This window comes from Bufo bufo, chromosome 5 (assembly GCF_905171765.1).
Source record: "Bufo bufo chromosome 5, aBufBuf1.1, whole genome shotgun sequence".
NCBI lineage: Eukaryota > Metazoa > Chordata > Amphibia > Anura > Bufonidae > Bufo > Bufo bufo.
Window position 1 is genome coordinate 275,371,903 of NC_053393.1, and position 288,358 is coordinate 275,660,260.

The window sequence follows — 288,358 nt, forward strand, 5'->3', positions numbered from 1 at the left end:
AGCTCACTGAAACCAAACCCCCGTCATGGGGGCCTCCCCTAAAGGGGGCTCCGTCCCCCCTCAGTCCGGCCACTGCTTGACGAGGGTATTGGTTATCCATGTTCGCCTCGACCATTACTTTCATACCCACCATACTCACCTCTAACCACCATTACACTTTTCCACCCCAGAGCCCTAATCCCAATAAAACTCGGACCACCAATTGGAAATGTAATGGCCACAGCAGCCATTTATTAAATAACATTTACAACCATAACATAACATAATACAGTATAAAACCCCAATGGGGGGAGGTCCTTGAAGCCCCAAAACATCGAGCTGTCAAACCAGGGTGAGCCATTCTTGCCTCCAGCCGTACCGCCCAGCTCAAAGGCACCATCGAATGACCCCACCTCAATTCACCACAACCGCTCGGTCCACCTGGGAGTCCAGCCCCCACCGTGGGGCCCCCCCAATTGTCCTCAGATTCCACCGTGCCCAACTCCAAGGACCCCCCCCACCGCCACCAACGACCGGACTTGACCACCTCAACTCCGGGCGTTCCTCCACAACCTCAGGGCCACCTCAATGCCTTCCTGCAATGCCAAACTCCACATATCCAACCCCACCGCATTCAAATGCACTCCGTCCGATCTCCAAAAAGCCCCCGTTCCCGCCTCCAAATCCCTATGCCTGACTACCACCGCCCCATTCCTAGCCATAAAACGCCCAACTGCCCTGTTCACCTTTATCCTCGCCTTATTCACCGCATCCACAGACCTAGCCTCCCTCCACACCTGCCGGGGGACAATATCCGACCATATGGTCACCATATCCGGAAATAACGACCACAACCGTAAGAAATCCCACTTGATCTCCTTAATCAACTCCCGGATAGGCTTCGCCGCCAAATCATTGCCCCCCGCATGTACCACCAACACCTCCAGTGCCCTATCCATCCTCACGAACCTATGAATTTCAGGCAGCACCCCTTTCCAAACCATACCCCGCCTCCCAATCCACCTTACCACCGCAGACTCCCTGTCAAATCCTAGCTGTTGACCGTCCGGCCGAACCGCTGCCCGGACGGCCCCCCAGAAGACATAGGAATGCCCCACAATCCATCCCAGAGCGGGCGCTGTATCTGTAACGAGAGAACAAAAAGAACAATACCGCAGCTTTGCACAAACACAATAAACCTAACACCAACCAACCCTCCACACTTTACAAGCGATCCAAACGCACATAAGATTTAAACCTCGCCGATTCCCAATGGCCAATCCTTTTAATAACGTCTTCACCCACACCCCATCTAGCCGCTTCTGTCGCTGCCCCGATTCTAAAGGAGTGGCTAGAATACCCCACCTTATCCACCCCCACCCGGCTCAAACACCTCGAAAAAATAGCAGAAAACTGAAAGCGAGACAAAAAGGTGCCATCCATATGAACCAACAATGGGGACCCCCCCCCCCCCCCCCCTTAACCCATAATCCCGCAAACATTGAACCGGGCACATGTCACAATCCTCCACCCGGAAAAGCACCACCTTCTTCCCTTTACCCAACGTATCCGTCTTTGACCGCCGAATAATAAACTCTACCCTATCATCAAACAGCTCAACATCCCTCCTCCAAAGTCCCCCAACCCGACTCACCGACGGACAAACCAACTCCCCCACCCGCATAGCCCCAAAAAAGGCCAGCGAGAAAGCCAACCGAAACAACCTCGTTTCCCCCTCTGACCGACAAACCGTCCGCAACTGCCCCCCCAACTTAAGCAACAACCCAAACGAGACTGGCCTCCTCCCGTCCACCCCAGCACCCATCCTCCTCCAACCTTTTAATGCCTGCACCACCAAAAATGACTTTGTCACATCCACCATCCGCCGAGCCTTAAAACCAAAAGCCAACTCGGCCATGTAACTGTTTAACTTGCTAACCGACCAACCCTGCTCCCTACCGTGACCCAAAAACATTAGCAAAACCAACTCCGGCTCCTCAATCCCTCCTCCCAAAGCGGCACACCAGTCCTCCCACACCCTCCAAGCCCTCATATACGCATCCCATGTACCCGGAGCTAATGACGCCCGAATAAGCCCCATCAATGCTCCTCCAGCAGCTCCCACAGGCAACCCGGACACTCCAATCCAATCACCTCCGCCTCCGGAGCCAACTGCCGAAAACGTTTCCACTGCGAACGAGAAAGGGCGTCAGCAATACAAATGTCAACCCCCGGCACATGCACCGCTACAACCCAAGCATTAAGTGACAAGCACTCTAACACTAACCGCTGCAGCAGCCGCACCACCAATGGCGACGATGCCGACAGCCCATTTATCGCTTGAACCCCCCCCATGTTGTCGCAGTGAAAACGAACCTTTTTATCCCGGAACCGCTCTCCCCACAACACAATTGCCAGCACAATAGGGAACAACTCTAACAAAGCCAGATTCTTCACCCAGCCCCGTTCCACCCAAACAGCTGGCCACACTCCAGCTCACCATTGACCTCCACAAAAAGCCCCAAAACCTGAACCCCCCGCCGCATCCGTGAATAATTCAAAATCAAACGCCTCAACAACTTCCCCCATGAACAGCGAGCGACCGTTGTACTGGTCCAGAAAAGAACTCCAAACCTGTAAGTCCGCCCGCAGCTCCCTACCCAACCGAATATAATGATGCGGAGCCACCACCCCCCCCAGTTGCCTGCGCCAACCGCCTACAGAACACTCGCCCCATGGGCATTATCCGGCAAACGAAATTAAGCTTCCCCAACAGCGACTGAAGCTCCCTCAACTGCAACTTTTTTGCCCGAATCGCCCTAGCCACCAAGCCTTTCAGATCTACCAGCTTATCGCCCGGCAACCGACACTCCATCCTCACCGAGTCAATCACTATGCCAAGGAAACTCAATTCTGACACCGGCCCCACTGTCTTACCCTCCGCCAGCGGGACCCCAAACCTCTCAAAAACTGAACTCAACGTTGCCAACAATAATGCGCAAACCGGCGACCCCGGGGGGCCTATGCACAAAAAATCATCCAGGTAATGAATCAGCGATTCACAACCCGACGAGTCCACCACTGCCCACTCCAAAAATGAGCTGAAAGTTTCAAAGTAAGCGCACGACAATGAACACCCCATGGGTAAACACCGATCCACAAAGAACCCCCCATCCCAAAAACATCCCAACAAATGCTGACAATCCAGATGAACCGGCAACAACCGAAACGCCGCCTCAATATCCGTCTTTGCCATCAACGCTCCCGCCCCAAAACGCCTCACCCAACCGACCGCCGCGTCAAACGATGTATATACTACAGAACAAACCGTCGGGTCAATACCATCATTGACCGAGGAGCCCCTCGGGAACGACAGGTGATGAATCAAGCGAAACTTATTCGCCTCTTTCTTAGGTACAACCCCCAGCGGTGACACCCGCAAATTGTAAACCGGTGGCTCTAAAAACGGACCCGCCATCCGCCCCAGCATCACCTCCTTCCCCAACTTCTCCCCCACCACCAAATTCTTCCTGAGCAACACCGCCTCCCCCGGAACAAACGGAATTCGAAAACCTTCCGCAAAACCCAAAACCAACAAACCCGCCGCCTCCCTATTGGGGTACCTATCTAAGTACGGTTGCATCCTTTCCAGCCGAACCGGCGTCACCCCCTTTTCCAAAACCATCCCCCCCTCTCTGCTTGCCTCCCTTAAAACACCGCGCTGCCCCGTGATTCCCTCCACAGCCTGAGCATTCGTGCTTAAATTTACATTTAGGCCCGAACCTACAGGTGCCTTCATTGAAGGCAAAACACAGTCCCCTCGCTGAGGCAACCGCTGTATTGCCCGACCCCCCACTACTACCTTCCCCACGAAAGGGCTGCCCCGAACGCACTGGGGCCGTAACCTTCAGCCATAAAGAAATATCCTTATGGTCCCACCGCATCTCAGGGCGAACCGCCTTCCTCTGCCGGAACTTGTCGTCATACCGCAACCACGCCACTCCCCCATACACCCGATACGCTTTCCCGATTGCGTCCAAATAACAAAACAACCCCGAACAAGCCTCCGGAGTCTTCTCCCCAATCACACTCGCCAATATCGCGAACGCCTGCAACCAGTTTGCAAACGTCCTCGGTATTAACCTATACCGGCGCTTCTCCTCCTCCTCCCGCTTACCATTTTCCCTTCGCACCCTATCCAGATTGAAGCGTTCCAAAGGAAGCAAGGAAAATATCTCCACATATTCCCCCTTCCAAATCCTCTCCCTCACCTCCGACTTCAAATGCGCCCCCAACGGACCCTCAAAGCAAACATAAACCTCCCCTTTTGCTTTATCATCAACCCGCACAGAATCCTCGTCCACCTCCGTTCCCGCCTGCGTCTGTACCGACACCCCCACACCCGGCAACCCCCTCTGCGGCTCCACCGACGACCCTGCGCTCGCAGCCAAACCTTGCAGGCCCTTACTCAACTCTAACTGGGAAACACCCCCCACCCCAGCCCCCACACCCTGCACTACCTGCGCAAGTGGACCCCATGCAATCTCACCTGGCTGCCTGGGCGCTGTGTTCCCATCAGCCGCAAGTCCTGACTCCTGAAGATCCCTCCTCTGCGTCACGCTGTCGCCGTCTCTCTGTCCCCTGGACCCGCTGGGACCAGGGACATCCTCTCCCGGATATACCATGCCGCTGGAACCTTCATCCTCACCCTGCCTCCTGGCAGGGCAGGAACGCGCGTTGCAACAGGATCCCTCCACGGTCCGGACCTCCTCACATCTCCTGGGCTCAGTCGGCTCCTGTCCCCTGGCTCTATGCAAACCAGGGACGCCGGGGTTAACGATGTCATCATAACTGCTCCTGGGGGCGAAGCCTCTCGAGCGGTCTGCAACCTGGGGCCTGCTGCTACCACCGGATCCACATGCAGCAGCCCCGCGCTGAATGCCTGATCTCCCACGCCGAGGGGCCGCCCCTTTGCCAGGAGTTACAGGGGCGCCCGCAGTACCCGGTCCCGCTCCCACGCAGTCGCCGCTTGCAGGAGTGGACGGCCGGGCCCGGCCGCCCACAAGGCTCCGCCTACAGTGAGGATTCCTCCCACGCCGGGGCCTAGTAGAAGCTGGTGTCGGCGGCACCCAACGTGGAGGGTCCCAAGAGGGGCTCCTAATACGGCGCTGAGCCCTAGGGGGGGATGTTGATGGGGAAAGGCGCGCCGGCGGCCTGGCCCGCCGCGGCCGTAATACCGGTGAGTGAGGCAAGACAGGCACCTCACTCGGCCCCCCCAGCAGCAGCTGGATCTGCTCCTGGACCCACGCTGGGCCTCTCACCTCAGCCGCTGCCCGCAACTTGCCGATCATGGCCTCCAGACGCTCCATCTCTCAGGTGATGTACCAGCTTTTCTCTCTACCTAAAATGGCCCCTAGCCTTCTTCTTCCCTGCCTATTTAACCCCTCGACTCCACCCCCTCACACCCCTAACCTATCCTAACCTATTCTCCCTGCCAAAGCCCCCTCCCTCTCCCCTAGCCCGACCACTCCCCCCCCCCAGCTCACTGAAACCAAACCCCCGTCATGGGGGCCTCCCCTAAAGGGGGCTCCGCCCCCCCTCAGTCCGGCCACTGCTTTATTTCAAATGGCTGTATTTTAAATGCCTGAATCAAACCCCTATATGTAGAGGGTGTATCTCACACGGTCTAAACCAGTGTATGCCTGAATTATATATTTCTTTGCCCAAAATTGCTGTATTTCAAATGGCTGTATTTCAAACGCCTGAATCATACCCCTGTATGTAGAGGGTGTATCTCAAACGGTCTGAACCAGTGTAGGCCTAAATTAAATATTTCTTTGCCCAAAATGGCTGTATTTCAAATGGCTGTATTTCAAATGCCTGAATCAAACCCCTGTATGTAGAGGGTGTATCTCACACGGCCTGAACCATTGTAGGCCTGAATTCAATAATGGTGCACCAAATGGCTGTATTTCAAATGCTTGAATCAAACCCCTGTATGTAGAGGGTGTATCTCACAGGGCCTGAACCAGTGTAGGGCTGTATTAAATATTTCTTTGCCCAAAATGGCTGTATTTCAAATGACTGAATCAAACCCCTGTATGTAGAGGGTGTATCTCACATGGTCTGAATCTGTGTAGGCCTGAATACAATATTGGTACGCCAAATGGCTGTATTTTAAATGCCTGAATGAAACCACTGTATGTAGAGGGTTTATCTTACACGGCCTGAACCAGTGTAGGCCTGATTTCAATATTGGTGCACCAAATGGCTGTATTTCAAATGCCTGAATCAAACCCCTGTATGTGGATGGTGTATCTCACACAGTCTGAACCAGTGTAGGCCTGAATTAAATATTTATTTGCCCAAAACGGCTGTATTTCAAATGCCTGAATCAAACCCCTGTATTTAGAGGGTGTATCTCACACGGTCTTAACCTTTGTAGGCCTAAATTCAATATTGGTGCACCAAATGGCTGTATTTCAAATGCCTGAATCAAACCCCTGTATGTAGAGGGTGTATCTCACACGGCCTCAACCAGTGTAGGCCTGAATTCATTATTGGTACACCAAATGGCTGTATTTCAAATGCCTGAATCAAACCCCTGTATGTAGAGGGTGTATCTCACACTGTCTGAACCAGTGTAGGACTGAATTAATTGTTTCTTTGCCCAAAATGGCTGTATTTCAAATGGCTGTATTTCAAATGCCTGCATCAAACCCCTGTATGTAGAGGGTGTATCTCACACTGTCTAAACCAGTGAAGGCCTGAATTAAATATTTATTTGCCCAAAATGGCTGTATTTCAAATGGCTGTATTTCAAATGCCTGAATCAAACCCCTGTATGTAGAGGGTGTATCTCACACGGTCTGAACCTGTGTAGACCTGAATTCAATATTGGTGCACCAAATGGGTGTATTTCAAATGCCTGAATCAAACCCCTGTATGTAGAGGGTGTATCTCACACGGCCTGAACCAGTGTAGGCCTGAATGTATTATTGGTGCACCAAATGGCTGTATTTCAAATGCCGGAATCAAACCGCTGTATGTAGAGGGTGTTTCTTACACTGTCTGAACCAGTTTAGGCCTAAATTAAAAATGTATTTGCCCAAAATGGCTTTATTTCAAATGGCTGTATTTTAAATGCCTGAATCAAACCACTGTATGTAGAGGGTTTATCTCACAGGGCCTGAACCAGTGTAGGCCTAAATTAAATATTTCTTTGCCCAAAATGGCTGTATTTCAAATGCCTGCATCAAACCCCTGTATGTAAAGGGTGTATCTCACACTGTCTAAACCAGTGAAGGCCTGAATTAAATATTTATTTGCCCAAAATGGCTGTATTTCAAATGGCTGTATTTCAAATGCCTGAATCAAACCCCGTTATGTAGAGGGTGTATCTCACACGGTCTGTGTAACGGGGTTCAGAAGGTGCACTCGGTCCCCCATTGCCCGCAGAACTGTTGCTTAGCTTTGGGAATGAGTATCTGTGTTTGACCTCATTCCCAGGGCGGCTTTACTGCTGGGTGGCTCCCTGCTCCTAAGTCTGCCTTGAGCGCCGAGCTAATCACTCAGTGCTCAACTGGTTGGTCTGTCGGTCATGTGACGCTGGCCACGTCACATGACCCTCACTCCCCACTATAAATACAGGCAGCCTGCTAGCCACAGGTTGCCTGTTAATTTCTAGGTTCCAGGCTATTTGTTATACTACTTACTGAATACTCACCTGATTCCGTTCCCTGACGATCCTTTTGCCTGCTCCTCCTATACTGCGCATCCGTCCTGGTATTGTGACCTCGGCTCCCACCTGACTACTCTCTTAGGACTCCTCTTGTACTTCTCTGCTCTCCTGGTATTTGACCCCGGCTTCTCCTGACCATTCTTTGCTTAACCCTTTGTACTGCGTAGTTCTCTTGGTTCTGACCCGGTCCATTCATGTTCCGTATTTTGTCTGTCTTCCCTGCACGTATCCTAAGTTAGGGACTGTCGTCCAGTTGTCCCCTGTCATCAGGACTCGTGAGGCAAGTAGGCAGGGGTGGGGGTGGAGCGCAGTGGTCACTATCCTTCCCCCTGTATGTGTGTGGACGTGACCATTACATTCTGAACCTGTGTAGGCCTGAATTCAATATTGGTGCACCAAATGGGTTTATTTCAAATGCCTGAATCAAACCCATGTATGTAGAGGGTGTATCTCACACGGTCTAAACCAGTGTAGACCTGAATTAAATATTTCTTTGCATAACATGGCTGTATTTTAAATGACTGTATTTAAAATTACTGAATCACACCCCTGTATGTAGAGGGTGTATCTCACACGGCCTGAACCTGTGTAGGCCTGAATTAAATATTTCTTTGCCCAAAATGGCTGTATTTCAAATGGCTGTATTTCAAACGCCTAAATCAAACCCCTGTATGTAGAGGGTGTATCTCAAACGGTCTGAACCAGTGTAGGCCTAAATGAAATATTTATTTGCCCAAAATGGCTGTATTTCAAATGGCTGTATTTCAAATGCCTGCATCAAACCCCTGTATGTAGAGGGTGTATCTCACACTGTCTAAACCAGTGAAGGCCTGAATTAAATATTTATTTACCCAAAACGGCTGTATTTCAAATGGCTGTATTTCAAATGCCTGAATCAAACCCCTTTATTTAGAGGGTGTATCTCACACGGTCTTAACCTGTGTAAGCCTAAATTCAATATTGGTGCACCAAATGGCTGTATTTCAAATACAAGAATAGGAAGATTTAGACTCCAGCACTCACAAGTGAGTGCTGGAGTCTTAATCTTCTTATTCTTGCCGTTGTACCTGTCTAAGGAGGTTGAAAAACCAAAGCACCGAGCACGCGGATACATTCCAACCGTAGAAACAGTGAGCCGGTATCCTTACTACTTCTGTATTTCAAATGCCTGAATTAAACCCCTGTATGTTGAGGGTGTATCTAACACTGTCTGAACCAGTGTAGCACTAAATTAATTGTTTCTTTGCCCAAAATGGCAGAATTTCAAATGGCTGTATTTCAAAAGCCTGAATCAAACCGCTGTATTTAGAGGGTGTATCTCACACAATCTTAACCTGTGTAGACCTGAATACAATATTGGTACACCAAATGGCTGTATTTCATATGCCTGAATCAAACCCCTGTATGTAGAGGGTGTATCTTACACGGCCTGAACCAGTGTAGGCCTGAATTCAATATTGGTGCACCAAATGGCTGTATTTCAAATGCCTGAATCAAACCCATGTATGTAGAGGGTGTATCTCACACGGTCTAAACCAGTGTAGGCCTGAATTAAATATTTCTTTGCATAACATGGCTGTATTTTAAATGACTGTATTTAAAATTACTGAATCACACTCCTGTATGTAGAGGGTGTATCTCAGACGGCCTGAACCTGTGTAGGCCTGAATTAAATATTTCTTTGCCCAAAATGGCTGTATTTCAAATGGCTGTATTTCAAACGCCTAAATCAAACCCCTGTATGTAGAGGGTGTATCTCAAACGGTCTGAACCAGTGTAGGCCTGAATGAAATATTTATTTGCCCAAAATGGCTGTATTTCAAATGGCTGTATTTCAAATGCCTGCATCAAACCCCTGTATGTAGAGGGTGTATCTCACACTGTCTAAACCAGTGAAGGCCTGAATTAAATATTTATTTACCCAAAACGGCTGTATTTCAAATGGCTGTATTTCAAATGCCTGTCATGGCCACGGTTTTGGCCGTGACTCCTTGGGAGCCACATACAGTTGCCCGCGGTTTGGGTTGTTGTTTCAACCGCAGCTTGAGGCTTGATGTTGTTTGCCTCAGGTGCGGTTGCCGCGGACAACAGGTATGTGTGCGGTTCCTTTGGAGTTTGTGTGCGTGTATGTATGCACTGTCGTTTGTCTGTGTGCACTCTGTGTAGTGTGTGGTGTGCACGGACACCTTTCCTGCACTGTGGTTGCCCGTGGCAACGTTTGTCGTTGTGTACATGAGGTGGCAGTGTCCCGGCCTTGGGGCTGACTCCCAGGTCACGGTTGCCACCCATGTCGTTTCCTGCGGCAACAACCACAGTGTGTTTGTCGTGTTGGACACTTTCCCTTTAAGTTGGTGTTTTCCCTTTCCTGTGGTGCTGGAAGGGTTAACTCCCTTCCCAGTGTGTGTGATGTCACTGGGTGTGTCTGACCGTTGGGTGTGGCCTCTTAGGCCTATAAAGCCTCTCACTTGGCATGGCTCACTTGGCATGGCTCAGTAGGTTGCTTTAGTCATGCTTTGCTGTAGCAGCCTCCTGTGATTTCTATCTTCTTGTAAGGGCCACCCTTCCAGTCATAAGTTCTAATACCGTGATGTGTTGTTGATGTCTTGTGTCTTTGGTTTTTGTGCAGTTATGGATGTCCTGGTCCCTGTGTGTCTTCATGTGTGTGCTGTTTACCTTTGTCTGTGTGGACAGCCTTTTCCTTAGCACGGGTTCCAGTCAGCAAGGCTGAGACAGGTTTGTGTGGAACTGTTTGGTTCACCTGTCTTATCCATAGTCCTGTTTATGTACCCCCTTCTTCATGCTGTTTGCCCAGTGAGACTCCTGCTCCTCCGTGCCTAGGAGGAGTGGGTTGTCTTACCCTGCTCCTTAGCCCAGGGACCGGTCGGAGGGTCAGTCAGGGATCCGAGGTTCCTGCGCATGGGTCCTCCTACCATCAAGGTCGGCCCATGCAGGTAGGAGACAGGGTCAGCGTTAGGGACGCAACAGGAGGTGACCTGTGCCCTGATTCTGTGTTCCTGGCGAGTAGCGACTGGACATCTTCCTTCACCGCACGGCTGAGGATTTCCCCCATCCTCAGCCGTGACAATGCCTGAATCAAACCCCTTTATTTAGAGGGTGTATCTCACACAATCTTAACCTGTGTAGGCCTAAAATTCAATATTGGTGCACCAAATGGCTGTATTTCAAATACAAGAATAGGAAGATTCTGAATCTGAATCTTCCTATTCTTGCCGTTGTACCTGTATAAGGAGGTTGAAAAACCAAAGCACCGAGCACACGGATACATTCCAACCGCAGAAACAGTGAGCCGGTATCCTTACTACTTCTGTATTTCAAATGCCTGAATCAAACCCCTGTATGTAGAGGGTGTATCTCACACGGCCTGAACCAGTGTATGCCTGAATTCATTATTGGTGCACCAAATGGCTGTATTTCAAATGCCTGAATCAAACCCCTGTATTTAGAGGGTGTATCTCACACGGTCTTAACCTGTGTAGGCCTAAATTTAATATTTGTGTTTCAAATAGCTGTATTTTAAATGCCTGAATCAAACCCCTGTATGTAGAGGGTGTATCTCACACGGCCTCATCCAGTGTAGGCCTGAATTCATTATTGGTGCACGAAATGGCTGTATTTCAAATGCCTGAATCAAATCCCTTAATGTAGATGGTGTATCTCACAGGGCCTGAATCAGTGTAGGCCCAAAATTAAATATTTCTTTGCCCAAAATAGCTGTATTTCAAATGGCTGTATTTCAAATGCCTGAATCAAACCCCTATATTTAGAGGGTTTATCTCACACGGTCTTAACCTGTGTAGGCCTAAATTCAATATTTGTGTTTCAAATGGCTGTATTTCAAATGCCTGAATAAAACCCCTGTATGTAGAGGGTGTATATCACACTGCCTGAACCAGTGTAGGCCTAAATTTAATATTGGTGCACCAAATGGCTGTATTTCAAATGCCTGAATCAAACCCCTGTATGTGGAGGGTGAATCTCACATGGTCTGAACCAGTGTAGGCCTGAATTAAATATTTATTTGCCCAAAATGGCTGTATTTCAAATGGCTGTATTTTAAATGCCTGAATTAAACCCCTTTATTTAGATGGTATATATTGTTAGTTCATGCGCTTCTCCTTCTTCTTTGTGTGGTGCCAAATCAATTAGAAGAATAAGTATATGCATGCCATACAGCTTTATAATGAGACCAGACAAACTAGGTGGTTTCATGAAAGCATCTTCTCATCTTCCTTGAGGCCTGGTGGAAGAGGCAGGCGAGAGAGCCTTTTATTCACAGTACATTCACTTAAATAGCAGACATGACATCACAAAAGGGGTGTTCCTTAAGAAGAGGCTATTGGCTCCTTAACCTGATAGGAGTGGTTTCAGAATCCCCTCTTCCCCCTCCCTCATTGACCTTCTCATACATATGGTTTGCAGCCATCTAGTGGACAGAAATGTGTACTACAGAATATTCTCATTATATATTCATAAAATCATAAATCCTTCTCTCACAAATCCCTCCTTTTGCGTGAAATAGACCAGAGGTTAACAGGCAAAGTGAGGTACTCTCCCAACGCCCTAAACAGCGAAGAGCTGGACTTTCCTTATTGCTTCACCAGGTCCCCTCAACTCCCTTTCGGGTTTGCCTTCACCTTGTCCTATTTACACCGCAACCATCAACAAGGTTTTATTTACTTAAGGATGGAATAATCTTTGTCTTTGACAGGGGCACAGCACATATACATAGTGTGGGCATGGATGTATTATACATTTTCAAAACAATTTTCCTAAAATGTAGAACTATATGACAGCCCATTAAAACCAAATTCTAATAACATTGTAGTCACTGAACCAGTTCCCAAAACATTATTCTGGCCATGATATTAATTTCAGAATTTTTCCCATCAGTTCATTTGATAAAGTTCATCAGTTTCTTCAGATCCTTGGTGATCCTTCCATCAGTTTCTTCAGATCCTTGGTGATCCTTCCATCAGGTTCTTCAGATCCTTGGTGATCCTTCCATCAGGGGCAGTGTTGTCCGGAATGTAGATGCAGCAGTTCCTGTAGACCCCTCCTTTTTCTGCTGTCAAGGACCAATCGGTTCTGTAGAGTCATCACTGGAAAAGAGCTCAGTTGTTCCACCATTCTCTGCACAGCATCACAGATATAATTCACAAATCTCTGTTGATGACAATAGATATGTTAATCCAATCAAAAAAATTATTATTATTCATTTTTTTTTATACTCGAATCCTGCAACTATCTGACTTTTTGCTTTAAATTAATCAGAAACTCTACTACAGACTCCTATGGCATCCATGTATCCATGTATAAACGTGAGTCAAAGGATGTAGGCAGTGACCTCCTTAGTCGTGACCAGACAATGTTTTCTGATTTGATCCTACTCAGGAGGTGAGAATAGAACAAATGGCATCAGTACCCGATCAGGACTTGATCAGGGTACATTGGCCACTTCATTCTACCTGCATCCTGGGTCGGAGTTTCAAATCTCCACACAATCACCAGATATCTGCGTTTTGATAATTTTGGTTGATAAACCAACTGTCAGGGTAAACGTTAGAGTCACTACTTGTCTTCTTCAGCTGAATTATGTAAGAACAATATCCTGGAGGGAAAACACCAAAGGGCTTTCCTGTATAAATCCTGTCTCTAAGGTCAGTTTGTCATTATATTTTAAATTTGGCCAAATATTTAATGTCAATTATAGGTAAGGATGGAGGAGCCACAGAAGCAACTAAACTTTGAGGTTTCTCCCTTACCAACATTCTAAATTTGCCTAGGGGATCTTGGTCACTTACACATGCTCCTAACACATATATCCCCGAATCCTGTTGTATAGGATTTCAAATGGACAGGAACAGAGGATTACACTCATCATGTTTACAACTGTTTGGTGGGGTTCCCTTCAGAATAGTCATTCTTTGGGACAAACCTTCGCCTTTACTGACTCTAGAGGTAGTTTCCACGGGTATATATTCACAACACTTCAGATTAGTACTCCATTCTTGTTAATTTCCAATATCCACAGTTGGTATGGTCATATTTAAATACAATTACCATAGACTGGGTCAGTCCCCGTCACACAGATGTACTTATCAGACCAAAACCAAGTGTCCTATCTGTCATCTGTCTTACAGTCCACTATACTGCAAAAGTCAACTTAGTTGTTCCTGACTCATCTTGATAATATAACACCGTTGGAATTTGATTTGACTGTGATTTCCCCTTTGTACAATATGGAACAAACAATAAGGCATGAAACAACATTATGGCTCTTATAGTCCTGGCACTTGATTGCAATGCGATCAGTTTCCTTGCAATTCGACAGCAGTGGCGGTGGTCATCAGGACTTGATGTAGATCTTCAAACCGTAGCTCTAGGACTTTCCACCCGTCTCTCGTTTCACCACTATCCAATCTCCTGATTGTAAAGAATGAATCGCTTCTATACAGTCTGGATTCTAGGAAACAACTAAAACTTGGAAATACACATTAGACAATAAATTGTGCAACAGACAACATCATTTTGGAAAACTACTATGCTGCATCTGGAACTATTGGGGAAATAGACACCTAATCCAGGAGCATTCCCAAAGAGTACTTCATAAGGACTTAGGCCTATCTTCCGGTTAGATGTATATCGGAGGAAGAAAAAACCCAGGAATAGGTACTCTCACCTCAGTCAGTATCTTTTAGCTGTAGCCTTCGCTACAGGCCAAATCTCCGAATATCCTGGAAAGAGATCAATATAGACACAGACATATTCACACTGTTCCACCTTTGTTCTGAATGTAGTCAATCCGCAGTCTATGAAACGGGTAAGATGACCTTGGCATATGCCTTCCTGGAACTCCCATAGTTCTCCCATCATTATTACAGCATTCACCTAGTGGCAGCATTGCTGAACCCAGGAGCCGTCCACCACAGAACCCAATCACACCTTCTCTCTCTTTAGGTAGAGTGCCCTCTGAAGGAAGAGTTTATTACCAACTCTCCAGAGTCCTATTATCACTTCTACCTTTATCCTTTGATGTTTCCTTTCAGCCTCTGTAACCTGTATCTGAAAAAGGCAAACTTTTTGGAAGTCCACTGGCCTTAAGCCATCCTTTATCACACAGATTTCCACTTAGGGTAGACTTCAGGTAATAATGTAACCTATACCTTCTCAGGCAGCATCAGGGCATCAAACATCTTTCATACACTCAGCATTCATTATTGATGGGCTTACCCATGGATCCAACAAAATCTCTGCTTCACTAGATTAGACCATAATAATGAGTGATACCAAAGGCATACCTGGATGTTAGCAGTCTTACCCTCAGCCATCTTACCAACCTCAGCGAGTGTCTTCAGCTCTGTCTCCTGCACTACCATTGCTGGACGGAGTGGTTCTTTCTTGACAACATCAGATTAAGTAGGAACAGCATATCCTGTCCGAGATGATCCATCTTCCAGGAACCTGAAATGATCTACCAGAAACTCAAAAATGTGGTTATTAATTGGAGACATTAAATTTGAATTTGAATTTTTATTTACAGAGGTGGGAAAAAGTATTTGTATTTACTACTCCCAGACTCCCCCCTTCCAGATGCAGCAGAGTGATCGGATCTAATTTTGCACACCCTTAAGACGGTGATTAATTGGTGAGAGGAGTAGGAATTGCATTACTAGATGCTCCTACACATGTGATACTACCCTCAGTCATGAGAGATCATGGAGCATGTTTGCTATGAGGCAATGTAATTAGATCCCAAGGATTATATAAATAATAGGGATCCAGTATTAGATTCTGGGTTGTTAATTTCCTATGGGTGTTTTTCATTTGAAGGGCTGAACATTTGTCTTCCTCCCACAGGCGAGGAAGTGGGCAAGTATATACAAAGTCTTCCTCCCCCCCTTGTGGGGAGGACTGATTGGCAGCCACGCCCACCTTAGGTCTTTGTTTGATTTAACTTTAACAATATGACAAAATAGGGACAAAATTAACTTCTCTCAAGCCTAGCCAACACTAGACCTTTCTAGATGATTCTCAAGATCATACACAAAGGCAGCACTTAGGATTTTCTCATGCATAGCTAAAGTAATCTCAAAAATCCAAATCCACCCAACTTTTCTGGAGTCTAGTGAAAACTTTCTCCACACTCTCTGTCCTGAGGACAATGTGACTGACCGATGATCTAAACACTTCATCACAGACTCACTGATCTTCACTATGCATTAAATCCCCAGCTCTACATTGGACTCAATTTTCCAAATCTCATAAATAATATGAGAAAACTCTCCATATTTTAACTAATTTTCTATAAAGCAGCATAAGTAAGTCCTCTGAATTGGGAATTCTATTCATCATGGCAAAATTGATGTTACTACTGGGTGTAATATATGTCATATATCATATAATGATGCAGATATCCCTACACTTTCACTCATACCTGAATAAGGATTTAGAATGGGTGCAATCTAGATTGATAGGACACTTCCAACTAGCATCATGGGAATATTTCTAGTAGTCATCATAGGGGCAATTACTGCAGGTACATTTTTAACTGATGGGACATACAATTGGGAAGGGTTATTTTCAGCCTAAGGAAAGAGTTTTTGGGGGGGTGGGGAAAAGCTAGAGAGAGCAGAAGGCACAGTGGGTGGTGCTGATTAGCACATTCCAGCACCTGGTGTAGAGGAGGAGCTGACAAAAAAAGCAATAGGTAGTCTTTGATGGACCACAAGACCCAGGATTACTTAGTTACAACACATGTGGTGGGGGGAAGGGAATGCCGCATGGCCAACTCTCTTTGTTCCCTTACCACACCCAAATCCTCCATTTTACTATAGCCATATTGTCCATTCTTCTCAATTACTTTCAACTTTCCATCTACACTTTTCCACAACTTTAATTTAATCTATCTCCTACTGCATTTGCAATCTCTAGTGGGAACTTTTACATAAAACTGCATATTTACGGATAATACCGGAAATCGCTGCTACTTAGTATGACAGAATGCTTTCAACTTTTATTTCTAACTGAAACTTTTCCTTTCTTTTCTCGCATCAACTGAGTCGCCGTTAATATCTCTTTACTCTGTCCTGTAACATTCGAATTTCCCATTATTGTAGTTGCACAAAGCTCTAACAATTGCTACTTATCAAACCCGCAAACTTAAGCGTAGTTGCACAAAGCTCAAACGGAATCCGATTACTATAAGTAATCGCCACCGAACCCACAAACTTAAGCGCAGTTGCACACAGCTCAAATGAAATAATAGTATTGACCCCACAATCTCTCAAAGTGAAGACCCCTCGTCAATTCACCGGGATACAAAATCTTAATAACTTCCAATTGCCTATGGCACTTGGTATTAACCCTTTTCCCAAGGTTCTCGTCAGAACCTTGACTGGGAACTAATTCTACGTCACAGGATATCCGGCTCAGCTGTCTAACAATTTCCGTTTAGTTTCAGCATGTTCTACCACACAAAGAAGGAATATTTCAATAGGTTCTTTCTAACAGACAGATCAGCTATAATTTGAACCCTTATATCGCGATAACACCAATTCAACTCTTGAGAACCCACAAAAGCGGAAGTTACAGAGGAGATTTGTAAGAAATAAAGCTTTCTTACCTTGCCGGCATTTGATCTCGTCTGATGGTTCCGTTTAAGTCGCTCTAGTGGCGTTTGAATCGGAAGTTACGCAAGCTATCTGCCCCAAGCTCGGCGCCATTTTGTTAGCGCAATTCATGCGCTTCTCCTTCTTCTTTGTGTGGTGTCAAATCAATTAGAAGAATAAGTATATGCATGCCATACAGCTTTATAATGAGACCAGACAAACTAGGTGGTTTCATGAAAGCATCTTCTCATCTTCCTTGAGCCCTGGTGGAAGAGGCAGGCGAGAGAGCCTTTTATTCACAGTACATTCACTTAAATAGCAGACATGACATCACAAAAGGGGTGTTCCTTAAGAAGAGGCTATTGGCTCCTTAACCTGATAGGAGTGGTTTCAGAATCCCCTCTTCCCCCTCCCTCAATGACCTTCTCATACATATGGTTTGCAGCCATCTAGTGGACAGAAATGTGTACTACAGAATATTCTCATTATATATTCATAAAATCATAAATCCTTCTCTCACAATATCACACGGTCTTAACCTGTGTAGGCCTAAATTCAATATTGGTGCACCAAATGGCTGCATTTCAAATGCCTGAATCAAACCCCTGTATAAGGAGGGTGTATCTCACACTGTCTGAACCAGTGTAGGCCTAAATTCAATATTGGTGCACCAAATGGCTGTATATCAAATGCCTGATTCAAACCCCTGTATGTAGAGTGAGTATCTCACACGGTCTGAACCTATGTAGGCCTGAATTCAATATTGGTGCACCAAATGGGTGTATTTCAAATGCCTGAATCAAACCCCTGTATTTAGAGGGTGTATCTCACACAGCCTGAACCAGTGTAGGCCTGAATGCATTATTGGTGCACCAAATGGCTGTATTTCAAATGCCTGAATCAAACCCCTGTATGTAGAGGGTGTTTCTCACACTGTCTAAACCAATTTAGGCCTGAATTTAATATTTATTTGACCAAAATGGCTTTATTTCAAATGGCTGTATTTTAAATGCCTGAATCAAACCCCTGTATGTAGAGGGTGTTTCTTACACGGTCTGAACCAGTGTAGGCCTGAATTCAATATTGGTGCACCAGAAGGCTGTATTTCAAATGCTTTAAGCAAACCCCTTTTGTAGAGGGTGTATCTCACACGGTTTAAACCTGTGTAGGACTGAATTAAATATTTCTTTGCCCAAAATGGCTGTATTTCAAATGGCTGTATTTCAAATTACTGAATCACACCCCGGTATGTAGAGGGTATATCTCACACGATCTGAACCTGTGTAGGCCTGAATTAAATATTTCTTTGCCCAAAATGGCTGGATTTCAAATGGCTGTATTTCAAATGCCTGAATCAATCACCTGTTTGTAGAGAGTGTATTTCACACGTTCTAAACCAGTGTAGGACTGAATTAAATATTTATTTGCCCAAAACGGCTGTATTTCAAATGGCTGTATTTCAAATGCCTGAATCACACCCCTGTATGTAGAGGGTGTATCTCACACGGCCTGAACCTGTGTAGGCCTGAATTAAATATTTCTTTGCCCAAAATGGCTATATTTCAAATGCCTGAATAAAACCCCTGTATGTAGAGGGTGTATCTCACACGGCCTGAACCATTGTAGGCCTGAATTCAATATTGGTGCACCAAATGGCTGTATTTCAAATGCCTAAATCAAACCCCTGTATGTAGAGAGTGTGTCTTACACGGCCTGAACCAGTGTAGGTGAAAAATTCAATATTGGTACACCAAATGGCTGTGTTTCAAATGCCGGAATCAAACCGCTGTATGTGGAGGATGTATCTCACATGGTCTCAATTAGTGTAGGCCTGAATTAAATATTTCTTTGCCCAAAATGGCTGTATTTCAAATGCCTGAATCAAACCCCTGTATGTAGAGGATGTATCTCACAAGGCCTGAATTAAATATTTCTTTGCCCAAAATGGCTGTATTTCAAAAAGCTGTATTTCAAATGCCTGAATCAAACCCCTGTATGTAAAGTGAGTATCTCACACGGTCTGAACCTATGTAGGCCTGAATTCAATATTGGTGCACCAAATGGGTGTATTTCAAATGCCTGAATCAAACCCCTGTATTTAGAGGGTGTATCTCACACAGCCTGAACCAGTGTAGGCCTGAATGCATTATTGGTGCACCAAATGGCTGTATTTCAAATGCCTGAATCAAACCCCTGTATGTAGAGGGTGTTTCTCACACTGTCTAAACCAATTTAGGCCTGAATTTAATATTTATTTGACCAAAATGGCTTTATTTCAAATGGCTGTATTTTAAATGCCTGAATCAAACCCCTGTATGTAGAGGGTGTTTCTTACACGGTCTGAACCAGTGTAGGCCTGAATTCAATATTGGTGCACCAGAAGGCTGTATTTCAAATGCTTTAAGCAAACCCCTTTTGTAGAGGGTGTATCTCACACGGTTTAAACCTGTGTAGGACTGAATTAAATATTTCTTTGCCCAAAATGGCTGTATTTCAAATGGCTGTATTTCAAATTACTGAATCACACCCCGGTATGTAGAGGGTATATCTCACACGATCTGAACCTGTGTAGGCCTGAATTAAATATTTCTTTGCCCAAAATGGCTGGATTTCAAATGGCTGTATTTCAAATGCCTGAATCAATCACCTGTTTGTAGAGAGTGTATTTCACACGTTCTAAACCAGTGTAGGACTGAATTAAATATTTATTTGCCCAAAACGGCTGTATTTCAAATGGCTGTATTTCAAATGCCTGAATCACACCCCTGTATGTAGAGGGTGTATCTCACACGGCCTGAACCTGTGTAGGCCTGAATTAAATATTTCTTTGCCCAAAATGGCTATATTTCAAATGCCTGAATAAAACCCCTGTATGTAGAGGGTGTATCTCACACGGCCTGAACCATTGTAGGCCTGAATTCAATATTGGTGCACCAAATGGCTGTATTTCAAATGCCTAAATCAAACCCCTGTATGTAGAGAGTGTGTCTTACACGGCCTGAACCAGTGTAGGTGAAAAATTCAATATTGGTACACCAAATGGCTGTGTTTCAAATGCCGGAATCAAACCGCTGTATGTGGAGGATGTATCTCACATGGTCTCAATTAGTGTAGGCCTGAATTAAATATTTCTTTGCCCAAAATGGCTGTATTTCAAATGCCTGAATCAAACCCCTGTATGTAGAGGATGTATCTCACAAGGTCTGAACCAGTGTAGGCATGAATTAAATATTTCTTTGCCCAAAATGTTTGTATTTCACATGGCTGTATTTGAAATGCCTGAATCAAACCCCTGTATGTAGAGAGTGTATCTCACACTGTCTGAACCAATGTAGGCCTGAATTAAATATTTCTTTGCCCAAAATGGCTGTATTTCAAAAAGCTGTATTTCAAATGCCTGAATCAAACCCCTGTATGTAAAGGGTGTATCTCACACGGTCTTAACCTGTGTAGGCCTGAATTAAATATTTCCTTGCCCAAATTGGCTGTATTTCAAATGCCTGAATTAAACCCCTGTATGTAGAGGGTATATCTCACACTGTCTGAAACAGTGTAGGCCTGTATTAAATATTTCTTTGCCCAAAATGGCTGTATTTCAAATGCCTAAATCAAACCCCTGTATGTAAAGGGTGTATCTCACATGGTCTGAACCTGTGTAGGCCTGAATACAATATTGGTGCACCAAATGGCTGTATTTAAAATGCCTGAATCAAACCCCTGTATGTGGAGGATGTACCTCACATGATCTGAACCAGTGTATGCCTGAATTAAATATTTCTTTGCCCAAAATGGCTGTATTTCAAATGCCTGAATCAAACCCCTGTATGTAGAGGGTGTATCTCACAAGGTCTGAACCAGTGTAGGCATGAATTAAATATTTCTTTGCCCAAAATGTTTGTATTTCACATGGCTGTATTTGAAATGCCTAAATCAAACCCCTGTATGTAGAGGGTGTATCTCACACGGTCTTAACCTGTGTAGGCCTGAATTAAATATTTCTTTGCCCAAAATGGCTGTATTTCAAAAAGCTGTATTTCAAATGCCTGAATCAAACCCCTGTATGTAGAGGGTGTATCTCACACTGTCTGAACCAATGTAGGCCTGAATTAAATATTTCTTTGCCCAAAATGGCTATATTTCACATGGCTGTATTTCAAATGCCTGAATCAAACCCCTGTATGTAAAGGGTCTATCTCACACGGTCTTAACCTGTGTAGGCCTGAATTAAATATTTCCTTGCCCAAATTGGCTGTATTTCAAATGCATGAATTAAACCCCTGTATGTAGAGGGTATATCTCACACTGTCTGAAACAGTGTAGGCTGTATTAAATATTTCTTTGCCCAAAATGGCTGTATTTCAAATGCCTAAATCAAACCCCTGTATGTAAAGGGTGTATCTCACATGGTCTGAACCTGTGTAGGCCTGAATACAATATTGGTGCACCAAATGGCTGTATTTAAAATGCCTGAATCAAACCCCTGTATGTGGAGGATGTACCTCACATGATCTGAACCAGTGTATGCCTGAATTAAATATTTATTTTTTCAAAATGGCTGTATTTCAAATTGTTGTAATTCAAATGCCTGAATCAAACCCCTGTATGTAGATGGTGTATCTCAAAGAGCCTGAACCAGTGTAGGCCTAAATAAAATATTTCTTTGCCCAAAATGGCTGTATTTCAAATGGCTGTATTTCAAATGCCTGAATCAAACCCCTGTATTTAGAGGGTGTATCTCACACGGTCTTAACCTGCTTGGGCCTAAATTCAATATTGGTGCACTAAATGGTTGCATTTCAAATGCCTGAATCAAACCCTTTATGTAGATGGTGTATCTCACATGGCCTGAACCATTGTAGGCCTGAATTCATTATTGGTGCACCAAATGGCTGTATTTCAAATTCCTGAATCAAACCTCTGTATGTAGAGGGTGTATCTCACACTGTCTGAACCAGTGAAGGCCTGAATTAAATATTTCTTTGCCCAAAATGGCTGTATTTCAAATGGCTGTATTTCAAATGCCTGAATCAAACCCCTTAATGTAGATGGTGTATATCACACTGTCTAAACCAGTGAAGGCCTGAATTTTATATTTCTTTGCCCAAAATGGCTGTATTTCAAAGGACTGTATTTCAAATGCCTGAATCAAACCCCTGTATGTAGAGAGTGTATCTCACATGGTCTGAACCAGTGTAGGCCTGATTACAATATTGGTGCACCAAATGGCTGTAATTCAAATGCCTGAATCAAACCCTTGTATGTAGAGGGTGTATCCCAAAGGACCTGAACCAGTGTATGCCTGAATTAAATATTTCTTTGCCCAAAATGGCTGTATTTCAAATTGCTGTATTTCAAATGCCTAAATCAAACCCCTGTATTTAGAGGGTGTATCTCACATGGTCTTAACCTGTGTAGGCCTGAATACAATATTGGTGCACCAAATTGCTGTATTTCAAAAGCCTGAATCAAACCCCTGTATGTAGAGAGTGTATCTTACACGGCCTGAACCAGTGTAGGCCTAAATAAAATATTTCTTTGCCCAAAATGGCTGTATTTCAAATGGCTGTATTTCAAATGCCTGAATCAAACCCCTGTATTTAGAGGGTGTATCTCACACGGTCTTAACCTGCTTGGGCCTAAATTCAATATTAGTGCACCAAATGGCTGTATTTCAAATGCCTGAATCAAACCCTTTATGTAGAGGGAGTATCTCACATGGCCTGAAATATTGTAGGCCTGAATTCATTATTGGTGCACCAAATGGCTGTATTTCAAATTCCTGAATCAAACCCCTGTATGTAGAGGATATATCTCACACTGTCTGAACCAGTGAAGGCCTGAATTAAATATTTCTTTGCCCAAAATGGCTGTATTTCAAATGCCTGAATCAAATCCCTTAATGTAGATGGTGTATCTCACAGGGCCTGAACCAGTGTAGGCCTAAATTAAATATTTCTTTGCCCAAAATGGCTGTATTTCAAATGCCTGAATCAAACCCCTATATGTAGAGGGTTTATCTGACACTGTCTAATCCAGTGAAGGCCTGAATTTAATATTTCTTTGCCCACAATGGCTGTATTTCAAATGGCTGTATTTCAAATGCCTGAATCAAACCCCTGTATGTTGAGTGTGTATCTCACATGGTCCGAACCAGTGTAGGCCTGAATTCAATATTGGTGCACAAAATGGCTGTATTTCAAATGCCTGAATCAAACCGCTGTATGTGGAGGATGTATCTCACATGGTCTGAACCAGTGTAGGACTGAATTAAATATTTCTTTGCCCGAAATGGCTGTATTTCAAATTGTTTATTTCAAATGCCTTAATCAAACCCCTGTATGTAGCGGGTGTATCTCACACTGTCTAAACCAGTGAAGGCCTGAATTAAATATTTCTTTGCCCAAAATGGCTGTATTTCAAATGGCTGTATTTCAAATGCCTGAATCAAACCCCTTAATGTAGATGGTGTATCTCACCGGGCCTGAACCAGTGTAGGCCTAAATCAAATATTTCTTTGCCCAAAATGGCTGTATTTCAAAAGGCTGTATTTCAAATGCCTGCATCAAACCCCTGTATGTAGAGGGTGTATCTCACACTGTCTAAAACAGTGAATGCCTAAATTTAATATTTCTTTGCCCAAAATCGCTGTATTTCAAATGGCTGTATTTCAAATGCCTGAATCAATCCCCTGTATGTAGAGGGTGTATCTCGCTTGGTCTGAACCAGTGTAGGCCTGAATTCAATATTGGTGCACCAAATGGCTGTATTTCAAATGCCTGAATCAAACCCCTGTATGTAGAGGGTGTATCTCAAAGGGCCTGAACCAGTGTATGCCTGAATTAAATATTTCTTTGCCCAAAATGGCTGTATTTCAAATGGCTGTATTTCAAATGCCTAAATTAAAACCCCTGTATTTAGAGGGTGTATCTCACATGGTCCTAACCTGTGTAGGCCTGAATACAATATTGGTTTACCAAATGGCTGTATTTCAAATGCCTGAATCAAACCCCTGTATGTAGAGAGTGTATCTTTTACGGCCTGAACCAGTGTAGGCCCAAATTCAATATTGGTGCACCAAATGGCTGTATTTCAAATGCCGGAATCAAACCCCTGTATGTGGAGGATGTATCTCACATGGTCTGAATTAGTGTAGGCCTGAATTAAATATTTCTTTGCCCAAAATGGCTGTATTTCACATGGCTGTATTTCAAATGCCGGAATCACACCCCTGTATGTAGAGGGTGTATCTCACACGGTCTGAACCAGTGTAGGCATGAATTAAATATTTCTTCGCCCAAAATGTTTGTATTTCACATGGCTCTATTTCAAATGCCTGAATCAAACCCCTGTATGTAGAGGGTGTATCTCATACTGTCTGAACCAGTGTAGGCCTGAATTAAATATTTCTTTGCCCAAAATGGCTATATTTCACATGGCTGTATTTCAAATCCCTGAATCAAACCCCTGTATGTAAAGGGTGTATCTCACACGGTCTTAACCCGTGTAGGCCTGAATTAAATATTTCCTTGCCCAAATTGGCTGTATTTCAAATGCCTGAATTAAACCCCTGTATGTAGGGGGTATATTTCACACTGTCTGAAACAGTGTAGGCCTGTATTAAATATTTATTTGCCCAAAATGGCTGTATTTCAAATTGTTTATTTCAAATGCCTGAATCAAACCCCTGTATGTAGCGGGTGTATCTCACACTGTCTAAACCAGTGAAGGCCTGAATTAAATATTTCTTTGCCCAAAATGGCTGTATTTCAAATGCCTGAATCAAACCCCTTAATGTAGATGGTGTATCTCACAGGGCCTGAACCAGTGTAGGCCTAAATAAAATATTTCTTTGCCCAAAATGGCTGTATTTCAAATGCCTGAATCAAACCCCTTAATGTAGATGGTGTATCTCACACTGTCTAAACCAGTGAAGGCCTGAATTAAATAATTCTTTGCCCAAAATGGCTGTATTTCAAATGGCTGTATTTCAAATGCCTGCATCAAACCCCTGTATGTAGAGGGTGTATCTCACACTGTCTAAAACAGTGAATGCCTAAATTTAATATTTCTTTGCCCAAAATCGCAGTATTTCAAATGGCTGTATTTCAAATGCCTGAATCAATCCCATGTATGTAGAGGGTGTATCTCGCTTGGTCTGAACCAGTGTAGGCCTGAATTCAATATTGGTGCACCAAATGGCTGTATTTCAAATGCCTGAATCAAACCCCTGTATGTAGAGGGTGTATCTCAAAGGGCCTGAACCAGTGTATGCCTGAATTAAATATTTCTTTGCCCAAAATGGCTGTATTTCAAATGGCTGTATTTCAAATGCCTAAATTAAAACCCCTGTATTTAGAGGGTGTATCTCACATGGTCTTAACCTGTGTAGGCCTGAATACAATATTGGTTTACCAAATGGCTGTATTTCAAATGCCTGAATCAAACCCCTGTATGTAGAGAGTGTATCTTTTACGGCCTGAACCAGTGTAGGCCCAAATTCAATATTGGTGCACCAAATGGCTGTATTTCAAATGCCGGAATCAAACCCCTGTATGTAGAGGGTGTATCTCAAAGGGCCTGAACCAGTGTATGCCTGAATTAAATATTTCTTTGCCCAAAATGGCTGTATTTCAAATGGCTGTATTTCAAATGCCTAAATTAAAACCCCTGTATTTAGAGGGTGTATCTCACATGGTCTTAACCTGTGTAGGCATGAATTAAATATTTCTTTGCCCAAAATGTTTGTATTTCACATGGCTGTATTTCAAATGCCGGAATCACACCCCTGTATGTAGAGGGTGTATCTCACACGGTCTGAACCAGTGTAGGCATGAATTAAATATTTCTTTGCCCAAAATGTTTGTATTTCACATGGCTGTATTTCAAATGCCTGAATCAAACCCCTGTATGTAGAGGGTGTATCTCATACTGTCTGAACCAGTGTAGGCCTGAATTAAATATTTCTTTGCCCAAAATGGCTATATTTCACATGGCTGTATTTCAAATGCCTGAATCAAACCCCTGTATGTAAAGGGTGTATCTCACACGGTCTTAACCCGTGTAGGCCTGAATTAAATATTTCCTTGCCCAAATTGGCTGTATTTCAAATGCCTGAATTAAACCCCTGTATGTAGAGGGTATATCTCACACTGTCTGAAACAGTGTAGGCCTGTATTAAATATTTCTTTGCCCAAAATGGCTGTATTTCAAATGCCTAAATCAAACCCCTGTATGTAAAGGGTGTATCTCACATGGTCTGAACCTGTGTAGGCCTGAATACAATATTGGTGCACCAAATGGCTGTATTTAAAATGCCTGAATCAAACCCCTGTATGTGGAGGATGTACCTCACATGATCTGAACCAGTGTATGCCTGAATTAAATATTTCTTTGCCCAAAATGGCTGTATTTCAAATGCCTGAATCAAACCCCTGTATGTAGAGGGTGTATCTCACAAGGTCTGAACCAGTGTAGGCATGAATTAAATATTTATTTGCCCAAAATGTTTGTATTTCACATGGCTGTATTTGAAATGCCTGAATCAAACCCCTGTATGTAGAGGGTGTATCTCACACGGTCTTAACCTGTGTAGGCCTGAATTAAATATTTCTTTGCCCAAAATGGCTGTATTTCAAAAAGCTCTATTTCAAATGCCTGAATCAAACCCCTGTATGTAGAGGGTGTATCTCACACTGTCTGAACCAATGTAGGCCTGAATTAAATATTTCTTTGCCCAAAATGGCTATATTTCACATGGCTGTATTTCAAATGCCTGAATCAAACCCCTGTATGTAACGGGTCTATCTCACACGGTCTTAACCTGTGTAGGCCTGAATTAAATATTTCCTTGCCCAAATTGGCTGTATTTCAAATGCCTGAATTAAACCCCTGTATGTAGAGGGTATATCTCACACTGTCTGAAACAGTGTAGGCCTGTATTAAATATTTCTTTGCCCAAAATGGCTGTATTTCAAATGCCTAAATCAAACCCCTGTATGTAAAGGGTGTATCTCACATGGTCTGAACCTGTGTAGGCCTGAATACAATATTGGTGCACCAAATGGCTGTATTTAAAATGCCTGAATCAAACCCCTGTATGTGGAGGATGTACCTCACATGATCTGAACCAGTGTATGCCTGAATTAAATATTTCTTTGTCCAAAATGGCTGTATTTAAAAATTGTTGTAATTCAAATGCCTGAATCAAACCCCTGTATGTAGATGGTGTATCTCAAAGAGCCTGAACCAGTGTAGGCCTAAATAAAATATTTCTTTGCCCAAAATGGCTGTATTTCAAATGGCTGTATTTCAAATGCCTGAATCAAACCCCTGTATTTAGAGCGTGTATCTCACACGGTCTTAACCTGCTTGGGCCTAAATTCAATATTGGTGCGCTAAATGGTTGCATTTCAAATGCCTGAATCAAACCCTTTATGTAGAGGGTGTATCTCACATGGCCTGAACCATTGTAGGCCTGAATTCATTATTGGTGCACCAAATGGCTGTATTTCAAATTCCTGAATCAAACCCCTGTATGTAGAGGGTGTATCTCACACTGTCTGAACCAGTGAAGGCCTGAATTAAATATTTCTTTGCCCAAAATGGCTGTATTTCAAATGGCTGTATTTCAAATGCCTGAATCAAACCCCTTAATGTAGATGGTGTATATCACACTGTCTAAACCAGTGAAGGCCTGAATTTTATATTTCTTTGCCCAAAATGGCTGTATTTCAAATGACTGTATTTCAAATGCCAGAATCAAACCCCTGTATGTAGAGGGTGTATCTCACATGGTCTGAACCAGTGTAGGCCTGATTACAATATTGGTGCACCAAATGGCTGTAATTCAAATGCCTGAATCAAACCCTTGTATGTAGAGGGTGTATCCCAAAGGACCTGAACCAGTGTATGCCTGAATTAAATATTTCTTTGCCCAAAATGGCTGTATTTCAAATTGCTGTATTTCCAATGCCTAAATCAAACCCCTGTATTTAGAGGGTGTATCTCACATGGTCTTAACCTGTGTAGGCCTGAATACAATATTGGTGCACCAAATTGCTGTATTTCAAATGCCTGAATCAAACCCCTGTATGTAGAGAGTGTATCTTACACGGCCTGAACCAGTGTAGGCCCAAATTCAATATTGCTGCACCAAATGGCTGTATTTCAAATGCTGGAATCAAACCCCTGTATGTGGAGGATGTATCTCACATAGTCTGAATTAGTGTAGGCCTGAATTAAATCAACCCCTGTATGTAGCGGGTGTATCTCAAAGGGACTGTACCAGTGTAGGCCTAAATAAAATATTTCTTTGCCCAAAATGGCTGTATTTCAAATGCCTGAATTTCAAATGCCTGAATCAAACCCCTGTATTTAGAGGGTGTATCTCACACGGTCTTAACCTGTGTGGGCCTAAATTCAATATTAGTGCACCAAATGGCTGTATTTCAATTGCCTGAATCAAACCCTTTATGTAGAGGGAGTATCTCACATGGCCTGAAATATTGTAGGCCTGAATTCATTATTGGTGCACCAAATGGCTGTATTTCAAATTCCTGAATCAAACCCCTGTATGTAGAGGATATATCTCACACTGTCTGAACCAGTGAAGGCCTGAATTAAATATTTCTTTGCCCAAAATGGCTGTATTTCAAATGCCTGAATAAAATCCCTTAATGTAGATGGTGTATCTCACAGGGCCTGAACCAGTGTAGGCCTAAATTAAATATTTCTTTGCCCAAAATGGCTGTATTTCAAATGCCTGAATCAAACCCCTATATGTAGAGGGTTTATCTGACACTGTCTAATCCAGTGAAGGCCTGAATTTAATATTTCTTTGCCCACAATGGCTGTATTTCAAATGGCTGTATTTCAAATGCCTGAATCAAACCCCTGTATGTTGAGTGTGTATCTCACATGGTCTGAACCAGTGTCGGACCGAATTAAATATTTCTTTGCCCGAAATGGCTGTATTTCAAATTGTTTATTTCAAATGCCTGAATCAAACCCCTGTATGTAGCGGGTGTATCTCACACTGTCTAAACCAGTGAAGGCCTGAATTAAATATTTCTTTGCCCAAAATGGCTGTATTTCAAATGGCTGTATTTCAAATGCCTGAATCAAACCCCTTAATGTAGATGGTGTATCTCACAGGGCCTGAACCAGTGTAGGCCTAAATAAAATATTTCTTTGCCCAAAATGGCTGTATTTCAAATGGCTGTATTTCAAATGCCTGAATCAAACCCCTTAATGTAGATGGTGTATCTCACACTGTCTAAACCAGTGAAGGCCTGAATTAAATAATTCTTTGCCCAAAATGGCTGTATTTCAAATGGCTGTATTTCAAATGCCTGAATCAAACCCCTTAATGTAGATGGTGTATCTCACCGGGCCTGAACCAGTGTAGGCCTAAATCAAATATTTCTTTGCCCAAAATGGCTGTATTTCAAAAGGCTGTATTTCAAATGCCTGCATCAAACCCCTGTATGTAGAGGGTGTATCTCACACTGTCTAAAACAGTGAATGCCTAAATTTAATATTTCTTTGCCCAAAATCGCTGTATTTCAAATGGCTGTATTTCAAATGCCTGAATCAATCCCCTGTATGTAGAGGGTGTATCTCGCTTGGTCTGAACCAGTGTAGGCCTGAATTCAATATTGGTGCACCAAATGGCTGTATTTCAAATGCCTGAATCAAACCCCTGTATGTAGAGGGTGTATCTCAAAGGGCCTGAACCAGTGTATGCCTGAATTAAATATTTCTTTGCCCAAAATGGCTGTATTTCAAATGGCTGTATTTCAAATGCCTAAATTAAAACCCCTGTATTTAGAGGGTGTATCTCACATGGTCTTAACCTGTGTAGGCCTAAATACAATATTGGTTTACCAAATGGCTGTATTTCAAATGCCTGAATCAAACCCCTGTATGTAGAGAGTGTATCTTTTACGGCCTGAACCAGTGTAGGCCCAAATTCAATATTGGTGCACCAAATGGCTGTATTTCAAATGCCGGAATCAAACCCCTGTATGTGGAGGATGTATCTCACATGGTCTGAATTAGTGTAGGCCTGAATTAAATATTTCTTTGCCCAAAATGGCTGTATTTCACATGGCTGTATTTCAAATGCCGGAATCACACCCCTGTATGTAGAGGGTGTATCTCACACGGTCTGAACCAGTGTAGGCATGAATTAAATATTTCTTTGCCCAAAATGTTTGTATTTCACATGGCTGTATTTCAAATGCCTGAATCAAACCCCTGTATGTAGAGGGTGTATCTCACACTGTCTGAACCAGTGTAGGCCTGAATTAAATATTTCTTTGCCCAAAATGGCTATATTTCACATGGCTGTATTTCAAATGCCTGAATCAAACCCCTGTATGTCAAGGGTGTATCTCACACGGTCTTAACCTGTGTAGGCCTGACTTAAATATTTCTTTGCCCAAATTGGCTGTATTTCAAATGCCTGAATCAAACCCCTGTATGTAGAGGATGTATCTCAAACGGTCTAAACCAGTGTAGTCCTGAATTAAATATTTCTTTGCCCAAAATGGCTGTATTTCAAATGCCTGAATCAAACCCCTGTATGTAAAGGGTGTATCTCACATGGTCTGTACCTGTGTATGCCTGAATACAATATTGGTGCACCAAATGGCTGTATTTCAAATGCCTGATTCAAACCCCTGTATGTAGAGGGTGTATCTTACACGGCCTGAACCAATGTAGGCCTGAATTCAATATTGGTACACAAAATGGCTGTATTTCAAATGCCTGAATCAAACCCCTGTATGTGGAGGATGTATCTCACATGGTCTGAACTAGTGTAGGCCTGAATTATATATTTCTTTTCTCAAAATGGCTGTATTTCAAATGGCTGTATTTCAAATGGCTGTATTTCAAATGCCTGAATCAAACCCCTGTATGTAGAGAGTGTATCTTACACGGCCTGAACCAAGGTAGTCCCAAATTCAATTTTGGTGCACTAAATGGCTGTATTTCGGGGGGGCGTGGCCGGAAGCTGGCATGAGCAGACGCGGTTAGCAGAAGCTCCGGACCTCATACTCTGGCTTTTACATTAATCCTGAAATTACCAAACGCCAACATTTCTACACCGAGGGGTAAGAGATCGGGTAGATCTCGTGCACTGAAAATGTCCCGAAATAGAGCTCCTACCGCCGCAGAAAAGCTCAAAGAGTTTGCCCGCCTGGATAATCAAGATGGCGGCGGAGCGGGAACGCAGGCACGCTCATCATCAGCCTCTGGGGAATCGCTTGTGGAAACAGAGGAAGCGACCCAGGGTGAGCCATCACTCAAACAAGTGACGGAACAGCTATTGATAGCCATCACATCTTCTCGGTCCTCCTTATCAGGAAAGTTGGAAGAGGTGAAGGTGGACATAGGCCTGCTACGGGCTGACATGCAGAATATGCGTGAGCGCATTAAGGAATCGGAGCAAAGAATCTTTGTTGTGGAAGATAGAGTGAACCCGATACCTGAGCAAATATCCGACTTGGAAAAGAAGGTTGAATTTTGGCAGCAGAAATGCGATGACTTTGAAAATCGCACGAGACATAATAATCTGCGCATAATTGGCCTTCCAGAAAGAGCAGAAGGTACTGACCCTGGTACTTTTGTCACTACATGGCTAAAATCTACCTTTCCTGATGCCACCTTCTCCAGTGCATTCATTCTGGAAAGAGCCCACAGAGTTCCCGCCAAGGCACCACCACCAGGAGCCCCTCCACGTTAGCTGCTGGCGCGATTGTTGAATTCCAACGATAGGGATCGCATCCTTCAACTGGCGAGGCGTAAACAGAATATCTGCTTTGAAAACGCCACGATTATGCTTTTTCCGGATTTTTCCGTGGAATTACAAAAGCGCAGGGCTACATTTGTGGCTGTGAAGAAACGCCTCTGAGATCTGGACATACCATATTCTATGGCGTACCCAGCTCGTCTGCGGATTGCTGATGGAGAGAGGAGTAGATTCTTCAACTCGCCGACGGAGGTTGTCGCCTGGTTGGAAAGCAGACCTCGTCCTGCCAGAGAACAAAGATGACTTTATTCCTGGGTCATATGTGGTATGCTACAGTGATAGGAGGAGGGCGTGATGCCAGGCTGTAAGGCCTTAATATCGGGAATGCAATTTATTTCCACACTTACCTTGTTTTGATTGGGAAAAAATCTGTCAAGATGAATCGTTCATGTTCTACCTTGTTTCAGTAATTTATATGCTGTTTGTGCAGTTTTGAAACCCTGAGAGTGATGTGCTTTGTGGGGCGGTTGGGGAGGCGTCTTTCCTCTGGATATAGGAGTATAACGATCCATTGATATATGATCCATAACATATCTGATGCTGGATAAGTGTGAAGGGAATGGAGGGGAGACGCCTCGCCTGGGCCTAAGCACCTATAATGTTGATAACCTCCCATCATTTATAAGAGTAATCTTAAGTTGTGCGTATGTGCATTTTTTCATATACCTACGTGAAAGTTAGGGTATGCATTCTTTTACATGTTACAGCTGTCAACATCAGTGCGACTGGTAAAGATATACCATTAGTACTCTCCGTTTAAGTGTTGCCACGGAGCTTTGTCACTATTTAAGTATTGCAGGATTGAAAAGTACCTATCCGGAATGAAACATATTCCGAATCCTGCTTTTTTGTATTGTTTGAGTTTTTCTTTTACATGTTCACTGATCCGTACTATGTCAATGACACGTTATTAAGGTCACTAAATCACGAAACTACTAGGATTTCAGATGTGAATGCTGGGAAATGGCAGACATGAGAGTAATGTCGTGGAACATCCGGGGTCTAGGGAGCGTAAGGAAAAGAGCTATGGTGTTCTCTGAGATAAGGAAATTTAACCCACACATATTATGTCTGCAGGAGACTCATTTAATCAAAGATACGGTTAAGCGACTGAGAAAACCTTGGCAGCAATGGGCGCAGCATTCATGCTATACGAATTTGTCCCGTGGAGTATCCTTAATGATACATAAATCATTAAGATGGGAACTTGAGCAAATGCAGATAGATCCCGCTGGGCGATACATATTTGTGGCAGCGTATATTCAGGGTATTCTGTATGTCTTGATAGGTGTGTGTATATACCCCCCCATCCTCTCTGCAAATACTCCATCAGGCTATTAGCTTTGCTGTTTCCTATCCTTCAGCTAGGGTGTTATGTATGGGTGACTATAATATGATTATGTCTAACACTTTGGATAGGTTCCATCCAGATGGTTCTATAAGCAATGTTGATGGGTGTGGATCCATTCTAGCTAAATTAATGGCAGAAGTTGGATGGGTGGATATGTGGCGGCTCAAACATCCTAATGATAATGTTTATTCCTGTCATTCTGCCAGTCATAATAGTCTGTCTAGAATAGATTATATTATGGGGAATTCTGATATGTGCTCAACTAGCTATCAGATTGCATTTGGTGTGAGAGGGGTATCTGACCATTCACCAATACTCTTAACTCTTTTAACTGGACATAAGAGAGTGGGTCAATCGATGAAGATACATCCCTTTTGGCTTACCCTTTTCTCACCTAATGATCGTGTACCGGATCAGCTCGCGGTATTTGCAGAGGTTCATGATGATAATGTAGATCCCTTGCTGAAATGGGACACACTGAAAGCTTATTTGAGAGGCTGTCTAAAATCCTCCATATCTTTTGTGAAGAAAGCCTCAGCTAGGTTGGAAGAGGAGATGGCTTCGGAATGCTCTGCTTTGGAGAGGATATATGTTGATGATCCCACTGAGCAGAACAAACAAAATTGGCTTATGATGGGAAGTCAATATTTGGCCCTCCTGAAAGAGAAGGCCCAGCGTAGGTTATTTTTTACCAGACAATTTTACTTTGAAATGGGGAATCAATCCAGTAAACTATTAGCTCATATAATCAGACAGAACCAGGCCTCCCCAGCGATTCTTAGGATTAAAGACGTAAATGGTGTCATGCTAACTGAACCTGATGCCATTGTCAGCAGATTCAGAGAGTATTACCAGGAGCAGTATACTGAAAGAGCAGATTATACAACTGATGAGGTGAGGGACTATCTCTCGGACATAGAGATTCCGAAGTTATCACAGGAATCAAGGAATATATTGGATGCCCAGATAACAATTCAAGAGATCTCGGATGCTATATCCGCACTAGGTTTAGAAAAGATACAGCGGCTCACCTCCTCTCTATACGGAGATGGTGCTCTCCCCCAGGTCCCACCCTCAGGACCAAGTGAGAAATATAATGTAAACAACAGGTATGGGGGGGGCACACTACAAAAGGGAACACCAGGCAGTATACTGATAATACACTTTATTGTGTTAAAATATTTAAGAACATACCCCTAAAACATACGTAAAATGTAAACCTAATACAAATCTATATATTGCACACAAGGTAATGATATACCGCAAATAGGTGGTTAGTAATATCAATCCTATATAAATGTCCACAATACACTGTGATATCCAGCAAATGTCCAGATGTGGTGGATTAATAATGAACAGTTCTTGTTAAATCACCCCCAGACATGTACGTAACAGTCTTAAACTGTGGGGCCCAAATTGGATCCAAAGAACTTGCTGGGTATCGCCTATAGTGATAGGCTCAATACTGCTGCCTCCCACAATACGATACTGGTAATGTATATGCTCTAGCTGAGCTCGGTCTTACCGGTCTTCACTGCTTGTACTGCAGCGTTGGTATGAAAGGCCGCACACCCGCAGCGTCCCACGTGGTGTGCCTCTGCCTGTACGTTGCGTCCCACGTGACCTGGTGTCCAAGGAGACCGAATGCTTACTTTGATGACGTCAGTATTGTGCGACAGCTTTCACAGCAGCGATGCTTGGTCCGCTTTTCTTCCTTTCTTTGCCGGCTTTGTTCTTTTTCTTTGGCTTTAGGTGGATCAACGCTCACTCTAACAACCGCCTGGCGCAACGCAACGTACAGGCAGAGGCACACCACGTGGGACGCTGCGGGTGTGCGGCCTTTCAGACCAATGCTGCAGTACAAGCAGTGAAGACCGGTAAGACCGAGCTCAGCTAGAGCATATACATTACCAGTATCGTATTGTGGGAGGCAGCGGTATTGAGCCTATCACTATAGGCGATACCCAGCAAGTTCTTTGGATCCAATTTGGGCCCCACAGTTTAAGACTGTTACGTACATGTCTGGGGGTGATTTAACAAGAACTGTTCATTATTAATCCACCACATCTGGACATTTGCTGGATATCACAGTGTATTGTGGACATTTATATAGGATTGATATTACTAACCACCTATTTGCGGTATATCATTACCTTGTGTGCAATATATAGATTTGTATTAGGTTTACATTTTACGTATGTTTTAGGGGTATGTTCTTAAATATTTTAACACAATAAAGTGTATTATCAGTATACTGCCTGGTGTTCCCTTTTGTAGTGTGCCCCCCCATACCTGTTGTTTACATTATATATCCGCACTAGCAAAAGGGAAATCCCCTGGTCCAGATGGACTGCCAGTGGAGGTCTATTCCAAATATGCCGCCTCTATATCTCAATCTATGCTGCACATGTACAATGAGTCATTTAGACAAGGAAATTTACCACCATCCCTATATGACGCGTCTATTGTGATTTTGTTGAAACCTGGGAAGGACCCAGTGGAGTGCGGTTCTTACAGGCCGATATCCCTGCTGAATCTGGATTATAAAATTTTAGCGAAGATTCTGGCATCAAGACTGAGTGGGGTAGTTAGCCCATTGATTCATCCAGATCAGTCGGGATTTCTGCCTGGGAGATCCACTTCAGATAATATCAGAAGGGTGCAGGTGGTCACGCAAGTGGGCTTGGCTAGACATCAGAGATGGGCATTGGCTTCATTAGATGCGGCTAAGGCCTTCGATTCCATAGAATGGCCATACTTACTTGCCACACTGGAACAATTTGGGATTGGTCCGAATTTTATTAAATGGATCTCCATATTATATAAGGAGCCTAAGTCCAATATCCTAGTGAATGGAATATCCTCAAGTAGCTTTCAGTTGGGTAGAGGCACGCGGCAGGGATGTCCACTTTCTCCCTTGCTATTTGCACTGGCTATAGAGCCTTTGGCTATACGCATTAGAGAAGATGGAATCTTTAAGGGAGTGAGTCTGAGACAAGGGGAAGACAGAACAGGTTTATATGCAGACGACATGGTGCTCTTCATGTCTGATGTAGAAATCACTCTCCCTAGAGCTGTAACACTAATTGAAGGATTTAGTCGCTTCTCTGGCCTCCTAATCAATTGGACCAAGTCCATACTTTTTCCTTTATATGACATGGACCCTGTGCAACTTCCTAATGGGGACTTACCCATAGTATCCAGTTTTAAATACCTGGGAGTTACCATCACAAAGGATGCAGTTTCCTTTCATGCTTCCAATATTGTACCTCTACTGGACTTTTGTAAGGAGAAATTTAGGGTTTGGGGGGGCCTTCCATTATCGGTAGCAGGTCGTATCAACTTGATTAAACTGGTTGTTCTACCCAAATTCTTATATGTTATGGAGCATGCACCTTACATTATTCCAAAGAAGGTTTTTCAACAGTATAAATCTATGCTGGCGCCCTTTCTGTGGGGACCTAACAGACACAAGCTGTCAGTAGATACCTTATGCCGTCAGAGGGGATGTGGGGGCATGTCTTTACCGGACATATATACATATTATTTAGCAGGGCAATTACGCTATTTGAAAGCATGGTTAAATATGGATATCCAAACACCTAGATCAGAATATCTCCTTGCTGAATTTTTGGACCTAAAGTCACTTTGGCCTGTTCTAGAAAAACCGAACTTATTCCCTAGACGATTATTACCAATACATAGATTGGGTGTCCAGGTGTGGAAAGCATGTAAAGCCTTATATGAATATTCTGATCACACACCAGAAATCCCTCTTTGGGATAACCCCATGTTCCCATCTCTATTGTCACTTCCCGGAATTCAATTTTGGAAACTACATAATGTACAACTGTTAGGAGATGTATATGACGGTAATAGTTTTTGTACTTATGACACTTTGTGCAGTAAATTTGATTTACCTAGGAGCTCATTTCATAAGTTTCTACAGATACGTCATGCTTTGCAGACACATTTTGGTGCGCCCCAAACTCAGATAACCAAATTTCCTATGATTGGGGTAATCCGATCTCAAGGCCCCAAAGGGTTTATCTCAGGATTGTACACCCATCTTCTGAATGCTAAATGTAAGCTAGTTCCATTGAAGGTTTTGTCAAAATGGCAAACATTGATACCAGATCTAACTGATGAAGATATTGAGGATTTACTAGAGTCCCCAGTATTGGTATCCCCGGCCATAAACAATAAGTTTATACAATTATGTATAATACACCAGGGGTATTTATCTCCTTGGCGCTTATATAAAATGGGTGTACTCACACATTCTTGTTGTCACAGATGCTCCATGGAAGGTGCTGACTTTTGGCATCTGGTGTGGATATGCTCACACATTCAGAGGTTTTGGACAAAAGTTACTGATTTTTTAACTACTCTTATGGGGCGTCCAGTATCCATGGACCCCAAAGTATGCATCTTTGGTATTTTAGATGACGAGTTATGGGATCATTATGAGGTAATATTTTTGAGGGAAACCTTATTTTTGGCAAGGAAAGCAATAGCAATTAGGTGGATGGGAGAGAGAGGGCCCACTTTGACTCAATGGAAAAATCTAGTGAATATCATCATCCCGTATGAGAATATCGTATACAAGAATAGGGGTTGTGCCTCGAAGTCCAATAAAATATGGGAAAGATGGTGCTCTTCACCGCAGTCGATGTATACTAGGCAAGATCTTTCTAACTCTTTAGCTGAAGTATTGAGATAATTGTGTCCTTACATGCTACATTAAATGTACTATAAGCTTTCATAACAATATATAGAAATGTTTCTTAAGTAACGTGATTGACCAACGTGACATGTACGGATTGTATTTGTATTTGTGATTTTGTACGGTACATACCGTTGTATGTACTCTGTATAACTTATGTATTTTTATGCTCAATAAAAAGAATAAAAATAAAAAAATGGCTGTATTTCAAATGCCGGAATCAAACCGCTATATTTAGAGGGTGTATCTCACATGGTCTTAACATGACTGGGCCTAAATTCAATATTGGTGCACCAAATGGCTGTATTTCAAATGCCTGAATCAGACCCCTGTATGTAGAGGGTGTATCTCACATGGTCTGAACCAGTGTAGGCCTGAATTCAATATTGGTGCACCAAATGGCTGTATTTCAAATGACTGAATCAAACCCCTGTACGTAGAGGGTGTATCTCACACTGTCTGAACCAGTGTAGGCCTGAATTAAATATTTCTTTGCCCAAATGGCTGTATTTCAAATGGCTATATATCAAACCCCTTAATGTAGATGGTGTATCTCACAGGGCCTGAACCAGTGTAGGCCTAAAGTAAATATTTATTTGCCCAAAATGGCTGTATTTCAAATGCCTGAATGTAGAGGGTGTATCTCACATGGTCTGAACCTCTGTAGGCCTGAATACAATATTGGTGCACCAAATGGCTGTATTTCAAATGCCTGAATCAAACCCCTGTATGTGGAGGATGTATCTCACATGGTCTGAACTAGTGAAGGCCTGAATTAAATATTTATTTGCCAAAAATGGCTGTATTTCAAATTGCTGTATTTCAAATGCCTGAATCAAACCCCTGTATGTAGCGGGTGTATCTCAAAAAGCCTGAACCAGTGTAGGCCTAAATAAAATATTTCTTTGACCAAAATGACAGTATTTAAAATGGCTGTATTTCAAATGCCTAAATCAAACCCATGTATTTAGAGGTTACATCTCACACGCTCTTAACCTGTGTAGGCCTGAATTCAATATTGGTGCACAAAATGGCTGTATTTCAAATGCCTGAATCAAACCCCTGTTTGTAGAGGGTGTTTCTCAAAGGGCCTGAACCGGTGTATGCCTAAATTAAATATTTCTTTGCCCAAAATGGCTGTATTTCACATGGCTGTATTTCAAATGCCTGAATCAAACCCCTGTATGTAGAGGGTGTATCTCACACTGTCTGAACCAGTGTAGGCCTGAATTAAATATTTCTTTGCCCAAAATGGCTGTATTTCAAATGGCTATATTTCAAATGCCTGAATCAAACCCCTTAATGTAGATGGTGTATCTCACAGGGCCTGAACCAGTGTAGGCCTAAATTAAATATTTTTTTGCCCAAAATTGCTGTATTTCAAATGCCTGAATCAAACCCCTGTATGTAGAGGGTGTATCTCACACTGCCTGAACCAATGTAAGCCTGAATTCAATATTGGTGCACCAAATGGCTGTATTTAAAATGCCAGAATCAAACCCCTGTATGTAGACAGTGTATCTCGCACGGCCTGAACCAGTGTAGGCTTGATTTCAATATTGGTGCACCAAATGGCTGTATTTCAAATGTCTGAATCAAACCCCTGTATGTGGAGGGTGTATCTCACACGGTCTGAACCATTATAGGCCTAAATTAAATATTTCTTTGCGCAAAATGGCTGTATTTCAAATGGCTGTATTTCAAATGTCTAAATCAAACCCCTGTATTTAGAGGGTGTATCTCACATGGTCTTAACCTGTCTGGGCCTAAATTCAATATTGATGCACCAAATGGCTGTATTTCAAATGCCTGAATCAGACCCCTGTATGTAGAGGGTGTATCTCAAAGGGCCTGTACCAGTGTATGCCTAAATTAAATATTTCTTTGCCCAAAATGACTGTATTTCAAATGGCTGTATTTCAAATGCCTAAATCAAACCCCTGTATGTAGAGGGTGTATCTCACATGGTCTTAACCTGTGGGGGCCTAAATTCAATATTGGTGCACCAAATGGCTGTATTTCAAATGCCTGTATTTCAAATGCCTGAATCAAACCCTTTATGTAGAGGGTGTATCTCACATGGCCTAAACCATTGTAGGCCTGAATTCATTATTGGTGCACCAAATGGCTGTATTTCAAATTCCTGAATCAAACCCCTGTATGTAGAAGGTGTATCTCACACTGTCTGAACCAGTGAAGGCCTGAATTAAATATATCTTTGCCCAAAATGGCTGTATTTCAAATGGCTGTATTTCAAATGCCTGAATCAAACCTCTTAATGTAGCTGGTGTATCTCACAGGGCCTGAACCACTGTAGGCCTAAATGAAATATTTCTTTGCCCAAAATGGCTGTATTTCAATGCCTGAATCAAACCCCTGTATGTAGAGGGTGTATCTTACAAGGCCAGAACCAGTGTAGGCCTGAATTCAATATTGATGCACAAAATGGCTGTATTTCAAATGCCTGAATCAAACCCCTGTATGTGGAGGATGTATCTCACATGGTCTGAACCAGTGAAGGCCTGAATTAAATATTTATTTGCCCAAAATGGCTGTATTTCAAATTGCTGTATTTCAAATACCTGAATCAAACCCCTGTATGTAGAGGGTGTATCTCACATGGTCTGTACCAGTGTAGGCCTAAATTAAATATTTCTTTGCCCAAAATGACTGTATTTCAAATGGCTGTATTTCAAATGCCTAAATCAAACCCCTGTATGTAGAGGGTGTATCTCACATGGTCTGAACCAGTGTAGGCCTGAATTCAATATTGGTGCACCAAATGGCTGTATTTCAAATGCCTGAATCAAACCCCTGTATGTAGAGGGTGTATCTCAAAGGGCCTGAACCAGTGTATGCCTGAATTAAATATTTCTTTACCCAAAATGGCTGTATTTCAAATGCCTGAATCAAACCCTTGTATGTAGAGGGTGTATCTCACACGGTCTGAACCAGTGTAGGCCTGAATTAAATATTTCTTTGCACAAAATGGCTGTATTTCAAATCCCTAAATCAAACCCCTGTATGTAGAGGGAGTTTCTCACAAGGCGTGAACCACTGTAGGCCTGAGGTAAATATTTCTTTGCCCAAAATGGCTGTATTTCAAAAGGCTGTATTTCAAATCCCTAAATCAAACCCCTGTATATAGAGGGTGTATCTCACAGGGCCTGAACCAGTGTAGGCCTGAAGTAAATATGTCTTTGCCCAAAATGGCTGTATTTCAAATGGCTGTATTTCAACTGCCTGATTCAAACCCCTGTATGTAGAGGGGGTATCTCACACGGTCTGAACCAGTGTAGGCCTGAAGTATATATTTCTTTGCACAAAATGGCTGTATTTCAAATTCCTGAATCAAACCCCTGTATGTAGAGGGAGTATCTCACAGGGCCTGAACCAGTATAGGCCTGAATTAAATATTTCTTTGCACGAAATGGCTGAATTTCAAAAACCTGATTCAAACCCTTGTATGTAGAGGGAGTATCTCACAGGGCCTAAACCAGTATAGGCCTGAATTAAATATTTCTTTTCACAAAATGGCTGTATTTCAAATGGCTGTATTTAAAATCCTTGAATAAAACCCCTGTATGTAGAGGGAGTATCTCACAGGGCCTGAACCAGTATAGGCCTGAATTAAATATTTTTTTGCACGAAATGGCTGAATTTCAAAAACCTGATTCAAACCCTTGTATGTAGAGGGGATATCTGACACGGTCTGAACCAGTGTAGGCCTGAATTAAATATTTCTTTGCCCAAAATGGCTGTATTTCAAATGCCTGAATCAAACCCCTGTATGTAGAGGGTGTATCTAACAGGGCCTAAACCAGTGAAGGCCTGAATTAAATATTTCTTTTCCCAAAATGGCTGTATTTCAAATGCCTGAATCAAACCCCTTAATGTAGATGGTGTATCTCACAGGGCCTGAACCAGTTTAGGCCTAAATTCAATATTGGTGCACCAAATGGCTGTATTTAAAATGCCTGAATCAAACCCTTGTATGTAGAGGGTGTATCTCACACGGCCTGACCCATTGTAGGCTTGAATTTAATATTGGTGCACCAAATGGCTGTATTTTAAATGTCTGAATCAAACCCCTGTATGTGGAGGGTGTATCTCACACGGTCTGAACCATTTTAGGCCTGAATTAAATCTTTCTTTGCCCAAAATGGCTGTATTTCAAATGCCTGAATTAAACCCCTATATGTAGAGGGTGTATCTCACAGTGCCTGAACCAGTGTAGGCCTAAATTAAATATTTCTTTGCCCAAAATGGCTGTATTTCACATCGCTGTATTTCAAATGCCTGAATCAAACCCCTGTATTTAGAGGGTATATCTCACACGGTCTTAACCTGTGTAGGTCTGAATTCAATATTGGTGCACCAAATGGCTGTATTTCAAATGCCTGAATCAAACCCCTGTATGTATAGGGTGTATCTCACACGGCCTGAACCAGTGTAGGCCTGAATTCATTATTAGTGCACCAAATGGCTGTATTTTAAATGCCTGACTCAAACCCCTGTATGTAGAGGGTGCATCTCACACAGACTGAACCAGTGTAGGCCTGAATTCAATATTGGTGCATCAAATGGCTGTATTTCAAATCTCTGAATCTAACCCAAATGTATTAAGGGTGTATCTCACAATGACATCTGCATCAAAGGCTTCCAACTATTTTTTTTTTGGCCCAAACGAGTGTTTGTTTAACAACTGAATTTGACAGCAGTATATAATCCTGTAATTTCACACGTGCTGATGCTGCAAGGCCTGAAAATAGTGTTTTTTGTCAAAAAAGTGTGTTTTTAAAACCCTAGAAAATGATGGGTGTATTTCTAGCTTAAATTGCACAATCCAGATGTAGATTGCCAAAAAAGTGTTTTTTTTGGTAACAGAATATGAAAGCTGTATATATTAATATAAATGCAACAATGGTCTAGCAAGACCTTGAATCCCTGCAGGGGTCCCTAACTAATGTTAAAATTTTTTACTTTATTGTTATTTGAAAATACACACTACAAAAAAGAAATAATTTGTTAAAATTGTCAGTGTCACAGTGTGATATGGGATTTTATCGGAGTGATGTGATGGCATTCACAGGGTGTGATTACATGCACAGTAATTTGGTAGGATCCCTTGGTAGGGTATACCTCATCCCACCATTTGATGTGGGATGGTGTTGACGCTGGCAGTTTGTTAGGCAGATTCCTGGCAGTGGATGACTGCGGTACACTGGTGAAAATTTCTCTCCTGCCACAATTTCTTTGCTAAATGGTCCCTATCTACAAGGTTACCAACCAGCTAACAATGTAGCTGCTCCCGTATTTGTAGCTACTTGTATGCACCGCAGGGCTGTCAGTGATTCACCAGTCTTCCTAACCACTATCTGCCCTCCTCTCTAAACTCTGCTAACACTGCACTGCGTCCTCTATTGCTATCTCATAGGACGTATGAGTGGCCGCTGCAATCTAAATTCCTGTAGCCTCACACTCTCTCCTTGTATATTCAGCTGCTATCTGCAGCGTATTGTTGGCAGTTTCCCTTTCACTGTTCACTGTGTTAAAAGTCGCTCTATACCACCCCTCCCGACATGTTTCGCCACAGACTGTGGCTTAGTCAGGGGATGCGGGGTATATATTAAGCTCTAACTTAACACTTGCAGATCAGGAAAATACAGTTTTTTGGCAAAAATGTGTGTTTTTAAAACCCCAGAAAATGATGTGTGTATTTCTAGCTTAAATTGCACACTGACTAATACAGATGTTGTAGATTGCCAAAAAAGTGTTTTTTTTGTAACATAATATGAAAGCTGTATATATTAAACGTGAATTTAACACTTGTAGATCAGGAAAATACAGTTTTTTTTTGACAAAAAGTGTGTTTTTAAAACCCCAGAAAATCATGGGTGTATTTCTAGCTTAAATTGCACACTGACTAATCCAGATGTTGATAAGGAGAGAGTTTCACAGCATCATGTCTAGTGTGACTTTTTTTGGGGGGACCAAGAGTACACACACAAATACACGACGTTTCGGCTACACAGTAGCCTTTCTCAAGTATACTGGTACAAAATTCATTGAACATATAAATACTATAATGAGCTCCCCATGTGACAAAATATAACCAATAAGGAAGACATACTACTTAATATCACCTGTGTGCTAATTAAAACCATTGTTGCTGCCAATAGAAATGTTGCTTCAAAGGTCAAAAGTACCTGTTATTCATTAGGCAGCCTCCAGCTGCACCACCACACTGGCCATACCTGTCGGCCTCTCTATGGTCCTACCGCGCAAGTCTGTGATGTCATCCCGTCTGTGAGTGGGCGGGACGCCGTCGCCACTGTCAGCCAAGAGGCCGCTGTCCTCCCCAAGCAAGCGCCGCATGTGAATCTGTTGAGGAAGGGTTGAGACGTATGCATATATATCCATGCATGCCTGCAAACACGTGCGGGCATGTATGGTATATATATGCATACATTAACCACCGCATCATGGGGTGATGTGCGCAGATGTGCCCAGCATCTGCGCACGTCTGCCCATGGTGATCCCCAGAGGCTCATGGTGGCCCCTGTGGGAAATATGTGGTCCCTGGAAGCTGTGCCCCCTTATAATCCCCCTTATATTAGTATATATGTGCCCCCTTATATGTGTCCCCTTATAGTTAGTATATATTTCCTGTATGACCGTATATATATTGGCCCTGTATGGCAAGTGGGGACATATGCATGTCCCCTGTATGTGATGCCCCAGATATATGCGAGGGTGTGTGTATATATAGATATGTGTGTATGTATTTGCACACGTGTCTATGTATATACACTTATGTCAGCATGACAATATGTATGTGGGCTTATTGCTGCCCATTCATACCCCCGGTTTTGTATGTGTATGTGTTTATAGATGTGCCAAGCATCTGTGGATATATATATGTATATATGCAATTCCAACTGTTATCAACAGAGTTGTTTAGAGAAAAACTTGTGCTGATAGCCTGTAGGATAACAGCTGATTAGCATCTAGTCCCCTTTTGTTCAGGCCCAAAGCAATCAGACTCTTTGGCACCGTTTGTGAGGGGACCTTCTAACCAGAGACATCAAAAACCTGTTTTCTGCCCCATGGCTAAACGAAGGCACACTATGACGTCACATGCCTGAGGAAGGAGGAGGGGGCTGTTTTGGGGCTATAATAACCCAAACCGGACAGAGGTGCCCTCTCTTGCAACCAGACTAGAATCAGACACACATGGGAGAGAGCAGCTCCATGATGACCACCGGGAACGCTGAAAGGCCTAAGTATACCTGTGTAGCCCCTACCTACCCCTCACATATCACCCCTGGTCCTGTAACCCCTATATTTCCCTGATGTGCACCTTGGGCCCTGATTCAACCCCTATCCCACCAACGATTAACCCTTTCCCTGCCAGGCATTACCCCTGGTAGTTACCCTGGTCCTGATGGACCCTGGTCCCTGCCTACTGTGCACCCGGGCTACCCTTGCCCCTGAAACCCCTGATATACCCTTTCCCTACCCTGATTAACCCCAGGTGGTAACCCCTGCTTAAACCCTGCCACACACCCCCCCTCACTGTACACTTGCAGGGTATTTAGCCCCTGCATTGCTGTACAGTTCTGATATTATCCCCATTGTTAACCTTTTGTGTTTGTGGTCAGCTTACACCCCTGTAAGGCCACCGTTAACCCTCGGCGTACCCCATAGGGATAGTATAGAACTAGATGGATGAGCTGTTAATATTGTATGTGTGAACTGTATAGTTAGTTAATGGGTGGAATTGGGAATGTGTAGTGTAGTTTAGGATTGTATATTTAGTGCTGTATTGTTAGTATTACGTGCGTAGTGTATTGTTAGTATTGCGTGCGTAGTGTATTGTAAGTAATAAATACCGTGTTACTTGTAACTAACTGTGTAACGTGTAGTTATTGGCGATAGTTAGTTAGTAAGGCGCATGCAGCTAGCGTAGCGATCAGTGTAAAGCATAGCGAAGATATTGTGTTATTAATATATAAAGGTATAAATGGGCCGAGTTATCAATAGACGGCTCCTCCTATTTATGAATATTAATTATCAATATTTGCATAAATATTGGTGATTAATATTCCCCCTTTACAGAACCAATAGACAACGCTATTCATGGTCACATGTCAGGCGCGTCATAGATCATGTGACTATCACGTGACATGCAAAAGGTCCTAGAGAGGCGAACTGGGTACAACAATAGATCCAATACATAATCAATGCTAATATATTATAATAGATGCACCTAAAAAAGGCGCCATCATATATCCCACATAAAACTATGTCTGGTATATACACTGCTCAAAAAAATAAAGGGAACACAAAAATAACACATCCTAGATCTGAATTAATTAAATATTCTTCTGAAATACTTTGTTCTTTACATAGTTGAATGTAAAATCACACAAAAATTAAAAAATGGAAATCAAATTTTTCAACCTATGGAGGTCTGGATTTGGAGTCACACTCAAAATTAAAGTGGAAAAACACACTACAGGCTGATCCAACTTTGATGTAATGTCCTTAAAACAAGTCAAAATGAGGCTCAGTAGTGTGTGTGGCCTCCACGTGCCTGTATGACCTCCCTACAACGCCTGTACATGCTCCTGATGAGGTGGCGGACGGTCTCCTGAGGGATCTCCTCACAGCCCTGGACTAAAGCATCTGCCAACTCCTGGACAGTCTGTGGTGCAATGTGACGTTGGTGGATAGAGCGAGACATGATGTCCCAGATGTGCTCAATTGGATTCAGGTCTGGGGAACAGGCGGGCCAGTCCATAGCATCAATGCCTTCGTCTTGCAGGAACTGCTGACACACTCCAGCCACATGAGGTCTAGCATTGTCTTGCATTAGGAGGAACCCAGGGCCAACAGCACCAGCATATGGTCTCACAAGGGGTCTGAGGATCTCATCTCGGTACCTAATGGCAGTCAGGCTACCTCTGGCGAGCACATGGAGGGGTGTGCGGCCCTCCAAAGAAATGCCACCCCACACCATTACTGACCCAATGCCAAACCGGTCATGCTGGAGGATGTTGCAGGCAGCAGAACGTTCTCCACGGCATCTCAAGACTCTGTCACGTCTGTCACATGTGCTCAGTGTGAACCTGCTTTCATCTGTGAAGAGCACAGGGCGCCAGTGGCGAATTTGCCAATCTTGGTGTTCTCTGGCAAATGCCAAACGTCCTGCACGGTGTTGGGCTGTAAGCACAATCCCCACCTGTGGACGTCGGGCCCTCATATCACCCTCATGGAGTCTGTTTCTGACTGTTTGAGGAGACACATGCACATTTGTGGCCTGATGGAGGTCCTTTTTCAGGGCTCTGGCAGTGTTCCTCCTATTCCTCCTTGCACAAAGGCGGAGGTAGCGGTCCTGCTGCTGGGTTGTTGCGCTCCTACGGCCTCCTCCACGTCTCCCGATGTACTGGCCTGTCTCCTGGTAGCGCCTCCATGCTCTGGACACTACGCTGACAGACACAGCAAACCTTCTTGCCACAGCTCGCCTTGATGTGCCATCCTGGATAAGCTGCACTACCTGAGCCACTTGTGTGGGTTGTAGACTCCGTCTCATGCTACCACTAGAGTGAAAGCACCGGCAGCATTCAAAAGTGACCAAAACATCAGCCAGGAAGCATAGGAACTGAGAAGTGGTCTGTGACCACCACCTTTATTGGGGGTGTCTTGCTAATTGCCTATAATTTCCACCTGTTGTCTATCCCATTTGCACAACAGCATGTGAAATTGATTGTCATTCAGTAATATTTAAAAAGGTACTCTATCTGTCTACATTATTTGCATTAAATTCAATATTCAATCCATGAGGTTGTAGAGCTTGTAAAGTAAAAATCAATTTTAGCTCTTTTTTCTTTAGCATACGTTCCCTGTGACCTCCTCTTCTTGGAATTTGCACCGAATCGATGACCCGGAATCTCAATTGGCTGACAGAGTGTCCACAGTCAGCGAAATGTTTGGCCACTGGCTTGTCTAGCATTTTTTTCCTTATCGTACTTTTGTGTTTATTGATACGCTCTCTGATCTCCATGGTCATCTCCACCACATAGATTAAATTACAGGGACAGACGATCATGTAGATGACAAACTTGGAACGGCATGTGTAGTACTCCCTGATGTTACGGTATATTTTTTCCCACTATATGGGTGAACAAAGGTGTTCCCTTTCAACATATTTCCACAATTACAGCAACCCAAGCAAGGGAAATTACCTGTCTTCCTAGGTTTCAAGTATGTCTGACCTCCTTTGTTCACTTCCCCTGTGTCGGTCTTAATGAGCTTGTCATGTAAATTAACTCCACGTTTGTATGCCATCAATGGTGGTTTCTCAAATTCACAAACTAAAGGGAGACCACTGTGCAAGATATGCCAGTCCTTTCTCAGGATCTGTGCAATATCTACACTGTGGTGGCCATAGGTAGATACAAACGGGATTCTTCCCGTATTCCTACTCCTAGAGGGAACCTGTACGGTGGACACCCTGTCAGCCGAAGAGATCCGGGCCCTCGACCTGTGCAACAGCCTGCTTGGATATTTTCTCTTGGCAAATTTATTGCACATCTCATCAATCCGACTAATAAATACATCATCATCCGACACCACTCGTCTCACACGCAGCATCTGGCTCCAAGGTAAGGAGTCCAGCATGTGGCGTGGATGATTACTGTCGTATCTTAAAAGATTGTTCCTGTCTGTAGGCTTCTTATATAAATCGGTTTTCAGTTGACCTCCCTCTTGGTATACCCTGACATCAAGAAAGTGCAACTCCTCAGCAGAGGAAGTCACAGTGAATTAAAGCCCGGGTACCCCATTATTGAGGTGTTGGTGAAAATCATTCAAATCGTCCATGGAACCACTCCAAATCATAAAAATGTCGTCGATGTAGCGCCACCAGCACAGGACCCACCGGCGATAGTCAGACACATATACCAGTTTGTCCTCGACCTCTGCCATGAACATATTGGCATAAGTGGGTGCCACATTGGACCCCATGGCCACACCGCGTGACTGTTGGTAAAAGGTGTTGCCAAAGAGAAAATAATTCCTCTTGAGGACCAATTCTAGGAGATCGAGGACAAAACGACGTGCATCACAGGTGAGTCCCGTGCCGGCCAGAGCCACATCAACGACACTTAATCCATAATCATGCATAATGGATGTATACAAAGACACCACGTCAAAACTTACCAGATAGAAATGGGTGAGTAAACTAATGCTTGGGTTGCTGTAATTGTGGAAATATGTTGAAAGCGAACACCTTTGTTCACCCATATAGTGTAAAAATATATAACATCAGGGAGTACTACACATGCCGTTCCAAGTTTGTCATCTACATGATCGTCTGTTCCTGTAGTTTATTCTATGTGGGGGAGACGACCATGGAGATCAGAGAGCGTATCAATAAACACAAAAGTACGATAAGGAAAAAAATGCTAGCCAGTGGCCAAACATTTTGCTGACTGTGGACACTCTGTCAGCCAATTGAGATTCCGGGTCATCGATTCGGTGCAAATTCCAAAAAGAGGAAGTGACAGGGAACGTATGCTAAAGAAAAAAGAGCTAAAATGGATTTTTACTTTACAAGCTCTACAACCTCATGGATTGAATATTGAATTTAATGCAAATAATGTAGACAGATAGAGTACCTTTTTAACCGCCTCCGGACCGTCTAACGCAGGATTGCGGTCCGGAGGCGGTCGATCTGTTCCTCCTTCACGCGCCGGCGCGTCATCTCGCAAGAGGCGAGATTTCCTGTGAATGCGCGCACACACGCGCGCACGTTCACAGGAACTGCAGGTAAACGAGTGGATCTGCAGCTTTTTTTTAAACCCCTTAAAGGTATATTAGACGCTGTTTTGATAACAGCGTCTAATATACTTGCTACCTGGTCCTCTGGTGGTCCCTTTTGCTTGGATCGACCACCAGAGGACACAGGCAGCTCTGTAAAGTAGCACCAAACACCACTACACTACACACCCGTCACTTATTAACCCCTTATTAAGCCCTGATCACCCCATATAGACTCCCTGATCACCCCCCTGTCATTGATCACCCCCCTGTAAGGCTCCATTCAGACTACCGTATGTGTTTTGCGGATCCGCGGATCCACGGATCTGCGGATCCGCAAAACACATACGGACGTCTGAATGGAGCTTTACAGGGGGGTGATCACCCCATATAGACTCCCTGATCACCCCCCTGTCATTGATCACCTCCCTGTAAGGCTCCATTCAGAAGTCCGTATGTGTTTTGCGGATCCGATCCGGATAGCGGAAATTATTTATATTTTTTTTTTGTTTTCTTGTTTTTTCTTACAAAGTCTCATATTCCACTAACTTGTGACAAAAAATAAAATCTCACATGAACTCACCATTCCCCTCACGGAATCCAAATGCGTAAACATTTTTAGACATTTATATTCCAGACTTCTTCTCACGTTTTAGGGCCCCTAAAATGCCAGGGCAGTATAAATACCCCACATGTGACCCCATTTTGGAAAGTAGACACCCCAAGGTATTCGCTGAGGGGCATATTGAGTCCGTGGGAGATTTTATTTTTTGTCACAAGTTAGCGGAAAGGGAGACTTTGTGAGAAAAAAAAAATAATAATAATTTTCCGCTAACTTGTGGCAAAAAAAAAAAACTTCTATGAACTCGCCATGCCCCTCACGGAATACCTTGGGGTGTCTTCTTTCCAAAATGGGGTCACATGTGGGATATTTATACTGCCCTGGCATTTTAGGGGCCCTAAAGAGTGAGAAGTCTGGAATCCAAATGTCTAAAAATGCCCTCCTAAAAGGAATTTGGGCCCCTTTGCGCACCTAGGCTGCAAAAAAGTGTCACACATGTGGTATCGCCGTACTCAGGAGAAGTTGGGCAATGTATTTTGGGGTGTCTTTTTACATATACCCATGCTGGGTGAGAGAAATATCTCTGTCAAATGACAACTTTGTATAAAAAAATGGGAAAAGTTGTATTTTGGAGAGATATTTCTCTCACTCAGCATGGGTATATATAAAAATACACCCCAAAACACATTGCCCTACTTTTTATGGGTACGACGATACCACATGTGTGACACTTTTTTGCAGCCTAGGTGGGCAAAGGGGCCCAAATTCTAAAGAGCACCTTTAGGATTTCACAGGGCATTTTTTACGCATTTGGATTCCAGTCTTCTTCTCACGCTTTAGGTCCCCTAAAATGCCAGGGCAGTATAAATACCCCACAAGTGACCCCATTTTGGAAAGAAGACACCCCAAGGTATTTCGTGATGGGCATTGTGAGTTTATGGAAGTTTTTATTTTTCGTCACAAGTTAGTGGAATATGAGACTTTGTAAGAAAAAAAAATCATCATTTTCCGCTAACTTGTGACAAAAAATAAAAAGTTCTATAAACTCACTATGCCCATCAGCGAATACCTTAGGGTGTCTACTTTCCGAAATGGGTTCATTTGTGGGGTGTTTCTACTGTCTGGGCATTGTAGAACCTCAGGAAAAATGACAGGTGCTCAGAAAGTCAGAGCTGTTTCAAAATGCGGAAATTCACATTTTTGTACCATAGTTTGTAAACGCTATAACTTTTGCGCAAACCAATAATTATACACTTATTGCATTTTTTTTTATCAAAGACATGTAGAACAATAAATTTTGAGGAAAATTTATATAGAAATGTCATTTAAAAAAAAAATAATTATAACTGAAAGTGAAAAATTTCATTTTTTTGCAAAAATTTCGGTCAATTTCGATTAATAACAAAAAAAGTTAAAATGTCAGCAGCAATGAAATACCACCAAATGAAAGCTCTATTAGTGAGAAGAAAAGAAGCTCTATTAGTGAGAAGAAAATTCATTTGGGTGGTAAGTTGTATGACCGAGCAATAAACCGTGAAATTAGTGTAGTGCAGAATTGTAAAAAGTGGTCTGGTCATTAAGGGGGTTTAAGCTAGGGGAGCTGAGGTGGTTAAACTTGAATTTAACACTTGCAGATCAGGAAAATACATTTTTTTTGGTCATAAATTTGTGTTTTTAAAGCCCGAGAAAACGATGGGTGTATTTCTAGCTTAAATTGCACACTGACTAATCCAGATGTTGTAGATTGCCAAAAAAAGTGTTTTTTTGGTAACAGAATATTAAAGCTGTATATATTAAACTTGAATTTAACACTTGCAGATCAGGAAAATACAGTTTTTTGGCAAAAAAAGTGTGTTTTTAAAACCCCAGAAAATGATGGGTGTATTTCTACCTTAAATTGCACACTGACTAATCCAGATGGTGATTTGCAATGTCCCAAAAGCTCAGGACCGCCGCCGCCGCCCACCTAACTAACAGAATTCTAAAAGTTGTTTTTTTTTGGTCAATGGGCTCAGGGCAGGATAAAACGATTGTGCCCTGCACCCACACAACTATTTCTATGTAGATCGCTGAGTTAGATTCTCTCCTATTCTCTCCCTGAAATCACAAGTCCATTAGCATCCTCTCCCTACACTTGTAACAGCAGAGTGACGTGCAGCGCTATGTGATTCAAGGTTATATAGAGCCTGGGTCACATGCTGCTCTGGCCAATCACAGCCATGCCATTAGTAGGCATACCTGTGATGGCTTCTAAGGTCAGACAGTTAATCGCTTGTTGATTGGCTGCTCTGCAGCCTTTCAAAAAGCGCCAAGGAAGCGCCGAACACCGAACCCGAACTTTTACTGAAATGTTCGGGTTCGGGTCTGGGGTCCAAAAATAGTAAAGTTCGGGTTTGCTCAACCCTACTTATAATATACTTTCTAATATAGAAAGTATATTATAGTGGATTTGTATAGTGCAGCATTGTGACTGGTGATCGGTTTTGCAGCCATACTACAACTACAAAGAGTGACAAACGCAATTAGAAAAAAGTATTATAACTGGTGTGATAGACCAGTGGCCCCCTAAACCACATATTGAAGAGGGGTGTTATATAAGAATATACTTTTCAAATAGTGTATTTGGGTACTTCAGAAATTTATCCGCTTTAACTTCATTACCTCTGCTACACACAGTGAGAAAATTTAAAGGAAATTTTTTTTTATAACTGGTGTGATAGACCAGTGGTCCCCAAAATCACATATTGAAGCGGGGTGTTATATAAGAATTTACTCTTCTAAAAGTGTATTTGGGTACTGCAGAAATTTTGCTGCTTTCACTGTGTTACCTCTGCTACACACAGTGAGAAAATTTCCAGGATTTTTTTTTTTATAACTGGTGTGATAGACCAGTGGCCCCCCAAAACCACATATTGAATCGGGGTGTTATATACCGTCTTCCCCATACACTGCGCTTCTCTATAGACTTTTGTCACTGGGTCATTTCAAAAGTGACAGGCAGAGGAAGAGGCAGGCCCTTTCGCAGGGGTGGTAGGGGAAGGGCAGGAGCACGAGGCCGGTGCCAAAGTGGGAAGTTGCAAAAGGTGTGTTTAATTACAGTACATCAAAGGACGCACCAGACTTGGTTGAGTGGCTCACTCAGCCTTCCGCTTCTGCACCCTCCTCATCCTCTCTATCTGCACCCTCTTCACTCTCTGCTGTGTGCACCCCCAAAGACACCACCACCGCCATATACCCTCCGCTTGAGTCACAGGAATTATTTTCCGATCCATCACAAGACATTTCCGATGAGCAGCCATTCTTGCCAGCGGATCAGGAAGAGGAGGTAGCAACAGCCGCCACTCAGCAGTCTGACGACAGTACCCAGATCAGCCCAAGGAGGTTGGTGCCCGCTGTTGCTGCCTACTCCGAGATCTCTAATGTTAGTGGTGGGGAAGGTGACGTCAATGATGACGTGTCTATGGACGTAACGTGGGTGCCCACAAGAGAGGAAGAGGAGGGGAGATCAGAGGGAGAGATGGACCAGCAGATAGGGAGGAGAAGCAGGCCAAACTTACATTGCACAGGAGGTACAAACCAGACTGCTTATGTATCAGGAGTGAGCCACCAACCATGTACGGTCATATCTGGCGCTCCCAGGACGCCGGCACATGGCTCCGCAGTGTGGGCTTTTTTTTATGTGTCAGCTGCAGCCTTTGCAGTCAATGCATAAGTCGCGGTAAGCCCAACACTCACCTAGGGACGACCGCCTTAAGAAGGTACCTGGCCTCCCATCACCGAGCCCAGTGGGAGCAATGCCATCAGAACCCATAAAGCCACACTCCAGGCTCTCACCGTCCAGCCTCTTCTCCTTCTCTCTCCTCACAATTGTCCTCCACTCCATCTTCCATCATGCCGTCCTCACGTTTGTCAGGAAAAAGGCAGGCTTCCGTGGCCCAAATGTTCGAGCGTAAAAACATGATGACGCAGGATAACCCTCTTGCCAAACGGTTGACCGCTGGCTTGTCGGAAATGATAGCCTGCCAACTACTGCCATATAAACTTGTGGACTCGGAGGCCTTTCGAAAATTTGTGGCCATTGGAACACCACAATGGGAGGTCCCAGGAAGAAAATATTTCTCACAGAAGGGCATCCCAGAGCTATATGGCCACGTTCAGCGGCAAGTGAATGTATCTCTGGCACACAGTGTTTGTGCCAAGATACATCTGACCACAGACACGTGGTCTAGCAAACACGGGCAGGGAAGGTATATAGCTTTTACTGCCCACTGGGTAAACCTTCTGACGGCCATCAAGCATGTAACCAGTGGCATCCGTGTAGATTTGGATTTACCGCCACGGATTGAATGCAGGCCTGCCTCTTCTTCTCCTCCTCCTACTCCATCCTCCCTCTCCTCCTCGGCTGACTCCTCCTTTTCCACTGCTACCGTCTGTTCCGCTGCGCCGCCCAAGATCCCCAGAACCTATTCGACGTGCCAGGTGAGACGTTGCCATGCTGTGCTGCGTCTGTTGTGCCTGGAAGCCAAGAGCCACACGGGTCCTGCACTCCTTTCAGCTTTGCGTTCACAGGCAGATCAGTGGCTAACACCGCTCAATTTGACAGTTAGTAAAGTGGTGTGCGACAATGGTACCAATCTGCTAAGCGCGCTGAAACAGGGCAAAATGATACACGTGCCGTGCATGGAACACGCCCTGAACTTGGTCGTGCAGCGATTTGTTGTCAAATACCCTGGGGTCCAGGAAAACTTGCAGTAGGCCAGGAAAATCTCGGACCATTTCAGAGGATCTTACACGGCCATGGCTCGCCTTGCTGACACAACCTGCACGTCAGACGTCTTACCCTGTTTCCCCGAAAATAAGACAGTGTCTTATATTAATTTTTAAGGGGGGCTACTCCATCTGAGACAAGTCAACAACAGGAGTCTGAAGAGGAGTTAGAGGAGGATGGTGACGGGGAGGAGGAGGAGGAGCAAGAAGAGCATGCTTTAAACCTTTCTGGGATCCCTCGTGTTGTCCGTGGATGGGGGGAGGAGAACGAGGATGACGTTCCTCTCAATTGTGGAACGGATGCGGACACATTTTACAGACGTATATGTATATGTATTTGACATGTATTTACCGGCTGCTGTCAGTTCTGGCTGATTTACACTAAAACAGTTCTGACACTTACACTAAAACCGAGCAATATTACAAAAAACAAAATACACGTTATAACTGTATAAACGATTTATATAACTTATTAAAAAAATAAAATAAAATTATGGCAACTTTTCCAAAAGCATGATCATTTCCTGCACCCCCTTCATGGCCTGGCGTTGCCTCTCCTCCATGGCCTTCATGCGCTCCTGAATGGCCCGCATATCGTTGCGCTGCTTTTTTGGCATTTGGCCTTCAATGTCTTCATTCCTTTTAAAAAAAATAAAAATATGAACATTATTTGCAACTCTTATTAAACCTTTAAACCTTTATTTTGTGGTGCATCCGACTTTATGATCGCTTGCTATTACACCTTTTTGTGATAAAAGTTGTCCAAAAAATTGCCTTTTTTGAGAGTTTTAAATTTTTGTTTAAAAAGGTGTCCACCTGTAGAGATGTCCCTAATAGTTCGCCGGCGAATAGTTCCCGGCGAACATAGCTTGTTAGCGTTCGCCGCGGCGGGCGAACATATGCGATGTTCGGTCCGCCCCCTATTCGTCATCATTGAGTAAACTTTGACCCTGTACCTCACAGTCAGCAGACACATTCCAGCCAATCAGCAGCAGACCCTCCCTCCCAGACCCTCCCACCTCCTGGACAGCATCCATTTTAGATTCATTCGGAAGCTGCATTCTTAGTGAGAGGAGGGACAGTGTAGCTGCTGCTGATTTAATAGGGAAATCGATAGCTAGGCTAGTGCATTCAGTGTCCACTACAGTCCTGAAGGACTCATCTGATTTCTGCTGTAAGGACAGCACCCCAAAAAGCCCTTTTTAGGGCTAGAACATCAGTCTGCTTTTTTTATAATTTTTTTTCCTGTTTAATCTAATTGCAGTTGCCTGCCTGCCAGCGTGTGTGTCAGGCTCACAGCGTATACTGTGCCCACTTGCCCAGTGCCACCACTCATATCTGGTGTCACAATAGCTTGCATTTAAGGGCTAGACCATCAGTCTGCTTTTTTTTTCCTGTGTAATCTAATTGCAGTTGCCTGCCTGCCAGCGTGTGTGTCAGGCTCACAGCGTATACTGTGCCCACTCGCCCAGTGCCACCACTCATATCTGGTGTCATAATAGCTTGCATTTAAAAAAATAATAACTTTTTTGACTGTGAAATAATATCAGTCAGTTTCCTTCACACGTGTCCGTTTCAGGGCCTGCCAGGGCACAGTGTCCCACCAGTGCAACTCATATCTGGTTTAACAGTAGTGCACATTAAAAAAAAAAAAACACTTTTTTGACTGTGAAATAATAGCAGTCAGTTTCCTTCACACGTGTGCGTTTCAGGGCCTGCCAGGGCACAGTGTCACACCAGTGCAACTCCTATCTGGTGTAACAGTGGTGCAAATTTGAAAAAAACAACACTTTTTTGACTGTGAAATAATATCAGTCAGTTTCCTTCACACGTGTGCGTTTCAGGGCTTGCCAGGGCACAGTGTCACACCAGATAGGGGACGTAACAGGGATTAAACTGATAAGAATAGAACAACATAACACACCACAACTATCTGGTGGCACATTAGATTGCACGCGCAGTGCCCCAAATTTGAAGTAGGAGAACCGACCAAGCATCTTTTTCCATCTCCCCGTTCCTAAAATTGATGCCATATACACGTCCCCTAATAGGGGACGTAACAGGGATTAAACTGATAGGAATAGTACAACTTAACACACCTTATAATAACGCAGAGAGAGGCAACGCAGAGAGAGGAGTCTGAAGAAGAGGAGTCAGAGGAGGAAGGTGGCTTTGAGGAGGTGGAAGACCAACCATAGCAGGCGTCCCAGGGGGCTTGTTGTCACCTTTCGGGGACCCTTGGTGTTGTACGTGGCTGGGTTGAGGAAGAGACCTTCAATGACATCAGTGAGGACAAGGAACGGGACATGGCCAGCTTGGTATCCAACCTTGTGCAAATGGGGAGTTTGCGGTTGTGCAAATGGACTGTTTGTGGTTGTTTGCGGTGCGTTAAACGGGGAGTTTGGTCTGTCACTGTGAAGCGGGCGTAACCCTTACACTACCTGATCGATACAACATCATACCTGATGTTTTAAAGCACGTTATTCCAAACAATTTAGGAATGTTAGGTGATTTATGCCCTTTATGGATTAAAACCAGACTCTGCGTCAACTATGTAATTTTCCATGGGAGTTTTACATAGTAACATAGTAACATAGTAACATAGTACATAAGGCCGAAAAAAGACATTTGTCCATCCAGTTCGGCCTGTTATCCTGCAAGTTGATCCAGAGGAAGGCAAAAAAACCCTGTGAGGTAAAAGCCAATTTTCCTCACTTTAGGGGAATAAAAAATTCCTTCCCGACTCCAATCAGGCAATCAGAATAACTCCCTGGATCAACGACCCCTCTCTAGTAGCTATAGCCTGTAATATTATTACGCTATAGAAACATATCCAGGCCCCTCTTGAATTCCTTTATTGTACTCACCATCACCACCTCCTCAGGCAGAGAGTTCCATAGTCTCACTGCTCTTACCGTAAAGAATCCTTTTCTATGTTTGTGTACAAACCTTCTTTCCTCCAAACGCAGAGGATGTCCCCTCGTCACAGTCACAGTCCTGGGGATAAATAGATGATGGGATAGATCTCTGTACTGACCCCTGATATATTTATACATAGTAATTAGATCTCCCCTCAGTCGTCTTTTTTCTAACGGGAATAACCCTAATTTTGATAATCTTTCAGGGTACTGTAGTTGCCCCATTCCAGTTATTACTTTAGTTGCCCTCCTCTGGACCCTCTCCAGCTCTGCTATGTCTGCTTTGTTCACTGGAGCCCAGAACTGTACACAGTACTCCATGTGTGGTCTGACTAATGATTTGTAAAGTAGTAGGATTATGTTCTCATCACGGGCATCTATGCCCCTTTTGATGCAACCCATTATCTTATTGGCCTTGGCAGCAGCTGCCTGACACTGTTTTTTGCAGCTTAGTTTGCTGTTTATTAAAATTCCTAGATCCTTTTCCATGTCAGTGTTACCGAGTGTTTTACCATTTACTATGTACGGGTGACTTGCATTATTCCTTCCCATGTGCATAACCTTACATTTGTCAGTGTTAAACCTCATCTGCCACTTATCTGCCCAAGCCTCCAATCTATCCAGATCCCTCTGTAGTAGTATACTGTCCTCTTCAGTGTTAATTACTTTACACAGTTTAGTGTCATCTGCGAAAATTGATATTTTACTATGCAAGCCTTCTACAAGATCATTAATAAATATATTGAAGAGAATAGGGCCCAATACTGACCCCTGAGGTACTCCACTAGTGACAGTGACCCAATCGGAGTATGTACCGTTAATAACCACCCTCTGTTTTCTATCATTGAGCCAGTTACTTACCCACTTACAGATGTTTTCTCCCAGTCCAAGCATTCTCATTTTATATACTAACCTTTTATGTGGTACAGTGTCAAATGCTTTGGAGAAGTCCAGATATACGACATCCATTGATTCGCCGCTGTCAAGTCTAGAACTTACCTCCTCATAGAAACTGATTAAATTAGTTTGACATGACTGATCCCTCACAAAGCAATGCTGATATGGCGTTATTTGCTTATTTCCGTTAAGATGCTCTAAGATAGCATCTTTTAGAAAACCTTCAAACAGTTTACCCACAACAGATGTTAAACTTACCGGCCTATAGTTTCCAGGCTCTGTTTTTGGACCCTTTTTGAATATCGGCACCACATTTGCCATGCGCCAATCCTGTGGGACATTCCCTGTCAGTATAGAGTCCGCAAAAATCAGAAATAAGGGTCTGGCTATGACATTACTTAATTCCCTTAGGATACGGGGGTGTATGCCATCCGGTCCTGGCGATTTGTCTATTTTGATCTTTTTAAGTCGCTGTTGTACTGGCGAATTTATTTCAACATTCAGCATTTCATCTGACAGTTTATATTCCTCAGTGAATACATTGGAGAAAAAAATATTTAACAGCTTTGCTTTCTCCTCGTCGCTCTCTGCGACTCCCCCCTCATTACTCTTTAAAGGGCCGACACCTTCAGATTTATACTTTTTAACATTTATATAATTGAAGAACATTTTAGGGTTAGTTTTACTCTCTTTGGCAATTAATCTCTCGGTCTCTAGTTTGGCCGCTTTTATTTGTTTTTTACATGTTCTGTTTTTTTCCTTATAGTTTTTCAGTGCTTCCGTGCTACCCTCCTGTTTTAGGGTTTTATATGCTTTCTTTTTGTCATTTATTGCTTTCTTTACAGTTCTGTTTATCCACATTGGTTTCTTTTTGTTCCTTAACCTTTTATTCCCATACGGTATGTACCTCTCACAATGAGATTTTAGGATGTTTTTAAAGATGTCCCATTTTGTGGCTGTATTTTTATTTTTGAGGACTTTGTCCCAGTTAGTTAGGCCTATGGCCTCTCTTAGTTGGCTAAATTTAGCTTTTTTGAAGTTTGGTATTTTTGTTCCTCCCTGTAGAAACGCTCTTTTGAATGATAATTGGAAGGTTATTACTTTATGGTCACTATTTCCCAGGTGTCCCCCAACCTGCACGTCTGTTGTTCTGTCAGGTCTATTGGTTAATACTAAGTCCAGAATGGCCGTCCCTCTAGTCGGGTCCTGAACCAGTTGGGAGAGGTAATTGTCTTTGGTTATTGCCAAGAATCTGTTTCCTTTATGAGATATACAAGTTTCAGTTTCCCAGTCTATATCTGGGTAGTTGAAGTCCCCCATAATAAGCACCTCATTATGATTTGCCGCCTTGTCTTTCTCGTTTAGTAGTAGATTTTCTGTGGACTCTGGTATATTAGGTGGTTTATAGTAAACTCCTATTAGTAATTTATTGTTGTTTTTAGCTCCATGTATCTCTACCCACAGTGACTCCACATGTTCATGTCCCTCACTTATATCTTCACGGAATGTGGGCTTTAGACAGGACTTTACATAAAGGCAAACCCCTCCCCCTCTCCGGTTTTGACGATCCTTTTTAAACAGAATGTAACCTCTTACATTAACTGCCCAGTCATAGCTATCATCCAGCCATGTCTCAGTTATTCCCACTATGTCATAGTCCTCCTCACACATCACTAATTCCAGTTCACCAGTTTTATTAGTCAGGCTTCTGGCATTAGTATACATACATTTGAGAGGTTTATGTATATTTTTTACCCTACACCTTTCCTTCTGAACTGTTCTAGTCCCTCCTTCCATTCCTCCCCCAGTCCCACTACCTTGCCCCCGGTCTCTATCTGCACTATCTTCCCCTTCTATAGTGTAATTACCCTCCCCTCCAGTCCCTAGTTTAAACACTCCTCCAACCTTCTAGCCATCTTCTTCCCCAACACAGCTGCCCCTTCCCCATTGAGGTGCAGCCCGTCCCTACGATAGAGCCTGTAGCCGACAGAGAAGTCGGCCCAGTTCTCCAGGAACCCAAACCCCTCCATCCTACACCAGTTCTTGAGCCACTTGTTAATTTCCCTAATCTCCCGCTGCCTTTCTTGTGTGCCCCGTGGTACAGGTAGTATTTCGGAAAATACTACCTTTGAGGTCCTTGCCCTAAGCTTTTGACCTAAATCCCTGAAATCATTTTTAAGGACTCTCCACCTACCCCTAACTTTGTCATTGGTTCCGATATGGACCATGACCGCTGGATCTTCTCCAGCCCCTCCCAGTAATCTGTCAACCCGATCCGTGATGTGTCGAACTTTAGCGCCAGGAAGACAGCACACTGTTCGGCGATCACGGTCTTTGTGACAGATTTCCCTATCTGTTCCCCTAATAATTGAGTCTCCCACTACCAGCACCTGTCTGGCCTGCCCTGCTCTCCTGGTCCCCTGCTTACCGGAGCTGACATTCCCCTGACTGGCAGAGGAAGTGTCCGTCTGCGGCAGTGCCGTCCCTGGACTGATATGCCCCTCATCTGCCAAACGTGCAAACTTGTTGGGGTGTGTCAGATCAGGGCTAGCCTCCCTGGCACTCTTCCCTCTACCCCGCTTTCTAACTGTTACCCAGCTAGCTACCTCACTTTCCTTAGCCTCCTCTCTGTCACCCTCCCCCTCATCTACCCCAAAGAGTGCTTGCTCGGTGAGAAGCAAACTCTTTTGCAAATTGTCAATGCCTCTCAGTGTTGCAACTTGCTCGTTTAGAGACTTGATTAGCGATTCCAAACGGGTAATTTGCTCACATCTTGAACAAAGAAATTCACCCTGGAACGGCTGTTCCAGGACTGCATACATCATGCAAGATGTGCACTGGACTGCGTTGTCAATTGTGCAACACATACTAAATGGGGATTACACCACAAAAGCAAAAAATACAACACAATGTAGTACTAAGAAACTGGCTAATTGCAGTCCCCCACTGAAGTCCCTGAATCTAAAGTCACTTAATCTTAAGTCACACACTTACGCAACCACACTTAATCAACCACGCGCCGCGGTCAAACTCACGTTATATATCTCCTTATATAAATATAAATGCAGCTCAATACACCAGCCTGGTTTGTTTCCCCTCTGGACTCAAAAAGGCTGTGCTGTTTTGCCATGGATCCCCCTCCGGCATGCCACAGTCCAGGTGTTAGTCCCCTTGAAACAACTTTACCATCACTATTGTGGCCAGAAAGAGTCCCTGTGGGTTTTAAAATTTGCCTGCCTATTGAAGTCTATGGCGGTTCGCCCATTCGCGAACGTTTGCGAAAATTCGCGTTTGCGAACGGAAAATTTTATATTCGCGACATCTCTATCCACCTGAGGGGTTATTTGGTATGATAGTTTTAGACAGCTGGTTGTTACAAATGCGGCAAGACTGAATATTTCTTCCTTATTTTTTAGTTATTTCTATTTTCCACAATAAAAGCATTGTTGAACCAAAAACAATTCATGTTTTACTGTCTCCATATTTTGAGAGCCATATTATTATTTTTATTTGGCGATTGTCTAATGGTAGGGTCTCATTTTAATATGGCGGGATCTATATATAATTGCAGTGGCTGCCAGCTTTATGACGCATAACTCAATCAAAAATTAACAGTATGAAAAAAGACATCCCCTCCACGGTGTCTTGATGAAACATTAGGGCGAGAGGAGACCCATGGGATGGGATTATCTCCTCAATGTATCATAGGATGATCTACTTCTGTACACCAGAGTCGACTACTTCTTAATCCCATCACTAACACAATAGAACAAAGGGACAAATAAACACATTCATTGGGAGTCTCAGAGCAGAGTTAACCCTTATTGCGTTTATGGATTCACACCATGCAACTTTAATGGGGAATAGAAAAGATGTGGCCTATAAACTCAACCAAAAAATCATGGTTTATAGTTCCCTCTAACCCAAATAGGTCAGAGTGGGGGTCTCCATAGTCCTGGGTCCATAGCCCGTAGGAAGGAGGCTAGCCCTCAGGCTTCTACTGCAGACACAGTGATGGTTCAGTCCGTCACTTGTGTGGCACAAAGCCAACACATCACATCACCCAAAGAACACCATCCCTACAGTGAAACATGGTGGTGGCAGCATCATGCTGTGGGGATGTTTTTCAGCAGCCGGGACTGGGAAACTGGTCAGAGTTGAGGGAAACATGGACAGGGATATTCTTGAGCAAAACCTGTCCCACTCTGTGCGTGATCTGAGGCTAGGACGGAGGTTCTTCTTCCAGCCGGACAATGACCCCACACACACGGCTAAAGCAACACTTGAGTGGTTTAAGGGTAAACATATAAATGTGTTGGAATGACCTAGTCAAAGCCCAGATCTCAATCCAATAGAAAATCTGTGGTCAGACTTAAAGATTGCTGTTCACAAGCGCAAACCATCAAATTAGAAGGAGCAGAATCAGTATTGCAAGGAGGAATGGGCAAAAACCCCAGTGGTAAGATGTGGCAACTGCTCATAGAGACTTAACCAAAGCGACTTGAAGCTGTGATAGACGCAAAAGGTGGCTCTACAAAGTATTGACTTTAGGGGGTGAATAGTTATGCACATTGACCTTTTCTGTTATTTTGTCCTATTAGTTGTTTGCTTTACAATTAAACAATTTAAAAGAAGGTCTAAGATGGAAATCCTCAAACAATTCATGTTAATTCAGGGGGTGAGGCAACAAAAAAAGGGGGGTGAATACTTTTGCTTAGCACTTTATACATTACAAAATGTTGGCAAAACATACAAAAGTTATTTACGCATGTACCTGGGCATTTTTCATCCCGGATTCTTTTTATAAACCGGGGCTGTCTTCTCTTCATGTCTGACCATTTTTTTTATAATGGCCAGACGGCGGTGTTTTACACCCGTTTGGCGCCAGATTTCATAGGCCAGCTCCCGCACAATCCGCTGCTTCTTGGCGTGGGACCGGGTGCGGTCATATCCCCGCCCCCAACATCCGCTGCAAGAGAAAAATGCAAGCATATAATCCCAATTTTTAACAATAATAGTATTGAAAATAATTTACTCAAGTAAACTGCAAAAAGTATTTAATGCTTTGAGGTGGAAATATTAGATTTAGGCTGCCTGCACATGGGCGTGTTTTTTCAAAACTACGGACTGTACAAACCCATCCTGCAGAGTGGACAAGTGCACAGCGTCATTGGTTGCTATGACCACGTGCGCTTCCAGCCACCACCGCTGTACTGTGATACACTTGTATTATCTATGCAAGTGTATTAATGTACAGTGGTGGCGGCAAGAAGCGCACGGCATTATATCGAGTTAGCAACCAATGACTCTGTGCGCTCGTCCACTCTGCAGGATGGCAGGCCAGGTTTGTACGGTCCATAGTTCTGAAAAAACACGCCCGTGTGCGGCCTTACTGTTACGGTTAGAAGATGGGATTGTATTACGACTGTATGTGGGTGGGGTCTGAGCTATCAGATATTGTCCAGCTAAGCAGAGATGTACCTGTCTAGTGAAGTGACGGTACGGTATGGGGTGTACAGCTGGTTCGCATACCCGTGATGCACCCTGGGTAACTCTTAATAATCCAGAGGGGCTGGATCTCACAGGCTCTCCCGGAAGGCAGCCACGATGCCTAAGGAAGGCATCGGGCTGCCTTTCATGCCATCGGGTCCCCGTCACAGCAGCGCGGGGACCCGATGGCTGCTTCCTCCCTGCACGGATATAGCACGTGCCGCGGTCAGCGCTGACCACGGCTGTGCAGGGGTTAATGCGCCGGCATCAGTGATTTTACCGATACCGGTGCATGCAGCAGGAGTCTGGCTGTCAGTGACTGCCGGACCCCTGCTGCTGATTGGGCGGGCGCAGCTCCTGCACCCGCCCAATCACCATGACGTACATGTATTTCTCTGGTCCTTAAGTCACGGCCAGAGATGACGTACATGTACGTCATGGGTCCTTAAGGGGTTAAAGGCACAGTAACAGGTCTTTGAAAGCCAGAATTCTTGCTGTTTCTGAGGTGTTCAAATACTTATGTTTAGCAATGAAAGACAAATAAATTCTTTAAAAATCATACAATGTGATTTCCGGATTTTCTATTTTTTTTTAATTCTGTCTCTCAGAGTGGGAATGTGAATTTCAGACCCATCCATGATTTCTAAGTGGGAGAACTTGCAAAATCGCAGGGTGTTCAAATACTTCTGTTCCTCACTGTAGATATATATATATATATATATATATATATATATATTATATATACACAACAACAGCAGTCCGTAAGGGGTCCTTTAATAGGGTGAACAATTGAGGGATTTGAAGAAATATTTGAGTCCAGACCCAGTGATGTTCAATGGCAGCTTTACTTTGCATAAACGTTTCTCCATACGGTTTACAGACTTTATCAGTTGCTCTCTGGCTATGCTGTGCTGACAGATTTAAATGGAATCTCTGCTTCTGCAGGATGCTGCAACTTCTCTCTGTAGTCTGACTCTGGATTATGCCAGAGAATAGGTTAGAATCCTGGCAGCTCCAACATGGAGTCTCAACCAGAACACACCAGAACTCCCTACCTCCTTCTGGTAGAAAACAGGACTCGCCCACTTCTGACCAAGAAAGGAGGGGAGAATGGAATGGTGAGTTCCATTCTCTCTAAGTGTAGCTCTGCCATAGTTGCTGCCACATTACATGCACATGGCATAAACAGTTACATAACATTATTATAAATGCACAGTGTTGAGGGACCTGGAAATAAATATATAGGTGACATACAGGTTAGACCATAAAAGATAGTAGCAAGGTGCAGAAGTGGTAACACTACTCGGGGTGTTACATATATACCCAATATATGCACTTCCCTCTACAATACCAAATGGTAAAACACTGGGTAACACTGACATGGAAAAATAATTTTAGTGAATAGAAAACTAAGCTGTAGAAACTAGTGTCAAGGTCAATAAGATATTGGGTTGCATCAAAAGGGGCATGGATGCCCGTGATGAGAACATAGACATAGTCCTGCCACTTTCCAAACTAGTCAGACCACAATGATGAGTCCTGAATATTCATGAGCTCCGGACTCTCCCCGCCTACCTGCTGCTGATTAACAGTTTTTTTTTCCATATGAATCAGCAGCAGGTGGGCAGGAGAGTGGCTAAAAATACGCTGGACTCACTGACGTCACATTGGACTCAAATCAGCTCATTAGCATGCGGCATGTGGCATCTTTGTGCGTATAATATGAGGTAACCATCTGTCACACCAGTAAGTGAATACATCTAAGGTACTTTTTAGTAGTTAATGATTGTATATAATTAGTTAGATTATAATCAAATATCCACATGACAGGTTCCCTTTAACCACCTCCGGACCGCTGTACGCACAGACGCGTCCTGGAGGTGGTTGATTCATTCCGCCTGGACGCATATACGCGTCATCTCGCGAGACGCGAGATTTCCTGTGAACGCGCGCACACAGGCGCGCGCGCTCACAGGAACGGAAGGTAAGAGAGTTGATCTCCAGCCTGCCAGCGGCGATCGTTCACTGGCAGGCTGGAGATGTGTTTTTTTTAACCCCTAACAGGTATATTAGACGCTGTTTTGATAACAGCGTCTAATATACCTGCTACCTGGTCCTCTGGTGGTCCCCTTTGTTTGGATCGACCACCAGAGGACACAGGTAGCTCAGTAAAGTAGCACCAAGCACCACTACACTACACTACACCCCCCCCCCGTCACTTATTAACCCCTTATTAGGCCCCTGATCACCCCTGATCACCCCATATAGACTCCCTGATCTCCCCCCTGTCATTGATCACCCCCCTGTCATTGATCACCCCCCCTGTCATTGATCACCCCCCTGTAAAGCTCCATTCAGACGTCCGCATGATTTTTACGGATCCACTGATAGATGGATCGGATCCGCAAAACGCATCCGGACGTCTGAATGAAGCCTTACAGGGGCGTGATCAATGACTGTGGTGATCACCCCATATAGACTCCCTGATCACCCCCCCTGTCATTGATTACCCCCCTGTCATTGATTACCCCCCTGTAAAGCTCCATTCAGACGTCCGCATGATTTTTACGGATCCACTGATAGATGGATCGGATCCGCAAAACGCATCCAGACGTCTGAATGAAGCCTTACAGGGGCATGATCAATGACTGTGGTGATCACCCCATATAGACTCCCTGATCACCCCCCTGTAAAGCTCCATTCAGATGTCCGCATGATTTTTACGGATGCACTGATAGATGGATCGGATCCGCAAAACGCATCCGGACGTCTGAATGAAGCCTTACAGGGGCATGATGAATGACTGTGGTAATCACCCCATATAGACTCCCTGATCACCCCCCTGTCATTGATTACACCCCTGTCATTGATCACCCCCCTGTAAAGCTCCATTCAGATGTCCGCATGATTTTTACGGATGCACTGATAGATGGATCGGATCCGCAAAACGCATCCGGACGTCTGAATGAAGCCTTACAGGGGCATGATCAATGACTGTGGTGATCACCCCATATAGACTCCCTGATCACCCCCCTGTCATTGATTACCCCCCTGTAAAGCTCCATTCAGATGTCCGCATGATTTTTACGGATGCACTGATAGATGGATCGGATCCGCAAAACGCATCCGGACGTCTGAATGAAGCCTTACAGGGGCGTGATCAATGACTGTGGTGATCACCCCATATAGACTCCCTGATCACCCCCCTGTCATTGATTACCCCCTGTAAAGCTCCATTCAGATGTCCGCATGATTTTTACGGATGCACTGATAGATGGATCGGATCCGCAAAACGCATCCGGACGTCTGAATGAAGCCTTACAGGGGCATGATCAATGACTGTGGTGATCACCCCATATAGACTCCCTGATCACCCCCCTGTCATTGATTACCCCCCTGTAAAGCTCCATTCAGATGTCCGCATGATTTTTACGGATGCACTGATAGATGGATCGGATCCGCAAAACGCATCCGGACGTCTGAATGAAGCCTTACAGGGGCGTGATCAATGACTGTGGTGATCACCCCATATAGACTCCCTGATCACCCCCCTGTCATTGATTACCCCCCTGTAAAGCTCCATTCAGACGTCCGCATGATTTTTACGGATCCACTGATAGATGGATCGGATCCGCAAAACGCATCCGGACGTCTGAATGAAGCCTTACAGGGGCGTGATCAATGACTGTGGTGATCACCCCATATAGACTCCCTGATCACCCCCCTGTCATTGATTACCCCCCTGTAAAGCTCCATTCAGATGTCCGCATGATTTTTACGGATGCACTGATAGATGGATCGGATCCGCAAAACGCATCCGGACGTCTGAATGAAGCCTTACAGGGGCGTGATCAATGACTGTGGTGATCACCCCATATAGACTCCCTGATCACCCCCCTGTCATTGATCACCCCCCTGTCATTGATCACCCCCCTGTCATTGATCACCCCCCTGTCATTGATCACCCCCCCTGTCATTGATCACCCCCCCTGTCATTGATCACCCCTCTGTAAGGCTCCATTCAGACATTTTTTTGTCCCAAGTTAGCGGAATTTTTTTTTTTTTTTCTTACAAAGTCTCATATTTCACTAACTTGTGTCAAAAAATAAAATCTCACATGAACTCACCATACCCCTCACGGAATCCAAATGCGTAAAATTTTTTAGACATTTATATTCCAGACTTCTTCTCACGCTTTAGGGCCCCTAGAATGCCAGGGCAGTATAAATACCCCACATGTGACCCCATTTCGGAAAGAAGACACCCCCAGGTATTCCGTGAGGGGCATATTGAGTCCATGAAAGATTGAAATTTTTGTCCCAAGTTAGCGGGACGGGAGACTTTGTGAGAAAAAAATTAAAAATATCAATTTCCGCTAACTTGTGCCAAAAAAAAAAAAATTCTATGAACTCGCCATGCCCCTCATTGAATACCTTGGGGTGTCTTCTTTCCAAAATGGGGTCACATGTGGGGTATTTATTCTGCCCTGGCATTCTAGGGGCCCCAAAGCGTGAGAAGAAGTCTGGTATCCAAATGTCTAAAAATGCCCTCCTAAAAGGAATTTGGGCACCTTTGCGCATCTAGGCTGCAAAAAAGTGTCACACATCTGGTATCGGCGTACTCAGGAGAAGTTGGGGAATGTGTTTTGGGGTGTCATTTTACATATACCCATGCTGGGTGAGAGAAATATCTTGGTCAAATGCCAACTTTGTATAAAAAAATGGGAAAAGTTGTCTTTTGTCAAGATATTTCTCTCACCCAGCAAGGGTATATGTAAAATGACACCCCAAAACACATTCCCCAACTTCTTCTGAATACGGCAATACCACATGTCTGACACTTTTTTGCAGCCTAGGTGGGCAAAGGGGCCCATATTCCAAAGAGCACCTTTAGGATTTCACAGGTCATTTACCTACTTACCACACATTAGGGCCCCTGGAAAATGCCAGGGCAGTATAACTACCCCACAAGTGACCCCATTTTGGAAAGAAGACACCCCAAGGTATTCCGTGAGAGGCATGGCGAGTTCCTAGAATTTTTTATTTTTTGTCACAAGTTAGTGGAAAATGCAGATTTTTTTTTATTTTTTTTTCATACAAAGTCTCATATTCCACTAACTTGTGACAAAAAATAAAAACTTCCATGAACTCACTATGCCCATCAGCGAATACCTTGGGGTCTCTTCTTTCCAAAATGGGGTCACTTGTGGGGTAGTTATACTGCCCTGGCATTCTAGGGGCCCAAATGTGTGGTAAGGAGTTTGAAATCAAATTCTGTAAAAAATGACCTGTGAAATCCAAAAGGTGCTCTTTGGAATATGGGCCCCTTTGCCCACCTAGGCTGCAAAAAAGTGTCACACATCTGGTATCTCCGTACTCAGGAGAAGTTGGGGAATGTGTTTTGGGGTGTCATTTTACATATACCCATGCTGGGTGAGAGAAATATCTTGGCAAAAGACAACTTTTCCCATTTTTTTATACAAAGTTGGCATTTGACCAAGATATTTATCTCACCCAGCATGGGTATATGTAAAAAGACACCCCAAAACACATTCCTCAACTTCTCCTGAATACAGAGATACCAGATGTGTGACACTTTTTTGCAGCCTAGGTGGGCAAAGGGGCCCATATTCCAAAGAGCACCTTTCGGATTTCACACGTCATTTTTTACAGAATTTGATTTCAAACTCCTTACCACACATTTGGGCCCCTAGAATGCCAGGGCAGTATAACTACCCCACAAGTGACCCCATTTTGGAAAGAAGAGACCCCAAGGTATTCGCTGATGGGCATAGTGAGTTCATGGAAGTTTTTATTTTTTGTCACAAGTTAGTGGAATATGAGACTTTGTATGAAAAAAAAAAAATTAAAAATAATCATCATTTTCCACTAACTTGTGACAAAAAATAAAAAATTCTAGGAACTTGCCATGCCCCTCACGGAATACCTTGGGGTGTCTTCTTTCCAAAATGGGGTCACTTGTGGGGTAGTTATACTGCTATTGAAGATAGGTACGGCCGCGGCGCAGGCGCCAGATTTTGAATGCTAACAGGCAGGGCCAGCAGAGAACGATTCCGTTCCCTGGCCCTGTCAATCACAATGCGGAGAGGGCGTCATTAGGGTCGGAGGATGCGGCTGCTACCAGCAAGTAGCCGCCCTACTTGCTGGTAGCAAGGTAATTTGCATATTTTAAAAATTGCTTTTTATCAAATTCTACTGAACAAAAATGATTATTTAACTTATGTATGCAGAGCTCGCAGTATAGGGATTATTAGTAAACAAAAAAAAAAAAACGGTTTAGTGGGCTGACAGAAGCCCTTTAACTGTAATACTAAATTTGTATCATGTGTTGATTGTCAGAAAATCTATTTAGTAAATTCAAGGATCGTAATATTTCTAATATTTCCAGACATTTTATTTTTGTTTATAATGGTTTAACCAAACCCCTAAAAAAGGGACCTTTTCTGACTGATGACCATAGACCAGAGAAACATATTTGATTTTTCATTGAAAAAAGGACATGTCACAGGAATTTTTCTACTATTAGCCTCCTCTGTAGTCTGCCAGGGAGAAGATGAGAACAGCTTGTCTTCTCACTTTATAGAAATATTAACAGTCAGTGATTTTATAATCAGTTTATTATGTTGGTTTTGTATTATCAGGCACACTAACAGTTAAACCCTGATTCTGCAGTTTACAGAAAAACCCCATATGTGGTCGTAAACTGCTGTATGGGCACACGGCAGGGCTCAGAAGGAAAGGAGCCATATGGTTTTTGAAGAGCAGATTTTGCTGGAATAGTATTTGGGTGTCATGTCACATTTGAAGGCGCACCAAAGTCCCCCTATAGAAGAAACCCCCAAAGAGTGACCCCATTTTGGAAACTACACCCCTCAAGGAATTTATTGAGGTGTGTACTGACCACTTTTATTTTTGAATTTAGAAACACTTGGCTGTCCAAACGAAAATTTGTATTTCTTCCAATAAAATGTTGGATAAGCTCCCCATTTTTAATGTTCACAAGAGGTAAGAGGAGAAAAAGCACAATAAATCTTATTAAGCATTGTAGCACTCCATATGTAGTCGTCAGAGATGAGCGAATTGAATTTCAGTAAAAATTCGATTCGCACCGAATTTCCTCGCACTTTGTGGTAACGAATCGCATTTTTCCTAAAATGGCTCCTGCACGTATGAGGACATGGAGAAAGGAACTCTGGGAAGGCGGGATCACCCATACTGACATGCATGCAGCCAGCCAGCCCTGTGATGTCACAGCCCTATAAATACGGCAGCCATCTTAGATTCTGCCATTCACCAGCGTACCAGTGCAGGGAGAGTTGTGTCTGCAGACGCTAGGAACAGTGATAGAAAAAATGTTGTAGTGCAAAAAAAACAAAAAAAAAAACGATTTACAAGTGCAGGGAAAGATTATTCAAGGTTTAGGGAAATGATAGGGAGGAATCAATCCACAGCATTTCTGTTGAAGAGGGTTCATTCCGAGAGGTGACAGCCTGGGTAATAGGAACATTTCTATTAGACCTTGCAGCACTGACTGGGGATCCAAATTGCCATTATACAGCTCTGTAATTCCATCAAACCGTTCTTATTAGAGTGCAAGTGCTGTTTGATACAGCCATTAACAGGGGTTCTTACAAGGAAATATTTCTACGTTTTATTTGCCCTAGTGCGGTGCAGTTATATGTTCTAAAGCATTTTTTGGCTTGTATTAGTGGGAATAAAGGGCTTATTAGCCGTTGTGAGGTGAAGTGCAAAAATTATAGCCCTTTTTGTCGTGTATTAGTGGAAAAAGTTAAATATATTTGCCGCTGAGCGGTTCAGTTATCTGTTTTAAAGCCCTTTTTGGCGTGTATTAGTGGAAAAAGGAAAAATTTATTTGCCACTCAGCGGTGCAGTAATCTGTTTTAAAGCCCTTTTTTGCGTGTATTAGTGGAAAAAGGAAAAATATCTTTGCCGCCTAGCGGTGCAGTTATCTATTTTAAAGCCCTTTTTTGCTTGTATTAGTGGAAAAAGGAAAAATATATTTGCCGTTCAACAGTGCAGTGAGATATTTTACAGCCCAGTTTGCCGTGTATTACTGGAGAAATACAAATGTATTCGCCTTTCATCGTTGCACTTATCTGTTGAAAAACCTTTTGTGTAAAAATAGAAAAAAATGTGGGCCTAGTTGCCGGCTTTCAGCGATACAGTGAGATATTTTACAGCCCAGTTTGCCGTGTATTACTGGCGAAATACAAATAGATTCAACTTTATTGTCATTACACATGTATAAATACAGGGTAACGAAATGCAGATTGCATCTAATCAGAAGTGCAAAGAGTAGCAAGTGCAATAAAAACATGTTATATACATATAAGGGTAGTGTAGAAGGTAGGAATAGTTATTTACAAATTATGTACAAATAAGGCTACTTTAACACTCGCGTTTGGTGCGGATCCGTCATGGATCTGCACAAACGCATCTGTTCAAAACGGATCCGTTTGTATTATCTTTAACATAGCCAAAACGGATCAGTCTTGAACACCATTGAAAGTCAATGGGGGACGGATCCGTTTTCTATTGTGCCATATAGTGTCAGTGAAAACGGATCCGTCCCCATTGACTTACATTGTGTGTCAGGACGGACACCAAAATGCTGCAAGTGGAATGGAGGCGGAACGGAGCCAAACTGAGCCAAACTGATGCATTCTGAGCGGATCCTTATCCATTCAGAATGCATTAAGGGCAAAACTGATCCGTTTTGGACTGCTTGTGAGATCCCTTAACGGATCTCACAAACGGAAATGAAAACGCTAGTGTAAAAGTAGCCTAAGTTAAATATACAGGTGTTTATATTGTTTATATTGCTATAAAGAGAGCAAATATACAGATGTACTATGGACAAATATACAGATGTGCTGATGTGTACATATATACAGATATGCAGAAGTAATGATATATACATATATACAGATTGACTGTTCTATATTGCTATACAAACAGGCAAATATACAGCTGTACCATGAACAAGTATCCCAACTATAGCAAGTGTCCGACACTATAGCAGTAATCAATGTGAACTTACAGTGAATGTTGAGAATGAATGATGGTCATGGGAGGGATGGAGGGGACGAGGAGTGTAGAGGGTTAAGTGAGTGTGGATGAGAAGGTTCAACAGGGGACTGAGTTCAGTAGGGTGACAGCTGTGGGGAAGAAGCTGTTCCTAAACCTGCTGGTTTTAGTCTGAAGGGTCCTGTAGCGCCTTCTAGAGGGGAGGAGCTGGAAGAGTTTATTGGCAGGATGAGAGCAGTCCCTAAGAATGATGCGTGCCTGGCGTAGACATCTCTTCTTATGAACATCCTCAATGGCAGGAAGTGGAGTCCCTGTGATGCGTTGGGTGGTTTTCACCACCCGCTGCAGTGCCTTGCTGTCAGCAACAGAGCAATTCCCATACCAGACTGTGACACAGTTGGTCAGGATGCTCTCTATCACACAGCGGTAGAAGTTACCCAGTATGTTAGCAGATAGGTGGTTTTTCTTCAGTGTCCTGAAGAAAAAGAGGCGCTGATGTGCCTTCTTTACCAGGCTGGAGATGTTGGTTGACCAGGACAGATTCTCAGAGATGTGGGTCCCCAGGAACTTGAAGCTGGAAACCCGTTCAACAGGCGTGCTAGTTATGTGGATGGGGTCATGGGTGTTCCTCTTCTCCTTCCTCAAGTCCAGAATGAGCTCTTCTGTCTTGCTGGTATTCAGGAGCAGGTTATTGTCAGCACATCACACAGCTACCTCTTCCTTATAGTCAGATTTATCGTTGTCACAGACGAGACCGATAACCGTGGTGTCATCTGCAAACTTGAAGATGGAGTTGGATCCATACCTAGGCCTGCAGTCATAGGTGAAAAGGGAGTAGAGGAACGGGCTCAGCACACAGCCCTGTGGAGTGCCAGTGTTCAGTGTGATGGTGGTGGAGAAGTTATTTCCAGATCTAACATGCTGGGGTCTGTTGGTCAGAAAATCCATGATTCAGTTACAGACAGGGTTGCTGATTCCAAGATCCACAAGTTTTGTGATCAACTTGGAGGGAATGACTGTATTGAATGCTGAGCTGAAGTCAACAAACAGCATTCTTGCATAAGAATTCTTGTTGTCCAGGTGTGAGAGTACACAGTGAAGCTCTGTGGATACAGCATCCTCTGTACTACTATAGCTTCGATAGGCAAATTGGTGAGGATCCATTGTGGGGGCAAGCATAACTTGAGGTGTGCCAGGAGTAGTCACTGAAAGCACTTCATAACTATAGGCGTGAGTGCTACAGGGCGGTAGTTGTTCAGGCACGTTGGTGATGAGTGTTTCGCCACTGGCACAATAGAGGTGGTCTTGAAGGACGCTGGTACTACTGCCTGGGCAAGCGACAGGTTGAAGATGTCAGTAAAGACCCCTGCAAGCTGCTCAGCACATGTTCGAAGCACACGTCCAGGAATGCTGTCAGGGCCAGCAGCCTTGCGAGCGTTGATACTGCTCAGTGCGTTATGGACATCTGTGATGGTGAGAGTAAAGGTATGGCAGTCATCAGAGGGTAGGGTTTTGACAAACTTTTCCTTGTTGTCCTTGTCAAAATGAGCATAAAAGTCATTTACCTCATTGAGGGAGGACACATTCATGGCTGTCTGTGTGGAATTGGTAGGCTTATTGTAGTGTCCCACTAGGTAAATGTGGGCACAACACAAGGGTCAATATGGCCACGTTATTGTCCACCTCCTGTGGAACATGGTCATTGTATTTTATATGATGTTCTTATGTGTTTTTCCTGTTATCTCCTGTATCAGGCCTGTTAGGGGTAGTTCCTCATCCTAGACAGTAGAGGGAGCTAGGGAACCCCTAGTATATATAGTTAGGCCCAGACAGGAAAGGGGGAGTGCAGTATAGTCCAGGAGGCTAGTGAGTGCAGTCTAGCCTGCCTGAGGGTCCTGAGCAAGGAAGCTCAGAAGCTTGCCACCAGGAGAAGAGGTTACCTCCTGAGAAAACCAAGTTACCTTAAAGGTGCAGTGCAGAGCAAAGTGTATTCCAGCCAAACTGAGAGCTGAAGGGCAGAAGGATCTATTTAAAGCAAGGAGACATATACCTGAGGAAGTTTTCCCTAACCAAGGATAAAGCCAGCAATAGGGCATACAGGCCTTGGGATAAAGACAGACAGGATTCTGAGGAAAGTGCAGCCTGATCTGTAAGTGTTTAACCCTCTGAGTATCTTGCAAGAACATTGTGCCAGCCTCTCCATCACTTCTGTACGTCTGCCCAGGGTATATAAAAGACTGTGAGTACTATAACCACCCTCGGTTAGTAACTACCCCTGTGACCTCACCATTCGCCTCACCCTGCAGGGCTGCGTACTGCATTATAGTCAGAGATTGTCTGAATGCCCAGCCACATGCGTCGTGGGTCAGAGTTGACAAAGTGTTCCTCCACCTTCAGCTTATAGCTGTGCTTGGCCTTCTTGATGCCCCTCTTCAGGTCTGCCATGGACGTACTGTAGGCCTGAGCGTCATCTGATCTGAAGGACTTGTTACATGCCTTTAGTAGAAGCCACAATTCCTTGTTTATCCATTGTTTCTGATTTGGGTACAGTGTGATCTGCTTTTCTGTGGCAACATTGTCAATTGTCGTGTTGATGTATTACAGTACTGAGTACGTGTAAGAGTCAATGTTATTGTGAGAACCACAGGTGGCCTGAGAGGCAAACATGCTCCAGTCCGTGTCTTTAAACCTGTCCTGGAGTACAGAATCTACCCCCGCTGGCCACACTTTGATTGTCTTCACTGATAATTTCACACGGTTGATAAGCGGTGAATACTTGGGGGTGAGAAACAAAGAAAAGTGATCAGACTGTCCCATGTGGGGGAGGGGCTTTGCCTTGTAGGCTCCAACAATGTTTGTATAGACATGGTCAAAGGTTTTATCCCCTCTGGTATGGCAGGAGACATGTTGATGAACTTTAGGTAGCACTGACTTTAGGTTAGAGTGACTAAAGAGGACCTTTCATCGGTCCAAACATTGTGAGATAACTATCAATAAAAAAAAACTCCCAGGCTGTGAGCTCTGTGCTGCAATTGGACAGTGCTACAGTCTGGGAGAAGGAGATGCCCAGGCGAAAAAGGGCAGGCTCCCCCCAGTATAACCAAGTCAGCGAAAATACCGGGGGACATAGCGGGAGAATGGAGCGGCGCCCCAGAATAATAGTAAGTGCAGTGAGATCCCGTGGCGCGGCTCTACACAGCTTGATAGTAATCTTACAATGTTTGGACTGATGAAAGGTCCTCTTTAAAGTCACCCGCTACAATAACTGCAGCCTCAGGGTGTGCAGATTGTTGTTTGCTGATGACTGCATGATGTTCATTCATAGCAAGCTTGGCATTAGCATCCGGTGGGATATATGCAGCTGTTATTATAGTGGAGGTGAACTCCCTTGGCAGATAGAACGGTCTACACTTAACCATGAGGTACTCTAGGTCAGCTGAGCAGTGTTTTCCAACAATGACAGAGTTTGTACACCAAGTCTTGTTAACATAAATGCACAGTCCCACGCCTCTTGTCTTACCGGAATCATATGCTATTATGTCCGCCCTGAGAGTATGGCGTCCGACCAGCTCGACAGCACTCAATTATGCTTCCTTTCTTCACTCTGTCTGTCTGTCTTTTATAGTTGCACTTATCTGTTGAAAAGCCTTTTGTGTCAAAATAGAAAAAAATTTGGGCCTAATTGCCATTCAGCGAGATATTTTACAGCCCAGTTTGCTGTGTATTACTGGGGAAATACAAATATTTTCTCCTTTCATCGTTGCACCTATCTGTTCAAAAGCCTTTTGTGTGAAAATAGAAAAAAAATTGGGCCTAATTGCCATTCAGCGGTGCAGTGAGATATTTTACAGCCCAGTTTGCCGTGTATTACTGGGGAAATACAAATATATTCGCCTTTCATCGTTGCACTTATCTGTTAAAAAGCCTTTTGTGTAAAAATAGAAATAAATTTAGGCCTAATTGCTGTTCAGTGGTGCAGTGAGATATTTTACAGCCCAGTTTGCCGTGTATTACTGGCGAAATACAAATATATTCGCCTTTTATCATTGCTCTTATCTGTTGAAAAGCCTTTTGTGTAAAAATAGAAAAATATTTGGGCCTAAATGCCGTTCAGTGGTGCAGTATGGACCGAATTACGTAGTGGTGAACTTTTTTATGGGAAACAGGCTTTTTTTTGGAAAAAATTGATGGGTGATAGTAGACTTTCTTCTGTATGAACTGAATTCCATTATCCTTTATTTGGTGAAAACTTTTATTGCAACCAATTTGTCTTCGGGAAAATTGATGGGTGATTGTAAACCTCCTTTTGCGATATGGCCCGAATTATGTCGTCTTGGGTCCTGCAGTAAACATAATTAAAACGCTGATGATAACACACCAGCAGACTTTGCCTTTACCATATATTCACAAATAAATCAAGCAGCCTCACTAAGTTGAAAACATTCAAGTGTTTTTATCTTCTCCATCTGCATTCGATCTCCACAGCACACAAGACATGACAGGAGAGCCTCTGCTTTGGCGTCCAAGTCCAGTTTCTTAAGATCAGGAGTTCCATGAGAATTGTTCGTAACAATCTTGCTCTATGTGCAAAGCAATAACAAAAGGACTCCGTAGGCATACACATCATACATATCAGAGGAAGCTGAAGCTGATTGACCCAATTTTAATTCAGGGCAACAGCGGGAAGCAAATAGAGGTGGCTGAACTCAGCTGCTCTGTATCTCTTGTGAAGTCAATGTCTCCAGCAATGCCCCTCTCGCGATTTACAGCAAATACATTATTTTCATGTAGAGATTCAAGAACTATGTTGGAGGCAAGCCATGTGTGACCCCTCTCAATTAAGGGCCTACTTGACATTTAGCGGTGCAGTTAAATGTGGTAAAGCCCTTTTTACAGTGACATTTTTTATGTGACACTGGCTTTTTTTCTGAAAATGTATGGGTGAATGTACACCTTCTTTTACTGTATGGACTGAAGTACTTAATGGTGAAATTCTTTATGTGACACTAGCTTTTTTTCTTAAAATGTATGGGTGAATGTTACATAGTTAATAGTTACATAGTTAATACGGTTGAAAAAAGACAAACGTCCATCAAGTTCAACCAAGGGATAGGTGGGAACCCGATTCCCAGAAGGAAGTGAGACTCAGATTTCTACACGTTTTCATAAGCATTTATGTTTTTTACTTTTAAGAATTCGTCTAAACCCTTTTTAAAACTGTCCACTGTTCCTGCTGTGACCACGTCCTGAGGAAGTCTATTAAACAGATTCACAGTTCTTACAGTAAAGAAGCTTTGACGCTTCTGGAGACTGAACTTTTTCTTCTTCAGTCGGAGGCAGTGCCCCCTCCTCTTTTGAGCACATTTTACATAGAAAAGCTTTTCGCCGTATTTTTTGTATGGCCCATTTATATACTTGTACAGGTTAATCATGTCCCTTAGACGTCTCTTCTTAAGACTAAATAAATTCAATTATTTTAATCTTTCTTCATAACTAAGACCCTCCATGCCCCTTATCATTTTAGTTGCTCTCTTCTGTACTTTTTCCAGCTGCAGTGATCCTTTCTATGTACTGGTGCCCAGAAATGGACTGCGTATTCCAGATGAGGCCGTACCCACGCTTTGTAAAGTGGTAGTATTACATCCCTGCCCCACGAGTCCATGCCTCGTTTAATGCATGACAATATCCTGGTGGCCTTAGAAGCAGCTGATTGACATTGTATACTATAATTTAATCTACCATCCACAAGGGCACTCAAATCCTTCTCTATAAGTGACTCTCCCAGTGCTACATTACCTAGAACAGTGATGCCCAACCTATGGCCCGCGGGCCAAATGCGGCCCGCGAAGCCGTGTCATGCGGCTCGCGCAGTGACCGGACTTTATCAGTGCAGGGTGCGCTGCGAACGGCACAGGCAGCAAAGCGATGCTGCCTGTGCCTGCAATCTTCCCACCCAGCGCCACCTCCTAGCTAATTTATTCACTGCACTTGCCTCTGTGAAATTATAGAGAAGCGCCGTAATCTCGCACAGGCGCACTGGCAGAGGCATCGAAGTGCGCATGCACCGTCTTACTGGCCTCTGCCAGTGCGCCTGTGCGAGATTACGGCGCTTCTCTTCAATTTCACAGAGGCAAGTGCAGTGAATAAATTAGCTAGGAAGTGGCTCTGGGTGGGGGGGATATCTGTGGATGACACTGAGGGGGATGTCTGTGGATGACACTGAGGGGGGTGTATCTGTGGATGACACTGAGGGGGGGATCTGTGGATGACACTGAGGGGGATATCTGTGGATGACACTGAGGGGGGGATATCTGTGGATGACACTGAGGGGGGGATATCTGTGGATGACACTGAGGGGGGTTATCTGTGGATGACACTGAGGGGGGGGGTATCTGTGGATGACACAGAGGGGGATGAATCTGTGGATGACACTGAGGTGGGGTGTATCTGTGGATGACACTGAGGGGGGGATATCTGTGGATGACACTGAGGGGGGAATATCTGTGGATGACACTGAGGGGGGTTATCTGTGGATGACACTTAGGGGGGGATCTGTGGATGACACTGAGGGGGGGGATCTGTGGATGACACTGAGGGGGGGGGATCTGTGGATGACGCTGAGGGGGATCTAGGGAGGGGTGTGGGGATGTTGGGGTGGGAGCTCTGGAAGGGGTGTGAGGTCCGATAGGTATGTGGGGGTGGGAGATCCAGGAGGGGGGGGCCCATAATTTTATTTTACTATGGGGCCCAGTCATTTCTAGCTACGCACCTGATTGTTAATATTGGGCGGGCACTGGAGCGATAGAGCGCCCTGCTGTAGGAGAAGCCGGCAGGAGATGAAAGGAGGAGGGGCCAGCTCCTGGTGGTGTCGGGCACACAGCGCAAGAATGGGGGTGGAGGATCTGACTGGAGCCTAAAGACCAGACATCAAGATAGACCTGCAGAAGAAGGTGACAGTGCAGTATGTGATGTATACATGTGTGTAATGTATGTAGTGCAGTGTGTGATCATCACATACTGCACTACATACATTACACACATGTATACATCACATGCCCCCTCACAGTAATAATGCCAAGATATGTGCCCTCTTCACAGTAGTAATGCTCACACATGCCCCCTCACAGTAGTTATGCCCAGATATGTGCCCCCTCACAGTAATAATGCCAAGATATGTGCCCTCTTCACAGACATAATGCTTACACATGCCCCCTCACAGTAGTTATGCACAGATATGTGCCCCCTCACAGTAATAATGCCAAGATATGTGCCCTCTTCACAGTAGTAATGCTCACTCGTGCCCCCTCACAGTAGTTATGCTCTGATATGTGCCCTCTTCACAGTAGTTATGCCCTGATATGTGCCCTCCTCACAGTAGTTATACCCTGATATGTGCCCCCTCACAGTAGTTATGCCCAGATATGTGCCCCCTCACAGTAATAATGCCAAGATATGTGCCCTCTTCACAGTAGTAATGCTCACACATGCCCCCTCACAGTAGTTATGCCCAGATATGTGCCCCCTCACAGTAATAATGCCAAGATATGTGCCCTCTTCACAGACATAATGCTTACACATGCCCCCTCACAGTAGTTATGCACAGATATGTGCCCCCTCACAGTAATAATGCCAAGATATGTGCCCTCTTCACAGTAGTAATGCTCAATCGTGCCCCCTCACAGTAGTTATGCCCTGATATGTGCCCTCTTCACAGTAGTTATGCCCTGATATGTGCCCTCCTCACAGTAGTTATACCCTGATATGTGCCCCCTCACAGTAGTTATGCCCAGATATGTGCCCCCTCACAGTAATAATGCCAAGATATGTGCTCTCTTCACAGATGTAATGCTCGCACATGCCCCCTCACAGTAGTTATGCCGAGATATGTGCCCCCTCACAGTAGTTATGCCCAGATATGTGCCCTCTTTACAGTAGTTATGCCCTGATATGTGCCCTCCTCACAGTAGTTATGCCCTGATATGTGCCCCCTCACAGTAGTTATGCACTGATATCTGCCCCCTCACAGTAGTTATGCCCAGATATGTGCCCCCTCACAGTAGTTATGCCAGATATGTGTCCTCTTCACAGTAGTAATGCTAACACGTGCCCCCTCACAGCGTTTGCATTTCTTTCTGGCAAAGCTACCTGGTTCCGGCCCGCGAAATTTATACCAAGTCTAGTGCGGCCCTCAGACGAAAAATGGTTGGGCACCACTGACCTAGGACATATGAAGCACAGAGATTATTACTACCAAGATGCATAACTTTAAATTTGTCCACATTGAACCTTATTTGCCAAGTTGATGCCCAATCACTCAGAGTGTTCAAGTCAGCTTGTAGTTTGTGGACATCTTCCGTACAGTTCTACACATTTTAGTATCATCTGCAAAAATAGATATGGTGCTATTAATCCCGTCTTCAATATCATTGTAAAGGGGGAATATTAATCATCAATATTTATGCAAATATCAATAATTAATATTCATAAATGGGAGGAATTGTCTAGTGATAACTCCGCCCATTCATGCCTTTATATAATAACACAATACTTTCGCTATGCTCTACACTGATCACTTATGCTAGCTGCATGCGCCTTACTAACTTGCTACCGCTAACAAGTACACGCTACACAAAAGGGTACAAATATAACGGTATTTATTACACCACGCAATACACTAACAATACACTACGCACGCAGTACACTACGCACGCAGTACACTACGCACGCAGTACACTACGCACGCAGTACACTACGCACGCAGTACACTACAATACAGCACTAAATATACAATCCTAAACTACGCTACCCATTCCCAATTCCACCCATCAACTAACTATACAATTCACACATTCAAATATATGAACCCACCCCACCTGACTATTCACTATCCCTACGGGGTATGACGAAGGGTTAAAAGGATTTGTTTGCAGAGCAGAAGCATGCTCTACAGGACCAGGGTAACCACTAGGGGTTAATCAGGGTTAGGGTTCCAGGGGTCAGTAGGGGATCAGGGGATATAGGGTTAACCAGTGATCAGGGTAATAAAGGGTTAATCCGGGGAGGTGGTGTGGATAGGGGTGGATCAGGGGTTCACACAGGGACCAGGGGTAACCAGGGGAAACCAGGGGTGACCAGGGGTGACCAGGGGAAACCAGGGGAGACCAGGGGTAACCAGGGGTGACCAGGGGTAACCAGGGGTGACCAGGGGTAACCAGGGGTGACCAGGGGTGACCAGGGGTAACCAGGGGTAACCAGGGGTGACCAGGGGTTAGGATAAAGGGGGTGATACTTAAGGTTTTGTTGCTCGTTCGTCCAGGGGGGAGGTCCGGTCGGGCGCTCTGCTCTGAGCGCAGGAAAGGCTGCAGGGGTCGGGTCCGGTGGAGCGCAGGATGCGCTGCCCTTTCAGGGGGTGGGGGCCCCGATCCTAACTGCGGCCATGAGCGCCGATTGCGCTCTCCTAGATGAAGGGGGGGGGGGGTCAGGTCAGCTGCCACGTGGGAGGCCCTGACTCCAGGAGCGCAGGACGCGCTCCTCTTCCAGGTGGGGGCCAGATGAAGACCCCGGAGTGCCGGGGCCGCCGGATATTTATCCCCCGGCGGCCCGCACTCCCGCGCCACCAGGGGGCGCGCGCGCGCCCCCATCATCCACGTGGGCCGGCGCAGTGATATGACGTCACTGCGCCGGCCAGCACATCGGGGACGCGCTGCAGACAGGCGGGAGAAGCCTTTGATCTCCCGCCTGCTGCACCTCGCATTCCGGACAGTGCGATAGTAATCGCACTGTCGGAATGCACATAATAGAAGGAGGAGAGGCTTCTCCCCTTCTTCTATCATGTGTAATTATCTCCAGCGGCGCTGGGGATAATTACAACAAAGGGCTCAGATTCTGTTGAATCTGAGCTCTTTGTATCCATCAGGATGACCGGACCCTTGTCCGGTCATTCTGATGCAATTAGCCAGATTGCATCGGTGCGAATGCTTGGGGCACATTCACACCGATGCACCTGGTTTCAGTTGTAGGAGGGGGGGGGGGGGAATATATATAATATACATGTGTATTGATGCTTGGGGCACATCCATACACATGTATACATTAATACATTCTAAGTGGGATTATATAAGGGGATATTCATATATATAAGGGGGCACAGATAATGAGGGGCACATTATTATATAAGGGGGCACAAGCCCCTACATTATAAGGGGGCACAAGCCCCTACATCATAAGGGGGCACAAGCCCCTACATCATAAGGAGGCACATATTTCCCACAGGGGCCACCATGAGCCCCTGGGGATCACTAGGGACAGACGTGCGCAGATGCTGGGCACATTTGCGCACATCGTCCCATGATGCTATGGCCAATGTATGCACATATATACCATACATGCCCGCACGTGTTTGCAGGCATGCATGGATATATATGCATACATCTCAACCGTTCCTCAACAATCCCCCTGTTGTCGGAATATAATACGACAATATAATGGGGGAACGGTTTGAGATATATTTGCCCCCCTTCAACCCCGTCTTTGGTGGAAGTTCAGGAAGAACTGTAGTGCACACTGATCTTTAGGTACTTAGACATCCCTCTTCCTCTGACCTGCCCTTCACCGTAACCTACTCCTCCGTCCACAGGATACACCGTCTTCTTCTTGACATCTTTAGGATACCACACACCCAGTCTCTTTAACAGTCTTTTAGTGTCGGCCACCCCCACTTTGGAGTGACCACACCCCCACAGTCTCTCGGTAATTGCCGATCTTCAGTTGTTGTCGTCCCCCCCAAATCTGGAGCGGGTTCACTCTTTGCAGTCTTTAACTGGCCTTTCTTTAACAGACTTTTAGTGTTGGCCACCCCCCACTTTGGAGTGACCACACCCCCACAGTCTTGGTAGTTCTGCCGATCTTCAGGTATGGCCCGCCTCCAAGGAATCTGAAGCGGGTTCACCCTCACAACCTCCGTCCCAACTTTCTTCAATCACCACTTTCGTCCAACATCTGTTTCCATCTTGATGGGTGCGGTTCTCCCGTGGACAGATTAATAGGTCTTTACAAGGCAGGTCAGAAGCGGTGATGTCACAGTACCTAAATTCTACTGCGGAGAACACCTCTGCCACAATACACCTCCAGCCCTTCCCTTAAGAACTTCACCGTTCCAGGGTTCAAGGTGGCAAATGAATGATGCCTGTCCCTATCGTGACCTAACCTTATCCCCATTCACACAAAATACATGTCACATCCCTCCCAACACCACCAAATTCCATTAAATGTGTGCACCCATAGAGACTCATGCAACTTGGCATATCTCTACACCTCCAAAGACACAGGTAGGTCGCAGACCCCTGTGTCAATGGGAAACGACTATAGGATGCAAATGTGTACAGCCAAATTATAACTCACCGCAATGCGTTGGGCGAGTTTCCCTGGGTAATAGGCTGTCACACATTTGTACCTAGAGTGTCTATAGGTACACAATCAACCAACAAACATAATCAATATATATACAATACAATGTGCTATGGGGTTTCAGGGTAGTACATGTTATACGTCCCGAACCCTCATAGGAAACAAAGTGTCCATAAAATATTTGGCTACAGGACAAAGTTGGAGTTATGTCCTGAGCCTCCTCCTCCGGATAGTTCTGTAAAGTTCTGTCTGGTTCTGGTGTATTTGGTTAGTAAGTCCCTTGACCCTCCGATTACGATGACCAGAACCAGAAGAAGTTTCACTGGGTGAAACAAGTGATAAGTTCTTCCACCCGAACGTCTCCCAAGTCTTCCTCCAGAGCCTTAAATAATGCTCCCGCTGGATTGTGGCACAGTCTTCTCTAGAACACCTCTAGGCAGAGGTCGCTTAGTTGCCAAAATCCAGTGGGATCCTCTGGAGCTTCACAACAGTGTCAGGGGGAATAGCTGGTCTCTTCTGTGGCGTCCCCTGGGTTTTTCTTCCGCTCCATATAAAATCACACCTATGGCAGAAGAAAATACCAGGCGCTCCCAGGGGAATTTCTCCCCTAACAGTGCAATTAATGTGAAAATTTCCAGCACCAATACCTTTGACCCATGGGTAGAGAAAGGCATTGAGCTGCCCTTTATCTCACAGGACCCCTCGTTATCCCAACACTGGTGTCTTAACACCGTACCTTCAGAGGATTGCATCCTCTGCTGCACATCCCTCTGCACCAACAGATAAGGATGGCCACCCTACTAGGTTGGGATAACTGGAGTTCTGTGGACAAAGCACCATCTTGTTATTGATGGCACCGTATCCCCGTCCACTCGTGTGTACCCAGGCCGATTTCCCCCTGTGATCCCATCTTGTGGAGGCCCGCAGAACCAATGGCATAGGCATGCCCTGGCTCCCCAGGCCCCCACAACACAAGAACACAGTCCACACTCTGCTGCCAAACACTCTGCGTCCAATCCCTATCAGAGCTGTGCTACCTGACCGGACTAGAATTAAGTGCGCAGCACAACATTACACCAAAGTTGTCTGTCCGCCCCAGTCCCCAGCGCAACACAGTCCTACCGAAAACCTTGAGCAAAACAGTGTCATCTGTATCGATCTGAGACCCTGGCTGCCCAGAATAATATCACATCATCCTTTGTGTAGGATTTCCCGTGTGAAATTATCTGCTCGCAAGCCTATACGTTCTCGATCCACAGTATAACACTGTTCCACTGCAAGGGGACACAGAATGAAACAGACAGCAGATGGGACTTACACCACTACATAAATCAGCATGGTAGAACACATCCGCAGACAAGGACTACCACCATCAACATCAAGAAAAACTCAAACAGATAACAAAAACACACAACATGGACATACACAGGGAACAAACGGTGTAACAAATCGTACAGGGGTGTCAAATGTTGCCTAGCCTAGCTTGGCCATTCTGACCCCTCAGCAGCTGGTGATGCTGCCGAGAGGTAACCCCGTTATGGCCAGGCTGACTAGACCCTACTGCACAATTTGTTACCTGGCTGATACTGTTGGACACATTGCAATTACCTGCACAAGGGCAATTCCTTGCAATGTGTCCTTTGTTCCCACACCTGAAACACGTGACTTGGTTTCCTGTCCTGTGTGTTATGTTCCCATCTGTTTCGCAGTGTCTCGCTATGAGACCTAGGCCACCACATGCAAAACATCTGATGTTTGCTCTGCATGGCCCAGGTCCATCTACACTGCATCCGTGCTCCCTTCTCCTGAATTGTTCCATCCTCAGGGACGCACTCTTCACCACAGTTGTTTTTCCCAAAGTCAGGGAAAAATCTCTGTTAGTCTGGACCGGCTTGACCTGATGATCAGACTGGTCGCAGACTACTCTCCCCCCTTGTGGCCCTGCACAGGGCAACGTTTTGGGAGATTCCGACCCTGGCTTTACGGAAAAAGAAAGGGCCGGCACCAACTTGGTGATAACCTGTTGCATGCCAGACATTAGCTGGGACCTTACAGCAACCTGAGCCTTCAATTTGGCTACCGTCACGTCAGTAGAGGCAGTCCGCTCCTTGAAGGCCTTGACTTCAGTATAAGACTGAGTCAACTTAGCCTCAATTTCCTCCTTCTGCCTCTGCAGCTCTACCAACTGTGACTCTATCCTAGCCACCTGCGCATCTCGGTCAACAGTAGACTGCACATTCTCTGCCAGCTGTGCCCGCAATGCCGAAACCTGGTCCGAATTACTAGCACAGCATTGGCAGTGAATGGCCGGAGGAATTGTCTCCGTTGACTGAGACACCAGCGCCACTTCCTTTGGCTTACAGATGCTAGCCTCAAACGTATGAACGAGTTTGGCTAGCATCCGAAGCCGTTTGGTGGCCTTGTTCAAAACCGTCCGTTTGTTAACACAAAGCTTGTCGTAACTACAAGCCTGTGCTAACAAATCGGACCACAGCATTTCTGCTGACTTGTATGTAGTGGGGAGGATGGGGTTAAATGTGCTGTGTCTGCTCAAGTGTTGCAGTGTGGGGAAGTCCATACTCACCGTTTGATGAGTGTCCATCTTCTCCTTGGCGCCGTATCTCGCAGCTGCTTGGAAGAAGTCCATTTTCCCGGATCGCCTCTTCCCGACCAGCCTGACTTGTACGCCGCTCCCACGAAGATGGATCTCCTCCAGTGACGTGTGCTCTTCTCCCTTGCAATCACTTGAGCGATGCTTGTTGGTGCTGTACTTTTCCGTGTCTTCTTCTCTTACCCCAGCGACGGTGACCGTGTAAAGCAAATACAAAAATATTAATAACACAGAACAATTATAGATTCTCTGCAAAAGATTTTGTTTTATTTCTGGTACTCTAAGGGAAGTATCGCTTCTCCTGTACGAATTATCGGGTCCTAGACGCTCAGACACTCCGCTGACCGCGTCTCTCCTGCCCGCTAATTCACAGTACTAGCGACCCTCAACCTTAAGACCAAAAATAAGCGCAAAATCCACGCAGTGGGCCTGGCTCGCCAATGTAAAGGGGGAATATTAATCATCAATATTTATGCAAATATCGATAATTAATATTCATAAATGGGAGGAATTGTCTAGTGATAACTCCGCCCATTCATGCCTTTATATAATAACACAATACTTTCGCTATGCTCTACACTGATCACTTATGCTAGCTGCATGCGCCTTACTAACTTGCTACCGCTAACAAGTACACGCTACACAAAAGGGTACAAATATAACGGTATTTATTACACCACGCAATACACTAACAATACACTACGCACGCAGTACACTACGCACGCAGTACACTACGCACGCAGTACACTACGCACGCAGTACACTACAATACAGCACTAAATATACAATCCTAAACTACGCTACCCATTCCCAATTCCACCCATCAACTAACTATACAATTCACACATTCAAATATATGAACCCACCCCACCTGACTATTCACTATCCCTACGGGGTATGACGAAGGGTTAAAAGGATTTGTTTGCAGAGCAGAAGCATGCTCTACAGGACCAGGGTAACCACTAGGGGTTAATCAGGGTTAGGGTTCCAGGGGTCAGTAGGGGATCAGGGGATATAGGGTTAACCAGTGATCAGGGTAATAAAGGGTTAATCCGGGGAGGTGGTGTGGATAGGGGTGGATCAGGGGTTCACACAGGGACCAGGGGTAACCAGGGGAAACCAGGGGTGACCAGGGGTGACCAGGGGAAACCAGGGGAGACCAGGGGTAACCAGGGGTGACCAGGGGTAACCAGGGGTGACCAGGGGTGACCAGGGGTAACCAGGGGTGACCAGGGGTGACCAGGGGTAACCAGGGATGACCAGGGGTAACCAGGGGTAACCAGGGGTGACCAGGGGTTAGGATAAAGGGGGTGATACTTAAGGTTTTGTTGCTCGTTCGTCCAGGGGGGAGGTCCGGTCGGGCGCTCTGCTCTGAGCGCAGGAAAGGCTGCAGGGGTCGGGTCCGGTGGAGCGCAGGATGCGCTGCCCTTTCAGGGGGTGGGGGCCCCGATCCTAACTGCGGCCATGAGCGCCGATTGCGCTCTCCTAGATGAAGGGGGGGGGTCAGGTCAGCTGCCACGTGGGAGGCCCTGACTCCCGGAGCGCAGGACGCGCTCCTCTTCCAGGTGGGGGCCAGATGAAGACCCCGGAGTGCCGGGGCCGCCGGATATTTATCCCCCGGCGGCCCGCACTCCCGCGCCACCAGGGGGCGCGCGCGCCCCCATCATCCACGTGGGCCGGCGCAGTGATATGACGTCACTGCGCCAGCCAGCACATCGGGGACGCGCTGCAGACAGGCGGGAGAAGCCTTTGATCTCCCGCCTGCTGCACCTCGCATTCCGGACAGTGCGATAGTAATCGCACTGTCGGAATGCACATAATAGAAGGAGGAGAGGCTTCTCCCCTTCTTCTATCATGTGTAATTATCTCCAGCGGCGCTGGGGATAATTACAACAAAGGGCTCAGATTCTGTTGAATCTGAGCTCTTTGTATCCATCAGGATGACCGGACCCTTGTCCGGTCATTCTGATGCAATTAGCCAGATTGCATCGGTGCGAATGCTTGGGGCACATTCACACCGATGCACCTGGTTTCAGTTGTAGGAGGGGGGGGGGGGAATATATATAATATACATGTGTATTGATGCTTGGGGCACATCCATACACATGTATACATTAATACATTCTAAGTGGGATTATATAAGGGGATATTCATATATATAAGGGGGCACAGATAATGAGGGGCACATTATTATATAAGGGGGCACAAGCCCCTACATTATAAGGGGGCACAAGCCCCTACATCATAAGGGGGCACAAGCCCCTACATCATAAGGAGGCACATATTTCCCACAGGGGCCACCATGAGCCCCTGGGGATCACTAGGGACAGACGTGCGCAGATGCTGGGCACATTTGCGCACATCGTCCCATGATGCTATGGCCAATGTATGCACATATATACCATACATGCCCGCACGTGTTTGCAGGCATGCATGGATATATATGCATACATCTCAACCGTTCCTCAACAATCATTAATAAATAAATTAAATAATAAAAGGCCCAGCACTGAACCTTGGGGTACACCACTTATAACCTGGGCCCATTCTGAATAGGAATCATTGACCACAACTCTCTGGACACGGTCCTTCAGACAGTTTTCAATCCAATTACAAACTATACTTTCCAAGCCAATAGACCTTACTTTACTTATTAAGCGTCTATGAGGGACAGTATCAAAAGCCTTTGCAAAATCCAGAAACACTGCATCCACAGCCACCCCTCTGTCCAGGCTACTACTCACCTCCTCATAAAAACAAATCAGGTTAGTCTGACAACTTCTGTCCTTGGTAAACCCATGCTGGTTATCACTTATAATAATGTGCACCTGCTTTTGCGGTATGGATCGACTTAGTGGTGAAATTCTTTATGTGACACTGGCTCTTTTTCTGAAAATGTATGGGTGAATGTACACCTCTTTTTGGAACGACTTACTTAGTGGTGAAATTCTTTATGTGACACTGGTTCTTTTTATGGAAAATGTATTGGTGAATGTACACCTCCTGTTGTGGTATGGGCCGATTTACGTAGTGGTGAAATGTGTTATGTGAAACTGTTTTTTTTGGGGGGAGAATTGATGGGTACACCTCCTTTTGCTGTATGGGCTGAATTACGCAGTGTTGAAATTTAAAATTTCAAAGTAAACTCTGCGGCTCTGTATCTCTTGTGAAGTCAATGTCTCCAAATATGTCCCTCTTGCGATTTACACCAAATACATTATTTTCATGTAGAAATCCAAAAATTATGTTGAAGGCATGTAGTGTATGCAAGCCATGTGTGACCCCTCTCATCACATCTCTGTTCTGCACCTGTCACACAGGGGAGGAACTGCTCCGTGTCCTTCAGCAAGAAATCGAATCCTGGCTCTCTGTGCGACAACTGAAAATCGGAACTATGGTTACAGACAATGGGAAGAACATGGTGTCGGTGCTGCATCAAGGATGGCTGAGCCATGCGCCCTGCATGGCACACGTGTTCAATCTGGTTGTCAAGAGGTTCCTGAAGTCTTCCACCCATCTGCAAGACATCCTAACAATGTCCAGGAAACTTTGCATGCACCTCCTTGAGCTGCAGCGGCAGAACGGCATCCCCCAACATGGACTGATATGCAACGTTTCCAACCATTGGAATTTCACCCTCTATATGTTGGACTGACTGTAAGAACAGAGGAGGGCCATAAACGATTTCTTGATGATCCAAGTGGACATGAGTAGTCCCCCGGTGAAAACTCTGGCTGCTTTTCTCCTTTAAAAGCAATGGACTCGTGACACTGATGTATTATTTCTCATACATCAGACTGAAAGAGTATTCCAAGCACCTGTCTGTCCACATAGTGACATTGAAGTGGGCTCAGAGCTAAACCCGAAAGCCAAATTTTCCTGTTTACCTGGAGTCAAAGGAAAGGACAGAGATCCACTGGCTGTGCTCATACAGATTTCATCAAAGCATCCACTTGCCAAGGCAAGCACAGAGGACCAGATTGTGTGGACAAGTTGGTTCTGCGGGACATACACAGAGGATAATCTATTGGAGGTGTTACCAAAGACATTTACTTGCCTCCCGCTCTTCCTGTATAATGGCTTCGAGGGGCTCACGGCTATCGTAGGGACGTGGTTCCAAAGAAACTTTGACTGTTTTGGTAATCTGGTGATCAGTTCTCAGGACCTTACTTGGCTAGCAGCGATGTGGACCGGGTATGATGTGTCTGGATCAGTGTTGGCTAAAGAGCTTGTTTTCTCTGTGCTCGTCGAACCTCGCATGGACATTTCTTATGCCATCCACGCAGAGGACTTCAAGACTTTATAGAATGATATTCATAAATCAAAGGACAAGGACACGTTGGAGGAAGTGGACAATTTATTCCAATGTCTTTACTCGCATTTCTTCAGACACTTCAGAATCCACTTATCAGCAGCCCAGCTCGTCACAGAATGAGCTGGAGTCTGCTTATTTGCTGGACTGTCTTCCAGTTATCAGCCATAACCCCATACATTTCTTGATCCGTATGCATTACCCTCGTGGTCACCCCGACACTGGTCGTCAATCCATTCTTGTTGAAAAAGCAGTTTGTTTTTCCAGTTTGCCTTTTAAATCTTGTGGTTTTGCCCCTTCTGTGTTGTATTTTATGTGTGTTAATATCCTGTTTGTTAAATAAACGTTTTTTTTTCTCCCCTGTTCAAAAAAATAATAATTGGTTTGTCATTTGGTAGCCAAAAGCAGGAGAGGTTACAAAACACAGAAGACACGCAACTATTTCATTCACTTGTCATCTCTGTTTTGGATCCACTCCTTTTTGGGCATTAGCAATACTGATGGATTACAGACCAAATGCTGACCAAGTGAAGGCGGATGCTTCACAGACAGGATCCATTTTTTGGGGGTTATTGTTCTGACGGATCAGAGGAAGGGCAAAATAATCAGTGACGTCAACACAAACTTACTGCTGACACCCTCTCCACTCTGTCGGGGGCTCTACTTGTATAAGCGTTTAATAGAACAGGGTCTGTAGACATCTATGTGGAATCAGCTGATAACGGTGTAAAAGGAGTGCGCTTCTTCTTGGCGCTAACATGGACCTGTAAGGCTGAGTTCATACTTGAGTTATTTGGTCAGTTTTGGCCACGTGACTGCCCAAATAAGTGTAGTGTGCAGTGATTCTAACAGTGATGCCTGTCATCTGCATGTCATACGGACTCACAGTATTATTTCACTACAAGGCACAGTGTTCTACACCACTATAAAGGCTCTCTGCAGCCAGGAAATAACATTTTTTTTACGTAATTCGCTGCAAATTTATTCGGATGTAACCAAAGTTTTCCAAAAATTTCAGCGAAACGGTGAATCGAATTTTTGAAAAATTCGCTCATCTCTAGTAGTCGTAAATTGTTGTTTGGCCACAGAGCAGGGATCAAAAGAGAAGGAGCGCCATATTGTTTTTGAAGGGTAGATTTTGGTAGAATGGGTTACGTGCGCCATGTGCAGTGTCCCACTACGTGACCGTGGGCACCGCAAACGTGTTTTAATTATGTATTAATGTCATGTAATATGCCTGCATTTTGTATTTTATCTCCTGTCATATTCTGCCATGTCACAATGTGATTCTATATGCAAAGATCCTTTACAAAGGCCTAGTCAGGGTGCACTACACTTGTTTCTCCACAAGATGGAGCAGTGTCAGTGTGTATATGGAGCTTAGCTGTAACGGGGTTCCGAAGGTACACTCGGTCCCCCATTAGCCGCAGACCTGCTGCTTAGCTTCAGGAACGAGGATCTGTGTTTGACCTTATTCCCAGGGCGGCCTTGCTAGCTGGGAGGCCCCCTGCTCCTAAGTCTGCCTTGAGCACCGAGCTGATCACTCGGTGCTCAACTGGTTAGTCTGTCGGTCATGTGACGCTGGCCACGTCACATGACCCTCACTCCCCACTATAAATACAGGCAGCCTACTGGCCACAGGTTGCCTGTTAATTTAGGTTCCACCTGTGATTTGGTCTTCCCTGGCGTACTTACCTCCTGCTGAATTCCTGACGATCCTCTGCCTGCTCCTTGTGTACTTTGCTGCTCTCCTGGTATTCGGACCCCGGCCTCCTCCTGACGATCCTCTGCTGACTCCTTTGGTACTTCACGTCTCTCCTGGTATTTATGACCCCGGCTTCTCCTGACTATTCTCTGCTTGCTCCGTTTGTACTTTGTAGCTCTCCTGGTATTGCCGTCCAGTTGTCCCCTGACATTAGGACTTGCGAGGCAAGTAGACAGGGCCAGGGGTAAGGGTGGAGCGCAGTGGTCACTTCCCTCCCCCCTGTGTGTGTGTGTACGCGACCGTTACAGATTAACAGGCCCAATAACCACTGTATAATGAATCCTCTGGTGACCCTGACTGACCATGTCTCTAATCTGACGCAGATGGTGCAGGAGTTAGGGGAAAAACTCAGTTCTTTTGAGTTAGGTTCTTCCACTCTACAGGCCTCCAGTCCGCATTTTGAGCCCCAGATTAAGCTCCAGAACCCTTTTCTGGAGACCGGAAGAAGTTTCTCTCTTTTAAGGAGAATTGCAAACTTTACTTCCGTTTGCGCCCCGTGTCCTCTGGCCCCGAGAGTCAACGTGTGGGCATTATCATTTCCCGATTACAGAGTGATCCCCAGGACTGGGCGTTCTCTTTACCTGCTGGCGCCAGTTGTTTATCTTCTGTGGAGGGGTTCTTTCAGGCCCTGGGTACCCTCTATGATGAACCAGACAGGGCTCTAGTAGCCGAGACGGCTCTAAAGGCACTGGTTCAGGGCAATCTACCAGCGGATTATTGCACCCAATTCAGAAGGTGGTGTGTCCCCTCAGGATGGAACGAACCAGCCCTGTAGAGTCAGTTCAGGTCAAGTCTGTCTGATAAATTAAAGGATCTTCTGGTCAGTTATCAACTTCCAGAGACCTTAGAGGAGATGATGACCCTTGTTGTCCGACTTGACCGACGGGTTAGAGAGAGACGACAGGAACAACAGTTCTCTTCCCAGATGGTGGTCCAGCCAGAGGCCTATCCCAGAGATAATGTTGAGGTCTCCACTGAGGAACTCATGCAGGTTGGCATGACCCGAGGGAATCTTCGCCCGAGACGTGGAGAATGCTTTTACTGTGGAGATCCTGACCATTGGATCAACCAGTGTCCTAAGAAGGTCCTCTCTGTCAAGTCTCCTAAGGCAAGGCAACCTAAAGACCAGGTACACCCTGAATTTTCTAAATGTAAGCTTTCGGTACCTATTACGATTTCTCTGGGAGTAGATAAATGGCCGGGTAAGGCCTTTATTGATTCTGGCTCAGCAACTAGCTTTATTGACTCTGAGTATGCTGTAAGATTGGGTATTCCTATGTTTGCCTTACCAACTCCTATTCATGTCATGGCTATTGATGCTACTCCTCTTATTGATGGTACGGTGAGCTTATGTACCTCGGAGATTTCTCTAACCGTGGGTGTGTGCCACTCAGAGAGATGTTCGCTTTTAGTCCTGGAGAACCTACCGGCTGAGGTGGTACTAGGGTTGCCTTGGCTCCGACTACATAACCCCACTATAGATTGGTCCAATGGGGAGTTGGTGAGATGGGGGCCTAAGTGTGACTCGTGCTTGTCCGTGGTACAGGCTGGGGTCTCAGTAAAGTCTGATACTTTACCCTCTGTTGTTAGAGAATATTCTGATGTATTCTCATCACCAACCCCGGAGGTTCTACCCCCCCATAGACCTTATGATTGTACCATAGAGCTAGTAGAGGGGGCCAAGTTTCCTAAGGGACGAATTTATAATCTTTCTATGCCCGAACGCAATGCCATGGAAGATTATATTAAGGAGAGCCTTGGTAAAGGGCATATTAGACCTTCTGTCTCTCCTATGGGGGCGGGGTTTATCTTCGTTAAGAAAAAAGATGGTGGTCTTAGGCCGTGTATCGATTACCGGAGATTAAATAAAATCACTGTCCAGAATAGATACTCCATCCCATTGATTCCGGATTTATTTAACCAGGTTCTGGGGGCAACCTGGTTTTCCAAAATTGACCTGAAAGGGGCATACAATCTAATCCGAATCAAGGAGGGAGACGAATGGAAGACGGCGTTCAATACCCCGGTAGGACACTTTGAATATCAGGTGATGCCTTTTGGACTCAGCAATGCCCCAGCTGTGTTCCAAAACTTCATGAATGACATTCTTAGGGAGTTCTTAGGTAAATTTGTTATTGTCTATCTTGACGACATTTTGATATTCTCTCCTGACTTCGAATCCCATGTGTCTCATGTTGTCACTACCAGAGCTTTGGGACGTTCTCACAGCTCTGTTTCTCCACCCCTGTGATGATGTCACTACTAGAGCTGGGAGGAGTTCTCACTACTCTGTTTACTTTTGGTTTCTTTCACCACAGCTGTCCTTCATGTGTTTGATTTTCCTCTCTTTATATCACCCCACCTCCTATGATAGGATGTGGATTATAGTTCTCACTTCAGTTGTAGCTCTGGCTTTAGTTTCTTCACTTGTAGCTATCAGTTCACTGGACCTGTGTTCTGCTGCAGCTAGCACTCCGGATATTGCCAGCCTGTCCTTGGATCCGTCTTCTCTGCGGCTGCAACACCGTCAGCTAAGTGTGCAGACATTGTTGTGTTCCTGTTTATTTTCTGACTGGATCTGAGGTGGCCACGGTTCCCTCCATATACTGAGTAGGGCACTGGTGGCCGTGCCCCTTCCACTATTGTAGGGGTTACAGTGGTCATTAGTCTTAGGCACGTGGGCATGCCTCTTTCCGCCATTTGGATCCGGGCATGTGCTTTAGCAGAATAGGGAGAGCGTTGAGGGTCGGACAGGGGTCACCCGTTATCCTCCCTAGTTCTGGGTCCAGTCAGTAGCTCTGTACTGTGTATTACTATTGTTGCCCACATACAGCCGTGACATTATAATCCACCAAAACCGTCCTTTTTTGACATGGATCCGCTTTCTGGCCTGGTTGACCGCATGCAGGGTCTTTCTTTGGAAGTAGCGGATCTCCGTCAATCTATGACTCAGCTTCAAGCATTGGGCCCTGCTCCGGCTCATGGAGTCTGTTGCGAGCCAAAGGTCTCACTTCCGGAGACGTTCTCCGGGGGCAGTGAGAATTTTGTTCGTTTCAGAGAGGCATGCAAACTCCATTTTTGCTTGTGTCCTCACTCTTCTGGTAATCAAGAGCAGAGGGTGAGGATTGTCATCTCCCTGCTCAGGGGTAATGCTCAGACTTGGGCTTTTTCGCTGCCATCAGGGGATCCCTCCCTTCGATCCGTGGAGGGATTTTTTGTGGCCCTGGGGCAGATTTATGATGACCCGGATCGTGTTGCTCTGGCCGAATCTAACCTACGTGTTTTATGCCAGAACAAACGGTCTGCGGAGCTTTATTGTTCTGAATTTCGGAGATGGGCAGCTGATTCGGGTTGGAATGATGCTGCACTCCGGAGTCAGTTCTGTCATGGTCTCTCGGAGAGATTAAAAGATGCGTTTGCTTTCCATGAGAGACCAACGTCCTTAGAGTCTGCCATGTCATTGGCGGTACGCCTTGACAGGCGTCTAAGAGAAAGAAACGAGACCTCTCTGTCCAGCCATTGTCAGTCTAGGGGAAGTGGTGCGGACTCATTCAGTGTGCAGGGGCCTCATCCTGTCTCGCTCCCCTCTGAGGAGGAGCCCATGCAGCTAGCTCGACTTGCCCCTGATAAAAGAGGATTTAGTCCTCAGAGTATGGTCTGTTTTTGTTGTGGGGGCATAGGTCATTTGGTAAATGTTTGTCCATCTAGGAGATTCTTGAACCGTACTAAGAGCGATAATAAGAGAAAAATCTCAAAAGGTAAATCATCAAGTTCTGCTTCATCTGCTACTTTGGGCAAAGTTGATGTAGGATTTGATGCTTTTCCTCTGACCTGCAGTTCCCGTTTTCTCCTGTCTGCCAGGGTGGCGCTAGAGAGCAAAGTCATTTCTTGTGAGATTTTTGTCGATAGTGGAGCGGCCGTCAATCTTATTGACACTCAATTTGTAGCCATGCATGGTTTTCAGGTTTGCACATTAGATAAAGATATACCTGTTTTTGCTATTGACTCTGCTCCACTCTCACAGAGATCTCTGAAAGGCATTGTTCACAATATCCGGCTAGCTGTAGGTGACACTCATGTGGAGGATATATCTTGTTTTGTCCTTAACGGATTGCCGTCTCCTCTAGTTTTGGGGTTACCCTGGCTCACTAGACATAACCCCACTATTGATTGGCAAGGAAGGCAAATAAATGAGTGGAGTGACTTTTGTAGAGAGAATTGTCTCACAGCGACTTTTGCAGAGGTGTCTACTAAAACGGTGCCATCATTTCTCTCTGATTTCTCGGACGTGTTTTCCGAGAGCGGTGTTCAGGAGCTACCTCCTCACCGGGAGTTTGACTGTCCCATTAACCTCATTCCCGGCGCCAAGCTGCCAAAAGCACGCCTCTACAATCTCTCACAACCGGAAAGAATCGCTATGCGAACTTACATCTCCGAGAGTCTCGAAAAGGGGCATATTCGTCCCTCAAAGTCACCTGTGGCCGCGGGTTTTTTTTTTTGTTAAAAAGAAAGATGGCTCTCTGAGACCTTGCCTAGATTTTAGGGAGCGGAACCGTATCACGATTCGCGATCCCTATCCCCTTCCTCTGATCCCGGACCTCTTCAATCAAATTGTTGGGGCCAAGGTGTTTTCCAAATTGGATTTGAGAGGCGCGTACAACCTGGTCAGAGTCAGAGAGGGGGATGAATGGAAAACGGCCTTTAATACCCCTGACGGGCATTTCGAGAATCTCGTTATGCCTTTCGGCCTGATGAATGCTCCGGCCGTCTTTCAGCATTTTGTTAATAGTATTTTCTATCATTTAATGGGGAAATTTGTATTGGTGTATCTTGATGATATTTTGATTTTTTCCCCTGATGTTCAGACCCATCAGGATCATCTTTTTCAGGTTCTGCAGATTCTGCGGGAAAATAAATTGTACGCCAAGCTGGAGAAATGTCTTTTTATGGTATCGGAGATTCAATTTCTGGGTTTTCTCCTCTCTGCTTCTGGTTTTCGCATGGATCCCGAGAAGGTCCGTGCTGTACTTGAGTGGGAGCTTCCTGAGAATCAGAAGGCATTGATGCGCTTTCTGGGTTTTGCGAACTATTACAGAAAGTTCATTTTGAATTATTCCTCTGTTGTCAAACCCCTCACTGACATGACAAAAAAGGGGGCGGATTTTTCCTCTTGGTCGGAGGAGGCGCTTGCAGCCTTTTCTAAGATTAAAGAGAATTTTGCGTCTGCTCCCGTCTTGGTGCATCCCGATGTTTCCTTACCTTTTATTGTTGAGGTGGATGCTTCCGAGGTGGGTGTGGGTGCGGTTTTGTCCCAGGGCCCTTCCCCTGCCAAGTGGCGACCCTGTGCCTTTTTCTCTAAAAAACTCTCCCCGGCAGAGAGAAACTATGATGTGGGCGATAGGGAGTTGTTGGCCATCAAGTTGGCTTTCGAGGAATGGCGCCATTGGTTGGAGGGGGCCAGGCACCCTATCACCGTTTTTACCGACCATAAGAATCTGGCATACTTGGAGTCGGCCAGGCGTATGAATCCGAGACAGGCCAGATGGTCTCTGTTCTTCTCCAGATTCAATTTTGTTGTTACATTCCGACCTGGGATAAAAAATGTGAAGGCTGATGCTCTCTCTCGCTGTTTTCCGGGAGGAGGAAACTCTGAGGACCCGGGTCCCATTTTGGCGGAGGGGGTAGTTGTTTCTGCTCTATATTCCGATTTGGAGGCCGAGGTCCAGGCTGCCCAGACTGAGACACCTGCCCGTTGTCCTTCTGGGAAGTTGTTCGTGCCTCCTGAGCTACGTCACAAACTCTTTAAGGAGCATCATGATACGGTTCTTGCTGGTCACCCCGGGAGTAGAGCCACGGTGGATCTCATTGCTCGGAGATTTTGGTGGCCGGCTCTTCGTAAGTCGGTGGAGGGTTTTGTGGCTGCTTGTGAGACGTGCGCTCGCGCTAAGGTCCCTCGTTCACGGCCTTCAGGTTCCCTTCTCCCGTTACCCATTCCTTCCCGTCCTTGGACACACCTGTCCATGGACTTTATCACGGATCTTCCTCGTTCCTCGGGGAAGTCGGTGATCCTGGTGGTGGTGGACCGTTTTAGCAAGATGGCTCATTTCGTACCTTTCCCTGGTTTACCTAATGCTAAAACGTTGGCGCAAGCTTTTGTCGACCATATTGTTAAATTGCACGGCATTCCCTCTGATATTGTTTCCGATAGAGGCACGCAGTTTGTGTCCAGGTTCTGGAAGGCTTTCTGTTCTCGCCTGGGGGTTCGGCTGTCCTTCTCTTCTGCTTTTCATCCGCAGTCGAATGGTCAGACTGAGCGCCTCAATCAGAATCTGGAGACATATTTGCGCTGTTTTGTTTCAGAGAACCAGGAGGATTGGTGTTCATTTCTCCCTCTTGCTGAGTTTGCTCTGAACAACCGTCGTCAGGAATCTTCTGATAAGTCACCATTCTTTGGTGCATATGGGTTCCATCCACAGTTTGGGACATTCTCGGGAGGGGCTCTTTCTGGTTTACCTGAGGAGGAGAGATTTTCCTCGTCTTTGTCTACCATTTGGCAAAAGATTCAGGGTAATCTTAAAAAGATGAGTGAGAGGTATAAGCGTGTGGCTGATAAGAGACGTGTGCCTGGTCCGGACCTGAATGTGGGTGATCTGGTGTGGTTGTCTACTAGAAATATTAAACTGAAGGTTCCCTCCTGGAAATTGGGTCCCAAGTTTATTGGGCCTTATAAAATCTTGTCAGTCATCAATCCTGTTGCCTTCCGTCTTGATCTTCCACGGGTTTGGAAGATACATAATGTATTTCACAGATCTCTCTTAAAACCATATGTCCAGCCCACGGTACCCTCCTCTTTGCCTCCTCCTCCGATTTTGGTTGATGGCAATCTGGAGTTTGAGGTTTCCAGAATTGTGGACTCTCGCATGGTCCGCGGTTCTCTTCAGTACCTCGTTCATTGGAAGGGTTATGGTCCTGAGGAGAGGATGTGGGTTCCGGTGTCGGACATTAAAGCCACTCGCCTCATCAGGGCATTTCATAGGGCTCATCCTGAGAAGGTGGGTCCTGGGTGTCCGGAGTCCACCCGTAGAGGGGGGGGGTACTGTCACTACCAGAGCTTTGGGACGTTCTCACAGCTCTGTTTCTCCACCCCTGTGATGATGTCACTACTAGAGCTGGGAGGAGTTCTCACTACTCTGTTTACTTTTGGTTTCTTTCACCACAGCTGTCCTTCATGTGTTTGATTTTCCTCTCTTTATATCACCCCACCTCCTATGATAGGATGTGGATTATAGTTCTCACTTCAGTTGTAGCTCTGGCTTTAGTTTCTTCACTTGTAGCTATCAGTTCACTGGACCTGTGTTCTGCTGCAGCTAGCACTCCGGATATTGCCAGCCTGTCCTTGGATCCGTCTTCTCTGCGGCTGCAACACCGTCAGCTAAGTGTGCAGACATTGTTGTGTTCCTGTTTATTTTCTGACTGGATCTGAGGTGGCCACGGTTCCCTCCATATACTGAGTAGGGCACTGGTGGCCGTGCCCCTTCCACTATTGTAGGGGTTACAGTGGTCATTAGTCTTAGGCACGTGGGCATGCCTCTTTCCGCCATTTGGATCCGGGCATGTGCTTTAGCAGAATAGGGAGAGCGTTGAGGGTCGGACAGGGGTCACCCGTTATCCTCCCTAGTTCTGGGTCCAGTCAGTAGCTCTGTACTGTGTATTACTATTGTTGCCCACATACAGCCGTGACACATGTTAAACAAGTATTAGAGGTGTTGAGGGAGAATCAGCTATCCGCTAAGCAAGAGAAATGTGTCTTTGGTGTACAGGAGATTCTGTTTCTAGGGCATGTTCTGCCTCCTCACGCCTTCAAGATGGATCCTGGTAAGGTACTAGCAATTAAGGAATGGGTAAGACCTTCATCCTTAAAGGCCTTACAACGGTTCTTAGGTTTCGCCAATTACTATCGTAAATTTATTATGAATTTTTCCTTAACTGCTAAACCGATGACCGACCTTACTAAGAAAGGGGCGGATTTGGAGAATTGGTCTACTGAGGCCATTTCTTCATTTGAAAAATTAAAAAAGGCATTCAGTAGCGCTCCCATTCTGATCCAGCCTGATCAGGAGAAACCTTTTATTGTGGAGGTGGATGCGTCCGAGGACGGCGCAGGAGCAGTCCTTTCACAAGGTTCTGCTAGCCTCACTAACCTGAGACCATGTGCCTTCTTCTCCAGGAAATTCTCTCCCACGGAGAGAAACTACGACATAGGGAATAGGGAGCTGCTGGCCATTAAATGGGCTTTTGAGGAGTGGAGGCATTTTCTGGAGGGGGCAAGGCATTGTGTAACTGTTGTCACTGACCAGAAAAACCTTATGTTTCTCGAGTCTGCTAAGAGGTTGAATCCCCGTCAAGCCAGATGGGCTCTGTTTTTTACTCGTTTTGATTTTTCCATTACGTTCAGGCCGGGAAGTAAAAATGTGAAGGCGGACGCATTATCTCTGAGCTTACAGGCTCTTCAACCTACTGAGGTACCACCTGAATCCATCCTACCACCAAAAATCTTTTTAGCAGCTCTTACCCAGGATATCTCGGCTCGCATTAGGTCTGAACAACATCTGGCACCGGTATCCACCCCAACAGATAAGTTGTTTGTTCCCGTACAATTTCGTCTCCAGCTGTTGGGTGAGTGTCACGATTCTGCCTTTTGTGGACATCCGGGTGTTGAGGGCACTAAGGATCTGGTTTCTAGATCTTATTGGTGGCCCACTCTAACTAGGGATGTCAAGTCCTACGTGTCAGCCTGTGAGGTTTGTGCCAGGTCCAAGACACCTAGGACTCGCCCTGCTGGTAACCTACGACCCCTACCCATTCCCAGTAGACCCTGGTCCCATATCTCAATGGACTTTATAACTGACCTACCGCCGGAGGAGGGTAAGACTGTAGTTTGGGTAGTGGTCGATAGGTTTAGCAAGATGGTCCATTTCATTCCCCTGTCTAAACTCCCGAATGCCAAAACCCTGGCGTCTATTTTTGTAAAAGAAATTGTTCGATTGCATGGTATCCCAGAAAAAATTGTTTCTGACAGGGGTGTGCAGTTTGTGTCCAAATTCTGGAGGGCCTTCTGTCAAAAATGTTAAATTTCATTGTCTTTTTCCTCTTTTTCGTCTTAATCAGTCTGTGGAACAATTCTTGAGGTTGTATGTGGCTGATGACCAGCAATTATGGGTGAAATTTCTGAATAACCGTGTCAATTCTTCTGCTGGGGTTTCACCTTTCTTTTGTAACCATGGCTTCCATCCCCGTTTTCATTCTGGGTCATCCGTCCCCTCCTCTAACCCTGACGCGGATAGGTTCTCCTCTGAACTGTGCACAGTTTGGGCCCGGGTTCAATCAAACTTAGAAAAGGCTCAAAGTTCTCAGAAACTCAAAGCCGATAGGAGACGTTCAAGGGGGGTGAATTTTCAGGTTGGGGATAAGGTATGGTTGTCCTCCAATAATCTCTCTCTTAAGGTAGATTCTAAAAAGTTTGCTCCTTGTTTTATTGGACCATATAAGATCACGGAGGTGATTAACCCGGTATCATTTAGGTTGGAGCTGCCCGAGTCATTCCACATTCATAATGTGTTCCATAAATCTCTACTTAAAAAATATTTTGAACCGGTAGTACCATCGAAAGTCTCGCCTCCGCCAGTTCTTGTTAATGATGCTGTCGAGTATGTGGTGTCTAAAATAGTGGATGTCAGGAAGGTGCGTAATTCCTTGCAGTACCTGATTCACTGGAAGGGGTATGGACCTGAAGAGAGATCTTGGGTACCTGCCAGGGAGGTTTATGCTCCTAGACTTGTTCGAAAATTTCATTTAGAACACCCTGAAAGGCCATCGCCTGAAGTCTTGGGTCCGGTGGCCCCTCGTAAAAGGGGGGATACTGTAACGGGGTTCCGAAGGTACACTCGGTCCCCCATTAGCCGCAGACCTGCTGCTTAGCTTCGGGAACGAGGATCTGTGTTTGACCTCGTTCCCAGGGCGGCTTTGCTAGCTGGGAGGCCCCTTGCTCCTAAGTCTACCTTGAGCACCGAGCTGATCACTCGGTGCTCGACTGGTTGGTCTGTCGGTCATGTGACGCTGGCCACGTCACATGACCCTCACTCCCCACTATAAATACAGGCAGCCTGCTGGCCACAGGTTGCCTGTTAATTGAGGTTCCACCTGTGATTTGGTCTTCCCTGGCGTACTTACCTCCTGCTGAATTCCTGACGATCCTCTGCCTGCTCCTTGTGTACTTTGCTGCTCTCCTGGTATTCGGACCCCGGCCTCCTCCTGACGATCCCCTGCTGACTCCTTTGGTACTTCACGTCTCTCCTGGTATTTATGACCCCGACTTCTCCTGACAATTCTCTGCTTGCTCCATTTGTACTTTGTAGCTCTCCTGGTATTGACTCGGTCCGTTCATGTCCTGTTGTTTGTCTGTCTGTCATACCTGCACTTATTCCAAGTTAGGGATTGCCGTCCAGTTGTCCCCTGTCATTAGGACTCGCGAGACAAGTAGGCAGGGCCAGGGGTAAGGGTGGAGCGCAGTGGTCACTTCCCTCCCCCCTGTGTGTGTGTGTGTAAGCGACCGTTACATTAGCTCAGACCTAAGTTAGGCAGTTCAATCCAGTTCAAACCAGTTCGCTGGTTGAGGTCAATCCAAACCAGATCAGATGAGCTCAGGTCAATCCAAGTAAGAGTTCAGTTCAAAGCAGTTCTCCTATGAGCTTACAAGAAAGCAACAGCAATGTAGCTGAATACCTGTAGGGAGGCATATTCCTAGCCTCTCTGCTCTGTCCCTGTCGGCTTCACAGTCCAGGGTTAAAGCTTGCAATCATTCTACCTAGAGGTGAGAAATCCACTACTATAGATCGCTCTTCCAGGGTGACCAATGTCAAAACTGCATGCAGCCGAATATTTAAGGAATTATCACGTTTATGCAAGACGAAGGATTAGCAAGATAGTCATTACCTGAGGACTTATTAGGCACCTTTGTAGTAGGTGTAGGAGACAGCATAAAGCATCCACATCTCCAGTTCAAATCCTGAGGACAGTCAGGCCAACTGTCAGAACAACATTGGAATAGAAGTTTCAGGATTCAGAAAAGCACCTTTAATCAAGGATTAGGATCAAGCCAGAGTTTTGACCAGTGTAAGACTTTCCTTATTACCAGCCTAGTCTGAGCAGTAGCTTTCTTATGTATTACAAGAGCCTATACTTCATTGAGGATTTGCATTTCCCTTTCCCCATATGTATGGGAGATTGTGCTTAATGCCAGATTGTATCAAGAGACTGTATTAATGCTTTGGATGTACGGTTATCAGAAGTCATCTTCAGTAAAGTTCCACCTTGAATTTCATCCTGATTGCCTCAGTCTCAAGTTCCTCAATTAACACTATAGTAAATGGTTGTACCTCTATACAAAATGTACTGGCGTCACGACTACAAGGGAGCTTGCCGTAGTCACGTTAATACAGACCATCAAAGGCACCTCGAACCACCATCTGGCCTATGTCCCGTACACCAGAGTGTTCCCCAGAGAATCCTTTGCCGTTCTCCTCTTCACTTATGCGAGCCTGCCCAGGGACGACAAAACCGTGAGTAACCATAACTGTATTTAACTCTGCCCACTTATTGCTTACACGGTGATCTCAGGCATAATTCTCCTGCAAGGTCTGGCATACCGCACATGTTGCTGTTGATCAGCCTGTAGAGTCCAGTGCAGCCATTTTCTGAACCGTACATTTTATTTTTCTCTCAATGGAGCTTTATCATTGGTTCTATTTTGGGGTGCATATGACTTTTTGATCACTTTTTGTTTAGCTTTTTGGGAAGCAGGATAAAGAAAGGGCAGCAACTCTGTCGTTGCTTTTTGGGTTTTGTTATTGCAGCGAGCACATTGCGGGAGAAATAACATGTTATCTTTATTCTGCTGGTCAGTACGATTACAGAGATTCCAATTTTTTATAGTTTTTTTAACGTTTTACCACTTTTTTGAAAAATAAAAATCCTATTTTTGTGTCGCTATTTTCTGAGAACCAGATTTTTTAGATTTTTCTGCTGATCGTCTTGTGTGGGGGGCTCATTTTTTGTGGGATGAGTTGACATTTTCATTTGTGACCGGGGCTATGTGTAAAAGAACCTACCTCCTCAATTACTCATGACAGATGCTAACGGTTTGAGTTGTGCCATAACCGTTTTCGTCGAAAGTACACCTGAAAGAGGGCATACCCTGTGGGAGAGTAAAGAGAAAAGGGTGGGCAGGGAGGGAACGCTGCTGCCGTCTGTGCCCCTGTGTGTAAGGTGAGCGGCTGATATAGGGGCAGAGCGCCCCTCCCACAAATTCAGACCAATAAATCGGCCTTGATACTTGTGACCGGGGCTATGTGTAAAAGAACCTACCTCCTCAATTACTCATGACAGATGCTAACGGTTTGAGTTGTGCCATAACCGTTTTTGTCGAAAGTACACCTGAAAGAGGCCAAAAACCCAGCATGAAGTTCAAAACACATTTATTGAGACTTCACAACGCCAAACTCTGGAAGGCACATGAAATTTCCCCTACAGAGTTAGGAACATACCTATTAAAACAAGACGAGCGCCACTGGCCCAACTTACGAATAATGTGTGCCGGGACTCGATTCTTGGAAGCAGCTGATGCTGCACCTATTGTAAAAGAATGTCCTGAAATACTGAGTGGGTCTATACCTAAATTGACAGCCAACATACGCACATGAGATATAAACTGGGAGGTGGACAAAGCCGCTGCACCGAAGGGTAACAGAGGAGTGTTGGTACCGCGGTCGGCCAATGCCCCTGACAATTTCTGTAAAACCTGTACTGGACACCATTTGTGCATTGTGCGGAAGAATTTAATCTGAGTAGGGGACCTGATTGTGACGTTTTAGTTACGGGTAAGGACAGGACAAAACCCTCGGAGCTGGCGATCAACTGCCGACGGGCCAGGAAAGGGCTACTAGGTGACGAAGAGGTGAACTCTCCTGGCCTCATGAAGCCGTAAAAGGCCAAGTAGATGGCAGCTTTGACTACCAGGCTTTGTAGCACCCGAAAGGACTCAAATCCAACAAGTCGGACATGTCTCTGAATACCGGGCTGGAAATGGGCTGTCTACGGGAGCTTAAACCTGGAGTACTTTTCTGTAAACCTTTCAACGTGGCCTTGACAACATGACTGGAAAATAACGATATTCTCTCTGGATGGGAGAGTGACAAATGATGTTGGACCCCCGATAGGTAAGTTCTGACTGTGCCATGTGAGAGGTGCATTTGTACATGACAGTACCCGATAAAAGACAGTATGTGGTCGATATGACCAAGACCGCCTTGTGCGTGTTCCTGTTGGAATTTACAATACAACCGCCATCCGGTGTTGTACGCTCTGGTGGTATTGGCTGAGAGAGACCTGGAAAACAGCCCATGGGCAGCGGCTAAGTATTTATTTAGTTCAGTATTAGCGAGGTAAGATGAGGAGACGGTGTTCTTGATGTATCGGCTTCGGGGCAAACCTGGGAAAACAGAGAGTAATCATGCTTAGCTAGGGCGTCAACTGCTACCATCTGTGCATCATGTATGAGGGAGCCACAGAACAGGAAATTATGCACCAGCGACAACTGCACCAGACGCCTCAAAAATGACATGGCCAGTTGAGACCTGGATTTGCCACTGCTCAGGACACTGACTGTGGAGGAGCCGCTGCCACCATGGGATATAAATCCCCCGCCTCTGTGGATTGGAAAACTCCTGTGGCCTCGAACATCTCCACTGGCCATGTCCCGTTCAGCCAATGGGGGCCAAAAATTGCAGCGAAACCAGTGTTGACAGTACTGCTGGAAAATATGATAGGGGAGTTCTCTGAGACTGCTGGAACGAACATGGACCCGCCGTTCCAGTGATTCAAAAAGTGATCCCAAATAACTAAATCTGCTTGCGCCTGATTATCCAGGAACACTGGACTATCCTGACAGGGGGCTTCTGAAAGGAGTAGTAACAACCTTGCTACAAAAGACCTACCTTGAGGAATAACGCGCATTGCAAAATTAAGCATGCCTAATAAGGATTGTAGCTCCACCTTCGTGGTGACCCTACGTGGTGACCCCTACCAACTGTGAATTTATGAAAAACAATGCCCAGGAAGGTAATGGTGGTAGCAGGACCATCCACCTTCTTGGGGGAAACGGGGATCCCTAACTGCACGAAACACGCTAAGAGACTCTGTAGATCACCCCGCGAGCCCTGTGGAGATTCGATCAGCAGGAAGTCGTCCAAGTAATGTATGACGTGTTCACAAGCGAACTTGTTCTCGAGGATCCAATGCAACGCTTTTGCCAGCTGATCGAAAATCCAAGGGCAGCTTCGGGATCCAAAAGTCAATTTCGTGGCAAAATAATAAGAGGTTTTCCACTTGATTCCATGCCATCGCCAAAGCTCTGGCCTGATCGGAATTAATTTAAAGGCGTCCGATATGTCCACTTTGGACAGAACTGCCCCAGGACCTGTCGCTAAAATAAGTGCAATTGCCTGGTCGATAGAGGCATATACCATGCTGACCTCCTCAGCCGGTATGAGTGAATTCAGGCTAGGTGCATGTGTACCGTGAGGTGCAGACAGATCGAATATCAGTCTCTCTTTTTTTACTAAATTTACCCGTGACCACCCCTATAGGACTGATTCTCCAACGTTCAAACGGGGATGTTGAAAATGGCCCGATAATGTAACCCTTGTCTAACTCCAGCTGTAACAGTCTATCTATGGAACCAGGATTATGAATAGCGGACTGCAAGTTCTTACACTCAAAGGTGTCATCTGGTAAAGCCACAAGGCCTGTGTGGAAACCAACAGTAAACCCAGATACTAGAAAGTCGCAAAAACAAGCATTCTCATGCCCCTGCAAGTAAAACTGCAGGAGATCCACATTTACGACGCTCATGCAATGTTTATCTGTCTTTAATGAACACGCTACCTTCGGGTGAGCCCGGAAACAGTTGACGCAAATGTGCAACAGACGGCACTGACTATAATTGCAAGCAGAAAAATTATAGTTGTTGCAGATTTGTGACTTGCCCAGGTACTTAATAGGACGGCCGAGTTTGTCTACAGATGAATTCTGCTGGGTAACAACCGACGGACCTGGGATGGGAGCAGAAGGATTGAACCTTGGGGCATTTGCAGCATTATGACACAATTCGCCTGTGTGGTAGATAGACTGGCATGATGAATATGCGGGGGCTTTCAGCCCAGCAAAGTGTCTACAGAATATTTCTGTATCAATATTCGCCCAGTTGGTGGTAAACTGAAACTGGCTGAGTGCCGCTGCCGCTTTTGCGGAAAATGAGCAATGATAATCATAAAACTCGAAACCACCGTATTTGTAGCCCAGCTCCGTGACCCTAAACAAGTACAGGTCCAATTCTTCCCTTCTATCAGTTCGTACTGAATAAATGATGTCTCTGTACAGACTAAAAGCGAGTACAAATTCTGGTATGGTCAACTTTCTACTCAGTCTGAGATCGCGACCCTTCAGGATGACAGAGACATCGCCACAAGCGATGACCCCATTGTCCGATAGGTCACGAGTGGCAATAAACAGGGAGGCGAGGTTCACGTCTCTCCCATCGAGGATGTCCTTTTTGATATTGGCAGGGATGAAATGGGCTGGAGTGACATTGGGCACTGTAACAAAGTTACCTGAAGTGCTAGTAACTGTGTGGCTGGTGAGGATAAGCCAGTGACCCTTGACTCCACTGACTCCAACCTAGACTGTACATTAGAGACAGAAGATGTCAGACTATTGAGCATGATGTGGAGTTGAGTCAGGGAAGTTTGGACCGTAGCCATGGAGATCTCTTACTGACCAGGTTCTACTGGGGTGGACACCAGTAACCGATACAACTCAGCCTTTCGGGCACCGGCTGGGAAAGGAATGCCTCTCTTAGTTAACTCAGACATGAGTTTGGGCACAGTCCAATTGCATAGCGAAGGAATACTCCTGGATTCCGAGACCCTGGAACCAAAATCTTCACCAGAAGCATCCACGATATCAGACATGTGAGACATGACCAGACTGTGGAAACAAGTAAAATTGACGGAATGTCACCATTACAGTCTAACGACCTGCTGACTAACACCCGTGAATCTACACCGACACCGTAACTGCAAAAACCCGTCATGCAAGAAAGGAGCAACCGACCCTGGTGATAACATGACAGCTGAGGGATAATAAACGGAGGTAAGGTGTTTGCAGAAAACAGAGAAACGTGTAAAGTCTTGTAGAGAGGACCTTACCAGAAGAACGGAACACAATGCCTGTATAAGACGGACTCTGTAAAAACCGCGGAATGGACCTGTCCACAAACAGTAACCAGAATTTAATTTTTTTTTTTTTTTTTGGGTATGAAAAGTGACAAACGATGCTGCATGAGTCCGTGTGACCCTTACGCTGAATAACTTGTACCAAGTGCCTGAGATTTAATGAAGACCTGCCCAGAGTGCAGCTAACCTTAGGCACGGACGCACAAGCCACCCACAAGTACCCTACATAGCTAAAGGACATACCGAGCATACTTGTAAGGTGCATCTAATGTCCACAGAATACTTCAGAAATGGGCCCACGCAAAAATGGCGAAACCTGTGCCCACAAGATACTGCTACAAAAGTGTAACAAGCACGCCTGACAGCGCCCATGAGAACACTGCCAATGATGAATTCCATGACTATGGAATAAAAATGATGCTAAGCTAAGAGATGTGTCTAGTGAGCAAAATTATCACATATCATAGTGCGGTATAGTACCCAGAGTATTCTTCACCATATCCCCCTAACTCCAAAATCTGCATGACATTATAACCCTACCTAGCTAAGAGCACGGCGGCCCGTGCTAGACTTTACCACCCAGATAAAATTAGCCAGTTGCCTAGCCCCCTCCTCTGTCTTACCCCCTATATGCCTCCCCAATATAGCTAGAAAAAGAAACTTATGCGAAAAAACATATGAACGGAGTCGCGCTGACTCCTGCTACCTGCGTGCAAGTCACGTGGGAGCGGAGCGTGCTGCCAGACTGCCGTTCCGGTGTGGGGATGTCCCTTTCATACCTTAAAGGGACCGACCCCACCGACCGGACTATGGTGCCGATGCTGCGCTAAGAGGCAGCCGTGACTTACCCGCCGCACGAGGAGGACAGGACGTCGACCTGCAGAGGTGTTAAGGAAACAGCTGACCGGAAGTGACGAAGTGCTCTTCCTTAGACGCTGAACTGCCGGCTGGATACAGGAAACGCTGCTGCCGTCCGTGCCCCTGTGTGTAAGGTGAGTGGCTGATATAGGGGCAGGGCGCCCCTCCCACAAATTCGGCCTTGATACATGTACCATTTTGGGTAACATAAAACTTTTTGATTGCCCACTATTAACCTGTTTGTAAAGCAAGGTGACAAAAAATGACTTTTGACACTGTTTTAAAAAAAAAATTCACAGCCTTTACCTGACTACCTAAAGATCATTAAGGTCATTACGGACACTGCGATATCTAATGTCTATTTTTATTTTATTTTTGCAATCTCACACAATAAAATCATTTTTTATAAAAACAAAACACTATTTTTGTGTTGCCATTTTCTGAGAGCCATATTTATTTTTTATTTTTCTGCCAAACGTCTTGGGGCTCAATTTTTGCAGGATATGGGCAACATTTTCAGTGTGTACCATTGTGGGCAAAGTGACCAAAAATTGGTGCCATTTTTTTTTATGGTGTTCATCAGACAGGGTGGATCATGTGATATTTTTATGGAGCTGCAACAATGCCTAACGTGTCTATTTTTATTTATTTATTTATTTATTGTATATGGCTTGATGAAGGAAAAGGGCACTTTTTTTTTTACTTGAAACTTTTTATACTTTTTCTTTTTTGCCCCACTGTGGGACATTACATTTTGGAGGTCTGATTCCCTCTACAATGCATTACAATACATTGTGTATTATAATGCATCGCCTCTCGGTGTAATACACTGACAGAGTGCCTATAAGACCCAGCCAGGGGGCTGGATCTCACAGGCTTTCGTAGGAGGCAAGCCTCGATGCCTTACCAGCCATCAGGTCCCATCACCGCAGCATGGAGACCTGAGTGGGTTGGAGAGGGAGCGTTGACAATAGCATACAAAGGGTTAATGCGCAGGCATCTGTGTTTTCAGCGCTATAAGTGGATGCAGCAGGGGCTTGGCTATCAGGATCAGTCACACACCTCCCACTGATCGAGTGGGCGCAGTTTCTTCCCGCCGCGCCGTACATGTACGGCGGCAGTCAGGAAGGGGTTAACCTCCTCCCGACCGCCTAACGCAGGGATGCGTCCTGCGGGCGGTCGGTTTGTTCCTCCTGGACGCATCTATGCGCCATCTCGCGAGACGCGAGATTTCCTGTGAACGCGCGCACACAGGATCGGAAGGTAAACTAGTTGATCTACAGCCTGCCAGCGGCGATCATTCGCTGGCAGGCTGTAGATGCGAATGATGCGAAAGGTTTATCAGACGCTGTTTTGTAAAACAGCATCTGATATACCTGCTACCTGGTCCTCACTCCTCTGGTGGTCGCTTTTGCTTGGATCGACCACCAGAGGACACAGGCAGCTCTGTAATAAGTAGCACCACACTACACCCCCCCTGTCACTTATTAACCCCTGATCACCCCCCTGTCATTGATCACCCCCCTGTAAGGCTCCATTCAGACGTCCGTATGTGTTTTGCGGATCCGTGGATCAGCGGATCCGCAAAACACGGACACCGTGGATCTGCAAAACACAGACACCGGCAATGTGCTTTCCGCATTTTGCGGATCCTCACGTTGCAAGAACTATATAGAATTTTTTTTTTCTGATCACTGCAAAAACACTGTAAAATCGCTGCGGCGCTATAAAGATCACTTTTGAGGGGCATGGCGAGTTCATAGAAGATTATTTTTTTTCTTACAAAGTCTCATATTCCACTAACTTGTGACAAAAAATAAAATCTCACATGAACTCACCATACCCCTCACAGAATCCAAATGTGTAAAAAAAATTTGACATTTATATTCCAGACTTCTTCTAACGCTTTAGGGCCCCTAAAATGCCAGGGCAGTATAAATACCCCACATGTGACCCCATTTTGGAGAAGACACCCCAAGGTATTCGCTGAGGGGCATATTGAGTCCATGAAAGATTGAACTTTTTGTCACAAGTTAGCGGAAAGGGAGACTTTGTGGGAAAAAACTAAGAAAAATCAATTTCCGCTAACTTGTGCCAAAAAAAAAAAACTTCTATGAACTCGCCATGCCCCTCATGGAATACCTTTGGGTGTCTTCTTTCCAAAATGGGGTCACATGTGGGGTATTTATACTGCCCTGGCATTATAGGGGCCCTAAAGCGTGAGAAGAAGTCTGGAATCCAAATGCCTAAAAATGCCCTCCTAAAAGGTACTCATTGGAATTTGGGCCCCTTTGCGCACCTAGGTTGCAAAAAAGTGTCACACATGTGGTATCGCCGTACTCAGGAGAAGTTGGGCAATGTGTTTTGGGGTGTCTTTTTACATATACCCATGCTGGGTGAGAGAAATATCTCTGTAAAATGACAACTTTGTATAAAAAAATGGGATAAGTTGTCTTTTACAGAGATATTTCTCTCACACAGCATGGGTATATGTAAAAATACACCCCAAAACACATTGCCCTACTTCTTCTGAGTACGGCGATACCACATATGTGACACTTTTTTGCAGCCTAGGTGCGCAAAGGGGCCCAAATTCTAAAGAGCACCTTTAGGATTTCACAGGGCATTTTTTACGCATTTGGATTCCAAACTACTTCTCACGCTTTAGGTCCCCTAAAATGCCAGGGCAGTATAAATACCCCACAAGTGAGCCCATTTTGGAAAGAAGACACCCCAAGGTATTTCGTGAGGGGCATGGCGATTTCATGTAAAATTTAATTTTTTGTCACAAGTTAGTGGAATATGAGACTTTGTAAGAATTTTTTTTTAAAAATAATCATTTTCCGCTAACTTGTGACAAAAAATAAAAACTTCTATAAACTCACTATGCCCATCAGCGAATACCTTAGGGTGTCTACTTTCCAAAATGGGGTCATTTGTGGGGTGTTTCTACTGTCTGGGCATTGTAGAACCTCAGGAAACATGACAGGTGCTCAGAAAGTCAGAGCTGCTTCAAAATGCGGAAATTCACATTTTTGTACCATAGTTTGTAAACGCTATAATTTTTGTGCAAACCAATAAATATACACTTATTGCATTTTTTTTTATCAAAGACATGTAGAACAATAAATTTTGAGAAAATTTTATATAGAAATGTCGTTTTATTTGAAAAATTTTACAACAGAGAGTGAAAAATGTCATTTTTTTTGCAAAAATTTCGGTCAATTTTGATTAATAACAAAAAAAGTAAAAATGTCAGCAGCAATGAAATACCACCAAATAAAAGCTCTATTAGTGAGAAGAAAAGGAGGTAAAATTCATTTGGGTGGTAAGTTGTATGACCGAGCAATAAACCATGAAAGTAGTGTAGTGCAGAATTGTAAAAAGTGGTCTGGTCATTAAGGGGGTTTAAGCTAAGGGGGCTGAAGTGGTTAAAGGGAACCTGTCATCAGATCAGCGCTATGTAACTAATTTAAATTAGAGTATTTTTATTTTTCCAATTCATCATATAAAAATTCAGAGAAAAAGACATGACAATAAACAATAATACATAAGGACATAAGCGAAGATATTTCCTGTATATACTCATACATTTGTTACTCACTTATCATTCAACATCAGGATTCTATCCCTATCCTATTTCTTTTCTCATGTCATGCCTATATAATAAGCAAATGTGACCCCCCCTTGCCCCCCCCCCATGGTTGTCTTGATGGTTACCACAAAAAGAAAAAAAAAAAAAAAGAAGAAATTGATTTCATGATCTCATATCAGGGGTTTCACTCATATCTCAATCGTTAATTTATCACTTCCTTCCTGCTCCTAAATCCCCTCTTTTCTACTATTCCTTACTATTTTCCTTTTGTTATTTTTTGGTACAGGCATATTCATATCTGCGCACCCTCCCGCATAAGTTCTTCCACTCTTCGATATTTGGTGGTGTGTCCGCCCCCCACTCTCTAGCCACTACAACCCGCGCCAGCATTAATCCTTTGGCCCATTTCATTTCGATTTCTCTATCAAGACCTATTTTCCTAATATATCCAAGCACCGCTATAGAGATCTCCAGTGGAGCAGAACACCCAGTCGATCTGGTCAGCTCCCGAAAAACCTGAGTCCAAAAATCCTGAATTAGGGGGCAGTACCAGATCAAGTGGGTGAAATCCGCATTATCCATCCTGCACTTCCAGCATCTGGAGTCCCTTGTTTTATACATCCTACTCAGCACCCATGGAGTGATATAGGTACGATGGATAATAAAGAACTGTATCAGTCTAAAATTACTCGATACTGTACTTCTTTTTATACTTTTATAAATGCATCTCCAGTCTAGAGCGTTGGGTTCTACTTCTAGTGCCCATTTTCGTTCACTATTAAACTTAATCACTCCCCCTAAACCCCTTTTAATTTTTTTTATATATCTGTGATATTGATATTTTAGTCCCCTTGTTGTGACAACAAAATTCTACAAATTCTGATTGTTTGGTGATTAAATACTCTTTATTCTCGGTAGTGTCAAATAGGTGTTTTAACCGAAAGTATCTAAAACGTGTAAGGGTGTCTAGTTTTATACTAAGCCCTAATTCCTTTCCTTTTATCTCAATCTGTGAAATAAACTTAATACCATTTTTTTCCCAAAATACATAATCATCTAACCTCTGAAACTCGCCTAAGTTTATATTCCCCCATAAAGGGGTAATCTTTAATGAATAATTTATACCTAGTAATTTTTTAACGTTCACCCAAATCAAGTGCATCATATTACTAATAGGGCACTTCTTACCCTTTAATTTTAATATCCCGGCTTCCAGGACACTAAAAATGTTGTATTGGAGACCTGCAAACTCGCCCACTAGATAATGCTGTAGTCTGTCGTCCTCTGTCATTAACCATTGTAGCTGGGATGCATAATAGTAGCCTCTGAAGCAGGGCACGGACAAACCACCGTCTTCTTCATCGAGCCATAAATATTTTTGTTTAAGCCTGACCCTTTTTTTTCCCCATACAAGATCATTTATCAATCCTTCCAGTACATTAAAAAGGTGGTCACCTATCCAAACAGGACAGGAGGATATAACATAAAGGATCTGCGGCAGCAAAATCATCTTGATGATGCCGATTCGATCTGCCTGTCTTATCAGTATTTTTTGCCAGATACTTATTTTATTTTTAACCCTTTTGAGCAGGGGGGAAATATTCAGTTCTATATACTCCTGGATCCTCGCACTAATTTTTATTCCAAGATATTCCAGTGCGTCTGTGGGTTTTAGTATTTTAACATTAATATCCGTTCTCCTGGTTTCGTAGCCGATTGGGAGCAGCACCGATTTCATCCAATTCACCCTAAAGCCAGAAATTTGACCGAATTGATTTACCATTCGCATCAGATATGGAACCGTCGTCGCCCCCCCTTTCAAAAAAAACAAGACGTCATCCGCATATAAAAACATTTTGTCTGAGGCGCCCCTGCTCCCAAACCCCCTGATGTTATCGTCTGATCGTACCTTACATGCTAGCGGTTCGACAAATATGGCGAACAATAATGTTATCGATTCCGATGTCTCTCCATTGATTTTGATCCTTACTTTCGGATGTTGGTAAAGTAGTTGTACCCAACTAATAAATTTTTCCCCCAAATTTAGCTTGCGCATTATATTCCAGAGGTATGCCCACTCCACCCTGTCAAAAGCTTTTTCTGCGTCCAATGACAGGATGGAGTGGGCGCCCTCTCCGCTCATCTGGATATTCAGGAGGGCCCGGCGAATATTCATTTGAGCCTGACGTTTAGGTATAAACCCCGATTGATCTGGGTGTATTATTTTGTCTATAACTTTTTTTAGGCGATTTGCCAGCAATTTGGCGCATATTTTAAAATCCGTGTTGAGAAGAGAGATGGGGTGATACGAGTCCACCTTGCTCTCGTCTTTCCCTTTTTTCCCTATCAGGGTTATTACAGCCTCTGAAAGAGAGGCAGGGAGTTCCCCCCGTCCAGAGATTCATTAAGGACCCGCAGAAGTACTGGGAGAATAACCTCCCCATATCTTCTATATATCTCAAAGGGGAGACCATCCAGCCCGGGGCTAGAGTTACCCTTTATCGATTTCAGAGTATCACGTAATTCCTCCAGTTCTATTGGTTCATTCAGGCGCTCCCTGTCCTCCTCGGAGAGGGCAGGGAGCGGGACCCCCTCCAAAAAGAGTTTTATGTCTCCGCAATCCCCCACTCCCTCCGAGGAGTAGAGGTCCTTGTAATATTTAACAAATTCCTGCTCAATTTCTCCCGGGCTGGATGTTATCCCCCCATCTCTCCTCTCAACATGCTTAATTCTGCCGTCCCCCCTTTGACTCTGTATAAGGGTGGAGAGCAGTCTACCTGGTTTCCCAGATTCTCTGAAATATCGAGCCCCCTCAAAGAACACTCTTTGTTGTGCCTTATTCTCCAGATAATTATTTAAAGAGATTTTAGTCTTTTCTAGCTGAGCCGTCGTTTCAGAGGAATTGTTAACCAGGAGATCCTCCTCTAATTTCTTTATTCTATCGCCCAGCTCTCTCTCCTTTTTGGCAAATTCGGTTTTTAAACCCTGAATTCTACCAACGAGGATACCCCGTAAATATGCTTTAAATGCATCCCAAACATATCCTATTTGTGCAGATCCTAGATTAATTTTCCAGTACTCCGCTATATCCGCACTAATACTTTCATCTTTATTTAGCAGATTAAGCCAGTGCGGGTTTAGCCGGAACACTCTACATTTTGGTTTAACCGTTGTTTTAAATGTCAGGCTAATTGGGGAGTGGTCTGAAATACTATTGACCTCGTACCTCATTTTTGATATCTGGTCTACCAGTTCTGGGCTAGCTAATGCCATATCTATTCTAGACATTATTTTACTTCCATGACCAAACCAGGAGTACACTCGCTTGTCATCGTACAGATACCTCCACACATCTATTAACAACAATTCTTGTGATATTCTTTTAGGAAGTGTTGGTTGACTTGTCCCATATTTATCATTTGATATCACCGAGTATCTATCTAGAGTACTATTCATAACGCTGTTAAAGTCTCCCATTACCAATATGGGGCATTTACCTCGCGACTCTGCAAACTCCACTAAACAATAAATAACATATAGTGAAATTGGTGGGGGTATATACACAAAGGCTAAGACACACATTATCCCATTCCACTGGCAGTGGAGGAAAACATATCTACCCCTATCATCAATCTTCTGATCTAGTGGGAGGTAATCAACTTTGTGGTGGATATATACACTAACTCCACATGAGTAGGTAGAGAAACATGAATGATACTGGTACTTGGCCCATTTCCGCATTAATAGATATGTCTTATCCTTAGTGTTATGTGTCTCCGTTAATCCCACAATAGCTGGGAGATGTCTAGTAATAGTATCAAAAACCATAACCCTCTTAACCTTATCCCCCAGTCCTCGTACATTCCATGTTAGAATCCTACTCATGTGTACCTTCCACCTGTGTTTTCATTCTTATCTTCATTACTAATCCCATCAAGACAACCATCCCACCCGTTACCCATCCTCCTACCCTCCCGTTCCCACCCAAACGTTACCCTTCCTCCTACCCTCCCTCCCTTATCCCCCCCCTTATCCCCCTTCTGGTCGGCGAAATGGAACATCTCCCCCACCTCTTACACTACGCCCATTCCCCCCCCCCACCCCCAACCCCCCCGCATCTCACAGCCTATGTCATGATCATATTCCCTTGGCATCCATCCACTCCACTGCTTCCCCTGGGGAGCCAAAGAAGCTAACTTGCTCACAGTATATTACACGTAACCTAGTGGGGTATATCAAAGAATATTGAATCTGGGCGCCTGCTAACCTCCTCTTTACCTCCCTAAACTCCTGTATTTTAACCTGAGTCGCTCTTGAGTAGTCTGGGTATATTTCTATGCTGCTTCCATTATACTCTATTGTTTGCATTTTCCTTTTTGCCCTCATTATTATGTCTATATCTCTGGAGCTTTAGATTTTGGCTAAGATTGCCCTGGGTGGGCTTCCCTTTGGGGGTGGTCTACCGGGGATCCTGTGTGCTCTGTCAACTGTAAACCACTTAGACAGGGTCTTTTTATCAAAACTATCCTCTAGCCAATTCTGAATGAACCCCGTTGCATCCTCTCCTTCTACTCCCTCAGGAAATCCCAGTAATCTGATGTTGGATCTCCGGGACCTATCCTCCATTGTGGTCATTCTCTCAAGCAGGTTTTTCCTTTCCCCATCTATAACTTCTACCTTTTTCTTTATTCCCTCAATATCTCTCTTCATTCCCCCTGAGGATATTTGCAGCTCTTTAACCTTTTCCCTCACTTTATTCATCTCCTCCTTAATAAGGGAAAGGTCCACCTGAGCAGAGGCGATCTTAATTGTCAAATCCTCCAAGCTCTGATTAGACTGCTGCACTGCCCCCAAAATTTCGGACAATTTCAAATCCACTGAGTTTATTCTTTCCTCCATCCCTTCTCGCTACCCAACCTCTTATCCAACCCAGCACATTCCTCTGCAACCAGAATATCACCTCCTTCTTTCTGACTTTCCTTATTCCCCCTTAGTGCACTTCTGCTCTTTGGGTTAGGTGGGGATTTAAGATATTTTTCTAGGCCAGTTGCTGTGCTATTTCCCTTTCCTCCACCCGGCGAGGAGGTTCCTACGGACTTTCTGTTATATGTCTTAGGTGGCATTTTGCATTAGAAACCCCCAAAGGCAAATTTTTAAGAGGGGAAAAAAAAAAAAAAAAAACTGGAAGAAACTGCACCACAATAAAACAGAATAATCAGAATGGCTGAAAGAGCGAACGTGGAATATGCCAAGCATTTAGATAAGTCCAGATCAGTCCAAATCAGTCCAAGTCAGTCCTCTCAGTTTCCCTGACCAATTCAAAAAATAAGAGGATGAGGGAAGAAAAAAGTAGAAAAAAAAAGGATCACGGAGAGAAACTGTTCCAATCTATTTCAGTTGAGCCGCGGCTGATACTGAGTAGGGCTATACTCCTGGGGCAGGGGGAAACTCAGGGGGATGAAGTCCTGAAGCCTTTATATTATTCTCTTGTCTGGGGCAAACATTCCCCCCTGAGTCCTGTCGAGGGACAATTACAGGGCTTTTTTCCGTGATGCTGCTTTTCTCAGCCAGCCCTACTTTCCTCCTCTTCAACCCCCTGTTAGCTATCCACAGACGCCAGGGTTACACTCTCCCACAGGGCCCGTTTCAATCAAGGCCTCAAACCCCAGGACAAGATCTGCACCAATCAGCACCTGCCGCACATCGTTATACAGCAGTGTTATTCAGCCGTACTAATCCAGTACTAGTCCAGTACATATCCAGGTTAAAGAAGATTAAAGGGTTTCTGTCACCCCATTAAACCGTTTTTTTTTTTTCTTTAATAATAATCCCAGCGTCTTCTCTTCCGGGTGTATGCGATGACGTCATCGACGCAGGCGCATTGAGGATGGAGCGGTCGAGCAGAGCGGCCGCCTCTCAGTGCGCCTGCTCCGATTGAAGCCAGGTACGGCGCAGGCGCGAGATTTCAAATTCTAACAGCGCCAGCAGAGAAGGATTACCTTCCCTGGCCCTGTCAATCAGCATGCCGAGGGGGCGTCATTACCATCAGGGGATGCGGCTGCTACCAGCAAGTAGCCGCCCTACTTGCTGGTAGCAAGGTAATTAGCATATTTTAAAAATCGTTTTTTAGCAAAATCTACTGAACCAAAATTATTAATTTGATTATGTATCATGAGATCGCACTATAGGGATTATTATTAAAGAAAAAAAAAAAAAAACGGTTTAATGGGGTCACAGAAACCCTTTAAGCCAGCGTATTCCAGCAGGGAAACAAAAAGATAATGTTTAACATCATACCGTCGTCCTCTCTCTGCCGGATAAGGAGCTCCCAGATGGTTACGTCTCACGCCTCCGGTGAGGTGAGTACACCCCGATGTTCATATCTCACACTTCCGTCCGTGCGGGGACATCCAAGAGGACCTCAACGTTTCCCACTCTACTTATGTCACCGAGTTAGGCTCTCACCGCGTTAGACTCTCATCTCCGCTCTCGCTCCATTCAGGTGAGTCACGGCCAACGCCACCGCCGGTATCTCGCCCCACTCAGAGGTGCAGCAGTTCAGCGGCGCGACTCCCCGGCGTCCCCAGGAACCTTTCGTGGAGCGCAGCTCTCACCCGGACGCCAGCGGCATGCGATGCACGAGGAGGGGGGGGAGGAGAGAGGGAGCGCGGCACGCCCACGTCCTCACGTCATGCCGCTACGGCCCCCGCTATGTAACTAATTAAATGGTGACACTGCTCTCATTATACAGTTCCCATCACTAACTGTTGTTTTTTTTCTAATCAAAGCAATCCTGAAGAAATCGGCTTTATGAAATGTACCTGACGTGGCCAAACTCTGTGATAAGTCATCAATATCTCTTTTCTCTCCCTTCTCTTTTCCTGCTTGCTGCTGCTATGTGTATGGAAGAGAGAAGGGAGATGGCACTCGTGCACTGTGCACACTTTCCCTATACAGCTGATCGGCGGGGGTGCCGGGTGTTGGACCCCTGCCAATGTGATATTGATGACCTATCCTTAGGATAGGTCATCTATATTAAAAGCCCAGAGGACCCCTTTAACAAATCTGAAACTAAGTAATTTACCTTTATATTTGTGTTTTGTTTCAGAAATGACATCTCTAGTTGACATTTGTAGAACCAACAAAACAAAAGTTCCTGTTTCAAGTTTTGACGAATATTTTAATTCCACTATTTATTTCCTCTTTTATCCTAACACATTGCAGATTTTTGGTTTCGAGTTCTCATTTTGCTTCACATGGAAGTATGAATTGCACAGTAATAGCTACATATATTTTTACATGGACGTTTTAGAGCATGCATATCAATCAGTGGTCATCTGACCCGTAAGATAAGCCCCACTATCCACTTCACAGCCTTTCATAGACAATGTCTGGGGGAGGGAAGATAAGAGGAGTGCTGGAGATCAGTGCCAAGTAGCCTGCATAATCAGCTTCTACTAACTTGGCCCATCCAATATAGTTAATATATTTCACCTTCATTTAAAAAAAATCCAAAATATACCAAAAATTTGGAAAAATTTCCATTTCTCTGCTTTTAAGACAGATAGTGATATCTCATAAAATAGTTACTACCTTACATTTCCCATATGTCTACTTTATGTTGCCATCATTTTGTAAATGTAATTTTATTTTTTTGGGATGTTGGATTTCAAAACCCGCTTTTTAAAGTACCAATTTAGTTCTGAAGTTACTTTCTGGGACTTACATAATAGAATTTTTTTTCATTTTAGAAACTACACGAGAAACTACTACTCAAGGTATTCAAATATGATTTTACAAACTTTGTTAACCCTTTGTTCCACAAGAATTAAATGCAGATTTTCCATTTTAATCAATTTTTTCCTGTAAGGCAGCAAGGGTTAACAGCAAAACAAAACTCAATATTTATTACCCTGATTCTGCAGTTTACAGAAACACCCCATATGGGGTCATAAACTAGTGTATAGGCACACGGCAGTGCACATAAGGGAAGGAGCGACATATGGATTTCACAGGGATAATTTGTATGTCTTGTAAGAGAGTGTCTGGAGTGGTAGTGGATGGAAGTTACGTGCCACCGGGGGTCGTGGCCCCGGTGGAGTAAGAGCCGGGTCTTTTGTGTTTTGTCAGCAGTGAGTGCTGTCACACAGCGGTCCGGGCCAGCTCTTACTGGGAGCAGGCAAAGAGCAGGGTGGGTGTTTGTTCCCCACGGACCACCACGGGTGGACGGGTTTCGGTTGTTGGTGTCAGTCTACACTGATCCTGGCAGGTTGGTTATCTCTGGCCTTAGTTGGGTAGGGAAGGAGTTAATCCTTCACTATGCTCGGTGGGTGTGGTCTGCCTCCTACACCCAGGGCTGTGAATATAGGTTTGATGCTCACTGACTGTGGGGCTGATGAAGTGTGGTCTCCTGTCTCACTGCAGGAAGCTGTACGGGAGGCTGATCGCACGGTCGGGCTGAGCTCTGTAGTCCGCTCGTCTACCAAAGACTGCCCAATTGCTGCAGGCTCAGCGAAGGACCAAAAGAGGGGATCCTGTGGCCGGAGTCAATCCCTTGTCCAGTCCGACACGTGGCCTGTCTAACTTGCACGAACTTGGACAAACCCGCCCCACGACAAGGTGTAGTACTGATCACGGATGTGAGAGACTGTGTGAACAGGCACCACGAAGCCTGCAGCATTTGGGGCTCCGTTGTGGGAGGTCGGGTTTATGGACATTGCTGTTGTGTGAATTGCACAGTTTTGATGTGATGCACTGGAGTGAATAAAAGAGCACGGTTTGGACACAAAGCCTGTCTCCTGAGACTCTATACTGCCACCGCTACCATCTGCCTACCAGAGCAAACCCCCACAGTCTTTTAAGTTTTTTTCACTTTTTATTTTTGTCCCAGTACAGTGACTTCAACATTTCAGGGTCTGAACCCTGTTTTAATGTACATACTGTCTTGTACTACATTAAAACTGCCAGATTCACACTGCCATACTGCCATTCACACTGCCACTGCCTCCTTTGTGAGGCCTGGGATTGCTATTGCAGCTGTTGACCCCCAGTCAACGCAGCGCAGGGGGTTGATGGAAAGGCAGAGGAAGCCCCCCCCCTCTGCGATCCTCTTATATGCCATGGTCAGTATCGATCACACCATATAAGGAGTTATTCCGCCAGCATCAGCATTTACAGCGATGTTGGCAGATACACCAGGGTCCTGGCTTTGACTGACATATATGAGGATACTGAGGAGGGGAACAAGAGCCCCGAAACGCGTCTAGCATAGCCCAATATTGGCTATTGAGCAAGAGACCGATTTCTTGCAGATATGATTTGGTTTATCCTATTTTATACCAGCTTCATTGTTTTCTACCCAGTATTGCAAAGGTTAAAAGAGCCATTCAGCTATTGAAGACTTCAGGCCAAGATACACGTGAGTACCTTGGCATTCCCTGCCCCTGGAACACGCTGCAAGCCAAACATTGGAGCAGGTGTGCTGTCTCACTATTGGCCAAGCACTCCAACACCAATGCAGGTCTCCGACAATGCCGCATCTGGAGCGTTAAGCCTACAAACACAACCTCTGTTGTCATAAGAGACTTTATTATCGAGGCTTGTGCAGCATTAAACTACATGTCTAAATGGACAGAAAGTCACTAACATCGGCCTGATACAACCTTCACAGTACATAATAACAAACTAACACCTGATGGACTGTCCTTTATGTACCTCTGTGATCCTAGTATCGTGACTTGGTCAGTAGCAAACTACATGTGCTAATTGATTAACTCACTATTGGAATCCGTTATAATTATTACAGTATACAGTACAGACCAAAAGTTTGGACACACCTTCTCATTCAAAGAGTTTTCTTTATTTTCATGACTATGAAGGCATCAAAACTATGAATTAACACATGTGGAATTATATGCATAACAAACAAGTGTGAAACCACTGAAAATATGTCATATTCTAGGTTCTTCAAAGTAGCCACTTTTTGCTTTGATTACTGCTTTGCACACTCTTGGCATTCTCTTGATGAGCTTCAAGAGGTAGTCCCCTGAAATGGTCTTCCAACAGTCTTGAAGGAGTTCCCAGAGATGCTTAGCACTTGTTGGCCCTTTTGCCTTCACTCTGCGGTCCAGCTCACCCCAAACCATCTCGATTGGGTTCAGGTCCGGTGACTGTGGGGGCCAGGTCATCTGGCGCAGCACCCCATCACTCTCCTTCATGGTCAAATAGCCCTTACTTTCAAAGTTTTCCCAATTTTTCGGCTGACTGACTGACCTTCATTTCTTAAGTAATGATGGCCACTCATTTTTCTTTACTTAGCTGCTTTTTTCTTGCCATAATACAAATTCTAACAGTCTTTTCAGTAGGACTATCAGCTGTGTATCCACCTGACTTCTCCTCAACACAACTGATGGTCCCAACCCCATTTATAAGGCAAGAAATCCCACTTATTAAACCTGACAAGGCACACCTGTGAAGTGAAAACCATTTCAGGGGACTACCTCTTGAAGCTCATCAAAAGAATGCCAAGAGTGTGCAAAGCAGTAATCAAAGCAAAAGGTGGCTACTTTGAAGAACCTAGAATATGACATATTTTCAGTTGTTTCACACTTGTTTGTTATGTTTTCATAGTCATGAAAATAAAGAAAACTCTTTGAATGAGAAGGTGTGTCCAAACTTTTGGTCTGTACTGTACTTCAGGAAACCATCCATATCGACACTAATCTATCAACCCGTAGGATACCGCTGCCGAAACTGAACAGCACTGCAGACTGTGACCTAAATCCTAGTGCCGTACAGCTATGGACGATGTACACTCGGTCCACAAGCGAAATTGCTCGGTGACTGGGGTACGATGGTTGCTCTGCACCGCAGGCAGTCATCTTTACTAAGGTCTTAGGCCTTATTCACATGTCCGTTGTTTTTTTCCTGATCTGTTCCGTTTTTTGCGGAACAGATCTGGACCAGATCTGGACCCATTCATTTTCAATGGGTCCTGAAAAAAAAAATCAGACATTGAGCTGTCCGTTTTTTTTCAGGACCCATTGAAAATGAATGGGTCCAGATCTGGTCCAGATCTGTTCTGCAAAAAAACGGAACAGATCACGAAAGAAACAACGGACGTGTGAATAAGGCCTTAGGGAGGTATTTCTGCCCCCCCTGCAGCCCCAATCACTGCCATTGGCCAATGAAGAACATCTGGATTATTTTTTGCGCATTTTGTTTTTTATATCTGTGTTGCTATTTTTGTCCATTTTTTTTCCTTTTTTTGTTCAAAAAGAAGAAATTGCAGTTAGGACTTTATATACATATATATAGAGAGCTCTATATAGAGCTCGGATTCTGCACACTGGCCCATTGCAGCCAGGAATGTTTTTTTTAACCATTTATGGAACTGCAGGGAGGTTGTACAGGGGTGACCGGTGGTCCACCTGTCTCCCCCGAAGTCAGTTAGGGGACACCAGTGTTTGGTGTCCCCTGAGTGTGCTGTGATTGGCAGGAACAACACTCCAGCCAAAGGCAGCACTATAGCAGCACAGGAAAGGGCTGCAGTGCAGGCAACTGTTCTAGCTGATGACTCTGTGCTTCTCTGTGCTGCTTGTTGTCATGCTAGGACTTGTGGTGCACCACCACAGCGATCAGAGCTTTTCCTGCTAAAAGAAGAAAGAATAAATGAAGAACATTTGGAACTGCTGCATTTTTTTTCCCTTTAACCCCTTAAGGACATAGGACGTACCGGTACGCCCTATTTCCCGAGTCCTTAAGGACCAAGGACGTACCGATACGTCCTAACTTTGAAATCGGGATTCCGGCGCCCGAGGGGTTAAACGGAACGGGATTTCGGCTGAAATCCTTCAGCCGGCATCCTGTGACAACGCCAGGGGGGGTGATGTGACCCCCCCGTGTCGGCGATCGCAGCAAACCGCAGGTCAATTCAGACCTGCGGTTTGCTGCGCTTTTTGCAGTTTCTGATGCCCGCGGTCCCTGACCGCGGGGATCAGAAACTTTAGAGTGGCTAAAATCTATATTTTTCACCCCCCCCTGCACCCCTGCATGATTTGATGCCGGCAGGTGGTGCGGGGGGGGTGTCGCAGGCGGTGGGGGCGTTGCGGGAGGCGGGCGGTGCGGCAGGCGGGATCGCGATCCCCCGCCCGCCTCCCCATGAATGATCGTTCGCTTCTAGTGGTTATACCAGGGTGCCAGCACATTGCTGGCACCCTGGTATAAATGGCTGACATCTGTGCAGATGTCAGCCGTTTAACCCTTTCCATACCGCGGTCCGTACGGACCGTTGTATGGAAAAAGTTAACTGTCATCGGTCAGGGAGCTCCCTCCCTCTCCATCGGGGGGCTGCTGTGCCTTTGCAGCCCCCCGATGGAGAGGGAGAGAGCCCCCAGAGAGCCCCCCTCAGCCCCGTGCTTACCCTTCCCCGTCTGCGAAGTTCTGAGCAGACGGGGAGGGTTCCCATGGCAACAGGACGCCTGCTCAGGCGTCCTGCTGTCCATGGTGCTGAACAGATCTATGCTGAAAGCATAGATCTGTTCAGTGTAAGTAAAATACAGTACAGAACAATATATATTGTACTGTACTGTATTATACAGACATCAGACCCACTGGATCTTCAAGAACCAAGCGGGTCTGGGTCAAAAAAATGTAAAAAAAAAGTGAAAAAAGTTAAGATTAAAAAAAAAAAACATTTATCACTGAATAAAAATAAAAAAAATAAAATAAACTACACATATTAGGTATCGCCGCGTCCGTAACGACCTGATCTATAAAATGGTCATGTTACTTTCCCCGCACGGTGAACGCCATAAAAATAAAAAAATAAAAACTATGAGAAAATTGAAATTTTGCCCACCTTACTTCCCAAAAAAGGTAATAAAAGTGATCAAAAAAGTCGCATGTACGCCAAAATAGTGCCAATCAAACCGTCATCTCATCCCGCAAAAAATGAGACCCTACTCAAGATAATCGCCCAAAAGCTGAAAAAACTATGGCTCTTAGACTATGGAAACACTAAAACATGATTTTTTTTTGTTTCAAAAATGAAATCATTGTGTAAAACTTACATAAATAAAAAAAAAGTATACATATTAGGTATCGCCGCGTCCGTATCGACCGGCTCTATAAAAATATCACATGACCTAACCCCTCAGATGACCACCGTAAGAAAATAAAAATAAAAACAGTGTAAAAAAAGCCATTTTTTGCCATCTTACGTCACAAAAAGTGTAATAGCAAGTGATCAAAAAGTCATATGCACCCCAAAATAGTGCCAATCAAACCGTCATCTCATCCCGCAAAAAATGAGACCCTACTCAAGATAATCTCCCAAAAACTGAAAAAACTATGGCTCTTAGACTATGGAGACACTAAAACATTTTTTTGGTTTTAAAAATGAAGTTATTGTATAAAACTTACATAAATAAAAAAAAATGTATACATATTAGGTATCGCCGCGTCCGTGACAACCTGCTCTATAAAATTACCCCATGATCTAACCTGTCAGATGAATGTTGTAAATAACAAAAAAAAAAAAACGTGCCAAAAAAGCTATTTCTTGTTACCTTGCTGCACAAAAAGTGTAATATAGAGCAACCAAAAATCATATGTACCCTAAACTAGTACCAACAAAACTGCCACCCTATCCCGTAGTTTCTAAAATGGAGTCACTTTTTTGGAGTTTCCACTCTAGGGGTGCATCAGGGGGGCTTCAAATGGGACATGGTGTCAAAAAAACCAGTCCAGCAAAATCTGCCTTCCAAAAACCGTATGGCATTCCTTTCCTTCTGCGCCCTGCCGTCTGCCTGTACAGCTGTTTATGACCACATATGGGGTGTTTCTGTAAACTACAGAATCAGGGCCATAAATAATGAGTTTTGTTTGGCTGTTAACCCTTGCTTTGTAACTGGAAAAAAAATATTAAAATGGAAAATCTGCCAAAAATTTGAAATTTTGAAATTGTGTCTCTATTTTCCATTAAATCTTGTGCAACACCTAAAGGGTTAACAACGTTTGTAAAATCAGTTTTGAATACCTTGAAGGGTGTAGTTTCTTAGATGGGGTCACTTTTATGGAGTTTCTACTCTAGGGGTGCATCAGGGGGGCTTCAAATGGGACATGGTGTCAAAAAACCAGTCCAACAAAACCTGCCTTCCAAAAACCAAACCGCGCACCTTTCACTCTACGCCCTACTGTGTGCCCGTACAGTAGTTTACGGCCACATATGGGGTGTTTCTGTAAACAGCAGAGTCAGGGCAATAAAGATACAGTCTTGTTTGGCTGTTAACCCTTGCTTTGTTAGTGGAAAAAATGGGTTAAAATTGAAAATTAGGCAAAAAAATGAAATTCTCAAATTTCATCCCCATTTGCCAATAACTCTTGTGCAACACCTAAAGGGTTAACGACGTATGTAAAATCAGTTTTGAATACCTTGAGGGGTGTAGTTTCTTAGATGGGGTCACTTTTAGGGAGTTTCTCCTCTAGGGGTGCATCAGGGGGCTTCAAATGGGACATGGTGTCAAAAAACCAGTCCATAAAAATCAGCCTTCCAAAAACCATACGGCGCACCTTTCCCTCTACGCCCCGCTGTGTGGCCGTACAGTAGTTTACGGCCACATATTGGGTGTTTCTGTAAACGGCAGAGTCAGGGCAATAAAGATACAATCTTGTTTGGCTGTTAACCCTTACTTTGTTAGTGGAAAAAATGGGTTAAAATGAAAAATTTGACAAAAAAAATTAAATTCTCAAATTTCCTCCCCATTTGCCAATAACTCTTGTGCAACACCTAAAGGGTTAATAATGTATGCAAAATCAGTTTTGAATACCTTGAGGGGTGTAGTTTCTTAGATGGGGTCATTTTTGGGTGGTTTCTATTATGTAAGCCTCGCAAATCGACTTCAGACCTGAACTGGTCCCTAAAAATTTAGTTTTTGTAAATTTCTGAAAATTTCAAGATTTGCTTCTAAACTTCTAAGCCTTATAACATCCCCAAAAAATAAAATATCATTCCCAAAACAATTCACACATGAAGTAGACATATGGGGAATGTAAAGTCATCACAATTTTTGGGGTATTACTATGTATTACAGAAGTAGAGAAACTGAAACTTTGAAATTTGCAAATTTTTCCAAATTTTTGGTAAATTAGGTATTTTTTTGTGCAAAAAAAATAATTTTTTTGACTTCATTTTACCAGTGTCATGAAGTACAATATGTGACGAAAAAACAATCTCAGAATGGCCTGGATAAGTCAAAGCGTTTTAAAGTTATTAGCACTTAAAGTGACACTGGTCAGATTTCCAAAAAATGGCCTGGTCCTTAAGGTGAAAATGAGCCCGGTCCTTAAGGGGTTAAAGCAGTTCCAGATCCCTGTTACACCCCCCCAGCACCCCCTTGCCCTTGTTTTGCGGATGCTTTTTTCTCAGTGATTTTTTTTTATTTTTTATTTTTCAGCTCTGCACCACTTTTACTGCATGCGAGCTGTGACCGCCAAGTGCTGTTCAGTGTATACGTGCCTGATCAGCACCTGGGGTTTGTTATGTTAATTTTTAGCTAGTGTATAAAAATGAGTTTGTATTAATAAAACACCCATTTTGGGCAAAAATCTTTAATTGCGGCATAGTTTGCATCTGTACGTGTAAGATACACACTTTAGATACTGTGGTTCTATTCTGCTATTAGAAAAACACCCATTTTGGGATAAAAACTTAATTTTGCAGCCTTTGCTGCATATGTCATTGTGAGATACACCCTTTAGATACTGTGGTTCTATTCTGCTATTAATAAAACACCCATTTTGGGCAAAAATCTTTAATTGCGGCTTAGTCTGCATCTGTACATGTGAGATACACCCTTTACATACTGTGGTTCTATTCTGCTATTAGAAAAACACCCATTTTGGGCAAAAATCTTTAACCTCTTGCCGCCACGCTAACGCCGAAAGGCGTCATTGCGGCGGCTCCCCCAGGCTACGCTAACGCCAATAGGCGTCATCTCGCGTGAGCCGAGATTTCCTGTGAACGCGCGCACACAGGCGCGCGCGCTCACAGGAACGGAAGGTAAGAGAGTTGATCTCCAGCCTGCCAGCGGCGATCGTTCGCTGGCAGGCTGGAGATGTGTTTTTTTTAACCCCTAACAGGTATATTAGACGCTGTTTTGATAACAGCGTCTAATATACCTGCTACCTGGTCCTCTGGTGGTCCCCTTTGTTTGGATCGACCACCAGAGGACACAGGTAGCTCAGTAAAGTAGCACCAAGCACCACTACACTACACTACACCCCCCCCCCCCGTCACTTATTAACCCTTTATTAGCCCCTGATCACCCCATATAGACTCCCTGATCACCCCCCTGTCATTGATTACACCCCTGTCATTGATTACCCCCCTGTAAAGCTCCATTCAGACGTCCGCATGATTTTTACGGATCCACTGATAGATGGATCGGATCCGCAAAACGCATCCGGACGTCTGAATGAAGCCTTACAGGGGCATGATCAATGACTGTGGTGATCACCCCATATAGACTCCCTGATCACCCCCCTGTAAAGCTCCATTCAGATGTCTGCATGATTTTTACGGATGCACTGATAGATGGATCGGATCCGCAAAACGCATCCGGACGTCTGAATGAAGCCTTACAGGGGCATGATCAATGACTGTGGTGATCACCCCATATAGACTCCCTGATCACCCCCCTGTCATTGATTACACCCCTGTCATTGATTACCCCCCTGTAAAGCTCCATTCAGATGTCCGCATGATTTTTACGGATGCACTGATAGATGGATCGGATCCGCAAAACGCATCCGGACGTCTGAATGAAGCCTTACAGGGGCGTGATCAATGACTGTGGTGATCACCCCATATAGACTCCCTGATCACCCCCCTGTCATTGATTACCCCCCTGTCATTGATTACCCCCCCTGTAAAGCTCCATTCAGACGTCCGCATGATTTTTACGGATCCACTGATAGATGGATCGGATCCGCAAAACGCATCCGGACGTCTGAATGAAGCCTTACAGGGGCATGATCAATGACTGTGGTGATCACCCCATATAGACTCCCTGATCACCCCCCTGTCATTGATTACCCCCCTGTAAAGCTCCATTCAGATGTCCGCATGATTTTTACGGATGCACTGATAGATGGATCGGATCCGCAAAACGCATCCGGACGTCTGAATGAAGCCTTACAGGGGCGTGATCAATGACTGTGGTTATCACCCCATATAGACTCCCTGATCACCCCCCTGTCATTGATCACCCCCCTGTAAAGCTCCATTCAGATGTCCGCATGATTTTTACGGATGCACTGATAGATGGATCGGATCCGCAAAACGCATCCGGACGTCTGAATGAAGCCTTACAGGGGCGTGATCAATGACTGTGGTGATCACCCCATATAGACTCCCTGATCACCCCCCTGTAAAGCTCCATTCAGATGTCTGCATGATTTTTACGGATGCACTGATAGATGGATCGGATCCGCAAAACGCATCCGGACGTCTGAATGAAGCCTTACAGGGGCATGATCAATGACTGTGGTGATCACCCCATATAGACTCCCTGATCACCCCCCTGTCATTGATTACACCCCTGTCATTGATTACCCCCCTGTAAAGCTCCATTCAGATGTCCGCATGATTTTTACGGATGCACTGATAGATGGATCGGATCCGCAAAACGCATCCGGACGTCTGAATGAAGCCTTACAGGGGCGTGATCAATGACTGTGGTGATCACCCCATATAGACTCCCTGATCACCCCCCTGTCATTGATTACCCCCCTGTCATTGATTACCCCCCCTGTAAAGCTCCATTCAGACGTCCGCATGATTTTTACGGATCCACTGATAGATGGATCGGATCCGCAAAACGCATCCGGACGTCTGAATGAAGCCTTACAGGGGCATGATCAATGACTGTGGTGATCACCCCATATAGACTCCCTGATCACCCCCCTGTCATTGATTACCCCCCTGTAAAGCTCCATTCAGATGTCCGCATGATTTTTACGGATGCACTGATAGATGGATCGGATCCGCAAAACGCATCCGGACGTCTGAATGAAGCCTTACAGGGGCGTGATCAATGACTGTGGTTATCACCCCATATAGACTCCCTGATCACCCCCCTGTCATTGATCACCCCCCTGTAAAGCTCCATTCAGATGTCCGCATGATTTTTACGGATGCACTGATAGATGGATCGGATCCGCAAAACGCATCCGGACGTCTGAATGAAGCCTTACAGGGGCGTGATCAATGACTGTGGTGATCACCCCATATAGACTCCCTGATCACCCCCCTGTAAAGCTCCATTCAGATGTCTGCATGATTTTTACGGATGCACTGATAGATGGATCGGATCCGCAAAACGCATCCGGACGTCTGAATGAAGCCTTACAGGGGCATGATCAATGACTGTGGTGATCACCCCATATAGACTCCCTGATCACCCCCCTGTCATTGATTACACCCCTGTCATTGATTACCCCCCTGTAAAGCTTCATTCAGATGTCCGCATGATTTTTACGGATGCACTGATAGATGGATCGGATCCGCAAAACGCATCCGGACGTCTGAATGAAGCCTTACAGGGGCGTGATCAATGACTGTGGTGATCACCCCATATAGACTCCCTGATCACCCCCCTGTCATTGATTACCCCCCTGTCATTGATTACCCCCCCTGTAAAGCTCCATTCAGACGTCCGCATGATTTTTACGGATCCACTGATAGATGGATCGGATCCGCAAAACGCATCCGGACGTCTGAATGAAGCCTTACAGGGGCATGATCAATGACTGTGGTGATCACCCCATATAGACTCCCTGATCACCCCCCTGTCATTGATTACCCCCCTGTAAAGCTCCATTCAGATGTCCGCATGATTTTTACGGATGCACTGATAGATGGATCGGATCCGCAAAACGCATCCGGACGTCTGAATGAAGCCTTACAGGGGCGTGATCAATGACTGTGGTTATCACCCCATATAGACTCCCTGATCACCCCCCTGTCATTGATCACCCCCCTGTAAAGCTCCATTCAGATGTCCGCATGATTTTTACGGATCCACTGATAGATGGATCGGATCCGCAAAACGCATCCGGACGTCTGAATGAAGCCTTACAGGGGCGTGATCAATGACTGTGGTGATCACCCCATATAGACTCCCTGATCACCCCCCTGTCATTGATTACCCCCCTGTCATTGATTACCCCCCTGTAAAGCTCCATTCAGACGTCCGCATGATTTTTACGGATCCACTGATAGATGGATCGGATCCGCAAAACGCATCCGGACGTCTGAATGAAGCCTTACAGGGGCGTGATCAATGACTGTGGTGATCACCCCATATAGACTCCCTGATCACCCCCCTGTCATTGATTACCCCCCTGTCATTGATTACCCCCCTGTCATTGATTACCCCCCTGTAAAGCTCCATTCAGATGTCCGCATGATTTTTACGGATGCACTGATAGATGGATCGGATCCGCAAAACGCATACGGACGTCTGAATGAAGCCTTACAGGGGCATGATCAATGACTGTGGTTATCACCCCATATAGACTCCCTGATCACCCCCCTGTCATTGATCACCCCCCTGTCATTGATCAACCCCCCTGTCATTGATCACCCCCCCTGTCATTGATCACCCCCCCTGTCATTGATCACCCCTCTGTAAGGCTCCATTCAGACATTTTTTTGGCCCAAGTTAGCGGAATTATTATTATTTTTTTCTTACAAAGTCTCATATTCCACTAACTTGTGTCAAAAAATAAAATCTCACATGAACTCACCATACCCCTCACGGAAACCAAATGCGTAAAATTTTTTAGACATTTATATTCCAGACTTCTTCTCACGCTTTAGGGCCCCTAGAATGCCAGGGCAGTATAAATACCTCACATGTGACCCCATTTCGGAAAGAAGACACCCCCAGGTATTCCGTGAGGGGCATATTGAGTCCATGAAAGATTGAAATTTTTGTCCCAAGTTAGCGGAACGGGAGACTGTGAGAAAAAAATTAAAAATATCAATTTCCGCTAACTTGTGCCAAAAAAAAAAAATTCTATGAACTCGCCATGCCCCTCATTGAATACCTTGGGGTGTCTTCTTTCCAAAATGGGGTCACATGTGGGGTATTTATACTGCCCTGGCATTCTAGGGGCCCCAAAGCGTGAGAAGAAGTCTGGTATCCAAATGTCTAAAAATGCCCTCCTAAAAGGAATTTGGGCACCTTTGCGCATCTAGGCTGCAAAAAAGTGTCACACATCTGGTATCGCCGTACTCAGGAGAAGTTGGGGAATGTGTTTTGGGGTGTCATTTTACATATACCCATGCTGGGTGAGAGAAATATCTTGGTCAAATGCCAACTTTGTATAAAAAAATGGGAAAAGTTGTCTTTTGCCGAAATATTACTCTCACCCAGCATGGGTATATGTAAAATGACACCCCAAAACACATTCCCCAACTTCTCCTGAATACGGCGATACCACATGTGTGACACTTTTTTGCAGCCTAGGTGGGCAAAGGGGCCCATGTTCCAAAGAGCACCTTTAGGATTTCACAGGTCATTTACCTACTTACCACACATTAGGGCCCCTGGAAAATGCCAGGGCAGTATAACTACCCCACAAGTGACCCCATTTTGGAAAGAAGACACCCCAAGGTATTCCGTGAGGGGCATGGCAAGTTCCTAGAATTTTTTATTTTTTGTCACAAGTTAGTGGAAAATGCTGATTTTTTTTTTTTTTTTTTTTCATACAAAGTCTTATATTCCACTAACTTGTGACAAAAAAAAAAAACTTCCATGAACTCACTATGCCCATCAGCGAATACCTTGGGGTCTCCTCTTTCAAAAATGGGGTCACTTGTGGGGTAGTTATACTGCCCTGGCATTCTAGGGGCCCAAATGTGTGGTAAGGAGTTTGAAATCAAATTCTGTAAAAAATGACCTGTGAAATCCGAAAGGTGCTCTTTGGAATATGGGCCCCTTTGCCCACCTAGGCTGCAAAAAAGTGTCACACATCTGGTATCCCCGTACTCAGGAGAAGGTGGGGAATGTGTTTTGGGGTGTCATTTTACATATACCCCTGCTGGGTGAGAGAAATATCTTGGCAAAAGACAACTTTTCCCATTTTTTTATACAAAGTTGGCATTTGACCAAGATATTTATCTCACCCAGCATGGGTATATGTAAAAAGACACCCCAAAACACATTCCTCAACTTCTCCTGAATACAGAGATACCAGATGTGTGACACTTTTTTGCAGCCTAGGTGGGCAAAGGGGCCCATATTCCAAAGAGCACCTTTCGGATTTCACAGGTAATTTTTTTCAGAATTTGATTTCAAACTCCTTACCACACATTCGGGGCCCTAGAATGCCAGGGCAGTATAACTACCCCACAAGTGACCCCATTTTGGAAATAAGAGACCCCAAGGTATTCGCTGATGGGCATAGTGAGTTCATGGAAGTTTTTATTTTTTGTCACAAGTTAGTGGAATATGAGACTTTGTATGAAAAAAAAAAAAAAAAAATCATCATTTTCCACTAACTTGTGACAAAAAATAAAAAATTCTAGGAACTTTCCATGCCCCTCACGGAATACCTTGGGGTGTCTTCTTTCCAAAATGGGGTCACTTGTGGGGTAGTTATACTGCCCTGGCATTCTAGGGGCCCGAATGTGTGGTAAGGAGTTTGAAATCAAATTCTGTAAAAAATTACCTGTGAAATCCGAAAGGTGCTCTTTGGAATATGGGCCCCTTTGCCCACCTAGGCTGCAAAAAAGTGTCACACATCTGGTATTGCCGTACTCAGGAGAAGGTGGGGAATGTGTTTTGGGGTGTCATTTTACATATACCCATGCTGGGTGAGAGAAATATCTTGGCAAAAGACAACTTTTCCCATTTTTTTATACAAAGTTGGCATTTGACCAAGATATTTATCTCACCCAGCATGGGTATATGTAAAATGACACCCCAAAACACATTCCTCAACTTCTCCTGAGTACGGAGATACCAGATGTGTGACACTTTTTTGCAGCCTAGGTGGGCAAAGGGGCCCATATTCCAAAGAGCACCTTTCGGATTTCACTGGTCATTTTTTACAGAATTTGATTTCAAACTCCTTACCACACATTTGGGCCCCTAGAATGCCAGGGCAGTATAACTACCCCACAAGTGACCCCATTTTGGAAAGAAGAGACCCCAAGGTATTTCGTGATGGGCATAGTGAGTTCATAGAAGTTTTTATTTTTTGTCACAAGTTAGTGGAATATGAGACTTTGTAAGAAAAAAAAAAAAAAAAAAAATCATCATTTTCCGCTAACTTGTGACAAAAAATAAAAAGTTCTATGAACTCACTATGCCCATCAGCGAATACCTTAGGGTGTGTACTTTCCGAAATGGGGTCATTTGTGGGGTGTTTGTACTGTCTGGGCATTGTAGAACCTCAGGAAACATGACAGGTGCTCAGAAAGTCAGAGCTGCTTCAAAAAGCGGAAAATCACATTTTTGTACCATAGTTTGTAAACGCTATAACTTTTACCCAAACCATTTTTTTTTTACCCAAACATTTTTTTTTTATCAAAGACATGTAGAACTATAAATTTAGAGCAAAATTTCTATATGGATCTCGTTTTTTTGCAAAATTTTACAACTGAAAGTGAAAAATGTCATTTTTTTGCAAAAAAATCATTAAATTTCGATTAATAACAAAAAAAGTAAAAATGTCAGCAGCAATGAAATACCACCAAATGAAAGCTCTATTAGTGAGAAGAAAAGGAGGTAAAATTCATTTGGGTGGTAAGTTGCATGACCGAGCAATAAACGGTGAAAGTAGTGTAGTGCCGATTTGTAAAAAAGGGCCTGGTCTTTAGGGGGGTATAAACCTGTGGTCCTTAAGTGGTTAATTGCGGCCTATTCTGCATCTGTACTCTACCTGTTTATGGGCAATGACAGCCACACAAAGTCCAGGGAGCGCAGGTACAGCATGAACGCCAGGCACACTCTGCTTTTAACCCCGTCCGGTGCCGTTACAGCTTTCATCGGATCCAGGGATGCAAGTACCAACATGCATGCTGAGCCCACTATATACTTCTCCTGGACTTGTTACGCTTTGGCCAAAATGTACACCAATGCCTCATTCAACATCCAGCATGGAGGCAGGGCGGAGTGCTGGTTGCAGAGTGCTATTGCATTTGTGTTTTTCTTTGTATATGTATTTTGCCATAGCGATGTGGCCCTGCATATAGGGTTGTGCTGACTGAATCCCCCACATTTTTTCTTTGTAGTATATATTGGAGGCGTGGCGATCTCCATGCAGTCATGCACACCTGACCAGTTAGTCTACCCTGGAGGCTGGTTTTAAAGTCAGTATAAAACTGAGTCTACTTCTACAGGGCCTACCAGTAGCCATTTGGCTCCAGGAGAAGTATATAGTGGGCTCAGCATGTATGTTGGTACTTGCATCCCGGGATCCGATGAAAGCTGTAACGGCACCGGACGGGGTTAAAAGCAGAGTGTGCCTGGCGTTCATGCTGTACCTGCGCTCCCTGGACTTTGTGTGGCTGTTATTGCCCATAAACAGGTAGGAACTAGTGTTAGGGACCACTCATAGAGGCGACCTTGACGTGGTGAGTGGCTTGTTACGCTTTGGCCAAAATGTACACCAATGCCTCATTCAACATCCAGCATGGAGGCAGGGCGGAGTGCTGGTTGCAGAGTGCTATTGCATTTGTGTTTTTCTTTGTATATGTATTTTGCCATAGCGATGTGCACCTGCATATAGGGTTGTGCTGACTGAATCCCCCACATTTTTTCTTTGTAGTATATATTGGAGGCGTGGCGATCTCCATGCAGTCATGCACACCTGACCAGTTAGTCTACCCTGGAGGCTGGTTTTAAAGTCAGTATAAAACTGAGTCTACTTCTACAGGGCCTACCAGTAGCCATTTGGCTCCAGGAGAAGTATATAGTGGGCTCAGCATGCATGTTGGTACTTGCATCCCGGGATCCGATGAAAGCTGTAACGGCACCGGACGGGGTTAAAAGCAGAGTGTGCCTGGCGTTCATGCTGTACCTGCGCTCCCTGGACTTTGTGTGGCTGTTATTGCCCATAAACAGGTAGGAACTAGTGTTAGGGACCACTCATAGAGGCGACCTTGACGTGGTGAGTGGCTTGTTACGCTTTGGCCAAAATGTACACCAATGCCTCATTCAACATCCAGCATGGAGGCAGGGCGGAGTGCTGGTTGAAGAGTGCTATTGCATTTGTGTTTTTCTTTGTATATGTATTTCGCCATAGCGATGTGCACCTGCATATAGGGTTGTGCTGACTAAATCCCCCACACTTTATATACTGTGGTTCTTTTCTGCTATTAGAAAAACATCCATTTTGAACAAAAAAAATTATTTTGCAGCCTTTGCTGCATATGTCAATGTGAGATACACCCTTTAGATACTGTGGTTCTATTCTGCTATTAATAAAACACCCATTTTGGGCAAAAATCTTTAAATGCGGCCTAGTCTGCATCTGTACGTGTGAGATACACCCTTTAGATACTGTGGTTCTATTCTGCTATTAAAAAAACACCCATTTTGGGCAAAAAAATTAATTTTGCAGCCTTTGCTGCATATGTCATTGTGAGATACACCCTTTAGATACTGTGGTTCTAATCTGCTTTTAGAAAAACACCCATTTTCGGCACAAAACTTAATTTTGCAGCCTTTGCTACATATGTCATTGTGAGATACACCCTTTAGATACTGTGGTGATATTCTGCTATTAATAAAACACCCATTTTGGACAAAAAACTATAATTGCGTCCTAGTCTGCATCTGTACGTGTGAGAAACACCCTTTACATACTGTGGTTCTATTCTGCTATTAGAAAAACACCCATTTTGGGCAAAAATCTTTAATTGCAGCCTAGTCTGCATATGTCATTGTGAGATACACCCTATAGATACTGTGGTTCTATTCTGCTTTTAGAAAAACACCCATTTTTGGCAAAAACCTTAATTTTGCAGCCTTTGCTGCATATGTCATTGTGAGATACACCCTTTAGATACTGTGCTTCTATTCTGCTATAAAAAAAACAACCATTTTGGGCAAAAAAATTTATTTTGCAGCCTTTGCTGCATATTTCATTGTGAGATACACCCTTTAGATACTGTGGTTCTATTCTGCTATTAATAAAACACCCATTTTGGGCAAAAATCTTTAATTGCGGCCTGGTCTGCATCTGTACGTGTGAAATACACCCTTTACATACTGTGGTTCAATTCTGCTATTAATAAAACACCCATTTTGGGCAAAAATCTTTAATTGTGGCCTAGTCTGCATCTGTACGTTTGAGATACACCCTTTACATACTGTGGTTCTATTTTGCTATTAGAAAAACACCCATTTTGGGCAAAAATCTTTAATTGCGGCTTAGTCTGCATATGTCATTGTGACACCCCCTAGATTTAAAAACAGGATTTAATGATGAACTGCTGGAATTGGCCACATCGGCCTTCCTAGATAGTCAGAAGAACATCATTGTGGGCGATATAAATTGCTGGGCCGATGATGTGTCCAGCATCCAAACCCAGCAGATATTAACATCCCTTGAGACCATTGGCTTCATGCAGGAGGTGACCTCCCCGACCCACAGGGGCGGCCACATCCTGGACTGGATTCTGACATCCGGGGTGGAGATACAGGTCCAATCTATACAAACATGATCTGTTGTGGACTGATCACAAAAATATACTTTTTACTCAAACTATCCCCCCTTTAAAAAAAGCTCCCCATTTTTCAGTGAGAGACAAGACTCTCACCCAAAAAGAAATTAGAAAATTCTTAATTTGGAGGAATTTGGCAATAGCTTTAAGGAGAATCTGAATATAGATTTATTCCGCTCCATAGAATCCACGGAAGCAAAGCTAACAGCTTTTAATGATTGTATAGAGGCTACACTAAACACCTTAGCACCTATGAAACATAAACAGCAACCTCGTCCCCCTAATAAAAACCCGCCTTGGTTCACTGCTGAATTAAGAGAGGATAAAAAGACTACCAGAGCCCTTGAAAAGGCCTCGAGAAAAAATCCCATAGAAGACACCAAAATTAAACACAAAATAAGTATGAGAAAGTACAGAGACAATATTAAAAATACCAAAAGAACATACTACTCAAATAAAATAGGCAATGCGGCTAACAACTCCAGAGAACTTTTCAAAGTGGCTAAAGAACTAGCCAATCCTAGATGTAAGATTGCAACGACGGAGCACTCTCAAGCACTGTGCCAGCAAATGGCTGACTACTTTGCTGAAAAAATCCAGAAACTTAGGGACAATATCCCAACGGTTCATAGGTCGGACGAGACACTTTCTTCTCCACTCTCAATCTTACTCTTTTCCCTTACAGAATTTCAGCCCATCTCTGAGGAGAGAACGATTGAAATCATTGGAGCTCTCAGATCCTCCTCCTCGCCTCTAGACCCATGCCCGGCGGCCGTGGTGAAGTCCGCCGCGGTTGCAATGGCACCATACATTCGAGACATTTTAATAGCTCCTTTTCCAGTTGTCAGGTGCCGGTTATTCTGAAGCAGGCAGTGGTAACACCCCTGCCTAAGAAACCGGCGCTACCTGTGACCGATCTTAATAACCTTAGACCGATTTTGTGACTGCCGTTCGCTGCAAAGATAGGCGAGAGGGAGGTTTTTGCACAACTACAGGGATATCTGGAGGCCAATCACATTCTTGACGACTTCCAGTCGGGATTCCGACCTGGAAGGGTAACTGAGACCGCTCTGGTCAATGTCCAGGGCAATCTACTGATGGCATTAGACCAGAACGACTCTATGGTCCTAGTCCTTTTGCACCTATCATCCGCTTTTGACACTATTGACCATCAAGTTTTACTGAACCGGTTGAAAGGGGTAGCCATGGTTTTCTTCAATAATATAGCCAGGGACATCCGCACTTTTGTATATCATACCGTGCAGGATGTTTTTATCTTAGTTTTTTCTGTGATTTTTTTGTCTATGTAGTATTTGCTTGAGGGAGTGGCACCTTCAAGTGTGAATGCGCACCTATTTTATCTTGGGAGTAGCATTCCTCTGCACTTTTGCCCTTCCTATCCAATAGAGCGCCTTGATTAGATGGTACATATAGGTGTGCTGACTCCTCCTCCCATTGGTTGCTTGATGCATATGGAGGTGACTAGGAGCAGCACACCATATGTGCGGAGTCTGCGCTCCTGAACATAGAAGCCCAATGGCTTATTTAGGTTTAGCGTAGGACCCGCCTGACCTGAGACCACCTTGGCGCTTGGTAGGCGGGCTTAGATGTGTTTTGATCAAAATATATTGACTAAGTGTCTCAGATATTATCATATCAGAGTGAGGACTTTGTCCATATATAATGCTTGCATCTACTTTACTAAGTGCATTATTATCTTATTTCTGTGGTTTTCTTCAATAATATGGCCAGGGACATCCGCACATTTGTATATCATATCGTGCAGGATGTTTTTATCTTAGTTTTTTCTGTGATTTTTTTTGTCTATGTAGTATTTGCTTGAGGGACTGGCACCTTCAAGTGTGAAGCCCTTCCTATCCAATAGAGCGCCTTGATTAGGTGGTACATATAGGTGTGCTGACTCCTCCTCCCATTGGTTGCTTGATGCACATGGAGGTGACTAGGAGCAGCACACCATATGTGCGGCGTCTGCGCTCCTGAACATAGAAGCCCAATGGCTTATTTAGGTTTAGCGTAGGACCCGCCTGACCTGAGACCACCTTGGCGCTTGGTAGGCGGGCTTAGATGTGTTTTGATCAAAATATATTGACTAAGTGTCTCAGATATTATCATATCAGAGTGAGGACTTTGTCCATATATAATGCTTGCATCTACTTTACTAAGTGCATTATTATCTTATTTCTGTGGTTTTCTTCAATAATATGGCCAGGGACATCCGCACATTTGTATATCATATCGTGCAGGATGTTTTTATCTTAGTTTTTTCTGTGATTTTTTTTGTCTATGTAGTATTTGCTTGAGGGACTGGCACCTTCAAGTGTCAATGCGCACCTATTTTATCTTGGGAGTAGCATTCCTCTGCACTTTTGCCCTTCCTATCCAATAGAGCGCCTTGATTAGGTGGTACATATAGGTGTGCTGACTCCTCCTCCCATTGGTTGCTTGATGCACATGGAGGTGACTAGGAGCAGCACACCATATGTGCGGCGTCTGCGCTCCTGAACATAGAAGCCCAATGGCTTAGGTAGGTTTAGCGTAGGACCCGCCTGACCTGAGACCACCTTGGCGCTTGGTAGGCGGGCTTAGATGTGTTTTGATCAAAATATATTGACTAAGTGTCTCAGATATTATCATATCAGAGTGAGGACTTTGTCCATATATAATGCTTGCATCTACTTTACTAAGTGCATTATTATCTTATTTCTGTGGTTTTCTTCAATAATATGGCCAGGGACATCCGCACATTTGTATATCATACCGTGCAGGATGTTTTTATCTTAGTTTTTTCTGTGATTTTTTTTTCCTGGTAGCCGGGTTAGATGGAAAGACCTTGGCATGATTGGTCTCATTTCTCCAGGACAGGGTACAACGAGTGAAGCTGGGGGTATTCTACTCAGCCGATCTCCCACTTTCCTGTGGAGTACCACAAGGCTCGGCACTATCTCCAGTCTTGTTCAACATCTATCTGAGACCATTGGCCGACATCATCAGGAGCCACAATCTTCAGTTTCATGTTTATGTGGATGATATACAGCTGTACTTTAGGCTTGCCAAAGGTACAGTTGATCAAGTAGATCTAGAAACATAGAAACATAGAAACATAGAATGTGTCGGCAGATAAGAACCATTTGGCCCATCCAGTTTGCCCAATATACTAAATACTATGGAAAGCCCCTGGCCCTATCTTATATGAAGGATGGCCTTATGACTATCCCATGCATGCTTAAACTCCTCCACTGTATTTGCAGCTACCACTTCTGCAGGAAGGCTATTCCATGCATCCACTACTCTCTCAGTAAAGTAATACTTCCTGATATTACTTTTAAACCTTTGCCCCTGTAATTTAAAACTATGTCCTCTTGTAGCAGTTTTTCTTCTTTTAAATATTCTCTCCTCTTTTACCTTGTTGATTTCCTTTATGTATTTAAAAGTTTCTATCATATCCCCTCTGTCTCGTCTTTCTTCCAAGCTATACATGTTAAGGTCCTTTAATCTTTCCTGGTAAGTTTTATCCTGCAATCCATGTACCAGTTTAGTAGCTCTTCTCTGAACTCTCTCCAAAGTATCAATATCCTTCTGGAGATATGGTCTCCAGTACTGCGCACAATACTCCAAATGAGGTCTCACTAGTGCTCTGTAGAGCGGCATGAGCACCTCCCTCTTTCTACTGGTAATTCCTCTCCCTATACACCCAAGCATTCTGCTATCATTTCCTGCTGCTCTATGACATTGTCTGCCTACCTTTAAGTCTTCTGAAATAATGACCCCTAAATCTGGCCGGATGTCTCTTGGAGATCGATCACTGGATGAGTGCCAATTATCTAAAGCTTAATGGCACCAAAACTGAATGTATTACATTCAGTGACCAGAAAATTACACCCTCAGCACCCCAATGGCCATTGTCTTTTGGACCTGTCCCTGAGACAGCTATCCAGGTCAGGGACTTGGGAGTGGTCTTGGACTCCAGATTAACCCTGGCTCCTCAGATAAATCGGGTGGTTAGTACCTGCCACTACCAGCTGAAACTACTGAGGAGGATCTTAAAATACATCGAACGATCATCGACGCGATCAGCAGTCGGTTGGACTATTGTAATGCCTTGTACATGGGACTCCCTAAGAAGAACTTGAATAGACTTCAACTTGTGCAGAATGCCGCAGCAAGGCTACTAATGGGTGTTGCCCGCCGAGAGCATATCACTCCCTCTCTTAATGCCTTGCACTGTCTCCCCGTCCAACAATGGGTGATGTTCAAGATTGGATGCTTCATGCATAGGGTATTCCATGGTGTGGGGCCCTTGTACCTGCAACGTAAATTCACCAGGTCTCGTCCGACCTATGAGGACATTGAGGTCTAGTAACTCTGTGAATTTTAACATCCTGCAAGTTAATAAGATCAGACGTGGAGGTAGATCCTTTTCGGCTCAAGGGGCCAGATTTTGGAACCACCTACAGTACAGACCAAAATTTTGGACACACCTTCTCATTCAAAGAGTTTTCTTTATTTTCATGACTATGAAAATTGTAGATTCACACTGAAGGCATCAAAACTATGAATTAACACATGTGGAATTATATACATAACAAACAAGTGTGAAACAACTGAAAATATGTCATATTCTAGGTTCTTCAAAGTAGCCACCTTTTGCTTTGATTACTGCTTTGCACACTCTTGGCATTCTCTTGATGAGCTTCAAGAGGTAGTCCCCTGAAATGGTTTTCACTTCACAGGTGTACCCTGTCAGGTTTAATAAGTGGGATTTCTTGCCTTATAAATGGGGTTGGGACCATCAGTTGCGTTGAGGAGAAGTCAGGTGGATACACAGCTGATAGTCCTACTGAATAGACTGTTAGAATTTGTATTATGGCAAGAAAAAAGCAGCTAAGTAAAGAAAAACGAGTGGCCATCATTACTTTAAGAAATGAAGGTCGGTCAGTCAGCTGAAAAATTGGGAAAACTTCGAAAGTAAGGGCTATTTGACCATGAAGGAGAGTGATGGGATGCTGCGCCAGATGACCTGACCTACGCAGTCACCGGACCTGAACCCAATCGAGATGGTTTAGGGTGAGTTGGACCGCAGAGTGAAGGCAAAAGGGCCAACAAGTGCTAAGCATCACTGGGAACTCCTTCAAGACTGTTGGAAGACCATTTCAGGGGACTACCTCTTGAAACTCATCAAGAGAATGCCAAGAGTGTGCAAAGCAGTAGTCAAAGCTAAAGGTGGCTACTTTGAAGAACCTAGAATATGACATATTTTCAGTTGTTCAGTTGTTTCACACTTGTTTGTTATGTATATAATTCCACATGTGTTAATTCATAGTTTTGATACCTTCATAGTCATGAAAATAAAGAAACTCTTTGAATGAGAAGGTGTGTCCAAACTTTTGGTCTGTACTGTACCTCTGGCCCTGAAAATGATTCCCAATCTTCTCTCATTCAGACGTGCACTGAAAACCCTACTTTTCAAACAGGTGTTTGATCTTCCTATGTAACACTTATTTTCGGTTCATATAATTTTGGGGGTTTTCCTAAATTTTTGTCTATAAATTCACGGTTGGTAATGTCCCTTCTATTTAAAGATACCTTTCCTCACGTTTATTAATTTTGTTCTCTACACATTCTCTATATCTCGTCCGAACCTTTTGAACCTTTGAGATCCCCTACCTTCCCTCCCTTTTTCTTGATTCTCCATTTGATAAGTGCTAGGAAATTGGTCTCTGGAATAGGTGACTTATCCTCTAGGCCTTTGCGGCCCATGGTAAAGTGTCATGCCTTCTTCTTTTTCCTCCCTTGTTGAATCAGCCAGCTAAGCGCATCGAGGCCCAAAGGGTAAGACTGCGTGTACACAAGACTATACATCATCATCATCATACACCCTTTAGATACTGTGGTTCTATTCTGCTATTAGAAAAACACCCATTTTGGGCAAGATCCTAAATTTGAAAAATATGAGGAGAGCGTCAAATAAGGGACGTGTCCCCGGTCCTTGTGCTGCTGGTGGAGCACCTGTTACAGGGAGAGGACGTGGTCGATCTGTGCCAGCTACACGCACAAGTGAAACACCTTCTTCAGGTGCGAATAGGCGACAGAACCTGCAGCGGTATTTGGTTAGGCCTAATGCAGCTCTACGAATGGTGAGGCCAGAACAAGTACAGGCAATAGTAGATTGGGTTTCTGACAGTGCCTCTAGTTTCTTCGCATTGTCTCCCACCCAGTCTTCTGCTCAAAGATCAGAGTTGGCACCTGCAGCCAATGTCCATCAGTCTTTCACCTCACCCCCGTGCAAATCATCCAAGCAGTTTGAGCCCCAAGTCTCTTCTGCTTTTTGATGACTCTGTTAGCTGGGTTTCCCAGGGCCATCCACCTATCCGTGCCCCGGAAGTGAAAGAGATTGAGTGCACTGATGCCCAACCACTTATGTTTCAAGATGAGTACATGGGAGGACCATCGCAGCAAGTCTCGGATGATGACGAAACACAGATGCCAACTGCTGTGACTTTCGAAAGTGGGCAGACCGACAAGGAGGGCAGGGGTGAAGACTGGGTGGAAGATGATGTGGAGGACGATGAAGTCCTCAACCCCACATGGAATCAAGGTCATGCGAGTGACCTGTGTAGTTTGGAGGAAGAGGCGGTGGTCGCACAGAGCCACCAGCACAGCAGAAGAGGGAGCAGGGTGCAAAAGCGGAGCGGCCGTCCCCTAGACAGTACGCCTGCTACTGCCCACCGCAGCAAGGGACCGAGCACACCAAAGCCAGCTCCTAGGAGTTCCCTAGCGTGGCAGTTCTTCAGACAATGTGCTGATGACAAGACAATCAGAGGCTGAAGCGAGGCATAAACGTTCTCAACCTGAACACATGATCAGGCATCTAAGTGCAAAGCACGAGCTGCAGTGGAGTAGACACCTCAAAAACCAAGAAAGGTCTCGGGCTCCTCCTGCTTCCTCTTCTGCTGCAGTCTCGGCCTCTTCATCCACCTCTGGAGTGGTGGCAAACAGAGGATCTGCCAGCAACACCACCATCTGGGTCACCAAGCATCTCCACAATGTCCCACGGAAGCATTCAGCTCTCCATCTCCCAAACACTGGAGCAGAAGAGGAAGTACCCCCCTACCCACCCACGATCCCTGGCCCTGAATGCCAGCATTTTAAAATTACTGGCCTTTGAAATGCTGTAATTCCGTCTGGTGGAAAAGGAGAGTTTTAAAAGCCTTATGGCGGTGGCTGTCCCATAGTACGTCGTGCCCAGCCGCCACTAAATTTCCAGGCGTGCCATCCCTTCCCTGCACAACCAAGTGGGGGACAAAATCAGGTGTGCACTGCGCAATGCCATCTGTGGCAAGGTGCACCTCACTACGGATACGTGGACCAGTAAGCACAGTCAAGGACGTTATATCTCCATAGCAGCACACTGGGTAAATGCAGTGGCGGCTGGGCATGAGGCAGATAGCAGTTTGCCGCATGTCCTTCCAACACTGAGGATTGCAGGGTGGTTCAGTTTGCCTCCTGTTGCTTCCTACTCCGCTTCCTCATCCTCTACCGGCTCCTCATCCGGTCAGCGTAACACCTTCACCACCAACTTCAGCACAGCCGGGGTAAACAGAGTGATCATTTCATAGGGTTTCCGGCCAGTCATTCACAAGTGGCTCCGAGGGTGGGTTCCTGCACCCACAAACGCCAGGTACACAATTGTTCTGCCAGGGCACAGTTCTGGAGGATGACGAGGAGAAGATGGAGGAGGAGGATCCATGCTCACAGGAGGGTGGAACCCAGACCAGCTCATGGCCATCACTGGTGCATGGCTGTGGGGATACATAGGACACAGACGATACAACTCCCACAGAGGACAGCTTTTCGTTGCCTCTGGACAGCCTGGCACACAAGCTGTCCAATTACATGCTGCAGTGTCTCCGCAAAAAACGCTGAGTTGCCCACATTCTAACTTGTGATGATTACTGGGTGGCCACACTCCTAGATCCCCGTTACAAGGACAACGTACCATCCTTAATTCCCTCACTGGAGTGTGATCGTAAGATGAGCGAGTACAAGCACATGCTGGTAGACGCGCTGCTGGTGGCATTCCCACCTGACAGCGGGGGCACAGTGGAAGCACAAGGTGAAGGCAGAGGAAGAGGTCGCCAACGCAGCTGGGGCACCGCCAGCACCTCAGAAGGCAGGGTTAGCATGTCCGAAATGTGGAAAAGCTTTGTCAGCACGCCAGAACAACCAGAACCACCAGCTGATATGGAACGTCTTAGCAGGAGGCAGCATTTCACCAACATGGAGGAGCAGTATATGTGCACATGCCTACACGTACTGAATGACGGGTCTGCCCCCTTCAACTTCTGGGTCTCCAAATTGGGCACATGGCCTGAGCTTGCCCTTTACGCCTTGGAGGTGCTGGCCTGCCCTGCAGCCATTGTATTATCTGAACGTGTGTTTAGCACGGCAGGGGGCGTTTTCACAGACAAGCGCAGCCGCCTGTTCACAGCCAATGTGGACAAGCTCACATTCATTAAAATGAACCAGGCATGGATCCCACAGGACTTGTCCGTACCTTGTGCAGAATAGACATGTATACCGGCCTTACCCAGCCATTGTTATACTACAGCGCAATTGCTCATTGTTGTATTTTTGATATTTCCCACTCTTTTGGGGTGTACCCTAATAAATAAAAAAATTAAAACCAAAAACCAGTGTTGGCTACCTCGTCCTCCTCCACCGCCACTTCCACCTACACCGCTACGTCCACCGCTTACTCCATATGGACCTCCACCTCATAAATCAATTAATTTTTTTATTTGTACGTATTTTATTTTATGTCATTTCACTAATTGGTCTGTTACATTTTCGGGTGAAATTCACAAATTTTTGGGTGTGATATACCGCTGCTATACCTAGTAGATAGGTAAAAATATGTCACTAATTTCACTGTTACATTTTAGGGTGAAATTTAGCAATTTTTGGGTGTGATATACCACTGCTATACCTAGTATGCAGGTTAAAAAAATGCAGTAATTTGTCTGTTAAATTTTTGGGTGAAATTCACCAATTTTTGGGTGTGATATACCACTGCTATACCTGGAATAACAGAAGAAAATGGAGCCAAAAATGCCAGATGATAAGTAGTATAAATGTAGACTTTTATTATGTAACAAAACACAAGTAAAAATACAATTACATGCATATGATGCCGGGGGACAAGGGACAAAAAGGAACAGGGAAGGAAAAAACGGCGCCACCCTGGGAGGGACACACTGGTCAAAAATACATAAATATAGAGGATCAAATAGGGATGTGTATGGTATGATAACCTACCCTAAGATCACATACATATACAGTACATGATAAATGGTGAGTCACTGATCAACTGCAAAAAACCCGAAATGATAAAAATTAAAATAATGACAAAATGAATAAAAACAAGCAGCTATGGTGGATAGTCGCACTGAATATAGACACGGAAGTCAATGAACATCCAGGAAAGGAAAAATCAAAAGGTAAACATGCAGGAGGGACTGACCAGAAGTGTAACAACCAGGATGCCGCTACCCCAACGCGCGTTTCGGCGTGCCTTCGTCAGGGGGTAACGCCATCACTGTGAATCAAATGTTTTAAAGTCTCTCTAAGCCAATCAGGAGCCAGCACTTACTTGTCCCCAGGTGTGTATGCTAGCCGGCGCGCGGACACTCCAGCGCAAACACGTCCGGCTACCCCGCAGCCGGCGTCCCGTCGGGCCATGCCCACCCCACGTGACGAGTCACATGATCGGGCGGAAATGACACAATGTGAGGACGCACAGGCACTGGTGGGTGACATTAACCCATTTCTGGCGATGAAAAACCCCTGCTCTGGATAGGTGGCAGAGACTTAACTTTCTAAAATTCGTCTTTAATTGGCCCTTTTCTTCGATCCTTCTGCTTTAATAATTTGTCCCACATTTCCGCTTCATCCCATTGCAGCCATTGACCTCCCTTGGATGAGGTCTCCTTTTCTCACGCTCACTTTCTGGCGTGGAACCCTGATTCGCCAATAACCGTGATCAACATGGTAGGCTCAGAAAAGAACATCGAAAGTTGATAAAGAAGATATCGAAATGGATGGTGGACGTCACAGGAACGTGCGATCAGGCAGAAGTTATCTAGAGTCAACAAAGCGGCAGCAGGGCCTCTCCTGGCTAACTCCAAAATACCCCAGAGACATTTTCTATAATTTTTTATGAATCATTCAAATAACAGGGCATCCTCAGAGTCCTGTATTGTTATTTATCGTCACTACCTCCCTGAGTCGGGAGTGGGTAATTGCCGCCCGCCCCCTCCTTTCCTTCAATTCTTCCGTTTTAATAGCTTCTCCCACATTTCCGCTCGATCACAATTAAATTTCATCCATTGATCTCCCTTGGATGTGGTCCCTCTTTCTCACGCTCCCTCTTCGGGGTGGAACCCTGATTCGCCGCTAACCGTGATCAACATGGTAGGCGCAGAAAAGAACATCGAAAGTTGATAGAGCAGATATCCAATTGGATGGATCGTGAACATCACAGGGACGTGCGACATGGTGGGGCCGTATGTTTGCACACGCCTACACGAACGGACTGATGGTTCTGCCCCCTGCAACTTCTGGGTCTCCAAATTGGGCACATGGCATGAGCTTGCCCTTTACGCCTTGGAGGTGCTGGCCTGCCTTGCAGCCAGTGTATTGTCTGAACGTGTGTTTAGCACAACTGGAGGGAGTTATCACAGGTGATATTTCCCAATGTTTTGGGGTGTACCCTAATTCAATTTTTTTGTTTAGAAATTTCAAACCAAAAAGCAGTGTAGGCTACCTCCTCCTCTACCGCCGCTTCCACCGCCTCCTCAACCTCCTACTCCATATGGACCTCGTCCTCCTAGATCAAGATTATTATTTTTTTTTACGTATTTTATGTTATTTAAAGTAATTTCCCTATCCACATTTGTTTGCAGAGCACTTGCCATGCTCTTAAACATATTTTCATGCAATTTGCAGTCCTCTAGCCCTTTCCATTACATTTTTACAGCCATTTTAGTGCTCAAAAGTTCGGGTCCCCATTGACTTCAATGGGGTTCGGGTTTGGGGTCAAGTTCGGGTAAAGTTCAGGTCCCGAACTCGAACTTTTTTGTGAAGTTCGGCCGAACCCGTCGAACTCGAACATCCAGGTGTCCGCTCAACTCTAATCAAGATATATGACATCCATTAACCCACCCCGGTCAAGTTTAGAACTTACCTCTTCATAGAAAGTGATTCAATTAGTTTGACCTGACTGATACTTCATGAAGCCATGATACGGTGTCATTTGCTTATTTTCATTGTACTCTAAGATAACATCTCTTTGAATATTGGCACCACATTTCCTGTGGAACGCTCCCTTTCATCTGACAGTTTATTTTCCTCAGTGAATACAGTGCCAGGTCCTGAATCCGCGTTCTTCTTTCTGGCGTCAACTGGAGGGATATCTCCAGAGAGTCGATTATGAATACTAGATAATGGATAGAAGTTGAAGGGCTCACGTTCGACTTCTGCAAGTTGATAATCCAGCCTAGGCGGAGCAGAAAGGAAATTGCGACATGAAGATGATGGGAAAGTAGAGGGACTGAAGGGGCTAGAAGAAGCCAGTCGTCCAGGTAAGGGACAATGGTCAGACCCTGGAGTCTCAAAGCTGCCACCACCGATACTACCACTTTGGTGAAGATAAGGGGGGCAGATGAGATTCCGAAGGGAAGGGCGGCCAACTGAAAATGCCTGCACACTCCTGAAATCTGGACCGCGATCCTGAGAAATTTCCAGGAGGAAGGATGGATCGGGATGTGGAGGTAAGCATCCTTGAGGTCCAGAGTAGCCATCACATCCCCAGGGTTGAGGAGGTGGCTGACTGACCTTATGGTTTCCGTGCGGAACCTGGTTCTCCTTACGAAACGATTGAGGAATCTCAAATCTATGATCATCCGAAAAAGGAAAGAAGCCCCCCTACAGGGAGGTGAGGGAGGGGTACGGGAAAATCTAGACGCGTAATGACAGGGGTAGCAGGGTTTATCCAAGAGCCTCTGGGAGGCCCGTAGTCTCTACATCCAGCCTGCTGTCCTGGTCGGCCCCCGCGAGCTTGTCTACCCCTGCCCCGAAAGGGCTGTTGGGGGAGACTCTTTCCCTTTTTATCTGAGAGACCCTCCATAATGGTGTCTAATTAAGATCCGAATAGACGATTCGATTCAAAGGGGAGCCCACAGAGGTTGTACTTGGATGCATTATCTGCTATCCAGGGCTTTAGCCACAGGGGTCTCCTAGCAGCAGACACTAGAGCCATTGTTTTGGCTGCCAATTTCAGCTGTAGCTGGGATGTGTCACACAGGAAATCCATGGCCAAATTGACGGATTTGAAGGCGGCGAGGATATCGTCCCGAGAGACACTTTGGTCGACATCCGTCTGGATTTGATTCAACTTAGACCTAAGAAAAGAAGAGACCTCTGTGGCTAAAATGGATGTCGAGGCCGAGGCTGCGGCCGCCGAGTAACCCCTTCTTAGGGTACATTCTGCCCTCCTATCTAGAGGGACCTGCAGACTAGACCCATCGTCTGCAGGAACCAGAGTGCGCCTGGACAACTTGGCTATTGCCATGTCCACCTTAGGAATGGAACCCCATGATTCCACTAAGGGTTTAGCCATCGGAAACATTAACTTTAAATTTCCGGGTAAGGACTGAACCTTTCTCCGGCTTTTTCCACTCTGTGCGCATCACAGAGAGAAGGGTCTCATCTGCCTTAAAGACCTGCTGGGTCCGACAGGCGGGATCGGAAGACTCCCCTACGTCAACATCATGGTCCCCCGACCTGATGGACTTTAGTAGCTTCTGTGTCTTTTCAGGTGGAAAGAAACAAGAAGTTGACTCTTCCTCATCAGAGGAAGACGTCCCCACAGAAAGGGGCATCAGTCTATCAGTGGGGGCGACCACCTCCATCGGAGTCTGAGAGGAAATCGGTAACCTCTCATTTAGAAGGCGTACGACCCCCTTAATGGAGTCGTCTACGTAAGTCTTGGCCCACTGGTACATGTCCTGCATCGTAGGTTCTGTAGCAGTGGCGGAACTGCAGCTGTCGCACCTGGAAAAGGGGCAACTCTCGTCAAGAGGCGTGTTGCACTCGTAACAGGCCAGGTGTTTCCTCTTGGCCGCTGACTTCCGTTGCTGGTCTGACTCTCTAGGAGAAGCCATAGCTGAAACGAAAGAAGAAAAATTAAAAGCATCCCTAAAAGTAAGGGAGAAACATCCATTAACTAGCGGCACGAACCAGAGGAGAAGTCAAGCACAATGATAAAGCTGAAAATAGAATCGCAATCGGATAATAGCAATATCTCTCACTGGACACAAGAGACTCTGGAGCTAGCTTGTTAAAGCAGCCCAGCCAGAGACAGAATGAAGCTATCATGGAGCTTATGTAGGTGAACAGCTCCACTGTTACCAGCCCTCCCCCAGGAGTCCTTGTAAAGCTACTTGTTTTAAAACCTTACAGTGGTAAAGAAAGGCATTTAATTTGCCCTTGTATGGCCCCCACTCCCTGTGGGAACAAACCCTCCGGCCGCCAGACTGATTTGCAACAAGCAACAAAATCGGGGACAGCCGGAAAACCGGAAGTGACGCTGCCAGTAACCGCGCGTCACTTCCAGGCATGGTGGCGCCCATACCACGCCGGATCGGAGAACCGATGCATTCAGGAGGGGAGCCAGTGCCCCAAAAGGAACACATCGCCCCCAGGTATCGCTTAGGTAGCTAACTGGGGGAAAAATGGAAAAAAAAATAAGTGCAGACATAAGCGCTAGATGACAAAAGAAAAAGAGACCAAACAGACATAGCTGATAATGGTCTCCAAATCCCAAAAAGGGAGAGCTTCGCCAGTCCACCTGTCCAAAGGACAGAAAAAAACACAGTGGGCTGGGGGGGCGAACCCCTCCCTTTAAGGGAGCTGGAGTTCTTCTATTGGTTATTCTTTGGGCTCATTAAAAATTCCGCCGGTCCTACCAGTCCACGGGGGGCAGTTAACCCCATCTGTGCTGCTGGTAGGACGTAAGGGAATATACTTTCTATATAGTATGCATTTAGATTTCACAGAGTGGACATACACCTGTCCAAGGGAACTATATTTGAAAGTGGTGAAGTTATTAGGACTCACTGAGAAACCACTATTCTAAAACATGACCTTTAATTCATTATTTAATATCATTTCACCCATATACAGGGTGTGCCATTTATATGGATACACCTTAATAAAATGGGAATGGTTGGTGATATTAACTTCCTGTTTGTGGCACATTAGTATATGTGAAGGGGGAAACTTTTCAAGATGGGTGGTGACCATGGCGGCCATTTTGAAATCAGCCATTTTGAATCCATCAGTTGCTATCAGTGTGTGAAGAGTGGGAGAAGAGGGTTGCATTGACAATCCAACACAATGGGCAGCACATTGAACACATTTTATAAGTGGTCAGAAACTTGTAAATAACTCATGAAAGAATAAAGTTACGTTAAAACCAAGCACACCATTGTTTTTCGTGTGAAATTCCCAATAAGTTTGATGTGTCACATGACCCTCTTCCTATTGAAAAAACAAAAGTTGGATTCAAAATGGCCGACTTCAAAATGGCCGCCATGGTCACCACCCATCTTGAAAAGTTTCCCCCCTCACATATACTAATGTGCCACAAACAGGAAGTTAATATCACCAACCATTCCCATTTTATTAAGGTGCATCTATATAAATGTCCCACCCTGTAGATATACAATAAAGAAAAACAAAATCAAAAAGTAAAGCAAAATTTTATTCTGATATGATTGTAGGTGGGTAATAGTAGACATAGCATTGGTATAGGGTGTGGGGCAGTATCCCTAATAATGCCCCTATCTCTGCCGCCCTACCTGCAAACGGAATAGCCACCCTGATAGGGGCGATCCCGTGTCTCGTGCCTACTAAAGACCCTAGGATGGCCCTGACAATGGGATATATTCCAACAATGTGTAAAAGTGGCCTTGGATCTGAACCTAGACTACTATAAGTTACCAAAAATAATAGACAAAATTAGTGCCCCAATTAGGGTGACATAATCCATCAAATAATGTACAACAAAGAAAATAAGAATAATTTAAAGCAAATACATAAAAACAAAACATGCAAAATGTCCTTAATCAGTTCCTATGCGTTTCGCCTAGTTGATTACAGGCTTCTCAGGGGACATACCAACACAAAAGATGCCCGTCACCTCAAATAATTGTCAGAAAAACTGTGCCCAAAAAACCTTGGACAAAATAATTACAGATATTAGGAGCACAATACTCGGTAACAAAAAATAATGGCGGACAGCTGAATAGCTGATTAATTAATTAATTCAATTGATAATCTGTATTGTAATGATGATAACTACACCAAACATAGCCATTATATGAATATTATCCTCCAATGCCTCTGATGACATAACCCTTAAATGTATACTCCCACATCCAAATCTGCATCCTGATGGATTTAACCACTTCAGCCCCCAGTGCTTAAACACCCTGAAAGACCAGGCCACTTTTTACACTTCTGACCTACACTACTTTCACCATTTATTGCTCGGTCATGCAACTTACCACCCAAATGAATTTTACCTCCTTTTCTTCTCACTAATAGAGATTTCATTTGGTGGTATTTCATTGCTGCTGACATTTTTACTTTTTTTGTTATTAATCGAAATTTAACGATTTTTTTTGCAAAAAAATGAAATTTTTCACTTTCAGTTGTAAAATTTTGCAAAAGAAACTACATCCATATATAAATTTTGCTCTAAATTTATTGTTCTACATGTCTTTGATAAAAAAAAAATGTTTGGGTAAAAAAAAAAATGGTTTGGGTAAAAGTTATAGCGTTTACAAACTATGGTACAAAAATGTGAATTTCCGCTTTTTGAAGCAGCTCTGACTTTCTGAGCACCTGTCATGTTTCCTGAGGTTCTACAATGCCCAGACAGTACAAATACCCCACAAATGACCCCATTTCGGAAAGTACACACCCTAAGGTATTCGCTGATGGGCATAGTGAGTTCATAGAACTTTTTATTTTTTGTCACAAGTTAGCGGAAAATGATGATTTTTTATTTATTTATTTTTTTTCTTGCAAAGTCTCATATTCCTCTAACTTGTGACAAAAAATAAAAGTTCTATGAACTCACTATGCCCATCAGCGAATACCTTGGGGTCTCTTCTTTCCAAAATGGGGTCACTTGTGGGGTAGTTATACTGCCCTGGCATTCTAGGGGCCCAAATGTGTGGTAAGGAGTTTGAAATCAAATTCTGTAAAAAATGACGAGTGAAATCCGAAAGGTGTTCTTTGGAATATGGGCCCCTTTGCCCACCTAGGCTGCAAAAAAGTGTCACACATCTGGTATCTCTGTATTCAGGAGAAGTTGAGGAATGTGTTTTGGGGTGTCTTTTTACATATACCCATGCTGGGTGAGATAAATATCTTGGTCAAATGCCAACTTTGTATAAAAAAATGGGAAAAGTTGTCTTTTGCCAAGATATTTCTCTCACCCAGCATGGGTATATGTAAAATGACACACCAAAACACATTCCCCAACTTCTCCTGAGTACGGAGATACCAGATGTGTGACACTTTTTTGCAGCCTAGGTGGGCAAAGGGGCCCATATTCCAAAGAGCACCTTTCGGATTTCACAGGTCATTTTTTACAGAATTTGATTTCAAACTCCTTACCACACATTTGGGCCCCTAGAATGCCAGGGCAGTATAACTACCCCACAAGTGACCCCATTTTGGAAAGAAGACACCCCAAGGTATTCCGTGAGGGGCATGGCAAGTTCCTAGAATTTTTTATTTTTTGTCACAAGTTAGTGGAAAATGATGATTTTTTTAAAAAAAAAATTTTCATACAAAGTCTCATATTCCACTAACTTGTGACAAAAAATAAAAACTTCCATGAACTCACTATGCCCATCAGCGAATACCTTGGGGTCTCTTCTTTCCAAAATTGGGTCACTTGTGGGGTAGTTATACTGCCCTGGCATTCTAGGGGCCCAAATGTGTGGTAAGAAGTTTGAAATCAAATTCTGTAAAAAATGACCTGTGAAATCCGAAAGGTGCTCTTTGGAATATGGGCCCCTTTGCCCACCTAGGCTGCAAAAAAGTGTCACACATCTGGTATCTCTGTATTCAGGAGAAGTTGAGGAATGTGTTTTGGGGTGTCTTTTTACATATACCCATGCTGGGTGAGATAAATATCTTGGTCAAATGCCAACTTTGTATAAAAAAATGGGAAAAGTTGTCTTTTGCCAAGATATTTCTCTCACCCAGCATGGGTATATGTAAAATGACACCCCAAAACACATTCCCCAACTTCTCCTGAGTATGGAGATACCAGATGTGTGACACTTTTTTGCAGCCTAGGTGGGCAAAGGGGCCCATATTCCAAAGAGCACCTTTCGGATTTCACAGGTCATTTTTTACAGAATTTGATTTCAAACTCCTTACCACACATTTGGGCCCCTAGAATGCCAGGGCAGTATAACTACCCCACAAGTGACCCCATTTTGGAAAGAAGAGACCCCAAGGTATTCGCTGATGGGCATAGTGAGTTCATGGAAGTTTTTATTTTTTGTCACAAGTTAGTGGAATATGAGACTTTGTATGAAAAAAAAAAAAAAATCAGCATTTTCCACTAACTTGTGACAAAAAATAAAAAATTTTAGGAACTCGCCATGCCCCTCACGGAATACCTTGGGGTGTCTTCTTTCTAAAATGGGGTCACTTGTGGGGTAGTTATACTGCCCTGGCATTTTCCAGGGGCCCTAATGTGTGGTAAGTAGGTAAATGACCTGTGAAATCCTAAAGGTGCTCTTTGGAATATGGGCCCCTTTGCCCACCTAGGCTGCAAAAAAGTGTCACACATGTGGTATCGCCGTATTCAGGAGAAGTTGGGGAATGTGTTTTGGGGTGTCATTTTACATATACCCTTGCTGGGTGAGAGAAATATCTTGGCAAAAGACAACTTTTCCCATTTTTTTATACAAAGTTGGCATTTGACCAAGATATTTATCTCACCCAGCATGGGTATATGTAAAATGACACCCCAAAACACATTCCCCAACTTCTCCTGAGTACGGCGATACCAGATGTGTGACGATTTTTTGCAGCCTAGATGCGCAAAGGTGCCCAAATTCCTTTTAGGAGGGCATTTTTAGACATTTGGATACCAGACTTCTTCTCACGCTTTGGGGCCCCTAGAATGCCAGGGCAGTATAAATACCCCACATGTGACCCCATTTTGGAAAGAAGACACCCCAAGGTATTCAATGAGGGGCATGGCGAGTTCATAGAATTTTTTTTTTTTTGGCACAAGTTAGCGGAAATTGATATTTTTTATTTTTTTCTCACAAAGTCTCCCGTTCCGCTAACTTAGGACAAAAATTTCGTTCTTTCATGGACTCAATATGCCCCTCACGGAATACCTGGGGGTGTCTTCTTTCCGAAATGGGGTCACATGTGGGGTATTTATACTGCACTGGCATTCTAGGGGCCCTAAAGCGTGAGAAGAAGTCTGGAATATAAATGTCTAAAAAATTTTACGCATTTGGATTCCGTGAGGGGTATGGTGAGTTCATGTGAGATTTTATTTTTTGACACAAGTTAGTGGAATATGAGACTTTGTAAGAAAAAAAAAAAAAATTTCCGCTAACTTGGGCCAAAAAAATGTCTGAATGGAGCCTTACAGAGGGTGATCAATGACAGGGGGGTGATCAATGACAGGGGGGTGATCAATGACAGGGGGGTGATCAGGGAGTCTATATGGGGTGATAACCACAGTCATTGATCACGCCCGTGTAAGGCTTCATTCAGATGTCCGTATGCGTTTTGCGGATCCGATCCATCTATCAGTGCATCCGTAAAAATCATGCGGACATCTGAATGGAGCTTTACAGGGGGGGTAATCAATGACAGGGGGGTGATCAGGGAGTCTATATGGGGTGATAACCACAGTCATTGATCATGCCCCTGTAAGGCTTCATTCAGACGTCCGTATACGTTTTGCGGATCCGATCCATCTATCAGTGCATCCGTAAAAATCATGCGGACATCTGAATGGAGCTTTACAGGGGGGTAATCAATGACAGGGGGGGTGATCAATGACAGGGGGGTGATCAGGGAGTCTATATGGGGTGATAACCACAGTCATTGATCATGCCCCTGTAAGGCTTCATTCAGACGTCCGTATGCGCTTTGCGGATCCGATTTATCTATCAGTGCATCCGTAAAAATCATGCGGACATCTGAATGGAGCTTTACAGGGGGGTAATCAATGACAGGGGGGTGATCAATGACAGGGGGGTGATCAGGGAGTCTATATGGGGTGATAACCACAGTCATTGATCATGCCCCTGTAAGGCTTTATTCAGACGTCCGGATGCGTTTTGCGGATACGATCCATCTATCAGTGGATCCGTAAAAATCATGCGGACATCTGAATGGAGCTTTACAGGGGGGTAATCAATGACAGGGGGGTGATCAGGGAGTCTATATGGGGTGATAACCACAGTCATTGATCATGCCCCTGTAAGGCTTCATTCAGACGTCCGGATGCGTTTTGCGGATCCGATCCATCTATCAGTGCATCCGTAAAAATCATGCGGACATCTGAATGGAGCTTTACAGGGGGGTAATCAATGACAGGGGGGTGATCAGGGAGTCTATATGGGGTGATAACCACAGTCATTGATCATGCCCCTGTAAGGCTTCATTCAGACCTCCGGATGCATTTTGCGGATCCGATCCATTTATCAGTGCATCCGTAAAAATCATGCGGACATCTGAATGGAGCTTTACAGGGGGGTAATCAATGACAGGGGGGTGATCAGGGAGTCTATATGGGGTGATCACCACAGTCATTGATCACGCCCGTGTAAGGCTTCATTCAGACGTCCGGATGCGTTTTGCGGATCCGATCCATCTATCAGTGGATCCGTAAAAATCATGCGGACGTCTGAATGGAGCTTTACAGGGGGGTAATCAATGACAGGGGGGTAATCAATGACAGGGGGGTGATCAGGGAGTCTATATGGGGTGATCACCACAGTCATTGATCACGCCCGTGTAAGGCTTCATTCAGACGTCCGGATGCGTTTTGCGGATCCGATCCATCTATCAGTGGATCCGTAAAAATCATGCGGACGTCTGAATGGAGCTTTACAGGGGGTTGATCAATGACAGGGGGGTAATCAATGACAGGGGGGTAATCAATGACAGGGGGGTGATCAGGGAGTCTATATGGGGTGATCAGGGGTGATCAGGGGCTAATAAGGGGTTAATAAGTGACGGGGGGGGGTGTAGTGTAGTGTAGTGGTGCTTGGTGCTACTTTACTGAGCTACCTGTGTCCTCTGGTGGTCGATCCAAACAAAGGGGACCACCAGAGGACCAGGTAGCAGGTATATTAGACGCTGTTATCAAAACAGCGTCTAATATACCTGTTAGGGGTTAAAAAAAACACATCTCCAGCCTGCCAGCGAACGATCGCCGCTGGCAGGCTGGAGATCAACTCTCTTACCTTCCGTTCCTGTGAGCGCGCGCGCCTGTGTGCGCGCGTTCACAGGAAATCTCGCGTCTCGCGAGATGACGCATATATGCGTGACTCTGCGCAGGGCTGCCACCTCCGGAACGCGATCCTGCGTTAGGCGGTCCGGAGGTGGTTAAACAAGATACACATAAACCTGCAAAATCAATGTAAATTCTGCCGATATTCAAGATATAATACCATCGATCCCAAACCTGCCGGTATACTGTGAGCATGAATAGCGCACCATGGTAATCTAATATACTTGCGTGCCCATCACTTAATCAAAATCGGCGCAAGTTGGGTGCTTAGTAGGTCCCACAGGGAGTAGAGGGGCTGGCAGAGGTGTCCGCAGATGAGAAGCAGCAAGCAGCGACACACCGCGCTTACAGCTTTTTATAGCTCACTTCCGGGTTTCTACTGATGTCACATGTAAGTCACCTGACTCATCGGCCGGTCATGTGACTCCAGTATCAGTGTGGAATTAGATAGTATACAGATGACAATAAGGTAGAGGGAAGAGGAGGATTTACTCACTGGCTGTCTTATTGCTTAGGTTGTTCGATATTGGTAAACAACACCACAATACTTATAGATGTAATAGATGAAGTGGCCACCACCTGATGGTATATCAAACGTCTATATAAGAGTGACTAGTCAAACATGTTGGGGACATTTAGGGAAGGTTATGACCCTAACAAAACTACATTACAATACTGGAAATAAATAGATGAATAAATCCCCAACTAATAGGATAAGATAGGCCAGTTATTTGTTTACAGAAAGCACGCAAATGTAATGTACTCATTTAGTCCAGAGGGTGCAGTGGTGCTAAGCGTATATATCCATCTGGACTCTTTCTGTTTTAAAAGTTTGTCAACGTCACCACCTCTAATCGATGCTCTCCATCATGAAGTATAAAGAGGTGTAAGTCTTCCTTTTGCCTATTGATGTTGGAGGTGAAACTTAAGTACATCAAAGGTCACATGTTATGTATAATAATGATGTCATTTTGGTTTGTCACCATTGACTCCTATGGATTGCGGTATACTGCGGCAAAACTATATTATAATTTTGGAAAATACAAATGTGATAGCACTCTGCATCCAGCATTCTGCCCTGCCTCCATGCTGGATGAGGCATTGGTGTACATTTTGGCCAAAGCGTAATAAGCCACTCACAGGGCAGAATGCTGGATGCAGAGTGCTATCACATTTGTATTTTCCGTTTGTATATGTATTTCGCCATAGTGATGTGCACCTACATACAAGTTGTGCTGACTCAATCCCCCACATTTTTTCTTTATATTATAATTCTGATTATTCCTTTGTTCTCTGGGGTATAAAAAAAGGCGTATTTGGGAACATAAACACACACACACACACACACACTCAGCACTGCCACTTTTCTACTGCTGCTACACACCTCCATCTACATCATGCCATATTCTGCCTGACTTTTATATTTATTTCAATGCTGTCTTGCTGCTCTTGTCTCTCAATAAACAAAAGAATCTTCTCAAGAAGAAGTTGTCTCAAGAAGTTTTGTGTTGCTGCAGCCAATTTCCAACACTATACATTACTTGTAAGTTTCCAAAAAGGAACAAAAACTAAATAGCAGCTTTTGAAACAGGAAGTTATTGGACTTATATTGGAATGCTTGCTTTATTATTTTTTTTATCTTTCCCTGTACATCTTTGCTAAGGTAAGATTGGATGCATCATGCTAAAATGTGTACTATGATGTTGAAATTTGTAGAAAATTCTTCAGTTTTTATTTTTTATTAGGACACCAAGACAAAGAAAATATAATGGAAGAAACAACTAGTTCAGAATTAACCACACCAGAGTATTATACTCGATATATATCACCTTGTAACAAAGAAGATGTATATGCATTCGTTGTTCTGTTTACAACTATCTTAAATTCCTGTTTTTTCATATTTGGAATAACTGGAAATATCCTTGTCATATGGATTCTTATCATACATGAACAAATGGTGTCTCTAACAAATCTTTTTATATTAAATTTATCAATTGCCGACCTTATTTTAACTGCATGTTTGCCATTTTTTGTTGTATATCACAGACACGGTTGGGTTTTTGGACCTGTGACTTGTAAAGTGTTTAATGTTCTTTTTTCTCTGGGATTCTACAGTGGAATTATTTTCTTGACATGCCTAACATATTATCGTTATGTTGCAATAGTGGATCCATTATCAGTTCTCAAAACAAAAAGACATATGAATGGAGTACTTATTACTGTGCTTTCTTGGTCTGTTAGTATTTTTGCTTGTATTCCTGTTATGATTTTCCAAGTTCAAACATCGTTGGTTGATATTGCCAATTGTGAATATGGTCAAATATACCCAGTGTTGATTAGTCACTATCAACAAAATATTTTCTTTTTTTTTCTTTTTGTGTCATTGTATACTGCTATGTCAGAATAATCAGGACATTGAACAATTCTCGATCACAAATGAATCATAAACCAGTTAAACTAATTCTTGTTATTGTTGCACTATATTTGGTCAGTTGGGCCCCTTACAATATTATATTGTTCCTACAGTCATTTCATCATCAGCAATTTCTTATGAGGTGTGAACTTACAAAGAACCTTGAGTATGCAAAATATATTACTGAGAAAATAGTATTCTCTCATTGTTGCCTCAATCCTGTATTATATGCATTTGTTGGAATTAAATTCAGAAGGCATTTAAAAGGCATTATAAAATGTAACCTGCACAGCAAACATAAACAACAGCAAGGGACTAGAAGTGTTTCCCAAGATCATAATTATAATGAGATGGGTTCAGTTTTCTAAAGTAAATTATGCTATATAGCAGGGATCAGCAACCTCCGGCACTCCAGCTGCTGTGAAACTACAACTCCCAGCATGCAAACATGCTCAGCTGTTCTCACAACTCCCATAGAAGTGCATGGAGCACTCTGGGAGTTGTAGTTTCAGAACATCTGGAGTGCCGGAGGTTGCTGATCCCTGCTATATAGCCTGAGAGAAACCGAAAAGCCTGCTATTAAAGCCAGCCACTAGTATATTTTTTTTTAAGATTTAGCATTTTTATTTTTAAACTTCATTTAATCACCTCAGCCCCCCTAGCTTAAACCCCCTTAATGACCAGACCACTTTTTACAATTCTGCACTACACTACTTTCACGGTTTATTGCTCGGTCATACAACTTACCACCCTTTTCTTCTCACTAATAGAGCTTACATTTGGTGGTATTTCATTGCTGCTGACATTTTTACTTTTTTTGTTATTAATCTAAATTGACCGAAATTTTAGCAAAAAAATGAAATTTTTCACTATCGGTTGTAAAAATTTTCTAATAAAACTACATTTCTATATACATTTTTCTCTAAATTTATTGTTCTTATTGTTACATGTCTTTGATAAAAACAAAATGTAATAAGTGTATATTTATTCGTTTGGGAAAAAGTTATAGCGTTTACAAACTATGGTACAAAAATGTGAATTTCCGCATTTTGAAGCAGCTCTGACTTTCTGAGCACCTGTCATGTTTCCTGAGGTTCTACAATGCCCAGACAATAGAAACACCCCACAAATGACCCCATTTCGGAAAGTAGACACCCTAAGGTATTCGCTGATAGGCATAGTGAGTTCATGGAACTTTTTATTTTTTGTCACAAGTTAGCGGAAAATGATTTATTTATTTATTTATTTATTTTTCTTACAAAGTCTCATATTCCACTAACTTGTGACAAAAAATTTAATTTTACATGAACTCACCATACTCCTCACGGAATACCTTGGGGTGTCTTCTTTCCAAAATGGGGTCACTTGTGGGGTATTTATACTGCCCTGGCATATTAGGGGACCTAAAGCGTGAGAAGTAGTTTGGAATCCAAATGCGTAAAAAATGCTCATTGGAATTTGGGCCCCTTTGCCCACCTAGGCTGCAAAAAAGTGTCACACATGTGGTATCGCCGTACTCAGGAGAAGTAGGGCAATGTGTTTTGGGGTGTATTTTTACATATACCCATGCTGGGTGAGAGAAATATCTCTCTAAATGTCAACTTTTCCCATTTTTTTTATACAAAGTTGTCATTTTAGAGAGATATTTCTCTCACCCAGCATGGGTATATGTAAAAAGACACCCCAAAACACATTTCCCAACATCACCTGAGTACGGCGATACCACGTGTGTGACACTTTTTTGCAGCCTAGGTGCGCAAAGGGGCCCAAATTCCAATGAGTACCTTTTAGGAGGGCATTTTTAGACATTTATATTCCAGACTTCTTCTCACGCTTTAGGGCCCCTAAAATGCCAGGGCAGTATAAATACCCCACATGTGACCCCATTTTGGAAAGAAGACACCCCAAGGTATTCCGTGAGGGGCATGGCGAGTTCATAGAAGATTTTTTTTTTTGCCACAAGTTAGCGGAAAATGTTTTTTTTTAGTTTTTTCTCACAAAGTTTCCCTTTCCGCTAACTTGTGACAAAAAGTTCAATCTTTCATGGACTCAATATGCCCCTCAGCGAATACCTTGGGGTGTTTACTTTCCAAAATGGGGTCACATGTGGGGTATTTATACTGCCCTGGCATTTTAGGGGCCCTAGAGCGTGAGAAGAAGTCTGGAATATAAATGTAAATTTTTACGCATTTGGTTTCCGTGAGGGGTATGGTGAGTTCATGTGAGATTTTATTTTTTGTCACAAGTTAGTGGAATATGAGACTTTGTAAGAAAAAAATAATAATAATTTTCCGCTAACTTGTGACAAAAAAATAAAAATTCTTCTATGAACTCGCCATGCCCCTCAAAAGTGATCTTTTTATAGCACCGCAGCGATTTTACGGTGTTTTTGCAGTGATCAGAAAAAATAATAATTTCTGTCACTGCGGTGGGGCGGACTGAACGCAAGTGTGCGCACAAGATCAGGCGAACACTGCACTTTTTGCAGAGCCTATAGAACATGTCCTATTCTTGTCCGCAATTGCGGACAAGAAAAGGCATTTTCTATATAGTTCTGGCAATGTGCGGATCCACAAAATGCGGAAAGCACATTGCCGGTGTTCGTGTTTTGCGGATCCGCTGTGTCCGTGTTTTGTGTATCCGCTGATCCGCAAAACACATACGGACGTCTGAATGGAGCCTTACAGGGGGGTGATCAATGACAGGGGGGTGATCAGGGAGTCTATATGGGGTGATCACTCCCTGTCATTGATCACCCCCTGTAAGGCTCCATTCAGACGTCCGTATGTGTTTTGCGAATCCGCGGATCCGTAAAACACATACGGACGTCTGAATGGAGCCTTACAGGGGGGTGATCAATGACAGAGGGGTGATCAGGGAGTCTATATGGGGTGATCAGGGGTTAATACGGGGTTAATAAGTGACGGGGGGGTGTAGTGTAGTGGTGTTTGGTGCTACTTTACAGAGCTGCCTGTGTCCTCTGGTGGTCGATCCAAGCAAAAGGGACCACCAGAGGACCAGGTAGCAGGTATATTAGACGCTGTTAACAAAACAGCGTCTAATATACCTTTCAGGGGTTAAAAAAATCGCATCTACAGCCTGCCAGCGAATGATCGCCGCTGGCAGGCTGTAGATCAGCTTGTTTACCTCCGGTTCCTGTGAATGCGCGCTCCTGTGTGCGCGTGTTCACAGGAAATCTCGCGTCTCGCGAGATGAGGCGTCGGCGCGTCAAGGAGGAATGAATCGACCGCCTCCAGAACGCAATCCTGCGTTAGGTGGTCCGGAGGCGGTTAATTAACTGTAGAATATAATAGGTTCAAATCTTTAGAGTTTGGACTACAAAATGCCTGGCAGAAAACCCAACACAGTGCACTATGTTGTTCAGCATTTTCCACTGTACAGCATATTTTCATTTACATTATTCACATTGAGGTATATGAGAAGATTCAAAAAATGCATACACACATTAAAAACCTTATTAGCTGCCATTGTACAATAAATAATAGATTACCCAAATGTATGCAGTATTTTGTATATTTTCTAGAGAGTAATGTATTCTCTATTATAGTAAATAACCTTTCAGTGTTATAAAATTACCTTTTAAGAGGACATCGCTGCAAAGACAATAAGTATTTGAAGTAGAAAACTACTCACTTAGGCCCCTTTTCAAATGGACTAAATTTGGTAAATATTTTTGTAAGTCAAAACCAGGAGTGTGGCTTAAAAATACTAATGCAAAATACTGAATAAATACTGAATGCATGAAAGTGGCTACATCCATATATACTAACATTGTAGCTGGTAAATTCGGGCATGTGAGCTGACCCCCTCGGGACCCCAAGCACCCCTGAGACTACCCATCTTTGCACACACCCACTTTTGGCCTGGGACAGCTAAATTTGACTGGTTTAAAATTAGGGATGGTCAATTTGCAATAAGAAGGGGATAAGAGCCTCAAAGCAAGCAATCCTGATCCTTGTTTCCTTTAAGGCAAAGTATTAAGACACAACTATATAGACACAACTTAAACTCCTGATGTGCTATGAGTCTTTAAACATCCTAAAACTAAATTTTCTGTTCTGTATCTTGTTAAAGGGTTTTTCTGAGATTTGTTTTTACTGATGACCTAACCTCAAGATAGGTCATCAGTATCTGATTGGTGGGGGTCCAACCTGCGGGACCCATGCTGATCAGCTGTTCAAAAAGGCACTGGTGCTTCTATGAACACAGCAGACTTCTCTCAGCTTTTCCTAGGCCAGTGACGTTCATTGTTCACATGGACTAGGAGCAGCTCAGCTCCATTCAAGTAAATGGGGCTGAGTTTTGTTACAAAGCACAGCCGCTATACAATGTACAGCGCTGTGCTTGGTAAGCTGCGAGAAGGCAGCGACGCTCACAGGAGCACAGCTGCTTTCTCAAAAACAGCTGATTGGTGGGGGTCCTGGGTGTCAGACCCCACACGATCAGATACTGATGATAGATCATCAAAAGAAATCTCAGAAAACCCTTTTAAATGTTAGTTAATAGAACCAGTAGAAGACTAACATTTGATTTTTGGGGCACTGTGTTAATTTACTTGTCTAAGATAATCTGTGTAAGTAACTTGCAAATATATATATATATATATATATATATATATACAGTACAGACCAAAAGTTTGGACACACCTTCTCATTCAAAGAGTTTTCTTTATTTTCATGACTATGAAAATTGTAGATTCACACTGAAGGCATCAAAACTATGAATTAACACATGTGGAATTATATACATAACAAACAAGTGTGAAACAACTGAAAATATGTAATATTCTAGGTTCTTCAAAGTAGCCACCTTTTGCTTTGATTACTGCTTTGCACACTCTTGGCATTCTCTTGATGAGCTTCAAGAGGTAGTCCCCAGAAATGGTTTTCACTTCATAGGTGTGCCCTGTCAGGTTTAATAAGTGGGATTTCTTGCCTTATAAATGGGGTTGGGACCATCAGTGGCGTTGAGGAGAAGTCAGGTGGATACACAGCTGATAGTCCTACTGAATAGACTGTTAGAATTTGTATTATGGCAAGAAAAAAGCAGCTAAGTAAAGAAAAACGAGTGGCCATCATTACTTTAAGAAATGAAGGTCAGTCAGTCAGCCGAAAAATTGGGAAAACTTTGAAAGTAAGGGCTATTTGACCATGAAGGAGAGTGATGGGGTGCTGCGCCAGATGACCTGGCCTCCACAGTCACCGGACCTGAACCCAATCGAGATGGTTTGGGGTGAGCTGGACCACAGAGTGAAGGCATAAGGGCCAACAAGTGCTAAGCATCTCTGGGAACTCCTTCAAGACTGTTGGAAGACCATTTCAGGGGACTACCTCTTGAAGCTCATCAAGAGAATGCCAAGAGTGTGCAAAGCAGTAATCAAAGCAAAAGGTGGCTACTTTGAAGAACCTAGAATATGACATATTTTCAGTTGTTTCAAACTTGTTTGTTATGTATATAATTCCACATGTGTTAATTCATAGTTTTGATGCCTTCATAGTAATGAAAATAATGAAAACTCTCTGAATGAGAAGGTGTGTCCAAACTTTTGGTCTGTACTGTATATATCCATGGAAAAAAGTCTGGCAGCACTCCCTTCAGGTTCTTTTGGAGGTACAGGGTGCCCGCGGTAATCCCTCGATTCAGGACGGTAAGTAGATAATGAAAACCCGCAGCACTCCTTCAAAATAAAAATGTGCTCTTTATTCACACATATCAAGTGACAACGTTTCGGTTCTCTCACATGTGGTCTCCATCTTTGGTGACGTGCTGTTATGCACCGCCTAATAGGAGGGATAAGGGCTGACACATGCGCAGTAGTGAGGCATAGACGCTCAGAACCAGCGTGTATCTCCGTGTACTAAGACGCCATCCTCCTCGTTCACTCCACAACCCTCCAGCGAGGTATAGTTGTATGTTTGATTTTAAAGCACTATGCACTTTATTATATGTACTATGATTATGGAATGTTTGTAATTAATAACACAGCTACAATGACATAGCATATATGACTGAATCCTGTGCAGTCCTTATTCACTTTGACATGTGGTGTTAATCTGTAAATTTGTAACATCCCCATAAAGGGGAGTGTATGTTTTTTGTATTGGTGAATTAATTAATTGATAACAACCTTACTATGTATTTATACTGGCACTATTTCACTTTATGTTTCACCTGACTTGAGAAAGGTTCTGTGAGAGAACCGAAACGTTGTCACTTGATATGTGTGAATAAAGAGCACATTTTTATTTTGAAGGAGTGCTGCGGATTTACATTATATATATATATATATATATATATATATATATATATATATATATATATAAAAAGGAAATAATGGCGGCACTGGAAACAGACAATATGGGTGCTACGTCCAGGGATATAGCTGCTTACCCCAGATGAACAAAGACGAAAAAAGGACAGCACTCCAGGTAAAATAGTAGTGGTGTTTAATCACCCATCCACATGGGTGATTAAACACCACTACTTTTTTACCTGGAGTGCTGTCCTTTTTTCGTCTTTATATATATATATATATATATATATATATATATATATGTTGATACAAGTGAAACTTCAATATATGTAACTGAATAGAACTAAAAAATGTCACATGTGTACTTCAGAAATTGTTTATTTGGTATTAATAATCACCTTTAATCATATGTTACGGAGAAAAACAAAACATGATTTGCCTCTTTTTTCTGCGGCAGTCAGCACTCATGAAACTCTATCTTTGTGCACAAATGATATAGATAATATTGTCACATACAGTACTTTATAAATAATACCTACATAGACACATAATATATAAATAAAAACTACAATAAAATGTAATTAGAGATGAGCGAATGTTTCAAAACTTTGATTCAGAGGGGTTGCCGAATTTCCAAAAAAGATTTGATTCGAATTTATTCATGACGAATTGAGTTAAACAGCTATTTCCTGGCTGCAGAGAGCCTGTATAGAACACTGTGCTTACAGAAACATTCATAGGGAGTACGCTGTGCTAGTGAAACAGTACTGTGAGGCAGTATGACACGCAGATGACAGGCGTCACTTTTAGAATCACTTCACACTTCACTTATTTGGTCAGTTATGGGGCCAAAACTGACCAAATAACTCAAGTGTGAACTCCTTACAGGTCAATGTAAGCGTCAGGTATAAAGAACCGTGCAGGGGCCCAAGATTGTACTATAGAGTGAAAGAGAGCACCCCTTTTACACCGTCATCTGATTCCACATAGATTTCTACAGAGCCTGTTCTGTTACATGTTGATACATAAACACCAATCGTAGATAACTCACGAAGTGAGTATGCGTACTAGGCCTGTACACCAAGTATCGACACCAAAAAAGGAGAGAAAGGCAAAGCACGACTAACAATGTATATAAACTTTATTATGGTTCCCAAAAGAGGGAAAATCCAATAAAATACAATGACGGACAGTACAATACAATGGTGGATAAAAAGACACACAGGTTGGGAAAGGATCACAGAATGGAAAACATGAAAAAACAATAGACAAGGCCAAAGAGATATTAGATAGTTAATAAATACCCAAGTGGGGGACATGTATAAGTGACCTCGCCAATCATGAACAAGATATTGGAGCCAGATACAGTACATACATATAAAGTGCAAAGTGCATGAAATACAATGTACATGGACAATAAAATGAACAATATGATAAATAAAAAATCAATAAATACCAAGTTAGTGATCCAAAAAGCCCCAACACGCGTTTCGCGTAAGCTTCCTCAGGGGGTGTATATGTTGATACATGTAGTACCCCCATGACAGAGTGGAGAGGGTGTCAGCAGTAAGTTTGTGTAGCCGTCACTGTTTATTTTGCTCTTCATCTCATCAGTCATCAGAACAGCCACCAAAAAACGGATCTGGTCTTTTAAGCATCCGCCTTCACATGGTCAGCATTTGGTCAGTAATCCATCAGTATTGTTAAGGCCAAAAAAAAAAAAAACAGGAGTGGATCCATAACAGAGATGACACGTGATTGGCAAGTTTGCATGTCTTCTGTGTTTTGTACCCACTCCTTCTTTTGGCTTCCAAATCATGAGCAAATCCTGATGCAAAATAGAGACCATATCATACAGGCCTTATGGCTGCTCCAAAGATTGGATCCGTTGTGTTTATCATTTTTCTGTCCTGACAGATCAGAAGAAGGGTAAAATAAATGGTGATCTCAACAAGGCCAAACAGTGGCAACAGCATGAGGAGTTAACACAGTGGCCCAGTGACAGAGTGGTGAGGAGGCAACAACATGAGGAGTCAACACAATAGACCAGTGAAAACACAATTAATAAGAGCGCTCACCTGGAGTCTCACTTGGCCTGCTATACCACCTAGCTGAATAGTGTACAGAAATATACAAATGGCCAGCTATTAAACAAAATTATATTCAATCTAAAAAATATAGTGTTTTAATATAATACATACTATAAAATACATAATACAATTAATACAAACCAGATTTGAAATCCAGTCCCTTGTAATTTATCGCATTATCTGGACCAATTCTTGCAGCCTTATGTCAAGGAAACCCCATCCTATCTAAAAGACACCACCATGGTGGTAAATTTTTTTGAAGATTTAACATATCAACCAGGGTGGTTTATGGCCACGCTAGATGTAAGTTCTCTGCATACCTGTATTGATCACAAACAAGGACTAGGAGCAATATCAAAAATATTGTCCCAAAAAAAGAATAAAAAAATTGAACAATTAGAATTTTTATGGGATGGCATAGATTATGTATTGACACAAAATTATTTTTATTTTAAAACCAATTAATATCTACAGACAAATGGTACCACCATGGGCACCAGATTCGCCCCTAGTTTTCCCAACCTATTCATGGCGGCGTGGGAGCAGGAGGAAGTTACACCTATGCTGGGGTCGAGTCTGGTGCTCTGGCGTGGGTAAAATCAATGACGTTGTATTAGTTTGGAGGGGCACATATCAAGAACTAATAGATCCAGGACCTTAATATTGAGGTAAAGGACTCTAAATTTGTGTGTAGTACCTACAAAAAAGAAGTGGCGAAAAATAGCTTTATTCTTAGCACCAGTTGTCATCTGCCCCGTTCGCTCCTTAATGTACCCTTCAGTCAATTTCGTAGACTGAAGAGGAATTGTACCCGAAATGAGCAGTTTGAAAAAGAGGCCGAAGACATGAAGGTACAATTTCTGGAAAATAAATATCTGTTAGATCTAATTGATAAGTCACTCAATCAGGTCAGGAATCTGGAAAGAGAGACATTTTTCCAACCAAAAATGAAGATAACGGAAGAGAGTTCATCAAAACTAATACTTCCATTTAACAATGATTATAAAAAAATATCTAAGATCATTAATAAACATTGGCATTTATGGTTGGAGGATAAAGTTCTGGCGCCCATTCTTCCAACAAGGCCTCCAATAGTCTATACAAGGGCCCCTAATCTGGGAATTCAGATAGCACCGACAATAAAACAGCCTAATTTAAAATCTATAACTACTCCGTGGAAGGAGCTGAAAGACTTCTATCGATGCAGACTTTGTAGTAATTGTAAATCTACCAAATATGAAAGGAAAACAATTATAGTAATATCAAAGACTAATATGTTTAGATGGGAAATAAAGGAGACACTCACATGTAATACAGAGGCTGTCATTTACATATTGGAGTGTCCATGCTCCAAGCAGTATATTGGCCGTACAAGTAGAACCCTCAAGAATATCGGAGCATATAAATAATATTAGAAAGGGATTTGAAAAACATTGAGTATCACATCATTTTAAGCTATATCATGGCAGTAATCCCATAGGTCTAAAATATGCAACATTACAGTCGGTAAAAAAAAGATTGGAGGGGGGGGGGGGACTTTATAGCAAAAATGTCCAGATGTGAATCCAAGATGATTTATGAATTTGGGTCCATGGCACCTTGGGGACATAACTTGGAGATGGAGATATTTGGCTTTCTGTAATGGGCCGGGGATGGAGACGCACGACATGTCGTGGGGGAGTTTGATACCACTGACATGTCCTGCTTTCCCTCGCCGGCCCTTACACCGCGAGATCCTTCTCCGGCCTATATACATATACAAAGGGGGGGTTTGGTTTATTTGGTTTTCCATATATACATATTCATGTGTATCGAATTTTTTTTATATATCATTTGGAGTACATTGCTATTTATGTATAGGTGGCAATGTATATTTTATTTTTTGTATTTTTTATAGATATATTTTCCAAGTAGTATATAATTATATGTTTAAGCAAAAAGAATGCACTATTTTTGTATTAGGTAAAAATGCAGAGTGTGAACAGTTCCAGATAATGCAGACATTGAGTGTGTGGGTAAGCATTTTATATAGCATGTAGTGTACACGCACATCTTATATGTAGACGTTGTTTTGACATACCAGTAGAGTTGAGTGGACACTTGGAAGTTCGGGTTTGACGGGTTCAGCCGAACTTCGCCAAAAAGTTAGAGTTCGCGACAGGAACTTGACCCCAAACCCGAACCCCATTGAAGTCAATGGGGACCTGAACTTTGGAGCAATAAAATGGCTCTAAAAAAGTCATGGAAAGGGCTAGAGGGCTGCAAAAAGCAGCAAAATGTGGTTACGAGCATGGCAAGTGCACTGCAAACAAATAACATAAAATACGTAAAAATAATATTCTTGATCTAGGAGAAGGAGGTCCATATGGAGTAGGAGGTTGAGGAGGCGGTGGATGTGGCGGTGTAGGTGGAAGCAGCGGTGGAGGAGGAGGTAGCCAACACTGGTTTTGTTTTTGTTTTTTATTTTATTTTATTTTTTTTGCTTAAATTTGGGTAGACCCCAAAACATTGGGAAATATTAAAAAAAAACAAAGAGAAAGTGTGCTGGACTACAACAATGGGTGAGGCCGGTATACATGTCTATTCTACACAAGGTACGGACAAGTCCTGTGGGATCCCTGTCTGGTTCATTTTAATAAACATGAGCTTGGCTTGTCTGTGATAACCCCCTCCTGCCGTGCTAAACAAACGTTCAGACAATACACTTGCTGCAGGGCAGGCCAGCACCTCCAAGGCGTAAAGGGCAAGCTCAGGCCATGTGCCCAATTTGGAGACCCAGAAGTTGAAGGGGGCAGACCCATCAGTCAGTACGTGTAGGCGTGTGCACACATACTGCTCCACCATGTTGCTGAAATGCTGCCTCCTGCTAAGACGTTCCATATAAGCTGGTGGTGCTGGTTGTTGTGGCGTGCTGACAAAACTTTTCCACATTTCGGACATGCTAACCCTGCCTTCTGAGGTGCTGTCGGTGCCCCAGCTGCATTGGCGACCTCTTCCTCCTCCTCAGCCTTCGCCTTGTGCTTCCACTGAGTCCCCGCTGTTAGGTGGGAATGCCATCAGCAGTGCGTCTACCAGCGTGCGCTTGTAGTTGCGCATCTTCCGATCAGTAACAGACGTTTTTACAAAATTTAGTTCCCTGTCAGCATTGCAGAGCAGGGGTTTTTCACCTGCAAAAATGGGGTAATGTCAACCATGAATGTAACAGGCGAATTTTAGAAATTTAGGACCCTGTCACCTATGCAAAGCAGGGGTTTGTATACGGCAAAAATGGTAAAATGTCACCCGAAAATGTAACAGACGCTTTTGCACCCTACTCCCTTTTTTGCTGGGCTGGTGCCTCTGTGCGACCACCGCCTCTTCCTCCAAACTGCACACATCACTCGCATGACCTTGATTCCATGTGGGGTCTAGTACCTATCTAGTATCTAGTATCATCCACATCATCTTCCACCCACTCTTTACCCCTGCCCTCCTTGTCGGTCTGCAGACTGCAGAAAGCCGCAGCAGTTGGCACCTGTGTTTCATCATCATCAGAGACGTGCTGTGGTGGTCTTCCCATGTCCTCATCCTGAAACATAAGTGGTTGGGCATCAGTGCACTCAATCTCTTACACTTCTGGGGCAGGGCTATCTGGATGGCCCACGGAAAACCTGGCAGCAGAGTCATCAAAAAGAATAAGAGACTGCTGCATGACTTGGGGCTCAGACTGCTTGCCTGATTTGCAAGGGGGTGAGTTGAAAGACAGGTGGCCATGGGCTGTAGGTGCCAACTCTGAGCTTTCAGCAGGGGACTGGGTGGGAGAAAATGTGAAGGAACTGGAGGCACAGTTTTTTTTTGTATTTTTTTAAATATTTTTTTATTGTTTTCTCAGAAGGAGGACAATGACATAAAGGAATACAAGAACAACAAAATCTGCATAGTAAACTTGCGGATTCTACCACCGCAGAGAGATACATAAAACTACAACATTAAAATGTCAAATAGCATGGTAGACCAAGAAACAAAACGGAAAAAGAAATATTAATGCTGGTATCACCCCTCCCATATTAACCCCCCACCGAGCCCCACCGCGGTTGTCACAAGGGTAGTGGGCGACTCCCGCCAACTTTCGTATGATTTATACAATTCATACCATTCCTACCATACATACGGGGGCAATTCATACCGAGCCACCCTTATCAATCCCACCCCAGCCAGATCCCCTCCCATAGAATCCATTGTTTTCCCCCTTTAAGTTTGATACGCTCAAATTCCTTTATTCTGCGCATGTATCTTTCCCATTCTAGCAGGGCTGGGGCCTTGTCTGTCACCCAATTCCTGAGAATTAAAACCTCGGCCAATAAAAGCCCCTTCAACCACCGAAGGTGTTCACCTTTTGAAAGCTTGTGTTTGCTCTCAGGGGTAAGTGTGCCAAGTATGGCGAGTTCGATTGTGGGTAAAAATTTAGTAGTACCTCTTGACCTTATTGCCTGAAATATACTTTGCCAGAAGTTGTTGTTAGCCGGACAACTCCATAACATATGAATATATACAGCCTCCGGACAAAGACACTTCAGGCAGCAAAATTCTTTCTCTTTATTCTTGTACATTTTAGAGAGAAGCTCCGGAGTATAATATAGCCGACGTACAATTTTAAACTGTATCAACCGATGTTGACTAGAGAGGGAGGCCTTTTTAATATTTTGATATACTTCACGCCACTGAAATGAGTTGCATATCCCTAAATCGCTTCCCATTTTCCAACGCTTTTAAATTTAGTGACCGTAACTAAATCCTTTTGTAATCTAACATATATTTGTGAGACCTTCATTTTTTTACCATATGACCACTAGCAAAAGTCTAAGAGTAAATGCGTGGAAGTTTTTTGAGTAATTTTGTTCCACGCGTGTGCAAATGCCTGCATAAGTTGGGCATATCTATATCAATTTAAAACCGTAATTGGTGTCTCGTGAAATATTTCCGATATGGGTTTTAATTTACCTAATGTGCAAATGTGTGACACCATCGTGATCCCTCTCCGACTCCAGTAATTATTTTCGTTTAAGGCCAGAAACTCATTTAAAAAGGTATTATCCCAGAGCGGGGTAAAATATAAAGCATATGTAACCTTCAAAAGGGACTTTATCTTATTCCATACTTTCTGCAGCATTATGCTTATGGGGCAGGTGTTTTCCCTGCCACCAAAACAGCCGGCATCCAATGTGCTAAATATATTCTGTATGGGGCGCTTATGTTGTTCAATGAGGTACGATAACAGAGAGCTTTCCCCAGCATTGATACACCATTGTAATTGTGAGCACAAATAGTATCCCTGAAAATATGGGAGGCCGAGGCCACCATCGATTTCAGCTAGCCACAGATATCTCAGTTTGATACAGACCCTTTTCCTGCCCCAAATCAGATCGTTGATCAGTCTCTCCATCAAATTGAAGGAGTTGTCTTCAATCCAGATGGGGCAGGGACCAATCACATACAATATCAGTGGCAGCAGAATCATTTTAACCAATGTGATTCTATTAACCTGTGAGAGGGGGAGTTTCTGACAAACCCTAACCTTCTCCTTTATTTTATTTATCGTGGGAGTAATATTTAATCTGTTATAATCGCATAACCATCCGCCAATCCTTATCCCCAAGTACTCAATGGCGATATCACCTTTACTTTAATGTTGCTTTGTGGGGGAGATCGATTCAGAGGAAGGAAAACAGATTTAGACCAGTTTATCTCGTAGCCTGCAACCAGACCAAACTCATCAATTGTCTGCATAACACGAGGGACACTTCTTCAACCATCATGTAAATACAGCAATATATCATCCGCATATAAACTGATCTTATCCCTTACCCCATTTCCTCCAAATCCCACAATTTCATCATCCTCTCTAATTCTGCAAGCAAGGGGTTCCATAAAGAGTGCAAAAAGTAATGGAGAAAGCGGGCAGCCCTGTCGGGTACCGTGCTGCAGGAGAATAGCGGGGGAAAACACCCCATTGATGTTAACTCTCGCCGTTGGACCGCAGTACAGCATTCGGATCCAATCAATGAAACTCTTCCCCAGATTCATCCTATGCATAGTCTGCCATAGGAAGGACCACTCCACCCTGTCGAAGGCCTTGGCGGCGTACAAGGATAGGATGGAGCGGTCCTCCCCCCCTCCTATCTGTATATTCAAGAAAGTTCTGCGTATATTCGTCTGAATCTGTCGCCCAGGGATGAACCCTGTCTGATCTACATGTATTAACCCCTTTATTACTTTTTTTAATCGATTTGCGAGGACTTTGGCAACTATCGTGTAATCTGAATTGAGTAATGATATGGGTCGGTATGACTCTACTTTGTTTCCATCTTTCCCTCTCTTCAAAATTAATGTGATGATTGCCTCCATTAATGATGGAGGCAGTTTCCCCACGGAGCAGGATTCATTTAGTACCTGCAATAACCCTGGCAGGAGGACCTCCCCATGGCACTTATATATGTCAAACTGGAGGCCATCCGACCCGGGCGATGGAGATCCCTGAATCCCAGATACAACCTCCTGCAGCTCGCTCAAAAGGATTGGGGAGTTCAGGGATACAGAGTCCTGCTCTGCAAGTACTGGAATATTGGATTGCTACAAATAATCTTCTATAAATGCCACTTTATCATTTGTCTCAGAACGGTTTAGGGTATTAAAATACTTTAGAAATTCCCCCTCAATTTCCTCTGCCTTGTTCGTAATCTGCCCATCACTTGTTTGGATCTGCCTAATTTTATTACATTCTCTTTGGTTGGATATTATGGAGACTAGTAGTTTACCTGGCTTTCCCGCCTCAATAAAATGATCATAGCCTTGAAAGAACAGTTTGTTGTGTGCCTTATTCGTCATGTAATTTGTGTATTTATCTTTGGCTATTTTAGGCTGGGCCCGAGTACTCTCATCGTTATTTTTTATAAGGGTTACTTCCAGATATTTTAAATTCTCCTCCAGACCTTTCTCTTCTTTAAGAAACTCTGCCCTTTTTACTTTAATTATACTATAGTACAGGCCGCGAAGATACGCTTTCATCGCGTCCCACACAAAGTGAATATGTGCTGATCCCATATTTTGTATCCAAAATTGGGATAGTTCCTTATTTATCCTGTCTTGATCTTTTATGATAGATAACCAGTGGGAGTTCAATCTAAAAGGTCTAACACATATGTGTTGTCCACCTATCTTAATAGATATCAAGATTGGCGAGTGGTCTGAGATTCCATGGGTCTCATATTTCATTTTAGAAATTAAGGCGATCATATCACTGTTGGCCAATGAAATATCTATTCTAGACATGGCATTATATGTCTTACTAAAGCATGAAAACACCTGCCTATTGCCATATAGCTTCTGCCAAATGTCTATTAGCCCTGTTTCCTGACAAAACCTCTGGAGTTATACGTGTTTTCCCATTATATTTTATGACATTGGACACTCTGTCCATTTTGGGACGCAATTAAAGTCCCCCGATACTAATACCGGACTATCTGTTATATACAAACGTGGCAAGTTGATTAAGGACTGTCATGGCAAATGGAGGGGGGATGTACAAAAATGCCAAAATGCAAATCTGACCATTCCACCGGCCATGGAGGAAGTCATATCTCCCATCACTGTCAATCTGATGTTCCAGGGGTGCGTAATCAACATTTTTGTGCACATATACGCTGACCCCACGGGAGTATGAAGAAAAGCTGGAGTGGAATTGATATTCTGCCAATTTCTTCAATACATATATGGGGATCTCCGGTGACGCATGAGTTTCAAGCAACGCCACAATTGCGGGGAGATGTCGAGAAATCAAGTCAAAAACAATAATCTGCTTTGTTTTATCCTCTAGCCCTCGTACGTTCCATGTTAAAACTTTGTCATTCATTACGTTTTAGCCTTGTAAGGGAGTCATCCACTACCCCATAGCGACAACCGCGACCTCACTCACACCCACGCCAACCCCTCCATTCCCACACACCCTCCAGCCCCCCGCCCCACACCTCCAGCCCCCCCCCCCCACACCTCCAGACTGGTTCAAAGGTGGGATTCACCCTGTAAACCTCTTCCATTACGCCCCACCCGCTCCGCGACCGCCCCACCCGTCCCGCCAACTCCGCCCCACTACTCCCCTACGCTGAGCCAGAATCCTATTTCTCAACAGAGTCCAACCATTCAAGGGCGTCTGTAGATTTAACAAAAAACAGGACATTATCCCTATAGACAATTCTTAGCTTAGCAGGGTACATCATGGAATATTTGATACTAGCCGCCCGGAACTTTTTTTTATCTCGTAGTACTCTCTACGCTTATTTTGCGTGTCTTTTGAAAAATCAGGGTATATCTGTATCATATTACCATTATATTCAATCTCCTGTAATTCCCTCTTACCCCTAAGCACCCAATCTCTATCACTCGAACATAGCATTTTGACCAAAAGAGGGTGAGGTGGTCCACCAGTTGGAGGCTTTTTAAATGAAATTCTATGAGCAAGCTCTACACAAAACACGGGCGTACCCAAACTGGGCCCCAGTGCCTGTGTAAGCCATTTTTGTACAAATCCAGCCGGATTATCCCCTTCCACTCCTTCGGGAAAGCCAACTATTCTCAGATTATTCCTGCGTGCTCTGTCCTCGAGATCTGTCAACTTCGCATTAACCCTCCTGTGTTCCCTGTCTAAATCATCCATCACCCTACTCATGTTTCCCTGATCTTTTTTAACTTCGGCTAATCCTTTTTCAATATGTTTGATATTAACCCTGATTTTATTCATATCGTCTCTGATTAGGGTGATGTCGGTCTGTACCATGTTCACGGTAGTAGCAATATCTATCACCGATTGATTGGTGGTCTGTACTACCCCCAATATGTCCACCAGCTTCCTATCTATGATATCTAAACGGTCTGTATCAGATTCCCCAGACTTTATGGTTGTATTCTCCAGCCACCGCGGTAGATCCTCTGCACCCTCTACTAAATCTAGAGTTTTTTTCCCCCCTCTAGACTTTGATGTTGGGGATTTCAGATATTTTTCCATTCTAACTTGTGGGCTGCTTCCAGCACCCCCTTTTGGTGACGCTGTGCCCACAAATTTCCTACTATATTTCGGCGGCATATTCTTACCAAGTCCACTATCCTAAAGTCTATACAATCTGTCAAAGTGCCAGAGTGGGAAATGCTGCAAGGGGACCAAAATTCTCGCAGACCTTCACCCCGCGGACTAAGAATTACATTTACCACCGCTGGACATTCGCAAATCATTCACATAGATAGTTATCAGGGAGTTGCTGTTGACAACTGACAGTAAACATTGACATTAAACATAAAACATAGATTTCCCAGCTATCGCATCCCCCCGATTGTCCACCCAAGGAGGGTATCTATATCAAGTGTCACTCTACTCCAGACTCTACTGCCGGCAGCACCCCAATCAGAGACCTTTGCGACACAGTGACGGGCAACACAGAGGAAAGGTAAAACATCAATCACGCGGGTGAAAATAATCAGGTGGGTGCTTTAACGTACAACCAAAGGACCACCGTTCCACCCCCCCCCCCCCCAATGATGCACGAAATCCTGGAACACCAATATAGGGGAGGATCACTTGGGACAGATGGGGATAGCTCGACAGAGACCCCCACAATCGTAGTATTTAGCAGCAAGTGTTAGTGAGTAAACCGATGGTCAATACATTAGACTGCAGTATTGTAGCGGCGATATTGTACCACCAGGTGTCAATCAGAGTTCCCAAAAAAAAGGAGGGAGACACATATATACGTGCCAGCATGTTAGTATGTTATATATGTCTCGGGGGGACCATTCAGTCTCCCGCTTATACCCTATCCCGCACACCCTCTGTTGTGTATTTATAAGTTAGTGGGTTACGCGTGTAAGGTGCATGTTAGTAAAACACAGGGAAAGACTTGATCTCACCAATCTTCAGCCAAATGGCCAGAGTAGATGAACGACAGGCCGCCTGCAGGCAATTTGGCCCCGAACGTCCCCCCTTATGGAATCCAATGAGGGGCAGCTCTTACAAATGCGGCGCTACAGGAGCGCTCCTCCAGCATCCATTACGGAGGTGGGCCTATCCGTGTATGACCCCAGTGCCTCAGCGCCAGTCCTGCTTGGGAGCTGCACTCTGACTCTCTGACTCCCGGCACTCGATCCCGCTTGCTCCAGACGTTCCGCCGAGTTTCCTCACGGCACAGACACACTCCTAGGGACCTCTGCCATCATCATCAGCGGAACTGGTGGGTACGGGTTCCCCTGCACATCACGGACCTGAGTTCAGCACGGGACGCCACGCCGGACGCCAAGGATAGGGGGTGAGCATGCGAGCGGAAGAGAGGCGCATGAAGCGGACACGCGATACGCCCACGTAGATACGTCGCTACGTCATGCCGCATCCTGCTAGCAAACCTGCAACTGGAGGCACTGTTAGCCACCCAATCTACTATCACCTGTACTTGTTCTGGCCTCACCATTCGTAGAGCCACATTCGGGCCTACCAAATAATGCTGAAGGTTCGGTTGTCTACTCGCATCTGAGGAAGGTGTTTCACTTGGGCGTGTAGCTGGCACAGATCGACCACGTCCTCTCCCTGCAACAGGAGCTCCACCAACACCAGCAGCACCACAACCAGGGCCACGTCCCTTGTTTGACGCTCTCCTCATTTTTTGCGGTCACCCACCGAAGTAACAGACGTTTTTACTGAATTAAGTTCCTTGTGAACAATGCAGAGCAGGGTTTTTTTGACAACCAAAATGGGTTAATGTCACCCAACAATGGAACAGACGAATTTTAGAAATTGGAAACAAAGAAGTGTTGTGGACTGGCACTCTGTATGTGTGGATAAAATCAATGATTTGGGCAATATAAAGTGATCACATTCATTTAATTTTACTAAACAATAAAATTACAATAAAATGCAATAAAACACAATAATTCACTTAAAACGTTATGTAGCAATTATATGTAACAAATCGTGGAAGCTACTAGTATCAAATAGATGGGGGTCTGTGGTATAGGACAACGCAGACAGGTCATATATCGTCTATTCCCATATTGTAAAGTCTTCTATGGGAGTCAAAGGTCCTGTTTAGTCTCAGGTTGCTGATAAATATCCAGACTCAATTTCTGTGTAATAGTATAAAGTGCTGGTTTGCACTATATAGAGCACTATACAAGCTCAAGAGTCCTGTTTATTTTTAGATTCTTGATGAATGTCCAGACTAAATTTTAATATAACGGTATGAGGTGCTCATTTGCACTATGTGGAACCCTATGTGGATCTTACCTTTTCCACGGTCGGGGCAAAAGGTATAAGGTTGTGGTCTTCCAAACCCGGGTATTTGTGTGCGCTGCTGTGTTGAATATCTCCAACTGTCTCTCATGGACGCCGGCAAGTCACGTGGTATAATGCCGCGCTGTAGCGTATGATACACAGCAGCACAAGGTATCGCGGGTATTGGTGCCGAGATTTCGGATGTGAAAGGTTAATGTAAGATACGGAGCGCTCCGTTCATTCGGAATTTAGCCGAAAATTTCTTTTGAATTTTTGCAATCATTAATGTAGAGGCCTCTTTCTTGGATCCAAAGGGAGTAATAAGCTGTTCACGCCAGACACGTTTCGGGGACCTCTTACCCCTTCCTCAGTGGCAGCTACTCTCCTATTTTGGACTGGCTATTTATAGGTCGTCCAGGTCTGTCCGAATTGGTGGTGTGGAATTGGTGATTCAGGATTCAGCTTTGTTTCTTTGTATGCAATTTTATATATGCGTTTTTTAATGCGTTTTTTGTCATGCGTTTTTTTGATATGTTGTGCCATATGATGAGTGGTTACCACCCAATAAAAATAAATAATGTATCCTGTTATTTTCAATGAAATTTCATAAAAACTAAATAAATAACTCTAAAACCATTAAAATCCATACATAAACTTCAATAGTAATAATACAATACATAAAATCCTATGTTATTTCATAATGGAACACAGATATGTTTCTAAATATATACATATATATATATATATATATATATATATATATTTTTTTTTTTTCAGCTATATAGAATAAAAAGAATTGATTGTGGGTTTGACATTCAGGGTATTTGTCTGTAATATTGATGCTATAGGGGGTACATGTTTGGCACCGAGGGGGAGTCTCACCCCGCGGACTAAGAATTACATTTACCACCGCTGGACATTCGCAAATCATTCACATAGATAGTTATCAGGGAGTTGCTGTTGACAACTGACAGTAAACATTGACATTAAACATAAAACATAGATTTCCCAGCTATCGCATCCCCCCGATTGTCCACCCAAGGAGGGTATCTATATCAAGTGTCACTCTACGCCAGACTCTACTGCCGGCAGCACCCCCCTCAGAGACCTTTGCGACACAGTGACGGGCAACACAGAGGAAAGGTAAAACATCAATCACGCGGGTGAAAATAATCAGGTGGGTACATTAACGTACAACCAAAGGACCACCGTTCCACCACCCCCCAATGATGCACGAAATCCTGGAACACCAATATAGGGGAGGATCACTTGGGACAGATGGGGATAGCTCGACGAGAGACCCCCACAATCGTAGTATTTAGCAGCAAGTGTTAGTGAGTAAACCGATGGTCAATACATTAGACTGCAGTATTGTAGCGGCGGTATTGTACCACCAGGTGTCAATCAGAGTTCCCAAAAAAAAGGAGGGAGACACATATATACGTGCCAGCATGTTAGTATGTTATATATGTCCCGGGGGGACCATTCAGTCTCCCGCTTATACCCTATCCCGCACACCCTCTGTTGTGTATTTATAAGTTAGTGGGTTACGCGTGTAAGGTGCATGTTAGTAAAACACAGGGAAAGACTTGATCTCACCAATCTTCAGCCAAATGGCAAGAGTAGATGAACGACAGGCCGCCTGCAGGCAATTCGGCCCCGAACGTCCCCCCTTATGGAATCCAATGAAGGGCAGCTCTTACAAATGCGGCGCTACAGGAGCGCTCCCCCAGCATCCATTACGGAGGTGGGCCTATCCGTGTATGACCCCAGTGCCTCAGCGCCAGTCCTACTTGGGAGCTGCACTCTGACTCTCTGACTCCCGGCACTCGATCCCGCTTGCTCCAGACGTTCCGCCGAGTTTCCTCACGGCACAGACACACTCCTAGGGACCTCTGCCATCATCATCAGCGGAACTGGCGGGTACGGGTTCCCCTGCACATCACGGACCTGAGTTCAGCACGGGACGCCACGCCGGACGCCAAGGATAGGGGGTGAGCAGGCGAGCGGAAGAGAGGCGCATGAAGCGGACACGCGATACGCCCACGTAGCTACGTCGCTACGTCATGCCGCATCCTACTAGCAAACCTGCAACTGGAGGCACTGTTAGCCACCCAATCTACTATCACCTGTACTTGTTCTGGCCTCACCATTCGTAGAGCCGCATTCGGGCCTACCAAATAATGCTGAAGGTTCTGTTGTCTACTCGCATCTGAGGAAGGTGTTTCACTTGGGCGTGTAGCTGGCACAGATCGACCACGTCCTCTCCCTGCAACAGGAGCTCCACCAACACCAGCAGCACCACAACCAGGGCCACGTCCCTTGTTTGACGCTCTCCTCATTTTTTGCGGTCACCCACCGAAGTAACAGACGTTTATACTGAATTAAGTTCCTTGTGAACAATGCAGAGCAGGGGTTTTTTGACAACCAAAATGGGTTAATGTCACCCAACAATGGAACAGACGAATTTTAGAAATTTAAGTCCCTGTCAGCTAGGCAGATCAAGGGTTTTTGGATGGGAAAAATGGGTTAATGTCACCCAACAATGGAACAGACGAGTTTTTTAAACTTATTGCCCGGTCTGCTATGCAGTGCAGGCAGCAAAGGTACTTTATTGCCAATGAAACAGATGGATTTAACTGTATTTCTTTAACTACCGGAAATGCAGCACAGGTCAAAAAGGTACTTTATTGCTCCCAAAAAAAGGGTTTTATTTAACCCTAAATGAAACTGATGGATTTAACTGAGATTATATTTCACTCTCACAAATGAAGCACCGTTTTTTTTTTTACATAACAAATGGTGGATATGTCACCCCTACAATGGAACAGATGGATTTGCTGAATTTATGTGCCTGCCTGTCACATGTGCTGGCCTCAGAGGTTCTTTACACCCAAAAATGGGAATTTGAAGCCCAAAAAAGTAACAGCAGTATTTAATGGTTTTATTTGACTGACAGGAATGCAGCGTATGCCGCAAATGTACTTTATAGCAACAAAAATTGGAATTTTTCATCAAAAAATGTAACTGCAGTATTTGGCGGTTTTATTGGACTGTCAGAAATGCAGCACAGGACAAAAAGGTACTTTATTGCCCCCCCAAAAAGTATTTTTTTAACCCTAAATGAAACAGATGGATTTAACTGAGTTTATATTTCACTCTCACAGATGAAGCACAGGGGTTTTTTACATAAAAAATGGTGGCTATGTCACCCCTACAATGGAACAGATGGATTTGCTGAATTTATGTGCCTGCCTGTCACATGTACAAAAAAATCACAGAAACAACTAAGATAAAAACATCCTGCACGGTATGATATACAAATGTGCGGATGTCCCTGGCCATATTATTGAAGAAAACCACAGAAATAAGATAATAATGCACTTAGTAAAGTAGATGCAAGCATTATATATGGACAAAGTCCTCACTCTGATATGATAATGTCACGACTGTGACTGATCCAGACAGGTCTGGGAGGAGAAGGTCGCAGCGACTTGCTACTCGAGATAGCTTGTGAGTTTGCTCCGTGGTTCAGGGTATGTCATCCGGGTTTTGCTTTGTGAACCTTTTTGTCCTGACTGGGAGTTTGTAGGCATCCTTCTCAGGTGAGTCCTGTCTGCCACTCCCAGCTACTATATTAGTTTCAGTTTCACTTGCAGTCATTGCCAGATATAATCCTTACTTCCAGTGCTATTCTGACCTTTGAAGGAGATCGTTTGACGGTGTTGCTGTGGAGCTCTTGCCCGGCGTGGACTGTCATGTTTGGGATCGCCTTCTCTGCTCGTGACTGAATAAGTCTATCTCTGCTGTAGATAGTTTGTTTGTTTGTTGCTGTCTTCCCCTGTTGTTCTCCTAGACGTGAGTGATGGTTAGTGATGAGCGGCAGGGGTCATATTCGAATTCGCCATATTTCGCGAATATTTTGTAGAATATTCGCCGAAAATTCGAAAATTCACGATTTACTCAAAAAAATCGGAAAGGTAATGATTGTGCAATATGCGAATTTTCGGAATTCGAATTTTCGAATTCGAATTTTTTATTGCGAATTTTTCAACTTACAACTATTAGACAAAGAAGATTATATCACTATATTAGCTAAATTTCTCTATTCGATTTATTTTAGAATATTCTCTATATTGCTATAACTTTGTTTTTTCGAATATTCGTAATATTCTAGCAATATAGCGTATATTCAAAAAAAACGAATATAGAGCAAAATTCGCAAACACTACTACTCCTACAAGCTAGAAGCAGTGAGGGATCATGTGTACTGATAAAAAAAAAAAATCTGAAAAAATTCGAATATTCGAAATTTCGAATATATATAACTATATTCGAAATTTTCGCGAATTTTCGAAGTACCTATATTCGCGATAAAAATTCAAAATTCGAATATTTGTGATCAACTCTAGTATTGGTGACTAGTGCTCCCATCTGCCTTTCCCCAGTCTAGTCTTGTTAGGGTGAGTGAGGGTTTAGGCATACTGCTCGCCGCACGGGTTCACACCCCGTCTAGGGTATCAAAACAGACAGGTGCCAGCTTAGGGTTAGTCAGGGGTGGCCATTCTATTTCCCATCCGTAGATAAGGGTCCCCCTTCCCCTCCGTCTGGTGCGAAACGACTGCTGCTGGGATAGCGGTCGTGACAGTATATCTGGCCTTTTTAAAAAAAGAAAAAGTGACATTTCTTTTTTTTGCTTGCTGTTTTGCTTTGTATTTTTCTGTTCCACTATGGATCCGGTTACCGTTTTGGCGAAACAATTACAGGGGTTATCCCTTGAGGTGGCAGGATTAAAAGCAACAGTGCTGCAGCAGCAGCAATCCTTGGGTTCCACCGTTGCTACGGGAAACCAAGGTACTCCTGAGCCAAAAGTGGCTTTACCTGATAGGTTCTCAGGAGGGAGAGACCAATTTGTAACCTTCAGAGAAGCTTGCAAATTGTTCTTCAGGTTACGCCCTAGATCCTCCGGTGGTGAGGAACAACGGGTGGGCATTGTAATTTCTCTCCTGCAAGGAGATCTGCAGGCTTGGGCTTTCTCCCTACCATCAGACTCTCCGGCCTTACGATCAGTGGAGGAGTTTTTTGAAGTCCTGGGTCTCGTATATGATGACCCGGACAGGGTCTCACTGGCTGAGTCTAAGCTACGTAGACTTCGGCAAGAGAACCAGTCTGCTGAACTATATTGTTCCGAATTCCGTAGGTGGGCTACTGATACGTTATGGAACGACTCGGCCCTTAGGAGTCAGTTCTGCCAGGGGTTGTCTGAAAAATTAAAAGACGCGCTGGCGGTATACGAGGTCCCTGGGTCTCTTGAGGCTGCTATGTCTCTGTCCATAAGAATCGACAGACGACTCAGGGAGAGACTATTACATTTTACGGAGGCCCCTATAGGGCAGGGATCGGTTTGTTATGATCCAGTCGAACCAATGCAAATAGGGGGCGCCAATAGACGGGTGAATCCTCCTAAGTTCCGCCGTAGGTCAGAGGTTTGTTTTCGTTGTGGGGGGAGGGGTCATTTTGTAAAGGTTTGTCCCTCAGAACCCAAGAGACCACAAACAAAGGAGCCGCCGGAAAACTAGAGTCCCCAGATTGTGCGGAGGATAACAGTCTGGGCGTATTCGTTTCCTCCATACGCATGTCTCAGTTTTTGTTGTCCGCTACCGTTGAGGCGGGCAATAAGACTGAGATCTGTTCCGTCTTTTTGGACAGTGGGGCGGGGGTCAACTTGGTGGATTCACGGTTTGCTCAGGCTCTGGGTTTTACTCTGGAACCGGTACGCAGAACTATTCCTGTTTTTGCCATCAACTCCTCCCCTCTTACTCAGAGAGAGTTAACTCAGATCATCCATAATATCCATCTGCAGGTAGGGGACCTCCATAAAGAGCATATCTCTTGTTATGTCCTGGACGGTCTTCCGGCTCCTATGGTATTGAGGCTTCCCTGGCTGGTGACTCACAATCTAGTGGTGGATTGGCAGGCCGGGGAGATTGTGGAGTGGAGTGAACATTGTAAGGACAACTGCTTTTGTAGTAGGTGCTCTACACTCTCTGTAACATCTTTTACCTGCCTTTCTGTCAGATTTTATGGATGTGTTCTCTGAGAAGGGTTGTCAGGGGTTACCACCTCATCGTCCATATGATTGCCCGATTAATCTATTACCTGGGGCAAAACTACCTAAAACCTGGTTATACAATCTTTCCGGCCCGGAGAGGAAGGCTATGCAAGATTATATTTCGGAGAGTTTGGCTAAGGGACACATCAGACCCTCTTCTTCACCCGTGGCTGCAGGGTTCTTTTTCGTTAAAAAGAAAGATGGGGGCCTGCGTCCTTGCCTGGATTTCTGGGAATTAAACCGGATAACTATCCGAGATCCCTATCCTCTTCCTCTCATTCCCGACCTCTTTAATCAGGTTGCTGGTGCTAAATGGTTCTCCAAAATGGATCTCAGAGGAGCCTATAACCTGGTTCGCATCAAAGAGGGGGATGAGTGGAAAACGGCTTTTAATACTCCGGAAGGGCATTATGAAAATCTGGTCATGCCATTTGGTCTTACTAATGCGCCTGCGGTGTTCCAACATTTTGTCAACGATATTTTTAGTCACCTTATCGGGAGATTTGTTGTGATATATCTTGATGACATCCTGGTCTATTCCCTGGATCTGGATACACATAAGATCCATGTGAGACAAGTGCTGCAGATATTAAGGGCCAATAAATTGTTTGCTAAATTAGAGAAATGTGTGTTCGCCGTAAAAGAACTACCATTTCTGGGGTATGTGTTGTCAGATTCAGGTTTCCGCATGGATCCAGAGAAAGTCCGGGCGATTATGGACTGGGATCTGCCTGAGAACCTGAAGGCATTGCAACGCTTCCTGGAGTTTGCCAATTTTTATAGAAAGTTTATAAAGAGCTATTCCTTGGTGGTCAAACCACTGACGAACATGACCCGAAAGGGATCCGATTTTTCCAAATGGTCACATGCAGCCAAAACTGCCTTTACATCTCTGAAAGAGAGATTCACCTCGGCCCCTATTCTCGTACAGCCAGATGTCTCGCTTCCTTTTATTGTAGAGGTTGACGCATCAGAGGTGGGGGTGGGAGCAGTACTATCTCAGGGCCCGTCCCCTGGTGAATGGCGTCCGTGTGCTTTCTTTTCAAAGAAATTGTCTACTGCAGAAAGGAACTATGATATTGGCAACAGGGAACTTTTGGCTATTAAGTTGGCCTTTGAGGAGTGGCGTCATTTTTTGGAGGGGGCGGTTCATCCAGTCACGGTGATTACTGATCACAAAAACGTATTATATCTGGAGTCTGCTAAACGTCTCACCCCTAGACAGGCTCGGTGGTCGTTATTTTTTACTAGGTTTAATTTTGTAATAACCTATCGCCCGAGGGCAAAAAATACTAAGGCGGATGCATTGTCCCGAAGTTTTCCTGGAGGGGGTGATGTTGATGTACCAGAGCCCATTTTGCAAAAGGTGGTGGTGGTTTCTGCATTACACTCAGGTTTGGAGGGGAGGGTGTTGGAAGCTCAGGGGGACGCCCCGGCCTCCTGCCCCTCGGGTAAACTGTTTGTGCCAGAAAATTTATGCCTGGAGATACTAAAAGAACACCATAACTTCACACTGACAGGACACCCAGGTAGTAGGGCAACCTCTGAATTAGTGTCTCGTCGGTTCTGGTGGCCTAAGTGGCGCCAGGAAGTGTTGAATTTTGTGTCTGCATGTGCTACCTGTGCTCGTTCGAAGGTAGATCATACTCATCCGGCTGGGCGTCTTTTACCTCTGGCCATCCCCAACAGGCCTTGGACGCACCTATCAATGGATTTCATTACGAATCTACCAGTATCAGCGGGGAAGACTGTTATTCTTGTAGTTGTTGACAGATTCAGTGAAATGGTGCACTTTATTGCTCTTGCCGCATTGCCTAATGCTAACACACTGGCTCAGGTTTTTATTGACCACATCGTGAAACTTCACGGGGTCCCTTCCGATATTGTTTCGGATTGTGGTACCCAATTCGTTTCTAAATTTTGGAAAGCTTTTTGTTCTCGTTTAGGGGTTCATCTGTTGTTTTCTTCATCTTTCCATCCACAGTCCAACGGTCAGACTGAACGTACCAATCAAAACCTAGAGACATATTTGAGATGCTTTGTTTCCGAAAATCAGGAGGAATGGTCATCTTATTTACCGTTAGCCGAGTTTGCCATTAATAATCGTCGTCAAGAATCCACCGATAAGTCACCATTTTTTGGTGCGTATGGTTTCCATCCTCAATTTTGTACGTTTAGTGAGGGGGGGCCGTCTGGGATTCCCGAGGAGGAACGATTTGCGTCTTCACTTTCTTCAGTGTGGCAGAGTGTACAAGAAAGTTTGAGGAGAATTGGTGGTAGATTCAAACGTGTGGCTGATAGGAAGCGCTCTGAAGGTCCGGACCTTGGGGTGAATGACTTGGTGTGGTTGTCTACCAGAAATATCAAGTTGAAGGTTCCCTCGTGGAAATTAGGTCCGAGATTTATTGGTCCTTATAGGGTAATTAAGATCATTAACCCGGTGGCTTTTCGTCTGGAGCTACCTCAGACTCTAAGGATCCATAATGTCTTCCACAGATCTCTGCTTAAGAGATATGTAAAACCTCCTGAACCATTGCCACTACCGCCTCCACCGGTGGTTGTTGATGGCAGTCTTGAGTTTCAGGTAGAAAAGATTGTTGATTCACGATATGTTCGCCGCTCTCTTCAGTACCCGGTGCACTAGAGAGGTTATGGTTCCGAAGAGAGAATGTGGGTTCCAGCATCAGAGATAAAAGCGGACAGACTCATTCGGGCTTTTCATAGCTCCCATCCGGAGAGGCCTGGTTTTGAGGGTCCGGAGGCCCCTCGTAGAAAGGGGGGTACTGTCACGACTGTGACTGATCCAGACAGGTCTGGGAGGAGAAGGTCGCAGCGACTTGCTACTCGCGATAGCTTGTGAGTTTGCTCCGTGGTTCAGGGTATGTCATCCGGGTTTTGCCTTGTGAACCTTTTTGTCCTGACTGGGAGTTTGTAGGCATCCTTCTCAGGTGAGTCCTGTCTGCCACTCCCAGCTACTATATTAGTTTCAGTTTCACTTGCAGTCATTGCCAGATATAGTCCTTACTTCCAGTGCTATTCTGACCTTTGAAGGAGATCGTTTGACGGTGTTGCTGTGGAGCTCTTGCCCGGCGTGGACTGTCGTGTTTGGGATCGCCTTCTCTGCTCGTGACTGGATAAGTCTATCTCTGCTGTGGATAGTTTGTTTGTTTGTTGCTGTCTTCCCCTGTTGTTCTCCTAGACGTGAGTGATGGTGACTAGTGCACCTATCTGCCTTTCCCCAGTCTAGTCTTGTTAGGATGAGTGAGGGTTTAGGCATACTGCTCGCCGCACGGGTTCACACCCCGTCTAGGGTATCAGGGCAGACAGGTGCGAGCTTAGGGTTAGTCAGGGGTGGCCATTCTATTTCCCATCCGTAGATAAGAGTCCCCCTTCCCCTCCGTCTGGTGCGACACGACTGCTGCTGGGATAGCAGTCGTGACAGATAATATCTGAGACACTTAGTCAATATATTTTGATCAAAACACATCTAAGCCCGCCTACCAAGCGCCAAGGTGGTCTCAGGTCAGGCGGGGCCTACGCTAAACCTACCTAAGCCATTGGGCTTCTATGTTCAGGAGCGCAGACGCCGCACATATGGTGTCCTGCTCCTAGTAGGCGTGCTTAGATGTGTTTTGATCAAAATATATTGACTAAGTGTCTCAGATATTATCATATCAGAGTGAGGACTTTGTCCATATATAATGCTTGCATCTACTTTACTAAGTGCATTATTATCTTATTCTTGCCTGTTACATGTGCAGACCTCAGAGGTACTTTACACCCAAAAATGGGAATTTGAAGCCCAAAAATATAACAGCGGTATTTAATGTTTTTTTTTGACTAACAGGAACACGGCGTAGGCCACAAATGTACTTTATAGCAATAAAAATGGGAATTTTTCAGCAAAATATGTAACTGCAGTTTTATTGGGTTGTCAGAAATGCAGAACAGGTCAAAAAGGTACTTTATTGCCCCCAAAAAAGGGTTTCTTTAACCATAAATGAAACAGATGGATTTAACTGAGATTATATTTCAATCTCACAAATTAAGTACAGGTTTTTTTTTTACTTAAAGGGCTTCTGTCACCCCACTAAACTCTTATATTTTTTTGGGGGTACTTATAATCCCTATCCTGCGATATATCTATACATTATGTTATTAATCATTTTCGGTCTGTAGATAAGGCAAAAAACGTACTTTTATAATATGCTAATTACCTGTCTTCTCTTTCGGTGACGTCATTGGCGCAGGCGCACTGAAGGAGTGCTGAGGAGGTGAGCCTCCTTCTCTCAGAGCGCCTGCGCCGAATCAAGACAGGCGCGCGATTTTTGAAATGCAGACAGGGCCAGCCGGAGGAGGAGATCGCGGCTGGCCCTGTCAATCAACAGGAGGAGGGGGCGGTTTTTTTGCGGCTGCTACCAGCAAGTAGACGCCCTACTTGCTGGTAGACAGGTAATTAGCATATTATAAAAGTACGGTTTTTGCCTTATCTACAGAACGAAAATGATTAATAACATAATGTATAGATATATCGCAGGATAGGGATTATAAGTACCCAAAAAAAAAAAAAAGAGTTTAGTGGGGTGACAGAAACCCTTTAAAAAATAGTGGATATGTCACCCCTACAATGGAACAGATGGATTTGCTGAATTTATGTGCCTGCCTGTCACATATGCAGTGCAGGCCTCAGAGGTATTTTCCAACAAAAAATGTAAATACAGTCAGGTCCATAAATATTGGGACATCGACACAATTCTAACATTTTTGGCTCTATACACCACCACAATGGATTTGAAATGAAGATGTGCTTTAACTGCAGACTGTCAGCTTTAATTTGAGGGTATTTACATCCAAATCAGGTGAACGGTGTAGGAATTACAACAGTTTGCTTATGTGCCTCCCACTTGTTAAGGGACCAAAAGTAATGGGACAATTGGCTTCTCAGCTGTTCCATGGCCAGGTGTGTGTTATTCCCTCATTATCCCAATTACAAGGAGCAGATAAAAGGTCCAGAGTTCATTTCAAGTGTGTTATTTGCATTTGGAATCTGTTGCTGTCAACTCTCAAGATGAGATCCAAAGAGCTGTCACTATCAGTGAAGCAAGCCATCATTAGGCTGAAAAAACTAAACAAACCCATCAAAGAGATAGCAAAAACATTAGGCGTGGCCAAAACAACTGTTTGGAACATTCTTAACCACCTCCGGACCGCCGAACGCAGCGACGCGTCCTGGAGGTGGTTGTTTCATTCCGCCTGGACGCGCCGGCGCGTCCTCTCGCGAGACGCGAGATTTCGGTCACAAAAGTTCGAGGAGAATTGCATCAGCAACCTGCCAGCCAATGATCGTCGCTGGCAGGTTGCTGATTTTTAAAAAATCGAATCACAAGCCATATAACAGATCATATTAGTAAATATGATCTGTAATATGGCTTCTCTGCTCCTCTGCTGGTCCTTTTCGTCGGTTGGATCCAGCAGAGGAGCAGACTTCACAGTGAGTAGCACCAACACTACACCTTAGCCCCAGATCACCCCCCTGCACCCCAATTAACCCTTTGATCGCCCCTGTCAATCACTAGTGAAAGACAAAAAGTGATCAGTGTAAACTGTCACTTTTTTTCACTAGTATTGGCTGTTAGGTTTTAGGGACAGTTTAGGCCCCTTGGTTAGGTAGTTAGCGTCAGTTAGCGCCCAGCCCACCGCACCGCAGTCACTTTTATTCGCTGATTAGCGTATCGCTAATCAGCATTTGTACTTTTATAGTATCTGTAAGTGATCAAAACTGATCACGGTCAGATCTATAATTGTATTAGTGTCACCTTAGCTCGCCCTCCATCCAAAACGCAGTGTTTGCCCGATCAGGCCTGATCGGTCGCCCACACGTGCGTTCACCCACGCCCGCCCCACCGCAGTGACAAAAAATTTTTTTTTTTTGATCACTGCACATTCACTTTACACGCACTGCGGCGATAAAAAAATCAGTTTTGATATTTTTTATCAACCGCAGCGGCCTCCGGTACTTCGCTAGCCTCCCCTTTGTAAGACAGGCTTGCTTTTTTTCTTGGGTAGTCTCAGGGAATACCCCTAAATTTAGTAGTCCAAAATGTCAAACAGGGGGTATTCTTCTGAAGAGGCCTACAGGATTCTGACCCAGTCGGATGAGGAATGGGAACCCTCATCTGACGAATCTAGCGGGTCAGAATATGAACCTGTAGAAAGCAGTGGCTCTCTGACCCAAAGTTCGGACGAGGAGGTGGAGGTCCCTGATAGAACCAGGCGTACCCGGCCCCCTGTCGCTATACCACAGGTTGCGCAGGATTCGCTTCAAGAGCAGCAGAGTGGGGCTGTCGCTGCCGGATCACGTGGTGAGGCATACACCAGCAGCGCAGCCCTTCCTGGACCTAGTACCAGCACTGCCGTACAACCTGGTGAAGTAGCGAGCACCAGAAGGGCAGTTGAAGCTGGTACGGTGGCACGTGCAGTAGTTACCCCGTCGCAGCCACCGCACAGACAGGCCCGTAGAGCCCCTAGAATCCCTGAGGTGCTGGCAAACCCTGATTGGCAGTCACCAACTTCAGCCGCACCATTAGTTCCCCCTTTCACCGCCCAGTCTGGAGTTCGGGTTGAGACGGCTCATATCGGTTCGGCCCTGGGATTTTTTGAGCTGTTCTTGACTGCGGAGCTCTTGGACTTAGTCGTGGCAGAAACAAACCGGTATGCCACACAATTTATAACCGCAAACCCGGGAAGCTATTATGCCCAGCCTTTCCGGTGGAAACCAGTCCAAGTTTCCGAACTTAAAATTTTTCTGGGCCTTCTCCTCAACATGGGTCTAACTAAAAAGCATGAATTGCGGGGGGGGCGTGGCCAGCTATGCAGGAGTGAAGACGTGCGGCTGTGAGCTCCTCCACAGCACTGGAGCTAATCCACCGCCAGCGACCCTTTAAAGATGGGCAAACTACCCAAGAAAGCTAAGGCTCGTTCTGTAGCCCCCCGGGCGTCTCCACAGGGGGACATTTCCAGGCTTTTCGCCCGGCAACCTGCAACTCCAGGGCCCGACCTGACTGAGCGCGCCAAGCGCTTCCAAGATGGCGCCGCCGGCCCTGGAGAATCTCAGCTCTCAGCAACAGCTGAGCCTGAGGCTGAGCACCGGAACCAACGGCTGTACTCACCGGATAGAAGGAGAGTCAGATCTGCATCGGTGCCGTCCTTGGGCAGTGGCTCTGACCGGACCCAGATGTTGCATGCCCAGGTGGAAGGGGACCCTGAAGCACGCGCTGATCCCTCCTCTTCAGCCCAGGACAGAGGCCTAGCAGTCGCAGTGATGTCTCCCTGCGACCCGGCGATCCAGGTTAGTGAGGAGGAGTTCCCCCCGCTTCAGGGGACTTCTCAGGTGACCCCTCACCCTGTCGCCTGGGGCCCTAGAACCCCCACCTCTCCTGTAGCCCCACTGAGCCCACCAGTGAGATCCCCCACTGGATCCCCTTGGTCGGGTACCTCAGCCAGCCTTATGGGGCACCCCCAGTCACAGAGAGACACTTCTCACAGGGGGCAACCTGAAAAGGATGATGAAAAGGCCTCAGATTCGCCACAGGCTGCGGCCTCCTCTCCGTATATGCTGCGGGAGCCCCCTTTAACTCATTCTCCTGAGCCGTCCCTAGCAAATTCCCCACACTGGTCCACGGGCTCGTCGTGGGACGGGTCTCACCCACGCCAGGAGGGCATCGCATCATCGGGCACACAGACACTGGCTGCCCCTGCAGTACCGGCCTCATGGGGCTCTCCACCCTTGCCCCAGAGATCTGGGTCTCCTGTCCCTATTCCGGATGAGGACTCCCGGCCACCTACTATGGCGGACTTACGCAACCTGATGTGCTCACTCCCCACCAAGGCGGACCTCTCTAGTTTTGCAGCTAACATTTTACAGGAATGTAAAAAAGAATTCACGCAAGTACGCTCTGAGATGGCCTTGATTGATACAAAAGTGGACACTGTTCAACAGGAACATGATCACCTATCTGCAGACGTGCAGGTATTGAAAGACAAGCTGCAAGCTCACGATGCACAGATACACGCTTTGCAATACCATCTGGATGATGTCGAAAATAGGAGCCGTCGCAAAATATATTCGGATCAGAGGTCTCCCGGAGTCTATAACACAGGCGGTTCTTTTACCCACCATTGTAAAAATTTTCAATGACCTCCTGGGACGTCCGCCAAGTTCCAGCATTGAAATTGACCGAGCCCATAGGGCATTGAGGCCTCCCAACCCTGACCCCTCAAAACCAAGGGACGTCATATGCAGAGTTCATTTTTATGCCATCAAAGATCAGATTTTGCTCAGGGCTCGACAGATGTCGTCTTTGTCCTACGACGGTGTCCCCTTTATCTTGCTGCAGGACCTATCCTGTTACACCCTGGCCCAACGTGCTGCCTTGCGCCCACTGTTACACCTTCTCAAAGAGCGCAGTATCCCTTACCGCTGGGGCTTTCCTTTTGCTCTATTTGCCGGCCCTAAAGACCAAGTCGTCACCCTGCGGGACCCCACGGACCTTTCCCATTTTCTACAGCAGCTGGACTTGCCACCGGTTGAATTGGGACCCTGGCCTTCCATCCTCCCGCCTGCCTCTGAGTCGAGGGGGCGACAACGTCCATTATCTGTTGAAAAAGCGCTCAGCTCTTCTGCTCAGGCCTCAAGGGGACGACGCCAGAGAGCACCAGATTACTCAAGTCGTAGATCCTCACCTCCCCTTACCACCTGAGGGGATCCCTGCTTTAGCTACCTGGGACTACTAATGATCTAATATACTGATAGTTTCTTATTGGTTTTTAGCTGTTTGCTCGTTTTCTTTATCTGTATTTATGCTCCAATTTTGCTGGTGCTTATAAGTCTTCACTTGCATCCATTGGTGCTGTGGGGGGCCAGCTCCTGTTTGGCTGACACTTTTTCCCCCGAATAACCGGAGACTCTCCCTTGGGGTATCTTCCCCAGGTGACAGCCTCTTTAGACCTCTGGGTCACATAAAAACCCCTTTTCGGGGTACTCCACCTGTTTGTTTGTTTATAACTGTTGTTCTTCTCTTTTTGTTTTTTGTTGGTTGTCTCCCCGTACCTTCCTCGTGTTTTTTCCCTTTCCCCCTCCTCCCGTAGTAATGGGGTCTCTGAAGATTGCATCATTCAACGCGAAGGGCCTCAACACTCCCGAAAAGCGGACCCAGGTACTTCACCACTTTCATCGCCAAAAGGTACATACAGGGAGTGCAGAATTATTAGGCAAGTTGTATTTTTGAGGATTAATTTTATTATTGAACAACAACCATGTTCTCAATGAACCCAAAAAACTCATTAATATCAAAGCTGAATATTTTTGGAAGTAGTTTTTAGTTTGTTTTTAGTTTTAGCTATTTTAGGGGGATATCTGTGTGTGCAGGTGACTATTACTGTGCATAATTATTAGGCAACTTAACAAAAAACAAATATATACCCATTTCAATTATTTATTTTTACCAGTGAAACCAATATAACATCTCAACATTCACAAATATACATTTCTGACATTCAAAAACAAAACTAAAACAAATCAGTGACCAATATAGCCACCTTTCTTTGCAAGGACACTCAAAAGCCTGCCATCCATGGATTCTGTCAGTGTTTTGATCTGTTCACCATCAACATTGCGTGCAGCAGCAACCACAGCCTCCCAGACACTGTTCAGAGAGGTGTACTGTTTTCCCTCCTTGTAAATCTCACATTTGATGATGGACCACAGGTTCTCAATGGGGTTCAGATCAGGTGAACAAGGAGGCCATGTCATTAGATTTTCTTCTTTTATACCCTTTCTTGCCAGCCACGCTGTGGAGTACTTGGACGCGTGTGATGGAGCATTGTCCTGCATGAAAATCATGTTTTTCTTGAAGGATGCAGACTTCTTCCTGTACCATTGCTTGAAGAAGGTGTCTTCCAGAAACTGGCAGTAGGACTGGGAGTTGAACTTGACTCCATCCTCAACCCGGAAAGGCCCCACAAGCTCATCTTTGATGATACCAGCCCAAACCAGTACTCCACCTCCACCTTGCTGGCGTCTGAGTCGGACTGGAGCTCTCTGCCCTTTACCAATCCAGCCACGGGCCCATCCATCTGGCCCATCAAGACTCACTCTCATTTCATCAGTCCATAAAACCTTAGAAAAATCAGTCTTGACGTTTCAGCTTGTGTGTCTTGTTCAGTGGTGGTCGTCTTTCAGCCTTTCTTACCTTGGCCATGTCTCTGAGTATTGCACACCTTGTGCTTTTGGGCACTCCAGTGATGTTGCAGCTCTGAAATATGGCCAAACTGGTGGCAAGTGGCATCTTGGCAGCTGCACGCTTGACTTTTCTCAGTTCATGGGCAGTTATTTTGCGCCTTGGTTTTTCCACACGCTTCTTGCGACCCTGTTGACTATTTTGAATAAAACGCTTGATTGTTCGATGATCACGCTTCAGAAGCTTTGCAATTTTAAGAGTGCTGCATCCCTCTGCAAGATATCTCACTATTTTTGACTTTTCTGAGCCTGTCAAGTCCTTCTTTTGACCCATTTTGCCAAAGGAAAGGAAGTTGCCTAATAATTATGCACACCTAATATAGGGTGTTGATGTCATTAGACCACACCCCTTCTCATTACAGAGATGCACATCACCTAATATGCTTAATTGGTAGTAGGCTTTCGAGCCTATACAGCTTGGAGTAAGACAACATGCATAAAGAGGATGATGTGGTCAAAATACTAATTTGCCTAATAATTCTGCACGCAGTGTATTATCTGTTTCCAAGAAACGCATTTTAAGGAGGGTAGCGCCCCGAACATCCGACATCGACACTACACCACCTGGCACTTTGCAAATAATGCGGTGAATAAGACCAAAGGAGTCGCCATAGCGATCCACAAGTCTTTACCCCATCAAGTGCTAGCTTGTACTGCCGACCCAGATGCAAGATACTTGGCCCTCACATTACTGATTGGTGGCCAGGAATTAACCTTCCTTAATGTATATGCCCCTAATCAAAATCAAGCTCTCTTCATTGTAAACCTCATTGATAATGTCATACCGTTGCTTAGGGGGACAGTTATCTTATGTGGCGACCTTAATCTGACACTTGACCCAACACTTGACAATTCGACGGGACGTGCATCCCTCACATATCCCACCATTAAAAAGGTAAAACGGGCACTGCTCCAACTGCAACTGAGAGATGCCTGGAGGATCCAACATCCATCTGATAAGGATTACACCTTTTATTCCGCCCCCCATGGCTCATATAGTCGTATTGATCATATCCTTATTCAGCAATCGGCCCTATCTTGGCTTGATTTCACACAAATAGGAAATATCCTTTGGTCGGACCATGCCCCCATATACTGCTCCTTGAATTTGCCCTTCCTCTCTAGGCAGGAGTGGACATGGCGATTGAACGAGAGTCTCCTTCTGGACGCGGGGTGCGCTGCTGACCTTGCTAGTAGTATAACGAACTTCTTAGCGGATCATAAGGAGGATTCTACTCCAATACCGATCCGATGGGAGGCCTTGAAGTGTGTTCTTCGAGGTGTACTCATTAAGCACGGCTCCCGCCTCAAGAGGGAGAAAGCCCATTCACTTAAACTTGCTCTGCAAAAAGTCACATCCCTGGAATTGGCCCACAAACGAGCACTTACCCTGCAAACCTTGCATGATCTCCAGAATGCGCGTATGGAAGCTAAGCGCCTCCTAGATGCATCCTACAAACGTATGGTACAAATTTGCAGGAGTAAATTCTACGAGTACGGGAATAAAAGTGGCTGTATGTTGGCAAGGGCTCTAAAGGGAAGACTGGCAGCCTCCCATATCCCCGCTATCAAAAACGCCCAGGATCGTTTGATCCACACAACCACTGATATTGCGGCTACTTTTCACTCCTTCTACTCGAAGCTTTACAACCTGCCCCAGACACCCTCTCCAGCAGTGGGCAAACACCCCGACCTACCTCTCTTACTTCCCAAGCTTTCTGAGCTTGATTCTGCCACGATGGAGGCTCCATTCACAGACACTGAACTCCATATGGTACTTAAGTCGCTCCCAGGTGGTAAGAGTCCAGGCCCTGACGGGTTCACGGCTAGGTTCTATAAGGCCTTTTCCTCTAATCTTTCCCCTATTATGCTCCAGGTTTTCAATGGGGTGTCTCCTGGGCTCCCCTTCCCGGCGCAGACCACAGAGGCACACATTACGGTCATCCCGAAGCCAGGAAAGGACCCGCACCTGTGTGCCAGCTATCGTCCTATCTCCCTTTTAAATGTAGATCTCAAGATCTTCGCCAAATTAATGGCGAACAGATTGAGCGCTTATCTGCCTTCCCTGGTTTCTGCTGATCAGGTTGGGTTTGTGCCGGGGAGGGAGGCCCGGGACAACACTCTTAAAACCCTAGACATTATCCACTATGCCAAGTCCAAAAAGACCCCCCTCATGGTACTTTCCCTAGACGCAGAAAAGGCCTTTGACCGGATATCTTGGCGTGCCATCCATGAGACCCTTTCACATATAGGTCTGGGCCCAATATTCCTGTCAAAGATCCTGACACTGTACCAACATCCTACTGCTAGAGTCAAAATAAATGGTGCCCTTTCCCCCCCCTTCCCAATCCACAATGGGACACGACAGGGATGTCCACTGTCCCCCTTACTATACGTTCTGGTTATGGAACATCTGTTAGCTTCTATTCGGGCCAATCCAGACATAACAGGGTTAAAGATCGGATCACGAGAGTATAAATGCGCGGCGTTTGCGGACGATCTCCTTCTCTACATAACCAACCCACGTATATCTTTGCCGTCCTTACTTCGGGAAATAGCTCAATTTGGTACCTGGTCCAATTTTAAAATTAATATGTCCAAGTCAGAGGCCCTGGATGTCTCTTTACCGAGCGATTTGGCTCCTGCTCTTAAGGCTTCCTTTCCCTTCACCTGGCCACCCAAAGGCATAACCTATCTGGGGATCAAAATGACAGCAGACCTCTCATGTCTCCATAAATTGAACTTTACGCCACTCCTCGGGCAGTTTCAAAAAGATTTAGACGGTTGGTGTAAACGAGACTTTTCTTGGTTTGGAAGGATTAGTATAGTAAAAATGACCCTTTTACCAAAACTACTGTACCTTCTACAAACTATTCCCATCAGCATACCGTCCACCTTCTGGTCCCAACTCCGTAGGTGCTTCACACAATTTGTATGGGCTCCTGGCCGACCACGAATCAAATGGGAGATAATGACCCGCACCAAAGAAACGGGAGGGGTGGGTCTGCCAGATTGCAGACTGTATTATCATTCTGCAGCATATGCCCGACTGTTGGACCTGACATGGGCTGAATCGCCCAAGGCGTGGGTGCAAATTACAAAAGACACTTCAACGTGTGCGGTATCAACCCTCCCATGGCTAATGGGCTCTTCAAGCCAGACGTCGGCACATTTGTCCTTCTCTGCTCATCATACCCTTGCAACTTTAGCATCCATTAGTCGTGCGACCTCATTGATTGACCCAAAAGGCCCTCTGGTGCCAGTCACTGACCATCCTAGATTTCCTCCAGGGCACTCTTCCAAACATTTTCTTCAAAGCTCAAGATCCCGACCGATCAGGTTCTATCAAGTTCTCTCTGGCCCTGCACTAAAACCCCTGCCCCAGATTTTAGAGGCTCCACTAACCCGCAATTCCTTTGAATACCTGCAGCTCCAACATTTTCACACCTCTATAAGTAGAACTCACACTCTGGCCAGGAAACTCACTGAGTTTGAAAGGATGTGTATCTCCTCCTCAGCGATCTTACACCCCATATCCTCAGTATACAAACTTCTGATACACCAGCGATCCTCGTGCCTTCCTCCATATTGTCAAGCCTGGGAGCGGGATTTGGGGGATCATTATACCCCAGCCCAGTGGAACAGATGCTTCCTTCTAGCACACAAATCTACGGTCTCGGCCAAAGCTCAGGAAACGAGCTACAAAATTATATCTAGATGGTACAGGGTACCTGCGCTACTTCATAGATGGTTCCCGACGGTATCGGACCGTTGTTGGAGATGTCTTACAGAGGAAGGCACGATGATTCATGTGTGGTGGAACTGCAGCGGCTTAAGGCCTTTCTGGAATTTCGTTCATAAAATTATTAAAGAGGTCACGGGTATCCCTATCCAAAATTCCCCAGAAGCTCTCCTACTTTTTGATAGTGTCCTGAATGTCCCAGCATATAAGAAATCCCTCCTAAAATACATGGTTCAGGCAGCAAAGGCGGTGATTCCCAGGCATTGGAAATCCCCTTCTCCCCCTTCGTCTGAGGAGTGGTTTGACGAAATTGCCTTGTATCAGAGGTTGGAAGATCTCATTAGTATTACGCCCGCAGACATCACACGGTATGTGCAGACTTGGGGCCCCTGGGAAATCTTTCGCTCTTCAACCGCATTTCGTGATGCGCAGGTCTAACCGCTTCAGTAGAATTGTACCCGTTCCCCTTCCTTTCCTTCCCCCTACTCCCTTGTCCAATGTCTTGTCTGTCTATATGTTACTGAGATTTCACATGTCCATTTAGATATGTCTAACTCATATTCTCCCATGAGCCATACTATGTGATAATGGGTATTACCCAACACAGTTTTGTGGACATGATGTTTAAATTGTTAAACGCTTTTTACATTTGCATATGTGTTTTATTTTGGCTGTACCGAAAAATTTCAATAAAAATCTTAATTGGAAAAAAAAAAAAAAAAAAAAGCATGAATTGCGGTCATATTGGTCCATGAACCCAATTCATCACATGCCCATGTTCTCTGCTGCTATGTCCAGGACACGATTTGAGACCATCCTGCGTTTTCTGCATTTTAGCGACAACATCACCTCCCGTCCCAGAGGCCACCCAGCTTTTGACCGGCTCCACAAAATTCGGCCCCTCATAGACCATTTCAACCAAAAATTTGCAGATTTGTATACCCCTGAGCAAAACATCTGCGTAGACGAGTCCCTAATACATTTTACCGGGCGCCTTGGCTTCAAACAATACATCCCAAGCAAGCGTGCCCGGTATGGGGTCAAATTGTATAAGCTCTGTGAAAGGGCCACAGGCTATACCCACAAATTTCGGATCTATGAGGGAAAAGATCAGACCCTGGAGCCGGTCGGTTGCCCTGACTACCTGGGGAGCAGTGGGAAGACAGTCTGGGACTTGGTGTCACCCTTATTCGGCAAGGGGTACCATCTTTATGTGGACAATTTCTAGAACAGATTTGCGCCTGTGGCACCGTGCGAACTAGTCGCGTGGGCTTCCCCCAACGGCTCGTTACCACCCGTCTTGCAAGGGGGGAGAGGGCTGCCTTGTGTAATGAAGAACTGCTCGCGGTGAAATGGAGAGACAAGCGTGACGTTTACATGCTCTCCTCCATTCACGCAGACACGACAATCCAAATTGAAAGGGCAACCCATGTCATTGAAAAGCCCCTCTCAGTCCACGACTATAATGCGCTCATGGGAGGGGTGGACTTTAATGACCAGATGTTGGCTCCCTATTTAGTTTCCCGCAGAACCAGACGCTGGTATAAGAAGGTGTCTGTATATTTAATTCAATTGGCTCTGTATAATAGTTTTGTTCTCTACAGTAAGGCTGGGAGAACACGATCCTTCCTCAAATTCCAGGAAGAGATCATCGAGAACCTCCTGTATCCAGAAGGTTCCGTGGCCCCATCCACCAGTGTAGTTAGCCATCTACACGAGCGACATTTCCCCAGTGTCGTTGCTGGTACCTCAACCCAACCGCCTCCCCGAAAAAAATGTCGTGTCTGTAGCAGGAGTGGAATAAGGCGTGACACCCGCTATTTCTGTCCTGATTGTCCTGACCACCCTGCCCTATGCTTAGGAGAGTGTTTCCGGAAGTACCACACACAGGTACACCTAGCATAGGGATTGCATCTCACAGGACAGGCACACAGGGCTATTAGGGCCCTTTTACTCACAGCTGCTGAAAACCTCTCCTTTCACCTGGGATAAAGTGCATAATGTACTTCGCCACATCTTTGGGCGATTTGCGCTTTGCACATTGTCCCATGGGGAAGGAGAGGTTTGTTCTATAAAGGTAAAAAAAACTAAACAAAAAAAAAAATTACCGGTAAGTAAAAAAGTTTAAAAAGTTAAAAAAAAGTTAATATGTTCTGTTCTAAAGTTAATAAATTTATTGCGTTGCGGCCTGGTTTTTTCTTTTTTGTTTTGTTTTTTTTACCTTCCAGGTGGACCAACCGATCGACTAGCTGCAGCACTGATGTGCATTCTGACAGAAGCATTGCGCTGCTGTCAGATTACACACAAGTCGGTGTATGCGGCGCTGCAAGACGAGATTTCTCCTCTCCACTAAAAGATACGTTTGCCGAGGCATATGAGCTGAGGTGGTAGCGGTGTTCATATACTTTGGCAAACACTTTGTATATATATAAAAAAAAAAAATCCCGGCAATTATTTATTCATCCACATCGATTGATGTGAATGGAGAAATCTGGTTTGCCAGGGCATACGAGCTAAGTGGGTATAGATGTTGGGCGGAGCACCTATGTCCTGGCAGACGCCTGTCCCCTCCTTGGCAAAAGACAACTTTTCCCATTTTTTTATACAAAGTTGGCATTTGACCAAGATGTTTATCTCACCCAGCATGGGTATATGTAAAATGACACCCCAAAACACATTCCCCAACTTCTCCTGAATACGGAGATACCACATGTGTGACACTTTTTTGCAGCCTAGGTGGGCAAAGGGGCCCACATTCCAAAGAGCACCTTTCGGATTTCACCGGCCATTTATTACAGAATTTGATTTCAAACTCCTTACCACACATTTGGGCCCCTAGAATGCCAGGGCAGTATAGCTACCCCACAAGTGACCCCATTTTGGAAAGAAGACACCCCAAGGTATTCGCTGATGGGCATAGTGAGTTCATAGAACTTTTTATTTTTTGTCACAAGTTAGTGGAATATGAGACTTTGTAAGAAAAAAAAAAATCATAATTTTCCGCTAACTTGTGACAATAAATAAAAAGTTCTATGAACTCACTATGCCCATCAGTGAATACCTTAGGGTGTCTACCTCAAATGGGGTCATTTGTGGGGTGTTTGTACTGTCTAGCCATTGTAGAACCTCAGGAAACATGACAGGTGCTCAGAAAGTCAGAGCTGCTTCAAAAAGCGGAAATTCACATTTTTGTACCATAGTTTGTAAACGCTATAACTTTTACCCAAACCATTTTTTTTTTACCCAAACATTTTTTTTTTATCAAAGACATGTAGAACAATAAATTTAGAGCAAAATTTATATATGGATGTCGTTTTTTTTGCAAAATTTTACAACTGAAAGTGAAAAATGTCATTTTTTTGCAAAAAAATTGTTAAATTTCGATTAATAACAAAAAAAGTAAAAATGTCAGCAGCAATGAAATACCACCAAATGAAAGCTCTATTAGTGAGAAGAAAAGGAGGTAAAATTCATTTGGGTGGTAAGTTGCATGACCGAGCAATAAACGGTGAAAGTAGTGTAGGTCAGAAGTGTAAAAAGTGGCCTGGTCTTTCAGGGTGTTTAAGCTATAGGGGCTGAGGTGGTTAAAAAGAAGGAACGTACTGGTGAGCTCAGCAACACCAAAAACCCGGAAGACAACGGAAAACAACTGTGTTGAATGACTAAAGAATTCTTTCGCTGGTGAAGAAAACACCCTTCACAACAGTTGGCCAGATCAAGAACACTCTCCAAGAGTATGGGCGTAGGAACCGGGGGGGACGGATCCCCCCCAGGAAATAATGTGGGGGGGACAGGTATGGTGAAATCCCCCTCAGCAGCAGCGCAGCGGGGCAATGTGTGCGGCGGGGCACTGAGATGAGCGCTTCCATTGTGGAAGTGCTCATCTCCATAGTGATCTGTTTGTATCGCCGTCCTCAGGACAACGATACAAACAGAAGGCTGTGCGGATGAGCAGGGAATAGGTGTGTCCCTTTCCTGTCTCTCTGATAGGCTGCCGGCACTAGGCCGGCAGCCTATCAGAGGCCGGCGTAGGCGGCGTGATGACGTCATCGTGCCGCCTGAGCCGTACAGTGCGGGACACAGGCCGGAAGAGGCCTGCACCGCATCGCTCCAAAGAGGTAAGTATAAGTGTTAATTTTTTTTAAAATATATACAATACTTAGTTTTACTGGAACATGATTGGGGGGGTCGGGCCCTGTTATTACTGGCACATAATGGGGGGGCCCTTATTACTGGCTGATGAGAGGCGCTGGGGGGCTGATGAGAGGCGCTGGGGGCTGCTGGAGAGGCACTGGGGGCTCCTGGAGAGGCACTGGGGGCTGCTGGAGAGGCATGGGGCTCTTATCTGAGGTCTGATTGGGGGTCATTCAAATTGGGGTCTGAGCTGAGGTGTGATCTGAGGTCTTATTAACATTGGGGATCTTATTGGGGCTGTTAGCTGAGGTCTGATTAACATTGGGGGTCTGTCTGATTGGTGATCTGACCTGAGGTGTAATGAAAAATATATTTTTCTTATTGTGCCCACTTCCAGCCCACTTTTTCACACACACAATTAAAATTTTACGATATAAACAACTCGCAGTGTACTGAATAAGAATATACCCGGCAAGCAAAAATGCTGTCCCCCCCCCCAGATTTTTGGGGGTTCCTACACCCATGTCCAGGAGGTAGGTGTATGTGTGTCAAAGTCAACAATCAAGAGAAGACTTCTCCAGAGTGAATACAGAGGGTTCACCACAAGATGTAAACCATTGGTGAGCCTCAAAAACAGGAAGGCCAGATTAGAGTTTGCCAAACAACATGTAAAAAAGCCTTCACAGTTCTGGAACAACATCCTATGGACAGATGAGACCAAGATCAACGTGTACCAGAGTGATGGGAAGAGAAGAGTATGGAGAAGGAAATGAACTGCTAATGTCATGATCCTAAGCATACCACCTTCATCAGTGAAGAATGGTGGTGGTAGTGTCATGGCGTGGGCATGTATGGCTGCCAATGGAACTGGTTCTCTTGTATTTACAGTTGTGTTCAAAATTATTCAACCCCCAATGCTGTAAAGGGTTTTAGGGAATTTAGTGTACATTTGTAATTGTGTTCAGAATGGAATCTTACAAGGACTTTTTAGAACAAAATAATTTTTTATTAGAATTTTCAAAGAAATTTCAGTATAACATACAGAAAAGTTTTATTTTTCACATGTAATTGTCACGGCCATGCCCATGACCGTGACTCCTTTACCGCATGCGGGTGCCTGCGGTTTTGTATGGGCGTTCAACCACGGGTGAGGGCCGCTTGTCTGTGGCCTCACTTGTGGTTGCCGCGGGCAACCAGTGTTGTTGTTAGCAGCAGAGCAGCCTGAGCGTCGCTAGGCAGCTTGCTGCCCTGGCATGCGGTCTCACCTGACGTTCCTTTTGTTAGGTGTGTTTGTTGTGTGCACTGTGTTGTAAGTTATTGTGTGCACTTTCCCTTTATGTATGTTTGTTTTCCCTTCTGTGTTACTGGAAGGGTTAACTTCCTTCCCAGTGTGTGTGTGATGTCACTGGGTGTGTCTAATCTTTGGGTGTGGCCACTTGGGCCTATAAAGACCCTCTCTCTTGCAGAGCTCAGGAGGTTGCTTCAGCATGCTTGCTGATAGCAGCCTCCTGTGTTTGTCATCCGCCAGTGAGAGCCACCACTGTGGTCATAGTTTAAGTTTGAGTTTGAGTTCATAGGTTTAAGTTAAAGTTTTATGTATGCCTATGTCTTTATGTGTGTGTTGTAGCAAGTTTGTCTGTTGGGATTTTCATATGTGTTTGTGCAGCATAACGGTTCTGGATCCCTGTCTGTTTAGGGATCCAGTCAGCAGGGCTGTGGCAGGTTGGTGAATGTCTGTTCACCTGCCATTTCCGTATTGCTGTTTCTGTTCCCCTTTTCCCAACAGCTTGGCCATTGAGGCTCCTGCTCCTCCGTGTCAAGGAGGAGTAGGTCGCCTTACCCAGCTCCTAGCTCAGGGATCTGCGGAGGGTAAGACAGGGCTCCGAGGTTCCGGCGCATGGGCCCTCCTACCTTAAAGGTCGGCCCATGCAGGTTAGGAGTTAGGGTCAGGGTAGGGACGCTGTAGGAGGTGACCTGCTCCCTGTCCTGTGGCTTCATGGCCGAGTAGCTACTTTAACACCTGGCACCTCACGGCTGAGGGTTTCCCCCATCCTCAGCCGTGACAGTATGACCACAGAGGCTTCCCGCGTGGCGTTCCCTCGAAAGAGGGTAAAGCATGCACCGCTATCTGCGGATGGGGTGCATGCGCGTTCTCCGGAGGGAGAGCGTTATGGGGCGTTCACCATTTACGGCGCGGTGAGTGGCATTCCCCGCCATTCCTTGCTCACCGTTGTCCGTGTTGGTGTCCCCTTTTGTTTGTCTTTCCCCTCCCCCCCTCCCACTGTTTCTTTTGCCTCACCAACTTTCCCCTTTTGTTGTTGGGAGGGGCTTTGAGGGGTGGGAGTATGCATACCCTCGAAAGAGGGTGTAGCATGTACCGCCGTCTACGGATAGGGTGCATGCGCGCTCTTCGGAGGGAGAGCGTTCTGGGGGTTTCGCCGCTGACGGCACGGTGAGTGGCTTTTCCCCGCCACTTCCTCACCGTGTTCGTTTGGCATCCCCTGATATTTTTATCACACGTGGTGTTCGTTTGGTGTGCGTTTTGCATACCTTCGAAAGAGGGTGCAGCATGCAGTGCCATACCCTTGTGGTCTGCATGCGCGTTCTCCGGAGGGAGAGCGTTCCTGGGGGTTCTCCGTTAACGGCACGGTTGGTGGCTTATTCCCCGCCACCTTACCTTCCGTGTCCGTGTTGGGGATCCCTCGTCCCTCTCCATGTTCCCATCTCTGGTCGTTTGCTGGCAGCACTCCGTAAGTAGTCCAGCTGCGTGCTGGTTAGGGGTGTCTGCTGGCAGCGACTGGAGTGGGGACGTGTGTGGAGAGTCCCTTCGTCCATCTCTCAGTGGTTCTTTCCTCTTTGTTGCTGGTGCGGGCTGCAGTCCTCGTCGGACTGGCTAGTGTGAGCCGGGAGAGGATGCAGCTGACAGCGACCCCTTTTTAGAACCGGCACTGAGAGTGGACGTCCCCTTCTCCCCTCCCCTTGTCCGAGTCTCTCACCAGTTTCCTTTTTTTTGGTGGGGGGGCTTTGAGGGGTGGGAGTGTCACGGCCATGCCCATGACCGTGACTCCTTTACCGCATGCGGGTGCCTGCGGTTTTGTATGGGCGTTCAACCACGGGTGAGGGCCGCTTGTCTGTGGCCTCACTTGTGGTTGCCGCGGGCAACCAGTGTTGTTGTTAGCAGCAGAGCAGCCTGAGCGTCGCTAGGCAGCTTGCTGCCCTGGCATGCGGTCTCCCCTGACGTTCCTTTTGTTAGGTGTGTTTGTTGTGTGCACTGTGTTGTAAGTTATTGTGTGCACTTTCCCTTTATGTATGTTTGTTTTCCCTTCTGTGTTACTGGAAGGGTTAACTTCCTTCCCAGTGTGTGTGTGATGTCACTGGGTGTGTCTAATCTTTGGGTGTGGCCACTTGGGCCTATAAAGACCCTCTCTCTTGCAGAGCTCAGGAGGTTGCTTCAGCATGCTTGCTGATAGCAGCCTCCTGTGTTTGTCATCCGCCAGTGAGAGCCACCACTGTGGTCATAGTTTAAGTTTGAGTTCATAGGTTTAAGTTAAAGTTTTATGTATGCCTATGTCTTTATGTGTGTGTTGTAGCAAGTTTGTCTGTTGGGATTTTCATATGTGTTTGTGCAGCATAACGGTTCTGGATCCCTGTCTGTTTAGGGATCCAGTCAGCAGGGCTGTGGCAGGTTGGTGAATGTCTGTTCACCTGCCATTTCCGTATTGCTGTTTCTGTTCCCCTTTTCCCAACAGCTTGGCCATTGAGGCTCCTGCTCCTCCGTGTCAAGGAGGAGTAGGTTGCCTTACCCAGCTCCTAGCTCAGGGATCTGCGGAGGGTAAGACAGGGCTCCGAGGTTCCGGCGCATGGGCCCTCCTACCTTAAAGGTCGGCCCATGCAGGTTAGGAGTTAGGGTCAGGGTAGGGACGCTGTAGGAGGTGACCTGCTCCCTGTCCTGTGGCTTCATGGCCGAGTAGCTACTTCAACACCTGGCACCTCACGGCTGAGGGTTTCCCCCATCCTCAGCCGTGACAGTAATATTACTTCATATCACATGAGGTGGGAACACATAATCTACGTTTCAAATATAATTGATTATGCATGTATCAGAATAAATTGCAGTAAAATAAAATAAACATGTACACAAAAGTGCCTTCTTAAAAATGCAACTAAAATGACATCAATTTTTTTTGTAATACAGTATTAAATGTTTTTTTTGTGATTTCTTCATTGACACAATTATTCAACCCCTTAAAGACTACCACTCTTAAGAACAGAGGTTCATTCAAGTGTTTTCGATCAGGTATTGAAAACACCTGTGGATGTCAAGGAGCAGCAATCAAGCATAATAAGCACCAATTAGGCAGATTTAAAAGGACTGTGATACTCAGCTCCTTCTAGACATTTACTGGTGTGTTTACAAACATGGTGAAGTCAAGAGAATGGTCCAGGAAGACAAGAGAAGAGGTGATTTCTCTTCACAGGAAGGGCAATGGCTATAAGAAGATTGCAAAGATGTTAAACATACCAAGAGACACCATAGGAAGCACCATTCGCAAATTCAAGGCAAAGGGCACTGTTGAAAAGCTACCTGGTCGTGGCAGAAAGAAGATGCTGACTTCGACTGCTGTGCGCTACCTGAAGCGCAAAGTGGAGAAAAGTCCCCGTGTGACTGCTGAGGAACTGAAAAAAGATTTGTCAGATGTGGGTACTGAAGTTTCAGCTCAGACAATAAGGCGCACACTGCGTAATGAAGGCCTCCATGCCATAACTCCCAGGCGCACACCCCCTTGCTGTCTCCAAAGAATAAGAAGAATCGACTGCAGTATGCCAAAAGTCATGAGGACAAACCACAAAAGTTTTCTGTGGACTGATGAAACAAAATTAGAACTGTTTGGGCCCATGAATCAACGCTATATTTGAAGGCGGAAGAACAAGGCCTATGAAGAAAAGAACACCTTGCCTACTGTGAAGCATGGCGGGGGGTCAATCATGCTTTGGGGTTGTTTTGCTTCTACAGGTACAGGGAAGCTTCAGCGTGTGCAAGGTACCATGAATTCTCTTCAGTACCAGGAGATATTGGATGAAAATGTGATGCAGTCCGTCACAAACCTGAGGCTTGGGAGACGTTGGACCTTTCAACAGGACAATGATCCCAAGCATACCTCCAAGTCCACTAGAGCATGGTTGCAGATTAAAGGCTGGAACATTTTGAAGTGGCCATCGCAGTCACCAGACTTAAATCCGATTGAGAACCTCTGGTGGGACTTAAAGAAAGCAGTTGCAGCGCGCAAGCTTAAGAATGTGACTGAACTGGAGGCTTTTGCCCAAGAAGAATGGGCGAAGATACCCGTAGATCGCTGCAAGACACTTGTGTCAAGCTATGCTTCACGTTTAAAAGCTGTTATAACTAGAAAAGGATGTTGTACTAAGTACTAAGATTGAATGTCACTTGGGGGTTGAATAAAACTGATAATGATGTGAGCACAGAAAAGACATTTGTGGTTATTTCATTATAAATGTTATGTTATATTTGTCTGACTTACAAGTGCCTCTTTGATTTAATTGTAAACAAGATGACTGAAATGATCAAAATCAATGTCAAACTGGCCAAAACACTCAATTTCAGTGGGGGTTGAATAATTTTGAACACAACTGTATTGATGATGTGACTGCTGACAAAAGCAGCAGGATGAATTCTGAAGTATTTCAGGCAATATTATCTGCTCATATTCAGCCAAATGCTTCAGAACTCATTGGACGGCGCTTCACAGTGCAGATAGACAATGACCCAAAGCATACTGCAAAAGCAACCAAAGAGTTTTTTAAGGGAAAGAAGTGGAATGTTATGCAATTGCCAAGTCAATCACCTGACCTGAATCCGATTAAGCATGCATTTCACTTGCTGAAGACAAAACTGAAGGGAAAATGCCCCAAGAACAAGCAGGAACTGAAGACAGTTGCAGTAGAGGCCTGGCAGAGCATCACCAGGGATGAAACCCAGTGTCTTGTGATGTCTATGCGTTTCAGACTTCAGGCTGTAATTGACTGCAAAGGATTTGCAACCAAGTATTAAAAAGTGAAAGTTTGATTTATGATTATTATTATTATGTCCCATTACTTTTGGTCCCTTAACAATTGGGAGGCACAGAAGCAAACTGTTGTAATTCCTACACCGCTCACCTGATTTGGATGTAAATACCCTCAAATTAAAGCTGACAGTCTGCAGTTAAAGCACATCTTCTTCGTTTCATTTCAAATCCATTGTGGTGGTGTATAGAGCCAAAAATGTTAGAATTGTGTCGTTGTCCCAATATTTATGGACTTGACTGTATGTCATCCCACAATGGAACAGGTGGATTTAACTGATTATATTTCACTCTCAGAAATGCAGCACAGGAGTACTTTACAGAAAAAAATGGGGATATGTCACCCACTGGGTCCCTGAACTCACAGACAGTAATATTTTCCCTTCCCCTGGCACATATGCAGTGCAAGTGCACATTAACCACTTCAGCCCCCCTAGCTTAAACACCCTTAATGACCAGGCCACTTTTTACACTTCTGCACTACACTACTTTCACCGTTTATTGCTCGGTCATGCAACTTACCACCCAAATGAATTTTACCTCCTTTTCTTCTCACTAATAGAGCTTTCATTTGGTGGTATTTCATTGCTGCTGACATTTTTACTTTTTTTGTTATTAATCGAAATTTAACGAAATTTTTGCAAAAAAATTACATTTTTCACTTTCAGTTGTAAATTTTTTTTTAAAAAACGACATCCATATATAAATTTTTCTCTAAATTTATTGTTCTACATGTCTTTGATAAAAAAAAAATGTTTGGGTAAAAAAAAAAATTGTTTGGGTAAAAGTTATAGCGTTTACAAACTATGGTACAAAAATGTGAATTTCTGCTTTTTGAAGCAGCTCTGACTTTCTGAGCACCTGTCATGTTTCCTGAGGTTCTACAATGGCCAGACAGTACAAACACCCCACAAATGACCCCATTTCGGAAAGTAGACACCCTAAGGTATTCGCTGATGGGCATAGTGAGTTCATAGAATTTTTTGTCACAAGTTAGCGGAAAATGATGATTTTTTTATTTATTTTTTTCCTTACAAAGTCTCATATTCCACTAACTTGTGACAAAAAATAAAAACTTCCATGAACTCACTATGCCCATCACGAAATACCTTGGGGTGTCTTCTTTCCAAAATGGGGTCACTTGTGGGGTAGTTATACTGCCCTGGCATTCTAGGGGCCCTAATGTGTGGTAAGTAGTTTGAAATCAAAATCTGTAAAAAATGACCTGTGAAATCCTAAAGGTGCTCTTTGGAATGTGGGCCCCTTTGCCCACCTAGGCTGCAAAAAAGTGTTACACATCTGGTATCGCCGTACTCAGGAGAAGTTGGGCAATGTGTTTTGGGGTGTCATTTTACATATACCCATGCTGGGTGAGATAAATATCTCGGCAAAAGACAACTTTTCCCATTTGTTTATACAAAGTTGGCATTTGACCGAGATATTTCTCTCACCCAGCATGGGTATATGTAAAATGACACCCCAAAACACATTGCCCAACTTCTCCTGAGTACGGCAATACCAGATGTGTGACACTTTTTTGCAGCCTAGGTGAGCAAATGGGCCCACATTCCAAAGAGCGCCTTTAGGATTTCACAGGTCATTTTTTACACATTTTGATTTCAAACTACTTACCACACATTAAGGCCCCTAAATTGCCAGGGCAGTATAACTACCCCACAAGTGACTCCATTTTGGAAAGAAGACACCCCAAGGTATTTCGTGATGGGCATAGTGAGTTCATGGATGTTTTTATTTTTTGTCACAAGTTAGTGGAATATGAGACTTTGTAAGAAAAAAAAAATCATCATTTTCCGCTAACTTGTGACAAAAAAAAAAAATTCTAGGAACTCGCCATGCCCCTCACGGAATACCTTGGGGTGTCTTCTTCCCAAAATGGGGTCACTTGTGGGGTAGTTATACTGCCCTGGCATTTTAGGGGCCCGAATGCGTGAGAAGTAGTTTGAAATCAAAATCTGTAAAAAATGCCCTGTGAAATCCGAAAGGTGCTCTTTGGAATGTGGGCCCATTTGCCCACCTAGGCTGCAAAAAAGTGTCACACATCTGGTATCGCCGTACTCAGAAGAAGTACGGCAATGTGTTTTGGGGTGTCTTTTTACATATACCCATGCTGGGTGAGAGAAATATCTCGGCAAAAGACAACTTTTCCCATTTTTTTATACAAAGTTGGCATTTGACCAAGATATTTATCTCACTCAGTATGAGTATATTTAAATTGACACCCCAAAACACATTGCCCAACGTCTCCTGAGTACGGAGATACCACATGTGTGACACTTTTTTTTGCAGCCTAGATGCGCAAAGGGGCCCAAATTCCTTTTATGAGGGCATTTTTAGACATTTGGATCCCAGACTTCTTCTCACACTTTAGGGCCCCTAAAATGCCAGGGCAGTATAAATACTATGTGGATACATGGACCGGATCCGCAAAACACATACAGACGTCTGAATGGAGACTTACAGGTGGGTGATCACCTCATATAGACTCCCTGATCACCCCCGTCATTGATAAATACCACTCGCCATGCCCCTCACGGAATACCTTGGGGTGTCTTCTTTCCGAAATGGGGTTACATGTGGGGTATTTATACTGCCCTGGCATTTTAGGGGCCCTAAAGCGTGAGAAGAAGTCTGGAATATAAATGTCTAGAAATGCCACCCCACACCATTACTGACCCAATGCCAAACCGGTCATGCTGGAGGATGTTGCAGGCAGCAGAACGTTCTCCACAGCGTCTCAAGGCTCTGTCACGTCTGTCACATGTGCTCAGTGTGAACCTGCTTTCATCTGTGAAGAGCACAGGGCACCAGTGGCGAATTTGCCAATCTTGGTGTTCATTGGCAAATGCCAAACGTCCTGCATGGTGTTGGGCTGTAAGCACAACCCCCACCTGTGGACGTCGGGCCCTCATATCACCCTCATGGAGTCTGTTTCTGAACGTTTGAGCAGACACATGCACATTTGTGGCCTGCTGGAGGTCATTTTGCAGGGCTCTGGCAGTACTCCTCCTTTTCCTCCTTGCACAAAGGCGGAGGTAGCAGTCCTGCTGCTGGGTTGTTGCCCTCCTACGGCCTCCTCCACGTCTCCTGATGTCCTGGCCTGTCTCCTGGTAGCGCCTCCATGCTCTGGACACTACGCTGACAGACACAGCAAACCTTCTTGCCACAGCTCGCATTGATGTGCCATCCTGGATAAGCTGCACTACCTGAGCCACTTGTGTGGGTTGTAGACTCCGTCTCATGTTACCACTAGAGTGAAAGCACCGCCAGCATTCAAAGGTGACCAAAACATCAGCCAGGAAGCATAGGAACTGAGAAGTGGTCTGTGGTCACCACCTGCAGAACCACTCCTTTATTGGGGGTGTCTTGCTAATTGCCTATAATTTCCACCTGTTGTCTATTCCATTTGCACAACAGCATGTGAAATTGATTGTCACTCAGTGTTGCTTCCTAAGTGGACAGTTTGATTTCACAGAAGTGTGATTGACTTGGAGTTACATTGTGTTGTTTAAGTGTTCCCTTTATTTTTTTGAGCAGTGTATATATATGTTGCCACTTTAAGTTTGATCTTAATGCAATGTAAAGTATAATGTTTTGAATAAAATTGTTTTATGTTTTGATTTTACATTAGACGCACAGTGTGAACAGATTCACAATATTTAGACCTAAGCCAGTCCCGGCTTTTAGCTGGACTTTTAGCCGACTACAAGAAATCCGGTCCCGATTTTCTAAAGGATCACAAGAGTATTTAGTGTGATCCTGTCCCTCATTTTTCACTTTATGCCACTGAGGAAAAAACCACTTTTGGGATTCGAAATGCATCTGGCAGATATTTAATCAGTGTTTTCGAATCAGCTTTATTGCAGACAAAACATCTCAAGCAGGGCATTCTAAACCGAAATTACTCAAGCACAAGTCATTGATTACATTTAGCCTTCCCGGACTTCAAACCCGCACACTCCATACTCAGGTGGTGTCACCAACATGGGAGATTGAAGGCAAGCGGATGGAGATAAGGTTCAGTGAACCGTAAGTAGTATGTATTAATCACTGACGGAAAACTATCATATATTACGTAATCCGCTGCCTGCACAGCCATCGGGAAGCTATATAAAAAAGACTGTGTCAATGTAAGTAATCGTGCTGCATTGGATCACAGCATCGGCAAACAGATTCATCATGTATCATCTGACTTGTTGCTTGTTCACATTGCATTAATTGATAAATTAGAAAAACGCAGGACATTTACTGCGCTAACACAAGACAATGGTGTTTTACTAAATCTGTACACCACTACATCTATGTCTGCTTATTTGATATCTGATATAGAGGATTACATTAAAGAAGACAGATTTTTTTTTATACCTATAGTGCTTGAGCTCTGCACTATTTTAAAGGGACTGGATTTCAAATCTGGCCATACAAGGTGAGAGCATTTTGTATTAATTGTTTTATGTATTTTATATTATGTGTGATATTAAAGCACTATATTTTTTAGATTGAATGTCATTTTGTGTAATTGCTGGCCATTTGTATATTTCTGTAGACAATAGACCAGTGGTGAGGTGGCAACAGCATGAAGAGTCAACACAGTGGCCCAGTCACAGAGTGGTGAGGTGCCAGACTAATAAGGTGGCAACAGCATAATGAGTCAACACAGTGGCCCAATGTCAGATTAGTAAGGTGGCAACAGCATGAGGAGTCAACACAGTGGCCAAGTGACAGAGTGGTGAGGTGGCAACAGAATGAGGAGTCAACACAGTGGCCCAGTGACAGAGTGGTGAGGTGGCAACAGCATGAGGAATCAACATAGTGGCAAAGTCACAGAGTGGGGAGGTGGGGGGCAAAAGCAGTGGCAGCAACAGCACAAGATGGTGGGTGGCAGTAGGAGCACATGGCAGCAGGTGTGTGGCATCAGACGGGCGGCAGCATCCAAATATTGGCTGAAACAGGTGGCGAGAAGAAACAGGTCTCTTTTGACAAAGTGTGGGTGTGGCATCCAGAATGATATGGTCACGGACGTTCCCATAACAGGTGCCAGGAGATCAGTGAGACTAACAACACGTGGTTTGATCTAACAAGTTCCTTGTGGATCAATTCGTATCTGTGTTGCTTCTGGTAATGGCCACACCCCTTGCCTCAGGTGTTGCTTATGTGGTCATTTAACCTTCCTTATTTATTGTGGCTTCTCCCACCATGCTGTGCGGTTTATAGCTTCAGTCTTGTTGTGGATTGCTGGTGTTTGGATCTCGGCGGAGTTCCTGTACTTCTATAATGGCATCTGAGAATATAGATTTAGTGGCTGTTACTGAGACATGGTTCAATGAGAGTAATGACTGGGATATAACAATACCAGGGTTCTCTCTATATAGGAAAGACAGAGAAGGCAAGAAATGGGGAGGGGTGGCCCTGTATGTGAAAGATAGCATAAAATCTATTCTAATACAAGTTAGCGATACCAATTTAGATTCAGTTTGGGTTAGGTTGCAGCTTGATAATCATAAGGTAACTTGTGTAGGTGTGATATATAGACCACCTGGCCAAGTCAAAGAATTAGATGATCTACTAGTTGAGGAAATAGCTAAAATGACATTGAAAGGGGAAGTTATCATTATGGGAGACTTTAATCTTCCTGATGTAAACTGGAAAACCAAAATAGCTAGTTCTGCCAGGAGTATAGATATTGTAAATTCCCTACTGGGATTATCTCTACAGCAAGTAGTTGAGGAGCCAACCCGGAAGGAGGCCATTTTAGATTTAGTATTCACAAATGTGGAGAAAGCTTGGCATCTAGTGATTACCAGTCAGTGTGGTTTACTATAAGTACAGTGACTGAGTCACACCACACAAAAACCAAAGTTTTAGATTTTAGAAAAACTGACTTTTCTAAAATTAGATTAGTGGTATACAAGTCCCTATCAGACTGGAACCATTTCAATGGAGTCCAGGAGAAATGGGACTACTTAAAGGTGGCACTATTGAAGGCAACAGATAATTACATTAGGCTTGTCAGTAAAAGCAAAAAAAAGCAAGAGACCACTGTGGAGTACCACAGTGGTCTCTTGCTTTTTTTTTTGCTTTTACTGACAAGCCTAATGTAAGTGGCCAAAATCATTAAAAACAAAAAGATAGCATTTAGTAATTATAAAAAATAAAATAAAATGAGGATGACGAAAATTTATAAGATTAGGCAGAGAGAGGCCAAGCAAGTTATAAGAGCTTCTTAAGCACAGGCAGAAGAGAAATTAGCTCAGTCAGTGAAAAAAAGGTGATAAGACATTCTTCAGATACATAAATGAAAAAGGAAATTAAAACAAGGAATTACCAAATTAAAAACAAAAGAAGGAAGGTATATGGAAGAAGATAAAGAACTAGCTGACTGCCTCAATGAATACTTCTGTTCAGTTTTTACAAAGGAAAATGAAGGCAAAGGACCTCAGTTAGGGAGGAAGTGTAACACCCCAGAGTTGTGTTACGAAACTCTTTTACCCCGCTACAACCTGTTAAGTGTATCTACATTGTCATCTTGTGTAATTTTATATCATATTCTCACAAATGTGCATTGTAAAACCTTGTTAATCATATATTGCTGTAATTTCTATGTTCACCAGCAGGTGGCAGCAATGTGTTCAGCAAGGACTTAAAGGGACACTGACAGGGCCAATAAGCATATTGAGGTATATATATGGCAGTACAGGTCTTATAATGGGTATTACAATCATCTAAGTATCCCCCCTGTCCACCTTATACATACAGTAAACTTAAGTTTTATAACCTGCTCCAACGGTCTTCAATCTGCCCAAGTGGCGGCGTTTCACCTCTCTTGCGCCCAGCCAGCCTCCCCCAACTGCCGCTTTGAAGCGCCGCCCAGCTCATGAATATTCAGTTTGCTGGGCGGCTTCTGCGGTCCCCGCTCTGAAGCGCTGCGCTTAACAGTGCCCCGCGCATGCGCCGGATCTTGTGAAGTCCGGTACAGTAAGCGCCGCCCAGCTCATCAATATTCACTTCGCTGGGCGGCGCTTACTGGAGCAGGTTATAAAACTTAAGTTTACTGTATGTATAAGGTGGACAGGGGGGATACTTAGATGATTGTAATACCCATTATAAGACCTGTACTGCCATATATATACCTCAATATGCTTATTGGCCCTGTCAGTGTCCCTTTAAGCCAGTTTACTATTTCTGAACTGGAATAGTTCATTCCAGTTTAGCTCCCCCCTCTATAAGCAGAAGTGGGCTGGCCCATGTCCTGCCTCATGGGGAGGGAAGGAAGTTAGAGGTAGTGTGCCAGCCACGCCGGCTAGGGGAAGGCTGTGCGTGTAGGAGCTCCCAGTCCTAGGGATCCAAAGCCAGGATCTTGTCTCGGCTGAGACAATTGATCATCATCCCCAGCCTGAGCCTTGCAGTCTCAGCTGGTAGAAGCAAGCAGCCACCTCCAGTTACAGGAAGAAGCATACCCTGTGAACACAACTGTGAGTACCGTCCAGAGACCCCAGGAGAAGCCAAATTCCTACTCAGCTAGTCAGTCCTCAAGATAGCAGAAGATAGTAAGCGCAGAAGCAAAATTCCTGCCACATTAAAGAGCAACTAAGCAGACGTCCTTTCCTGCAAAAGCTCCAGGCACATGATAGAGCAGAAGATAGATTCCTGCCACACATTGCCAATACCTGCTGGGACTTCAGACTAATGCTGTATCTCATTTGGATGAAAGCTGCATCTAGACAAGACAAGTTTGAACTTTACTCAAAGTCTGGATCTCAATTTCTGCTGCAAATCCCTCAATTACTCCTACTAGCACAACACAAATTTTATTGCAAGTGAGCCAGGATCCAGGAGTCCAGCCGTACCCAGGTAGGAGACACCGATGACACTATTACTATTATCACACAGAGACATTACACCACTCTGGCATTCCTAACCTGGTACGTGAGTTACAACACCTTAAAGGGCCCTGTGTTAGTACCCTGCGCACGCTGCAATTGGCATCACAAACAAAACCATAAACTATCACCTACGCCTGACCCAGCCATTGAATATTATTGGCTCCTATTGGCTCCTCTTTCAACAGAGAACCAGAGCACAGTCCCAGTGCTTCTGGTTAATTTAGGGTCTCCTGGTTGGGGGTCATCTATGACTTGTTTAACCCATTCTTTCACGGCTGATTTATATTCCCAGGCCTTCTGGGCATGGGTAGTGATCTCTGTGGGGACCTCTGGAATTTAAACGTCCCGCTCTGGCAGTATTAGCTCTGGGCAGCGGAGTGGAAGTTCCGTCCGCCTCCGCCGCACCAGTAGGTGTGCTTGGCGGAGCAGGCTTGGGCCTATCAGAGGTATTGGGACCCACAGGGAGCGGTGCAGGAGCTGTTTCAGACCGGGCCTGGGCCTCAGGGAGCGCGTCTGCTCCTACCTGGTGTCGCGGCCGTGCGGCCGTTTCTGGTGCCTCCTGGTGATCATCGCGAGCTTCAGGTGCCGTCTGCGGTGCAGGCTGGTCCAACACCTGAGCGACTGTCAGCGGCATCTTCCGCGGGAGCAGGCCTAGCATCAGCGGCCATCTTGGGCGATGTCTGGTCGTGGCTCGGCCGCCGAGGAGGAATCCACAGCCTGGGCTGTAGTTGCGATGTCCTCTTCCGCTGGAGCGGGTTCGGAAACAGCAGCCTTCTCAGCTGTGTCAGCGGCGGCTGTCTCTTCCCTGGATGTGGCATGCGCAGGCTCTGGGGACACTCCGAATGCACAGGGGCCAGCTCTCTTCACGAGCTGGGAGACCCGGATCTCAGGTATGGTGGCCTCGTAGACGAGTTCTCCCTGTATCGCCATCTGGTCCCATTTAGGTGAAGGGAGCGCCATCTTCCTTGGGTCCTCTGTCCGGGTGCATTCAGGAAGTGAGGGTGGAGCCCAAAGGGAGGATTTTGCACTCCCTTGGCTCACATTGCAAAGTTCTTGGTGGGCAGGCTTTAGAGTTCCCGCTTCTAGGGGGGCGTATTCTGCATTTTCAGGCTCTTGAGAGGGCGTTCTTGTCTTTTCCCGCTTCTGGGCATGAAAAAGCAGCGCCATTTTGTGAGTATGGCGAATTAACCCTTTGAGCGCTGGTGCGCACATTTTAGTGCTTTCTGGCACAGCAATAAAGCAATAAAGTCAATTTTCAGGGTTTTTAAACAATTCTCAGATCTTGCAATACTGTGAAACATGCAATTTGATCCAGTTAAGCACACAATTCAATCCGATCCTGTTATGGCACACAATTCAGTTCATATTCTGTTCCAGTGACGCCAAAAATGCAATAGAGCCTGCATTCTCCAGGCTGTCTGCTCAGCCAAATACAAAAGACACCACTAGAGAGCAGTGGCGTACCACTACTGCTGCAACTCTGAGCTACCAAAAGCAAGAGTGCCCTCTAATGCGCTTTAGTAGCTCAAGCAGCAAGGAGGACCTGGACGTCCTTCTCTAAAATGCTATTTTTTTCAAAAATAAAGGACTAATGGGAGCCATGTCGTGGACTGTTCCTGACGGGTGAGGACCTGTTGGCAGTGTTTTTAATGTTTTCTTTGCCAGGTTGCCCTATTTTGTCCTCACCCTGATGGTCATGCACTGTAAGGACTCCCCCATCATCATTTAACCCCTTGCATCCAAGTTCTCATAGTTTTACCCCCTTTCTCAGGTTACATGATAACCTTATTGAACTAAAGTTCTAAAATATTCTGCTATTTTAAGTGTTTTTACATAACATTTTATACCTTCCATTGGATTACAATTAACTCTTTTATCATTCCCGTGGATTACAATTGACTTTTGCCCTGTTTCCAGAGGATTCAACGTTAAGCACTTCAAGCAAAAGGACTCACGCTATATTTGAGCATATTATTGCATTAATAAAATTGCACTATTTACTAAAAATGGTTTACCGCAACGTAAAAAAGCTTGTACCCAAAGAAAAGACTCAAACGCATACCTGAGCTCTTTGTGATTCCTATTTAATATTTTTGCACTAATTGTACCAGTTTACAGGTTATGTAACGTTCAAGTATTACATGCCTATTGTGTGTATTCTCTTCTAGGTACCGCAATGTGAATTTATGCACTATTTGTGATAATTGCACTTAACTTTGCACTTAACCAGAAATGTAGCAACTTACTCCAGTATGCCTTACTTTACAGCTTATGTTCTCAAACCATTTCATATGAGTAGTAAGAGGGTATATGTTTCGTCAAAGTGACAGGTACCACGCCCCCTTTTATACGCCCCTTTTATATCGCTTGATATTAATTTTATATCGCTTGATATTAGGTTTATATTGCGTGATATTAGGTTTATATTGGTTATGACTTCTCAGATTCCTGCTTGATATTAGGTTTATATTGCGTGATATTAGGTTTATATTGGTTATCACTTCTCAGATTCCTGTAGGATGTGTTCTACAAGGTCATGACATCTGTCATGTACATCAAAAGCAAAGCTTTTTAAAGCTGGACTTTAGCAAATGGATTCGATTATATGTTTAAAAGCATGATAGAATACTAATATCCTTCAGACTTAAATCCTTCAGACTTAAATCCAGACGTTTCTAATGCAAAGGTCATGACATCTTACTACAAAAGGCTGTGTTCTACAAGGTCGTGACATCTGTTTAGACTTTCTACTGCCATGCTCGTGAAACCGTCTGGACATGCCACAGGCTGTATTCTTGTAATCCAGACGTTTCTAATGCAAAGGTCATGACATCTTACTACAAAAAGGCTGTGTTATACAAGGTCGTGACATCTGTTTAGACTTTCTACTGCCATGCTCGTGAAACCGTCTGGACATGCCACAGGCTGTGTTCTTGTCATTGATTTTATTCTACTTATAACAATCTTACAGGCCTATAATAAACATATAAATCGTACAGTAATGCCCGATGTCGTGTATTTGTCTGCTTTGATACCTTATAGTCTTAGAAGTTTATATAAACTTCATAAAGTCACCAGGAAATATTTCATTGCGGCTTTATAAATAAATATTGCAATTTTATAACATTTTGATATAAAAGCTAACCACTTTGATATGAATTTATATCAATTTATACAGTTGATAAATTTCATTTAATAAAATCTTTTTTATAACCCCATTTATAACATTGATAAGCTTTTGATATAAAAGCTGCCCACTTTGATATGTATTTATATCAATTTATACAGTTTGATAAGTTTCATTTCATAAAATCTTATTGATAACCCCATTTATAACATTGATAAGCTTTTGATATAAAAGCTACCCACTATAAACATATAAATTCTTATAAAACATAATCTAACTAATCGAGCTACATCAACTAATTAATATGCTAATCGCTACCACATGGTATAGTTTACAACATGAACAGCCTATATAAACAGGGCCCAGTCTGTGCATTGATAGCACAGAGATACTTATGCAAGGAGAGGCATAGGCCACCAAGACATAAAGACACTTAAAAAGGTAAGTACCATTTGTCTGTTATGCTTTTAAATCTTTCACTATTTTTGAATATGACTCATGAATATGACTTATGTTATCTGTATCTATGTGCTATCAATGCACAGACTGGGCCCTGTTTATATAGGCTGTTGTGCTTATTTATAGGGTGTAATGCTGTCATAACTAAATGTCTTTTACCGCCTACAAATGTTGCTATATTTTAACTAACAATATCTTTCACTATTTACTGAATATGACTTATGTTATCTGTATCTATGTAACTGTGCTTATTTATAGGGCTTAAAGCGGCCCTAACTAAATGTCTTTTTCTTTTACCGCCTACAAATGTTGCTATATTTTAACTAACAATATCTTTCACTATTTATTGAATATGACTTATGTTATCTGTATCTATGTAACTGTGCTTATTTATAGGGCTTAAAGCGGCCCTAACTAAATGTCTTTTTTCTTTTACTGTCTACAAATGTTGCTATATTTTAACTAACAATATACATTTCGTTTAGATGGATTCTTACCAAAATTTATGGGGAGATGACATTATACCCGATGCGCAGCTGCTTATGGCGGCAGATGATTTCTATGATTCGTACATTAGCGACGGTGGGGCACAATTGCTTTCAGACGAGTCGCCCAGTATGGCGCTAGCTCATACGGACATTTCAAGCGAACCCGATTACAATCCGACGTCTCCTTGCCTGGTCGGTAAGTATAACCATCTTATGCTTTTATTACGTATATAGTTTTAGAGCTAGCTATATTTCATGCACGTTTATTACAGACGATCAATTCCGAGATATTTTAAGAATTGTGAACAGAGACTTTGAGACTGAAAATACAGAACATTCAAACATTGAAGTCACTAGCAACAACAATTCTGACGAGCTAAAGGAGAACGATCCGTCGCGAGTTATCGATCTCACAACCCCAGGGCGATCTGAAATGAAACAGATGACCCGGCTATCCAGAACACGTAAGGCTCGATCGACTTCTTTGACGTTGTCTGTTTTAAACATTATCTATATTTCTAATACAATTTTTCTTAAACGCAGCGCTGAAAAGAAAAGTGTATACAATTGATGACATTGCGACACTCGACGATTATGCCCTACAAAAGCGTCGCAAGTGGGGCAAAGAGCGTAAGGACCAAAACGCATTGTTGCTGTAATATATTTTAAACAATGTCTATAAGTCTAATACTTTTTTTAAAATGCAGCGCTGAAAAGGAAAATGGCCACGACCGGTGTCTCCAAAGCGATGTCAAAGAAATCTAACACAACGGGTAAGGCTCCCTCTACAGCCGCTCAAACAACAATGTCTATAACTTTTAAGCGTGTATAAACAATGGTGTTTAATCAAACCTTGTAATTTAAAGTTTTTCAGATGCCTGGTAGTAGCGCAAGTGTCAACAGAACAGTTTCATTCCCAGAACCACCAGAGTCGGTCACCAACGCCCGCGACAGTTGGCTGTCTGAAAATCCCGCAATGCCGATTATCCGCTGTCCTGATGCTCGTAAGTTAATATTACACGGCGCTCTGTTTTAATTAGACCCGCTTGAAGTTCTTAATACTTACATCTTGCTGCTTGTCTTTAAATTTTTAATAAAAGTCATAATGACATATCTATCTATCAATTTATCTACCTATCTATCCAGCTATCTATCTATCTATCTATCTATCTATCTATCTATCTATCTATCTATCTATCCATACAGCCAAATACCCCAACTATCTAAATTCTATCAATTTATCTATCTATCTATCTATCTATCTATCTATCTATCTTTCCATCTATCTGTTAGCTATCTATCTATCTATCTATCTATCTATCTATCTATGTCTCTATACATCCAAATACCCCAACTATCTAAATTCTATCTATTTATCTATCTATTTATCTATCTATATTTCTATCTACATATCTAAGTATCAATTAACTATCTATCTTTCGCGGGGAGCTGTTTTAATTAGTGAGCTTGAAATTCTTAATACTTATATCTTAATGTTTGTCTTTAAATTTCAGCCAAAAGAAAAGAAAGCAACAAAGCCCGAATCGTTAAAGAGAGACGACGATCGACCACAAAACAGCTTGAGGAACAGTTTACACAGATAGCTGGAGTTCTAACAACGCCGTGGCCGGTTCTGCAGAGTGGTGAGCCAACTAGCGTAATAAATGATATTACAGCTTTATGCGACATAACACCAATACCCAATACGCAGGATATAATACCTTGTAAAAAGCGCATTACATTTGATACGCCAGACACATGCAGCAACGTACAACAGATAAGCGAACCCCAACAGCGATACGCGCCTCTTGTCCATTCCTGTTATTGTCGGGGTGGAGAGACATACGACGCATTGCGGGATATCGCGAAATGTAATGACAAAATGGCACGTGTGGCGTTGCATTTAAAATGTTACGTTAAAGACTCTACGTCTCTAGCGTTTAACAGTCCCAACAAAAATACTGAGGGACAAATACACGCTACGCGTAAAAAATGCATACGACTGATTACGCATCTTGACACTCTTGAAAAAGAGCTGCTAGGCAGAGACTGACTAGTGATGACTGGTGGAGGTGGACGACCTTTTAAAAGCGCAAAAACAACTGTAAGTGCTAGGGTTAGAAAGTTAAAACAGGCTATAAAAATCTGTTTTTCAGTTAAACTTTCTAAAATAGCTAGAGAAAAAAGGCGTCGCCGGCGTAACAATGCACCGCCGGCGCGTCCGAACAAAATAGCTAGCAAAAAAAGACAGGAATGTCGTAACAAGACTGGTGCGTCGGCTCGTCTGAATACTGGACAAACACATCAGCAATCGCAGACCGCGCAAGCGGGGCACAGTCGTCCAAACAGCTCACACACTAGCAGACCTTCAAATATGCAATCAAAGCATATTCAGTCAGGCTACCCACAAAATGACGACATGACCTATAACACGGCTATTACAGACGAACCCCCTGAACCACAAAATGTTAGATCCATTTATATAGAACGTGTATATCATCAACAGCGTGACTTAGCGAATTTTAATAGTACCATGTACACGGAACACTTCAGGTTCGCTAACCTCGAAGCCATTCGCTCATTTGTTGACGCTCTCGATGCAATACACGCTTCTATACAGACATTGTTAGATAGGGTTTCACGGGACGCCGATCCGGGTGATTTCATACAATTGAGTTTAGACGGCGGCGAAACATTTGATTCGATTTTTTCTAATAGGTATTCTAGAGATGGATTTAGAGCCGAAACATTTTTGGACAATATTGCTAACGCTTTACAGAGTAACGCGGAGTGCATAGCCGGTAATACACTTAAACTAGTTGTCATCATTGTCAGGTGTCGACGTGGTGGGGCCAGAAGACGTTTGGGCGGTGTCGTGTATAGTCGGATTATTGATCGTAAAAAACAACATTTATACGATTTTAATAATTACGATAATAACGTCTGTCTGGCCGCTAGTGTTTATGCTATTTTGGAGGGTGCTGCTTTGAGCGACGTCGCATTGTTAGAGAAAGCTCGACAACTACATAGAGACTTACAAATACCCGAGGGGTATTTGGTGTCTTTTACTGACGTTGCTGAATTTGAAAAAAAATTTAACATCACAATTAAAATTTTGTACCACAATAGGGGGCAGTGGCGTTATTATCACACAGCCCACACAGCTAAAGAAAAGACCGTCTATATATTGCACCATGAAAAGCATTATTATGGCATAAAAAATCTAAAAGCCTTTATCGGTTTCGATTATTTTTGCGACGTTTGTTGCACTGTATACAAACATAAATATCGACACGGGTATATGCAGTTTTGTAAAGCGTGTCAGAGCCCGAATTGTGTTGAGCAGTCTAATAATACACGGTGCCCAATATGTAGGACGTATTGCCGTTCAGAGGATTGTTTTGAAACACATAGAAACCTGGAACTTAGTGATAAAGCTCTTTGTAAGAAAAAAACTTTTTGCGGATTTTGTTACAAATATATAGACTGCGGCGATGAGCACAAATGTAACGGTTTAAAATGCACCATCTGCGGCGGGCAGGTTGACAAATTTGACGACCATGTTTGTTACATGCAGCCATACAACCCCAAAAAAATGACTGACAAGTATATCTTTTACGATTTTGAATGCATGCAAGAAACAGGCTTGCATATAACCAATTTCATTTACGCAACCACACTATACGGCCCCAACTCCTGGCATTTTAGCGGAAAATCCTGTACGCTTGACTTTGTGCGATTTTTTGCCGACGGTAAGTTTTCGGGTTACACGTTTATAGCTCACAATGCAGGACGCTACGACGCTTATTTTGTTTTACAGGAGTTGATTAATGAAAAATTTTAAATTAATATTATAAATCAAGGCGGTCGGATAATGTGCGTTACCCTGAAGGACTTAAAAATTTGATTCATAGACTCGCTGAATTTCATGCCTATGAAGCTCAGCAAGATGCCCGAGGCTATGGGTTTTTCAGGCGCCAAGGGTCACGGCAGAAAATCAAAACTACATAGGCGGCATACCGGCCGCTAGGTATTACGGCGTTGAATACATGATGCCTGGTGAGAAAAAAGAATTCACAGATTGGTACGAGAAACATAAAAATGACACCTTTAATTTTCAGAAAGAGTTAAAAGCTTACTGTAAGCAGGATGTTGAGGTTTTGAGAAGGGCTTGTGAGTGTTACAGGGACACGATTATGGCCATGACGGAACAAAAATTTCTGCAATACATTAAACGTGAAAAGAAATACAGAACGGTCACTAAATGTATTGATCCACTCAAATTGGCATCCGTGTGCATGGCTATGTATCCATTTAAATTTCTACCCAAAAATACCATAGCGATTGTCCCTGCAGATAATTACCACAAGACCCAGAAACGCTTTTCAACACTTGCTATACAGTGGCTCATGTACCTTGAACATGCTGAAGGCATTTCTATACAACACGCGTTAAAGGGCGGTGAAAAAAAGGTCGGTAAATATTTTTGGGACGGGTATGCTTTTGTTAATGGTAAACACACCGCTTTTGAATTTCAGGGCTGTTTTTATCACGGGTGTCCTGTGTGCTATAACGAGCAGGACAGCAATGAGCTTACTAAATCGTCCTACGGGCAGCTATACCAATCTTTCCTAGTCAGGAAAAGCCGACTACAGAGACAAGGCTTTACGGTCCGCGTCCTGTGGGAACACGAGTGGCGGGAAATGATTGCAAACGATTCGGGGGTCAAAGACTTTCTGATTAAAATGAAATTCCCGACTCCTTTGGATCCTCGTGACGCGCTTGACGGCGGTCGCACTAGCGCCATTAAACTTTATCACAAGGTGCAGTCCGATGAAACAGTGCATTATTACGATTTCACCAGTCTGTACCCTTTTGTTAATAAAACTAAGACTTACCCTGTAGGACACCCAAAAATCACATCAAAAAATACTTTGGCATTGCCAGAGTTAAAGTGTACCCGCCCAGAGATTTATTTTTTCCGGTCCTGCCTGTAAAGCTAAATAAAAAACTAATGTTTCCGCTATGTTACACATGCGCCTTGAACTGTCAGAAAGACATTTGCAGCCACACAGACGATGAGCGTTCCCTAACCAGTACATGGTGCACCATAGAAATAGTTTTAGCTGTTGAAAAAGGATACAGGATTGCCGAGATCTACGAGATCTGTCATTTTCCGAACACAACAGACGATTTGTTCGCCCCGTACATCAAATTACACCTCAGAGATAAACAGGAGGCTTCCGGTTATCCCAGTTGGTGTAAAACGGATTCTGAAAAAATGGCTTACATAGCTGCATTTAAAAAAAAAGAAGATGTCTGCTTGCGATCTGATAAAAACTGTTCCTAAACTCTTTGTGGGGTAAGTTTGGCCAGCGTTCTAACTTATCACGTACCAGCATAGTCACGGACCCTGACGAACTTTTCAAATTAGCTTTTGTGCCGTACTACGACCTCTCTGAGGTTAATTTCATCGACGACGCTACGGCAGTAGTCAATTGGCGCTATGTAAAAGAGCGCTACACCCACAACAAAAACACAAACATTTTTATAACCTGTTTTACAACCGCCTGTGCCAGACTCGAATTATACAAGCTCCTAGACAGGCTACAGGAACGTTGCCTTTATCACGACACAGACTCCATCATATTCGTGAGTAAGGGGTCTGAATGGACGCCACCCTTGTGTCATTTTCTCGGTGAACTAACTAGTGAAATACCCGACGACGCCCACATTACCAAGTTTGTATCCGCTGGCCCAAAGACTTACGGCTACAAACTTAACCGTATTGAAGGTTAAGGGTATAACACTCAATGTCGCTAACACACGGCTTGTTAATTTTGACAGTTTAAAATACCTTGTGTTGGATTACTCACACAACACCGACCCCGAGACGCAGAAAACAATAGGTATCGAGCAAAACGGCATTTACAGAAATAGGAAGCGCTTGACCATAAAGACCATTACGTAAAACGCAAAAGTGCGTCTACACAAAGAGACAGCTGACGGCTGACTTTACAACGTTGCCTTTTGGCTATTAAACATGACTGCGCAATTTCAAAACCCTTTTTCATGTATTCTAGCAGGACCCTCAAATTCTGGAAAGAGTTTTTTTGTCAAAAATGTATTAATGCACAAGGATACGTTAATGTCGCACAAACCTGATAATGTCATTTGGTTTTACGCATGTTGGCAGAAATTGTATGATGAACTAACCCGTTTGTTTACAAATATCAGGTTTATCGAGGGGGTCCCGCAAAATTTTACAGACGCTGATCTATTTCCAACGGACAAGGTAAATTTGGCGGTTGTTGATGATCTTATGGAGGCGGCTTGTGAAAATCTTGAAATACAAAACGCATTCACCAAATACGTACACCACAGAAATTTGAGCATTATGTATCTCGTTCAAAACGTTTTTTGTCAGGGTAAGAAAAGCCGAACCATAAATTTAAACACTAAATACATGGTCCTTTTTAAGAACCCTCGTGATAAATTACAGGTTATTACGTTGGCTTGGTAGATGTACCCCGGTAAAACACGTTTCTTTTTAGAAGCTTTTGAAGATGCTACACACAAGCCTTACGGCTATTTACTTGTAGATTTAAGATCTGACACGCCTGAGGACCTACGACTCAGAACCGGTCTGTTCCCACCAGATCTGCCGGTGGCTTATGTGTGCAAAAGGAAGCTCTAAAATGAGGTATCACACATCTTTACGGTTATTTTTGTTAGCGGAGCTGGTGCTGTAAGGATGTTGAACAGGATCCGGCGTAATTGAGATCTTTTAAAAGCATTAGTCAAAACAAATCTGAAGGCCCGAAAATCAATATTACGTAACGCCAGTAATGATTTGATATTGGCTATTGGCGAGATCGCGCTCAATATCCTTAAAGGAAAGATCCCTCTTAAAGAGCGCCAAAAAAATAGATTGAAAAAAATGGCGTAGGGCTATAAAGAAATTAAGCGATAAAAAGTACTCCATTAAAGGAAAGAAGCGCATTGTGAACCAGAGCGGCGGTTTTATAGGAGCTTTGCTCGGCTTTGCAATACCTTTAATCACTATAGCTAATACAGCCGGTGGTCCATAATGCAGTATGCAGAGAAAATGTTCCTGGTTTCCAAAAATGAAATGGACAGGCTTAAAAAAAATCTGTAGATGCAGCAGATATACGCCAAACGTTGATTAGATGATGAGATTAGCGAAATACTACACAGAAATAACCTTTCAGATGATGAAAAAATTAAGAGATACACAGCCGTGTTACAGAAGTACTTAATGCTCAACAAACAGTCCGGTAAAGAAATGTCGGGTATAACCCTGATTACACAGCCGCAAACCGATCAACAACAATTGTCAAATGCAACCTCAATCAGCACAGATACTAACGAGAGACTTGACAGTATTAATACACGTTATAGAAAAAATGCAGAACTATTGTTAAGTAAACTGTACCGCTCGGGTAATAAGCCGTACTGGAACGCTATGGGTGAATTCATTTACAAAGAACAAACTGTACCCGGTTCCAACATTATTAACCTGATTCGAACAGCTACCCAGAGTCATGGGTTGCCTAAGATTAAACCTCACGGTTGGGACTATTTTATGGAGACTATCGCACAGCTGAACGCCCCGTCAACGGTTATCGGTAATACAAGAACAAGAGAACTTTTCGATAATCTGAAAAAGCGGTCGCTGAGTGAGCCCTTTGACGAGGCTCGAAGCCATTTTACACCGCAGGTGTTATTAACATCGCCTACTGTGTCGACGCGTGGCTCATTACTACCTAAAAAGAGGCTCCCGCCTTTGTTGCAAGCTGCTTGGTTAACGTTGTAAATTTTCTTACTTTGACGATTGTATATAAACATCTTATAATGTTTTTATTTGATTTACATACATTTTTACTTTGCATGTATATAAAATTTCTTTGTGTGTAATGTCTTATAATGTTTTATTTACTATACATGAACTGTTTTAAATAAAGTGTATTCTGTTTTTTGTTTTTACAATAAATATAATAGCTTGATTATTTAAAATTGTATAAACAGTTAGGACGCGTTGTTGAGTAGACGCTGTTTAAAACACTGCTAAAATGCCTGCAAATAGCAAAATATTGTGAAAACAGTACTACACGCCAAAAGCTGTCGGCTCTTATGGGGGCGTTGAATCCTTATTCAAGTTCGGAAATTTGAAATAAGAAAAGACTCTGTAAAAAACTGGTTGAGCAACGAGGATACTTACACATTGTACAAACCTGTTAAAAAATCCTTTACAAGAAACAAGGTTATGGTGTCTGATATAGATGCTCAATGGCAGGCAGTCTCAATCTTGTGTCGATGATCGATTTTTCTAAAGAAAATAATGGTGTAAAATACCTGCTGACGGTCGTTGATATTCTATCTAAATATGCCTGGGTGTCGGGCCTTTCAAATAAGTCCGGCGCTACAGTGGCTTCCGCTTTTGAGCAGATATTTAAGTTAAGCGGTCGAACCCCCAGAAAGCTTCAGACTAGGGATGAGCGAACAACAAGCGTCATACTACTTGCCCCAAGAGGCCATCACAGCCTTGCCTACTATTGGCATGGCTGTGATTGGCCAGTGCAGCATGTGACCCAGCCTCTATATAAGCTTGGGTCACGTTGCGCTGCACGTCACTCTGCTGATTCAAGCATAGGGAGAGGTTGCAGCTGCGACGTTAGGGCGAGATTAGGCAGTGATTAACTCCTCCAAAAGACTTCATTCTGTGATCGATCTGCAGCTGTGGATCATTGAAGTGCTAGTATTGACTTGCTCACTTTTTTGAGGTTGCCCAGAGCATTTTTAGATCACTTTTTTTCTGGGGTGATCGGCGGCCATTTTGTGACTTGTGGTGCGCCAGCACAAGCTATCACCAAGTGTATTTAACCATTAATAGTGTGGTTATTTTGTGCTATATCCTACATCAGCTGCAGGCTGAGCCTGTGTCACCGAAGTGCATTTAACCATCAACAGTCTGGTTATTTTTTGGCCATATACTACATCAGCTGCAGGCTGAGCCTGTGTCACCGAAGTGCATTTAACCATCAACAGTCTGATTATTTTTTGGCCATATACTACATCTGGTGCAGGCTGAGCCTGTGTCACCCAAGTGCATTTAACCATCAACAGTGTGGTTATTTTTTGGCCATATACTACATCAGGAGCAAGTTGAGCCTGTCACACAGCGCCTAAAAAATAGACCTGACATTTCTATTAAAGCAAATCTGTACTGTTTTAGCTGGTCAAGTTATTTGTAGTGACCGTAAAAGCACACTTTTTTTTCTGGGTTGAAAAACTATTCCCAAATTTGCCATTCTCCAAATAACTAGTTTCTGGTATTTGAGGCCTACTTGAAATCTATCCCAAAAAGGATATCTTACATTGAAGGTACTGATAGTGTCATTCAGAAAAACCTAAGACACACGCTACCGTGCAGATAGAAGTCTGATTCTGAGATTAAACTTTAACCTGTCACACAGTGCAAAAAAAAACAGGTCTCACATTTCTATTCAAGCAAATCTGTACTGTTTTAGCTGGTCAAGTTATTTGTAGCAACCGTAAAAGCACACTTTTTTTTCTGGGTTGAAAAACTATTCCCAAATTTGCCATTCTCAAAATTGTGGTGAACGGGAACAATGAGGAAAACATCTAATAAGGGACGCGGACGTGGACATGGTCGTGGTGGTGTTAGTGGACCCTCTGGTTCTGGGAGAGGACGTGGCCGTTCTGCCACAGCCACACGTCCTAGTGTACCAACTACCTCATGTCCCAGTAGCCGCCAGAATTTACAGGGATATTTGGTGGGGCCCAATGCCGTTCTAAGGATGGTAAGGCCTGAGCAGGTACAGGCATTAGTCAATTGGGTGGCCGACAGTGCATCCAGCACGTTCACATTATCTCCCACCCAGTCTTCTGCAGAAAGCGCACAGATGGCGCATGAAAACCAAGCCCATCAGTCTGTCACATCACCCCCATGCATATCAGGGAAACTGTCTGAGCCTCAAGTTATGCAGCAGTCTCTTATGCTGTTTGAAGACTCTGCTGCTAGGGTTTCCCAAGGGCATCCACCTAGCTTTTCACCAGGGGTGGAAGAGATAGAATGCACTAACGCACAACCACTTATGTTTCCTGATGATGAGGACATGAAAATACCACCTCATCACGTCTCTGATGATGACGAAACACAGGTGCCAACTGCTGCGTCTTTCTGCAGTGTGCAGACTGAACAGGAGGTCAGGGGTCAAGACTGGGTGGAAGACGATGGGATGTACCACCAACACCACCACCTGCGTCACCAAGCATCTCAACCATGTCACACGGCAGCGTTCAGCTCTCCATCTCACAAACATTTGAGAGAAAGCGTAAATTCCCACCTAGCCACCCTCGATCCCTGGCCCTCAATGCCAGCATTTCTAAACTACTGGCCTATGAAATGCTGTCATTTAGGCTGGTGGACACACACAGCTTCAAACAGCTCATGTCACTTGCTGTCCCACAGTATGTTGTTCCCAGCCGCCACTACTTCTCCAAGAGAGCCGTGCCTTCCCTGCACAAACAAGTGTCCGATAAAATCAAGTGTGCACTGCGCAACGCCATCTGTGGCAAGGTCCACCTAACCACAGATACGTGGACCAGTAAGCACGGCCAGGGACGCTATATCTCCCTAACTGCACACTGGGTAAATGTAGTGGCTGCTGGGCCCCAGGTGGAGAGCTGTTTGGCGCACGTCCTTCCGCCGCCAAGGATCGCAGGGCAACATTCTTTGCCTCTTTTCTCCTCCTCCTCCTACTCAGCTTCCTCCTCCTCTTCTTTCACCTGCTCATCCAGTCAGCCACACACCTTCACCACCAACTTCAGCACAGCACGGGGTAAACGTCAGCAGGCCATTCTGAAACTCATATGTTTGGGGGACAGGCCCCACACCGCACAGGAGTTGTGGCGGGGTATAGAACAACAGACCGACGAGTGGTTGCTGCCGGTGAGCCTCAAGCCCGGCCTGGTGGTGTGCGATAATGGGCGAAATCTCGTTGCAGCTCTAGGACTAGCCGGTTTGACGCACATCCCTTGCCTGGCGCATGTGCTGAATTTGGTGGTGCAGAAGTTCATTCGCAACTACCCCGACATGTCAGAGCTGCTGCATAAAGTGCGGGCCGTCTGTTCGCGCTTCCGGCGTTCACACCCTGCCGCTGCTCGCCTGTCTGCGCTACAGCATAACTTCCGCCTTCCCGCTCACCGCCTCATATGCGACGTACCCACCAGGTGGAACTCCACCTTGTATATGCTGGACAGACTGTGCGAGCAGCAGCAGGCCATAGTGGAGTTTCAGCTGCAGCACGCACGGGTCAGTCGCACTGTTGATCAGACACACTTCACCACCAATGACTGGGCCTCCATGCGAGATCTGTGTGCCCTGTTGCGCTGTTTCGAGTACTCGACCAACATGGCCAGTGGCGATGACGCCGTTATCAGCGTTACAATACCACTTCTATGTCTCCTTGAGAAAACACTTAGGGCGATGATGGAAGAGGAGGTGGCCCAGGAGGAAGAGGAGGAAGAGGGGTCATTTTTAGCACTTTCAGGCCAGTCTCTTCGAAGTGACTCAGAGGGAGGTTTTTTGCAACACCAGAGGCCAGGTACAAATGTGGCCAGACAGGGCCCACTACTGGAGAACGAGGAGGGCGAGGATGAGGAGGAGGTGGAGGAGGATGAGGATGAAGCATGTTCACAGCGGGGTGGCACCCAAAGCAGCTCGGGCCCATCACTGGTGCGTGGCTGGGGGGAAACACAGGACGATGACGATACGCCTCCCACAGAGGACAGCTTGTCCTTAACTCTGGGCAGCCTGGCACACATGAACGACTACATGCTGCAGTGCCTGGGCAACGACAGCAGAGTTGCCCACATTTTAACATGTGCGGACTACTGGGTTGCCACCCTGCTGGATCCCCGGTACAAAGACAATGTGCCCACCTTACTTCCTACACTGGAGCGTGATAGGAAGATGCGCGAGTACAAGCGCACGTTGGTAGACGCGCTACTGAGAGCATTCCCAAATGTCACAGGGGAACCAGTGGAAGCCCAAGGCGAAGGCAGAGGAGGAGCAAGAGGTCGCCAACGCAGCTGTGTCACGCCCAGCTCCTCTGAGGGCAGGGTTAGCATGGCAGAGATGTGGAAAAGTTTTGTCAACACGCCACAGCTAAGTGCACCACCACCTGATACGGAACGTGTTAGCAGGAGGCAACATTTCACTAACATGGTGGAACAGTACCTGTGCACACCCCTCCACGTACTGACTGATAGTTCGGCCCCATTCAACTTCTGGGTCTCCAAATTGTCCACGTGGCCAGAGCTAGCCTTTTATGCCTTGGAGGTGCTGGCCTGCCCGGCGGCCAGCGTTTTGTCTGAACGTGTATTCAGCACGGCAGGGGGCGTCATTACAGACAAACGCAGCCGCCTGTCTACAGCCAATGTGGACAAGCTGACGTTCATAAAAATGAACCAGGCATGGATCCCACAGGACCTGTCCATCCCTTGTGCAGATTAGATATTAACTACCTCCCCTTAACAATATATTATTCTACTCCAGGGCACTTCCTCATTCAATACTATTTTTAATTTTATTTTACCATTATATTGCGGGGCAACCCAAAGTTGAATGAAGCTCTCCTCTGTCTGGGTGCCGGGGCCTAAATGTGTGACAGTGGCCTGTTCCAGTGGTGTGTGACGTGAAGCCTGATTCTCTGCTATGACATGAAGACTGATTCTGTGCTGACATAAGGCCAGATTCTCTGTTACGGGACCTCTCTCCTCTGCCTGGGTGCCTGGGCCTAAATGTGTGACAGTGGCCTGTTCCAGTGGTGGGTGACGTGATGCCTGATTCTCTGCTATGACATGAAGACTGATTCTGCGCTGACATAAGGCCAGATTCTCTGTTACAGGACCTCTCTCCCCTGTCTGGGTGCCAGGGCCTAAATGTGTGACAGTGGCCTGTTCCAGTGGTGGGTGACGTGAAGCCTGATTCTCTGCTATGACATGAAGACTGAGTCTGCGCTGACATAAGGCCATATTCTCTGTTACGGGACCTCTCTCCTCTGCCTGGGTGCCTGGGCCTAAATGTGTGACAGTGGCCTGTTCCAGTGGTGGGTGACGTGAAGCCTGATTCTCTGCTATAACATGAAGACTTATTCTGTGCTGACATAAGGCCAGATTCTCTGTTACGGGACCTCTCTCCTCTGCCTGGGTGCCTGGGCCTAAATGTGTGACAGTGGCCTGTTCCAGTGGTGGGTGACGTGAAGCCTGATTCTCTGCTATGACATGAAGACTGATTCTGTGCTGACATAAGGCCAGATTCTCTGTTACGGGACCTCTCTCCTCTGCCTGGGTGCCTGGGCCTAAATGTGTGACAGTGGCCTGTTCCAGTGGTGGGTGACGTGATGCCTGATTCTCTGCTATAACATGAAGACAGATTCTGTGCTGACATAAGGCCAGATTCTCTGTTACAGGACCTCTCTCCTCTGTCTGGGTGCCGGGGCCTAAATGTGTGACAGTGGCCTGTTCCAGTGGTGGGTGACGTGAAGCCTGATTCTCTGCTATGACATGAAGACTGATTCTGCGCTGACATAAGGCCAGATTCTCTGTTACGGGACCTCTCTCCTCTGCCTGGGTGCCTGGGCCTAAATGTGTGACAGTGGCCTGTTCCAGTGGTGGGTGACGTGATGCCTGATTCTCTGCTATGACATGAAGACAGATTCTGTGCTGACATAAGGCCAGATTCTCTGTTACAGGACCTCTCTCCTCTGTCTGGGTGCCGGGGCCTAAATGTGTGACAGTGGCCTGTTCCAGTGGTGGGTGACGTGATGCCTGATTCTCTGCTATGACATGAAGACAGATTCTGTGCTGACATAAGGCCAGATTCTCTGTTACAGGACCTCTCTCCTCTGTCTGGGTGCCGGGGCCTAAATGTGTGACAGTGGCCTGTTCCAGTGGTGGGTGACGTGAAGCCTGATTCTCTGCTATGACATGAAGACTGATTCTGCGCTGACATAAGGCAAGATTCTCTGTTACGGGACCTCTCTCCTCTGCCTGGGTGCCTGGGCCTAAATGTGTGACAGTGGCCTGTTCCAGTGGTGGGTGACGTGAAGCCTGATTCTCTGCTATGACATGAAGACTTATTCTGTGCTGACATAAGGCCAGATTCTCTGTTACGGGACCTCTCTCCTCTGCCTGGGTGCCTGGGCCTAAATGTGTGACAGTGGCCTGTTCCAGTGGTGGGTGACGTGAAGCCTGATTCTCTGCTATGACATGAAGACTGATTCTGCGCTGACATAAGGCCAGATTCTCTGTTACGGGACCTCTCTCCTCTGCCTGGGTGCCTGGGCCTAAATGTGTGACAGTGGCCTGTTCCAGTGGTGGGTGACGTGATGCCTGATTCTCTGCTATGACATGAAGACAGATTCTGTGCTGACATAAGGCCAGATTCTCTGTTACGGGACCTCTCTCCTCTGCCTGGGTGCCTGGGCCTAAATGTGTGACAGTGGCCTGTTCCAGTGGTGGGTGACGTGATGCCTGATTCTCTGCTATGACATGAAGACAGATTCTGTGCTGACATAAGGCCAGATTCTCTGTTACAGGACCTCTCTCCTCTGTCTGGGTGCCGGGGCCTTAATGTGTGACAGTGGCCTGTTCCAGTGGTGGGTGACGTGAAGCCTGATTCTCTGCTATGACATGAAGACTGATTCTGCGCTGACATAAGGCCAGATTCTCTGTTACCGGACCTCTCTACTCTGCCTGGGTGCCTGGACCTAAATGTGTGACAGTGGCCTGTTCCAGTGGTGGGTGACGTGATGCCTGATTCTCTGCTATGACATGAAGACTGATTCTGTGCTGACATAAGGCCAGATTCTCTGTTACGGGACCTCTCTCCTCTGCCTGGGTGCCTGGGCCTAAATGTGTGACAGTGGCCTGTTCCAGTGGTGGGTGACGTGATGCCTGATTCTCTGCTATGACATGAAGACTTATTCTGTGCTGACATGAAGCCAGATTCTCTGTTACGCGACCTCTCTCCTCTGCCTGGGTGCCTTGGCCTAAATGTGTGACAGTGGCCTGTTCCAGTGGTGGGTGACGTGAAGCCTGATTCTCTGCTATGACATGAAGACTGATTCTGTGCTGATATGAAGCCAGATTCTCTGCTATGGCATGAAGAGACTGATTCTGTGCTGACATGAAGCCAGATTCTTTGCTATGGCATGAAGAGACTGATTCTCTGCTGACGTGAAGCCAGATTCTCTGCTATGGGACCTCTGTCCAATTGATATTGGGTCATTTTTATTTTTTTAATTTTTATTTTAATTAATTTCCCTATCCACATTTGTTTGCAGGGGATTTACCTACATGTTGCTGCCCTCTAGCTCTTTCCTTGGCTGTTTTACAGCCTTTTTAGTGCCCAAAAGTTCGGGTCCCTATTGACTTCAATGGGGTTCGGGTTGAAGTTCGGGTCGGGTTCGGATCCCGAACCCGAACATTTCCGGGAAGTTCGGCTGAACTTCTCGAACCCGAACATCCAGGTGTTCGCTCAACTCTACTTCAGACTGATCGGGGCCGTGAGTTTATAAACAAACCTATGAGGCGTCTTTGTGAAACCTATAAAATACATCATTTTTTAACTACAGATGCTGTTAAGGCAGCTTTGGTCGAACGTTTAAATAAAACGCTGAAAACTAAAATGTGGCATTATCTTAGAGAACAAAACACGTACAGGTACATCGACAAGTTACAAGACCTGGTGTATAGTTATAACCGCACATACCACAGAACTATAAGGCGGCGCCCCATCGATGTGACAAAAGAGAACTCTTTAGCCGTTTGGAAAAATATCTACGGGTATTACGATACTATTAAAAAAGTTAAACCGGTATTAAATATAGGTGATCAAGTCAGAATTGTGCGTTATAAGGGGGTTTTTACAAAGGGGTATGAACAAACCTATACGGACGAGATATTTAAAATTCACGCTGTAAACACTAGGGGCCTGAGACCCCTTTATAAGTTGAAAGACCTGTCCGATGAGTTCATTGAAGGCTCGTTCTACCCGGAGGAAGTCCAAAAAGTAACTCTCGACAAGCTATGAGTTTACAGGATAGAAAAAATACTGAAAAAGAAGAAAGTTCGGGGTAAAACGTTGTGTTTTGTAAAGTGGATAGGATACCCTGACAAGTTTAACTCTTGGGTGCCTGAAAAACAGTTGATGGGCCTGTAAACTATGGAGGACGGATCGTTTTTTATCACGCTGCCCTGCAACGCATCCGCCGATTACACCGCTAAGTTAGCAAAAGCGGTCCATCTTTGCGGCCCTTACGAAGTGGCCTTAGTGGAGATTCAGTATCCACATACGTGGGAAACCTTTGGCCCCGGAGATGGTGTATTCTACGTCGCGCAGCGCGACGAGCCGATCAGCGAGCTTTTTGTTAAATCGGGTTATTACTCCAATATGCACGACCTCATCAAAGCCATTAATAGCAAACTTGAATCTATAAAAATACCTCCCGATCAACTGCGTCTAAGATACAACGATATTGACAGAACCGTTTATGTAATGAATTCACCAGTATACAAGTTCATGCCTTGTGTGAAGTTGGGGAATATTTTGGGGCTGCTGGGGTATTCACAAGCTCCGTCGCTCAAGAATGTAGACACCGAGCACATCACTCTCCGCTACAAAGGACCGGTAAAAATGGTGAGATAGTCACGCAAAAGTATCACCTGCCGGACTATATACCTGTTTGTAAACATCATTTTGACACGGTTACAATATCGATACTCACGGATCAGTCTAAACCTGTTAAATTCAAATACGGCAAGACTATTGTGCGATTACACGTTAGACCGCGCGCTGTGACGACGCACTAAAATGTTGTCCCAGAGAGTGTACGGTGACCCGGACGCATATACGCATTATTACATAACACAAGCCGGTCATGGTTTGGACGGATTTCACGGTACTGAATTCATACATGGTTCTGGCCTCGCCGGTTTATTTCGGGGGCTGTTCCGTCGTGTCGTTTCCCTATTTAAGAAAGGTAAGGAGCTTGTAAAACCGCACGTGAAAACAGCCGCCCGTAACATCGCTAAAGACGTTGTCACTACGGCTTCAACCGCCTTTATGGATCGTATAAATAGGTCGACGCAGGGCCAGGAGGGCTCTGGTGTCGTACAAATACGTAAAAAAAACGCGTAAAAGAAAACGTGAACGCGCTGCCGTTGTCTTACCAACTTTTATGAATAAAGTAGCACAACCTAAGACGTCGCCGCCAGAAAACAAGAAGTCGTTTACTGAGCGACATCTTCTAGTCAGACGCTATGGCTTTCGTGCATGACGCCTCCGCCGAGTACGCCAAATCAGAGTTGGATATCTTTCAAATACCGCCTACACAAACAAGCATTGAAAAATCGCTTTATGTAGAGGTGCAGCCAATCGCCGCAATCACTGACAATGCCCCTTTGGAATTCTACATCACGGGCAGCAGTGAATATTATTACAACCTTAATAACACATTGTTACACGTCGTTTGCAAAATCGTTAGTCCTGATAACACACCCATACCAGAAGGATCCTGCATGCACTTATTAACTACCCTATAGCGAGTCTTTTTAATCAACTGGATATAACGCTCGGCGACACGTTGATTTCAAGAAGCGACAACCTTTATACGTATAGAGCGGATATAGAGTCCCTAATAAATTATAATTCACAAACTTTAGCGTCCCAATTTACAGCCGCTTTATTCTATAAAGACACAGTGGGACATCATGATGACAGGGTTCTCGACAGGCGTAATGAAGGCTTCAGCAAGAGAGCAAAGTATTCCGCCCGATCTAGAAGTGTGGAATTAATGGGCCCCATTTACGCCGATATATTTAATCAACTGAAGTTAATACTGAACGGTTTAGATCTAAAGATAAAATTGACCAGAAACAAAGACACTTTCTGCCTTATGTCGGCCGAGGCGTCCCATTTTAAAGTCCAAATACAGCACTCTTCCCTGTTTGTCAAAAGAGTACAAGTATCGCCCGCTGTAAGAATCGGTCACAGTCGCGCTCTGTTAACAGCTAACGCAAAGTACTCGATCGATCGGGCGTCGCTTAAAGTGTATAGCGTACCCGCCGGTACGCGCATATCTAACCACGAGAATCTTTTCCTCAGAAACCTACCAAAAACAGTAATACTAGTGTTTGTGGATAATGAATCATTTTCCGGGAGTTACCAAAGAAATCCTTTGTGCTTCAACCACTATAATGTGAATTATGCAGCCTTATATTTGGATGGTCAACAGATCCCGGCAAAACCTTTTCAACCTAACTTCCAAGACGAATCAGCTGTTCGTGAATATATGTCCCGAGTACATATTTCGGGGAAACACAAGGCCGACAACGCTTTATCCGTCGATCGGCACGAGTTTTTGAACGGTTACACTTTGTTCGCTTTTGATTTAACACCGGATCAAGAGCCCGGCGGTCATTTCTCTCTAGTAAAAACTGGCAATCTGCGAGCTGAAATTAGATTTGCTGAACCGATTGCGAACACAATTAACATGATTGTACAGGGTGGGCCATTTATATGGATACACCTTAATAAAATGGGAATGGTTAGTGATATTAACTTCCTGTTTGTGGCACATTAGTATATGTGAGGGGGGAAACTTTTCAAGATGGGTGGTGACCATGGCGGCCATTTTGAAGTCGGCCATTTTGAATCCAACTTTTGTTTTTTCAATAGGAAGAGGGTCATTTGACACATCAATTGGGAATTTCACAAGAAAAACAATGGTGTGCTTGGTTTTAACGTAACTTTATTCTTTCATGAGTTATTTACAAGTTTCTGACCACTTACAAAATGTGTTCAATGTGCTGCCCATTGTGTTGGATTGTCAATGCAACCCTCTTCTCCCACTCTTTACACACTGATAGCAACACTGCAGGAGAAATGCTAGCACAGGCTTCCAGTATCCGTAGTTTCAGGTGCTGCACATCTCGTATCATCTGAAGGCAATCGTCTATGCTGTGAAGATACGAGATGTGCAGCACCTGAAACTACGGATACTGGAAGCCTGTGCTAGCATTTCTCCTGCGGTGTTGCTATCAGTGTGTAAAGAGTGGGAGAAGAGGGTTGCATTGACAATCCAACACAATGGGCAGCACATTGAACACATTTTATAAGTGGTCAGAAACTTGTAAATAACTCATGAAAGAATAAAGTTACGTTAAAACCAAACACACCATTGTTTTTCTTGTGAAATTCCCAATAAGTTTGATGTGTCACATGACCCTCTTCCTATTGAAAAAACAAAAGTTGTATTCAAAATGGCCAACTTCAAAATGGCCGCCATGGTCACCACCCATCTTGAAAAGTTTCCCCCCTCACATATACTAATGTGCCACAAACAGGAAGTTAATATCACCAACCATTCCCATTTTATTAAGGTGTATCCATATAAATGGCCCACCCTGTATATTCAGTTCATGAAAATATTATTGAAATAAATAATCGGCGGGAGGTATTATATGATTTTCAATAAACATGAATAATTATGAAATTGCCTGTGTTATTAAAGCTGATATTAACGCCAGGCGCATATTTAAAGGTGTATTCCCGTGCAATTTATTACCGGGGGGTAAAATCATCGACAGGCCCGCGGCATACATTCTAAATACGGATAATTCGTATCAGCGGGGGAAGCATTGGATTTTAATTATATTATACCCGAATGATATATCAATTTTTTTTGATAGTTATGATTTATCACCCGCAAATGAAATATTTCCTAGCGACTTTATGCAGTTTTTATATAAAAATTCTAAGACTATAAGTCTACAGTCTGTGGCCATTACTGTATCTATATCTTACAATGTCTCGCTAAAGGAATATCTTTTGAAAATGTGTTAAAAATGTTCACTAACGATTTTAGAAAAAATTACCGTATTGTGCGATCATTTGTAACAAAACGCATGAAACGCTTATGTATACGATGCTGTAATTACAATCAATCGTGTCTGTCCCTACGGGACTGTTGCAAATAAGGAAAATGAATAAAGCTTTTTAAACTAATTATATTTGTCATATAAATTTTAATAGCCTGCACTATAAACCTAATATCAAGCACTATACATTTTAATAGCCGGCACTATAAACCTAATATCAAGCACTATACATTTTAATAGCCGGCACTATAAACCTAATATCAAGCGATATAAACCTAATATGATGCGATATAAACCTAATATGATGCGATCTAAACCTAATATCAAGCGATATAAAATTAATATCAAGCGATATAAAAGGGGGCGTATAAAAGGGGGCGTGGTACCTGTCACTTTGATTAAACATATACCCTCTTACTACTCATATGGACTGCCTTTATACGGACGCTTGATACTAGTGGCCTACACCCAGTGTTATATATCCGAGGTATCCAGGGTAGGACCAAGTGGTAAGTCCTGGCAGGTCTAGTAACTACACAGGTAACCCCGCTGCTTTGGGAATAGTTAGAAGTCATAGACCCCTCCTTCCCGAGTGTTATATGTTCATGATTGCTCCCATCCTGAGGTGTTCCTTCCAGGAGTTCCATGGGATTACAATACCCTTCTCCTGTGACATTGCCAGAAGTGGATGGAGACGCTAATACCTCCCCTTCTGAGCCTTTGCCTAAGGTATGGTACCTCAAGCCTTAGAGCCATTTAGCTACCCATAGTCACCATAGTGATCATGCTATAAGCCATATTTTTCAGACTTTGGTTCAGGAAAGGGAATACAGGATAAAGCCACCCTTTCATTTGCGAGTATTTCATTACATAATGGCGGGACTACAGAGTAAAGACACCCCCATGCTTTCTTTGGTGTTTAAAGGATACAGAACACTTCAAAGTCAGTCAGTAGTGTTTGCTTAGTGCAGTACTTTTGTTCACTGGTTATAACAAGAGAGGGAAACTGTTACTTAGGACACCCTACTCATGCAGGCAGGAGCCTTGGGATAGCCATTATATGTTTTGTCTATGTATGTCATATGTGTAATACGTGCAGCACTTTGTACTTATTTGGGTACCCCAGAGCTGGTTCCTCTCCCTCCTAAGCATAAGCCGAGGGCGGCTTAACTCAAGTAAGGGGGAAGTGTAACACCCCAGAGTTGTGTTACGAAACTCTTTTACCCCGCTACAACCTGTTAAGTGTATCTACATTGTCATCTTGTGTAATTTTATATCATATTCTCACAAATGTGCATTGTAAAACCTTGTTATTAATATATTGTTGTAATTTCTATGTTTACCAGCAGGTGGAAGCAATGTGTTTAGCAAGGACTTAAGCCAGTTTAGTGTTTCTGAACTGGAATAGTTCATTCCAGTTTAGCTCCCCCTCTATGAGCAGAAGTGGGCTGGCTCATGTCCTGCCTTATGGGGAGGGAAGGAAGTTAGAGGTAATGTGCCAGCCACGCCGGCTAGGGGAAGGCTGTGCGTGTAGGAGTTCCCAGTTCTAGGGATTTAAAGCCAGGATCTTGTCTCAGCTGAAACAATTGATCATCATCCCCAGCCTGAGCCTTGCAGCCTCAGCTGGTAGAAGCAAGCAGCCACCTCCAGTTACAGGAAGAAGCATACCCTGTGAACACAACTGTGAGTACCGTCCAGAGACCCCAGGAGAAGCCAAATTCCTCCTCAGCTAGTAGGTTTTCAAGATAGCAGAAGATAGTAAGCGCAGAAGCAAAATTACTGCCACATTACAGAGCAACTAAGCAGACGTCCTTTCCTGCAAAAGCTCCAGGCATATGATAGAGCAGAATATAGATTCCTGCCACACATTGCCAATACCTGCTGGGACTTCAGACTAATGCTGTATCTCATTTGGATGAAAGCTGCATCTAGTAAAGACAACTTTACTCAAAGTCTGGATCTCAATCTCTGCTGCAAATCCCTCAATTACTCCTACTAGCACAACACTCATTTTATTGCAAGTGAGCCAGGATCCAGGAGTCCAGCTGTACCCAGGTAGGAGACACCGTTGACACTATTCTTGCATTTCTAACCTGGTACGTGAGTTACAACACCCTGTGTTAGTACCCTGCGCACGCTGCAATTGGCGTCACAAACAAAACCATAAACTATCACCTACACCTGACCCAGCCATTGCATATTATTGGCGTCAGAGTGCATACCCCAATCCGGCTCTATTGCAGAAGACTAATGAATCTTTTGATGCATGTGTCTTTACAGAGGAAGGTGTTCTAAGTCAGCTGTCTAAAATTAATACAAATAAGTCACAGGGACCTGATGGGATACACCCAAAGCTATTAAAAGAGCTTAGCGGTGTACTAGCAAAACCATTAACAGATTTATTTAACCAATCACTGGTAACAGGAGTCGTCCCAGAAGATTGGAAATGAGCAAATGTGCCCATTCGCAAGAAAGGTAGTAGGGAGAGGAATCGGGCAACTATAGGCCAGTAAGCCTGACATCAATAGTGGGGAAATTAATGGAAACCATACTTAAGGAGAGGATTGTGGAACATCTAAAATCCCAACGATTGAAAGATGAAAAACTGCATGGGTTTACGTCAGGAAGATCATGTCAAACTAATCTTATAGATTTTTTTGATTGGGTGACTAAAATAATAGATGGCGGAAGTGCAGTAGACATCGCTTATCTAGACTTTAGTAAGGCTTTTGATACTGTCCCACATAGAAGGCTTATCAATAAATTTCAGTCTTTGAGCTTGGACTCCCATATTGTTGAATGGATTAGGCAGTGGCTGAAGGACAGACAACAGAGGGTTGTAGTCAATGGAGTATATTCAGACCATGGTCTTGATCCCAGTGGGGTACCTCAGGGATCTGTTCTGGGACCCATATTGTTTAATATCTTTAGCAGCAAAATTTCAGAAGGCCCTATGTTGTAGCTGGGTTCAAACTGACATAAGACTGGCCAAAACAAGTTGGCAGGGACAACCAAAGTAGTTCATAGGTTCAGTAGTCATAGGACAGTTCACTGAAATGTGTCCCAACCCATTACACCGAAAACATCTTATGGGACCTTTGTTTAGTCCAACATTATACCCTTTGGGCTTTCCTGAGCCCACAGTCTCATTATCTTCTTCACTTAAAGTCTTTACATTTCTCCCAGTTCCCTTAAACCCTGGAACAGTCTTACCCGGAACCCTTGGACTCCGTGGGGTTGAGAGCTGAGAGTTATTTAGAAGATCCTCAGCCGCAGAGCATCGCTCCACCAGGTCAATAAGCTGGTCTGCTGTATTAGGGTCCCCGTGGCTCACCCACTTCCTTAGGGATGGGGGTAGCGACCTCAGGAACTTGTCGAGGACCACCCGCTGGACGACGTCAGGTGCTGATAGCATCTCGGGTTGTAGCCATTTTCGGGCCAAATGGATGAGATCGAACATCTGCGAGCGTGGAGGTTTATCCATTTTATATGTCCACTGATGTACTCGTTGTGCTCTAACTGCTAGGGTAACACCTAGCCGAGCCAGGATCTCCGATTTAAGTTTATCATAGTCCTGGGTAGCCTCAGGTTCCAGGTCAAAATAAGCTTTTTGCGCTTCACCTGCAAGAAACGGGGCTAGCAGTCCTGCCCACCGTGGCTTTGGCCACGTTTCCCGCACTGCTGTCCTCTCAAATGTAGCCAGGTAAGCTTCCACATCATCCTCTGCTGTCATCTTTTGCAAAAAATGACCCACATGGAAAGTTGTCTGCTCTTTTCCTGGCTGTACCACTGGAAGACTTGCCACACGCTGCACCATTCCTGCAAGATTTGGCGGTCTTTATTCGCGGCCTCTATCAGGGTGGTTAGCTGTGCAGACAGTAAGCGGTTTGCTTCTTGCTGGGCTGCATTGGTATGCTGTTGTTCTCTGGTTGCCTCCTGCTGGGCTGCTGCAGACTCTATCAGGGCCTTTACCACGTCATCCATTTTCAGACTTTAAACGTGTTGCCCGCTCCAAGCCACCACTTGTGGGGGGATAAGCTCGGGATCGCCTTTGCCGGGGTCAAAGGACACTTGTCTGTTTCACACAATTCCGACCAGCCACCAAGGTATAAGTTTTCAGCTGACCTGGAGCCAGGTTTATTGAGCAGGTTGCATAAATAAAATAAAACAACAAAAAGAAAAGTCTTGCCTGTCCGGCACTTACTAAACATTAAAGGTTCCTATCTATCCGCTGGAGGGCTTCTGCCAGCCAGCTCACAAAACAAGGCTTCAGCAACCTAGTACTTACAGTTTGCTCACACACACAGACATGCTTTCTGTGTCCCCAGGCAGAGAGAGAGAGACTGACCTCCTAGCTCTGTTATATCCCCACCCTCAGTGCTGCTTCATTAATTACCTCACAGGTGAGAGTTTTTCACCTGCTACTTACATAGGAGAGGAATCTTGGGGAAATATACCTCCCATCCACTACCAATCCAGCATTGGTATCACAACAGGTATATGGGGTACAGCAGTGTATACGGGGTGCAGGGTCCATGTATACAGGTATATGGGGTACAGCAGTGTATACGGGGTGCAGGGTCCATGTATACAGGTATATGGGGTACAGCAGTGTATACGGGGTGCAGGGTCCATGTATACAGGTATATGGGGTACAGCAGTGTATATGGGGTGCAGGGTCCATGTATATGGGGTACAACTTGTGCCCCATAAAACTATATACACTGACACTGCACCCTGTTTATACTGAATACACTGACCCTGCACCCCGTATACACAGTGCTGTACCCCACATAACTGTATACACTGACACTGCACTGTGTATACAGGGTGCAGGGTCAGTGTATACAGATGTTGTACAGCACAGCCTACATGGCCAGAATGCTGTCCGCTCCTAGGCTCCGTCCCCCTCCTGCCCCACATTTCAGTCCCAGCAGCCCCTGCCTCAGTCTTTACCTGCTGCTCTTCTGTGCAGTTGCCATTGCTCCTCCCAGCCTCTCTCCAATTGCCGCCGCTCTGGCCCGCCCCTTGCTGTTCCACGGCTGCTGGGGAACTAGTCACTAGCTGTGGTCCTTCAGTCTTGGCCTGGGGGCGCTGGCTGATGACGTAAGTGCAGAAAGGATGCAAGGATGCTACGCCCGGTGCACGCATCGCCTCTCTGTGTACTTGAATGGGCGGCACCTGCCAGCGATACACACTGTCCAATCAGCAGCAGGATCTTTGTACTGCGAAATGCTGATTGGCCAGTGTGAAATGCAGCACGCCCGCAGCCCAGATCATCAGGGGGGTGGTGGGAGATAACACACATGCCGCTGTCTGCCGCATATTAACTATGATTCTCTAAATAACTTTCTGTGCAGAGTAGACGGAGGGGGCGGGGCCTTCCGTGCACTCCGGGCCCCCCTGGGCTGCGGGCCCCATAGCAACGGCGTGGTCTGCCTATATTGGCGGTACGCCACTGTTCCCAGACCCTCCCACCTCCTGGACAGCATCCATTTTAGATTCATTCGGAAGCTGCATTCTTAGTGAGAGGAGGGACAGTGTAGCTGCTGCTGATTTAATAGGGAAATCGATAGCTAGGCTAGTGTATTCAGTGTCCACTACAGTCCTGAAAGACTCATCTGATCTCTGCTGCAAGGACAGCACCCCAAAAAGCCCTTTTAAGGGCTAGAACATCAGTCTGCTTTTTTTTTTTTTCCTGTGTAATCTAATTGCAGTTGCCTGCCTGCCAGCGTGTGTGTCAGGCTCACAGAGTATACTGTACCCACTTGCCCAGTGCCACCACTCATATCTGGTATCACAGTAGCTTGCATAAAAACAAAACAAAAAAAACACACTTTTTTTACTGTAATATAATAGCAGTCAGTTGCCGGCACGCGCGTGTGTTTCATGCCCTGCAAGTGCATAGTGTCACCAGTGCAACTCATATCTGGTGTCACATTCGATTCCATTTAAAGAAAAACAACAATTTTGACTGAATAAATAGCAGTCAGTTGCACACACGTGTTTGTGTGTTAAAGGCCCAGCTGCAAGCGCATAGTGTCACTGCAGCGCAACTCATATCTGGTGTCACATTCGATTCCATTTAAAGAAAAACAACAATTTTGACTGAATAAATAGCAGTCAGTTGCACACACGTGTTTGTGTGTTAAAGGCCCAGCTGCAAGCGCATAGTGTCACCAGTGCAACTCATATCTGGTGTCACATTCGATTCCATTTAAAGAAAAACAACAATTTTGACTGAATAAATAGCAGTCAGTTGCACACACGTGTTTGTGTGTTAAAGGCCCAGCTGCAAGCGCATAATGTCACTGCAGCGCAACTCATATCTGGTGTCACATTCGATTCCATTTAAAGAAAAACAACAATTTTGACTGAATAACTAGCAGTCAGTTGCACAAACGTGTTTGTGCGTCTAAGGCCCAGTGCCAGTGCATAGTGTCACTTCAGCGCCATTCATATCTGGTGTCACAGTAGCTTGCACGCATAGTACAACTTAGCTAATCTAAAAAAAATTACAGGCAGAGGCAGGCCACCCTGCAGGGGCCGTCGTGGTCGTGGTGCTGTGATTCCCTTTGGCCCTAGAATAATGCCCAGTGTTCAGAGGCCACGTACCCTGAACTCGAAAAGTTCTGAGGACATAGCTGACTGGCTAACACAGGACACCCAATCTTCTACAGCTTCCGCTCGGAACCTTGACGCACCATCCTCCTCCAGCTCAGCTTTGGGCACCTCTCAAGTTACCACTCGCCCGCCTGCCGCCACCACCAACACTAGCACCACAGCCGCTTCACTTGATCTGTCAGAGGAGTTATTTACACATCTGTTGGAAGAAATTAGTGATGCGCAACCATTATTGCAAGAGGATGTAGATAACAGGGATATTTCTCAGTCAGGCAGCATTACACAGATGAATGTACGGTGTGATGATGATTATGATGTTGTACCCACTGCTGCTTCCTTTGCTGAGTTGTCAGATACAAGTGAAGCGGTTGATGATGACGATGTGTCCGTGGATGTCACGTGGGTGCCCCCTCGAAGAGAAGAAGAACAGGGGGAAAGTTCAGATGGGGAGACAGAGAGGAGGAGGAGACAAGTTGGAAGCAGGGGGAGGTCGTCTCAAGGAGCTAGTGTCACAGTCAGACAGCATGTATCGGCACCCGGGGTCAGCCAGACAGCACGCCAATCAACGCATGCTGTTGCCACAACCAGAATGCTGTCATTGCAAAGCTCAGCAGTGTAGCATTTTTTTTGTGTGTCTGCCTCTGATAACAGCGATGCCATTTGCAACCTGTGCCAAAAGAAACTGAGTCGTGGGAAGTCCAACACGCACTTAGGTACAACTGCTTTGCAAAGGCACATGATCTCACATCACAAACGCCTATGGGATCAACACATGAGTACAAGCAGCACACAAACTCAAAGCCACCATCCTCCTCCTGGTCCAGCATCTTCAGCCACGTCAACCACTGCTGTCCTCCTTGCCCCCTCTCAACCACCCGCCACGCCGCCTCTTGCCTTGAGCAGGTCCTGCTCATCTGCCCACAGTCAGGTGTTTGTCAAGGACATGTTTGAGCGTAAGAAGCCAATGTCACAAAGTCACCCCCTTGCCTGGCGTCTGACAGCTGGCTTGTCTGAACTCATAGCCCGCCAGCTTTTACCATACAAGCTGGTGTAGTCTGAGGCCTTCAAAAAATTTGTAGCTATTGGGACACCGCAGTGGAAGGTACCCGGCCAAAATTTCTTTGCACAAAAGGCAATCCCCAACCTGTACTCGATTGTGCAAAAGGAAGTCATGGCATGTCTGGCACACAGTGTTGGGGGAAGGGTCCACCTGACCACTGATACCTGGTCTGCAAAGCACGGTCAGGGCAGGTATATCACCTACACTGCGCATTGGGTAAACCTGCTCACGGCTGCCAAGCAGGGAATGCGTGGCTCTGCAGAGGAGTTGGTGACACCGCCACGACTTGCAGGCAGGCCTGCTGCCACCTCCTCTACTCCTCCTACTCCATCCTCTTCCATAACCTCCTCGGCTGAGTCCTCTTCTGCTGCTGCGTCTTGCTCCACATCAACGGCACCCCCCCCCAGCTCCCCAGGGGCTATTCCACATCTCGGATACGACAGTGTCACGCCGTCTTGGGGTTGACTTACCTGAAAGCAGAGAGTCACACCGGACCAGCACTCCTGTCCGCCCTGAACGTACAGGTGGATCAGTGGCTGACTACGCACCAACTGGAGATCGGCAAAGTGGTGTGTGACAACGGAAGCAATTTGTTGGCGGCATTGAATTTGGGCAAGTTGACACATGTGCCGTGCATGGCACATGTGTGTAATCTGATCGTACAACGCTTTGTGTATAAGTACCCAGGCTTACAGGACGTCCTCAAGCAGGCCAGGAAGGTGTGTGGCCATTTCAGGCGTTCCTACACGGCCATGGCGCACTTTTCAGACATTCAGCGCCAAAACAACATGCCAGTGAGGCGCTTGATTTGCGACAGCCCGACACGTTGGAATTCAACACTCCTAATGTTCGACCGCCTGCTCCAACAAGAAAAAGCCGTCAATGAGTATTTGTATGACCGGGGTGCTAGGACAGCCTCTGCGGAGCTGGGAATTATTTTGCCACGTTACTGGACGCTCATGCGCAATGCCTGTAGGCTCATGCGTCCTTTTGAGGAGGTGACAAACCTAGTCAGTCGCACCGAAGGCACCATCAGCAACATCATCCCATTTGTTTTCTTCCTAGAGTGTGCCCTGCGAAGAGTGCTGGATCAGGCCGTAGATGAGCGTGAAGAGGAAGAGTTGTTGTAACGGATCCGCTTCCGTTAATGGACGCTTCCTAGCTTGCGCCGAGGACCACAAGCACCGCACTGGACACCACAACCACCGCTGACTCCACAACCGCCGTAGCTTAACTGGAGCCAAACCGTCTTCCTTCCACCCTGAATGAACCTCCAGCATTCAGGACCGTGTGGGAAAGATCTCTCCTCCAGGGAATATGCCGAGCATAGCAATCCCCAGCGTGATACAGCAATTCCCTCCAATAACGAGACAAGGCTGCGTTTTGAAGGGTTAGAAAAACATGAACTGAACTCTTTATTGAGGGCTACCTGCCCGTATTTATGCAGGTCCCCATCTGGTGTACACGCCCCTAGGGGACCAGAAGGAGGACTGTGATACAGGACAGACACGTAGCACTCAGGATACAACACATCCCCACAATGCATTATGGTTTCCTCCTCTCTGCCCTGGAGACACCCGAAGAGCAATTCAATTATCTCTCAGGACAAAGGGAAATCACCAATACACATGTGGGAACAACAGGACCGGAATTACCACCCAAATACACAAAATCCTCCCTTCTGTCTGTGATATAATTATGGATTAACATAACTATCACAGACAGTAAAAATACAGTTTTTAAACATACACTGTAACTTTATAACAATACATTCAATCTCCATAAAAATTACATATTTAAACTGAGCATACATCAAACATAAACACTTCCAAAAATCACACAAATCCCTCCAGCGGATCAAAAGTTAAGTGGAAGTCCTTTATGACCGACCGCAAGCACAATTTCCTGCCCAAAACAGTTCCATAGATTTTGGCTGTGCGGTCGGTCAATTTCATGCAGAAAAACGACTAAGTCCCATCTTCGAACGGGACTTAGTCTCTGGAGCTGAAAGTTCAGTATGGAAGAAGGTAAGGGTCAGTGGTGTTCGTGTATTTGGGCATCCGATTTTAGTTCCACAGAATCTTTAGTATACACCGCTGACCGCGTTCGGTCCTATTAACAGTCCAGACATGCGGCATAGTTCTGTTACACTGTTCCTGAAGGGTAATATGTCCCGGGGCCATAGTCGTAGGGCAGGAGGCTAGCCATAAGTTTTCTATAATGCCCAGTGGCAAATGGCAGTTTGTCACAGTTGTGGTCACCATCACCACCAGAAACAGCCTTATCAGCATCGCTTGCTGGACCTGCGGCAACGCCAGAAGAGGAGTGTGAGGAAGAGGAGTCAGAGGAGGAATGTGACTTTGAGGAGGAGGAGGAAGACCAACCACAACAGGCATCCCAGGGTGCTCGTTGTCACCTATCTGGTACCCGTGGTGTCGTACGTGGCTGGGGGGGAAGAACATACCTTCAGTGAGATCACTGAGGACGAGGAACGGGACATGAGTAGCTCGGCATCCAACCTTGTGCAAATGGGGTCTTTCATGCTGTCGTGCCTGTTGAGGGACCCTCGTATAAAAAGGCTAAAGGAGAACGACCTGTACTGGGTGTCCACGCTACTAGACCCCCGGTATAAGCAGAAAGTGCCTGAAATGTTACCGAATTACCGGAAGTCGGAAAGGATGCAGCAGTTCCAAAATAAATTAAAAAGTATGCTCTACACAGCGTATAAGGGTGATGTCACAGCACAATGGGAATCTAACAGGGGAAGAGGTGAAAGTTATCCTCCTCCTACCACGACCACACCAGCAAGGACAGGACGCTTTACAGAAGTGTTGCTGATGGAGGACATGCAGAGCTTTTTAAGTCCTACACATCGCCACAGCCCTTCGGGGTCCACCCTCAGAAAACGACTCGACCGTCAGGTAGCAGACTACCTCGCCTTAACTGCAGATATCGACACTCTGAGGAGCGATGAACCCCTTGACTACTGGGTGTGCAGGCTTGACCTGTGGCCTGAGCTATCCCAATTTGCAATAGAACTTCTGGCCTGCCCCGCTTCAAGTGTCCTGTCAGAAAGGACCTTCAGTGCAGCAGGAGGTATTGTCACTGAGAAGAGAAGTCGCCTAGGTCAAAAAAGTCTAGATTACCTCACCTTTATTAAGATGAATGAATGCCAGATGACCTGCGTGACTTATCCGCCACCAACTAGGGTTCAAGCCGCAATGTTTTAGGGCACTTTCTGCCTGGTCAACATACATTTTTCTGGCCGCTGCTACAGCAGCGGCTGCAACAATACCTAATTTTTCAGGCATGTGTGCATGCCTAATTTTTCTGGCCTCTGGTGCTGCACTGTGGCTTCAAAAACCAAACAAAAAAAAGGCACATACATGTGTCAATTCCCCTTCGTGATCGTTACCTTGTTGTGGTGAAGGGGCTTGCGTATCACAATGAAGCGACCACCTCTATGAGTGTGTTGGCAATGGCAATGTTGGCACAGCCCAGATGATAAGGTCGTTGCTTCATTGTGAACAGACCAAAAGCGATCGGCTGGATAATTTTGCATAGAAAAAACATTAATTTTCTTTGTGATCATCTAAGGTGATTATTAAAGCCTACTAGGCCAACAATGGGCCCACACTGCAGAATAATTGTTTTCTGGGTCACTTAACTGTCACTGAACTACATCAGCACGACCATAGGCTTTGAAAAACCCCCATCGCCGGCAATCTCCCAAACGTGCGCACGAGCACAGTCATCACTACACCAAGATTGACGCATAGAGGTATAAAATTTATGTCATGAGTGTGTCAACTATTGATAACTCTTTGCGGTTGTCTAAAATCTATTCTATACACGTCCCCTGATAGGGGACGTAACAGGGATTAAACTGATAAGAATAGTGCTACTTAACACACCGCTCATATCTGGTGGCACATTCGATTGCACGCGCAGTGCCCCAAATTTGAAGTAGGAGGACCGACCAAGCATCTTTTTCCATCTCCCGGTTCCTAAAATCAATGCCATATACACGTCCCCTGATAGGGGACGTAACAGGGATTAAACTGATAAGAATACTACTACTTAACACACCGCTCATAACTGGTGGCACATTCGATTGCACGCGCAGTGCCCCAAATTTGAAGTAGGAGGACCGACCAAGCATCTTTTTCCATCTCCCGGTTCCTAAAATCGATGCCATATACACAGGGATTAAACTGATAAGAATAGTACTAAACACACCGCTCCTATCTGGTGGCACAGTAGATTACACGCGCAGTGCCCCAAATTTGAAGTAGGAGGACCGACCAAGCATCTTTTTCCATCTCCCGGTTCCTAAAATCGATTCCATAAACACATCCCCTGATAGGGGACGTAACAGAGATTAAATTGATAGGAATAGTACTACTTAACACACCTTATAATAACACAGAGAGAGCCAACGCAGAGAGAGGAGTCTGAAGAAGAGGAGTCAGAGGAGGAAGGTGGCTTTGAGGAGGTGGAAGACCAACCACAGCAGGCGTCCCAGGGGGCTTGTTGTCACCTTTCGGGGACCCTTGGTGTTGTACGTGGCTGGGTGGAGGAAGAGGCCTTAAATGACGTCAGTGAGGACAAGGAACGGGACATGGCTAGCTTGGTATCCAACCTTGTGCAAATGGGGAGTTTGCGGTTTTGCAAATGGACTGTTTGCGGTTGTTTGCGGTGCATTAAACGGGGAGTTTGGTCTGTCAGAGTTTGATCTGTCACTGTGAAGTTGACAGATGCGTATATATTCAGATATATAGACATATTCGTCAATTCTAGCAATACAACCATTAGGAACTCAGATCTAAGTTGTAATCGCAATGCGATTAATACAGGTTATATTAATCGCATTTAGAATTCAACTTAGAGCTGGGTTCCTAATGGTTGTATTGCTAGAATATAACGAAGATTGAGAATATAGTGCTATATTCGTCAATTCTAGCAATACAGCCATTAGGAACTCAGATCTAAGTTGTAATCGCATTGCGATTAATGCAGGTTATATTAATCGCATTGCGAATTCAACTTACCACACTCTGAGTCAACTACGTAATTTTCCATGGGAGTTTTGCCATGGATCCCCCTCCGGCATGCCACAGCCCAGTGTCACGGCTGAGGATGGGGGAAATCCTCAGCCGTGCGCTGCCATGTGCTGTAGGCCTACTCGGCCAGGAGAACAGGATAGGGAGCAGGTCACCTCCTACAGCGTCCCTACCCTGAACCTAACTCCTAACTGCATGAGCCGACCTTAAATGTAGGAGGACCCATGCGCAGGAACCTCGGATCCCTAACTCACCCTCCGTCTGGTCCCTGCGCTAGGAGTCAGGGTAAGACGACCTACTCCTCCTAGGCATGGAGGAGCAGGAGTCTCAATGGCCAAGCTGTTGGGAAAAGGGGAACTCATACAGCCTTACAGGAATGACAGGCGAACTATTAGTTCCACCAACCTGTCACAGCCTTGCTGACTTGATCCCTGCGCAAACAGGAATCCAGAACCGTAAGCTGCACCAAACACATAGAAAGGTCCCAACAGAACATAACATAACATACAACATCAACACACAGCAGACATAAACATAAGGACAATATCTTTATGACCATAGGGGTGGCTCTCACTGGCAGATAGTAACACAGGAGGCTGCTCCAGCAAGCATGGCTGAAACAACCCACAGAGCCATGCTAACAGTGAGGCTATATAGGCCAGGAAGCCACACCCCACAGTCGGACACACCCAGTGACACACACACACACACTGGGAAGGAAGTTAACTCTTCCAACACCCGGGAAGGGAAAACACAACATTAAAGGGAAAGTGTCCAACAGTAGCAAGCCACTGTGGTGCACACAGACAAACAACACAGTGAACACAATACACACGCACCTAACATAGGGGTTGCTAGGTGCAACCGCATGCACAGCATGAAAGCTGCCACAAGAAAGCGTTGTCAGCGGCAACCACAGGTGAGGCAAATACCACTGCCCTCACCTGTGATTGACAACAAAACCAAACCGCTGACAATCGCATGCGGTTGAAGAGTCACGGCCATGGCCGTGACACCTAGGTGTTAGTCCCCTTGAAACAACTTTTCCATCACTATTGTCGACAGAAAGAGTCCCTGTGGGTTTTAAAATTCGCCTGTCTATTGAAGTCTAAGGCGGTTCGCCCGTTCGCGAACATTTGCGGAAATTCGCGTTCGCCGACGGAAAATTTTATGTTCGCGACATCTCTATTGATGAGCTGTAAAGTATACAAAGTAAAGCTGCAATTCAACTACATACAAGGTCTGGAGTCAATTTGTCTTGAAAATTCCTCAATTATTCCCACTATTTATTGTTTCGGAGCCAAAGCCTGGAGTCCAGCCGTTTCCAGGTAGGTAAACTGTGACACACATAAAGAGACATTTTAGGCCACGCTATACCACTTGGCATTCCTACACCTGGGACGCTTTATATATAGAGGGTAGGGATGAGCGAACTCGAACTGTATAGGTCGGGTTCGTACCGAATTTTGGGGTGTTCGTGACACGGACCCAAACCCGAACATTTTTGTAAAAGTCCGGGTTCAGGTTCGGTGTTCGGCGCTTTCTTGACGCTTTTTGAAAGGCTGCAAAGAAGCCAATCAACAAGCGTCATACTACTTGCCCCAAGAAGCCATCACAGCCATGCCTACTATTGGCATGGCTGTGATTGGCCAGTGCAGCATGTGACCCAGCCTCTATTTAAGCTGGAGTCACGTAGCGTCGCACGTCACTCTGCTCTGATCAGTGTAGGGATAGGATGCAGCTGCTGCTGTTAGGGCGAGATTAGGCAGTGATTTAGTCTTCAAAAACAATTACTGAAGTGATCGATGTACAGCTGTGTATCATTCAACCTCTGCTATTTAATTGCTCACTGTTTTAACCACTTAAGGACCACAGGTTTATACCCCCCTAGTGACCAGGCCCTTTTTTACAAATAGGCACATCACAACTTTAGCACTTTATTGCTTGGTCATGCAACTTACCACCCAAATGAATTTTACCTCCTTTTCTTCTCACTAATAGAGCTTTCATTTGGTGGTATTTCATTGCTGCTGACATTTTTACTTTTTTTGATATTAATCGAAATTTACCGATTTTTTTGCAAAAAAATGACATTTCTCACTTTCAGTTGTAAAATTTTTCAAAAAAATGACATCCATATATAAACTTTTCTCTACATTTATTGTTCTACATGTCTTTGATAAAAAAAAAATGTTTGGGTAAAAAAAAAATGGTTTGGGTAAAAGCTATAGCGTTTACAAACTATGGTACAAAAATGTGAATTTCCGCTTTTTGAAGCAGCTATGACTTTCTGAGCACCTGTCATGTTTCCTGAGGTTCTACAATGCCCAGACAGTAGAAAAACCCCACAAATGACCCTATTTCGGAAAGTAGACACCCTAAGGTATTCGCTGATGGGCATAGTGAGTTCATAGAACTTTTTATTTTTTGTCACAAGTTAGCGGAAAATGATGATTTTTTTTTTTCCTTACAAAGTCTCATATACCACTAACTTGTGACAAAAAATAAAAACTTCCATGAACTCACTATGCCCATCACGAAATACCTTGGGGTGTCTTCTTTCCAAAATGGGGTCAGTTGTGGGGTAGTTATACTGCCCTGGCATTCTAGGGGCCCTTATGTGTGGTAAGTAGTTTAAAATCAAAATGTGTAAAAATTGACCTGTGAAATCCTAAAGGTGCTCTTTGGAATGTGGGCTGCAAAAAAGTGTCACACATCTGGTATCGCCTTACTCAGGAGAAGTTGGGCAATGTGTTTTGGGGTGTCATTTTACATATACCAATGCTGGGTGAGATAAATATCTCGGTCAAATGCCAACTTTGTATAAAAAAATGGGAAAGGTTGTCTTTTGCCGAGATATTTATCTCACCCAGCATGGGTATATGTAAAAAGACACCCCAAAACACATTGCCCAACTTCTCCTGAGTACGGCGATACCAGATGTGTGACACTTTTTTGCAGCCTAGGTGGGCAAATGGGCCCACATTCCAAAGAGCACCTTTAGGATTTCACCGGCCATTTTTTACAGATTTTGATTTCAAACTACTTACCACACATTTGGGCCCCTAAATTGCCAGGGCAGTATAACTACCCCACAAGTGACCCCATTCTGGAAAGAAGACACCCTAAGGTATTTCGTGATGGGCATAGTGAGTTCATGGAAGTTTTTATTTTTTGTCACAAGTTAGTGGAATATGAGACTTTGTAAGAAAAAAAAAAAAAATCATCATTTTCTGCTAACTTGTGACAAAAAAATAAAAAATTCTAGGAACTCGCCATGCCCCTCACGGAATACCTTGGGGTGTCTTCTTTCCAAAATGGGGTCACTTGTGGGGTAGTTATACTGCCCTGGAAATTTAGGGGCCCTAATGTGTGGGAAGTAGTTTGAAATCAAAATGTGTAAAAAATGACCTGTGAAATCCTAAAGTTGCTCTTTGGAATGTGGGCCCCTTTGCCCACCTAGGCTGCAAAAAAGTGTCACACAACTGGTATCGCCGTACTCAGGAGAAGTTGGGCAATGTGTTTTGGGGTGTCATTTTACATATACCCATGCTGGGTGAGAGAAATATCTCGGCAAAAGACAACTTTTCCCATTTTTTTATACAAAGTTGGCATTTGACCAAGATATTTATCTCACCCAGCATGGGTATATGTAAAATGACACCCCAAAACACATTGCCCAATTTCTCCTGAGTACGGCGATACCAGATGTGTGACACTTTTTTGCAGCCTAGATGCGCAAAGGGGGCCAAATTCCTTTTAGGCGGGCATTTTTGGACATTTGGATCCCAGACTTCTTCTCACGCTTTAGGGCCCCTAAAAAGCCAGGGCAGTATAAATACCCCACATGTGACCCCATTTTGGAAAGAAGACACCCCAAGGTATTCAATGAGGGGCATGGCGAGTTCATAGAATTTTATTTTTTTTGGCACAAGTTAGCGGAAATTGATTTTTTTTTTGGTTTTTTTTCACAAAGTCTCCCTTTCCGCTAACCTGGGACAAAAATGTAAATATTTCATGTATTCAATATACCCCTTACGGAATACCTTGGGGTGTCTTCTTTCCGAAATGGGGTCACATGTGGGGTATTTATACTGCCCTGGCATTTTAGGGGCCCTAAAGCGTGAGAAGAAGTCTGGAATATAAATGTCTAAAAATTTTTACGCATTTGGATTTCGTGAGGGGTATGGTGAGTTCATGTGAGATTTTATTTTTTTACACAATTTAGTGGAATAGGAGACTTTGTAAGAAAAAAAAAAAAACTATTTCCGCTAACTTCTGAATGGAGCCTTACAGGGGGGTGATCAATGACAGGGGGGGTGATCAGGGAGTGTATATGGGGTGATCACCCCCCTGTCACTGATCACCCCCCTGTAAGGCACAATTCAGACGTCCATAAGCTTTTTACGGATCCACGGATACATGGATCGGATCCGCAAAACACATACGGACGTCTGAATGGAGCCTTACAGGGGGGTGATCAATGACAGGGGGGTGATCAGGGAGTCTATATGGGGTGATCACACCCCTGTAAGGCTCCATTCAGACGTCCGTATGTGTTTTGCGGATCCGATCCATGTATCCGTGGATACGTAAAAAACATATGGCCGTCTGAATGGAGCCTTACAGGGGGGTGATCAATGACAGGGGGGTGATCAGGGAGTCTATATGGGGTGATCACCCCCCTGTCATTGATCACCTCCCTGTAAGGCTCCATTCAGACGTCCGTATGTGTTTTGCGGATCCGATCCATGGATCCGTGGATTCGCAAAACACATATGGACCTCTGAATGGAGCCAGCCTTACAAGGGGGTGATCAATGACAGAGGGGTGATCAGGGAGTCTATATGGGGTGATCACCCCCCTGTAAGGCTCCATTCAGACGTCCGTATGTGTTTTGTGGATCCGATCCATGTATCCGTGGATACGTAAAAAACATATGGCCGTCTGAATGGAGCCTTACAGGGGGGTGATCAATGACAGGGGGGTGATCAATGACAGGGGGGTGATCAGGGAGTCTATATGGGGTGATCACCCCCCTGTCATTGATCAACCCCTGTAAGGCTCCATTCAGACGTCCGTATGTGTTTTACGGATCCTATCCATGGATCCGTGGATCCGCAAAACACATACGGACCTCTGAATGGAGCTAGCCTTACAAGGGGGTGATCAATGACAGGGGGGTGATCAGGGAGTCTATATGGGGTGATCACCCCCCTGTAAGGCTCCATTCAGACGTCCGTATGTGTTTTGCGGATCCGATCCATGTATCCGTGGTTACGTAAAAAACATATGGCCGTCTGAATGGAGCCTTACAGGGGGGTGATCAATGACAGGGGGGTGATCAGGGAGTCTATATGCGGTGATCACCCCCCTGTCATTGATCACCCCCCTGTAAGGCTCCATTCAGACGTCCGTATGTGTTTTGCAGATCCGATCCATGTATCCGTGGATCCGTAAAAAACATATGGACGTCTGAATGGAGCCTTACAGGGGGGTGATCAATGACAGGGGGGTGATCAATGACAGGGGGGTGATCAGGGAGTCTATATGGGGTGATCACCCCCTTGTAAGGCTCCATTCAGACGTCCGTATGTGTTTTGCGGATCCGATCCATGTATCCGTGGTTACGTAAAAAACATATGGCCGTCTGAATGGAGCCTTACAGGGGGGTGATCAATGACAGGGGGGTGATCAGGGAGTCTATATGCGGTGATCACCCCCCTGCCATTGATCACCCCCCTGTAAGGCTCCATTCAGACGTCCGTATGTGTTTTGCGGATCCGATCCATGTTATCAAAACAGCGTCTAATATACCTGTTAGGGGTTAAAAAAATCGCATCTACAGCCTGCCAGCGAACGATCGCCGCTGGCAGGCTGAAGATCCACTCGCTTGCCTTCCGATCCTGTGAACGCGCGTTCACAGGAAATCTCGGCTCACGCGAGATGATGCCAATCGGCGTTAGTGTGACCTGGGAGCACCGCAGCAATGACGCCTTTCGGCGTTAGTGTGACGGGAGGTGGTTAAGGCTGCCCAGAACGTTTTTCTGTCACTTTTTTTCTGGGGTGATCGGTGGCCATTTTGTGTCTTGTGGTGCGCCAGCACAAGCTGCCACCAAGTACATTTAACCATCAATAGTGTGGTTTTTTTTTTTGCTATATCCTACATCAGGGGCTTGGCTGTGCTTGCTATTTTATTGAGGGGTGAAATACAATTGCCAAAATAGCAGTACCCTAAATCTAGTGTTTCAGCTGTGGCTAGCCAATTGTAATACTGTCTGCTGTCTGGCAAAGGATATATTTTTTTCTGGGTTGAAATACAATTCCCAAATTAGCAATTCCCTAAATCAGTGGTTTCTGCTGTATCAGGCCAAGTTTAAATCTATCCATAAAAGGGTATATTAGATTGAAGGTGCGGATAGAGTCATTCTCAATAACTTCAAACGCTACCGTGCATCTCCAAGTCTAATTCTGTCCGTAAACGTATACCTGTCATCCAGCGCCTGAATAATAGGCCTACAATTTATATTCAGTTAAATCTGTGTTTACTGCTGTGGCTGGTAAAGTTATTTAGTGTCCGCCAAAGCACAGTTTTTGATCTGGGTTGAAATACAATTCCCAACTTAGCAATTCCCTGCTGTATCAGGCCAAGTTTAAATCTATCCATAAAAGGGTATATTAGATTGAAGGTGCGGATAGGGTCATTCTCAATAACTTCAAACGCTAGTGTACCAACTACCTCAGGTCCCAGTAGACGCCAGAATTTACAGCGATATTTGGTGGGGCCCAATGCCGTTCTAAGGATGGTAAGGCCTGAGCAGGTACAGGCATTAGTCAATTGGGTGGCCGACAGTGGATCCAGCACGTTCACATTATCTCCCACCCAGTCTTCTGCAGAAAGCGCACAGATGGCGCCTGAAAAACAAGCCCATCAGTCTGTCACATCACCCCCATGCATATCAGGGAAACTGTCTGAGCCTCAACTTATGCAGCAGTCTCTTATGCTGTTTGAAGACTCTGCTGGCAGAGTTTCCCAAGGGCATCCACCTAGCCCTTCCCCAGCGGTGGAAGACATAGAATGCACTGACGCACAACCACTTATGTTTCCTGATGGTGAGGACATGGGAATACCACCTCATCACGTCTCTGATGATGAAACACAGGTGCCAACTGCTGCGTCTTTCTGCAGTGTGCAGACTGAACAGGAGGTCAGGGAGGAAGACTGGGTGGAAGACAATGCAGGGGACGATGAGGTCCTAGACCCCACATGGAGTGAAGGTCGTGCCACTGACTTTCAGAGTTCGGAGGAAGAGGCAGTGGTGAGACCGAGCCAACAGCGTAGCAAAAGAGGGAGCAGTGGGCAAAAGCAGAACACCCGCCGCCAAGAGAGTCCGCCTGCTACTGGCCACCGCCATCTGGGACCGAGCACCCCAAAGGCAGCTTCAAGGAGTTCCTGGCGTGACAGTTCTTCACACAATGTGCTGACGACAACACCCAAGTGGTTTGCACGCTGTGCCATCAGAGCCTGAAGCGAGGCATTAACGTTCTGAACCTTAGCACAACCTGCATGACCAGGCACCTGCATGCAAAGCATGAACTGCAGTGGAGTAAACACCTTAAAAACAAGGAACTCACTCAAGCTCCCCCTGCTACCTCTTCTGCTGCTGCCGCCTCAGCCTCTTCCTCCGCCTCTGGAGGAACGTTGGCACCTGCCGCCCAGAAAACAGAGGATGTACCACCAACACCACCACCTCCTTCACCAAGCATCTCAACCATGTCACACGGCAGCGTTCAGCTCTCCATCTCACAAACATTTGAGAGAAAGTGTAAATTCCCACCTAGCCACCCTCGATCCCTGGCCCTGAATGCCAGCATTTCTAAACTACTGGCCTATGAAATGCTGTCATTTAGGCTGGTGGACACAGACAGCTTCAAACAGCTCATGTTGCTTGCTGTCCCACAGTATGTTGTTCCCAGCCACCACTACTTCTCCAAGAGAGCCGTGCCTTCCCTGCACAACCAAGTATCCGATAAAATCAAGTGTGCACTGCGGAACGCCATCTGTGGCAAGGTCCACCTAACCACAGATACGTGGACCAGTAAGCACGGCCAGGGACTAGGGATGAGCGAACCCGAACTGTATAGTTCGGGTTCGTACCGAATTTTGGGGTGTCCGTGATACGGACCCGAACCCAAACATTTTCGTAAAAGTCTGGGTTCGGGTTCGGTGTTTGGCGCTTTCTTGGCGCTTTTTGAAAGGCTGCAAAGCAGCCAATCAACAAGCGTCATACTACTTGCCCCAAGAGGCCATCACAGCCTTGCCTTCTATTGGCATGGCTGTGATTGGCCAGTGCAGCATGTGACCCAGCCTCTATATAAGCTTGGGTCACGTAGCGCTGCACGTCACTCTGCTGATTCAAGCATAGGGAGAGGTTGCTGCTGCGACGTTAGGGCGAGATTAGGCAGAAGACTTAATTCAGTGATCGATCTCCAGCTGTGGATCATTGAAGTGCTGATATTGAATTGCTCACTTTTTTAGGCTGCCCAGAGCGTTTTTATATCACTTTTTTCTGGGGTGATCGGCGGCCATTTTGTGGCTTGTGGTGCGCCAGCACAAGCTACCACCAAGTGCATTTAACCATCAATAGTGTGGTTATTTTTTGCTATATCCTACATCAGGTGCAGACTGAGCCTGTGTCACCCAAGTGCATTTAACCATCAACAGTGTGGTTATTTTTTGGCCATATACTACATCAGGTGCAGGCTGAGCCTGTGTCACCCAAGTGCATTTAACCATTAACAGTGTGGTTATTTTTTGGCCATATACTACATCAGGTGCAGGCTGAGCCTGTGTCACCCAAGTGCATTTAACCATCAATAGTGTGGTTATTTTTTGGCCATATACTACATCAGGGGCAAGTTGAGCCTGTCACCCAGCGCCTAAAAAATAGCCCTGACATTTATATTCCTCCAAATCAGTACTGTTTTAGCTGGTCAAGTTATTTGTAGTGACCGTAAAAGCACAGTTTTTGTTCTGGGTTGAAAAAGTATTCCCAAATTTGCCATTTTCTAAATTAGTAGTTTCTGCTATATCAGGCCTACTTTAAATCTATCCCAAAAAGGGTATATTAGATTCAAGGTGCTGATAGTGTCATTCTGAAAAACTACACACACACGCTACAGTGCAGATACAAGTCTAATTCTGTGATTAAAGGTATACCTGTCACACAGCGCCTAAAAAATATCCCTGACATTTATATTCCTCCAAATCAGTACTGTTTTAGCTGGTCAAATTATTTGTAGTGACCGTAAAAGCACAGTTTTTGTTCTGGGTTGAAAAACTATTCCCAAATTTGCCATTTTCTAAATTAGTAGTTTCTGCTATATCAGGCCTACTTTAAATCTATCCCAAAAAGGGTATATTAGATTCAAGGTGCTGATAGTGTCATTCTGAAAAACTTAACACACCCGCTACAGTGCAGATACAAGTCTAATTCTGTGATTAAAGGTATACCTGTCACACAGCGCTTAAAAAATAGCCCTGACATTTATATTCCTCCAAATCAGTACTGTTTTAGCTGGTCAAATTATTTGTAGTGACTGTAAAAGCACAGTTTTTGTTCTGGGTTGAAAAACTATTCCCAAATTTGCCATTTTCAAAATTGTGGTGAACGGGAACAATGAGGAAAACATCTAGTAAGGGACGCGGACGTGGACATGGTCGTGGTGGTGTTAGTGGACCCTCTGGTGCTGGGAGAGGACGTGGCCGTTCTGCCACAGCCACACGTCCTAGTGTACCAACTACCTCAGGTCCCAGTAGCCGCCAGAATTTACAGGGATATTTGGTGGGGCCCAATGCCGTTCTAAGGATGGTAAGGCCTGAGCAGGTACAGGCATTAGTCAATTGGGTGGCCGACAGTGCATCCAGCACGTTCACATTATCTCCCACCCAGTCTTCTGCAGAAAGCGCACAGATGGCGCATGAAAACCAAGCCCATCAGTCTGTCACATCACCCCCATGCATTAAAGGGAAACTGTCTGAGCCTCAAGTTATGCAGCAGTCTCTTATGCTGTTTGAAAACTCTGCTGGCAGGGTTTCCCAAGGGCATCCACCTAGCCCTTCCCCAGGGATGGAAGAGATAGAATGCACTAACGCACAACCACTTATGTTTCCTGATGATGAGGACATGGGAATACCACCTCAGCACGTCTCTGATGATGACAAAACACAGGTGCCAACTGCTGCGTCTTTCTGCAGTGTGCAGACTGAACAGGAGGTCAGGGATCAAGACTGGGTGGATGACGATGCAGGGGACGATGAGGTCCTAGACCCCACATGGAATGAAGGTCGTGCCACTGACTTTCAGAGTTCGGAGGAAGAGGCAGTGGTGAGACCGAGCCAACAGCGTAGCAAAAGAGGGAGCAGTGGGCAAAATCAGAACACCCGCAGCCAAGAGACTCCGCCTGCTACTGACCGCCGCCATCTGGGACCGAGCACCCCAAAGGCAGCTTCAAGGAGTTCCCTGGCATGGCACTTCTTCAAACAATGTGCTGACGACAAGACCCAAGTGGTTTGCACGCTGTGCCATCAGAGCCTGAAGCGAGGCATTAACGTTCTGAACCTTAGCACAACCTGCATGACCAGGCACCTGCATGCAAAGCATGAACTGCAGTGGAGTAAACACCTTAAAAACAAGGAAGTCACTCAGGCTCCCCCTGCTACCTCTTCTGCTGCTGCCGCCTCGGCCTCTTCTGCTGCTGCCGCCTCGGCCTCTTCCTCCGCCTCTGGAGGAACGTTGGCACCTGCCGCCCAGCAAACATGGGATGTACCACCAACACCACCACCTGCGTCACCAAGCATCTCAACCATGTCACACGGCAGCGTTCAGCTCTCCATCTCACAAACATTTGAGAGAAAGCGTAAATTCCCACCTAGCCACCCTCGATCCCTGGCCCTGAATGCCAGCATTTCTAAACTACTGGCCTATGAAATGCTGTCATTTAGGCTGGTGGACACAGACAGCTTCAAACAGCTCATGTCGCTTGCTGTCCCACAGTATGTTGTTCCCAGCCGCCACTACTTCTCCAAGAGAGCCGTGCCTTCCCTGCACAACAAAGTGTCCGATAAAATCAAGTGTGCACTGCGCAACGCCATCTGTGGCAAGGTCCACCTAACCACAGATACGTGGACCAGTAAGCACGGCCAGGGACGCTATATCTCCCTAACTGCACACTGGGTAAATGTAGTGGCGGCTGGGCCCCAGGCGAAGAGCTGTTTGGCGCACGTTCTTCCGCCGCCAAGGATCGCAGGGCAACATTCTTTGCCTCCTGTAGCCTCCTCCTCCTACTCGGCTTCCTCCTCCTCTTCTTACACCTGCTCATCCAGTCAGCCACACACCTTCACCACCAACTTCAACACAGCCCGGGGTAAACGTCAGCAAGCGATTCTGAAACTCATATGTTTGGGGGACAGGCCCCACACCGCGCAGGAGTTGTGGCGGGGTATTGAACAACAGACCGACGAGTGGTTGCTGCCGGTGAGCCTCAAGCCCGGCCTGGTGGTGTGCGATAATATGCGAAATCTCGTTGCAGCTCTGGGACTAGCCGGTTTGACGCACATCCCTTGCCTGGCGCATGTGCTGAATTTGGTGGTGCAGAAGTTCATTCACAACTACCCCGACATGTCAGAGCTGCTGCATAAAGTGTGGTCCATCTGTGCGCGCTTCCTGAGTTCACATCCTGCCGCTGCTCGCCTTTCTGCACTACAGCGTAACTTCGGCCTTCCCGCTCACCGCCTCATATGCGACGTGCCCACCAGGTGGAACTCCACCTTGCGCATGCTGGACAGACTGTGCGAGCAGCAGAAGGCCATAGTGGAGTTTCAGCTGCAGCACGCACGGGTCAGTCACACTGCGGAACAGCACCACTTCACCACCAACGACTGGGCCTCCATGCGAGACCTGTGTGCCCTGTTGCGCTGTTTCGAGTACTCCACCAACATGGCCAGTGGCGATGACGCCGTTATAAGCGTTACAATACCACTTCTATGTCTCCTTGAGAAAACACTTAGGGCGATGATGGAAGAGGAGGTGACCCAGGAGGAGGAGGAGGAGGAAGAGGGTTCATTTTTAGCACTTTCAGGCCAGTCTCTTAGAAGTGACTCAGAGGGAGGTTTTTTTTACAACAGCAGAGGCCAGGTACAAATGTGGCCAGACAGGGCCCACTACTAGAGAATGAGGAGGACGAGGATGAGGAGGAGGTGGAGGAGGATGAGGATGAAGCATGTTCACAGCGGGGTGGCACCCAACGCAGCTCGGCGCCATCACTGGTGCGTGGCTGGGGGGAAACGCAGGACGATGACGATACGCCTCCCACAGAGGACAGCTTGTCCTTACCTCTGGGCAGCCTGGCACACATGAGCGACTACATGCTGCAGTGCCTGCGCAACGACAGCAGAGTTGCCCACATTTTAACGTGTGCGGACTACTGGGTTGCCACCCTGCTGGATCCATGGTACAAAGACAATGTGCCCACCTTACTTCCTGCACTGGAGCGTGATAGGAAGATGTGCGAGTACAAGCGCACGTTGGTAGACGCGCTACTGAGAGCATTCCCAAATGTCACAGGGGAACCAGTGGAAGCCCAAGGCGAAGGCAGAGGAGGAGCAAGAGGTCGCCAACGCAGCTGTGTCACGGCCAGCTCCTCTGAGAGTAGCGTTAGCATGGCAGAGATGTGGAAAAGTTTTGTCACCACGCCACAGCTAACTGCACCACCACCTGATACGGAACGTGTTAGCAGGAGGCAACATTTCACTAACATGGTGGAACAGTACATGTGCACACCCCTCCACGTACTGACTGATGGTTCGGCCCCATTCAACTTCTGGGTCTCCAAATTGTCCACGTGGCCAGAGCTAGCCTTTTATGCCATGGAGGTGCTGGCCTGCCCGGCGGACAGTGTTTTGTCTGAACGTGTATTCAGCACGGCAGGGGGCGTCAATACAGACAAACGCAGCCGACTGTCTACAGCCAATGTGGACAAGCTGACGTTCATAAAAACGAACCAGGCATGGATCCCACATGACCTGTCCATCCCTTGTGCAGATTAGACATTTATAACTACCTCCCCTTAACCATATATTATTGTACTCCAGGGCACTTCCTCATTCAATCACCTTTTTATTTTCATTTTACCATTATATTGCGGGGCAACCCAAAGTTGAATGAACCTCTCCTCTGTCTGGGTGCCGGGGCCTAAAAATATCTGACAGTGGCCTGTTCCAGTGTTGGGTGACATGTAGCATGATTCTCTGCTATGACATGAAGCCTGATTCTCTGCTATGGGACCTCTCTCCTCTGTCTGGGTGCCGGGGCCTAAACATATCTGACAGTGGCCTGTTCCAGTGTTGGGTGACATGAAGCCTGATTCTCTGCTATGACATGAAGCCTGATTCTCTGCTATGGGACCTCTCTCCTCTGTCTGGGTGCCGGGGCCTAAACATATCTGACAGTGGCCTGTTCCAGTGTTGGGTGACGTGAAGCCTGATTCTCTGCTATGACATGAAGCCTGAATCTCTGCTATGGGACCTCTCTCCTCTGTCTGGGTGCCTGGGCCTAAAAATATCTGACAGTGGCCTGTTCCAGTGTTGGGTGACATGAAGCATGATTCTCTGCTATGACATGAAGCCTGATTCTCTGCTATGGGACCTCTCTCCTCTGTCTGGGTGCCGGGGCCTAAAAATATCTGACAGTAGCCTGTTCCAGTGTTGGGTGACATGAAGCCTGATTCTCTGCTATGACATGAAGCCTGAATCTCTGCTAGGGGACCTCTCTCCTCTGTCTGGGTGCCGGGGCCTGAAAATATATGACAGTGGCCTGTTCCAGTGGTGGGTGACATGAAGCATGATTCTCTGCTATGACATGAAGCCTGATTCTCTGCTATGGGACCTCTCTCCTCTGTCTGGGTGCCGGGGCCTAAACATATCTGACAGTGCCCTGTTCCAGTGTTGGGTGACATGAAGCATGATTCTCTGCTATGGGACCTCTCTCCTCTGTCTGGGTGCCTGAGCCTAAACATATCTGACAGTGGCCTGTTCCAGTGGTGGGTGACATGAAGCATGATTCTCTGCTATGACATGAAGCCTGATTCTCTGCTATGGGACCTCTCTCCTCTGTCTGGGTGCCGGGGCCTAAAAATATCTGACAGTGGCCTGTTCCAGTGTTGGGTGACATGAAGCATGATTCTCTGCTATGACATGAAGCCTGATTCTCTGCTATGGGACCTCTCTCCTCTGTCTGGGTGCCAGGGCCTAAACATATCTGACAGTGGCCTGTTCCAGTGTTGGGTGACATGAAGCATGATTCTCTGCTATGACATGAAGCCTGATTCTCTGCTATGGGACCGCTCTCTTCTGTCTGGGTGCCGGGGCCTAAAAATATCTGACAGTGGCCCGTTCCAGTGTTGGGTGACATGAAGCATGATTCTCTGCTATGACATGAAGCCTGATTCTCTGCTATGGGACCTCTCTCCTCTGTCTGGGTGCCGGGGCCTAAAAATATCTGACAGTGGCCTGTTCCAGTGTTGGGTGACATGAAGCATGATTCTCTGCTATGACATGAAGCCTGATTCTCTGCTATGGGATTTCTCTCCTCTGTCTGGGTGCCGGGGCCTAAAAATATCTGACAGTGGCCTGTTCCAGTGTTGGGTGACATGAAGCATGATTCTCTGCTATGACATGAAGCCTGATTCTCTGCTATGGGAACTCTTTTTTTATTAGAAAAATACAAAACTTTACAGACAAGAAAACAAACAGAACAGCTTCTCAGCTGGCCCAGCCTCACTCATACTCACACTCACACTCACATTCATACCAATACCTTATAAAAACTATATACAAACTATATACAAAAGCTAAAAAAGAAAAGAAACTTACTTAGCCGGTTCAGCTGTAAAACCCAAAAGAAAAACTTGACTACTCGTCAATAAAACGAAAACGCAAATAAGACTACTTGCTTATAAAACAATAACAATAATAATAATAATAATAATAATAATAATAATAATAAATACAAAACACTAAATAATAATAAATACAAAAAATACTGTATTTTTTTTTTCCCCATCACCAAATTTATTATATATATATATATATTTTTATTTTTTTTATTAAAATTACCTTCTTACTAATATAACACATAAAGCAAAACAAACCGTTTTACCTCCCTAATCTAGCCCTAACCCCCACTACCTACTCAATCACCCTTCACTCATCACCCAAGGCTGACCTCCGCCTCACGTCTTTCTCGTGTCCGCATAGTCCGAGGCCAGCCCTACCTCCACCACCTACATCTAGCCCCTCGCCCCATGTCCTCCCATGTCCGCATAGTCCAGGGCTAGATGCAGGCCTCCCACTTCAAAACACACATAAAACACATAAAAGCACAAATAAAAGACCCCTTCCCTCACCCACCCAACCTAACTAGCCCCAACTCATTCTATCCTAATAAACAACATAAACAACATAACTATTTAACACACACTGCAAAATATTGTAATATACAGAACTATCCGAAGGCCCAAGCTCGGTCTCTGTAAGCCTTTCTTCAAAGCTCAACATCTCACAAAACAAAAATCTACAGTGAAAGCATCAGCCCACCACCAGGAAACGTATGACTAGGCTAGGGTACGCTAAAAGCAAAGCCTCTCCAGAGGAGAGAGGCCCTACTGGTACCCAGTCTCTCATACTCCAAAGAACGCACCTTCGCCAGGTCACCCAGAATGTTCCTACATACCTCGTCCACTGGGAGGACTTTCTGCTGCGTTGAAACTAAGCACCGTGCATTCCACGTGTAGAACCTAACCACTATACTGACTAAAAAACATGTGCACAGGTCCCTTCTACCAATGTCTCTGAGCACTCCATAAGCCCACTCCGCGTAGGAGAGGCTGGCTAGCCTAGGCCAGCCAATGGAAGCTCCCACCCGTTGGTATACCTCTGTATTAAAGGGACACTGAAGCAGGAAGTGATCCATACTTTCCAGTATGGAGCCACACTCCTCCCGGGGACAACCCCTTTCATCAGAGTTCCTGTACTTCAAGTTGTCCCTCACATACAGCCTCCTGTGAAAGCAGCGCCAAGTCCCAAAACTTCAAGGGGATCCTTGCAGAATTTAGCAACTGTAACCCCTTGTCTAGATCCCGGCTTGGGCAATCCCTGTGGGCCAGGGGCTTCTGGAAGTGGGACAACAAGACCCTCTCGTCAAGGGACCTCCTAGACAGAGTCCTGATCTCCCTCACCCCCAAACCCCACCGGCGGATCACCTTCAGAATCGGGGTGACGTAAGTCGGAAGATATCCGTGAGGCGTACGTAAGTCCTTCACTTGCCCTCCTGTCTCCCATACCTGGAAGAAAGGCCGAAACCACCCCCGGCAGGAGACTACCCACGGAGAAGCCCTCTCCATCCAGAGGTTTGCCAGATTCGCTTTAACAAAGGTGTTTACAAGAAACACCACAGGGTTGACCATAGATAACCCCCCTAGTCTCCTCGTGCAGTAAGTCACTTCTTTCTTGATCAGGTTTAGTCTATTCCCCCATAAGAGCTGGAAGAACAGACTATAAATTCGAGTCCAGAGAGGCTCTGGCAAGATACACACGCTACCCAAATAGATAAGCAAAGGGAGTAAGTAGGCCTTGATCAGGTTTACCCTTTCCCTGAGGGTCAAAGACCAACCCTTCCACTGGTCGACCTTCTGAGCGGCGATCTTAAGCCTGTCGTCCCAATTTTGAGTGGGATAATCCCCATGGCCAAAATGGATGCCTAGGACTTTGGCTGACGACTTGGGCCCTGGGAGGGTGTCCAGGAGATCAAAAACTAGATCACCCCCTCCCAGCCAGAGACTCTCACACTTATCCCGATTGATCATGGACCCGGATGCCTCCGAGTAGCGATCCACTTCAGACATCACGTACTCCGCCTCCCCTCTCAAGGATACGGAAATGGTGACATCGTCAGCATACGCTACTACCCTCAGAGTGGCTTCCGGCGCCGCCCGATCCATCCCGACTCCCACCAGCGGTCCACGATCGATCCGCCTAAGGAAGGGATCAATCGAGAACACGTATAAAAGCGGGATCAAAGGACAACCCTGGCGGACGCCAGACCCAACCTCAAAAGAGCAGCCAGACCAACCGTTCACAAGCGGGAAACTCTCTGCCCCTGCATACAAGATCCTTAACCAATCGACAAACCCGGCAGGCCATACTTCAGAAGGACCGACCAGAGGTACTCATGGTTCACCCGATCAAACGCCTTTGCTTGATCTAAGGACAGCATGTACCCCCTCCAGTAGCCTGCTCTACTCTGCTCCACTGCCTCTCGGACACCGAGTACAGCACTAAAAGTGCTGCGGCCTGGAACCGAGCAATGCTGAGCCACCGAAAGGAGTTGGGGTGCAAATTTTACCAGCCTATTAAAAAGTATTTTGGCCAGAATCTTTCTGTCCGTATTAAGAAGTGCTATGGGACGCCAGTTCTCAATACGGCTCGGACCTTTACCCTTTGATAGAAGGATCAGAGCTGACCTCCTCATTGACCAAGGCAGAGTGCCCGAGGATAAACACTCATTGAGTACCTCAGTCAAGAGGGGACATAAAGAGTCCTTAAAGTTCTTAAAGTTCTTATAAAACTCGAATGTTAAGCCATGGCGACTTCTTCAGAGCTAACCCTTCCACCGCCAGGATAACTTCCTCCTTCCTGATCTCTTCTACCAAACCGTCAAAAGAGAGGTGAGCTCCTGACTCAGGAGTGACCCCAGCCAGGAAAGCCGACATCCTGTCCCAATCCAGATCCCTCCTCCCCAAGAGGCACGAGTAAAAGGATCTAATGACTTCCAGGATCCCTGATCTGGACCTGCTCAGAGATCCCGTACTATCGACCAGTCCTGTTATTAACTTACTCTTCACTGACATCTTACAGTTTCTGTATGGGTCGGGCGAGCGGTACCTCCCGAAGTCCCTCTCAAAAACTAAAGATGTGTGCCTATCATACTGGCACCTCTTGAGCAAAGATTTCACCCTGGAGATATCCTCGCGGCTACCACCAGTCGAGACCAGATGCTCGAGTTTCCTCCTCAGAACCTGATACAGGTGGTACCTGTCCAGGGACCTGAGGCTCGAGAGCCGGCGGAAGAACTTTGCAGCCCGATCTTTGAATATCTCCCACCACTCTGACTTAGTATCACAGAGATCCAGTAAAGGTACCTGACTCTGAAGGAAGTCCTCAAAGGATTGTCTCACCTCTGCTTCCTCCAAGACACCCGAATTCAGCTTCCAATAACCTCTTCCCATTTGGGGGGATTCTGAAATATTCAGAGAAAACATAATCAAACAGTTATCGGAGAATTCCACCTCCACAACCCTTAAGGTTGAAAAGGTAGCCTCCTCCTTCAAATAAAACCTATCTATTCTAGACCTGATCTGACTACCTCTATAGAAAGTGAAACCCCCGTGGCCTGGGGTATGCCTAATGTGGAAAACCTCCAGACGAGACTCACTAGCTACTCTATTCAGAAAAATACTATCATAAGTCAGACGGTTTCTGGTGCCTCCCCTGTCTTGGGGCCTTGTGACAGTATTAAAGTCCCCACCAAAAACTACCTGCCGACTTGTAAAAAGGAAAGGCTTAATCCTCATAAAGAGACATTTCCTGTCCCACCTGGACTGGGGCCCGTAGATATTGATCAGGCGCAGTACCCTCATGAGGATATCCAAGATCAAACACCTCCCCATTTCTAATTCAATTACTCGTCGGCATTCTACCGGTGCGGTAAAAAGAACCGCCACTCTGCTATACGGCTCATCCGCAAGAGACCAGTAGGAGGGCCCTGGTCTCCACTCCCTCTTGGCTTTATGAATCGCTGCCAAATCTGGCAGCCTGGTCTCTTGCAAAAACAAAATGTCAGCTTCAACACGGCTGAGAAAATCGAAGCCGCATCTGACTTAATGCTGGCAACATTAATGGTCGCCAGAGTCAGCACAGAGGGTACCGCCATAAAGAGTAGTTAAATTAGACGGCCTTCTTCCCATCCTTCTCCCTCCTCCCGGGGCTGCCTTCTAGAGCAGCACGACCTCTCTTGAGGGAGATAGTGGTATCCATCTCTGCCACAACCACCTCCCTCTGCGCACCACTCCTGGCTTTCTCAGTGTCAGGGCCCGGTTTTGCCACCCCTCCTGAGGACCTTGCATCCCCACCAGAGGGGGGCGCGGGGCCCCCTGAAGGCTCTCCCTCCTTCGCCCCCGGCCCCTCACCTTCAAACCCCTCCTCAGCAGAGGAGGCAGAGGTCTCATCCAAGATGAGGTACCGGTTGGAGAGCTCCAGAGGGGAGCCGGTTACACTTTCCTTGGCAACTTTGGTCGGGCTAGATCTTTTTTTAGTACGCCGTTTCCGTCTACTTTGGGACTCTGCCCCACTACCCTCTGCAGAACTTTCGGAGTGCGAGGACAGAGTCTCTTCGGCCCGATCCAGTCTCTCAATCTCCTCCTCCAGCTCGCTGCCCCCTAGGGTCTCGGATTCAGGAGGGGCAGTCATTTGGGAAGGAGCGGGCATCACCCCAGGACGGGGTTCTTCCCCTCCCTCTCCGCCTGACGCCTCTCTCTCCGCCTCTGCCGGGACGGGTTGTTCCAGTTCCTCACTGACCCCTTAACTCCACTGCCTTTGCCAGTACCCGCCTCAGCTGAAGGGACCTCCCAGCCCGCTGCTGCATGAGCTCGGGCCGCATTGGCCTCAGAGAGAGGACAGCGACTGAAGGGGTGCCCGAGCTCCCCACACAGGTTGCATCTAATCTCCACACAAGATGTAGCTAGATGATCTGTCCCCCCACAAAACGCGCACTTCTGCACTTGGCAGCTGGCGCTGAAGTGTGTGGGGCTGCCGCACTTGTGACAGAGCTTAGGCTGCCCCCTGTAGAAAACCAAGATCCTATCTCGGCCGATAAAGGCAGATGATGGAATGTGGGAAACTGTACTGCCCAGACGCCTAAGCTTGATATTAAATGTCCAGGCACCCGACCAAATGCCAAACTCGTCCAGGTTTTTAGCTGGTATTCCCTGGACCTCTCCGTACCTTCCCAGCCAGGTCATGATGTCAATACAAGAAAGCGACTCGTTACGGGTCAGCACGGCCACTCTCTTGATCTCACTCTGGCGGGTTATCGCTTTTGCAATGAAACCACGCCAGTCCGGCATGTTCTTCACCAGCTCATATCCGGACCAGAAGAGCTCAAGCCCCTCCGGCCGGACAAAGCTGATGTCAAACTCCTTGGAGCCAAAAGGATGGATCAAGGCAAAGATGTCAGTAGCCTTGAAACCCATCCCAAGCAGGAGCTCCACTACCCTCTTTCTAGTAGGGCAAGCTTCATCGCTACTCCACTTGAGACAGACCCCATTCCGTCTGGCTCCAGAGCCGGTTGTGGGAGAAGACCAGGTGGTCTCGCCCCCGTCCTGTTCTTGGAAGGTCCGAACGCCATGTCTGTTGAACCAGAATGAACATTCCACCTTCTTCCCCTCTACGGAAAAGGAGCTCTCCCCCTTTTTGAGGGCCTCCAGCAGTCGCCGCTGCAAGTCACCATTACCAGACCCTGAGAGCGAGGAAGCCAAAGAAGTCAGCCCCTCCCCCCACAGCCGCAGCCACACTGGCATAACTTCTGCCAGATGTTACGGCCGCAGGAGGGGCAACCGAACCGCCCCCCCCCCCCCCCCCCACTATACTAGAACCGGATGCCACGCTGGATCCCTCCGGAAGGTGAACACCAGGAGCCGCAGCCGCCACTTTTTCATCGACAGCCCGCCGACTCCCAGCTTCCATCCCACCTTTGGGACCCAACGCAGCACCCTCACCAAGACCCCTACCTACCCCCTACCCCACCCTGCACACATACACCCTCTCCCCCTGCTGGGACAGCTGGTGCGTCAAGTGCTCTATTTTCCTTAACTTTATTATTTACTTTATTGTTATTTACCCTATTGTTATTTACACTGCCACTTCCATCTCCACCGGCCAAGCCCTCCCCCTTCCCTACTGCCCTTAAGACCTGGGCACTAACGACCATGGTCCCCCCCTCCCCAGCACTTAATACAGCGCTGGAGGAGGAGGCAGAGACAGAGGGGGCGTGTCCAGTGGCGATGTACATCCCCACATGTTTTGGCGCAATAATGCCTCTCTTAGCAGAGGACCGGAGCGCCGCAGACTTCTCTTTGCCGGCAGCTCCAGCCCCTGGTTCTTCAATGCGCAGGCGCTTGTTCGCCGCGCCAGCGCATTCTTTCTTCACTCCAAGAGTGCGTCCAGAGGCACGGCCGGGCACCCACCCAGCCACGCCAACATGCGTGCCAATAGGAGGATGCCCGGACACACCCCCAGACACACCCCCAGTCACGCCTCCAACCTCGCTCACTGCTGCTTCCCCCGATCCCCGCCGCACACTTACGGCTGCAGACGGAGACTCAGGGCTATCACCGCCCCATGTGGGAGGGACGGCGACCCCATCACACCGCCCCAGCACCACCCTACATGCCGGAACGGCAGGCAGGGCAGCTGGCAGAGCGGTGGATGAAGCGACAGGCGGAGTGGCGGGCGGGGCCTCCCGAGGCTTCCGCCCGCCCCCTCCACCTCCAATAGGTAACTGCCGGCTTCCTTTCCCCGCCGGCACCTTCTCCCTGCCTCCGCTAGCAGGGACGGCATCCGGCGCCATTTTGGATCCCACGATCTCCCCGCCTCTCCGCTCAGGCACCACCACAGATGCCGAGCCGGGGAGTTTAGCGGTGTGCACGCCTGGTGCGGACTTTTCAGTCCCCACCAAGCGTGTATTGGACACATAAACATAACGTATTTCCACATTATCTGTACATTTCTTTTTTTTTTTTTTTTTCTTGCCACAACGCTCATACAGCAAATCGTCTCCAAAAACAAAGTTCTGGAAGTCCATTTTAGGCGATTCCAACATTTTAATCTCCTTCAGAAGCCCACCACCGCCCTCCTCACTGCCTTCCTCCTCCATGGCTGAGGCCTCATCTGATGAAGGCAAACACACTTGTTCTGGTGGAATGTCACTGTATGTCTCCTGCACCGGGGTCACAGGTGGGGGGGCCGTTTCATGCTGTGAGGCTTGGGGACCTGCCTGGGGTGTTTGAGACTCAGAGTCTTTCAACTCTTCATTCTCACTTTCCACACCCCCGCATGGCTCCCCTCTCCTCACGGCCTCCAATTCCCTGAACCGGTCACCATTTAACAGTTTCTCCCTGAAGGGGCCACTGCCTTCCAGCAGCTGCTGCTGCCGCCTCAGGGAGACCTCCAACTTCTCCTTTAACACCCTAATCTTTTCATTAAGGGGGGGCCTCTTTTTCTTTGCAGAAATGGTGGCTTTAGCCCGTGTCTCTTTCAGCTCCTTCCTCAGGGCTCTGAGGTGCCGTCCCAGCTCATCATATTCCCGCAGGTGGGCGGCCAAGCGAGAGCTGTAGGCGGAGGTATTTTCTCCCTCCCGCCGAGACCCCCAACCTACCTGGGACGACACCTCCCGGCCCTCCGCAGGCTGACTCCTTCTTCCTGGCGTCCTTGGGTCCTCAGGGGGGACTCGGCTGCCACTACCGCGTCCAGGTGTAGTTACCTCCTCGCCATCATCCTTCAGGGTCGGTTGCTGAGACCCCTTACTCCCCACCGACCCAAGCCGGGGAGCAGGGGCATCCTTCTGTGAGGACATGGCCACAGGACCCTACCAGCTCCCTAAGGAGAGGCAGGGCCTGGGCTGGGGAGAGATGGAAAAGCTCCCCGCAAGCCTGGAACTCCTCCTGGGGAGCAGATGGCAGGAAACTCCCCGGAGAGGCCTGTGCTGTGGAGGTTCAGGAGCTGCTGCTGACACACCCTTCCACCTCAGCTGCAGACACCAGACACGCCCACGCCTGATTCTCTGCTATGGGACCTCTCTCCTCTGTCTGGGTGCCAGGGCCTAAAAATATCTGACAATGGCCTGTTCCAGTGGTGGGTGACATGAAGCATGATTCTCTGCTATGACATGAAGCCTGATTCTCTGCTATGGGACCGCTCTCTTCTGTCTGGGTGCCGGGGCCTAAAAATATCTGACAGTGGCCTGTTCCAGTGTTGGGTGACATGAAGCATGATTCTCTGCTATGACATGAAGCCTGATTCTCTGCTATGCGACCTCTCTCCTCTGTCTGGGTGCCGGGGCCTAAACATATCTGACAGTGGCCTGTTCCAGTGTTGGGTGACGTGAAGCCTGATTCTCTGCTATGACATGAAGCCTGAATCTCTGCTATGGGACCTCTCTCCTCTGTCTGGGTGCCAGGGCCTAAAAATATCTGACAGTGGCCTGTTCCAGTGTTGGGTGACATGAAGCATGATTCTCTGCTATGACATGAAGCCTGATTCTCTGCTATGGGAACTCTTTTTTATTAGAAAAATACAAAACTTTACAGACGAGAAAACAAACAGAACAGCTTCTCAGCTGGCCCAGCCTCACTCATACTCACATTCATACCAATACCCTATAAAAACTATATACAAACTATATACAAATGCTAAAAAAAGAAATTAAACTTACTTAGCCGGTTCAGCTGTAAAACCCAAAAAGAAAAACTTGACTACTCGTCAATAAAACGAAAATGCAAATAAGACTAATAAAACAATAACAATAATAATAATAATAATAATACAAAACAAACCAATTTTTTTTTTTTTTTTATATATATATTACTTTTTTACTAATATAACACATAAAGCAAAATAAACCTTTTTACCTCCCTAATCTAGCCCTAACCCCCACTACCTACTTCATCACCCTTCACCCATCACCCAAGGCTGACCTCCACCTCACGTCTTTTTCGTGTCCGCATAGTCCGAGGCCAGCCCTACCTCCACCACCCACATCTAGCCCCTCGCCCCATGTCCTCCTATGTCCGCATAGTCCAGGGCTAGATGCAGGCCTCCCCACTTCAAATCACACATAAAACACATAAAAGCACAAATAAAAGACCCTTTCCCTCACCCACCCAACCTAACTAGCCCCAACTCATCCTATCCTAATAAACAACATAAACAACATAACTATTTAACACACGCTGCAAAATATTCTAATATATTCTAATATATAGAACTACCCGAAGGCCCAAGCTCGGTCTCTGTAAGCCTTTCTTCAAAGCTCAACATCCCACAAAACAAAAATCTACGGTGAAAGCGTCAGCCCACCACCAGGAAATGTATGACTAGGCTAGGGCACGCTAAAAGCAAAGCCTCTCCAGAGGAGAGAGGCCCTACTGGTGCCCAGTCTCTCATACTCCAAAGAACGCACCTTCACCAGGTCACCCAGAATGTTCCTACATACCTCGTCCACTGGGAGGACTTTCTGCTGTGTTGAAATTAAGCACCGTGCATTCCACGTGTAGAACCTAACCACTATACTAACTAAAAAACATGTGCACAGGTCCCTTCTACCAATGTCTCTGAGCACTCCATAGGCCCACTCCGCGTAGGAGAGGCTGGCTAGCCTAGGCCAGCCAATGGAAGCTCCCACCCATTGGTATACCTCTGTATTAAAGGGACACTGAAGCAGGAAGTGATCCATACTTTCCAGTATGGAGCCACACTCCTCCCGGGGACAACCCCTTTCATCAGAGTTCCTGTACTTCAAGTTGTCCCTCACATACAGCCTCCCGTGAAAGCAGCGCCAAGCCAAGTCCCAAAACTTCAAGGTGATCCTTGCAGAATTTAGCAACTGTAACCCCTTGTCTAGATCCCGGCTTGGGCAATCCCTGTGGGCCAGGGGCTTCTGGAAGTGGGACAACAAGACCCTCTCGTCAAGGGACCTCCTTGACAGAGTCCTGATCTCCCTCACCTCCAAACCCCACCGGCGGATCACCTTCAGAATCGGGGTGACGTAAGTCGGAAGATATCCGTGAGGTGTACGTAAGTCCTTCACTTGCCCTCCTGTCTCCCATTCCTGGAAGAAAGGCCGAAACCACCCCCGGCAGGAGACTACCCACGGAGAAGCCCTCTCCATCCAGAGGTTCACCAGATTCGCTTTAACAAAGGTGTTTACAAGAAACACCACGGGGTTAACCATAGATAACCCCCCTAGTCTCCTCGTGCGGTAAGTCACTTCTCTCTTGATCAGGTTCAGTCTATTCCCCCATAAGAGCTGGAAGAACAGACTATAAATTCGAGTCCAGAGAGGCTCTGGCAAGATACACACGCTACCCAAATAGATAAGCAAAGGAGGTAAGTAGGCCTTGATCAGGTTTACCCTTTCCCTGAGGGTCAAAGACCAACTCTTCCACTGGTCGACCCTCTGAGCGGCGATCTTAAGCCTGTCGTCCCAATTTTGAGTGGGATAATCCCCATGGCCAAAATGGATGCCTAGGACTTTGGCTGACGACTTGGGCCCTGGGAGGGTGTCCGGGAGATCAAAAACTGGATCACCCCCTCCCAACCAGAGACTCTCACACTTATCCCGATTGATCATGGACCCGGATGCCTCCGAGTAGCGATCCACTTCAGACATCACGTACTCCGCTTCCCCTCTTGAGGATAATGGTGACATCGTCAGCGTACGCTACTACCCTCAGAGTGGCTTCCGGCGCCGCCCGATCCATCCCGACTCCCGCCAACGGTCCACGATCGATCCTCTTAAGAAAGGGATAAATCGCGAACATGCATAAAAGCGGGCTCAAAGGACAACCCTGGCGGACGCCAGACCCAACCTCAAAAGAGCAGCCAGACCAACCGTTCACAAGCGGGAAACTCTCTGCCCCTGCATACAAGATCTTTAACCAATCGACAAACCCCCCCGGCAGGCCATACTTCAGAAGGACCGACCAGAGGTACTCATGGTTCACCCGATCAAACGCCTTTGCTTGATCTAAGGACAGCATGTACCCCCTCCAGTAACCGGCTCTACACTGCGTGCAGAATTATTAGGCAAATGAGTATTTTGACCACATCATCCTCTTTATGCATGTTGTCTTACTCCAAGCTGTATAGGCTCGAAAGCCTACTACCAATTAAGCATATTAGGTGATGTGCATCTCTGTAATGAGAAGGGGTGTGGTCTAATGACATCAACACCCTATATTAGGTGTGCATAATTATTAGGCAATTTCCTTTCCTTTGGCAAAATGGGTCAAAAGAAGGACTTGACAGGCTCAGAAAAGTCAAAAATAGTGAGATATCTTGCAGAGGGGTGCAGCACTCTTAAAATTGCAAAGCTTCTGAAGCGTGATCATCGAACAATCAAGCGTTTCATTCAAAATAGTCAACAGGGTCGCAAGAAGCGTGTGGAAAAACCAAGGCGCAAAATAACTGCCCATGAACTGAGAAAAGTCAAGCGTGCAGCTGCCAAGATGCCACTTGCCACCAGTTTGGCCATATTTCAGAGCTGCAACATCACTGGAGTGCCCAAAAGCACAAGGTGTGCAATACTCAGAGACATGGCCAAGGTAAGAAAGGCTGAAAGACGACCACCACTGAACAAGACACACAAGCTGAAACATCAAGACTGGGCCAAGAAATATCTCAAGACTGATTTTTCTAAGGTTTTATGGACTGATGAAATGAGAGTGAGTCTTGATGGGCCAGATGGATGGGCCCGTGGCTGGATTGGTAAAGGGCAGAGAGCTCCAGTCCGACTCAGACGCCAGCAAGGTGGAGGTGGAGTACTGGTTTGGGCTGGTATCATCAAAGATGATCTTGTGGGGCCTTTTCGGGTTGAGGATGGAGTCAAGCTCAACTCCCAGTCCTACTGCCAGTTTCTGGAAGACACCTTCTTCAAGCAGTGGTACAGGAAGAAGTCTGCATCCTTCAAGAAAAACATGATTTTCATGCAGGACAATGCTCCATCACACGGGTCCAAGTACTCCACAGCGTGGCTGGCAAGAAAGGGTATAAAAGAAGAAAATCTAATGACATGGCCTCCTTGTTCACCTGATCTGAACCCCATTGAGAACCTGTGGTCCATCATCAAATGTGAGATTTACAAGGAGGGAAAACAGTACACCTCTCTGAACAGTGTCTGGGAGGCTGTGGTTGCTGCTGCACGCAATGTTGATGGTGAACAGTTCAAAACACTGACAGAATCCATGGATGGCAGGCTTTTGAGTGTTCTTGCAAAGAAAGGTGGCTATATTGGTCACTGATTTGTTTTTGTTTTGTTTTTGAATGTCAGAAATGTATATTTGTGAATGTTGAGATGTTATATTGGTTTCACTGGTAAAAATAAATAATTGAAATGGGTATATATTTGTTTTTTGTTAAGTTGCCTAATAATTATGCACAGTAATAGTCACCTGCACACACAGATATCCCCCTAAAATAGCTAAAACTAAAAACAAACTAAAAACTACTTCCAAAAATATTCAGCTTTGATATTAATGAGTTTTTTGGGTTCATTGAGAACATGGTTGTTGTTCAATAATAAAATTAATCCACAAAAATACAACTTGCCTAATAATTCTGCACTCCCTGTACTCTGCTCCACTGCCTCTCGGACACCGAGTACAGCACTAAAAGTGCTGCGGCCTGGAACCGAGCAATGCTGAGCCACCGAAAGGAGTTGGGGTGCAAATTTCACCAGCCTATTAAAAAGTATCTTGGCCAGAATCTTTCTGTCCGTATTAAGAAGTGCTATGGGACGCCAGTTCTCAATACGGCTCGGATCCTTACCCTTTGATAGAAGGATCAGAGCTGACCTCCTCATTGACCGAGGCAGAGTGCCCGAGGATAAACACTCATTGAATACCTCAGTCAAGAGGGGACATAAAGAGTTCTTAAAGGCCCTATAAAACTCGAATGTTAAGCCATCCGGGCCTGGCGACTTCTTAAGAGCTAACCCTTCCACCGCCAGGATAACTTCCTTCTTCCTGATCTCTTCTACCAAACCGTCAAAAGAGAGGTGAGCTCCTGACTCAGGAGTGACCCCAGCCAGGAAAGCCGACATCCTGTCCCAATCCAGATCCCTCCTCCCCAAGAGGCACGAGTAAAAGGATCTAACGACTTCCAGGATCCCTGATCTGGACCAGCTCAGAGATCCCGTACTATCGACCAGTCCTATTATTAACTTACTCTTCACTGACATCTTACAATTTCTGTAGGGGTCGGGCGAGCGGTACCTCCCGAAGTCCCTCTCAAGAACTAAAGATGTGTGCCTATCATACTGGCACCTCTTGAGCAAAGATTTCACCCTGGAGATATCCTCGCGGCTACCACCAGTCGAGACCAGATGCTCGAGTTTCCTCCTCAGACCCTGATACAGGCGGTACCTGTCCAGGGACCTGAGGCTCGAGAGCCGGCGGAAGAACTTTGCAGCCCGATCTTTGAATATCTCCCACCACTCTGACTTAGTATCACAGAGATCCAGTAAAGGTACCTGACTCTGAAGGAAGTCCTTAAAGGATTGTCTCCCCTCTGCTTCCTCCAAGACACCCGAATTCAGCTTCCAATAACCCCTTCCCATTTGGGGGGATTCTGAAATATTCAGAGAAAACATAATCAAACAGTGATCGGAGAATTCCACCTCCACAACCCTTAAGGGCGAAAAGGTAGCCTCCTCCTTCAAATAAAACCTATCTATTCTACACCTGATCTGACTACCTCTATAGAAAGTGAAACCCCCGTGGCCTGGGGTATGCCTAATGTGGACATCCTCCAGACGAGCCTCACTAGCTACTCTATTCAGAAAAATACTATCATAAGTCAGACGGTTTCTGGTGCCTCCCCTGTCTTGGGGCCTTGTGACAGTATTAAAGTCCCCACCAAAAAACACCTGCCGAATTGTAAAAAGGAAAGGCTTAATCCTCATAAAGAGACATTTCCTGTCCCACCTGGACTGGGGCCCGTAGATATTAATCAGGCGCAGTTCCTGTCCCTTCATAAGGACATCCAAGATCAAACACCTCCCCATTTCTAATTCAATTACTCGTCGTCATTCTACCGGTGCGGTAAAAAGGACCGCCACTCCGCTATACGGCTCAGCCGCAAGAGACCAGTAGGAGGGCCCTGGTCTCCACTCCCTCTTGGCTTTATAAATCGCTGCCAAATCTGGCAGCCTGGTCTCTTGCAAAAACTAAATGTCAGCTTCAACACGGCTGATAAAATCAAAGGCTGTGAAACGAGCCGCATCCGACTTAATGCTGGCGACATTAATGGTCGCCAGAGTCAGCAGAGCGGGTACCGCCATAAAGAGTAGTTAAATTAGATGGCCTTCTTCCCATCCTTCATCCCCCTCCCGGGGCTGCCTTCTAGAGCAGCACGACCTCTCTTGAGGGAGATAGTGGTATCCATCTCTGCCACCACCATCTCCCTCTGCGCACCACTCCTGGCTTTCTCAGTCTCAGGGCCCGGTTTTGCCACCCCTCCTGAGGACCTTGCATCCCCACCAGAGGGGGGCGCGGGGCCCCCTGAAGGCTCTCCCTCCTTCGCCCCCGGCCCCTCACCTTCAACCTCCTCCTCAGCAGAGGAGGCAGAGGTCTCATCCAAGATGAGGACCGGTTGGAGAGCTCCAGAGGGGAGCCGGTTACACCTTCCCTGGCAACTTTGGTCGGGCTAGATCTTTTTTTAGTACGCCGTTTCTGTCTACTTTGGGACTCTGCACCACTACCTTCTGCAGAACTTTCGTAGTGCGAGGACAGAACCTCTTCGGCCTGATCCAGTCTCTCAATCTCCTCCTCCAGCTCGCTGCCCCCTAGGGTCTCGGATTCAGGAGGGGCAGTCGTTTGGGAAGGAGCGGGCATCACCCCAGGACAGGGTTCCTCCCCCTCCCTCTCCGCCTGACGCCTCTCTCTCCGCCTCTGCCGGGACGGGTTGTTCCGGTTCCTCACTGACCCCTTAACTCCACTGCCTTTGCCAGTACCCGCCTCAGCCGAAGGGACCTCCCGGCCCGTTCCTGCATGAGCTCGGGCCGCATTGGCCTCATAGAGAGGACAGCGACTGAAGGGGTGCCCGAGCTCCCCACACAGGTTGCATCTAATCTCCTCACAAGATGCAGCAAGATGACCTGTCCCCCCACACAACGCGCACTTCTGCACTTGGCAGCTGGCTCTGAAGTGTGTGGGGCTGCCACGCTGAAGTGTGTGACGCTGCCTTGTGACAGAGCTTAG

At 45.2% G+C, this 288,358-nt stretch overlaps 1 protein-coding gene across 1 annotated transcript; it reads left to right on the plus strand.

Moving 5' to 3' along the window:
- Window positions 1–162,447: 162,447 nt before the first annotated feature.
- On the plus strand, window positions 162,448–164,125 carry LOC121001193 (chemokine XC receptor 1-like). Its single transcript, XM_040432150.1, is given in 4 exon segments — window positions 162,448–162,725; window positions 162,808–163,425; window positions 163,428–163,864; window positions 164,031–164,125. Coding segments are annotated over 2 exon segments (1,011 nt in total). The 5' UTR covers window positions 162,448–162,725; window positions 162,808–162,830; the 3' UTR covers window positions 163,844–163,864; window positions 164,031–164,125.
- The last annotated feature ends 124,233 nt before the right edge of the window (window positions 164,126–288,358 follow it).